The following is a 279,621-nucleotide window of genomic DNA, read 5'->3' as shown; positions in this document are numbered from 1 at the left end:
CAAGGGCTGGGCTGCCCAACCGAACTCGGATCCGCGGCGCCAGCGCGCCCCAAGGCGGACAGTGGGGAGCCCCCGGGCGGGGAGGAGCTGGGGGCAGGCTCGGGGAGCTGAGGCGTGTGTGGACGCGGAGCGGGAGCGGCAAGGGGGCGATGCAGGGCCTGGGGCAGGGCCTGGGGCAGGGGAGGGGCCAGGTCAATCCCGGGCGCCGCCGGCGCCGCCGGTCCTGTGGGCCAGGACCGGTTCCCTGCGGCCCCACCCTGCGGGGGCAGTACCCCACGGCCGAGCCCTGGCGCGGCAGCGCTACGTCACCCAAGGGGCAGGAGCCGTGGGGCGGGGGGCCCGGGCGCTCTCCCGGGGACGCACAGGCCGGGGGAAGGAGCCGCGACGCGGCCCAACGTCGGGCCCAGACGCCCCGCCCGTGGGGACGGGCCCAGGCCGCCCGAGGGGCCACACTGCGGAGCCGCCCGCGCCGGGGGGGGGGGGAGGGGGGGCAGGAGCTGAAGCGCCTCAGGGCCGAGGCCAGCGGGGTCACCGCGGGGTCGGGGGTCACCATGTAGGGGTCATTGGGGGGGCGAGTCTGATGATGCTCCGCCTGGCCCCCCGCGCAGCCCCTCATTGGCGGCCCCCCGGTGACCTACGCCCTGACGTCATCCCTCTGTGGGTGTGGGGAGGCCTTGCCTCACCGCGTGGTGACGTCCCCATAGGGCGATGAAGTCACTCTACCGCGAGGCGGGGCTTCTCGCCCTCCCGGGCTCGGATTAGCCCCGCCCCCAGCTGCCCTCACCCAACATGGCCGCCCGCCTCGTTCGGGCCGTCTAATGGACTCCGTCTACCAGGCTGCCCCGCGCGGAGGCAGCCGGCCAATGGGCGCGGGCGGAGGGGGCAGGGCCCGCGCGCGGCCCGGTGGTTAGTGTGCGCGCGGTAAAGGTTGGGTGTCTCGCGCCGGCGGCCGTTGGGAGGCAGGAGCGGCCCCGCCCCCTCGCTCCCCCCGCGGGGCGGCTGCCCTCTCCCCCCCGCTGGGAAGGGGCCCGGAGCACGAGGCAGCGAGGCGGGAGAACAGCCCCTCCCTTCCGCAGGTGAGATTGCAGGGGCCTAGAGGGAGGGGCGGCGCGGTGGGCGCTGTGTTTAAAGGGGCGGGGCCGCTCTTAAAGGGGCAGGCACGGGACGCCGATTTTGTGTCCGCTGGCCTGTGTCACGGGGCGGGGCGAATGGCTCTTAAAGATGCGGGGCCGGCCCGAAGCTGGGTGGGGCCCCGGGGCGGTTAAAGGGGCAGGCGGTGCTGGCGTTAAAGGGGAAGTCCCCGCGCCTCTGCGGGGCGGTGCTGTCGGCCCCGGGGGGAACGCGCCCCGTGTGCGCTGCCCTCCAGGCCGCGGGGGGAGGGCGCCTGGCCGAGGAGCCGCCGGGGGCGGCCCTGTGAGTCTGCAGCGCGAGCCCCGCGAGGAGCCGCGAGGCCTGGCGGGCTTATTTGGGCGGAACTGTCACTCCGTGCCCCGGGGGGGGAGGGGGGTTTGCCCTGGAGAGCTTCCGCCCCAATAAATCCCTGAGTCTCTGAGCTGCCACCAGACTCCTCCTTGTTTTTGCCAGAGAAATGTACCCAGGGGGGCTGTGTGACACGGGGGGGGCTGTGTGACATGGGGGGCCTTTACCCAGGGGGGCTGTGTGACACGGGGGGGGCTGTGTGACATGGGGGGCCTTTACCCAGGGGGGCTGTGTGACACGGGGGGGGCTGTGTGACATGGGGGGCCTTTACCCAGGGGGGCTGTGTGACACGGGGGGCCTGTGTGACATGGGGGGCCTTTACCCAGGGGGGCTGTGTGACATGGGGGGGGCTGTGTGACACAGGGGGCTGTACCCAGGGGGGCTGTGTGACATGGGGGGGCCTTTACCCAGGGGGGCTGTGTGACATGGGGGGGGCTGTGTGACACAGGGGGCTGTACCCAGGGGGGCTGTGTGACATGGGGGGGCCTTTACCCAGGGGGGCTGTGTGACATGGGGGGGCCTTTACCCAGGGGGGCTGTGTGACATGGGGGGGGGCTGTGTGACAGAGAAGGTGGGGGGCAAATAACTCTTCACACAAGCTCCCTGCGTGTTGCCGCAGCAAGGGGGCCCATGAGACGCTGAGCTGGAGTAGCTGGCGGATTGTAGGTGGAAGCAGAGAGGTTATTTTCTCTCTTTATGTGGCCCTGGTGGAACCACGGCTGGGATCCTCTGCCCAGTCCTGGTGCCCTCAATTGAAGAAGGATGTTGATGAATTGGAGAGGGGTCAGAGAAGAGCCATGAGAATGATTAAAGGGCTAGAAAAGCTGCCTCAGAGTGACAGACTCAAGGAGCTCAATCTATTTAGCTTAACAAGAGAAGGTTAAATGGTAACCTGATTACCATCTATAAGTACCTACATGGGAACCAATATTTAATAATGGGCTCTCAATTGAAAGGTAGAACATGAGCTAATGAATGGAAGTTGAAGCTGCACAAATTCAGACTGGAAATAAGGTGTAAATTTATAATGGTGAAATTAATTAACCCTTAGAACAATTGACTAAGGGTTATGATGCATTCTCGATTGCTGACAATTTTTAAGTCCAGACTTGATGTTTCTCTAAAAGCTCTGCTCTAGGTCTTATTTTGGGGCAGGTCTCTGGCCTGTGCTATGCAGGAGGTCAGACTAGATGATCACAGTGGTCTTTTTTGGTCTTTGAATCTTATTAACAGCATGACAGAACAGTGGAGCGTGAGTCAGGGCAGGAGGTGCCAGGCCCAGTGACAGGGATGAGTGGGGATGTGGTTCGGCTTTTTGACATCTAGCAAGTTTCCAGCCAAAATCCTGTTTGGATCTCAGAAATCACTGCTGGATTTGTTAACAGCCACCACATCCCAGACCAGAGGCAGCCGCATTTCAAGCCTGTGCTCCCAGGGATCTAGGCTGTCACCAACACAGCACCAGGACACATCTTAGCTGGTACTCCCAAAGTGGGGTCAGCATCCACTCAGGTAACAGCAGGCTGTAATCAGTTGCATGGTAAGCAGGTGGGAGCCAGAGCAGTAGGTGAAGGACTGATTCCTTTACTAATCCTGCTTTGAAAGAATGCCACAGAGAGTCCCAGCAACCAAGGGGTTAATGTGAACCATGAAGTTCATAATTCGAAGACAAATCCCCCCTTTGTATTCCAGAGTAAAGCTGGAGTCACCCCATGACTGCTGGGGGATCAGGATTCTGATCTCGGTTCCCCCACGACTGATCTGGAGTTACCCTGCCATCGTTGGCTGGCTCTGGGCGGCTTGGGCTCTGGGTGACACTGGGCTCTGAGTGGCTGCAGATTCTGGCTTGGCCCTGGCTGCCAGTGGGCTCTGGGTAGGTGTGGGCTCTGGCCCGGTTGTTGGTGTTCTGCTGACCTGCCCCCTCCTTCCCTGCAGGCTTGGGTGAGATGGTGGGAGCTCAGCAGCTGGAGATGGCGGAGATGCAGCCAGCGCCAATGCCGCAGCCAGGCACCAGCGACCACCAGTACGAGTGTCTGGAGTGTGGCAAGGTGTTCAAGTGGTCGTCGCGGCTGATTCACCACCAGCGCACGCACACGGGCGAGCGCCCCTACAAGTGCTCTGAGTGCCCCAAGGCCTTCAAGGGTTCGTCAGCACTACTCTACCACCAGCGCAGCCATACGGGCGAGCGCCCCTACAAGTGTGCTGACTGTGGCAAGGCCTTCAAACGCTCGTCGCTGCTGCAGATCCACCAGAGCGTGCACACGGGCCTGCGCGCCTTCAAGTGTGCTCTGTGCGGCATGGCCTTCAAGTGGTCGTCTCACTACCAGTACCACGTGCGCCAGCACACAGGCGAGCGCCCCTACAAATGCACGCTGTGTGAGAAGGCCTTCAAGAACTCCTCCAGCCTGCGGCGCCACCGCAACATCCACACGGGCGAGCGCCCCTACGTCTGCGCCGCCTGCGGCAAGGCCTTCACCCAGTCCACCAACCTGCGGCAGCACCAGCGCATCCACACAGGCGAGCGCCCCTACCAGTGCACCGAGTGCCCCAAGACCTTCACCCACTCCTCCAATCTGCTGTTGCACCAGCGCACCCACGCCGGGGGCCGGGCCCACAAGTGCCAGGCCTGCGGCAAGGCCTTCATCTCGGACGCCTACCTGCAGAAACACCTGCAGACACACGCGGTCAAGCCGCTGGCACCCTACGGCGAAGCGGAGCTGGCCTGCACACCGGCCAAGCTCTTCCTGGCTCCAGCCGAGCCAGTAGAAACGGTGGAGATGCTGTGGAAGTGTGGGGAATGCGAGCTGACCTTCCCCAGCGAGGAGCTGCTGCTGGGCCACCAGCAGAGCCACCTGACCCCTGCTGCACCCGCTGAGCCACCCATCCCACCACTCTACTCCTGCGCTACCTGTGGCAAGACCTTCAAGAATGGCTCGGGCCTGGCACGCCACCAGCACAGCCATGTGGGCGAGCGCCCCTATAAGTGCTCCATCTGCGAGAAGACATTTGTGCAGCTCTCCAGTCTGCTGGGGCACCAGCGCAGCCACCCGGCCGAGCAGCAGCTCATCCAGGCTGAGGCCGAGGTCACCTGTCCCCAGACCACAGCCGAGCCGGTCCCACCCCCCGTGCCTCCCGAGGTGGCTGAGCGCCCCTACAAGTGCACCGAGTGCGGCAAGGCCTTCAAAGGCTCGTCGGGGCTGCGCTACCACCTGCGCGACCACACCGGCGAGCGCCCCTATAAGTGCTCCGAGTGCGGCAAGGCCTTCAAGCGCTCCTCGCTGCTGTCCATCCACCAGCGTGTGCACACCGGCCTGCGCGCCTTCAAGTGTGCCGAGTGCGGCCTCACCTTCAAGTGGTCGTCGCATTACCAGTACCACCTGCGCCTGCACACAGGCGAGCGCCCCTACGGCTGTGCCGACTGCGGCAAGGCCTTCAAGAACACCTCGTGCCTGCGGCGGCACCGCCAGCTGCACACAGGCGAGCGCCCCTTCGCCTGCCTGGTGTGCGGCAAGGCCTTCACCCAGACCTCCAACCTGCGGCAGCACCAGCGCACCCACACGGGCGAGCGCCCCTACAGCTGCCAGGAGTGTGGCAAGAGCTTCACCCACTCCTCCAACTTGCAGCTCCACCAGCGCACGCACTCCAGCGAGCGCCCCTTCAAGTGCTCCATCTGCGCCAAGGGCTTCGTCATGGCCTCCTACCTGCAGCGCCACCTGCGCACCCACGCTGCCGAGACCAAGGGGGAGGGCCCGGCCCCAGGCCTTTCTGCCCCGCCTGCCACCCAGGAGGTGCACATTGTGCCCAACCTGCAGGCCACCCTCAACCTGGAGGTGGGCACCGCCCCCAGTGCCCCCAACTCGCAGACCTTCCTGCTGGTGCAGACGGCTCAGGGACTGCAGCTCATCCCCAGTGTCCAGCAGAGCCCCCAGAAGCTGCTGCTTCTGCCCAGCACGCAGCTGGTGCCCACGCAGCAGAAAGTGCCCATCCTCCAGAACACCCCCAATTTCACACTGGTGCCCAGCAGCCCTGTGGCCCCAAGCAATCCTGCCCCGCGCCAGCAGAGCAAGGCTAGGAAGCCGGCAGCACCTGGCAACCCTCAGAACATTATCCTGGTGCCGGGAGGTGGGCCGGCGCTGCCCAGTGTGCAGATCCAGGCGATGCCAGGCACACAGCGGGCACCAGTCCTTCCGGCTGGGCAGAACATCATCGTTCTGCAGAACATGGCTGATCAGGCCCCTGCAGAGGTGTCTGGTGTCCAGATCCAGGCTCAGCCTCAGGAGGTGGCCAGCATCCAGCTGCAGGCCCTGCCACCACCTCCTGCTGAGGCATCCAGCATGCAGGCTCTGCCTCAGCCCCCGGAACTGGGCAGCATGCAGCTGCAAACTCTTCCGCAGCCTCCCCCAGCAGGGGGTGAGGAGCAGCCCCTGCCCTGCTCCTCAGCCCTTCCGGACACTGTGGGTTCCGGGCCAGAGGTGCCAGGCCTGCAGGAGAGCCAGGACCTGCTGGTGGTGCAGAGCGGGCCAGGGGAGGAGCTGCTGGGGTCAGGTGGCGAGGTAGGTGTGCATCTGGAGACACTGCAGACAGAGGAGGGGGTGCAGAGTGTGCTGGTGTTGCGTGGTGCTGACGGTGAGCAGACCCGACTCTGTGTGCAGGAGGTGGAGAACCTGCAGGAACTGCCCCCAGACAGTGGGGTGGGGGCCCTGGCACCATCCTCAGGGCAGAAGCTCTTCATCATCCGCAGCGCGCCCGGTGAGCAGACCCTGCAAGTCCTGGAGAATGTGGGCTCTGGCAGTGGCGTGGGGCGAGGGGGGCCAGCTGGTGGGCAGCCCTCCACCACCAGCACCCAGATGGTACAGTTGCTGCCAAGCCCAGTGCCACCCCCACAGGAACTTTCCTCCATCCAGATTGTGCAAACGGTGCCCAGCGTGCAGCTGGTTCACACCTTCTGAGCACCTTTCCACAGACGCCAGCCAGAGGGTGTGCAGCTTGGGTTGGCATCGCAGGATCTACCAGAGCTCTTGCTCCCTGTTGGCGTCCCCCACCCCCATTGTCCTGCCCAGGCAGCATGGAGACAGCGGGATGCCCCCACATGATGACCAGCATGGGCAGAAAGCTGTGGGACTTATGCAGGCAGCTTAACTCTGCTTCGCCCTCGCTATCTTGGCTACAGCCTTCTGGGATGCAGGGCTGGTGTCTGTGCCGCAGTCAGAGCCATGCTGGTATTAACTGTGCTGGGACAGGATTGCCCAGCAGCACTGTGATCTAGGAGGGGCAGGACCTGGCACAAAAGGAGCCCTTAGCCCACCCCTTGGCGGGGTCAGCGTGGTGAGCTGAGCAGGGCCCTCATCCATTGCCATTCCTGACACTCCTCCATGTCAGGCTTAAAGACGGTGACAGATACTCCTGCCTATTAGTTAAAGAAGAGGTGTGGGAGCCAGGATTCCTGGGTTCCGTCCCTGGCTCTGGGAGGGGAGTGGGGTCTAATGGTTAAAGTGTATGTGGGGAGGGCAGGAGGGGGAATGGTTTGGGAGCTAGGACTCCTGGGTTCTGTGGGGGGCTGGGTGACCCTGAGCAAGTCCCTCCCTGGCTGTGGCATTTTCACTGCTGTGGGTGGGGGCTAGCACTCAGGGTGCATGAATAAAAGTTGGGAGTTCTGCAATCACCAGGTGAGGGGAGCAGCTGGCACTTGTCACTCTGCAGAGGTGGGGGGTTCCCCATGACTCTGGCAGACAGAAGACTGGCATGAGAGCAACTGCCACCTCCTGTATCCCTGTCCTGGCAACCAGGTAATACCTGCTTCCTGAAGCCTTGGCCTATTCCCCCAATGCCCATATGGCCTCCTCTGTAGGCAAAACACCCCCAGTCTCTTCCAGAGCCCACTGTGTATGATGGCACCTGGCGCTGCCCCAGGGGGTGTGGTTCCTTCAGCCTAGAAGGCAAATAAATGACTGCTTCAAAAGCGCCTCTATCTGGTTTGTTCAGTGCATGGGGGGGACATGGCCTCACGTCCACTCCCATCTCACTAGGGCTGAGCCGGCGGGTACCACACAGGGCAGCATGAGAACTGGGCCCAGCTGGTAGATGGTGCCCTCCTGCTGCCACCACAGCTGCAGCCCCTGTGCCGAACCTAGCTGTGGCTGGTGCGTGCCTGCGGGCTCAGCCCGGCAGCTGTGGATGCATGAAACAGATCAGTATGTGCTCAGACACAGAGATGGGTCCCTGTGCTGGAGCAGCTGGGGTAGAGGGACCCGGGGACCTGCCAAGCTTGAGGAGTGTTCATTAGATAATTCTTGTGCTGGGGGCTGCAGGGCTTTGCCACAGGAAAGCAGCAATCAGTGCTGGTCCCAATGCCCCAGGATGGTGCTTGGGGGCCTGTACTGCAGAGAGTGGGGTGGGGCTCGGCAAGGGCCCCTTTGCCCCCCCATATCCTGCACTGTACATTTGACCCCTGAATATGTGTTGGGTGGGGCCTGCCTGTCAGGTCACTGGGTCCATCTTGGCTTGTCCCCTTGCTCAGTGGTCACCAGGTCTGGCCTGGCTCACTGAGTCCAGCTCAGCTCAGTCATTGGGTCTGGCTCAGCTTGTCTGTTCACTTGGTCACCGGCTCTGGCTTGGCTCACACACTGGGTCCGACTTGCTTCGCTCATTGGTTGCTAGATCTGGCTTCGCCTGCACACTGGGTCAGTGGAGCCAGACTGGCTCGCCCACTAACTCATTGGTCACCAGGTCCCCCTGGGTCCAGCTTAGCTCACCCCCTCACTCAATAGCCACCAGGTCCGGCTTGGCTTGCCAGCCCGATCACGGGGTCTGGCTCGGCCCGCCCCCTCACTCACTGGTCAGTGGATTGGGGTCGGGCCACCTGCTGGGTCACTGAGTACAGCTCAGTTTGCTCCCTTCCCTCCTGGTCACAGTCTGGCTCAGCCTGCCCCACGGCGCATCCATCCACAGAGACTCTGGCTGGCTGGAGGCAGTTTGTGGGGAGGCCTCTGGAGCAGGCTGGCCAGGGCCCCTGGCTTGGTCATGGCTGCAGATCAGGCAAGAGGTGGGGGCAGTCCTGGCATCTTGTCCCAACATGCAGGCCAGCATGGCAGGAGCCTGGCTTTGGGGGGGCCATTGCAAGAGCCCTCATAGCAGTGCCATGGGTAGGGGCCATGCCCCCCCCACCCCCAGGGATTGGTGCCCGTTTGGTGAGTGCCCCAGGAGGAGCCCCCATCCTTGCACACACCCCACTGTCCTCCTGCAGGACCCGGCCTCGGCCTCCTCGCGCCCCCTCACTGCGAGGCAGGCCCTATGCGGCCCGCTGGGCCGCACTTGCTGCCTTAGCAACGGTTGCTAGGTAGTGCCAGGGCGGGTGGGGGAAGAGTCGGAGGCGTGAGCTACGGCGCATGCGTACTGGGCAGGAGGAGCGAGGCCGCCGGTGCCTACGCACTGGGCTGGGGTGAGAGGCTCTGAGACCGTGGAGCAGGTCCATTGCTCACAGCGGCGGGGGGATGGCGGGTTGTGGGAGGTTCCATTCTTGTGGGCTGCCGGGGAGCTCCATCGCATGTGCTGCAGGGGTCGCATTTTCTGGGGAGGAGGACTGTACCATTCTGTTCTTGGGGGGAGGAGGTGGTTGCAGGGGCGGGCAGTCCCATTTCTTTAATGGGGGAGGGGGGCAGTCCCATTCCCTTTAATGGGGGGAGGGGCCGTGGGGGCAGGGGTGGGCAGTCCCTTTCTCTTTCATGGGGGGAGGGACATATCTCCATTATCTCTAGGGCAGTGGGGGCGGGAGCTCTCCCTGTGAGGGGGCTACTCTGCTCTGGCGGGGCAGCAGCAGGAGAGCAAAGATCTCATCAGTGGTGAGAGCTGCTTCTGCCCCACCTTGTCTCTCTGACCCCTCTGCCACCTGGGCCATGGGGCCCTTTCCCCTCTAGGGGGTGCTGGCTCCCACCTGGCCCCAGGGTGGGGAATGGCTGGCTCAGGGGGGCAGGGAATGGGACGTGGGGCCTTCCCCCTCTAGGGAGCTCCAGCTCCCACCCAGCCCCAGGGTGGGGAATGGGACATGGGGCCTTCCCCCTGTAGGGGGCTCCAGCTGCCACCGGGCCCCCGGGTGGGGAATGGGACATGGGGCCTTCCCCCTGTAGGGGGCTCCAGCTGCCACCGGGCCCCCGGGTGGGGAATGGGACGTGGGGCCTTCCCCCTGTAGGGGGCTCCAGCTCCCACCCGGCCTCAGGGTGGGGAATGGCTGGCTTAGGGGGTGGAGAATGGGACGTGGGGCCTTTCCACTCTAGGAGGTGCTCTTTCTGCTCTTGCCTGGGAACACCCTGTGGATTCAGCCTCCTGGACCTGCCCAGCTCTTCTCTGTGCTGCAGTCGCTGAATGACTCTAGGGCAGTGATGGGTGGCACTGGCCTGGGGGCAGAGCTGGCTCAGCAGGGCCTGCTCTCAGTGCTGGGGGAGTGAGCCATTCGGAGCCTCACCAGGTCTGCAAGGGGAAAGAGAAAGCCCCAGCACTCAGCCTTGTCTCCTGCCTTGCAGGTGCTCTCACTCCTGCCAGACATGATGCCCATGCTGGACCCTAGCCAGCTCGCCATCCGTGAGATGCAGGAAGATGAGGAGCAGATGGTCCTGGACCTGCTAAAGGTCTGGGGAGGGGCCAGTCAGTGCCAGTCTGTCCAGGCTTGGAGCTGTCTGTCTGTCCGACCGTTCAAGCTCTAACGCTTTGCCTGCCTTTAGCACCTGCCCTGTGGGGATCTCAAAGCTAGTTAATGATCCTGCATGTCCCCCGCCCCTAGCTCGGGGTGGGCAAACATTTTGGCCTGAGGGCCACGTCTGGGTAGGGAAATTGCATGCAGGGCCATGAATGTAGGGCTGGGGTTGGGGTTAGGGTGCAGGAGGGAGTGCTGAGTGTGGAAGGGGGGTGTGGTGTTAAGGAAGGGGCTCAGGGCAAGGGGTTGGGGCAGAGGAGCGGTGCAGGGTGTACGAGGGGGCTCAGGGAAGGGGGTTGGGGTGCAGGAGGGGGTGCACAGTGCAGGGGGGGCTCAGGGCAGTGGTGCAGGGAGGGGTGTGGAGTGCGGGAGGGGGTTCAGGGTAGGGGGTTGGGGTGCAGGAGGGGTTCAGGGTGTGGCAGGGGGCTCGGGGTAGGAGCTTGGGGTGCACAGTACGGCAGGGGGTTGGGGTGCAGGCAGGGGGCTCAGGGCAGGGATTTGGGGTGTGGGGTGCAGGAGGAGTTCGGGCTGCAGGCTCTGGCCCGGTGCCTCTTACCTGGAGCAGCTCCAGGGTGGCAGCAGCACGCACCAGGGCCAGGGTAGGCTCCCTGCCTGCTGCCCTGGCCCCGGCCCCTGCGCCGCTCCGGGAAGTGGCCAGCACCACGTCCCTGCGGCCCCTGGGGGAGCGGGGACAGAGGGCTCCACGTGCTGCCCTTGCCTGTGGGTACCTCCCTCGAAGCTCCCATTGGCTGCGGTTCCCCATTCCTGGCACTATAAGGTGGGTAGAAAGTTGGCTAGATTGTCGGGCTCAACGTGTAGTGATCAATGGCTCCATGTCTAGTTGGCAGCCGGTGTCAAGTGGAGTGCCCCAGGGGTCGGTCCTGGGGCCGGTTTTGTTCAATATCTTCATAAATGATCTGGAGGATGGTGTGGATTGCACTCTCAGCAAATTTGCGGATGATACTAAACTGGGAGGAGTGGTAGATACGCTGGAGGGGAGGGATAGGATACAGAAAGACCTAGACAAATTGGAGGATTGGGCCAAAAGAAATCTGATGAGGTTCAATAAGGATAAGTGCAGGGTTCTGCACTTAGGACGGAAGAACCCAATGCACAGCTACAGACTAGGGACCGAATGATTGGCAGCAGTTCTGCGGAAAAGGACCTAGGGGTGACAGTGGACGAGAAGCTGGATATGAGTCAACAGTGTGCCCTTGTTGCCAAGAAGGCCAATGGCATTTTGGGATGTATATGTAGGGGCATAGCGAGCAGATTGAGGGACATGATCGTTCCCCTCTATTCGACATTGGTGAGGCCTCATCTGGAGTACTGTGTCCAGTTTTGGGCCCCACACTACAAGAAGGATGTGGATAAATTGGAGAGAGTCCAGCGAAGGGCAACAAAAATGATTAGGGGTCTGGAACACATGACTTATGAGGAGAGGCTGAGGGAACTGAGATTGTTTAGTCTGCAGAAGAGAAGAATGAGGGGGGATTTGATAGCTGCTTTCAACTACCTGAGAGGTGGTTCCAGAGAGGATGGTTCTAGACTATTCTCAGTGGTAGAAGAGGACAGGACAAGGAGTAATGGTCTCAAGTTGCAGTGGGGGAGGTTTAGGTTGGATATTAGGAAAAGCTTTTTCACTAGGAGGGTGGTGGAACACTGGAATGCGTTACCTAGGGAGGTGGTAGAATCTCCTTCCTTAGAAGTTTTTAAGGTCAGGCTTGACAAAGCCCTGCTGGGATGATTTAATTGGGGATTGGTCCTGCTTTGAGCAGGGGGTTGGACTAGATGACCTCCTGAGGTCCCTTCCAACCCTGATATTCTATGATTCTATCATTCCCCTAGGGGCCGCAGGGACATGGTGCCGGCCGCTTCCCGGAGTGGCGCAGGGCCCAAAGTGCCACAGGGCTGGCAATCCCGCAGGCTGGATTGACAGCCCTGAGGGGCCGGTTCTGGCCCGTGGGCCGTAGTTTGCCCACCCCAAACCTAGCTTGTTGCAGCAGGTCAGTGAGAATACCATTATTCATGGAGGAAACTAAGCGTATGTCTACGCTACCCGCAGGGTCGGCGGGCAGCGATCGATTCAGCGGGGGTCGATTTATTGTGTCTAGTCTAGACGCGATAAATCGACCCCCGAGCGCTCTCCCCTCGACTCCTGTACTCCAGCTCCGCGAGAGGCGCAGGCAGAGTCGACGGGGGAGCGGCAGCAGTCGGCTCACTGCGGTGAAGACACCACGGTAAGTCGATCTAAGTTCGTCGACTTCAGCTATGTCATTCACATCGCTGAAGTTGCATAACTTAGATCGATCCCTCCCTAGTGTAGACCAGACCTGAGGCGCAGAGAGCTGAGGCAACTGACCCTTGAAGTCACACAGGGTCAGTGCAAGACCTGCTCTTGACCTGCCATTTCCTGCTGTGAGCACTAAACCCTGCTGGCCTGCAAGATACAGAGCTAGAACCCTGCTCCTTTCCCTCTACCCCTGGCCTTTGTGCTCTGTGTGCAGTACCTGTGAGAAATGCATGGGATTGAGGCCCTGTGTCGCACCCTGCACTGCCCTCGATACCATCCCCTGTGGCTGTGGTGCCCTTTCAGGTGGGGTCACATCCCTCAGGGAAAGCTGCTGCCCGGGGCGAACCCGACATCACAGCCTGACCCTACGTTGCACTCTCTCCCTCCCCCCAACCTCCCTGCTTGTCCTGCCTATGCTGTCCTTGTGCCAGGCCCTGCTGACATGCCCTTTCCCCCCAGGATGGGTTCAAGGACACGGAGAACCGGCTGATCCTGTATGTCCTGACACGGCCCGTGGTGCTGCTGCTCCTGGCCGTGGTGAGCAGCGGCCTCCGCTTCCTGCTCAACTCCTTTGTAGCGGCGCTGCTGGGGCCCGTGCTCCTCACCATCCTGGCCCTCAAGCTGCTGCTGCGGCGCTCGCCGGACCTTGGTGGCCTGGGCGCGTACTACCGCTCGGGGCAGCGTGGGCTCTGGGTGGCGGTGTACGGCGGCGACGACGTGTGCGGCTGCGTGGCGCTGCAGCCCCACCCGCAGGGGGCGACCCGCACAGCCGAGCTGAGGCGCTTGGCCGTCAGCCGCTGGTACCGTCGCTCCGGCGTGGGGCGCCGCCTGCTGGCCTTCCTGGAGGCCCAGGCCCGGGCGCAGGGCTACGAACGCATGGTGCTCTACGCTGCCGTGGTCACCAAGGCTGCCATCGGCCTCTTTGAGAGCAGCGGCTACCGCCCCACCGGCGGGCGCCGCTGGCTGGGCTACACCATCCTGCAGGAGTTCAGCAAGGAGCTCTAGCAGCCCCTCCCTGCCCCCTGCCCTGCTGGGTCGGGGGAGCGGCTTGCAGAGAGCAATTCTGGCCAAGGGCTGGCGGGCCGTATCTGTCCTCATGCCCAGGAGTCCCTCTGCTCCATGGATGCCACCGAGGGACACAGGGCAGCGATGGCCGGGATGTGGGATTTAGGGTGTGACAACCCCGGACTTCACTCCCAGGACAGCAGTGCCACCTTGTCCTGGACTGGAAACCACCTGTTCTGGATGAGTCCCTTGCTGGAGCTTCAGCAGGAGAAGACCAGCCGGACCTGATTGTGACTGGGAGGGAGGAGGGTTAGCTCAGTGGTTTGCGCATTGGCCTGCTAAACCCAGGGTTTTGAGTTCAATCCTTGAGGGGGCCTTTTAGGGATCGGGGGGAAAATTGGGGATTGGCCCTGCTTTGAGCAGGGGGTTGGGCTAGATGACCTCCTGAGGTCCCTTCCAACCCTGATATTCTACGATAGGAGATCACAGCCCCGATTGTGACTGTGGTGGGTGGGGATCACAGGCTCTATGGTGACTGCTCTGGGGAAAGAAATATAGGGTGGGCGACCCTGACATGGAGCGGAGCAAAAGGGAACTTGAGCTTGGAGACTGGGGATGTCCTGCCCTTGGGGTGGAGGTGCAGGCGTTGCCTCAGGGGTGGGTGGGACCCCAACATTAGAGCAGGGCTGTGGAGGAGTGTCTCTCTCCTGCCCCAGAGTGGGCTCTCCCCAGCACCAGCTTGGCTGCGTGATGGAGTCATTTGGCCATGGTTTGCCATGGGCAAATTCCCAGGCCTGGGCCTGGCTGAGGATCGCATTGCTGCAGCCAGGAGAATGGGGACTCTGGAGCTGTCAGTTGCCCCCGCAGTCTGGCAGCTGCTGTCCAAGCACCCAGAGCTCACACTGCCCCACCCGGGGCCATGGGACCTTGCTGCAGTCACGCAGGCTGCCAGCTGTCACTGGGTACATGTATGTTTGAGCATGTGTGTGAATAAATCTTGCCTTTGTAGATACAGCAGCTCCATCTATCTCCTACCCCGATGGGCCTGAGGCAGCTCCCCAGGCAGAGGCCAGCCAGCAGGAACACACAGCAAGGGGATCCACTCAGCCCAGGGGGGTCGTCAGGAGAGTCACTGCCAGGAAAGGCCAATGGGAGCTGTCTCTCGATCTCCAGACATGTTCTTACAACAGCAAATATCCCTCCTCCCATCTTAGTGTGCATGGTGGGCCAGCGCTGATGGCCAGGGGAGAACGCCCCCTACTGAGCACCCCATTTTCTGCAGCACAAGCCCCCTAGCGCTGCCCTGGGGCATTGGGGCTAGCACTGACTGCGTGGGGAGAGAGCCCCTGCCTGCTCCTTGCAGCCGCTTGCCTGTTCCTTGGCAGTCTCCCATCCACGGCGGGTCAGGCAGCTGCTGTTTAGCGGGATGTTTGGTTGTATGACAACACAGGTTGCTATGGTTGCCAGTACCCTGGAAACACAGCCCTCAGCAGCGACTGCCCTGCGGTGCAGCTGGCTGGGCAGGGGCAGTGCCTGGCATGGGGTGCCAGGTGGCCAGGGTCCCCTGTTTACGGGCAGGGTCCCAGAGGCCTGGGCTGTGCTGTGCCTCTACCCGCGGCACTGCTGGCTGCAGGCCAGCCTGGCTCGCACAGCACTGACTCAGTCTTTCTATGACTCGCCCCTGGCTGGGACTGTGAGGCCTGGACATCCCCAGGGCTGTGGGGGGAGATGAGCGCCAGCCAGGCCAGGGCCCCCATGGCAGGACAGGACCCCTCCCCCTGTCCCCTCACACCCCTTGGTCCGGACATGGCACAGCACACAGGGCGTGAGGCCAGCCTGGCAGCTGGAATCACAGGAGGACGTGTCAGTGTGCACACAAGTATGTCGGTGTGTGTATATGTGTGAATGACTGACTGTGTGTGTGCGTTGGCATGTGTACGAATTGACAATGCATGTGTCAGTGTGTGTGCACATGTATGTCAGCACCTGTGTGTGTCTGTGCGTGTGCATCCCTTTGCATGAATAGTTGCACACGCATGGGCGGGCATGTAGGGATGGCTGGGTGTGTGTGTGTGGCCCTGGGTGTTGGTTTGTGCTGCACACACAGGCATGAGCCCAGCTGTTGCAGCTGTTTCTGTTGCAGCTCATTAACCCATTGCCTGCCAGTGGCCTGGCTGGAGGATGCTGCTCTCTGTCCTGGGACATGTGGCTGGCAGGGCTCGCCCAATCCAGCATCCCTGGTGTCATGCTTGCCTACTCCTGTACACAGGGTTCCCTGCCACCCCTGGCTTCCCAGGCTCCGAGGTCACCACCCTGAGCTGTGGGCGTTGCAAGGCTCCCTCCTTAGAAATTGTGGCCAGGCTGAGTCATCCCCTGGCCTGGCCAGTCCTGCTCCATGAAACACCCCTTCCTGACACTGTGCAGACCTGGCCCCAGGGCTTGCTCCCCACCAGCCACCATGCGGCTGCCCCTGCTCCTCCTTGGTGAGTACCAGCTGCTTTGGGGGCGAGGCTCAGGCACTGGGGAAGCCCAGCCCCTTCCTAGCCCCAGGGTCCCACCTCAGGCACTGTCAGAACTCCCGGATGCTGAGGGCTGCAGGGGACACAGTGCTGGCAGAGGTCACTGAGCATTGGGAAGCTGGTGCTGAATGCTGGGCAGGGGGCGGCAAGCAGGGGGCACTGGGCAGTGGGTGCTGAGCTCTGGGCAGGGGATACTCAGTTTCAAAACCGCAGGCAGGGAGATCAAGGTGCCTGGCACTCCAGGGCTCGCTCCTTTCACAGGCATTTGCAGTGTATATCTAAGTGCTGCTCATTCTGGTCATTCCCGGGTTGGGGGCTCAGACTGGCTGCTCCCCCACACCCAGCCAGGCCCCCCCCCCCGCCCCCAGGACAGTCCTGACCCACTGGGCAGGAGATTAGCCATCTGCTGGGCTCTGCTCACCCGTTGCGCTCTTGTTTTTCAGTTGGGTTCCTGGAATTTCACTGCACAGGTAACTGCGTATTGTGGGTGTGTGCGCGCACCTGTGTGTGTCCCTGTGTATGTGTCCCTGTTGGCTCTGTGTGTGTGTATGCGTGCATCTGTTGTCCCTGTGTGTGCCCCTATGTATGGGTGTCCCTATCCCTGTGTGTGTCGGGGGGAGGCGGGGCACAGGACTACCTAGGGCCTGCGCGAGCCTGGTGTGGACGCAGCTCATGGAGCAGTGCTTGGCCCAGCCCAGCTGAGCCACCTTGATGATGCAAGCTCTGTCCTGCAGGTACCACTCAGGGCTCTGCTGACAGAGCCATGTTGGGCAGGGATGACAGCTCTTCACACCCTGCCCAACAGCCATGCCAGCAAACTCTGCGCGTAGGCCTGGCCAGTGTATCCCTAGCCGTGTGTGTGTTCACCCCTGCCTGTCTCACCCTAGCACTGTCTGGGCCTGGCACTGTCTGTGGGGGTCCCCTCTCTGCCTCCAGCTCTTGCTGGCTCTAGGGTTTCTGATGTGATGGGGATGGGACTGGGCAACCACAACTCCAGCCCATGTGAGGCAGGGGTATGAAGGATCGCAGTGCAGTGAAAGGGTTGCAGTGGGGTGAAAGGTTGCAGGGGGTGTGAAGTGTTGCAGTGGGGTGGAGGCTCAAAGGGGTTGAAGGTTCACAGGTGAGTGAAGGATCATGGGGGTGGGCTCAGTGGGGCGGAGTGGCCCAAGGGGTGATGGGCACAGGGAGGAACAGCCCCATTATGGGGTGGGAGCCTGGGAGGGAAGGACTATATGGGGTAGGAGTTTCCTGTGGGGAGGGGCCCTCAGGGTGGAGGGGCCCTCGAGGGAAGGGGCCTATTGGGGTGGGGCTAGAGGAGAGCAGTCCCGTGGAGCAGATAGGACTGTGGGGGGATGGGGTCCTGGGAGGAAGGAGTGGTGCAATGGGGCCCTGGGGGTGGGGATAAGGCCCCGCGGGGCTGTGTGGAGAGGGGAGGGCCCTATGGGTCAGAGGGGCCATGAGAGGGGGGCTGTGGGTCTGACAGGCTGTGCCATCCCTGCAGGCCCATTCCTGGTGCGTCTGGCTGGGGGCCCCAGTGAGTGCGTGGGGCGTGTGGAGATCAACTACAAGGGCCGCTGGGGCTCGGTGTGTGACGACGAGTGGGACCTGGCCGACGCAGCCGTGGTGTGCAGGCAGCTGGGCTGCGGCACCGCACTCTCCGCCCCCGTGGGCGCCTGGTTTGGGGAGGGCTCGGGCCCCATCTGGCTCAATGAGGTGCGGTGCCAGGGCTCAGAGCAACATCTGCGCCACTGCCGTCACCGGGGCTGGCGCCAGCATGTCTGCAGCCACGAGGAGGACGCCAGCGCTGTGTGCTCAGGTGGGGCCAGCCGGAGCATGTGAGGTGGCAGCTGGGAAAACCACACAGCTGTGCCAGGCCGCACCCAGCTCTGGGACAACTATTGGGATCAGGTCCCATGAGCCATTCCCCACCCCCTGAGCCAGCTGGTCCACGCCTGGGGCCAGAATGGAGCGGACCCCCCTAGAGGTCCCCATGTCCCGTTCCCTGCCCCCTGAGCCAGCCAGTGCCTGCCTGGGGCTGGATGGAAGCCGGCTCCCCATAGAGGGGACAGGCCCCGTGTCCCATTCCCCACCCCCTGAGCCAGCTGGTCCCTGCCTGGGGCCAGAGCTGAGCGGATGCCCCTAGAAGGCCCCATGTGCTATTCCCCGCCCCTTGAGCCAGCCAGTCCCCGCCTTGGGCCGGAGCGGAGCGGATGCCCCTAGAAGGCCCTGTGTCCCACTACAGCATGGTGTGGCTGGGGCTCTGGGTATGGCGCAGGTGATATGGCCTGTTCCATTTCAGTGCCCATTGTGGCTGGCACCGATCCTTCCAGGGCCCAAAGGCCACACTCTCCCTGTGGCCGTGTCTATGTGTCCCTGTCTGACCCTGCTGTGCCCACAGCTCACCGCTTCCTGCCCATCATCACCACTGAGCCCTCGGTGCAGCCGGCCCTTGGGGACCACAGCCCCCCAGCACAGAGCACTGCCAGGCCAGCTTCCACCACGCCAGAGCACAGTGAGTATGAGACAAACCAATTCCCCCCCCAGCAGACCCCCACCCCCAATGACCCTCCCACTCCTTGGCACATGCCTCCCTCCATTCCATCTCCCCAGCTTCCTGGGGCTTCATCCCAGGGGAAGTGGAATTGCTCATTTATGAGCATTGATTGGAGCTAGCTGCTATTACTGACCCCTGATGGGATAAGCCGCAGAACTGGAATGTTAAAATCAAGGATTAGAGCCTAGGTAGGAAGCCTCAAGTGGGCAAACGGGGAGGGAGGGTACCCGACCTTAAAAGTGGCATTGCTGGTTTCTGAGTCACTTCTCTACCATGTGTGGAAGAACAGCTGTATCCTGGGGGACTTCAATTCTTTTCAATTCCAAGGCAGAAGGGGCCATTGTGGTAATGTCTAGTCTGACCTCCTGCATAACACAGGCCCGAGAACATCCCCCAAGTAATTCCTAGAGCAGAGCTTTGAGAAAACCCTCCAATTGGAGTGACCTACCCTGGAGATCTCACACTGCCAGGATCAAACTGTCGTAGGAATTTCAGAATATTGTAGGTTTCAGAGTAGCAGCCGTGTTAGTCTGTATTTGTAAAAAGGAAAGGAGTATTTGTGGCACCTTAGAGACGAACAAATTTATTTGAGCATAAGCTTTCGTGAGCTGTAGTTTATGCTCAAATAAATTTGTTCGTCTCTAAGGTGCCACAAATACTCCTTTTCTTTTTGAGAATATTGTAGATGACAGTTTCCTAATCCAGAGAGTGCTGCAGCCAACACAGGGGAATTTTACACTTGAGCTTGTCTATAAACTGTTACCCGCACGCTCTAGGACACCCCACCTTTACCCTACCATGGGCTCAAGACATAACCCGGTTGATTTAGTTCCTAGGGCAATGGGCAAAAGGCACCTACCCTTACCCAGTTCTTAGGGCTCAGGGCCCCCACCCCCATTCTTAGGGCTCAGGAAGTAATCAGCGGGTTTGCGGGGCCTGTTTACCAGTGAAAGAGCCTTATACAGTAATATCCTTAACTTCTATTTATTAACACTTACCAACACAGAATACACAGGCTAAGCATACAATGCTGACCACTCCCAATAAGGCAGACGAAATTTTCCTGATGTCCAGTCAGGATCAGGTCATCCGGGGCTCTAGCTTCCAGCACGGTATGGTTGGCAGGGTGTTGAGGTTTGGCAACTCTGATCTTGAGCTTTGTCCTGGAGTTAGGTTCTAAAGAACTTCCTTTTGGAGTTGGGACCCCAATTTATATAGTTAAACTTGAGTCCTGCTTAGCTATACCTTAATCAATTGTTTTAAACTAAAGTACTACAAAACAGTATTTTTCACAATCCTAGCCCATTACAAAACAATTCTTTAACCAATCATTCCCCACCACCTTAATTGATTTAAATCTTGCAAAATGAGTTATGCAACAGACAGAAACAATCAAAGAACCAGACAGAGACCATACAGATGACCATGAGAGAAGTGGGGACCAAAAAGGCAAAACAATAAAGAAGTAGATTTCACACCCAGTGGCAAGTGGTTCCTTGCCAGACAGAATGCTATCAGACAAAGTTTTCTTTAAACATTTCTTTATCTGGTGATTGTGGGTACCATTAGGACAGGAGCACCTCTTTAACAGCCCGATATTGCTTTGCTTTGATATAATTTAGAGGGAATGTGAGGATGTGACTTTCTGCTTCTTATCTCATGGCTAAGGCTGTGAGTCTGTCATGGATTCCGTGACTTTCTGTGACTTCCGTGACTTCTGAATTTGCTGGTGCAGGCTGAGGGGCTGCCCGAGCCTGGCAGCCCCTGGGCCAGCAGCAGCAGTTTGGGCGTGTGGGAGGGGGTGCTTACCTTGGGGTGGGGGGTGCCCTGGCTTCCACTGGCATGGGCCCCCTGCAGCTCCCAGTTAGTGGGAGCTGTGGCAGCCAGCACTTGTGGTGGGAGCAGTGGAGCCCCTGCCCTGGCCTGCCTCTGCTGCTTAGGAGCGGAAGGGATGTGGAGCCAGGTAGGAAGCCTCTGCCAGCCCCACTGATCACCCCCACCCCAGCACCAGCAGGGGTCCCGGGCCACCTCCCCCAGCACCCACGGCGCCCCCGGACTTCCTCCGCCCGCCCGCCCCAAGCAGCTTCTCCGCCCAAGTGTTAGTCAGGGCGGGTATCTTTAGTAAAAGCCATGGACAGGTCACGGGCCCGTGAATTTTTGCAAAACAGGAACTGATCAGAGAACTAACAATGAATGGCAGCTTAGGTTCAAGGGTCACGGAGCCCCAGGATTGGTACTACACCCCAGTGTTTAAACAGGCTCTTGGAGGAACCTCTCAGTGTGCCAGACCCCACAAGGGGTCTCACTCTTCTGCCAGGCCATGGGGCCTCACTGCCCCCGAGACTGAGCTTTCTGGGCTCTTGCCTCCTGCTTTGCCCCACGAGCTCTGCCCAGCATGTGAAACTGAGTCATACTCCGGGGAGAGCCTTGTCTGTGTGAAGGGATTCATGCACCTCAGCCAGTATTTACAGTGATACCTGGCGGCGTTTTCAAAGCAGTCGGGTTTGTTCGCCCGTGGCATGCAGCACAGGGAGTCCTTAGGGCAGCGCAGAGAGAGGAAGGGTCAAGCAGAGCTCATTCTGGTCAGCCCCGAACCCAGTCGAGCGGGAGCAAACCCCATCTTCAGATTCTGTTCCTTAGTCAGTTGCCAGGTGAGAACCCCCAAGCTTCTGCCAGAGCCTACACTTATCCTCTGCTGGTCACCTCCCAGTCCTCTGTCTCCAGGCAGGGCCATGTTGAATTCACAGCCGCACCTGCTAGAGCAGGGGTGGGCAAACTTTTTGGTCCAAGGGCCACATCTGGGTGGGGAAATTGTATGCAGGGCCATGAATGTAGGGCTGGGGTGGGGGTTGGGATGCGGGAGGGAGTGTGGGGTGCAGGAGGGGGTGTGGAGTGCAGGAGGGGGCTCAGGACAAGGGGTTGAGGTGCAGGAGGGATGCGGGTTGAAGGAGGGGACTCAGGACAGGGGGCTGGGGAGCAGGAGGGGAACAGCAGGGGGCTCAAGGCAAGGGGTAAGGGGGCCTCAGGGCAGGGGGTTGGGGTGTGGGGTGCAGGAGGGGTTCAGGGTGTAGGCTCCGGCCCAATGTCGCTTACCTCGAGCAATGCTGGGGTGGCAGCGGCGCGCAGTGGGGCTAAGGCAGGCTCCCTGCCTGCCCTGGCCCTGCACCACTCCCAGAAGTGGCCAGCATGTCTGGCAGTGGCTCCTGGGGGTGGGTGGGGTGGGGCAGGCGGCTCCGCCGTGTGCTGCCCTTGCCTGCGTGTACCACCCCCGAAGCTCCCATTGGCCATGGTTCCCCATTCCCAGCCAATGGGAGCTGTGGAGGGCAGTGCCTGCAGGCGAGGGCAGCGCACTGAACCCTCTGCCCCCTCACCCCCAGGGGCTGCAGGGATGTGGTGCCAGCTGCTTCTGGGAGCGGCGCGAGGCCAGGGCAGGCAGGGAGCCTGCCTTAGCCCTGCTGCGCCATGGGGCTGGCAATCCTGACGGGCCGGATCTGGCCCGCGGGCCATAGTTTTCCCTCCCCTGTGCTAGCGCGACCCATGGTGGAGTATCCATTGGTCACTCCTTGGAGCTTCCATTGTTCCTCTGGACTCCTTGTTGCTCTAGGTCTGTTTCAACCAGTTCCGTAATGAACCATTTGTTCCACCCAGACAATGAGATGACACACACTCCTGTGTGTCCTGCACTATTCCAGCAGTAGTGCTATCCCACTGGGTAGCAATGCAAACTACAGAGGGAAACTGAGGTGCACATAGGATTCATAAAAATATTACCAAAAATTCCCACTTTGTCACAAGTGAGCATGACCTGATCACATTTATAATGTTCAAAAAGGAGAAACTCCAGTCCAGCAATCTGTATACCTGATGCTTTAGAAGGGACAATTTCACAAAGCTGAAAATAATTATGAGCCAAATCATCTGGGAGGAAGAATTTAATCAGAAAAATGTGTATGATAATTGGGAATAGTTTGAGAATTAGATGCTCCAAAAGCCACAATTCCACAACTGAGGAAGAAGGCCTTGCTGGTTAAAAAAACTGACCTGCTTGAAAGGAGGAGCGAAAGCAGTGATAAAAATAAAAACAAATATATATAACAAATGGAAGAAAAAAGGAAGTTGGCAGTAATGAATATAAATCAGAAGCTAGAAATTATATAAAATTGATTAGGGAAGACTTTTAAGTGAAGTAGTAACGAAAAGAATCCTGACCATGGTATTGATGCATTACTAGATGAAAATGGTAGAATTATTAATAATAATGCAGAAAAGGCAGATGTGTTCAATAATTATTTCTGTTCTGTATATGGGAAGAAAACAGATGATGCAGTCTCATCATAGAACGATGATAACACTCTTCTTATTCCACTAATATCTGGAGGATATGAAATAGAAGCTACTAAAGTTAGAAATGTTTTTAAATCAGCAGGTCCAGATGACTTCCATCAAAGAGTTTTAAAAGAGCTGCCTGAGGGACTCACTGGACCATTACTGTTGATTTTCATTCAGTCTTGGAGCATTGCAGTAGTTCCAGAGGACTAGAAGAAAGCTAACATTGTGCTAATATTTAAAAAGGGTAAACAGGATCACCCAGGTAATTATAGGCCTGTCAGCCTGACATCAATCCTAGGCAAGATCATGGAGCAGATGACATGGGACTTGACTAATAAGGTATTAAAGTAGAGTAATGTAAATATTGCAGATCAACATGGGTTTATGTAAAATAGATCCTGTCAAATTAACTTGATATCTTTTTTGATGGGATGACAAGTTTGGTTGATAAAGGTAATAGTGTTAATGTAATATACTTAGTCTTCTCTGAGGCATTTGACTTAGCACTGCATGACCACCACTCCCAAGAGGAGGAGACGGGTGGTGGTGATCGGGGACTCCCTCCTAAGGGGGGCAGAGTCATCCATTTGCCAACCAGACTGAGAGACTCGAGAAGTGTGCTGCTTGCCAGGAGCTAGAATTCAGGATGTGATGGAGTGTCTGCCGAGACTCAGCCCTCGGACCGCTACCCCTTCCTACTTCCCCACGTGGGCACCAATGATACTGCCAAGAATGACCTTGAGTGGGTCACTGCAGACTTTCAACTAGGTTCGCCAGGGGACGGTGACCTATGCCCTGAGGTAAGTGGGGAAGTGGGATATCGGGAGAAAACACAAGGAGGAGGGTGCAACAGGGGCAGCCTCCTGATTCATACTGAGAAAATAGGGCAAGCGGCTAGTTATCTTAGGTGCCTGTACACAAACGCAAGAAGCCTGGGAAACAAGCAGAAAGAATTGGAAGTCCTGGCACAGTCAAAGAACTATGATGTGATTGGAATAATAGAGACTTGGTGGGGTAGCTCACGTGACTGGAGCACTGTCATGGATGGGTATAAACTGTTCAGGAAGGACAGGCAGGGAGAAAAGGTGGAAACATTGCACTATATATAAGAGAGCAGTATGATTGCTCAGAGCTCCAGCATGAAACTGGAGAAAAGCCTGTTGAGAGTCTTTGGGTTAAGTTTAAAACCAAGAGCAACAAGGATGATGTCGTGGTGGGTGTGTGCTATAGACCACCGGACCAGGAGGATGAGGTGGACGAGGCTTTCTTTGGACAATTAATTGAAGTTTCCAGAACACAGGCCCTGGTTCTCATGGGGGACTTCAATCACCCTGACATCTGCTGGGAGAGCAATACAGCGGTGCACAGACAATCCAGGAAGTTTTTGGAGAGTGTTGGGGACAACTTCCTGGTGCAAGTGCTGGAGGAACCAACTAGGGGCCGTGCTCCTCTTGACCTGCTGCTCACAAACAGGGAAGAATTGGTAGGGGAAGTAGAAGTGGGTGGCAACCTGGGCAGCGGTGACCATGAGTGGTGAATTTTAGGATCCTCACAAAAGGAAGAAAGGACAGTAATAAAATACGGACCCTGGACTTCAGAAAAGCGGACTTTGACTCCCTCAGGGAACTGATGGGCAGGATCCCCTGGGAGGCTAATATGATGAGGAAAGGAGCCCAGGAAAGCTGGCTGTATTTTAAAGAAGCCTTATTTAGGGCGCAGGAACAAACCATCCTGATGTGCAGAAAGAATAGCAAATATGGCAGGCGACCAGCTTGGCTTAACAGTGAACTCTTTGGTGAGCTTAAACACAAAAAGGAAGCTTACAAGAAGTGGAAACTTGGACAGATGACTAGGGAGGAGTATAAAAATGTTGCTCGAGCATGAAGGGGTGTAATCAGGAAGGCCAAAGCACAACTGGAGTTGCAGCTAGCAAGGGATGTGAAGGGTAACAAGAAGGGTTTCTACCTGTATGTTAGAAAAAGAAAAAGGTCAGGGAAAGTGTCGGATCCTTAATGAATGGGGGAGGCAACCTAGTGACAGAGGGTGTGGAAAAAGCTGAAGTACTCAATGCTATTTTTGCCTCCATCTTCACAGACAAGGTCAGCTCCCAGACTGCTGTCCTGGGCAGCATGGTATGGGGAGGAGGTGAGCAGCTGTGAGTGGTGAAAGAACAGGTTAAGGACTATTTAGAAAAGCTGGACATGCACAAGCCCATGGGTCCAGATCTAATGTATCCAAGGGTGCTGAGGGACTTGGCTGATGTGATTGCAGAGCCATTGGCCATTATCTTTGAAAACTCATGGTGATCAGGGGAGGTGCCGTACAATTGGAAAAAGGCAAATATAGTGCCCATCTTTAAAAAAGGGAAGGAGGAGAACCCAGGGAACTACAGACCGGTCAGTCTCACCTTAGTCCCTGGAAAAATCATGGAGCAGGTCCTCAAGGAAACCATTTTGAAGTACTTGGAGGAGAGAAAGGTAATCAGGAACAGTCAACATGGATTCACAAAGGGCAAGTCATGTCTGACCAACCTGATTGCCTTCTATGATGAGTTAACTGGCTCTGTGGATATGGAGAAAGCAGTGGACATGATATATCTGGACTTTAGCGAAGCTTTTGTTACGGTCTCCCACATTATCTTGCCAGCAAGTTACAAAAGTATGGACTGGATGAATGGACTATAAGGTGGATAGAAAGCTGGCTAGATTTTCGGGCTCAATGGGTAGTGATCAATGGCTCGATGTCTAGTTGGCAGCCGGTATTAAGCAGAGTGCCCCAGGGGTCGGTCCTGAGGCCAGTTTTGTTCAACATCTTTATTAATGATCTGGAGGGTGGGATGGATTGCACCCTCAGCAAGTTCGCAGATAACACTAAACTGTGGGGAGAGGTAGATATGCTGGAGGGTAGGGATAGGGTCCAGAGTGACCTAGACAAATTGGAGGACTGGGCCAAAAGAAATCTGATGAGGTTCAACAAGGACAAGTGCAAAGTCCTGCACTTAGACAGAAGAATCCCATGCACTGCTACAGGCTGAGGACCGACTGGCTAAGCAGCACTTCTGCAGAAAAGGACCTGGGGATTACAGTGGATTAGAAGCTGGATATGAGTAAACAGTGTGCCCTTGTTGCCAAGAAGGATAAAGGCATATTGGGCTGTATTAGTAGGAACATTGCCAGCAGATCGAAGGAAGTGATTATTCCCCTCTATTCGGCACTGATGAGGCCACATCTGGAGTACTGCATCCAGTTTTGGGCCCCCCACTACAGAAAGGATGTGGACAAATTGGAGAGAGTCCAGTGGAAGGCAGCGAAAATGATTAGGGGGCTGGGGCACATGACTTATGAGGAGAGGCTGAGGGAACTGGGCTTGTTTAGTCTGCAGAAGAGAAGAGTGAGGGGGGATTTCATAGCAGCCTTCAACTACCTGAAAGCGGTTTCCAAAGAGGATGGAGCGCAGCTTTTCTCAGTGGTGGCAGATGACAGAACAAGGAGCAATGGTCTCAAGTTGCAATGGGGGAAGTCTAGGTTGGATATTAGCAAACACTATTGCACTAGGAGGGTGGTGAAGCACTGGAATGGGTTACCTAGGGAGGTGGTGGAATCTCCATCCTTACAGGTTTTTAAGGCCTGTCTTGACAAAGCCCTGGCTGGGATTATTTAGTTGGACTTGGTCCTGCTTTGAGCAGGGGGTTGGACTAGATGACCTCCTGAGGTCTCTTCCAATCCTAATCTATGATTCTATGACCAACTAGAATGAAACAAAACAATATAAAATTAACACGGCACACATTAAATTGATTAAAAACTGGCTAGCTGATAGGTCTCAAAATGTAACTGTAAAGAGGGAATCATCAACGAGCAGCAGTGTTTCTAGCGGGATCCCACTAGGGTCAGGTCTTGACCCTATGCTCCTTAACATTTTTATCAATGACTTGGAAGAAAACATAAAATCGTCACTGATAAAGTTTGCAAATGACACATATATTGGGGGAGTGGTAAATAATGAAGGGGACAGGTCATGGACACAGAGCGATCTGGATCAGTTGATAAAGTGGGTGCAAGCAACAATATGTGTTTTAATATGGCTGAATGTAAATGTATTCATCTAGGAACAAAAAATGCAGGCCATGCTTACATGGTGAACTCTCTCCTGGGAAGCAGTGACTCTGAAAAAGATTTGGGGATCGTGGTGGATAATTGGCTGAACATGAGCTTCCAGTGTGAAGCTGTAACCAAAAGGGCTAATGAGATGCTGGGATGGAGGGGAATCTCAGGTAGAAGTAGAAAGGCATTTTTACCTCTATACTTGGCACTGATGTAACCACTTATGTGATCAACCAGTTCTGGTGCCCACAATTCAAGAAGGATAGTGATAAATTGGAGTGGGGTCAAAGAAGAGCCACAACAATGATTAAAGGGTTAGGAAACCTGCCTCAGAGTGACAGACTCAAGGAGCTCGATCTATTTAGCTTCACAAAGAGAAGGTTAAGGGAGGATGATCACAGACTATAGATATCTACATGGGGAACAAATATTTAATAATGGGCTCTTCAGTCTAGAGAGGAAGGTCTAACACGATCCAGTGGCTGGAAGTTGAAGCTGGACAAATTCAGACTGGAACTAAGATGTACATTTTTAACAGTGAGAGTAATGAAGCATTGGAACAATTTACCGTGGGTTGTTGTGGATTCTCCATCATGGACAATTTTTGACTCAAGATTGGGTGTTTTTGTAAACAATATGCTCGAGGAATTATTCTGGGGATGTTCTCTGGCCTGTGCTATTCAGGAGGTCAGACTAGATGATGAAAGGGGTCCCTTCTGGCCTTGGGATCTATGAATCTACAAGCTTCCCCTTCTGTCCGTTCTGATGTCACCAAGCATGCCAGAGCCATGACCCTGTCAGAGACTTGCCCCCACCCATCAGCCTGGGCAGTGGGGCTCCCTTCCCTTGGAAAGACCCTCCCATGCCCCAGCCTGGCCTGTGGCGCCCCTTCCTCTACAGAGAGCCCCCAGCCTCTTAGTCTGGCCTATGGGCCCCTCTGTGATCCCCATCCCCTGGTGACCTATTATCTGCCCTGCAGGCGGCGCCCCCCTGCGGCTCGTGGGGGGCCCCCACAGCTGCGCGGGGCGTCTGGAGGTGCTTCACGGGAGCCAGTGGGGCTCGGTGTGTGATGACGGCTGGGGGCTGCTGGAGGGCGCCGTGGTGTGCCGGGAGCTGGGCTGTGGCGCAGTACAGGCTGCCCCCAGGGGGGCGCATTTTGGGACTGGCACCGGCCCCATCTGGCTGGATGATGTGGGCTGCAGTGGGAAGGAGATGTCCCTGCAGCAGTGCCGGGCACAGCCCTGGGGGCGAACCAACTGCCAGCACGATGAGGATGCCAGCGTCATCTGCACAGGTACCCCTCCGAGCTATCCCCGCAGGAGCTACCTACCCGCCTAGGACCAACTACCCCCCAGAGCTACCCCTCCCCCAGAGCTACCTCCCCCAGAACTACCTTCCCCCCCAGAGCTATCTCTCCCCCGACAAACTATTCCCCAGAACTGCCTCCCCCACAGAGCTACCTCCCCAGCGACTTGCTACGCCTCCCCCAGAGCTACCTCCCCTACAACCCGACGAAGTATTCCCCGGAACTACCTCCCCTACAGAGCTACCCCCCACCCAGAACTATCTACTTCCCCAGAGTTACCTCCCCCCAGAACTACCTACCACCCTGACAAACTACTCCCCAGAGCTACCTCCCCCTGACCTACTACACCCCAGAGCTACCCCTCCCCCAGAGCTACCCCCTGAGAGCTACCTACCCCCTGACAAACTACTCTCCAGAACTACCTACCTCCCCAGAGCTACCTCTCCCTGACCTACTACCCCCCAGAACTACCTACCCCTGACCTACTACCCCACAGAGCTACCCCTCCCCAGAGCTACCTCTCCCTGACCTACTACCCCCAGAACTACCTACCCCTGACCTACTACCCCACAGAGCTACCCCTCCCCAGAGCTACCTCTCCCTGACCTACTACCCCCCAGAACTACCTACCCCTGACCTACTACCCCACAGAGCTACCCCTCCCCAGAGCTACCTCTCCCTGACCTACTACCCCCCAGAACTACCTACCCCTGACCTACTACCCCACAGAGCTACCCCTCCCCCAGAGCTACCTCTCCCTGACCTACTACCCCCCAGAACTACCTACCCCTGACCTACTACCCCACAGAGCTACCCCTCCCCCAGAGCTACCTCTCCCTGACCTACTACCCCCAGAACTACCTACCCCTGACCTACTACCCCACAGAGCTACCCCTCCCCAGAGCTACCTCTCCCTGACCTACTACCCCCCAGAACTACCTACCCCTGACCTACTACCCCACAGAGCTACCCCTCCCCAGAGCTACCTCTCCCTGACCTACTACCCCCCAGAACTACCTACCCCTGACCTACTACCCCACAGAGCTACCCCTCCCCCAGAGCTACCTCCCCACCCAGAACTACCTACTTCCCAGAGCTACCTCTCCCCCAGGACCAACTATCCCACTGAGCTATTTTCCCCCCAAAGCTACCTCCGCCCCGAACTACTTACCTCACCAACCTACCTCTTACCCAGAGCTACTGACCCCCTCGACCAACTACCCCCCAGAGCTACCTTCCCCCCCCCAAAACTACCTACCTTAGAGCTATTTACCTCCCTGGGAACAACTATCTTTCAGAGCTCTTCCCCTCCCAGAACTAGCCCCCCAAGAACTACCTCCCCACCCCCCAAACTACCTACCTCCCAAAGCTACCTAGCCTTCTAGGACCAACTACCTCCCAGAGCAGTCTTCTCCCCAGAGCTATCTACCCCCAGACAAACTGCCCCCTCAGATCCCTGCTCTCTTCCCAAGGGGGCTGATCTCTGCTCTCTCCCCAGGGGGTGCTGTGCTGCGGCTGGTGGATGGCGCTGGTTCCTGCTCTGGGCGGCTGGAGGTTTTCCACCAGGGCCGCTGGGGCACAGTGTGTGATGACATGTGGGCGTTGCCAGGTGCGGCTGTGGTGTGCCGGGAGCTCGGCTGCGGAAACCCACTCTCTGCTCCCAGGGGGGCCTTTTTTGGTGAGGGCAGCGGTCCCATCTGGCTGGACAACGTGCGATGCCAGGGCAATGAGTCGGCGCTGAGCCGGTGTCGGGCTGCACCATGGGGCGTGCACGACTGCCAGCATGCGGAGGACGCTGGTGTGGTGTGTACAGGTAACGTGTGTGCAGGCGGAATCTCTCGTCTCTTGCACTGGGCTCTCGCCTGCCGGCACCCAGATTTTAACTCTCTCCGTTTCTCTGCTGCTTCCATCAGCAGATGGCGCTGGTTTGTGGCACATTTTCTCCATGCTGCGCTGAGCCAGAGGGTTTGGTTCATTCTCATGTAAATCAGAATTAGCCTGACGGTTCATTGGGATCCCTCCGTTAAGCAGTTTCTTTTAATATTCCAAAGTTATACCCTGGGTAGGAGCCAAGATCTGGCATTCTTCCCTTCCCCTCCCTGGGCTGGACCCCCATCGCACTTCTAGAGCAGGACGCCCAGCTAGAAACAAAACCCTGGATTGGGCCTCTGAATGCAGGGCCCAGCCTGGATGTCCCTGTACTGAATGGAGAGCAAGAGGCACTTTGCTGCAGTGCAAACAGGAATCCATTCGGGGCAGTTCTCTGGCCTGAGAATGTGTGAAGGAACACAACCAATGGTTTGCTCAAGGAGAGCTGTTGATGGGGTTCGTAAGGCACACAAAGGAACAGTGGCTAGTTGGGTGTGAGATATGTGTCTGTACGCTGGAGTTCAGCTAGTTTGCTCGCGAGGCCGTTCAGCTGTCTGGGCGCACAGTGAGCTCTTCCTAGATGGGTTTTTTTTACACTCCTCTCTAATGCTTGACTTACCCCTGGCAGCCGGGGCTCCCCCTGTGTGTTGAACCTTGGAGGGTCTCTGTAGTTGGACAGAGGGAGAGAAGCTCTGCTCCTAGGTGGCTGTCAGACTTGCTTGGTCACTGAGCAGGATGTAGATTTGCTTTAACCATCGCATCTCTTACTCCTGGGCTCATGGAAATTCCTTAGCCAATGTGTCTAAAAGGTATGTAACCCCGCTGCCAGCTAGTGGTCGCAGTGACAAGAGCCAGGTTCAATATCTAGGGGTTCCTCTTAACACCACAAAACAGAACTGGTTCAAGCCCCCACCCAGAAATCTGGGAAAAGTTACCACCTCCCCACGTGCCTCCAAGAGGCAATGCTTCCCCCTCACAAACTCTGAGTCTGCGTACAGTATAGAAGAGAAAACTTCTAAGAAAAGGCAAAAGGAACCCAGCATTAATTTGAGAAGACACCACAACAGTGACTCCCAAATAAGCAATCAGTAAGTAAAACACCCGCCTGGCAGTGTCCTTTGCCTCAGTTTCCCACATTGCAGTGTGAAAGTCCAATGGACAAGTGTCCCTTTAGTATGCCACTCCCCTCCCCCTGCGCTGCACCCCACTTGGTTGTCTGAGGTGGGCGAACTCCCAGAATTTGGGGGGCATTCACAGGGTTCAGCTCCCGCTCCTGAAGGGGGGTTGGGCAATACCTCTGTCACTGCTGCTTGCTGCAATGCCGTGGTCTGACGCCCCGTCCGCAGGGATCTCACTGGACAGCGAGGAGCCTAACTGCTGCAGCCTCTGCCGTGCTTTCACCACCCCACTGTCCCGACACCCGCGCCAAGGTTCATCCCCAGGTCCTGCTCTAGTGAGCGCTGAGCAGAAGCCAGGCCGCTCCATGGTGTCCACTCAGGGCTCTCTTTACACCCTGGAGAAGCATCAAACAGTAGCTAAAACGCTTTAACCCCCAGCTAGAAACCCCTATTCCGGCCCCTGTTGCTTTTCCCTGGGGTTTGGCATCTCTGTGCCTGCTTAGTGAGGAGATTAGGGAGACCCTCTCAGTCAGGGCAGGCTAAGTACAGGTCTGCTGCCCTTTACTCCTGCAATAAGGATAACAATAAGGTGCCCTGCATCCAAGACTATTAACCCTTAACAGCCCAAATGGATCACTTTGGCCAGGCAGCTGTCTGCTGAGTGCCTAGGCAAAGGAGGCGGTGTCTATGCAAATACAGCCTGTTCCTCGCATCTTGCGTCACTAGAGGATAGGGCAGAGCTCAGTCAGATCCTGCTTGCCCACGGATTGTGGGCAAGTGATGGGATGAGCCAGGGCCATCTCGCAACCTTCTTCAGTACCCTCGCTAGGGGAACAGAGGGAGAGCACCTGATCAAAGGCACAGGGGAGCATATAGCTCTTACCAAGCTATTCCAGGCACATTTAACCTCTGTACAACTTACTGTGTGCGCTGTGTGTGCATGTGCACAATGTGTGCACGTGTATGTGCATGCAGCGTGTGTGTGCAGTGTGCATTTTTGTGCAATGCAGTGTGTGTGCATACAGTGCATATGTGCAGTGGGGAGTGTGTGGGTACATTGTGTGTGCATACAGGGTGTGTGTGCATACAGTGTGTGTGTGCAGCGGTTTGTGTGTGCAGTGTATGCGTGTGCTTGCAGTGTACAATCTGTGTGTGCAGCAGTGTGTGTGTGCAATGTGCATGTGCGCAGTGCTGTCTGTGTATGCAGGTGTGTGCAGTGTTAATTGTGCATGGGCAGTGTGTATTTGCAGTGTCCATGCAGTGTGTCTGTGTATAGCGTGCACAGTGTGTGTATATCTCTGGGAGTGTGTTTGTGCCAACCCCCTCAGGTTGCTAGGATCTCCTTGTCACGGAGTCCCCGGGCGATGCTCTGGAACTGCTCCCCATGAAGTCAGTCAGGACTCTGGGGAAGTCTCCTTTCTGCGAGCAGCCTGTCTGCAGGGCAAACAGCTCACACAACTTCCACCTTCCTGGGTCTGACCTCGGAGCATTCAGCATCCTCTGCTCCTCCGTGAGCTTCCCACAGTGAGTCCGCCCAGGCAGGGTCTTGGGGAAGCCGGAGGGTCCTGCACCCCAGCTCCGCAGTCAGACGTGACTCTCAGCCAGCCAGTAAAACAGAAGGTTTATTAGATGACAGGAACATGGTCTAACACAGAGCATGTAGGTGCAGAGAACAGGACCCCTCAGCTGGGTCCATTTTGGGGGGCAGTGAGCCAGACAACCACGTCTGTACTTCACTCCATGTCCCCAGCCAGCCCCAAACTGAAACTCTCTCCAGCCCCTCCTCCTCTGGGCTTTGTCCCTTTCCCGGGCCAGGAGGTCACCGGATTCCTTTGTTCTCCAACCCTTTAGCTCTCACCTTGCAGGGGGATAGGGCCCAGGCCATCAGCATCCAGGAAACAGGGTGTCGGCCATTCTCTGTGTCCAGACCCCTGCACACACCTGCCCTCTAGGGCTCTGCAATCATCATACACCCTTACCCCACCACCTAGATACTTAAGAACTGCATAGGGGAAACTGAGGCACTCCCACAATATTCGGAGGAAACATTAAGAACAGTCCCGCTTTGTCACACTCCTCCATCTCTTTCACAGACGAATTGGCCCATGTGAGGCAGCGCTTTGCCAAGCCCATGGCCCCACAGCCACGAATGCAGAAGCCACGAATGCAGAAGCCACGGACGCAGAAGTCACGGACGCAGAAGCCCCGGCCCCGGCCCCGGCCCCGGCCCCGGCCCCGGCCCCCTTCAGCGGCACGGGAGGAGACACAGGCACCAGCCCAGGTATCCCCACAGGCAGTGCAACCAGGTGAGTGAGCAGTGGGACTACCCTCCCCAGCCAGCCCCCTGTTCCGGGCCAGCCAGTCACCAACCCACTCCCTAGTCCAGCCTCCAACCTGCCCCATCCCAACCCAAAGCCATCCCCCTGCTAGCTCCCAACCCATCTGTCCCTGATCCTCAGGATCCTGCATTAGACAGTCCCTTGAAGGAACCCATCAGTGTGCTAGACCCCAAGGGGTCCCAATCTTCCTCCAGGATCAGCCACACCAGCCTCACCGCCTCCGAGACTGAACCTCTGGGGTCCAGCCCTTCTGCTCCACCTGGCGAGCTCTGCCCAGGGCGTCCAGCTGAGAGACTCCTGGGAGAGCCTGGGCCGCCCTGCAGGGATTCCTGGGCCGCCCTGCAGGGATTCCTGCACCTCAGCCGGGATTGACAGTGACACCTGGCGTGGGGCAGGCCTTAGGGTAGCAGGACGTTGTCCAGAGTGGCCAAGCCAGGACTCTCTTGAAGGAACCGTGCCACCGTGGTGTCCTCTCAACCTGCTCTGCCCCAGAGCAGCTTCCCTCCCTGCCCCTGGCAGCCCTCCCTAGCCCAGTAAGGCACTGCCATGCCTGCCCATCAGAAACATAGTCCTGGCAACTCCTGCCTTGGCACACTAGCCCTTAGTCCGGCCCCATCCTGCCCTCACCCGCCCAGCCAGCTCCCAGCCCCTCATTTGCCCCAAACTTCACCTGCCCAGCCAGCCCTCAGCCTCCCATCAGCCCCTCCAGTCCCCCCTCCAGTCCAGCCAGCCCACAGCTCCCCATCTGCTCCCCATCCCGCCCCACCTGCCCAGCCAGCTCTCAGCCCCCCATATGCCCCTCATTCCACCCCTGCAGTCCAGCCAGCCCACAGCTCCCCATCTGCCCCCCATCCCGCTCCACCCGCCCAGCCAGCCCTCAGCCCCCCATATGCCCCTCATTCTACCCCTGCAGTCCAACCAGCCCTGTACTCCCCGCTGCCAGGCTGTCCCTCTGCTGCTGGCTGGGCTCCTGTTTCCCATGTGCCTGGGGCAGGTCCGGCTGGTGGGGTGTGAGGGAGGTCCTGGCTGGCGTGGGGTCCTGGCTGGCGTGGGGTGAGGGGGGTCCTGGCTGGCGGGGGGTGAGGGGGTCTGGCTGGTGGAGGGTAAGGGGGGTCCGGTGGCAGGGGGTCCTAGCTGGTGGAGGGTGAGGGGGTCTGGCTGGCGGGGGATGAGGGGGGTCCGGCTGGCAGGAGGTCCTGGCTGGCGGTGGGTGAGGGGGGTCCTGGCTGGTGGGGGGTGCTAAGCCAGCTGCTCTGTATTCCAGGGAAGTGGAAGCCGTTGTCTTTGCTGGAGGTCACCAGCCCCCGGGAGGCCACCCAGCCAGAGGGGACCTCGCGGGGCCCCCCGCCCTCAGGAGAGCCAGAGCTGCCCACTGCTGGACCCGCAGGTCAGTCTGGGAACCTGCAGCTCGAGCTGCCCAGCCATCCTCGCTGTACCCATCCTGCCCTGGCTCCGAGCGCTCCGCCCAGCAGAGCACCTGTTTTTTCCACTGCTGTCTGTCCAGATCTCCCCAGCACTTCTGCCTGGGAGACCCTCCCTGCCCCCCTCCCCCCATAGGGGACGCCTGCAGCTCGAACGGCGCTGGCCTCACTGTCAAAGCGACGAGCCAGGGGCCAGCTAGTGCTGTGGGTGACACCCTCTTGGGCTGGGCCTGAGCCCCCAGGGGCCACCAACCAGCCCCAGGGCAAAGAACCAGGCTGGGTTAGGCCCTCATCCTTGCTCTGCCCCTCTGCCCCCCAGTCCTCTGCCTGTCCTATCTCCCAGCCCCCTTCCCCATGGGCTGGGGCTAGGCAGTGGCTACCCACCTCCCTTGTAAAGTGCTGTGAGATGAGGGGTGGAGAGGGCAGAGTGGGGGAGCGGTGGTTTTATCGGGGTGTGCACATGGGGACGGACGGCTGGACAGATGGGGTGTATGGGGACTGAGGGTTAGTGTGTCAGATGCAACCTTCTGCAACCTTTACATTGAAATGTTCCCAGTTGCTATTAATATGAAGTTGTGAAGGATAAAGGTGCGATGAAACCCAGCTTAGCTTTCAGGGTCGAGCCTCTGGAGCGCTGACAAGCCGTGGTCAGTGAAAGGCCACAGTGCAGCACTTGGAGGGATAAAACCAAGCTTCGCTTAACTAATCATTTTCCTTTTCAATGATTGCCACGTAGGCAGCACAGCAGTTATACTCGCACCAAAGATTGATGGGTGTACCACGGACAGCAGAGTGAAGTGAACCGAGCGGTGCCCTTTGGATGTTAACTGCTATTCAGCAAAACTGTTTCTTTCATAGGCACCAGCTCCATGGGTGCTCCAGAGCTGGAGAACCCATGAAAAAATGTTAGTGGGTGCTTAGCACCCACCACAACCAGCTCCCGCCCTATCTGCTGCTGGCGGCCCCACGGATCAACTCCTCCCCCTCCCTCCTGCACTCAGCTGTTCCACGTGTGCAGGAGGCACTGGGAGGAAGGGGGAGGAGCGGGACAGGAAACGCTGGGTGGGGAGGAAGGGGGGGAACTGGGCTGGAAGAGACGGGGCAGGGGTGGAGTGGGGGCGGGAAGAGGCAGGATAGGAGTAGGAGCTTGGGGAAAGGGTTAGGCCAAACCCTAATTTGTAATTAACATAGGCTACAAAGGGGATAGATAGACAGACAGATAGATAGATAGATAGATAGATAGAGGGGGTATATGGGGTAAATAGAGAGATAGAGGGGGTGTACGGGGATGGATAGATGGGGGGTGGATGGGGATAGAGAGATAGAGGAGGTGAATGGGGTAGATAGAGAGATAGAGGGGGTGTACGGGGATGGGTAGATGGGGGTGTATGTGGATAGACAGAGGAGGTGAATGGGGTAGACAGAGAGATAGAGGGGGTGTACGGGGATGTAGATGGGGGGTATATGTGGATAGACAGATAGAGGGGGTGTATGGGGATGGATAGAGAGATAGAGGGGGTGTATGTGGATAGACAGATAGGGGGGTGTATGGGGTAGATAGAGAGATAGAGGGGGTGTACGGGGATGGATAGAGAGATAGAGGGGGTGTATGTGGATAGACCGATAGGGGGGTGTATGGGGATGGATAGAGAGATAGAGGGGGTGTATGGGGATAGACAGATAGGGGGGTGTATGGGGTAGATAGAGAGATAGAGGGGGTGTATGGGGATGGATAGATGGGGGGTGTATGTGGATAGAGAGATAGAGGGGGTGTATGGGGATGGATAGATGGGGGTGTATGTGGATAGACAGATAGGGGGGTGTATGGGGTAGATAGAGAGATAGAGGGGGTGTATGTGGATAGACAGATAGGGGGGTGTATGGGGTAGATAGAGAGATAGAGGGGGTGTATGGAGATGGATAGATGGGGGGTGTATGGGGATGGATAGATGGGGGGTGTATGGGGATAGAGAGATAGAGGGGGTGTATGGGGTAGATAGAGAGATAGAGGGGGTGTACAGGGATGGATAGATGGGAGGTGTATGTGGATAGACAGATAGGGGGGTGTATGGGGATGGATAGAGAGATAGAGGGGGTGTATGGGGATGGATAGAGAGATAGAGGGGGTGTACGGGGATGGATAGATGGGGGTGTATGTGGATAGACAGATAGGGGGGTGTATGGGGTAGATAGAGAGATAGATAGAGGGGGTGTATGGGGATGGATAGATGGGGGGTGTATGGGGATAGAGAGATAGAGGGGGTGTATGGGGATGGATAGAGAGATAGAGGGGGTGTACGGGGATGGGTAGATGGGGGGTGTGTGGGGATAGACAGATAGTGTTAGTGCTGCGCTGGGTGGTGTGGGGCAGTGTGTTGTGCAATGGGTGTGTTAGATGGACCGTTGAGTTGACCCAGTGGCCGTTCTTATGTTCTTGTTAACAGGGGATTTACAAGTGACTTTAACTTTCTATAGCTCAGTTTATTTCAGCCTTTCAAATACAGGGCCATGGATCTTAGTGCTGCTCTGGGCAGTGTGGGGCCGGGCTGGGCAGACTGAGCTGGGGCAGGGATGGGTTTGGTGGGTGGTGTGGGGCCGGGCTGGGCAGACTGAGCTGAGGCAGGGCTGGGTTTGGGTGGGCGGTGCGGCGCAGGGTTGGGCAGACTGAGCTGGGTCAGCGCCGGGCTGGGCTGGGTGGTGTGGGGCTGGGCTGGGCAGACTGAGCTGGGGCAGGGCTGGGTTTGGGTGGGTGGTGCGGGGCTGGGTTGGGCAGACTGAGCTGGGTCAGCGCCAGGCTGGGCTGGGTGGTGTGGGGCCTGGCTGAGCAGACTGAGCTGGGTCAGCGCCAGGGTGGGATGGGTGGTGTGGGGCCTGGCTGGGCAGACTGAGCTGGGGCAGGGATGGGTTTGGGTGGGTGGTGTGGGGGTAGGGCTGGGCAGACTGAGCTGGGGCAGGGCTAGGTTTGGGTGGATGGTGGGGGGTAGGGCTGGGCACACTGAGCTGGGGCAGCGTCAGGGTGGGCTGGGTGGTGTGGGGCCGGGCTGGGCAGACTGAGCTGGGGCAGGGCTGGGTTTGGGTGGGTGGTGTGGGGCCTGGCTGGGCAGACTGAGCTGGGGCAGGGATGGGTTTGGGTGGGTGGTGTGGGGCCTGGCTGGGCAGACGGAGCTGGGGTAGGGCTGGGTTTGGGTGGGTAGTGTGGGGCCTGGCTGGGCAGACTGAGCTGGGTCAGCGCCGGGGTGGGATGGGTGGTGTGGGGCCTGGCTGGGCAGATTGAGCTGGGGCAGGGATGGGTTTGGGTGGGTGGTGTGGGAGTAGGGCTGGGCACACTGAGCTGGGGCAGCGCCGGGGTGGGCAGACTGAGCTGGGGAAGCATCCGGGTAGGCTGGGCAGTGTCGGGTAAGGCTGAGCAGACTGAGCTGGGGCTGGGCTGTACGGTGTGGGGAGCAGGAGGCAATTGGCAGCACAGTTCAGAGGCCCTGCACTGCAGGCAGAGGAGGGGAGTCTCCATTGGCTGGAGCAGCAGGGCCCTGTTCTCTGTCTCCCACCCTGTGGAGCTGGCAGGGCCCAGCGAGTGGCTCGCTGCGCCGGTGCCGGCCTGGTGTCTATGCACATCTCTGGGGAAACCCACCATCCGGACCCAGCCCCTGGAGCTGCAGCTGGAAGGGCAATCAGGGTGGGGGGGTTCTGCATGGGGAACATTACCCGCCTTCCAGCTCTGCGGCTTTGTCCCCACAGCCAGGCTGTGACGCATGCTGCCATGGGGGTGAGCAGCCCCAGGGATGGGCTCCATCCTGAATGGCATGGAGCCCTGGGGGCGCAGCACCCCGTCCCGAAGAACCGGCGGCCCCACCCCAAAACATTGGAGACACGCACAGGTACCAGTGTCACTGTGCGGCGTGCTGTGGCCAGGGCCTGCCCTCGGGGTCTATGGGAGAGGGTGTCTGTGCTGGCCCCGATGCCCAAGGTAGCGCTAGGGGTTCTGTGCTGCTGGGAGCGGGGGGCTCCGTAGGGGGCGCTGTCCCCAGCTGTCTGTGCTGGCCCCGATGCCCAGGGGGTGCCAGTTGGGCCGTGGTGTAGGACAGTGGTCATCGGGGGAGGTGTTGAAGGGGGCCTGTTGGTTGTGACAGTCAGTGGGGCAGGGTATGAACCCTGGCGTCCTGGCAAAATGCCAGGGAGGGTCAGTGCGTTCTGCCCCTGCCAGGCGGTGCAGGACACAGTGGGCCGGGCTGGAAGGTGTCGTGGGATGGAGCCCGTTGGGCACTGGGGCGGGGCAGGGCTGGAAAGACCCAGCCGTCCCCAGAGCGCTCTGGAAACCTGCGTCCATGTGTCTGTCCCCTTCCTTACATAGACGCCATCCGGCACCGAGCTCCTGCTGCCACCCCCACCCTCGGGACCCACGCTGGGGCCCAGACTGACCCCAACGTGCCTCGTCCCCCACGCCGGCCTGGGGATAGCACTCTGACGACTGTGGCCTCCGCAGCCCACCCTTCCAGCCAGCCCCAGAGCGCCTGGACCAGCCCAGCCACCCCCACTCCCGGCCAGCCCCACAGCGCCTGGACCCGCCCAGCCACCCCCACTCCCACTCCCGGCCAGCCCCACAGCGCCTGGACCCGCCCAGCCACCCCCACTCCCACTCCCGACCAGCCCCACAGCGCCTGGACCCGCCCAGCCACCCCCACTCCCACTCCCGGCCAGCCCCACAGCGCGTGGACCCGCCCAGCCACCCCCACTCCCGGCCAGCCCCACAGCGCCTGGACCAGCCCAGCCACCCCCACTCCTGGCCAGCCCCACAGCGCCTGGACCCGCCCAGCCACCCCCACTCCCACTCCCGGCCAGCCCCACAGCGCCTGGACCCGCCCAGCCACCCCCACCCGCACTCCCGGCCAGCCCCACAGCGCCTGGACCCGCCCAGCCACCCCCACCCGCACTCCCGGCCAGCCCCACAGCGCCTGGACCCGCCCAGCCACCCCCACCCGCACTCCCGGCCAGCCCCACAGCGCCTGGACCCGCCCAGCCACCCCCACCCGCACTCCCGGTCAGCCCCACAGCGCCTGGACCCGCCCAGCCACCCCCACTCCCACTCCCGGCCAGCCCCACAGCGCCTGGACCCGCCCAGCCACCCCCACTCCCACTCCCGGCCAGCCCCACAGCGCCTGGACCCGCCCAGCCACCCCCACTCCCGGCCAGCCCCACAGCGCCTGGACCCGCCCAGCCACCCCCACCCGCACTCCCGGCCAGCCCCACAGCGCCTGGACCCGCCCAGCCACCCCCACCCGCACTCCCGGCCAGCCCCACAGCGCCTGGACCCGCCCAGCCACCCCCACCCGCACTCCCGGCCAGCCCCACAGCGCCTGGACCCGCCCAGCCACCCCCACTCCCACTCCCGGCCAGCCCCACAGCGCCTGGACCCGCCCAGCCACCCCGACTCCCGGCCAGCCCCACAGCGCCTGGACCCGCCCAGCCACCCCCACCCCCACACCCGGCCAGCCCCAGAGTGCCTGGACCAGCCCAGCCTACCCTAACCCCACCCCTCCTCCCAGCCAGCCTCACAGCACCTGGACCGGCCCAGCCTCCTCTACCCCCACCTCCACAACCACCCACCCTCCTGGCCAGCCCCACAGCACCCAGATGTACCTGGCCTCCCCTACCCCCATCCCCAAAACCATGCACCCTCCCAGCCAGCCCCACAGCACCTGGATCAGCCTAGCCTCCCCCATCCCCACAACCACCCCCCTTTCCAGCCACCTCCACAGCACCCAGATGGGCCTGGCCTCCCCTACTACCACCCGTATCCTCACAATGACCCACAGAGCCCAAACAGACCCAAGCATCCCCATCCCGGCAACCACCCAGTCTCTGAACATGGCCCACAGCACCTGGCCAGGCCTGGCCCCCACCTCCCCCTCCGACACAACCACCCAGCTTCCTAGCCAGACCCTCAGCGCCTGGATGGGCCCAGCTCCCTCCGACCCTACAACCACTCAGCTTCCTAGCCAGACCCACAGCACCTGGATGAGCCCAGCTCCCTCCGACCCCACAACCACCCAGCCTCAGGATGAGACCCACAGCTCCCGGATGAGACCAGCTCCCTCGGACCCCACAACCACCCAGTCTCGGGACGAGACCCACAGCGCCCGGATGGGCCCAGCTCCCTCCAACCCCACAACCACCCAGCCTCGGGACGAGACCCACAGTGCCCAGATGGGCCCGGCTCCCTCCGACCCCACAACCACTCAGCTTCCTAGCCAGACCCACAGCACCTGGATGGGCCCGGCTCCCTCCGACCCCACAACCACCCAGCCTCGGGACGAGACCCACAGCGCCCGGATGGGCCCAGCTCCCTCCGACCCCACAACCACCCAGCCTCAGGACGAGACCCACAATGCCTGGATGGGCCCAGCTCCCTCTGACTCCACAACCACCCAGCCTCAGGACGAGACCCACAGCGCCCGGATGGGCCCAGCTCCCTCCGACCCCACAACCACCCAGCCTCAGGACGAGACCCACAGCGCCCGGATGGGCCCAGCTCCCTCCGACCCCACAACCACCCAGCCTCAGGACGAGACCCACAGTGCCTGGATGGGTCCAGCTCTCTCCGACCCCACAACCTCTCAGCTTCCTAGCGAGACCCACAGCAGCTGGATGGGCCCGGCTCCCTCCGACCCCACAACCACCCAGCCTTGGGACGAAACCCACAGTGCCCAGATGGGCCCGGCTCCCTCCAACCCCACAACCACCCAGCCTCAGGATGAGACCCACATCGCCCGGATGGGCCCAGCTCCCTCCAACCCCACAACCACCCAGCTTCCTAGCCAGACCCACAGCACCTGGATGGGCCCGGCTCCCTCCAACCCCACAACCACCCAGCCTCGGGACAAGACCCACAGCGCCCAGATGGGCCCGGCTCCCTCCGACCCCACAACCACCCAGCCTCGGGACGAGACCCACAGCTCCCGGATGGGCCTGGCCTTTCCCTCCAAGCCCCAAGGCGAGCCTCCTGGTACTCGGACGCAGTATGCCAGCCCAGCAATTAATGGGACAGGTTGTGCCAAGACACCTGGAGCGCCCTGGCTTCCAGGCACCCCAGCTGCACAGACAGGTAGGGGTCTGGGGGCACTGGTCCCAGGAAGGGGGGGGTCCAAAGGCCTGGGCCAGAGGGTGTGTGGACAGCATCTAGACACCAAGGCTGACTGGAAATGTCACCATGTATGTGTGTCAGGGGGATTCTACTAGGTCCTCCTGGGGCGATAGCATCCTCCCTAGACTGGCCAGGCCAGACCCGGCCCTCCAATAACCCATCCTTCTCCGCCATGACACCGACCCAATATCAGGTTTCAGAGTAACAGCCGTGTTAGTCTGTATTCGCAAAAAGAAAAGGAGTACTTGTGGCACCTTAGAGACTAACCAATTTATAAAAATATTCCACTCCATACGGCTAAATGCAGTGCCTTGCATAATGACAGGTTTCAGAGTAACAGCCGTGTTAGTCTCTAAGGTGCCAAAATTGGTTAGTCTCTGAGGTGCCACAAGTACTCCTTTTCTTTCCACCCAATATCGTCCCAGTTCTGGGATCCCCAGGCCTTTACACAGGGGAAAATACCATTATCCACCTTTGTAGGTGGATAAACTGAGGCATGGACTCTGAAGTGAGACAGTGCCTAAGCTGGGGAGAAAACCCTGAAGTCCTGGCCAGCATGTCCTCTCTCACCCTAACCCACTGTGCCTCATGCCCCTTCCCAGAGCTGGGATAGAACCCAGGACTCCTGGCTCCCAGCCCTTCTGCTCTAACCCACTAGACCCCACTCCCCTCGCAAAGCTGGGATAGAACCCAGGAGTCCTGGCTCCCAGCTCCCCCTCCCCCAGCTCTAACCATTAAATCCCACTCCCCTCCCAGAGCTGCCTTGGCCTGTGCAGTAGCAGACAAGGCTGTTGTCAGTGGGTGAGTGGCTGGTGGCCAGACCACATAGTGGCGTGGGGGGGGGAGGGGGGCGTGTCTGTCCAGCATGGAGCTTTACAGGTGGCTTCTTGTGTCCCATCCCACAGATGCTGCCACCACGCCAGGCCAGCCTCAGGGACCTGTCCTGGAGATGCCACACCCTGCCACCCGCGCCCTCCCACCCACGGCCTTCCCCCCAACCATGCCCTCAACCCTGGCCCTCCCATCCCTGGCCACTGCTCTCCACACCACCACCCCTCAGGCCACCACCACCCCTGCTCCACCCCCTGCCCAGGGGGCAGTGACTATGGTGTGGGAGACAAGAGCCCCCTTACCGGCTGCAGGGCGGGGGGCAGTCAGGGGGAAGGGGGATTGCCAGGAGCCAGGCTACAAATCTCCCCAGCTGCAGGAGCTGATCCAGGTGGTGCGGGAGCTGCGGGGGGACTTGCACGCCCTCGTCCATACCCAGCGGCAGGAGCGTCGCCAGCTGGGAGCCATCGCTGGCAGCCTGGCCGAGCTGGTGGGGGCTGTACGGCAGCTGGTAGGGGAGCTGCCCAGCCAGGTGCTTTGGGGGCAGAGCCAGCTCCCCCTCCAGCGTGGGGCAGGCAGGGCCCTGCACCCCACACTGACAGCCTCGCCTGGTACCTACCTACCAAAGAGCCCCACTGAGAGACAGACCCCTCCCCAGCCCGAACTAACCCCCCACTGAGAGACAGACCCCTCCCCAGCCCGAACTAACCCCCCACTGAGAGACAGACCCCCCCTCCCCAGCCTGAACTAACCCCCCACTGAGAGACAGACCCCTCCCCAGCCTGAACTAACCCCCCCACTGAGAGACAGACCCCTCCCCAGCCCGAACTAACCCCCCACTGAGAGACAGACCCCTCCCCAGCCTGAACTAACCCCCCACTGAGAGACAGACCCCTCCCCAGCCCGAACTAACCCCCCACTGAGAGACAGACCCCTCCCCAGCCTGAACTAACCCCCCACTGAGAGACAGACCCCCCCTCCCCAGCCTGAACTAACCCCCCACTGAGAGACAGACCCCCTCCCCGGCCTGAACTAACCTCCCACTGAGAGACAGACCCCCCCTCCCCAGCCTGAACTAACCCCCCACTGAGAGACAGACCCCCTCCCCGGCCTGAACTAACCTCCCACTGAGAGACAGACCCTCCCTCCCCAGCCTGAACTAACCCCCCACTGAGAGACAGACCCCTCCCCAGCCTGAACTAACCCCCCACTGAGAGACAGACCCCCTCCCCAGCCTGAACTAACCCCCCACTGAGAGACAGACCCCCCCTCCCCAGCCTGAACTAACCCCCCACTGAGAGACAGACCCCCTCCCCGGCCTGAACTAACCTCCCACTGAGAGACAGACCCCCCCTCCCCAGCCTGAACTAACCCCCCACTGAGAGACAGACCCCCTCCCCGGCCTGAACTAACCTCCCACTGAGAGACAGACCCCCCCTCCCCAGCCTGAACTAACCCCCCACTGAGAGACAGACCCCCCCTCCCCAGCCTGAACTAACCCCCCACTGAGAGACAGACCCCCTCCCCGGCCTGAACTAACCTCCCACTGAGAGACAGACCCCCCCTCCCCAGCCTGAACTAACCCCCCACTGAGAGACAGACCCCCTCCCCGGCCTGAACTAACCTCCCACTGAGAGACAGACCCCCCCTCCCCAGCCTGAACTAACCCCCCACTGAGAGACAGACCCCCCCTCCCCAGCCTGAACTAACCCCCCACTGAGAGACAGACCCCCCCTCCCCGGCCTGAACTAACCCCCCACTGAGAGACAGACCCCCTCCCCGGCCTGAACTAACCCCCCACTGAGAGACAGACCCCCCCCTCCCCAGCCTGAACTAACCCCCCACTGAGAGACAGACCCCCTCCCTGGCCTGAACTAACCCCCCACTGAGAGACAGACCCCCCTCCCCGGCCTGAACTAACCCCCCACTGAGAGACAGACCCCCTCCCCGGCCTGAACTAACCTCCCACTGAGAGACAGACCCCCCCTCCCCAGCCTGAACTAACCCCCCACTGAGAGACAGACCCCCTCCCCGGCCTGAACTAACCTCCCACTGAGAGACAGACCCCCCCTCCCCAGCCTGAACTAACCCCCCACTGAGAGACAGACCCCCCCTCCCCAGCCTGAACTAACCCCCCACTGAGAGACAGACCCCCCCTCCCCGGCCTGAACTAACCCCCCACTGAGAGACAGACCCCCTCCCCGGCCTGAACTAACCCCCCACTGAGAGACAGACCCCCCCTCCCCAGCCTGAACTAACCCCCCACTGAGAGACAGACCCCCTCCCTGGCCTGAACTAACCCCCCACTGAGAGACAGACCCCCCTCCCCGGCCTGAACTAACCCCCCACTGATAGACAGACCCCCCTCCGGTCTGAACTAACCCCCCACTGAGAGACAGACCCCCCTCCCCGGCCTGAACTAACCCCCCACTGAGAGAGAGACCCCCCTCCCTGGCCTGAACTAACCCCCCACTGAGAGACAGACCCCTTCCCCAGCCTGAACTAACCCCCCACTGAGAGACAGACCCCCCTCCCTGGCCTGAACTAACCCCCCACTGAGAGAGAGACCCCCCTCCCTGGCCTGAACTAACCCCCCACTGAGAGACAGACCCCTTCCCCAGCCTGAACTAACCCCCCACTGAGAGACAGACCCCCCTCCCTGGCCTGAACTAACCCCCCACTGAGAGACAGACCCCCTCCCCAGCCTGAACTAACCCCCCACTGAGAGACAGACCCCCCTCCGGTCTGAACTAACCCCCCACTGAGAGACAGACCCCTTCCCCAGCCCAAACTAACCCCCCACTGAGAGACAGACTCCCCTCCCTGGCCTGAACTAACCCCCCACTGAGAGACAGACCCCCTCCCCGGCCTGAACTAACCCCCCACTGAGAGACAGACCCCTCCCCAACCCGAACTAACCCCCCACTGAGAGACAGACCCCCTCCCCAGCCTGAACTAACCCCCCACTGAGAGACAGACCCCCTCCCCGGCCTGAACTAATCCCCCACTGAGAGACAGACCCCCCCTCCCTGGCCTGAACTAACCCCCCCACTGAGAGACAGACCCCTTCCCCAGCCCGAACTAACCCCCCACTGAGAGACAGACCCCCCTCCCTGGCCTGAACTAACCCCCCACTGAGAGACAGACCCCTTCCCCAGCCCGAACTAACCCCCCACTGGGAGACAGACTCCCCTCCCTGGCCTGAACTAACCCCCCACTGAGAGACAGACCCCCTCCCTGGCCCGAACTAACCCCCCACTGAGAGACAGACCCCTCCCCAGCCCGAACTAACCCCCCACTGAGAGACAGACCCCCTCCCCGGCCTGAACTAACCTTCCACTGAGAGACAGATCCCCCTCCCTGGCCTGAACTAACCCCGCACTGAGAGACAACCCCCCCTGTCCTGCACTGCTGCCCCCCCTCTGCTGAGAGGCAGATCCCACGGCCTGCACTCCCCCCCGCCCCTCCCTCCGCTGAGAGACAGATCCCACAGCCTGCACTGTCCCCTGCCCCCCTGCTGAGAGACAGACAACCCCCCCCCCGCATTACACACACACTGAGAGACAGACCCTCCGGCCTGCACTGCCCCCTGCATTCCCCCCCCCCCCCGCCGCTGAAAGACAGATGCTACGGGCTGCACTGCCCCCCCCCCCCCGTGCTGACAGACAGACCTCCAGGCCCCCAGCCTGCACTGCCCCCTTGCTGAGAGACAGACATCCCCAGCCTGAACTCACCCTCAACCTGCACTGCCTCCCTGGTGAAAGACAGACCCCCACTGCCTGTACTGCCCCCCTTGCTAAGAGACAGACCCCACCCGCCTGCACTGCCCCCCTGCTGAGAGTAGACCCCCCCATCCCCCAGCCTGCATTGCCCCCCATGACAGACAGACCCTGCCACTGAGATGCACTGCCCCATTACTGAAAGACAGACCCCTGTGACATTCCCTTCTGGTATTATCTGGACCAGTTATCTGCTAGGTCACTCCAATCCTCAACTCTGGGAGCCAGCCTTACCCTGCTTTGCTATGAGAACCCACACTCCTGGGCTGTTCACGCAGAGCCTCTGGCATGTAAACTGCTCCTTGGATTGTGCAACTGAACAAAACTAGACAATAGCGCCGATCCCAGACACAACCCTAGGAACTTCGATCTTGCAGTGTCCAGTTATGCCCTCTGGACGCTGCAAGCTTATATGAGTTTGTCAGTTTAACAAAGAAATTGATATGTACCAGGCCTGTTATCCCAAGTGGAGTCTCTGACACACTTCAAACCAAACACACTGCTTCAGGTAGAATAAACATACAAATTTATTAACTAAAAAGATAGATTTTTAACTGATTATAAGTCAAAGCATAACAAGTCGGTTTGGTCAAATGAAATAAAAGCAAAACACATTCTAAGCTGATCTTAACACTTTCAATGCCCTTACAAACTTAGATGTGTCTCACCACAGCCTAGCTGGTTGCCCTTCAGCCAGGCTCTCCCCTTTGATCAGCGCTTCAGCTGCTTGGTGGTGGTGTCTGTAGATGTAGGTGGAAGAGAGAGATCATGGCAAATGTCTCTCCCTTTTAGCATGTCCTTTCTTCCCTCTTGGCTTTGCCCTCCCCCCCACTTCAGATTCAGGTGAGCATTACCTCATCACACTCCCAAACTGACCAAAGGAAGAGAGAGTCCAACAGAGCCTTTGTTGCTCTCTAGGCCAGTGTCCTTTGTTCCTGTGAGGCTGGGCTGAGTTTGTCCCATACATGCCTTGATGAGATGTGAACTGCGCCTCTGCTCTTAGAGAGTTTTTGCCTGGGACACATTTTCAGCCTCATAACTATATACATGAAATTATAACCTATAACATTACTATAAAATTACTGTAACGACAATTACTATAATATCATTATAACAACAATGCTCAGTACATCATGAGCCTTCCGAAGATACCCGACACGACAAACTTTGCATTGGATACCACACAATCATTTTACAAGAATGAGCATGGGGGTGCTGGGTGCTCCCTCGAGGTACAGAGCATCACACCTCCCCTCTTAGTTTACTGCAAGAGGGTTAGTCCCTGACTAGCTCAAAGGCAGTTTGTGTTATAGTTCTCTTGGCATCCAGCCATTAAGGCCTTGAGGCACCATGCCTCAGTTTCCCCATTCACACACAGCAAACCAGGTTTTTTATGGTTTCTCTGCTGTGATAAGCTTTAAACCTGTTTACAGGTATTAACTGGAAAGTAGCATTATCATAAGGTTTAACATCCTTGTCAAAATTCTTATCCCCAAAACTTAACATTAATACCAAAATTTTTATCACAGATGTGTTTTTACAAGTGTCTTTATGATACCACACCCTCTGTTCAAAAACAGACTCCAACGAGAGACTGCTGAATTGGAATTAATTTGCAAACTGGATACAGTTAATTTAGGCTTGAATAGAGACTGGGAATGGATGGGTCATTACACAAAGTAAAACTATTTCCCCATGTTTATTTCCCCCCCCCTCCACTGTTCCTCAGACGTTCTTGTTAACTGCTGGAAATGGCCCACCTTGATTATCACTACAAAAAGTCCCTCCCCCCCGCCCTCCGCCCTGCTCTCCTGCTGGTAATAGCTCATCTTAAGTGATTGCTCTCCTTACAGGTTTTTTGTTTGTTTTTTTTCCCCTTCACGTTCTGTGTGTATATAAATCTCCTCACTGTATTTTCCAGGAAATGCATCCGATGAAGTGAGCTGTAGCTCACGACAGCTTATGCTCAAATAAATTGGTTAGCCTCTAAGATGCCACCAGTACTCCTCTTCTTTCTGCTTTTACAGGAGATTTGGGATGAGGGTTAAAGGAATGGTTTTGGGTAAGAGAATGTTTAGGCTCCCAGCCCCCTTCTCTCTTCCCAGGGGCAAAATGGGATCCTCCCTTCTCACCAGTTTTAAACCGCACTTTCTGTGGCCTGCCCTCAATAGACGCCTGAGTCTGTTTGAAGGCATCAGCCAAAAAAGCCATCCCATCCACAGACTTTACATCCTTGTCCCACAGGCGCTGCTTCACTTCAGGCTGACACATGCCTAGGAAACGCTCTTGAGCAACAAGATCCAACATCCCCTCAAAACTCGCCCCCTCTTTGCCCCTCACCCATTTTCCCCACAAATCTTTCATTTTGTTCACATCTTCCCCATTACTCATCCCAATATCCCTCTTGAGATTCTGAAATTTCACTCTATCTGATTCAGGGGTAATCTGAAACCTTTGCAAAACAGTATCTTTAAATTTACAATAGTCTAAAGCATCTTCACTCGGCATTCCATTGACGACGTTTCCAGCGTTACCAGTTACTTTCGCAATCAGGGCAGGAACTCTCTTGTCATCAGGGATTTCCTGTATTACACACAGCCTCTGGAAGGCAGTCAGAGCTTCAGCAATATCATCGTCCTCACTCTATGCGGGGCATAAGTGTTCCCATTTGTGGATTTTAGGAGTGATGGGGGTCCTTGGGGTCAGGGGGTTCTCATTCTGCTTCTCTAGCATGCCCAGTTGGTGTTTTCGCTCTCTCTCTCTTTTTCTCTCTCTTTCGTCTCTCTCTCTTTTTCTTCCATAGCCCTTCGGTGGGCCGCCTCCTCTTCTTTGAGCCTCATTTCAGCATCATTTCATGAGCCTTCCAAAGACACCTGATGTGACAAACTTGTAAAATGCTCGTGTGGTATCTAATGCAAGGCTGAACATGGGGGTGCTGGGTGTTCCCCCAAGGTACACAGCGTCACAACCCCCCAGCCTGCACTGCCCCCATTCTGAGAGACAGACCCCCCTCCAGCCTACACTGCCCTGCCCGCTGACAGACCTCCCCACTGAGAGGCAGACCCCCCCACCTGCACTGCCCCCTGCTGAGAGACAGACCCCCCCCAGCCTGCACTCCCCCCCACTGTTGAGAGAGAGCCCCCTCCTAGCCTGCACTGCTACTCCCCCCTCGCTGAGAGACAGACATCCCCTATCCTGAACTCACCCCAGCCCACACTGCCCCCCGGTGAAAGACAGACCCCTGCTGCCTGTACTGCCCCCTGCTGAGAGACAGACCCCCCCAACCTGCACTGCCGTCCCCCTGCTGAAAGATAGATCCCTTGGGCCCCTGGCCTGCACTGCCCCTTGGTGAGAGACAGACTTCCCCCAGGCTGAACTCACCTCCAGCCTGCACTGTCCCCTGCTGAGAGACTGACCTCTGCTGCCTGCACTGCCCCCCAACCTCCAGTGCAGAGCTCTGTGGGATCCATCCTGAGATCACGCCCGTCTGCCCCCCTCGTTGGCACCGAGCTCCGGGCTGCAGGCGTCAGTCTGAGCCCGGCCCCCAGTAAAGAGGAAGGAGCTGGATCTGCGGCATCTGCTTGTCTGTCTGTTCTGGGGAGCCCTGTTTGCAGAGGGCAGTGGCCTGTAACCCCTGGTAGCCCCAGCACAGGGTGCTCTGCAATGCAGGGCCCCCGGGGTCCGTGCTCTGGGTAGCTGGCTGGCCCCCTCGGCCTGGCTGCCCAGTTTGCCCATCTTCCCATTGTGGATCCACAGGGTCTGGTTTAGGTCACCAGTCTCCTGCAAGTGACCCCTTTAATATGCTGGGCCCTGAGGCCCCCCGCCCGTCCCCAGGGGCAGGGCCATGCCCTCGGTACCAGCAACCCCGTCTCTCCCTGTGGCTCCCTGCAGTGAGCCCAGGCCAACCTGCAGGAGGCTTGTACTGGGCCCCTCCAGGGCACCTGGCCAAGGGAGCCTTCCTAGCCACACTAGCAGCCTTTGCACAGAGAGCAGGACTAATTAGTCACCTGGCTGCCGCATCCCGCAGCCTGGGGACTAGCACGGAGAGGCAGGGGCTAAGCCATTGGCCAGGCTTGAGCTCTCGGTGTCCTTTTCAGTCCCAGGTGAGCCCTGAGCCTCTCCCCAAAGGCAGCTCTTAGCCGCTGCCTGCCACACTCATCCCCTTGGCGTCGGGCAGGGCCGTGCTGAGTTCACAGCAGGCCAGGGAGACACGAGTGTCCCGTGATCAGCACTGGGGCTTCCCTTGGCTCTCTGGACCCTCTGCTGAGTTGGGTTGGTTTCAGTTCTTTAGTGACCCAGTCACGCCACCCGCCAGCAAGGGGCCTCGCTTCTGCTTGGCTCCAAGAGCAGCGGTAACCCCTGTGCCCCCGCTGGGTAGTGATACAAACCACAGAGGGACCCTGAGGCACACACAGGAGTCATAAAAATTATACAGAAAATTCCCACTTCGTCACCCCCCTTCCCCCGGGGCCGGGTGAGGCTTTGAGTGATGGGGTGCAATATGAAGGGTGAACCGCTGACCTGGCTCCTCCCACCCCATGCCCTGGGTTCTGCGCTCCACCCCCCTGGACTCTGTACCCCATCCCCTGGTCTCTGCACCCCACCCCCTGGGCTCTGTGCCCCATCCCCTGGGCACTGCACCCGACCCCATCCCCTGGCCTCCGCGCTCCACCCCGTCTCCTGGGCTCTGCACCACACCCCCATTAACCCCTGCGCTTTTGCCTCCCATCCCATGAGTTCTGCACACACACACACCAACCCCTGGGCACTGCACCCTCTCCCCCCCACCCCAACCCCTGGGCTCTGGCCAAGGACAAGGACATGCAGAAGCCCCAGCGGGATGCTGTCCCCAGGGCTAAATGAGCAGGAGCCCCGCCCTGCAGCTGGGTGGGGCAGCACCTGTCATGTGGGGGTGGGGAGCTCCCTGCCCCTGCGGCCCTTCCCAGGGAAGAGCTCCCCTGCTGGGTGGGAGATGCCTAGGTTCCGTATGGCCTGGTTTGGACGCAGCTGGGGCTCCAAGGGCCGAGCAGGGGGTGACACTGCACCACCTGGCAGACACCCTAACGGCCTGACCATGCCAGCAACCCGGGCAGCAGGGGGCTCCAGCATCTCTGCCCTGGACTGGCCAGCGCTACGCCGGGGAGATCGGTTCATGGCACGTCCTCCGTGACAGAGCTTGAGAAGCAGCCGGCGACCCCAGCAGGTCACCATCTGCTCAAAAGCTCGTTACTCCTGGGCATTAACACCAGCTTCCCTGAGCGCAAAGGCCCCGGGAACTGCCAGCAGGAGAGGGCTGGAGAGCTAGGCAGGGCACCTGGGAGCTGCACAAGGAGAGAGCCACACACCAGAAGAGGCAGCCCGGGCTGGCCCAGCCAGACACTCACAGACCCAAGGCAGCCGGGGAAGGCCAGGAGAAAGACACAACACGGCAGGCAGGGATAGGACCCATGATGAGGGAGCGGGGTGTCAGCAGGAACCCGACTCACCTCCCACGTGGGGGCTGGTGGAGGTGGTGCTGTTGGTGGGTCCCTCCCCGGGCCTAGTCTGTCAGGACGTCTCTCTGAAGCTCAGGACAACGACGGGCCAAGTGTGTCCCAGTGGGTCTCGGAGTCCCAGGTGCTGGGGGACAGCCAGGCTGGGGGAGCGACCTCCTTCTGAGCAACCCATCTCCCAGCTGGATCTCTCCCCCAAAGTTGCCTTCTAAGGTGCCTGCAAGCGGGTGGTGGGTGGAAGTGCCCAGCCCCTCGGTTCTCTGCTCACTGACTAGGCCCAGGTGCTGCTCCAGCCCCAGTCAGCCTGCTGCTGGTCTGGGATCCCGTCCCTGCCCACATAGAGTGGGTACCTACCTTCTCCCTGGTTCTAGCCCATTCTCTTCCTCTCTCTCTGCACTGAGTTGAGGGTGGGAGTGCACTGAGCACAGGGCTGGGGGTGAAGGATCAGGGTGGGGGTTGGGGTGTAGGATCTGGCCAGGAGCTAAAATGAGGGAGGGGGCTCAGGGTTGGGGCAGGAGGTTTGGGTGTGGAGTGCTTACAAGGGCAGCTCCTATTTGGTGCGAGGGGTGCAGGTGGGAATGTGGGGGGGGGTGCAGGAGCTCCCGTTTGGTGCTCAGGGTGAGGGTGGGAATGTGGGGGGTGCAGGAGTCAGGGCATGAGGTGTGGGGGGCCTGGGTATGTGTGTGGGGTGCTGGAGTCAGAGTTGGGGTCATGGGAGAGGTGCAGGGGTCAGGGCAGGAGGCTGGGGTGTGTGAGGGGGGTGCAGGGATCAGAGCTGGGGGCTGGGGGTGTGTGAGGGGGGTGCAGGGATCAGGGCCGGGGGCTGGGGGTGTGTGAGGGAGGTGCAGGGGTCAGGGCTGGGGGCTGGGGGTGTGGGCTTGGGTCCTGGAGGTGCTCCCAGCCTCCTTCCCAGAGCGGCTCACGGCAGGGGACTGGAGGGGATATGCCCTGATTCCACCTTCCTTCCCCAAGGCCCCATCTCCACCTCTTCTTCGCCTCCTCCCCGAGCAGTGAGCGTGCTCTGCCTCCACTTCTCCCCCTCCCCCTGGGTTCGGCAGCGGACTGAGCGGGGCCGGTGGCTGGGACCCAGCAGGCAGCAGCGTGCCATTAAAAACTGGCTCGCGTGCCGTCTTTGGCATGAGTGCCATAGGTTGCCGACCCCTGGTCTAGATGATCCAGGACTGTGGACCCACTTGAGCAGTAGCCCGAGGGACTTCCTTGTACTGCATGGGCCACAGCAAGTGAAATACTTCATGTTCCCCAAAGACAATGAAAATAGAAGTTTCCATCCAACACATTACTGGCGTGAAATCCCCAATTTCACAAAGTGACAAAGTGGAGAGGCCATGCCTTTTGTACTCAAAAACCCAGAATGCTGCATACTGTTTTTGTTGCAAACTCTTCCAGTCTAATGTTCCAGCCACCTTGGGTTCTACAGGAACAAAGGACTGGAAAAATCTGGCTAGAAATCTGGCATGCCATGAGAAGGCAGCAAATCACCAGAGAACATTCATTCCATAGGTGGAAAGAGCTTGAGATGAGACTAAGGTTAAAGGCCACCATAGATGATCAGCATCAAGAGAACATTGCATCAGAGTCTCTTTACTGACAAAATGTTCTGAAAAGGCTTATTGACATTGTGAGAATGCTTGCTACCCAAAACCAAGCACTGCATGGCACTTCAGATCCGCTGTATGTGCCAGACAATGGAAACTTCCTTAACACTGTATTGTTTCTTGACTTTAGCAAAGCTTTTGACACGGTCTCCCACAGTATTCTTGTCAGCAAGTTAAGGAAGTATGGGCTGGATGAATGCACTACAAGGTGGGTAGAAAGCTGGCTAGATTGTCGGGCTCAACGGGTAGTGATCAAAGGCTCCATATCTAGTTGGCAGCCGGTATCAAGTGGAGTACCCCAAGGGTCGGTCCTGGGGCCGGTTTTGTTCAATATCTTCATAAATGATCTGGAGGATGGTGTGGATTGCACTCTCAGCAAATTTGCGGATGATACTAAACTGGGAGGAGTGGTAGATACGCTGGAGGGGAGGGATAGGATACAGAAAGACCTAGACAAATTGGAGGATTGGGCCAAAGGAAATCTGATGAGGTTCAATAAGGATAAGTGCAGGGTCCTGCACTTAGGACGGAAGAACCCAATGCACAGCTACAGACTAGGGACCGAATGGCTAGGCAGCAGTTCTGCGGAAAAGGACCTAGGGGTGACAGTGGACGAGAAGCTGGATATGAGTCAGCAGTGTGCCCTTGTTGCCAAGAAGGCCAATGGCATTTTGGGATGTATAAGTAGGGGCATAGCGAGCAGATCGAGGGACGTGATCGTTCCCCTCTATTCGACATTGGTGAGGCCTCATCTGGAGTACTGTGTCCAGTTTTGGGCCCCACACTTCAAGAAGGATGTGGATAAATTGGAGAGAGTCCAGCGAAGGGCAACAAAAATGATTAGGGGACTGGAACACATGAGTTATGAGGAGAGGCTGAGGGAGCTGGGATTGTTTAGCCTGCAGAAGAGAAGAATGAGGGGGGATTTGATAGCTGCTTTCAACTACCTGAAAGGGGGTTCCAAAGAGGATGGCTCTAGACTGTTCTCAATGGTAGCAGATGACAGAACGAGGAGTAATGGTCTCAAGTTGCAGTGGGGGAGGTTTAGATTGGATATTAGGAAAAACTTTTTCACTAAGAGGGTGGTGAAACACTGGAATGCGTTACCTAGGGAGGTGGTAGAATCTCCTTCCTTAGAGGTTTTTAAGGTGAGGCTTGACAAAGCCCTGGCTGGGATGATTTAACTGGGAATTGGTCCTGCTTTGAGCAGGGGGTTGGACTAGATGACCTTCTGGGGTCCCTTCCAACCCTGATATTCTATGATTCTATGTGGAGCTGATGGCTGAGTTTGATGCTGTACTCCAGGAGCATCTAAGAAGAGTCACCACCCAAGAAATGTACACACACCACTACCTTGGAAAACAATTCAAAATGAGATTATACAGTCACTGGCAACAAAAGTCAAACAGAAGATTGGGGCAGATCTGAAGTCAGCAAGATATTCCCCTGTTATTCTGGACTGCACACCTGACATCAGCCATATGAAACAAATGACTTCAATGGTGTGTTTTGTAATAACAACAGAACCTAGTGAAAATGTCCCTGCAATGGTGACTGTCAGAGCATTTTCTAGAATTTATTGACATTGATGATACTACAGGAGCTGGTATGACAAATGTACTTCTTACAAGCTGGAAGAGACGGCAATTGCGATAGCTGACAGGAGAGGTCAGGTCTACGGTAATGGTGCCAACATGAGAGGGCAGAACAGAGCAGTGCAGACATGGATCCAAGAGTTAAACCCCTCGAGCTTTTTTTGTCCCGTTCAGTTCTCATTCATTGACCTTGGTGGTCAGCGATGCAGCATCAGCTTCTAGTGAGGCTGCCGAATTTTTAATGTAATTCAAAGCATCTCTGTATTTTTCTCTGCATCAACTCATCGATGGCAAATTTTGAAGCAACATCTGGGAACATCCTCTCTGACACTGAGACCACTGAGTGCCACACGATGGGAAAGTCGAGTGGAGGCGATAAAGCCTATCAAACACCAAATTGGGAAGATAGATGATGCCATAGTTGCCATTATGGAGGATAATGCTGTGACAGGAACTGTTCATGGGAGAACAGTGGTAGAGGGAAATGGAATCACCAGAAACATACATAACTTCAAATTTCTGTGTGGCTTAGTGTTGTGGCATGACATAGTGTTTGAAATAAATGTTGTAAGCAAGAGACTCCAAGGTGTTGACCTTGATATATCTGGAGCAATGGAACAACTGGACAAAGCATAGTCATACCTACAGTCTTACCAGTCAGATGAGGGATTTCAAAACGTTCTGAAGAGTGCACAGAAGTTGGCAGAGGAATTTCACACTGAAGCTATTTTCCCACCCATTGAAGAATACAAGAGTCACTGAAGAAGACGACATTTTGATTAGGAGGCACGGGATAATCCCATAAGAGACCCCAAACAACAATTCAAAGTTGAATTCTTTAACCAGGTGCTAGATTGTGCAATACAGTCAGTTGAAGAACGTTTCATGCAGCTCAAGGAACACAGCAATATATTTGGGATGTTATATGATATTCCAAAACTCCTCACTATACCTGAAGAAGACCTAAACCAGCAATGCAGGGCACTAGAGACAGTGTTGACACATGATAACTGTTAGAGAGCTTATTCCTTCACTCTCCCACTTCCCTGGTTCTTCTCGCATGAACAGAGAGCAACAATACCCGAAGTCCGAAGGTGCAAACAATTTGATGTTTATTGGGGTGAACTTCCAGCAAGCTAAATACAAGTTCCTTTTTCCTTATTTTCGAATCCCAACTTACTTCCTGTTTGCCCCTAATTTATATAGTAATATTCTTAGCTATACATTAACCAATCATTCTACTAAAATTTAACTAACCAATCCTAACATGGATTAGCTAACCAATTATATCCCACCACCTTAATTAGTTTACACCCAGCAAAATTAATTATACAGCAGACAGAAGCAATCACAGAACCAGACAGAGACCATGCCAATAAACAATAGCAAAGTGGGAACTATAACGACAAAACAATACAGAAGTGAGGATTTCACAACTACATCTGTAAAGACATAAGAGTTTCCCAGCTGTGTCTATTGATAAGTGAGTTCTTACCAGACAGAAAACTATCAACCTCAATTTCCTTTTACAGCTTCTAGGCACTTCCCTTTCTCTGGAGGTGATAGGCACTATAAGGACAGGATTAAATTCCTAACAGCCCAATAGCACCTTATTTCAATGTGACTAGTTTGGAATGTGAGGATGTGACCATTCACTTCCCAGCTTATGGCTGCCTCTGTCGCTTAGCCAAAGGCCTTAGCCTAAGAACAGGGCCTCAGACTGTCACAGTAAGAGAAGGCCCTTACACTGGCAGACAGTGATTTTGATTCTTTCTTTTATACCTCTAACTAGCCAAGTGATAGGAATACACCTAAATTCTTAGAGTATAGGCCTTTACAGACAGGCCTGAATATCTATATCCTAACAATAACATGCGCCATATTGATGCGACTGATTTAGGTGATGAACTGAAAGCCCTTTCAAGATACATTTCAGCAGGATCAACTCCATAGGCTGTTCTGGAATATATGTGCACAAATAAGATTGCCACCCTCTTTCCAAATGTTTTTGTTGCTCTGTGCATACTTCTAACACTTCCTGTAACAGTTGCCAGTGGAGATCGCAGCTTTTCCAAGCTGAAGTTAATAAAAACACATCTATGCTCCACAAGGACGCAGGAGAGGCTGGTCAGCTTTGAAACCATCTCAATAGAGCATGAGCTGGCCCAGACTGTGGACCTTCAGCAGTTCAAATCTTTGCAACCAAAAAGGCACGGAAAGCACCACTTTGACTATTCAAACAGATGAAAATGCCAGGGTTCACTATGCAGAGAAGAAAAGTTACATTTGCTGTTCAGGCATTTGAAAGTTAAGTGTTACTTATGTAAGCAGAGTCAGAACGAGCTCTGCCCTGACATCCGGTGGTGAGCTGTGGAAAAGGACTTCAGGGGCTGATCTCATTTGCATGGGCACTCTCGTTTGCATGGGCACACCCACCCTGCCTAGTATGATGGGCTGCTTGACCAAATGGTAATTTAGGCTGCTGTGGGATCCCCAGTCTCTCTGTTATTGGGGCAGAGTAATAAAGCGTTGTTATCTTGGTTATGTGAATCAAGGACAGTAGAACTGTACTTGGCATTTTATGACAAAGGGAGTCGCCCCCAACTAAGTAGCACTTGCCAGGCAAGGGACATGGGTTCCAAACTCCAGGGAATTGAGAGAGGTTGGGGATAGGTTATGTGTACTTAGTAGTGTGGGTCTTTAACAGTACTTTAATCTCTTCTCTTGCTATGTATGGGTTCCATTAGGAGCCTTGTTTGTTATGTGCTGTAGAGTTGAAATCACTGATACCTAGATCTAAGCATTAGATTTACTTTGGGGTAGTGACAGATTTCAGAGTAACAGCCTAGTCTGTATTTGCAAAAAGAAAAGGAGTACTTGTGGCAATTTAGAGACTAAATAAATTGGTTAGTCTCTAAGGTGCCACAAGTACTCCTTTTCTTTTTGGGGTAGTGGTGCACCAGCCCTGAGGCTCCCCCTGCTTACCAGCTAAAAATCACTGAGAGCTGCAATCACTGAAGAGTTGAAGCTGTTGAGAGCTGTATTAAGTAGCGGGGGGCCTGAAGACAAGTTAGTGAGTAGATGGCTGGCGAGCAGAGTGGATAGCGGAGTAGAGCAAATAGCTGGGAAGCTGACGGAGAGGTGCGGGTGGTGGTAAAGACTGCAGCAGAACCCCATGGGGAGGCGAACCCCATGGGGAGGCATGGTACTTGGCCATCGAGGAGCAGCAGCGTAGCATGTAAGATGCCTCCCCCATACCTCCCTTCATTTCCACCCAGGCTGGGAGGTAAACTCTGCAGATGAACTTCTGAACTCTGGGGGCTGCACTGACCAAGGACAGCAACTGTGGTGGGGGGAAGGTGACTATTGGGTTGCTGGACTTAAGACCCTGAGGGGGAAAGGACACTGCCAAACTTAATTGGGGGTGGGTCTTTTACTCGTGGTTGGTGTTATGAATCCTGTTTGTGGTGTTTCCCCAACATAATCCCGCATTGTTTCCCTCCTTTATTAAAAGGTTTTTGCTACACTCAGACTCTATGCTTGCGAGAGGGGAAGTATTGCCTTTTAGAGGCGCTCAGGGGGGGTGGTATATATTTGTCCCCGGTCACTTGGTGGAAGCTCGAGCTAGTTTTGCATTGTATTATTGAAACGGAACCCCTAGATACTGAACCCGGCCCTTGTTGCTGCCAACTCTGACGGGCAGACGGGTTACACTGAAAATTTTTGAACAAGGCATTTTAAGTTGTTAGTTCTCCTTTATTAAGGTAGGTAGCAGAGCAGTACCATGAGAGGAGTAGAACAGGAAGAAGGCAGAATTGAGATCTTTCAAAGTTTTGGCCCAAACGAGGGGGCATGGGGGCATCATTTGAGCTCCCCGCCTCATGTGCCAAAATGTTGTGGGCCGGCCCTGGGAGGAAGGGAGCCCAGAGCCAGGGCTCTGGCCCTCCTCCTGTGCCCCAAGCCAGTGGAGACTGACTCGCTTCCAGCTGCCTGGCCCCTGCCCTGCCCGTTGCTCCTCCTCCGGCCTTTGTCTTGCTTCCCAGGCCAAGAGTCACCTGGTTGCATCCCCCTCCTGGATCTCAGGTTATGAAGGGGCGGCCATAGCATCCCTGCATTCGTCACACCTCCTTCACTAGGCATAAGCACAACATCAGCCTTGAGTTACAGCTGGAGACCAGTTTGTCTGAACTCAGCCAGCTGCTGGCTCCCAGAAAGTTGGGCCAGAGCCATGGGACTCAGGACAGTCATGGAGTGGGGAGGTGCCTCTGAGGTCCCCGCTCCCAGCCCCCCTGCTCTAACCACCAGATCTCACTCCCCTGCCAGAGCCAGGGATAGAACCCAGGAGTCCTGGCTCCCAGCCCCCTGCTCTAGCCACCAGACCCCACTCCCCTGCCAGAGCTAGGGATAGCACTGGGGCCAGCACTGACTGTACGGGGAGACTGCCTCCCACTGAGTTCCTGCTCTGCTTCCTGCAGCGCTGGCCATCCATTGCCACATCAGCAGGTTTATTTGCAGGCAACACTACTGACCTCAGTGTCACTCCCCTGCCCTCCTTCCCCCAGCCCTGGGACACGTGCTGAGCCCAGTGCCATGGTGCCCGGAAATGATCTTGTGATGGGTTCATGGGCCGGCCCCTCACTCCGGTTCCTCCCATACTGACCTGGCAGTCCTGTGCCAGACCTTAAAAAGGGCTTCCTGGGCGGTGTGGGGTGAGACGAGCTCTTGGCACCGGATCGCGGCAGGACGGAGCTGCTCACCCTGGGGGAGCCATGGATCTGCTGCTGTGCCTCTTGCTCTGCTTCGGTGAGGGCCCCTCCGGGTGTGGAAGGCACCCGCCCCATCACGGGGAGGTGCCAGCTCGGTGGGGATACAACGAGCTTACCTGTTCTTCCCCGACCAGGGGATGTGGCTGAGACCTGCCCTGCCAAATCCCCCCACAGGGAAAGGGCCTGAGTCTGAGTGCTAGTGGGGCCAGACAGTGCCCTCATGGGGCTGGTCTGTGCACCATGGAGAGGAGCAGAGCAGAGCAGCCGATGGGCAGCCGGCCTGGGGCTCCCCCGTTCCCCTGGGTCCCAGCATGTGTCATTGCTGTGTCTGGCTCTAACTGCTCCGGACTCTGTCCCGCCCAGCCCCACTTTCCTTCAGGTGCCTTGGGACTGGGAAGCTTTGGGGTGCACGGGCCCCTCTCTGCTCCTGACAGTTTCCCCCTTGTCTCTCCTCAGCTGCCGACGTGGGAGTCTCCTCCTCCTCAGGTAAGTATGTCTGGCCCCCAGGGGGCTGCCCTTTGCCAGAACCCAGGCCAGGATCCCAACCCCCCGGCACCACGGCTGGGGCCTGAGCAGAGGTGACCACGGCCACCCTTTGGAGAGTCAGCTGCCCAAGCACAGGTCCCAGAGTGCAAAGGCATTAGGCAGCTGCCTGAAGTTAGGTCACAGAATGCAACAGGAGTGAGGAGGCTGCCCGAACGCAGATCCCAGCATGCAATGGAAGTGAGGTGGCTGCCTGAGTGCAGATCCCAGCATGCAATGGGAGCAAGGGAGCTGCTTGGGTTCAAGCACACAATGGGAGCAAACTGGAGCAGGGCACTAGGAGCTGCCTCTATGTGAGCTGTTACTCATTGCAATGGAGTCAATTCCTGTCTCTGTGCCTCAGTTTCCCTTCTGTAAAGCAGGGGCACTGATGCTGCACCATTTCCTGGGGCTCAGTGACTTGTCTGTGCAGCACATGGCGGAAGGGAGGTGCGGGAGAAGGGCCCAGGGTTAGTGTTGCAGGAAAGCCCATTCTGCCCTGTTCTGCACTCGCTGGCAATGCCTCGCGCTGAGCTGGGCCTTCAGTCCCTGCAGCCCCTGGGGTCTCCCCGCGCAGTCCCGGAGCAGGTGTCCCAGCAGCTGTTTGCTTTGCCAGAGGTAAGGTTGGTAGGTGGCCACCACCGCTGTGCCGGGCGGGTGGAGGTGCGTCTGGACGGGCGCTGGGGCACCGTGTGTGACGACGGCTGGGACCTGAGCGACGTGGCCGTGGTGTGCAGGCAGCTGGGCTGCGGGCAGGCCATGGACGCCCTGAGTGGTAAAGTGTTCGGCCCGGGCCCCGAGTCACTCCCTGTCCTGATGCTGAACGTGGAGTGCGAGGGGACAGAGGCGACGCTGGGGAGCTGCCTGTACACGAATCCAGGGAACTTCTGCAAGCATGATGAGGACGCGGGGGCTCGTTGCCAAGGTGAGCCGGCCTGGACAGCCCTGGCCCTAAGGGAGGGATGGGAGGATGCCTGGAGTCCCAGGGTAGGGTGCTCAGTTCTGACTGAGCGGCCTGGCTGGGTGAGCACTGCACAGTCTGCCCAGGGAGCAGGGAGGGGACCTGACAGGCCCGGAGGGTGGGACAAGCAGGGCCTGGGCTCTGCTTCCTGTCATGTGCCATGGGGCAAGGTTATGAAGGGAAAACGCTCTCATGCAGTAGGGTCAGCATCCACACACACCATCTGCTACTAATACATTCCCAGCAGGGCTGGGAGCCAGGACTCCTGGGTTCCATCCCCAGCTCTGGGACGGGAGTGGGCTCTCGTGGGTTGGGGAGCTGGGAGTCAGGTCTCCTGAGGACTATTCCTGGCTCTGGGAGGGTGTTACCTACACACTCTAGGGCACCCACCTTTACCCACTTCCTAGAGCTTAAGGTGTAACCTGGTTGACTTTGGCACCTTGACCCTTTCCAGTTCCTAGGACTCCAGGGGAAAGACACCTTCCCTTACCCAGTTCCTAGGGCTCAGGGCTACCCATACCCAATTCCTAGGGCTCAGGGTGTAACCTTCTGTGGGTTTGTGGGGCGTTCCAGGGAAAGAGCCTTACACGGTAATACCAGTTGTCACGGAGTCCCCGGGCGATGCTCCAGAACTGCTCCCTACGAAGCCAGGCAGGACTCTGGGGAAGTCTCCTTTCTGTGAGCAGCCTGTCTGCAGGGCAAACAGCTCACACAGCTTCCACCTTCCTGGGTCTGACCTCGGAGCATTCAGCATCCTCTGCCCCTCCGTGCACTTCCCACAGCGAGCCCACCCAGGCGGGGTCCTGGGGAAGCCAGAGGGTCCTGCACCCCAACTCCACAGTCAGACGTGACTCTTAGCCAGCCAGTAAAACAGAGGTTTATTAGATGACAGGAACATGGTCTAAAACAGAGCTTGTAGGTACAGAGAACAGGACCCCTCAGCCGGGTCTATTTTGAGGGACAGTGAGCCAGACAACCATGTCTGCACTTCACTCCACTTCCCCAGCCAGCCCCCAACTCACTCACTCTCCAGCCCCTCCTCCTCTCCTGGGCTTTGTCCCTTTCCCGGGCCAGGAGGTCACCTAATTCCTTTGTTCTCCAACACCTTTAGCTATCACCTTGCAGGGGGAAGGGCCCCGGCCATCAGTTGCCAGGAGACAGCGTATCGGCCATTTATGTACACTGACCCTTTGCTCTGCAACAATTACACCCCCTTATCCCTCCACCTAGAAACTTAAGAAATGCATGGGGAAACTGAGGCACACCTACAGTATTCAGAGGAAACATTAAGAACAGTCCCACTTCATCACACCCTTAAGCTATATTTATTAACAGTTACCAACACAGAATACACAGGCTAAGCATACAATGCTCAGCACTCCCAATAAGGCAGATGAAATTTTCCTGCTGGCCAGTCAAAATCAGATCATCTGGGGACTCCAACTTCTGCACAGTGTCGTTGGCAGGGTGTTGAGGTCTGGCAGCTTTGGTCTTGGGGCTGTGTCCTGGAGTTGATTTCAAAAAACTTCCTTTTGGACCCCAGTTTATATAGTATCAGAGGGGTAGCCGTGATAGTCTGTATTCACAAAAACAACCAGGAGTCCGGTGACACCTTAAAGACTAACAGATTTATTTGGGTGTAAGCTTTTGTGGGTAAAAACCCCACTTCTTCAGCTGCATGGAGATGAATGCAAGTTTATATAAAGAAACTTGAGTCCTGCCTAGCTATACCTTAACCAATTATATTAAACTAAGAAACTACAAAACAGTATTTTTCACAACCCTAGCCCATTATGAAACAATTCTTTAACCAATCAGCCCCCACCACCATAGCTGATTTAAATCTTGTAAAATTAATTATGCAACAGACAGAAACTGCAACAGACAGAAACAATCAAAGAACCAGACAGAGACCATACAGATAAACAAGAGAGAAGTGGGCAAAGCTATAAAGTAGAGATTTCACACCCACAAGTGTTGATAAGTGGTACCTTGCCAGACAGAATGCATCAAACAACATTTTATTTAAACATCTTAAGATCTGTTTCTTTATCTGGTGATGTGGGTACTATTAGGACAGGAGCCTTCTTAACAGCCCGCTACTATATTGTTTTAATGTAACTTAGATGGAATGTGAGGACGGGACTTTCTGCTTCTTGGCTCATGGCTGCTGCTCTCCTAATATGGCTGCAGAAAAAAGGCTGCAGACCTTACATGGGGAGTGGAGCCTAGTGGTTAGAGCAGGGGGCTGGGAGCCAGCACTCCTGGGTCTTTCCCAGCTCTGTAAGTTGCTCTCTACAGCCCCTGATCTCTCCCTGATCCTCATTCATATCTCTCCCCCTGTCTCTAGCTGCAGAGCTCCCAGAGCCACCTGTCCGGTTGGTGGGCAACAGCACGCGCTGCAGTGGGCAGGTGGAGATTTACCATGACGGCCGCTGGGGTGCTGTGTGTGGGTTGGGCTGGGACCTGACTGACGCCAAGGTGCTCTGCCGGGAGCTGGGCTGCGGGAGCCCGCGGTACGTCACCCACCACTGCAGCAAGTTTGGTCAGAGCTCAGCACCCATCCTGCTGGGCCAGCTGGAGTGCACCGGGCAGGAGGCCTCCCTGACCCACTGCCGAGTCCAAGCCTGGGAGGGGCGGCACTGCCCCCACCACCGGGACACCGGAGTCATGTGCCAAGGTGAGAAAGCAGCGCTGGTACCAGGCCCTCACCACCTGCCAGAGGCCCAGGTCAGACAGGGATGGCTGCACTTTTCCCCCTGAGTGCCAAGCTGGTCCCCTTGGAGCAGGGCCATCCCCGGCCTTCTTGCCCACTGGGGCAGCGTGTGCCATGGCCCCAGCTGAGCCTGGCAACAGCTGCCCCTCCTAGTTGGGCACAGAGAGCACAGCACTGGCGCCCCTGCGATGTGGGGGTCAGTGCCGGGCAAGCCCCCTGCACCAGCCAGGCCATGCCTTCCCAGCATGCATTGGGGCACCGACACAGCTGACCCCCCCGCTTCCTCGCAGAGCCCTTCGCACTGCGGCTGGTGGACGGCCCAAGCAAGTGCTCCGGGCGGCTGGAGGTGCGGTATGATGGGGTGTGGGGCACCGTTTGCGATGACAACTGGTCAGTGACCATCGCCCAAGTGGTATGCCAGGAGCTGGGCTGTGGCCCAGCCGAGCCACTGGCCCCAAAGCCGCAGGACTGGCCCCGCTTTGGCCAGGGTACGGGGAAAATCTGGCTGGACGACATCCGCTGCAAAGGCACCGAGGAGACCTTGCAGAAATGTGCCCACCGCTTCTGGAGCTACAATGACTGCACCCACTGGGAGGACGTCAGTGTGGTCTGCCAGGTGCCTGCCCACAGCCAGGGAGAGGGAGATACAGGGAGCCCCACAACTTCTGGGTTCTCTCCCAACTCTGGGAGGGAAGTGGGGTCCAGGTGGCTAGCAGGGGGGCTGGGAGCCAGGATTCTTGGGTTCTCTCCCAACTCTGGGAGGGAAGTGGGGTCCAGGTGGCTAGCAGGGGGGCTGGGAGCCAGGATTCTTGGGTTCTATCCCAGCTCTGGGAGGGGAGTGGGATCCAGGTGGCTAGCAGGGGGGCTGGGAGCCAGGACTCCTGGGTCCAGGCAGGGAGTGGCCGTAGGCACTGGCTGTGTCAGTGAAGGGGTGAGAATGGGGCTGACAGAAGCACACAGTTGGGTGAGGTGCCTGGCGCTCCCTGCAGCCCTCGCCCGAGGCCATGGGCAGTGCTCCCTAACCTCCCGTGTTCTCTTCATCCTGCAGGACAGCTGAGCCGGCCACAGCTCCTCCATGGCCTTCCATTGATTCCCCCCCACCCCGTCCCCGAGCTTTCAGTGCATCCCCCCTGCTGCCAGGCCCTTCTTCTCTGCTGCCAGGCTCCCTGGCCCTGCCCGCCCAGCCCGGGGATGGCTGTTGGCTGTGCAAGGGCATGGCTTGGTTAGTGCCCGGGGGGATTCCCATTTCAGGGATGAACCACAGGCGCCCAGGGCATTCCCCTCCCACTGTGAGCCACACTCTGTGGGCTGCCGCACAACGCTGGCACAGACTGGGGCTCGTGTCTCGCTAACAATGGGGCAGCTCGCCCTGGCAGGCCCCGCTCGGAGCACGGGTTTCCAGGGCCGTCGCTCCAACTCCAGCCAAGGGAGCCGCCCCTGATAAACCCTGCCATCGCCGGGGTGGGGCTGCACCCCCCACCCCCTTGGGGGCCGGGATACACGACTGTCTCCCCCGGAGGGGTCCGTGCTGCATGGACAGGCAGGAGCCGGGAGGGGGAGAGCCCCGGGTGCCGCACGCCATCCCAGGCTGAGCAGATGCGAATAAAGAGCTGAATCCACTGGATGACCGACTGCCCCGTGTCTGCCTGCGTCTGCCAAGCGCTCGGCGCTGCACAGGCAGGCCCGGGCCTTACCCCAGCAGGTTCAGAGCTTGAGGCATTGGGAGCAGCCCAATTCCTGAGAGCAGTGGGCGGAGGGGTCCGGAGGGGCCAGGCACAGCAGTGCCTGCAAGGCAAGGAAGGTGCTGCCTCCAGAACTGGCCCAGAGACAGCAAGCTCCTGCAGGCTTTGGGAGTCCCGGCTTCGGCCAGTAGATGGCAACAGTCTGCATGACAGCGCACACAGCTGTCATCAAAGTCAGTCCCTCCCAGAGCTGGGGATAGAACCCAGGAGTCCTGGCTCCCAGCCCCCCCCCCCCCCCCCCGCTCTAACTACTATACCCCACTCCCATCCCCTCCCAGAGCCAGAACCCAGGAGTCCTGGCTCCCAGACCCCTGCTCTCAGCAGCTGCACCCGTTCCCTCACGACTGGCTGGTGTCCCTGCCGACACTGGGCCAGTGTAACCTCTCCTAGCATCTCTGGGCTGTGACTGTCTGTCCTGGAGTTGGGGGCTGGAGGGGCATCCTCTTTTTGGTCTGGTGCAGTTGGGGCAGCTCCTCCTCCTGAGGGTTCCCCATTCATGCAGACGCCCCCTGTGCACAGCTCCCCTGCCCAACCTCAGGGAGTGTTTGGGGCCCTACAGTCAGGGAAGGGGTGGACAATGTGTCTGGAAACCCTTTCCTCCCCTTCAAGGCACCCACTGCAGCTCCCAACCTCCACATGTCTATGGGGGGTGCTGGGAATGGAGCTGACACTGAGCCCTGAGGAGGGGAGCTGGGGAAGGACAGGACCCTGTGTCCTGTGTAGGGGAGAGGCACCCGGGAGGGAACCGACCCTGTGCCCCATGGAGGGGAGAGGGGCTGGGGTGGGAGCTGACCCTGTGTCCTGAGGAGGGGAGGGGGCTGGGGAGAGAGCGGTGTCACAGAATGTAGGGGAGTCAGGGCCCTGCACCCCGTACTTCCTGCAATTCACCATGACTCTCAGCCAGCCAGTAAAACAGAAGGTTTATTAGGCGACAGGAACACAGTCCAAAACAGAGCTTGTAGGTACAGACAACAGAACCCCTCAGGTCCATCTTGGGGGCAGGGAACCCAGCCAACCTCCCTCCGTTTCCCCAGCCAGCTCCAAACTGAAAACCCCTCCAGCTGCTCCTCTGGCCTTTGTCTCTTTCCGAAGCCAGGAGGCCACCTGATCTCTTTGTTCTCCAACACCTTCAGTTGGCACCTTGTGGGGGAGAGGCCCCGGCCATCAGTTGCCAGGAGACAGGGTGTCGGCCATTCTCTGTGCAGACCCCTGCACACCCTTTCCCCTCTAGGGCTCTGCAACAATCATATCCCCTTATCCTACCACCTAGATACTTAAGAAATGCATAGGGGAAACTGAGGCACACACACAGTATTGAGAGAAAATATTAAGAACATTCCCACTTCGTCACAAGTGGACCCTGCACCCCGAGGAGTGGAGGGGCGCTGGGGAGGGAGAGGACCCTGTGCCTTGTGGAGGGGTGGGGCCCTGGGGAAGGAGCTGTCCCTATGTCCCAATGAGCGGAGGGGTGCTGGGGAGGGAGCTGACCCTGTGTCCCGAGGTGGGGAAGGGTGCTGTGGAATGGCAGGGTCGCATGCAGCTAGAGGTTCCACTGGGGCGATTACTGTGCTCTGGATCCTGGGGTGCATGGGCTCTGTGCTGTGGGTCCCAGATGTGTATTGGGGGGGTCTATCCTGTGGGTGCGTGGGGCTGTTTGTCTCCTTGCCATGGGTTCTCGGATGGGTTTGGGGGTTCTCGATGTCACGGGTCTGGGGAGGTGAGGGGTCTGTGCTGTGGGTCATGCTGGCAGGGAATTGTGCATGCCGGGCACTCAGGACACAACTGGGGTTATGTTTAGGGTGGGTTGATTAAGGGACAGTGCACCTCAAGCGGCCACTGTTGGGGGGGGCATGCCTGAGAGCTGAGCCTAGGCGCAGCGGGACTAGGCCTGGAGCAGCATCCTCCCTGGCACCTACACTCTGTCCAACTAGCACTGACCCCACTTCGGCTGCAGGGACCCCTCCCCCAGCTGCAGGGACCCCTCCCCCGGCTGCAGGGACATGTGAGAACGGCCACACTGGGTCAGCCCCATGGTCCATCTAGCCCAGTATCCTGTCTTCCAACAGTGGCCAATGCCAGGTGCTTGAGAGGGAGTGAACAGAACAGGGCAATTTATCAAGTGATCCACCCCTTGTTGTCAAGTCCCAGCTTCTGGCAGTCAGAGGTTTAGGGACACCAAGAGCATGGGGTTGCATCCCAAACCATCTTGGCCAATAGCCACTAATAGACCTATCCTCCATGAACTTATCTAGTTTCATAGATTCATAGATATTAAGGTCAGAAGGGACCATTATGATCATCTAGCCTGACCTCCTGCACAATGCAGGCCACAGAATCTCACCCACCCACTCCTGCAATAAATCTCTCACCTATGTCTGGGCTATTGGAGTCCTCAAATCATGGTTTAAAGACTTCAAGGTGCAAAGAATCCTCCAGCAAGTGACCTGTGCCCCATGTTACAGAGGAAGGCGAAAACCCCCCAGGGCCTCTTCCAATCTGCCCTGGAGGAAAATTCCTTCCCGACCCTGTCACGGAGTCCCTGGGCGATGCTCTGGAACTGCTCCCCATGAAGTCAGTCAGGACTCTGGGGTAGTCGCATTTCTGTGAGCAGCCTGTCTTCAGGACACACAGCTCACTCAGCTTCCACCTTCCTGGGTCTGACCTCGGAGCATTCAGCATCCTCTGCCCCTCCGTGCGCTTCCCACAGCGAGTCCGCTCAGGCGGGGCTCCTGGGGAAGCCAGAGGGTCCTGCACCCCAACTTCGCAGTCAGACGTGACTCTCAGCCAGCCAGTAAAACAGAAGGTTTATTAGACGACAGGAACATGGTCTAAAACAGAGCTTGCAGGTGCAGAGAACGGGACCCCTCAGCTGGGTCCATTCTGGGGGGCAGTGAGCCAGACAACCACGTCTGCACTTCACTCCATGTCCCAGCCAGCCCCAAACTGAAAACCCCCTCCAGCCCCTCCTCCTCTGGGCTTTGTTCCTTTCCCGGGCCAGGTGGTCACCTGATTCCTTTGTTCTCCAACCCTTTAGCTCTCACCTTGCAGGGGGGAAGGGCCCAGGCCATCAGTTGCCAGGAAACAGGGTGTCGGCCATTCTCTGTGTCCAGACTCCTGCACACACCTGCCCTCTAGGGCTCTGCAATGATCATACACCCTTACCCCACCCCCTAGATACTTAAGAACTGCCTAGGGGAAACTGAGGCACCCCCACACTATTCAGAGGAAGCATTAAGAACAGTCCCACTTCGTCACATCTCTCCCCCCTTCGAGATCGAACTGAGCGGGGTCACTTTAGCCGGTGACCTGGGGAAGTTCGAAGCCACCAACGTTCCCATGGATGCCCCAGCATCTCTCCCATTCCTTGGTAGGAGTTACACCAGGCCCTTCCAGTTTCACACCCTCCCTTAGGTCAGGGGTGGTCGATAGCACTCGCAGGCTGCATGTGGGAAGGTTTATGCAGCCCATGCCCTTTGGCCACCCCAAGAATGTCTCCCCATTGACCATCACCTTCTGCTCCCACTGGAGGTCCGAGGGGCCTGGCCCCAGGAAACTCCACACAGACATATAGGTTGGGGTCAGGAGTGGGAGCCTGTCCACATCCCCAACCATCTGGCTGACGGAGTCTATGGCCTTGGGACCCAGCAAGGGAGCTAGACACCGGGGCTTTTCCGCAGGGTCCCCCTGGTTCAAATCTCCAGACTGCTCAAAGGCAGTGAGGTGGGCATCCACACCCCCCCCCTCCTTAACCAGGGGCAGCAATTTAGTCTCGAGGTTCCCTGCAGAACTGGCACCCCGGGGTCTATCCCCACTCACCCCGGGGAGGTCCCCTAGGCCTCTCCGCCCCACCACCGCCAGTTCATGCTGCTGCTGCTTCTGCAGCTCTTTCTCGGGCTCTCGCTGTCTCCCAGGGTCCTCTTGCTCTCTCAGACTCAGCTCCAATCCCGTCCGTCTCGATCCCCCGATGGGGAACCCGATCGTGAAGACCCCCGTCTGGTCGGGGACAGGAGTCTTGGCGATGCCTGGCTCCCGCTCCAGCTGCTCCCAGATCCTGCTATAGCCCCAGTTGGGGTCAGGAATCTGTTCCTTAGAGCGGTCATCCTCCTCCAGCTGCACGATTAACTCTGCTTTGGTGAACTTTCCAACGCTCAACCCTCTCTTTTTGCACAGGGTTACAATGTCCTTCTTCAGGAGACGGTGACAGGCCATCACTCCGCTCCTCCCAAGTTGTTGTGGACTCACAGGCCCGTGTGTTCTCAGCTCCCCACGGTTTCCAGGGAGAACCCCTAGTGTGCCAGCCCTTCTCGAGGTCACCACCTCTTTGCCAGGGTCGAGCTGCAGACTCCTCCGCCCCTGAGACTGCTCACTGCAGTCCCCAGGGGGACCCCATTACTGCACAGTCCCTCTCACTGGTCACACACTCCCAGGGGTTAACCGCCCCCCGAAACCGCTCCTTTCTGAGCCTTCAGCAGGCCTGGTCCTCGGCAATCCCCCTTCGTGTTACTGCTCCCCAGTCACTTACTGCAGGAAGCGCCATCCACGGGGTGCAGTACATCCCACCGCTGCCACCAGTTGTCACGGAGTCCCTGGGCGATGCTCTGGAACTGCTCCCCATGAAGTCAGTCAGGACTCTGGGGTAGTCGCATTTCTGTGAGCAGCCTGTCTTCAGGACACACAGCTCACTCAGCTTCCACCTTCCTGGGTCTGACCTCGGAGCATTCAGCATCCTCTGCCCCTCCGTGCGCTTCCCACAGCGAGTCCGCTCAGGCGGGGCTCCTGGGGAAGCCAGAGGGTCCTGCACCCCAACTTCGCAGTCAGACGTGACTCTCAGCCAGCCAGTAAAACAGAAGGTTTATTAGACGACAGGAACATGGTCTAAAACAGAGCTTGCAGGTGCAGAGAACGGGACCCCTCAGCTGGGTCCATTTTGGGGGGCAGTGAGCCAGACAACCACGTCTGCACTTCACTCCATGTCCCAGCCAGCCCCAAACTGAAACTCCCTCCAGCCCCTCCTCCTCTGGGCTTTGTTCCTTTCCCCGGGCCAGGTGGTCACCTGATTCCTTTGTTCTCCAACCCTTTAGCTCTCACCTTGCAGGGGGGAAGGGCCCAGGCCATCAGTTGCCAGGAAACAGGGTGTCGGCCATTCTCTGTGTCCAGACTCCTGCACACACCTGCCCTCTAGGGCTCTGCAATGATCATACACCCTTACCCCACCCCCTAGATACTTAAGAACTGCCTAGGGGAAACTGAGGCACCCCCACACTATTCAGAGGAAGCATTAAGAACAGTCCCACTTCGTCACAGACCCCAAATATGGCGATCAGCTGAACCCTGAGCATGTGGGCAAGAGTCACCAGCCAGATACCCAGGAAAGAATTCTCTGTAGTAACTCAGATCCCACCCCCTCTAACATCCCATCACAGGCCATTGGGCCTATTTACCATGAATAGTTGAAGATCAATTAATTGCCAAAATCATGTTATCCCATCATACCATCTCCTCCATAAACTTATCGAGTTTAATCTTGAAGCCAGATAGGTCTTTTGCCCCCACTGCTTCCCTTGGAAGGCTGTTCCAGAACTTCACTCCTCTAATGATGGTTAGAAACCTTCGTCTAATTTCAAGTCTAAACTTCCCGGTGGCCAGTTTATATCCATTTGTTCTTGTGTCCGCATTGGTACTGAGCTTAAATAATTCCTCTCCCTCTCTGGTATTTATCCCTCTAATATATTTATAGAGACCAATCATATCTCCCCTCAACCTTCTTTTGGTTAGGCTAAACAAGCCAAGCTCCTTGAGTCTCCTTTTGTAAGACAGGTTTTCCATTCCTGGGATCACCCTAGAAGCCCTTCTCTGTACCTGTTCCAGTTTGAATTCATCCTTCTTAAACATGGACCAGAACTGCACACGGTGTTCCAGATGAGGTCTCACCAGTGCCTTGTATAACGGTACTAACACCTCCTTAAAAGCAGTTCTTTTATTAACCCCATTTTACGTCTGGCCTTCGCAACATCCCCAGCAAAGAGTTCCACAGGTTGACTGTGCTTTGTATGGGGAAATATTTCCTCCTGTTTGTTTTATACCTGCTGCCTATTAGCTTCATGGGGTGACCCCTTGGCTTTTGTGTTATGTGAAGGGATAAATAACATTTCCGTACGCCCTTTCTCCACGCCAGTCACGATTTTATCAGGCCTCTACCATATCTCTCCCCTTTCTCATCTCGTTCCCAAGTGGAACAGCTCCAGTCTGTTTATCCTCTCCCCCTAATCTTTTTTGTTGCCCTTCTCTGGACCTTTTCCAATATATCCTTTCTGAGATGGGGTGACTAGAACTGCACACCGGGTACAAGATGTGGGTGTACCATGGATTTACAGAGGCCATATGATATTTTCTGTTTTATTATCTAGTCCTTACCTAATGGTTCATAACATTCGGTTCGCTTTTTTGACTGTGCTGCATATTGTTTTCAGAGAACTATCTACGATGACTCTGAGATCCCCCCACTTGGCTGCAGGTACCCATCGCCCCCCAGCTACAAGGATGGACGCCCAGAACATAACATAAGAACAGCCACACTGGGTCAGACCAAAAGGTGCATCTAGCCCACTATCCTGTCTTCAGAGTGGCCAATGCCAGGTGCCCCAGACACTCTGCCTTCAGCTGCAGGGACCCCTCCCTGACCTGGCAGCAGGGATCCCTCCCTTCCCCCAGCCCCACGCTGAAAGGACACCACTCCAGCTGAAGGGACCCCCCTCACCCTCCTCGGTGGAGGGACACCCCCCCACCCAGCTGCAGGGACCCCTTCCTGCCCTGGCTGCAGATCCGGAACCTCCCCCACCCCATGCTGCAGGGCCCAACCTGCCCACCCCCACGTTGCTCAAGTCCTGTCACATCCTGATCTCTGACCCTATTATGAAAGCTGGTTAGCAGCTAATCCCACCCCTCCCCCGCAGCCCCCAGAGCTGCCACCTGTCGCTGGTTCTGGCCCCTAGCCCATGACTGTCCCCAGGGGTCACGCTGTGGAGGGAGGAACCAGGCAGAGCAGCTCTTGGTGGGGCTTAGACTAGCCTGGTGCAAAGGGCCCCCCACCAGTGTTGGGTTCACAGCCCTGTTCAGTGGCCCTCAGCCTGTATCGCAACAGAACCAACCAGCGTTTTCGGGGCTTGTCGGGTAGCAAAAAATATTGAGAAATTTGAGCTTGTTCTGAATTGGAGTAAAACCAAGGTCTGGACAATTGCCCCCTGTCCCCGCCCGGAGCCCCATGGGAGCCAGCTCCAGCTGACCCCACTGTGCAATGAGCAGGGGGCGCTCTCCCTGGCAGTCCATGCTGGCCCCAATGCCCAGGGCGGTGCTAGGGGGCGTCTGCTGCAGGGAGTGGGGCAAGGGAGTTGGCTAGATTGTCGGGCTCAACGAGTAGTGATCAATGGCTCCATGTCTAGTTGGCAGCTGGTATCAAGTAGAGTGTCCCAAGGGTCGGTCCTCGGGCCGGTTTTGTTCAATATCTTCATAAATGATCTGGAGGATGGTGTGGATTGCACCCTCAGCAAGTTTGCAGATGACACTAAACTGGGAGGAGAGCTAGATACTTTGGAGGGTAGGGATAGGATACAGAGGGACCTAGACAAATTAGAGGATGGGGCCAAAAGAAATCTGATGAGGTTCAACAAGGACAAGTGCAGAGTCCTGCACTTAGGATGGAAGAATCCCATGCACCGCTACAGACTAGGGACCAAATGGCTCGGCAGCAGTTCTGCAGAAAAGGACCTAGGGGTGACAGTGGACGAGAAGCTGGATATGAGTCAACAGTGTGTCCTTGTTGCCAAGAAGGCCAATGGCATTTTGGGATGTATATGTAGGGGCATTGCCAGCAGATCGTGGGACGTGAGCATTCCCCTCTATTCGACATTGGTGAGGCCTCATCTGGAGTACTGTGTCCAGTTTTGGGCCCCACACTATAAGAAGGATGTGGAAAAATTGGAAAGAGTCCAGCGGAGGGCAACAAAAATGATTAGGGGACTGAAACACATGACTTACGAGGAGAGGCTGAGGGAACTGGGATTGTTTAGTCTGCGGAAGAGAAGAATGAGGGGGGATTTGATAGCTGCTTTCAACTACCTGAAAGGGGGTTCCAAAGAGGATGGCTCTAGACTGTTCTCAGTGGTAGCTGATGACAGAACAAGGAACAATGGTCTCAAGTTGCAGTGGGGGAGGTTTAGGTTGGATATTAGGAAAAACTTTTTCACTAGGAGGGTGGTGAAACACTGGAATGCGTTACCTAGGGAGGTGGTGGAATCTCCTTCCTTAGATATTTTTAAGGTCAGGCTTGACAAAGCCCTGGCTGGGATGATTTAGTTGGAGATTGGTCCTGCTTTGCGCAGGGGGTTGGACTAGATGTCCTCCTGAGGTCCCTTCCAACCCTGATAGTCTATGATTCTATGAAGGGGCTCAGTAGGGGGCGCTCTCCCCAGCAGTCCGTGCTGGCCCCAGTGCCCAGGGTGGCGCTAGGGGGCATGTGCTGCAGGGAGTGGGGCAGGGGCTCAGCTGGGGACACTGGGTGGGTCTATTGTGTAAAGTGAGATGTCTCAAGCCCTGGATCCGGCGCCCAAGTCGCTGGCCGGGCCCCGATTACAATGTGCAGTGTTTTCAAAGCAGTCGGGTTTGTTAGCCCTTGGCACGCAGCACGTGGAGCCCTTAGGGCAGTGAGAGAGGATTCTGAGCCCCTTCTGGTCAGCCCCGAGCCCAGCTGAGCTGTAGGGAACACCGTAGGCACCATGTTTTTCTTTTTCCCAGGGGATGCTCCACCCCTGCTCTGGCCCGAGGCCCCACTCCTCCCCCAAGGTCCCTCCCCCACGCCTGCTCTGCCCCAAGGCCCCGCCCTCACTCCACTTCTTTCTGCCCCTTCCCCGCCCCCCTCCCTGATGCCCCCGCTTGCTCACTGCTCTCCGCCCTCCCCCAGTCCCTCCCCCAACCACCAAGCAGCCAATTGGGGGCGCCACCAAACAGCTGTGGCTGGTGGGTGCTGAGGACCCACTATCTTTTTCCATGGGTGCTCCAGCCCCGGAGCACCCACAGAGTTGGCACCTATGGGGAACGCCTTTTTCAGGCTCTGGGTCTTTCTTCCTTAGGGTTTGTCTGCACGTAAACCGCTGGTGCAGTACTGCTGTCGTGAAGACGCTGCCTACGCTGACAGGTGGAGGTCTCCCCTCGGTGTGGTCAGCCTCCCTCCTTGAGAGGAGAATTCTCCTGCCGACCTAGCGCTGGCCACACCGGGGTTCAGGCGGGTCACCTGTGTCGCTGAGAGGGGTGGAGTTGCCGCACCCCTGGGAGACGTAGTTGTACTGAACTAATTTCCTAGCGTAGATCAGGCCTAAGTCAGTTCCCAAGGGACAGAGCTCCAAGGATCTCCCAGAAGCTAACTCTTATCCCCCCACCTCCCCGTCCTTTGTTCTCCTGCTGGGGTCTGTGCCCAGCTTCCCTGCTGACAGCGTTGAGCCAGGAGTCACTGGAGCTGGCGTCGTCTCTCTGGCCCCGGGCTCATCTGGGTCAGTTTCAACCCGTTCCCAACAAGACTCTTTGTTCCACCCAGACAGGGAGGGGACACACACACTCACACACAGACCCCTTCCCCCCACTGGGTAGCCATGCCTTGTCACACATAGGGGAAACTGAGGCACACATAGACCACATAGATCATAGTCACTTTTGAAAATGTAGGCCATAGTGGTTGGGATTTTTAATTGGCCTTTCTGGGACAGCACTGTCTGGTTTAAGTCTTCCAAGAGATCATAGAATCATAGGGTTGGAAGGGACCTCAGGAGGTCATCTAGTCCAACCCCCTGCTCAAAGCAGGACCAAACCCCAATTTTTTCCCCAGATCCCTAAATGGCCACATTATAGAAAGTTCCCATTTTGCCACACCCCCACCAACTCCTGTGCCAGTCCTCTTTGGATTGTGCCCCCTCCACCAGATGGGATTGGGGTCTGGTGGGTTAGAGAAGGGGGGCTGGGAGCCTGTACCAACCCCCTGGGGTCACTGCCCCACCCCCCGCCGCTCCTCATGACCCCATGCGAGGGTCACCCAGGAGCAGCAGCTGCACGGCCCTGGTGCGCTGAAGCACAAGCCACACTCGTCACACAGCCTGGCCACTCGGGACCTATTTCCAGCTCCACGCGGCTATTTATACCCCGGCCACTGCACTCTCTCAAACATCTCCTGGCAAGCTTGTCAGCAAATGCCGCCACCTCCTCCCCAGGGGACAGACACCTACGTTCTCCTGCCCCACCCAGGTCCTGGGAAGGAAAGGACTGGTTATATATGGGCACTAGGACTCCTGGGTTCCATCCTAGCTCTGCGGGGGAGTGGGGGCTGGAGGGTTAGAGCAGGGGGGGCTGGTGGTGGGTAATTCTAGTGAGTCTCTCCCGCTCTGTCATCCTGACGGGGCTGGTAACTTTCCCACCCCTCCATCCCCAACCATCAATCTCCTCTCAGAGAGTAAACACTTCAGCTGGCTATGCAAACAAGGGCAGCCCACGGAAGTCTTTGCTGGGACACAGCTGCCTGACCTTTCCTCTTCAGCCGCCAGCCAAGCCCAGGTGCTGCTAATGCGCTGTCAAGTATTAATTCCTCTCCATTGAAGCTGGGGTCAGGACAGCCCTCAGCAGTTGGCAGGGGTGGTGATGGATCAGATGGGAATGGGACAAGGAGCCCCTGGCTGGACAGGCACAGGCCCATCCTGGGGCTACACAGAATTCAGGCCCTTCTGCGGATGTGGGGTGGGCCCTGTCTCTACTGCAGGTGAAACCCTCTCTCCCCCACCCCCACTTTAAACCCCACTTCCTTTCCAAAGCCAGGGATAGAACCCAGGCTCCCAGGCCCCCTGCTTTAACCACTAGATCCCACTCCCCTTCCAGAGCCAGAGATAGAGCCCAGTAGTCCTGGCTACCAGTTTATCAGGCTGTCTCTAGGCTCTTAGAAGACCACTGCAGCGCAGGGTCTGAGCCCCTTTTCCTCTAACAACTAGACACTGGCTGTCAATACAATCATACTCTGTTGGCAGGACACGCTACCCTTGTGCTGCCAAGAGCACTGCCAGGATAGACGCCTCCTGAAATAGATCCCCGGAGCATTCCACGTGCAGAGGCTCAGCTGTGAGCTGTAGCAGGGGCCTGTGGGGACCCAGGCAGCCCGGGGCTGCGGGTCGGGATTGAGAGGCACCGGCGGGGCTCTGGGAATGTGGGGTCGGTTTGCTCTGCACAGTGCTAGCTCTGGCTGGCAGTGTCACTCTGTCAGTTTTTGCCCCTCACCTTTGATATGATCCTTTCCCCACTCCCAGCCCCAGGAGATGTCCTGCAGGAAAGGGGGACATGGGGATTGCCCAGCTCTGCAGGGAGCCTGGGTCCCCCCATCTGCCAGGTGGGGATGAGGCTGCGCCTGGTTCCCAGCTTCCTTTGCCTGCCCAAGACTGGAGGAAACAATTGCAGGGTCAGCATCCTAACTTAGACTGTTCCCAGGCAGATTAACCCTTTCAGCACCCCCCTCCCTCTGAGGGGAGCCCTCAGGGGCTCTGGGCCCTGGCTCTGCAGCGATAGGGTTGCCAACCCTTCAGGATTGTCCTGGGGTCTCCAGGAATTAAAGGCTAATCCAGAGGCACCGACTTACTGGTTTCCTCCCCCTCCCCCCGAGTTGATCCCCGGCGGCACCCATGGAGTCCGCGCCTATGGGTTAATCTTTAATTAAAGATTATGTCATGTGATCAAACCTCCAGGAATACGTCCAACCAAAATTGGCAACCCTACAAGGCGAGGGGGTGGATTCTGGCCCTGCTCTGGTGATCAACTCTTACCCAGGTTTGTTAGCTGACCAGAGGGCTCAAATGTGCAGTGAGGGATAGAAGGACACATCCATGGGACCATGGGCGACGGGTATAATAGGCCTGGGGAGGCCAAGTCTTCTCTGGCGCAGCCGACCCCGAGGTGGCCCCTCCCCTTCCCCGAGGCCCCCCCACACACCGCCTGCTGCTGCTGCCTCCTGCCTACCTGCACCCCACATCCCCTCCTCACACAGGTCCCCACTGCTCACACCTGGGGGCAGGGAACTGAGGAGGGACGCTGCGAGCCAGCGGCGGGTGCGTGGGTCTGGCGGGGAAGTGAGGCAGCTCAGCCGGGCACTGGGGCCGCAAACTCGGGGAGGGCGGATAGGGTTGCCAACTTTCTAATCGCACAAAACCGAACACCCCAGCCCCACTCCTTCCCCGAGGTCATGCCCCCTTCCCACAGGCCCTGCCCCCTGCTCACTACATTCCCCCTCCCTCGGTGGCTCGCTTTCCCCCACGCTCTCTCACTTGCACTGGGCTGGGGTGCGGGAGGGGGTGAGGGCTCTAGCTGGGGGAGTGGTCTCTGGGGTGGGGTCAGAAATGATTCACCACACGCAAAAGGGGCCATCTCCGTGGCTGAAACAAATTCCTGTGGGGGGAGGGATAGCTCAGTGGTTTGACCATTGGCCTGCTAAACCCAGGGTTGTGAGTTCAATCCTTGAGGGGGCCATTTAGGGATCTGGGTAAAAACTGGGGATTGGTCCTGCAGGGAGTTGGACTAGATACCTCCTGAGGTCCCTTCCAACCCTGATATTCTATGAGTCTATGATGGGTTTGGGGTGTAAGAGGGGGCTCCAGGCTGGGCAGTGAGACAGAGGAGTTCAGGGTGTGGGAGAGGGCTCAGGGCTGGGGTAGGGGCTTGGGGTTGGGGTGCAGGCCTACCTCAGGCGGTTCCTGGTCTGTGGCACAGCTGGGAGGCTAAGGCAGGAAGTGTCCTGTTCCCAGCCAATGGGAGTGCAGAGCCAATGCCCGGGGCAGGGGTAGCGCATGAAGCCCTGTGGAAGACCTGCTGGCCACTTCCAGGGCACAGTGCAGTGCCAGCCAGGGCAGGTAGAGACTAGCCTGCCTTAGCTCCGCAGCACCACCCATCGGACCTTTAATGGCCCAGTCGATGGTGCTGACTGGAGCCGCCGGGTCCCTTTTCTACCAGGTGTTCTGGTCGAAAGCCAGACACCTGGTCACCCTAGGGCTGGCGCTGCCCAGCACTAGGGCAGGGACGGCTCGGCCTGGTGCTCAGGTGTGGGGCAGGGAGGAGTGGCTTGGTACTCTGGCAGGAGGTGGGGGGCAGTGGCTCGGCCTGCCGCTCTGGGCAGGGGACTCACCCGGCCCGGCCTGGCACTCGGGAGGGAGCAGCTCGGCCAGGCCTGGTACTGGGGGTGGCCTGGCCTGGCACTCAGCCTGGGGCTCGGGGAGCTGGCCCGGGGTGGCTGGGGTGGGTGAGCCAAGATTTCTCTGGTCATGTGAGGGAGGGCTCTGGGCTCCTCCAGTTATGGGGGGGCAGGTTTCAGGGCTCCAGCCTGTGGGGGGTGGGGCCTCGGGCAGAAGGGGCAGGGCCAGCAGGCTAGCCTCCCTAAAGTGGGGGTTCACCTGCCGCCCATGCATGGGACAGACAGAGAGATGGGGCTGTGAATGTAGTGGTGCAGGGGGATGTGTTCATGGGACAGACCAGGCTGCGGACAGAGTGGGGCAGGAGGATGTGTCCACAGTGTGACAGATTTAGGTTACCAATCTGCCTGAGGCGTCAGGTGATTAGGCTGAGGCCGCAGGATCGTTTGGGAGGAGATGACGGAATTTTAAAAGTTTTATTGATAAAATAATAGTGGAGAGTGCTGGGTGGGGGCGTTCCCCATGTTACTCAAAGAAATGAAGAAAGTGTTAACCCACTTTCAAACTCATACTCACGCTACCCAAGGCTGGCCAGGCCTGGGTGTAATGTAAGAAGAGGGGGAGGGATGGACGAGAGTTCTATCCTGTGTGCACAGGTCATCCAGGATCCGCTGTTGATCTCTGATTTATTGTGGCTTTTGGGAGGGTTTTTAAGTCCTGGGTTCTTTTGGGGGCGTTTTTATTTGGTGGCTTTTGTTTTTGGTGCTTTTTGTACCAGTCCAAACCGGCTCACTGTGGCCTCCTTGGCTTTCCCAAAACACACCGGCTTTAGAGACTTTGTTTTCCCCCCTGTTGGCCTTTGCCATTTTATTTGTTTTTATTGTAATTTTTGCAGCCCTGCTTTGCTTAAGTTTTTTTTTTTAAATGGCTGGCGGGGGGGCGGGGGGGGGGTTAGGTAAGATGTGAAAGCAACTGCTGACTTCTTGTCGAGCCCCTGACCTTGGATGGAGCTAGCAGAGGTGTCGAGTTAACCCGTTTTTTGCTTTTTTCGCCCCTCCCCCTTTTGGCTTCTCACAACCTGCAAAGGAATCTTCCACTCCACACTCACACCTTTGATCCTTTCCCAACATGCCTTGTAATGCTTGCAACAGCATTAGCAACATACAGTGCTGATTTGCCTCCCCAGGGGACCCCCTAAGGGAGGGGGCCCTTGGGTTCTGACACTGGTACAGACAGACAGATGGGGCTGGGGACTGTGATGAAGTGGGGGTTTTTCTTGTTTTTTCCTTGGGTTTTCTATGGTTTGCATGCAGAGGGGGTGGGGCACAGTTTCCCTGGGTGTTACTGGTTTCACGAGGTGATGGGAGAGGGAGTTGGTTGTTGCAGAGGACCGCAACGGAACTTGGGAGCCCGGCCAATGGCCTGGAGAATGGATACCCCAGCGACTGGTGACCTGGAGGTCCAGCTCAGGAGTCACTGCTGGGTTTGGCCAGTGGGAGGACAATGGGCTGCAGAGAGAGGACCCCGGTGACCTGACCAGCCAGAGGGGGCCAGAGGATGGAAGAGAAGAGAGGAGGCCCAGGCGACCCTGTTTACCTGGAGAGAAGACAATGGACAGAGGTGGGGCTTGGGGCAGGTGATATCGGATGCTCAGCTGGGAAGCAGGGAGGCTCGGGACTGGAGAGAGGGAGCAGGCAGAGCTCACTTGGATGCAGGGGAGACTTGGATGTGCTGTGCTGAGGGAGGCCAGGCCTGAGGCCCTGAGAGTTTCCTGTGCTCTGTTCAAACGCTCCACAAACCCTCCTGTTTTACGCTGGCTGAGAGTTGCTCCGGTCTAGAGATCAGGGTGGCATTATTCCCTCTGGGAGTGGAGGCCCCAGGGGTCCAGAGCAAATGGACTCCCTGAGGGGGCCCACCATGACAGACAGGCATGCTAAGGCTCAGAGAGGTGCGGTTCCAGGAGGCAGAGGGGCTTAACCCCCGAGAGAGAGTGGACCCCAAGAAGGATTGTCTCACTGAAGGGGGTTCCCCGCAGGGATTGCATGGGGCCAAGAGTGGGCAAGACCTGTGAGTCCATGACAGGGACAAAACTGGGTAGGGGGATATGTCTGTGGAGCAGACAGGGAGACAGGTTGGCATAGAGCAGGGCAGGGGGATGTGTCCATGGGACAGACAGATGGGGATGAGGACAGAGTGGGTCAGGAGCATGTTAACATGGGACAGACAGACAGGCGGTGCTGGGGACAGAGCAGGGCATAGGGATGTGCCCACGGGGAAGAGAGACAGACGGGGCTGGGGACAGCATGGGATTGGGGGATGTCTCCATGCCACAGATGGAGAGATGGGGCTGGGGATGTGGGAGGGCAGTGGGATGTGTCTATAGGACAGACAGACAGACAGGGTTAGGGAAAAAGCAGGGCAGTGGGATATGTCAATGGGAGAGAGGGAGAGACAGAGAGGTCTGGGGACCGAGTGGGACAGGGCGATGTACCCATAGGACAGACAGAGTGGGCTGGGGACAAAATTGGGTAGGGGAATGTGTCCATTGCAGAGATAGAGAGAAAGGTTGGCCCAGAGCAGGGCAGAGGGTTGTGTCCATGGGACAGACAGACAGACAGGGAAGGGGACAGAGCAAAGCAGTGGCAATGTGTATATGGGACAGTCAGAGAGATAAGACTGAGGACAGCCTGGGGCAGAAGGCTGTGTCCATGGACAGATAGACCGGGCTGGTGACAGAGAGAAGCAGGGCGTTGTAAATATGGATTAGAGAGAGTGATGGGGGTGGGGACAGAGCAGGGCAGAGGGTTGTGTCCATGGACAGACAGACAGACATGGCTGGGGACAGAACAGGGCAGGGGGATGTGTCCATGGGACAGACAGACAGACAGGGCTAAGGACAGAGTGGGGCAGAGCGATGTGTCCATCTGACAGACAGACAAGGCTGGTGACAGAGAGAAGCAGGGCGTTGTAAATATGGGACAGACAGACTGACAGGGCTGAGGACAGAGCACGGCAGAGGGATGTGTCCATGGAACAGACAGACAGACGGGGCTGAGGACAGCATGGCACAGGGGTGTGTGTCCATGGGACAGAAAGACAGATGGGGTTGGGGACAAAGCAGGGAGGGGGATCTGTCTAAGGGATAGACAGGGCTGGGGACAGAGTGGGGCAGTGGATTATGTCTTTAGGACAGGCTGACTGATGTGGCTGAGGACAGTATTGGGCAGGGATATATGTCCATGGGGCAGACAGACAGACGGGGCTGGGAACAGAGCGAGGAAGGGGAATATGTCTATGGGACAGTCAGAGAGAGAAGACTGAGGACAGTATGGGACAGGGGGATGTGTCCATGGGACAGACGGACAGACAGGGCAGGGACAGAGCAGGGCTGGGGGTTGTGTCCATGGGACAGATAGACAGGGCAGGGACAGAGCAGGGTTGGGGGTTGTGTCCATGGGACAGACAGACAGGGCTGGGAGGAGAGCAGGGCAGAGCAATATGTCCATCTGACAGACAGATGGGGCTGGTAACAGAGAGAAACAGGGCTTTGTAAATATGGGACAGAGACCAACAGGGCTGGAGACAGAGCAGGGCAGAGGATTGTGTCCCTGGGACAGACAGAGAGACAAGGCTGGAGACAGATTGGGGTAGAGGGATGTGTCCATGGAACAGACAGTCAGATGGGGCGGGGGACAGCATGGGGAAGGGGGATGTGTCTGTGGGACAGACAGACGGGACTGGGCACAGAGTGAGGGAAGTGCATGTGTCCGTGGGACAGACAGACGGGGCTGGGGACAGAGTGGGGTAGGGGGATGTATCCATGGGACAGACAGATGGACAGAGAGACAGGGCTGAGGATAGCATGAGGCAGGGGGATATGTCCATGAGACAGATAAACAGATGGGGCCAGGATGGAGTTCCCTATGATCCACAGGATCAGTTCTATGTCCCATCTTTTAAACAGTCTCTTGGAGGATCCTCTTCAGTGTGTCAGACCCGTGTCCTTCAGGGCAGGCCCATCGGCACCACTGCCACCCACCCAAAGCTTCTGGGCTCCCGCCTCCTGCTTCACCCCATGAGCTCTGCCCGGCGAGTCCACTGAGCCAGACCCCTAGTCAGAGGCTTGGCCACTCTGCAGAGACCAATGCACCCCAGCTAGGATTTGCAGTGACACCAATCAGCCGTTTCCAAACAGAGCAGGGTGTATTAGTCTGTGGGACAGAGCACTGGATGTCTTTAGGTTAGCTCAGAGAACCAGAGGTTAACACATTGTCCATCCGGCTATGCCAGAGCAATTCCCCAGCCAAGCTGTCCCAGATCCCATGTCAGGCTCTGTCTCCCTGCTGCCTTGAGGACCTTGTTTACTGCTGGTCAGTAAATCGAAGTCAACACAGAGTGCTTCGTCCAGGACAACTGTTTAAGGATGTTATTGACCAGCGAGTTATTAGTTTTCAAATGACACATCACAAGGCACAGTGTACAAAAAGTATGACAGCAGTGCATAGGGTGTGAACAAAGGGGTGCTTCAGGCCACAAAGATGGAGCCCAAATCCTCACAGGGCCTGTGTGTGTCAGCCCTAGATACTGTGCTGCAGAGATGGGAATGACAACCCACGATAAGGTCATTGAGGAGAAACTGAATGAATTATTTGCATGGCTGAGGATGTGAGGGAGATTCCCAAACCTGAGCCATTCTTTTTAGGTGACAGATCTGAAGAACTGTCCCAGATTGAGGCACCATTAGAGGAGATTTTGGAACAAACTGATAAATTAAACAGCAATAAGTCACCAGGGCCAGATGGTATTCACCCAAGAGTTCTGAAGGAACTCAAATGTGAAATTGCAGGACTACTAACTGTCGTCTGTAACCTGTCATTTAAATCAGCTTCTGCACCAGATGACTGGAGGGTAGCGAATGTGACGCCAATTTTTAAAAAGGGCTCCAGAGGTGATCCCGGCAATTACAGGCCTGTAAGCCTGACCTCAGTACCGGGAAAACTGGTTGAAACTATAGTAAAGAACAACATTGTCAGACATATACATAAACATAGTTTGTTGAGGAAGAGTCAACATGGTTTTAGTAAAGGGAAATCATGCCTCACCAATCTACTAGAATTCTTTGAAGGGGTCAACAAGCATGTGGACCAAGGGGATCCAGTGGATATAGTGTACTTAGATTTTCAGAAATGCTTGACAAAGTCCTTCACCAAAGGCTCTTATGCAAAGTAAGCTGCCACGGGATAAGAGGTAAGGTGCTCTCATGGATTCATAACTGGTTAAAAGATAAGAAACAAAGGGTAGGTATAAATGGTCAGTATTCAGAATGGAGAGAGGTAAATAGTGGTGTCCACCAGGTCTGTTCTGGGACCAGTCCTATTCAAAAATTCATAAATGATCTGGGAAAAGGGGTAAACAGTGAGGTGGCAAAATTTGCAGATAATACAAAACTACTCAACATAGTAAAGTCCCAGGCAGACTGCGAAGAGCAACAAAATGATCTCTCAAAACTGGGTGACTGGGCAACAAAATGGCAGATGAAATTTAACATTGATAAATACAAAGTAATGCACATTGGAAAGCATAATCATATGCATATAAAATGGTGGGGTCTAAATTATCTGTTACCATTCAAGAAAGAAATCTCGGAGTCATTGTGGATAGTTCTCTTAAAACATCCACTCAATGTGCAGCGCCAGCCAAAAAAGCGAACAAAATGCTGGGAATAATTAAGAAAGGAACAGAAAATAGAACAGAAAATATCATGTTGCCTCTATATAAATCCATGCTATGCCCATATCTTGAATACTGTGTGCAGATGTGGTCACCCCATCTCAAAAAAGAAATATTCAAATTAGAAAAGGTTCAGAAAATGGCAACAAAAATTATTAGGGGTATGGAAAGGCTTCTGTATGAGAAGAGATTAATAAGACTGGGACTTTGATGCTTAGAAAAGAGACGGCTAAGGGGAGATATGATTGAGGTCTATAAAATCGTGACTGATATAGAGAAAGTAGATAAGGCAGTGTTGTTTTCTACTTCTCATAACACAAGAATTAGGGGTCACCAAAAGAAATTAATAGGCAGCAGGTTTAAAACAAATAAAAGGAAGTATTTCTTCACACAGCGCACAGTCAATCTGTGGAACTCCTTGCCAGAGGATGTTGTGAAGGCCAAGACCATAACAGGGTTCAAAAAAGAACTAGATAAATTCATGGAGGATAGTCCATCAATGACTATTAGCCAGGATGGGCAGGAATGGTGTCCCTAGCCTCTGTTTGCCAGAAGCTAGGAATGAGTGACAGGGGATGGATCACTTGATGATCACCTGTTCTGTTCATTCCCTACGAGGCACCTGGCACTGGCCACTCTCGGAAGACAGGATACTGGGCTAGATGGACCTTTGGTCTGACCCAGTACGGCCATTCTTCTGTTCTTATATTCCCTCCACACACTATACCCCCCACTTACCTCCCTCCACAATATACCCGCCACACATATGCCTCCCTCTACACCTTATACCCCCTCCACATGTACGTCCCTCCACACACTGTACCCCTCACACATATACCTCCATCCACACACTGTACCCCACACTTGTACCTCCTTCCACATGACTGCACCCCTCAGACACGTACCTCTCTCCACACACTATACCCCTCAGACACGTACCTTCCTCCATACACTATACCCGCCACACATGTACCTCCCCCCACATGACTGCACCCCTCACACATGTACCTCTCCCCACACACTATACCCCTCACACTCGTACCTCCCACCATGCACTGTACCCCTCGTACTCGTATGCCCCTCCACACATTATACCCCCCACTTACTTTCACACACTACACGCTCACACACGTACCTCCACACACTGTAACCCCACACGCACCTCCCTCCACACACTGTACCCACCACACACGCACCTCCCTCCACACACTATACCCCCCACACTCGTACCTCTCTCCACACACTGTACCCCTCAGAAACGTACCTCCCTCCACACACTGTACCCCCCCACATGTACCTCCCCCCCACATAGTTACCCCCATGCACACATACACACACGCACCCCCACCATAGACATATACCCCCACATACACTGCCGAAGACACATTCACCCTGCACACTACACCACCCCACATACACACCTGTGCACATCCATCCCCCATGCACATCCGTCCCCACCTATATACCCCCATATGCACACCCCCCACACATATACATGTATACACAGTCCCACAAACACATATATACCCCACACATATACACACATATATACACACCCCAAACATGCACCTGCCCCAAACACATACACCCCCACACCAATACAACCCACATATACATCCACATATAGCCTGCCCCCCACATATACACACAAGCTGCTCCCATATACATCCCCACAAACACATATATACCCCTATATACACACAAATGTATATACCTGCCCACACATATACAACCCACACACATATACGCACAGCCCCCACACACTTACACCCCCACATATACACTCCTCCACTCATACACCACCCTCTCATATACACCCCCTACATATACACCCACCAATACACATACATATACCCCCCTTATATATATACATACACCCCCATCCTACATATTCATATACACCCCTCACACACATACAGACCCCCCCACACATAGAGCCCCAAACACACAAATGCCACCCCACAGAGCTACCACAAACAAACGCCAACACAGGGCACAAGCCAGCACCCACACACATACCACAAACACCTCCCTGCCCACCCACACAGATGGATGAGCTCCAGCTGTCTGCCTGCCATGGCTCTGCCTGGCGTGCTGTGGACAGCTGGTGCAGGGCTGTGTGGCTGAGCCCCTGTGCTGTGCGGCTCTCCCCTGCCTGTCACAGTTCCTAGGTGCTCTGGCACTCACAGCCCCCCAAGGCTGGCTTTCTTTGCGGGGGGGTAATTGATACTGAAGCACATCTACCCAGCCCTGGGGGGTGGTCTGTGCCAGGCCAGAATAGAAGTGCCCCTGGTCAGGGCAACCCCAAGTGGGAATAGGCGTTCAGCTCCCCCCACAGGGGTCATGTTGTCTATGCTCCGTGATTTCATTCACTTCGCTCCCTCTAAGCAACTCCACTTCCATGGACTCCCTGCCATGGGATTCAGCATAGGCCCAGCAGAGCCAGTCTTCCCGCGCACCTGTCTTTCTGTCCCCAGACACATCACCCTCTAACTATGGCCATACTGAGTGCATCTATCTATCTATCTATCTATCTATCTATCTATCTATCTATCTATCTATCTCCATACACCCCCTTTATCTATCTAGCCTCATACACCCCCCTCTATCTAATCTAATCTATCTATCTATCCTCATACACCCCCTCTATCTATCTATCTGTCTATCTATCTATCTACAGCACAGAGATCTACGCTCTCTCTCTGGTTGCTCTCACCCTGCAGCTGGGGGGAGCTAAGGGGCACTGCTGAGGGCTGTGGGGAGGGGGCTGGGGCAAGATCCCTGCACAGGGCAGCAATGCTGGGTTCATTGTTGTCAGCGGGCTGTTCAGCACCAGCCTCCCTGCCTATGTTTGGAAGTCGGCATGAATTGTGTTTGAGTCAATGACACATGTTCTCCGCGAGCGGGAGAGATTATCCCAGCGCAGGACAGCCCCGGGGACAGAGAGCGCTGGCCAGAGCAGGGAAAGTCTGAGTCACAGCTCCAGATCCTGGGGACTGCACGGCTGGCCGGTGGCTCGCGGCTTGGCCCGGTGCAGGGAGAGACACGGAGACACAGCAGCACAGAGTCCCTGCATACGGAGCTCACCGACATGGTCCCTGGGTGCATGCCAGCAACAGGATCCCTGCACCGCACCTCCTGAGAGACGCCAGCCAGGCCAAGTGTGGACACTAGGGTGAGAGAGAGGCCTTCAAACACCATCATCCATCTATCATCTAATCTAATCTATCTATCCATCCCCACAGCCCCTCTATCCATACCCCCCTTCTATCTCTCTATCCCTCCCCATACACACCCTGTCCCACAGCCCTGGGAAGCTGCCTGGGAATGCCATCATGCTCTCTAAGCTGGGGGAATGGGTGCTGGTACCCATCTCAGGGTACAAGTGCATCAGCTGGCTCCCCCCGCCCGGGGAGCAGGAATGCTCTGCCCTCGCATGTTGGAGGACAAGGCATGCGGGGAGGGGTGCTGCAATGTCTCCAGGTCTCTGTGGGGGCTCAGGGAGAGAGCCAGGGTTGTATGCCACATTGCCGCCAGTTCTCGTATCAGCAGAGGAGGGTGCCCGAGCACCCAATGGATGCTGGCTGCTCCCGACTCCCTGCTAGGCTGGCACAAGGCTAGGCTCACTCCGTGGCAAGGAGCGCACAGTGCTGCAGGGTGTGACAAAACGCCACTCCCCCAGCCCTGGTGGGGCACTGGCTCCATACCCCCATGAGGGTCTGTGAGCTCTAGAGCCCTGCCCTGCCATTGCGTCTTCATGGTTCCGATCCCGCTGCACAGAGCTAACGGGACTTTTCCATCCACTAAGCCTCACAGCAGCCTGCATGCTGATAAATCTGGAGTCCCTCCCTGACTGCAGTGCGGTCAGATACATAGACAGAGGGTTGTGTAGAGGTAGATAGATAGATAGATTAGATAACTGGTTCTGTGGATGAGGGGAAAGCAGTGGACGAGTTAATCCTTGACTTTAGCAAAGCTTTTAATACGGTATCCCACAGTATTCTTGCCAGCAAGTTAAAGAAGTATGGGCTGGATGAATGGACTATAAGGTGGATAGAAAGCTGGCTAGATCATTGGGCTCAACGGGTAGTGATCAATGGCTCCCTGTCTGGTTGGCAGCCGGTATCAAGCAGAGTGCCCCAGGGGTCGGTCCTGGGGCCATTTTTTTCAATATCTTCATTAATGATCTGGAGGATGGTGTGGATTGCACCCTCAGCAAGTTTGCAGATGACACTAAACTGGGAGAAAAGGTAGATACCCTGGAGGGTAGGGATAGTATACAGAGGGACCTAGACAAATTAGAGGATTGGGTCAAAAGAAATCTGATGAGGTTCAACAAAAACAAATGCAGAGTCCTGCACTTAGGATGGAAGAATCCCATGCGCTGCTACAGACTAGGGACCGAGTGGCTAGGCAGCAGTTCTGCAGAAAAGGACCTAGGGGTTACAGTGAATGAGAAGCTGGATATGAGTTAAGTGTGCCCTTGTTGCCAAGAAGGCTAACGGCATTTTGGGCTGTATAAGTAGGAGCATTGCCAGCAGATCAAGGGACGTGATCGTTCCCCTCTATTCGGCATTGGTGAGGCCTCATCTGGAGTACTGTGTCCAGTTTTGCGCCCCACGCTACAAGAAGGATGTGGAAAAACTGGAAAGAGCCCAGCGAAGGGCAACAAAAATTATTAGGGGGCTGGGGCACATGACTTATGAGGAGAGGCTGAGGGAACTGGGATTACTTAAGTCTGCAGAAGAGAAGAATGAAAGGGAGTTCCAAAGAGGATGGATCTAGACTCTTCTCAGTGGTAGCAGGTGACAGAACAAGGAGTAATAGTCTCAAGTTGCAGTGGGGGAGGTTTAGGTTGGATATTACGAAAACTTTTTCACTAGGAGGGTGGTGAAGCACTGGAATGGTTACCTAGGGAGGTGGTGGAATCTCCTTCCTTAGAGGTTTTTAAGGTCAGGCTTGACAAAGCCCTGAGTGGAATGATTTAGTTGGGGATTGGTCCTGCTTTGAGCAGGGGGCTGGACTAGATGACCTCCTGAGGTCCCTTCCAACCCTGAGATTCTATAATAGATAGATAGATAGATAGAGGGGTGTATGTGTATAGATAGATACATGGATAGACGGATGGATGTACGGAATAGACAGGTGTGTGGAGAGAGTGTGTGTGTATGTGTGGGGGATAGGCAGTGTGTATGAAGAGAGATGGATCCACATCCTCCCCAGATCTGAGTAGGCTCCTCTCTGAGCTGCTCAGAGCTGACCACCGGGCTACAGGCTGTTCTAGGGGCATCTCTCTCAGGGCTGGTCTATCCTGGGAACTTATATTGGCACCACTACATTGCTGAGGGGTGAGAAAAATCCACCCCCTTGAGCAGCATCCTTAAGCCTGCCTAACCCCTGGTGCAGACAGCGATCGGTCCGCGGGAGAATTCTTCCATTCATCTAGCTGCCGCCTCCCACGGAGGTGGGTTAAATACACTGACAGGAGAGCCCCTCCCATCGCTGTCGTGAGTCTCTGCACTGAAGCGCTACCACCTTAGCCTTGGTCGGCACTCCACACTACGTTGCTCAGGGGTAGGTCCACATCCCTGAGTGACGCAGTTATACCGACCTAACCCCCCACGTAGACAGGGCTATGTCGATGGGAGGGCTTCTCCTGTCCACATAGCTCCTGCCTCTGCGGGAGGTGGAATCCCTACGCAGGTGGGAGAAGCTCTTCACATCTTCACTAAGCGCTACAGCGGCACTGCTGTCCGTGTAGACAAGCTCTTAGGCCTGGTCTACACCGTTAGGTCAAAGAGAGGCAACTTATGTCGATCTCACTCCGTAAGCGTCAGCTCTAACTCGTGTAGCTCCCACTGAAGTAAGTGCCCCACTACAGTGGCTCTCAGCCAGAGATACGTGTACCCCTGGGAGTACGCAGAGATCTTCCAGGAGGTGCATCCATTCATTTAGGCATTTGCCTAGTTTCACCACAGGCTGCATAAAAAGCCCTAGCACAGTCAGTATAAACTAAAACTTCATTCAGTCGATGGCTTGTTTATATACGATACACTGAAATGTAAGTACAATATTGATATTCCAGTTGATTTATTTTATAATTATATGGTAACATGAGAAAACCAGCCATTTTTCAGTAATCGTGTGCTGGGACACGTTTGTATTTTTATATCTCATTTTGTAAGCAAGCAGCTTTTAAGTGAGGTGAAACTTGGGGGTACACAAGACAAATCAGACTCCCGAAAGGGTATAGCAGTCTGGAAAGCTTGGGAGCCACTGGCCTACTACACCGACTTAATAACTCCTTCACTGCGAGAGGCGTAGCGTTTGGGTCGCCGTCGGTAGGTCGACGCAGTGCCAGGGTAGACACTGTGTTACTGATATCACCTGTTGCCACCTTTCCGAAGCCGTCCCACAATGCCCCATGCTGACAGTTAAAGTGGTGCAAGCGCTCCTGGTGAGGACACACACCGCCGACACAAGGAGCATTGTGTGGACATACAAAAACAATCGAATTTCTGCGGTGCTTCTACGTCAATGTAACTTAGGTCGACTTAATTTTGTAGCATAGACTTGCCCTTAGTCTCTGCTGTTGAAGCTGGTCCATAGTGTATAAAGACTGAAATAATTACAGGGCCAGCAAGTGCGAAAGCCCCAGGGAGTTTGAGTCTGCGGCCCAGTGGCTGGAGCATTTACTGGGAAGCAGGAGACCTGCACCACAGCAGGTAGAGGGGGGATTTGAACCTAGCTCTCCCCTCTCCTTACAGAGTGTGCTGCCCACTGGGCTAGGGCTGTAAGCAGGGAGCTCTCCTGGGGGGTTTTCATGAGACAGGGCTGACCTGGCTCAGGCACCCAGCTCTAGGACAGGGGTCCCGGGTGACAAACCCCACCTGGGCTGGGGGCCAAACTATCTCAGAGGGAGCGGGCTGGGGAACTGTGGTCTGTGCAGTCCGCTGGTGGCCGGGGACCAGGCGCTGCACCGCAGAGCTCTTTGTGCACCCAGCCCTGGTCCCTCGGCTCGGATCTGCTTTTCTGCTTTGGGAGGAGACTGGGGCCAGGCCCGCAGGCGGGTGCAGCTCCTGCTCTGTAACCCCTGCGGGGTGAGTGAGGCTCCAGGGCTGCCCACACGAGTCACGCTCGGGGCTGGCAGCTCCAGCAGGAGGCCCTGGGGACACAGGCAAGTCACAATCAGCACTAATTAGTGTTAGGGGGCTTATTCCTTCACCCACTTACTTCCCTGGTCCTTCTCGCATGAACAGAGAGCAACAATACCCGAAGTCCAAAGGTGCAAACAATTCGATGTTTATTGGGGTGAACTTCCAGCAAGCATGATTCCAGTTTCCTTCCTTAGTATCCTCCTTCCCAGCTCTGACACCACAGAGCCTTACACCTGTGTCCCTGTTCCCATTCCTACCCTTAGCCAAACATGATTCCAACTTCCTTACTCCCATTCCCTGTTCCCATCTCCCCCTTTAGCAAAACATGATTCCAATTTTCTTACCCCCATTCCCTGTTCCCATCTCACACACCCACATGCCCACCCCCACCCCCTTCCTCATTGACTACAGATTATATAGTAAAACTTGAGTTCTGCTTAGCTATACCTTAACCAATCATTTTCCTGAAATTTAACTAACCAATCCTAACATATTGTAACATGATTATGTAACCAATTATATCCCACCACCTCAATTAGTTTACACCCAGCAAAATTAATTATACAGCACACAGGAACAATCACAGAACCAGACAGAGATTATACAGACAAACAACAGCAAAGTGGGAACTATAATGACAAAACAATACAGAAGTGAGGATTTCACATCCCAGCTATTGATAAGTGAGTTCTTGCCAGACAGGATGCTATCAAACTAAGTTTCCTTTTACATTTTCTAGGCACTTCCCTTCCTCTGGAGGTGATAGGAATACAATCCTGTCCTGATAGTGCCTAACAGCCTAATAGCACCTTATTTCAATGTGACTAGTTTGGAATGTGAGGATGTGACCGTTCGCTTCCCAGCTTATGGCTGCCTCTACTGCTTAGCCAAAGGCCTGAGCCTAAGCACAGGGCCACAAACTGTCACAGTAAGAGAAGGCCCTTACACTGGCAGACAGTGGTTTTGATTCTTTCTTTTATACCTCTATCACTAGCCAAGTGATAAGAATACACCTAAATTCTTAGAGTACAGGCCTTTACAGACAGGCATGAATATCTATATCCTAACAATTAGCACTGGCTAGCAGACAGGAAAATCCAGCAGCCTGGCAGGCAGAGGGAGCCCCCATCTGGGTGGGGACGGTCCCAGACCTGGGGAGGTGATCGCCCTGGTTGGGAGGGCCTGGGCCCAGACCCACACTGGGGGACAGTCTCCCCCACGGGGGTAGGGGCGCATGGTGGATGGGATCAGGGCCAGGGCCAGCTCAGCAGGAAGCACCTAGCCAAAGCTCACAGGTGGCCTTTGCTGGGCAGGCAGCAGGGCTTGTGCACAAAGAGGCACCAGCCTTCCCCCCTGCCCCCACCCCATGACTGCATTTCCCCTGTGGGTATGACTCCCTCGCATCAGCCCTGTGTGGGGCAGCAACAGCACTGGGGCTCGGCTACCAGGGGCAGAGCCCAGCCCCCTGCTCTAACCATTAGACCTCACCCCTGCTTCCCAGAGCTGCGGAAAAAGCCCAAGATTCCTGTTCCCAGCCCCAACCCTTAGTTAGGACCCACTAGACCCCAATCCCCTCCCACAGCCGGGGTAGAACCCAGCAATGTTCCCTCTGATTTTTTACGTCCATGTGCAGAATGAATGTGCATCACTGTGCACCTCTCTGGGGTGACGTGTGGCGGGGGTGGGCCTGAGGGGTTTGGAGAGTGGGAGGGGGCTCAGGGCTGGGGAAGGGGGTTGGGGTGTGGGAGGGGGTGAGAGGTGTGGGCTCTGGGAGGGAGTTTGGGTGTGGGCGGGGGCTCTGGGCTGGGGGTGTGGTCTCTGGGGTGGTGCTGGGGCTGAGAGGTTTGGGGTGCAGGCTGCCCCAGGGTTGCAGAGGGGAGAGAGGACTCCCCCCAGCCCTCTCTCACCTCAGCAGCCCAGGGCTGGGGGAGAGCTCCTCTTCCCGCTGTGGTAGCTGAGGCCGGGGCCAGGGGAGAGGTGCCTCGCCCCGCTGTGCGCCTGTGCGGTCCTTGATAGCCTGCTGCACGGCCATGTGGCCACGCAGCTTAGAGGGACCTTCACAGTCAGGAGGAGCCCTGGCTCCCAACCCTCCCTGCTCTCGCACCTAGACCCCGTCTTCCTCATCTAACTCAGACAGCGGGACTGATGCTACCCACACTGACACCCCAGGGTGTCCAGGGGGTGCCAGGAGGGTAGGGATGGGCCCCACATGCGGGTGGAATAAGGGCCCTGCCATGGAGGGGGAATTGGCCCCGACAGAGGGGCACGTACTTTGCCAGGCATAGGCCTGGTCATGGATGTCGTCCCGTGCACCTCAGCCTTTGGCCCCCAACAGCAGCACTCTGCACAGTTTCCCCATCCCATGAGCTGGGGAGCAAATCACACAGCCCCTGCCCCTCTCAGTGCCCCCCCGGCTAGAACAACGCAGCCCTGCCCTCTCAGTGCTCCCCCATGCTAGAACCAGCCAGACCCTGCCCCTCTCAGTGCCCCCCCGCTAGAACAACCCAGCCCTGCCCTCTCAGTGCCCCCCCAGCTAGAACAACCCAGCTCTGCCCCTCTCAGTGCCCCCCCCGGCTAGAACAACCCAGCCCTGCCCTCTCAGTGCCCCCCCATGCTAGAACCAGCCAGACCCTGCCCCTCTCAGTGCCCCCCCGCTAGAACGCAGCCCTGCCCTCTCAGTGCCCCCCCAGCTAGAACCAGCCAGACCCTGCCCCTCTCAGTGCCCCCCCAGCTAGAACCAGCCAGACCCTGCCCCTCTCAGTGCCCCCCCATGCTAGAACCAGCCAGCCCTGCCCTCTCAGTGCCCCCCCATGCTAGAACCCAGCCCTGCCCCTCTCAGTGCCCCCCCATGGTAGAACCAGCCAGACCCTGCCCCTCTCAGTGCCCCCCCACTAGAACAACCCAGCCCTGCCCCCCTCAGTGCCCCCCCAGCTAGAACAACCCAGCCCTGCCCCCCTCAGTGCCCCCCCCAGCTAGAACAACGCAGCCCTGCCCCCTCAGTGCCCCCCCAGCTAGAACAACCCAGCCCTGCCCCCTCAGTGCCCCCCCAGCTAGAACCCAGCCCTGCCCCCCTCAGTGCCCCCCCCAGCTAGAACAACCCAGCCCTGCCCCCTCAGTGCCCCCCCAGCTAGAACCCAGCCCTGCCCCCCTCAGTGCCCCCCCCAGCTAGAACAACCCAGCCCTGCCCCCTCAGTGCCCCCCCACTAGAACAACCCAGCTGTCACGGAGTCCCTGGGCGATGCTCTGGAACTGCTCCCCATGAAGCCAGTCAGGACTCTGGGGAAGTCGCCTTTCTGTGAGCAGCCTGTCTTCAGGACACGCAGCTCACTCAGCTTCCACCTTCCTGGGTCTGACCTCGGAGCATTCAGCATCCTCTGCCCCTCCGTGCGCTTCCCACAGCGAGTCCGCTCAGGCGGGGCTCCTGGGGAAGCCGGAAGGTCCTGCACCCCAACTTCGCAGTCAGACGTGACTCTCAGCCAGCCAGTAAAACAGAAGGTTTATTAGACGACAGGAACATGGTCTAAAACAGAGCTTGCAGGTGCAGAGAACGGGACCCCTCAGCTGGGTCCATTTTGGGGGGCAGTGAGCCAGACAACCACGTCTGCACTTCACTCCATGTCCCAGCCAGCCCCAAACTGAAACTCCCTCCAGCCCCTCCTCCTCTGGGCTTTGTTCCTTTCCCCGGGCCAGGTAGTCACCTGATTCCTTTGTTCTCCAACCCTTCAGCTCTCACCTTGCAGGGGGGGGAAAGGCCCAGGCCATCAGTGGCCAGGAAACAGGGTGTCGGCCATTCTCTGTGTCCAGACTCCTGCACACACCTGCCCTCTAGGGCTCTGCAATGATCATACACCCTTACTCCACCCCCTAGATACTTAAGAACTGCCTAGGGGAAACTGAGGCACCCCCACACTATTCAGAGGAAACATTAAGAACAGTCCCACTTCGTCACGTCTCCCCCCTTCGAGATCGAACTGAGCGGGGTCACTTTAGCCGGTGACCTGGGGAAGTTCGAAGCCACCAACATTCCCATGGATGCCCCAGCATCTCTCCCATTCCTTGGTAGGAGTTACACCAGGCCCTTCCAGTTTCACGCCCTCCCTTAGGTCAGGGGTGGTCGATAGCACTCGCAGGCCGCATGTGGGAAGGTTTATGCAGCCCATGCCCTTTGGCCACCCCAAGAATGTCTCCCCATTGACCATCACCTTCTGCTCCCACTGGAGGTCCGGGGGGCCTGGCCCCAGGAAACTCCACACAGACATATAGGTTGGGGTCAGGAGTGGGAGCCTGTCCACATCCCCAACCATCTGGCTGATGGAGTCTGTGGCCTTGGGACCCAGCAAGGGAGCTAGACACCAGGGCTTTTCCGCAGGGTCCCCTTGGTTCAAATCGCCAGCCTGCTCAAAGGCAGTGAGGTGGGCATCCACCTCCCCCCCCATCCTTAACCAGGGGCAGCAATTTAGTCTCGAGGTTCCCTGCGGAACTGGCCCCCCGGGATCTATCCCCACTCACCCCGGGGAGGTCCCCTAGGCCTCTCCGCTCCCCCACCGCCAGTTCATGCTGCTGCTGCTTCTGCAGCTCTTTCTCGGGCTCTCGCTGTCTCCCACGGTCCTCTTGCTCTCTCAGACTCAGCTCCAATCCCGTCCGTCTCGATCCCCCAATGGGGAACCCGATCGTGAAGACCCTCGTCTGGTCGGGGACAGGAGTCTTGGCGATGCCTGGCTCCCGCTTCAGCTGCTCCCAGATCCTGCTATAGCCCCAGTTGGGGTCAGGAATCTGTTCCTTAGAGCGGTCATCCTCCTCCAGCTGCACGATTAACTCTGCTTTGGTGAACTTTCCAACACTCAACCCTCTCTTTTTGCACAGGGTTACAATGTCCTTCTTAAGGAGACAGTGACAGGCCGTCACTCCGCTCCTCCCAAGTTGTTGTGGACTCACAGGCCCGTGTGTTCTCAGCTCCCCACGGTTTCCAGGGAGAACCCCTAGTGTGCCAGCCCTTCTCGAGGTCACCACCTCTTTGCCAGGGTCGAGCTGCAGACTCCTCCGCCCCTGGGACTGCTCGCTGCAATCCCCAGGGGAACCCTGCTACTGCACAGTCCTTCTCGCTGGTCACACACTCCCAGGGGTTAACCGCCCCCCGAAACCGCTCCTCTCTGAGCCTTCAGCAGGCCTGGTCCTCAGCAATCCCCCTTCGTGTTACTGCTCCCCAGTCACTTACTGCAGGAAGCACCATCCACGGGGTGCAGTACATCCCACCGCTGCCACCAGTTGTCACGGAGTCCCTGGGCGATGCTCTGGAACTGCTCCCCATGAAGCCAGTCAGGACTCTGGGGCAGTCGCCTTTCTGTGAGCAGCCTGTCTTCAGGACACACAGCTCACTCAGCTTCCACCTTCCTGGGTCTGACCTCAGAGCATTCAGCATCCTCTGCCCCTCCGTGCGCTTCCCACCGCGAGTCCGCTCAGGCGGGGCTCCTGGGGAAGCCAGAGGGTCCTGCACCCCAACTTCGCAGTCAGATGTGACTCTCAGCCAGCCAGTAAAACAGAGGTTTATTAGACGACAGGAACATGGTCTAAAACAGAGCTTGCAGGTGCAGAGAACGGGACCCCTCAGCTGGGTCCATTTTGGGGGGCAGTGAGCCAGACAACCACGTCTGCACTTCACTCCATGTCCCAGCCAGCCCCAAACTGAACCTCCCTCCAGCCCCTCCTCCTCTGGGCTTTGTTCCTTTCCCGGGCCAGGTGGTCACCTGATTCCTTTGTTCTCCAACCCTTCAGCTCTCACCTTGCAGGGGGGGGAAGGGCCCAGGCCATCAGTGGCCAGGAAACAGGGTGTCGGCCATTCTCTGTGTCCAGACTCCTGCACACACCTGCCCTCTAGGGCTCTGCAATGATCATACACCCTTACCCCACCCCCTAGATACTTAAGAACTGCCTAGGGGAAACTGAGGCACCCCCACACTATTCAGAGGAAACATTAAGAACAGTCCCACTTCGTCACACCAGCCCTGCCCTCTCAGTGCCCCCCATGCTAGAACCAGCCAGCCTCTGCCCCTCTCAGTGCCCCCCCACTACAACCCAGCCCTGCCCCTCTCTGTGCCCCCCCACTAGAACAACCCAGCCCTGCCCCTCGCAGTGCCCCCCCACTAGAACAACCCAGCCCTGCCCCTCTCAGTGCCCCCCCCCGGCTAGAACAACCCAGCCCTGCCCCTCTCAGTGCCCCCCCACTACAACCCAGCCCTGCCCCTCTCAGTGCCCCCCATGCTAGAACCAGCCAGCCCCTGCCCCTCTCAGTGCCCCCCCACTAGAACAACCCAGCCCTGCCCCTCTCAGTGCCCCCCCCCGGCTAGAACAACCCAGCCCTGCCCCTCTCAGTGCCCCCCCAGCTAGAACAACCCAGCCCTGCCCCTCTCAGTGCCCCCCCAGCTAGAACCAGCCAGCCCTGCCCCTCTCAGTGTCCCCCATGCTAGAACCAGCCAGCCCTGCCCCTCTCAGCCCCCCACCCACTGTGCTTGAGCTAGGTGGGTGGGATTCTGGACCCATATGTCTGAGCCAGCAGCACTCCATGTGCAGATACGCATCCCACAGCAGCAAGGGGTGGCAGCAAGTGGGGCAGGCCCACACCATACAGCCTGGCCCGGGCTGCCCTCCCAGCTAGCTGTAGTGCTAATCAATGGCAGGAGGCCCTGTGGGGACAGCCAGACGCCGAGCCCTGCTCTGGAGGGGCAGCACCTCAACAGCAGTGAGAAGGAGCTGACCTGTCACTGGGTTTATCTCACACCTCTCAGCTCAGGCCTGCAAATATCTGAGCACTTCCCAGAGCAGGGAAATTGAGAGCTGAAGGGAATTCACTCAGCTCAGCTGGGACAGAGCCAGAAATAGAACCCAGGAGTCCTGGCTCCCACACTCCCCTTACCACCAAACCCCACTCCCTCCTGGAGCTGTGATTGAACCCAGGTGTCTCAGCCCTTCCTCCCCACTCTAACCCAGTAGACCCCACTGCCCGCCCTTGGCTCTAGGCATCAGGAGGCGGGTGCGGTGGGTGCCCCATGGGGGGATAGCTCTCCTTTGACGGGCGCTGCCTTCTCCACTCAGGTGCGGGCAGCGAGTGGCATGGAGCTCCCTGAGGTGGAGGACAACGCGGAGTTCCTGGAGCGGCTGATGGAGGTGACCTCGCGCCGCCTGCCCCAGCTGGAGCTACAGGAGCAATACACCATCATCAAGGAGCTGGGCAGGGGCACCTACGGCAACGTGCTGCTGGCAGAGCACCGGGAGCAAGGTGAGGGCAGCGCCAGCTGCTCCTGGGTGGGCCAGGCCTGAGTAGCCGCAGCCTGCATTGGGCCCCTGCAGGGAGCCAGGTGGGGACTCGTAGAGGGCTCTGTCTCCTCACAGTCAGTGCTGTCCCCAGTGGGGCACTGCGAGGCGCTGTGCTGCAGGGGGTGGGGGCTCAGTAGGGGGCGCTCTCCCCAGCAGTCAGCGCTGGCCCCAGTGCCCCAGGGCGTGCTAGGGGGCACTGTGCTGAAGGGAGTGGGGCAGGAACTCAGGGACTCACCCGGCTGCTCTCTGACACCACTTACTTCAAAATAGCCAGCTCCCTTTTGCTCGCTGCTCCCGGCACAGGCACCGATGGCCCCATGCCACCCGGCAGGTGATCCATTGCAACTGCCAGGCCAGCCACTCGGGCACCCACTGCCAACTCACAGGGGCCCAGGGGAGCAGTCAGTGAGGTGAGGGGGCAGCCACAGAAGGGGCCCTCTACTCCCAGAAGCTACTGACACAATGGTACTCTCTGAGCCCGCCCACAGGGCCCCTCCACCCCCTCTGGTTGTGCCCAAGCACTGCTCCAAGCTGGGGCACACCGACCCCCCCTTTGTGCCCAGGCACTGCCCCTGATGAAACACACTGACCCCCACTTTGTACCCAGGCTCCGCCCCCTGTTGGGACACATCCACACTCTCTTTGTACCCAGGCCCTTCCCCTGCTGAAACACATTGACCCCCTCCCCCTTTGTACCGAGGCCCTGACCCTGCTGGGACACATTGACCCCCCCTTTGTACCCAGGCACGGCCCTGCTGGGACACACTGACCCCCCCTTTGTACCCAGGCACGGCCCTGGCGTTGAAGCTGATGCCAAAGGAGAGGACGGAGCGGCGGGCGTTCCTGCGGGAGTACTGCATTGCGCTCTGCCTGTCTGCCCACGCCGGATTCCTGCGCACTCTGCCCATTGTCTTCGAGAGCCCCACCCACTTTGCCTTTGCCCAGGAACTCGCGCCCGCTGGGGACCTGTGTGCCATCGTGCATGACGGGGTATGCTGGTGTGAGGCAGGGGGGGCAGGGGTGTTCTGGGGAGTGGCGATCAGGGGATGGAGCATCAGATGTCAGCAGGGCTGCTGAGTAGGGGATGGGATGGAGAGCAGGGGATGGGATGGGGAGCAGGGGCATGGGCCACTGGGTCTCAGGGGGGCCTGTGAAACAGGGAGCTGGGGAGTGGAGGATGGGGGATCGGTGCTGGGGGTCTCGGGAGTGTGGCTGGAGGCTCAGCGGAGAGGGCTGGGAAGGGGTTGCTGGGGTGCAGGGTCTCAGGGTTCCAGGGGAGTAGGGGCTGGTGGGCTGGAGTCTTGGGGCAGGGGAGCAAGGGATGCAGGATAGGCTCTCAACAGGAGGCCTTGGGACCTGGGGTGAAGCATGGGAGATGCTGGAGGGGACACTGGTGTGCTGTGGGGAGTTACAGTACAGGGCACTGTGGGGTGCTGAGGGGTTGGGGCCAGAGGGAGCATAGGGTGCTGTGGGGGGGAGCTGCACTGTGACGGGGAGGTCTCCAGTGGGGGTGCTCTGTGGGGAGGTCCCAAGAGGGGGTGCAGGGGAGGTCCCCAGAGGGGGTGCTGGGGTGCTGTGCGGAGGAGCTCTGGAGGGGGCGCTGTGGCGCTGTGTGGGGGAGGTCCCTGGTGGGGCACTGTGTGGGGAGGTCCCCAAAGGGAGCGCTGTGCGCTGTGTGGGGGAGGTCCCTGGTGGAGCACTGTGTGGGGAGGTCCCCAAAGGGAGCGCTGTGCGCTGTGTGGGGGAGGTCCCTGGTGGGGCACTGTGTGGGGAGGTCCCCACAGGGGGTGCTGTGGCACTGTGTGGGAGAGGTCCCTGGTGGGGCACTGTGTGGGGAGGTCCCCACAGGGGGTGCTGTGGCACTGTGTGGGAGAGGTCCCTGGTGGGGCACTGTGTGGGGAGGTCCCCACAGGGGGTGCTGTGGCACTGTGTGGGAGAGGTCCCTGGTGGGGCACTGTGTGGGGAGGTCCCCAGAGGGGGCGCTGTGCGCTGTGTGGGGGAGGTCCCTGGTGGGGCACTGTGTGGGGAGGTCCCCAAAGGGGGCGCTGTTGGTGGGAGGCCAGGGCTGCCCTTGTGTAACCCCCATGCCCCCACAGGAGGGTCTCCCAGAAGCCCAGGTGAAGCGCTGTGCAGCCCAACTGGCTGAGGCCCTGGACTTCATGCACGGCAAAGCCCTGGTGCACCGGGACATCAAGCTGGACAACGTGCTGCTCTTCGACTGCGAGTGCCGGCGGGTGAAGCTGGGCGACTTCGGGCTGACGCGGCTGGAGGGCACGCCCGTCTGCGCCATGTCGGGCACTCTGCCCTACGCGCCGCCCGAGCTCTGCCTGCTCGAGGCCTCGGAGACGCTGGAGCTGGACGCCAGCCTGGACGTGTGGGCCTTCGGGGTGCTGCTCTTCTGCCTTGGCACCGGCTGCTTCCCCTGGGACGTGGCTGTCAGCCCCGACCCGCAGTTTGAGGAGTTCGGCGCCTGGCAGAACAGCACGGTTCCGGGGGAGGTGCCGGCACCCTGGAGGGCTTTCAGCACCGCCGCCCAGGAGATGTTCCGGCGGCTGCTGACCCTCGACCCCAACCGCCGCAGCCCAGCCATCGAGGTGCACAAGTACCTGCCCCTGGTCTGGCTGGCAAGCAGCCTCCGGGAGCTGGATGGTGCCGGGGGCCTGGGGGGCCAGGGGCACAGCCAGAGCCTGGCCGGAGAGCAGCACAGTCAGGAACACCCCCGAAGCAGCCCAGGTGCTGCCTGCAGCACAGCCCCCCGCACCGAGAGCTCTGCCCAGGCTGCGGGGGGCAGGCCCCAGTCCAAATTGGGAAAAGAGGTGGGGGGAGGGGAGGAAGGAGCAGAGGAAAAGGGAGGAGGCACTGGCAGGAGCGGAGGGGGAGGGAAGCCAGCACCCCCTGCCATAGCTTCCACCTCCTGCCACCCCTCTGTCTCCTCGGCCCCCATCCCGATCAGTTCCTGCTGAGGATCCTGAGACAAAGGGGCAGCCCGGGGCTCCCTGCCAGAGCTGCCCTTGCCAAGGGCTGGGCTCAAGGAGCCTGTTCCCCTCCGACAGCGCCAACCCCTGCTGGGTGGGCAAAGGAGCCTGCCTGTGTGTGCAGTAAGTCACGGGTGATGAGCCCAGCCATGGGGGGCACTCTGAGCTCAAGGCGGCCCATTGGCCAGGGGCTCCCAGCGTAGGGCTGTGGCTATGGGCTGGAGCAGCAAGGGGTACCCAGCATGGTCAGGGAGGGTAAGTGGGACCGTTACTGGGCCCTGGGCTCAGCTCACTGCAAACAGGACAGGGTCTAGCAGGGAGGGGGCAGAGAAGAGCTACAAGAAGGATTTGGGGGCTGGGAACCTGCCGGGCAGGGAGAGGCTGAAGGAGCTCAGTGGATTAAGTAGCTCCACCCAGAGGAGGGTCCTGTGATCCCAGCCTCTGGGTACCTGCCCAGGGAGGAGATTTCGGAGAGCAGGGGGCTCTGTGCTCCCCCAGGGCAAAGGCAGAACCAGACCCACTGCTCAAACCAGGCTGATGCAGGCTGGGAATAAGGTGCAGATTTTGAAATGAAGCAAACTAATGCCTGGAGCAGCTTCCTGCAGGGTTGGGGGATTCTCCTGACTCTGCTTTATAAACCTTTGACATAGATCCACAGGATCGGGGCTATGGCCCCAGCTTTGTAACAGTCCCTGGGAGGAGCCTGTCAGTGTGCCAGACCCCATAGGGCTCTCACTCTTTCTCCAGAGTAAGCCACACGGCCTCACCGCCTCCTTAGGCTGGATCTCTGAGCCGTCAGCCCCCCTGCACCACCCGTGAGCTCCGTTCAGGGAGTCCCACTGAGACAGACCCCTGAGGGAGACTTGTACAATCGTAGGGAGCAACACACCCCTCTGCCAGCATGTGCAGGGACACTCAGCCAGCGCTGTCACACAGGCGGGTTTATTTGTCGACTGGCCCCCAGTGCAGGAAGCCCTTGGTGAGCACAGAGAAATGAAGGTTCAAAGCTCTGTCCCTGTGTCACTCGGTCTGACCTCCTCCATCAGCAGAGCCCTGCACGGATACACATTTCTATCTGTGGATGCAGATATCGGCAGACAGAAATCGGTATCCGCTGAACCACAGGGCTCTCCCGGGAACCAAAGCAGCAGAGGGAAGCCACCTCCTCGAGGTGCAGTAGCTGTGTGGATGGAAGAATTCTTCCCTCGACCCAGCGCTGTCTACATGGGGATTTGTTCGCCTTAACTACACCACACAGGGCTGTGGATTTTTCACATCCTCCCTTAGGTCTGGTCTGTCGGCTGACACATGGCCTGTGCCCTTCTGCCACCCCAAAACCTTTGGGTTTGAAACTGGGCTGGGGTGCTGCCGCTCTCTCCTCCCCTTCATCAGCCGGGGAGGGAGGAGGGCAATGCACCCACATTTCTCCATGTGTCAGCTGTCTTGGTGCAGCCTGGGGTGTCTGGAGCCCTAAGCTGGGGTACAAAGCGATCCCTTGAGCATTAGGGGGATCAGTGTAGGTTTTTCCCCTCTGTCACAAGTCCAGAGGATTGGTGCCGTGCCTCCTGCTTTGGAACAGTCTCTAGGGAGAACCACTTCAGTGTGCCAGACCGCCATGGGGTATCACTTCCTGCACCACGCGGTCTCATCACCTCCTAAGATTGAACCTCTGGGCTGCAGCCCTCCTGCTTCACCCCCATGAGCTCTGCCCAGTGCATCCAGCTGAGACAGACTCCTGGGAAAGACTTGTCCACTCTGCAGGGACCAGTGCATCTCAGCCAGTATTTGCAATGACACTCGTGCTTTCCAAGCAGTTGGGTTTTTAGTCAGCGACACACAGCACCGGCCGTCCTTAGCTCAGCACAGAGAGCTGGAGGTTAAAGCATAGTTCGTTCCGACCAGCACAGAGCCAAGCCAAGCTGTAGGGAGCCCCATGTTCAGGTTCTGGGTCCCTCGACCTGACCTGCTTATTCAGTTCCCAGGTGAGAGCCCCAACTCCTTCCAGTAGCCAGTTCTTACCTCCCACCTCACACCTCTCCAGTCCTGTTCTCAAGCTGGGGCCTGTGCCCAGCTTCCCTGCAGGGGCCGGGGAGGGTGGGGGGGAAACCATCCCCCTCTGGGCCATTGGGTGCTAGGTGTCCATGTCCTGGGGACTGGGTTTTCTGTTATCTTCTGGATTTTCCACTGATCTGGGGTTGGCCTCAGCCAGTCCTTTTCCCGTGACCTGTTGTAGCTCAGACAGCTGGACGACATTCATATCTGTGTCTCCTAGCCTGCCCAGGGGGCAAACAGTCCCCTTTCCCACACTGGACAATCATGCAAAATTTAGGGGTCACACAAATATAACAAAAGCTTCCTACTTCATCATACCCTGCGAGGTTGGTCTTAACCCAACCATGTCTCTGGGGCTCTGGTGCCCCAGGGGCTGGTGAGGCAGGGATGCAGGGTGCTCCTGCATATTTGCAGGCCCCCTCTGGAGTTGTCTCGTAACCCCAGGGCTGTGACTTGGGAGTCTCTTGGTTTAAAGAATCCACCCTGGCCATGGCCACCTGCTGACAGGGTGTCTTTGTGATGGGCTGTGGTCTCAGGGCTACTCTACACTTACCCTGGGCTTTCCCTACCCTCTGGCAGGGCTCACAGGACTTGCAGTACTGCTGGACTGCTTCTGAGACTCTGGGCTGGTAAAAGTTCTGCAGCAACTTGTGCTTGGTGCACTGGATCCCCTGCTGGCCCGAGGGAGACGTCATGGGCCAGGTACAGTAGCCTGCGGCAGCACCCTTGGGGAAGCACCAGCTGCCTCCTGATCCCCCAAGACTTAATTTTCCCCGGGGGATCCACGCCCAGCACAGGAATCCCTTCTCCACAGGAATCTTTCCCTGCCATCCTCCTGAAGAGGGTTTGCAGGGCTGTGGCCGGCGGGGCCCTCAGCTTTTCTAAGCAGGGAATCCCTTGGCAGTTCAGTATGAAATTCAGCTGCTGGGGCAGGGAGGGGGACCCATCCCTCCTTGCTGGTGGGGTTTGGAGTCACAGCACCGCTTGGCTGGACCTTAGTTTCCACAACTTGGGACAGAGTCTTGGACCCATCTCCATTCAGCCCTGCCTCAGGGAGCTTATCCCCCCAAGCCAGAGGTGGTGGCTTGCTAGCCCCAAGCGTGGTAGCCTTTGAGCCTGGGCCAGGTCCTGGTGGTGCTCTCTGGCTCTGTCTCCTGGTAAGGATCAGGGAGCTGTGGGCACCGCCTGGCCACTCCTCCAGATCATTCCCCATCTGCAGGTAACTGATCCTGCACCCCAACCTCTTTGTGCCCCTCCTTGGCACCCCATCTCAGGTACACCCGTGCTACAGGCACCTTGACCTAGGGTCCAGACACCCCCTGGGATGCTGGCAGAGCAGGTGCCAGTTCATGCCAAGGTCCCCATGTCTCAAACGAACATTGACACACATATGGTTGGAACCAGTCTGGCTCAGCTGTGTGTTGGGATTGGTAGAAGATGTATTAGAATTATAAGAATATGTTTAGTCTTTATGGAATGCTTGTAAATTACTGCCTGCATTAATCTCACGTATAGCATCTGTATCTATCCCATCTTGGAAGGTCATAGTTAAGCATTTGTTATAAGCCACCATGACTGTGTCACCAGAAAGGAAGATACATTAACTGTGTGAAGTTCTGGTCTCCAGCAGAAGGTGTTGTGTCCTTTAGGACAAGGAAGGCCTGTCCACACCAGACAGACTAGAGCAGTGGTTTTCAAACTTTTTTTCTGGTGACCCAGTTGAAGAAAATTGTTGACGCACATGACCCAACGGAGCTGGGGATGAGGGGTTTGGGAGCGGCTCAGGGCTGGGGCAGAGCATTGGGGTATGGGGGAGAGCATATGGGGCTGGGAATGAGGGGCTCCGGTTTTGAGGGGGGCTCAGGGCTGGGGCAGGGGATTGGGACGTGGGGTTGGGGCATGGGTTTACCTCGGGCAGCTCCCGGTCAGCAGCACAGTGGGGGTGCTAAGGCAGGCTTCCTGCCTGGCCTGGCACCGCAGACTGTGCTGTGCCCCGGAAGCGGCCAGCAGCAGGTCCATCTCCTAGGCAGAGGTACGCAAGCAGCTCCACATGGCTCTTGCCCACAGGCACTGACCCCTCCAGCTCCCATTGGCCGGGAACCAGCCAATGGGAGTGTGGAGCCAGTGCTCGGGGTGGAGGCAGCGCGCAGAGCCCTGTGGCTCCCCCGCCTAGGAGCTGGACCTGCTGTTGGCCACTTCCACGGTGCAGCATAGTGTCAGAACAGGTAGGGACTAGCCTGCCTTAGCCAGGCAGCACCACTGATGGGACTTTTAACGGCCCAGTCGGCAGTGCTGACCAGAGCCACCGTGACCCAGTGCCTTACATTCCGCGACCCAATACTGGGTCACGACCAGCAGTTTGAAAACTACTGGACTAGAGTGGAACACTAAAGAGGACAAAGTACTTTGTTGTTACTCTTCCCATCCCCATGAAGATGAGTCTTGAAAGTGAATTTGAGTTTGCTGAGTTTGCAGCTCCAAGCTGAAGGGGGAAGGGAATAAAACCCCCTAACAAGGAGGAACTGTATCTTTATGCTGCTTGCGCTGTGGGGGGCAAGGTTTTCTAGGCATAAGCAAGAGGCCCCCAGTGCTTGGCCTGGGTTAGCCCTGAAGGCCACACAGACCTTGCTTGTCATAGAAGCTTCTATTACTTTTTGAAATTTAAGCGTGGAACTCGTTTGTGTGGGTATGTGTTTACCTGCTTTAACCTTGTAAATCACCCACTTGTTTCCTTTTCCTATTAATCAATCTCTACATAGTTTATTACAGGATTGGCTACAAGTGTTGTCTTTGGTGTGAGATCTAAGGTGCAATTGACCTATGGTGAGTGACTGGCCCTTTGGGAGTGGGAGTCACCTGAACATGGCTCACCCACATGGCCTCAGGGATCCAAGTGGTGAAGGCAACCAGATGACTCCTACCCTCCCTGACATATTAAGGGATCCCATCATGGTGACCCCCAGCTGCCCCCACCCCTGCCAGCCTCAGGGATCTAATGGCAGCAGGATCTGAGCACCCTTCCTCTCAGGGATTCATTCTCTCACACACACACACACACACAGATGTAGTGGCAGGGATTCACACACACACACACACAAACACACACGTAGTGGCAGCAACACCCAGCCACAACCCACCTCTGCCCCCTCTGAACAAATTCAGACATCCTGTGGGGGCAGTAGCAAGCTCTCCCCTGCCCCCTTGCTGGCCTCAGGGATCCAGTGGAGGCAGGGGCAGCACCTGGCCACCCACCAGCCAGCACCATGGATCCATTGGTGGCTTCATCTGACTGCTCCCCCCTTCCCCCCGCTGGCCTGAGTGATCCAGTGGTGCTGACACCAGGCCTGCACCCCTCCCTCAGGGATCAAGTGGCAGCAGCAATGGGCTGACTCCACCCACCACCACCCTCGCCAGCCTCAGGTTTGCCATGGTGGTGGCACCCAGATACCCCCACTCCCTTCGCCAGCCTCAGGGATCCAGTGTCCATGGTACCCAATGTAGTAAGATGAGGCCCTGAAACGTAAACCTTTGGTATCAGAGGCCTGGTATGAGGCCTAAGGCCTGAACTAAAGTAATGGTCAAGACTTTGCTAACATAAAGCAAAGCTAAGCTGTGAGCAGGAGGCAGGCTCTGCTCACAAAAGCTGGCAAGGAGAAGGCTGCTAATTGGACATATACACATATCTAAAGGGGATCAAGCACTAATAGGTTAAACATGGGCCAGGATGGCACCAGAACAGTCTGGTACGAACACATTCCACAGAGATAATGAGGAACAGGCTGACCCATCCTAAAACTGGGACCTGAGGGAACTGGGGATGTTTAGTCTTCAGAAGAGAAGAATGAGGGGGGATTTGATAGCTGCTTTCAACTACCTGAAAGGGGGTTCCAAAGAGGATGGCTCTAGACTGTTCTCAGTGGTAGCAGATGACAGAACAAGGAGTAATGGTCTCAAGTTGCAGTGGGGGAGGTTTAGGTTGGATATTAGGAAAAACTTTTTCACTAGGAGGGTGGTGAAACACTGGAATGTGTTACCTAGGGAGGTGGTGGAATCTCCTTCCCTAGAAGTTTTTAAGGTCAGGCTTGACAAAGCCCTGGCTGGGATGATTTAGTCAGGGATCGGTCCTGCTTTGAGAAGAGGGTTGGACTAGATGACCTCCTGAGGTCCCTTCCAACCCTGATATTCTATGATTCTATGAAAAGACAGGGTCAAAAGGATAATATGATGGATAGGCTTGTTTTTTCGAACCAACATGTACCAGGAGAGAGGCAGCACCCCAACACTCAGAGGGGTTGTACCTCAATACGTCAGGAGTGATGTGTCACTTGTTTGTACCTGTGTATAAGAATGCACCCCTGAGGAGGTTTCTTTGTCCAGCCTAGGGGCCAGTGGAGGGTCCCACCACTGATTGAGTTGCGTCCATTGTCAGGGATCAAATATGTACTAGCAGAACCATAGACATCTGATCCGGGGAGCTAGACACTGTGTTTCGTTTGGCAATAAACCTGGCCAGGTGCCTTCCTACCTTATCAGAGTCTGTGGTCATTGGGGGTTCTCTCGGGGCCTGCTGTGTCAGCGATCTGCACAGAGCAGCACACAGAGGGAACACACGCACACGGCTGACTGTTATCAACATTGAACAGAGCAGAGCACCACACCGGTGACGTTTGACGACACCCAACTCACCCCATGGAACGACCCACCAAATATCCTAAGAGAACCTGGTTCAATATGGAAATAAAGCCTCCTCCGACCACATACCCCTAGTTGTCAGCTGTCACCCCATGTGGGCTCCCATATGGGGTAAAATCAAACAATGACACCCCATACTCAACAGGGACCCCATCCTGAAAGCAATGTTTTCTGGCGTTCGAACAATCCTCCAACCTCATCATCAGAAGCAAGCTCCCCACAGACCAGGACCTAGCAACTCAAAGCAGCACCGGACCTTGCCAAAACAACAGATGCAAAACCTGCAGCCATATCTCCACTGCTACCATGATCAACACTCCCCACACAACACACCTTTAAAGAGCCATGGGTCCTACACATGCCGAGCACAACATGAGATGTAACCTCACCCAGTGCACTAAATGCCCCAATAACAACTAGGTTGGTGAAACCAGACAAGCACTATGGTCTCATATGCACTTTTCACCAAGCGATCACGCTATAGCTGACCTCTCAGTCCTCATCCTCCAAGGAAACCTGCACAACACTTTAAAAAAAAATGCCAGAGAGCTTCAATTCATGGACACTAAAAATCGTGGTCTTAATAAAGACACTGGATTTATGGCTTTTTACAACAATCTGTAACCCACTAACCTTCCTTTTTTCCCTATGACTGCAGGGTGTTAATGGGCCACTTCACCCCACATGGTCCCTAACCATGGTCCTGCTGGCTGGAGGGTGAGTGCCCCGGCAGGCCATAGAAAAGCCAACCCATCTCAGCAGGACGCCGAGCGTGGGGGCCCCAGGGCCTGTTGCCACTGAGAAGCAGGATGGGATCCCTCTGCCTCCCGGCAACGGAGCCTCCTGGGGCCCCCGTTTCCAGCTTCTCTTCCCAACTCCCAGCGCTGGGACCTGACTTTGTTTAACCAAAAGCAGAGACAGCCCAGATCCCAGGGTTCCAGGAGCTGGGGCTGCAAGGGAACCCCAAACACTGCTAGACTTAGATGGGCTAATGATCATCGGTGACCCTGCCAGGCCAGGCAAAGGGGACCCCGATATCCCCCACAGTGACCCTGCACCTTACTCCAGAGGGGGAACCTCCCCCCAGTCTGGGAATTGGTGTCTGGCTTAGAAGCTCTGCCCTGCTGGGAAATCCCCTGGACTGCATGCGGTGTGGGAATCCCCCACCTGCCACCAGGGGATCTACCTGCTGGTCCCCACCAGGGCACACCCCTATCAGCATACGCCTTGTCGCCAGCCCCGCGGCACTCACAGGGCAGGAGGGAGGCCCTGAAATCCTGCGGTTGGCTTCAAAACTAGCCAGACACTCACTGGTGTTGTGATGTGGAGGCTGAGACTCTCCCCTCTCCCCACATTCAGGGTCTCCCCATCGCCCCCCATGTGGTCTTTACCCCTCCGCCCGAGGATCTGCCCCCTTCCTGACAGCCTGCTTTGGATCTGTCTATTTTGCAGTTGTGTGCAGTGATTGCAGCTCATGTAGACATAACTGAGCCAGATAGCTCGGGTTCCCGCTCCCTGGTAAGTGCTCCCCAGGCTAACCTGTCTGGATGTGCACTCTGTGCTATGGGAACTAGCTAGGCCGGGTATGTCTACACCAGCTGCAGCCGAGATACTAGTCTGACTCTGGTTTCTCTGTAGCTCCCTGGCCAGGCTCTCACTCCCGCATCTCCCACCAGGGCCCCTGCTGGCTCCCCAGCTGTCTCTGAACGTGTCCCTGGCTCACGTCAGAGACAGGGTTACCAGCTATTGGTGAGCCCCACGGACCCTGCCCCAAGGCTTGACCAGGGCGCTGGCGTGAGCTGAGCCCGTGCTCTACATGTGGGGCTGTAACAGCTCCTGTGCCCTGTGGCTCGGCACAGTGGGGACCTGGACACTCTCTCCCCACTGGGTTACGGCAGCAAACCCACTGGCCCCAGCAGGAGTCACCCCCAGGCCATGCAGCACCCCCAGGAGCTCGTCTCTGGCTGGATGGCCCTGGAGGGGTGGTTCTAGCAGGCTCTGGGGCCAGAAGCCCCATCTGACAGAGGGGCAGCCCCTTTCCCTGCAGTCCTTGTGCCAGCTTGGGCATGACTCAGGCTTGGTGCATTGTCCCTGCCATCAGCCTAGGCTGGCACAGGGCTCTCTGCCTCGCCGTTCCCCCTGCCAGCTCTCAGGGCTGACAGGAGGCCCAGGCTCTCTGCCCAGCAGGTGCTGCTGGTGCCACTCTGTGTGCATGTGCCCCCCATCTGGGATCGGAGCTGCCCCCATTCTCCCAGCATGCACTGGGACAGGCTCAGCTGGGATGGCAGAAAAGCTGCAGTCCGGAGCACTCTGAGCTGTACGTGGGCATGGAGCCGGTTCGGGGCTGCTGTGCAGCGGGGCCTGAGCCACTGTGGCTGGGGCGGATAAGGGGCAGGGCAGGAGAGGAGGAGGCAGGAAGCGTCAGGCTGGTATTTAACCAGGTGCCCATGAACCAGGCAGGCTGCTGCCCCTAGGGGCAGACGTGCTGGCTAACAGGATGGGAGTATGGGGGCCTGGGCCTGCGGGGTAGCTGGGCGAAGCTGGGGGTGGCAGAGGATGCTGCTGTGCGGGACGATCAGCTGTGCCAGAGACCTGGAGGGCAGGCGGCTGCTGCTCTTCTCCTGGAGGCAATTGACTCGTTCTGTGCAGGTTGGGGGCAGAGACGGCTCCTCTGGGGGCAGCCCGGGCCCTGCCTGCCCAGCCTGGCTCTCTCACTGGGGGTCAGTGTCAGCTCCCTGGCCAGAGCCCAGACCCACAGTGGGCACTGCCAGGCAGGGAGGGGGCCTGAGGGGCAGGGGGGGCTGTGGGCAGGTAGCAGGTCGGACCTGAAGGTCCCAGATATCGCGACACAGGGGCCTGGTGAACCTGGGGGACCCAGTGAGAGCCAGGAGCCCCTGTCGCTGCTCCCTGTTCCCCACAGCGCTTAGCACCCACCCGGAGAGCAACACAGAGCCGTGGGAGCCACTAGTGGCCTCTGCTGGGCCCTTCCCAAACTCTGCCCAGGGCTGGTGCTGCCAACGACCTCAGCATTGAACCCTCAGCACTGGGCGTGAGCAGGGTCTGGGCCTGGTGCTGCCCCAGGCACAGGGGCGGCTGGGGATTGTCGCCCATGCACACAGCTTCATGACACAACCCCGGGCGAGCCTCAGGCTGTCTGAAGGGTGCAGGGGTCTCCAGCACATTCAGATCTCCGCGGGTGCTCCACAGACAAGTGCGTCTGATTGGGGGGGCCAGGAAATCCTGGCTCAGAGCTCAATGAAATGACAGTTTTTAAATGGACAGTGATGTCCACACTGAAGTCTGCAGTGGGAAAACTCAGTATGAAACTGTGATGAAGCAGGACTGTTCTTAATGTTTCCTCTGAATATTGTGGGGGTGCCTCAGTTTCCCCCATGCAGTTCTTAAGTATCTAGGTGGTGGGATAAGGGTGTATGATTGTTGCAGAGCCTTAGAAGGCAGGAGTGTGCAGAGGTCTGGACACAGAGACGGAAGGTGGCAGTTGTATGAGCTGTGTGTCCTGAAGACAGTCTGCTCACAGAAAGGAGACTTCCCCAGAGTCCTGCCTGGCTTCGTAGGGAGCAGTTCCAGAGCATCGCCCGGGGACTCTGTGACAGAAACTCAGAGCAAGAGAGAGAGTCCAGGGACCAGCTCCTCGGCGGGTGTAAACTGGCAGAGCCCTATGGAGTCCAATGGAGAGATGCCAGTTTACACCTGCTGGGGATCATCTGACCCACTGACTCCAGTAGGGTGATGCTGATTTACACCCACTGGGGAACTGGCCACAGTGACTCTAATAGGGTGATGCTGATTTACACCCACTGGGGATCTGGCCCCAGTGAGGCTGCAGGCGTCTCTCCCGCATGGTGCAATTCTCTTTGCCCTTGACCCACAGGCAGCGTGAGCAGCAGCGTAGGACCCGACCCGCACAGATAAGAGGTTTTGCTCTGTCACATCCTGATTATCAGACCCCAGCTCTGTGCCCCCAGCTCTGACCTCAGGACATAAAGTCTGGGTCAAACTCACCCAGGGGGCAGGTAACTCCCTGGCCTGCAGCGCAGTCACCCCAGATGGGCTGGGCAATTCCCCCAGGGCAGAGGGGCCGCACAGCTCCACAGCATGGGCTGGGCGTGACTCAATCATTTGGAGAGGTGGGCGCATCTGGCCTGTGGCCCCGGCCTGAGGCCTGCCCCCACTTGGCTACCTCTCCCGAAAGCCCCGCCCACACGCCACCCCCGGCCCCACTCTGCCCCCACCCCCATCTGCCTCTCGTGCCTCTTCCCCCAAAGCTCCCCCACTAGGGTTGCCAAACTGTCTAATCACGCAAACCCAAACACCTTTGCCCCTCTTCCCCAAGGCCCCACCCCCACACCGCCCCTTTGCTAAGGCCCTGCCCCGCTCACTCCATCCCACCTCCCTCCGTCGCTCACTCTCCTCCATCCTCACTCTCTTTCACCGGGCTGGGGCAGGGGGTTGGGGTGCAGGAGGGGGTGAGGTGTGCTGGGTCTGGGAGGGAGTTTGGGAGTGGGCGGAGGCTCAGGGCTGGGGCAAAGGGTTGGGGTGTGGGAGGGGGCTTGGGCTGCTGGTTCCGGGAGGGGGCGTAGGGCTGCGGCAGGGGCTTGGGGTGCAGTGGAGGGTTTGGGGTGCGGGCTCTGACCGGTCATCGCTTACCTTGGGTGGCTCCCGGTCGGCAGTGCAGCAGGACTAAGGCAGGGTCCCTGCCAGTCCTGGCCCCGGGCTGCTCCCAGAAGTGGCCGGCACATCCCTGTGGCCCCTGAAGGTGGTAGGGGACTCCACGTGCTGCCCCTGCCTGCAGGCACCGGCCCCGCAGCTCCCATTGGCTGCAGTTCCTGGCCAATGGGAGCTGCGGAGTCAGTGCTCAGGGCGGGGGCTGCGCGCAGAGACCCCTGCCCCCCTCCAGGGGCCTCAGGGTGCCTGCCTTAGCCCCACTGTGCCGCTGGACTTTTAGTGGCCTAAAATCTCCCAGTTTGGCTTCCATAGCCTCTGGGAGATAGAGCCCGATTCTCGGAGACTCCCGGTGAAACCGTGAGGGTTGGCAAACCTACCCCCCATCTGCCTCTCTTCTCCCGAGGCCTCCCCTGCCTACCTCTCACGTCTTTTCCCCCAAGGCTCCCCCGCCCACCACTTGTGCCTCTTCACCCTCTCCCCCAAGGCCCCCAGGCGGGCAGAGTGGGGACGGGTTAGGGTTAGGGTCTCAGAGGGAAGAGGATGAGTGGGAGCTGGGTCTCCAGGAGGAGTGCTGGCAGGGCCAGGGCCTGGGCATCCTTTCGGCAACAGCACATGCCAAAGGTAGGGTTGCCAGGTGTCCAGTTTTAGACTGGAACACCCAGTCGAAAAGGGACCCTGGCAGCTCCGGTCAGCACCGCTGGCTGGGCCGTTAAAAGTCTGGTCAGTGGTGCAGCGGGGCTAAGGCAGGCTTCCTGCCTCTCCTGGCTCCGTGCGGCTCCCGGCAGCTGCCAGCATCCTGCAGCCCCTAGGTGCATGTGCAATCAGAGAGGCTCCGCATGCTGCCCCCGCCCCGAGTGCCGTCTCCACAGCTCCCATTGGGCAGGAACTACGATTAATGGGAGCTGCAGAGCTGGCACCTGGCCAGCCCTGTGCCTAGGAGGCGGACACGCTGGCTGCTTCCGAGAGCTGTGCGGAGCCAGGACAGATACGGAAACTGCCTTAGCCCCACTGCACCACCAACCGGGAGCCACCTGAGGTAAGCGCTGCCCAGCTGGAGCCTGAACCCCTACCCACACCCCAACCCCCAGCCCCAGCTCGGAACCCCCTCCTGCACCCTAACTCCCTCCCCGAGCCTGCACCCCAACTCCCGGCCACTGCCCTAAGCCCCCTCCCCGAGCCTGCACCCTGCACTGCCTTCCGCACTCCAACCCCCAGCCCTGAGCCGGTTCTCACACTCCAAACCCCTTGGCCCCAGTCCAGAGCACTCCTGCACCCCAAACCCCTCATCCCCGGCCCCACCCCAGAGCCCACACCCCCAGCCGGAGCCCTCACCCCTCCTGCACCTTAACGCCGTGCCCCAGCACAGTGAAAGTGAGTGAGGGTGGGGGAGAGCAAGCGACAGAGGGAGGGGGGATGGAATGAGTAGGGGCGGGCCTCAGGGAAGGGGCAAAGGTGTTTGGTTTTGTGCGATTAGAAAGTTGGCAACTCTATCCAAAGGTGGCAGGATGGTTACTTGGGAAAGCTTAGTCTCCTCTGGCCTGTTACACCCACCGCCATGCCCCCGACAACGCTTACATCCCACGTCCACCCTTGCCTGAGGACACAGCTGGTGCCAAGACCTCGTGCTGCCCCTCTTCCAAGGCAAGGTCACCTCACAGGAACTGCCAGCCACGCTGGAGAGGGGCGACAGGGTCTGGGCTGCTGCGTCCGTCGCTGGCTCTTGTGAGGCCTTTGCACAGAATCCCGGTGCAGCTTGAGCAAACCTGGGCCATTCCCTGCTCCTCCAACCCCTCAGGGCTGTGCTGGGCAAAGGGAGGGGCCTCCCAACAGCCTCCATGACTTAGATCTCCCGTCAGGGGAACGTGCCCCCTGCAGCATGATTCTCCCTTAGATCTAGGCCTCCGGGAGCTCACACGGGGTCTCTGCTACAGGGCAGCTGCTCTGTGACTAGTGCGGGCACGGCAGCCCACACACTGCTTTGCACATGGCTCTCATGATGTCCCTTTCCATGTTGCAGGGCCGGCCATGTCCCTCGTCATCTGGGCCACTCTCTGCACCCTGGTCCTGCTCCTCCTGGTGTCTGCGCCCCTCATCACCTTCATGCTGGAGGCCTGCCCAAGCCTGCGGGGCTGGAGGAGACTCCTCGGGGGAGGAGCAGCACCATGGGAACTAGAGGCCTGGGAATGGGAGAACCCCATTGACCAGCTGTGAGCAGGAGGTGGGGGCGGGGAGGGGCCTGGGGAGATACCAGTGCCCAGCTCTGAGGGGGTGTTGGGGAGACACCATTGGTCAGTGCTGCACAACAGTCCCCTGCAGTAACTGTCTTTGCCCAGGTAATTCCTGCAGCCTCCGTCAGTCCCTCCTCCTCTCCCCCGTTGGGACGCTGTCAGTCACTCTGCCCTGCAGCCTGCAGACCTCTGCTCACTCCCAGCCAGGCCAGGGCCAGGCCAAGTTCTTACCCTATCACGAACTGCCCCAGCCAGACAGCCCAGCGCAGCTCCTTTCTTCTGCACAACTAGTCCCTCCTGCAGAGAGGCTGTAAATTTAGAAGAGGAGGATGAGCTAGTTGTTAAGGCGGAACTTCTGGGAGATTGAGATTCAAGTTCCAGCTCTGCTACAGAGTCCTTGGGCCTGTCACTTCCTGTCTCTGGGCCTCAGCTCTCCATCTTTGAAATGGGGACAATCATTCTGCCTTGTCTAAAGGGAGAATTTTCAAAGCCCCTAAGGGATTTAGGAGCACAAGTGTGTGACTGTGCTCACTGCCTGGTGCTCCTAAGTCCTTCAGGTGCTTCTGAATATCTCTCCCTTAGTTTGGGAACTCTTCCGGGGAGAGGCTGTCTCTCAGGGAAACGGACCAGAAGAATTACACTGGCGTCATTAAATCACTGCAGTTATCCCGGGATAACTCTCCATGGGGACACTTTTATTCCAGAATCAGAGAGCCTTGGTCAGGGTTCGTTTACACCATTTTCAAAGTGACATAAGCTAAACTGGACAATGCCCCTCATATACTGGAATAAAAGCGCCCCCATGGGGAGTTATCTCGGGATAGCTCTAGTGGGTTAGGTAGACCAGTGTGGTTCTGCTGGTCAATTTTCCCCATTCAGACCAGGCCTTAGTGTCTGTGCAGCACGCAGAGCAAAGGGGCCCTGACCTTGGCTGGGGTCTCTGTGGAGTCCTTTTATATAAATAATAATGGCAAAATGCAGTCAGGGCTAACCTATGTAGGGTGCTGGGGTCTTTCCCACCACTGGAAGGACACATGCCCCCCTGGGATGTCTAATGTCTATACAGGGCCTTCAGCGATACACACTTAGCTGCATTTCAGATCTGGGAACGTCAATGGTGGCACCAAGGTCCATTGTGGGGTTTATAGACAATACACAATTCTTAAAATAGGGGAGCAGAGATAAGAAGAAAATCCTGGTAATGTTTCATCTCTGACCTCTTCAGCCTTTTCCAGGTGAAGGCACTTCCCACCCAGTAGATGGGGCTTTGCAACAATCCCATTGCAAAAGTCTACCTTACCTATTGTTTCCATGTGTTTCCATGCCCAGACCTGAAGAAGAGCTCTGTGCAAGCTCAAAAGCTTCTCTCCCACCAACAGAAGTTTGTCCAACAAACAATGGTCTCAGTTGTAGCAGATGACAGAGTGAGGAGTAATGGTCTCAAGTTGCAGTGGGGGAGGTTTAGGTTGGATATTAGGAAAAACTTTTTCACCAGGAGGGTGGTGAAGCACTGGAATGTGTTACCTAGGGAGATGGTGGAATCTCCTTCCTTTGAAGCTTTTAAAAGTCAGGCTTGACAAAGCCCTGGCTGGGATGATTTAGTTGGGGATTGGTCCTGCTTTGAGCAGGGGGTTGGACTAGATGACCTCCTGAGGTCCCTTCCAACCCTGATATTCTATGATTCTATGATATTACCTCCCCTACCGTGGCTCTCTATTTTTTCCAGACACACATTAATGCCGCCATCTACCGGCCAAAGCAATAAATGCAACTGTAAAAATTTGTCTTGTTTTTGAACTCTACATCAGGTTTCATGAACTTCTCCATCCTGTGGAGAAAAGGAGCACTTGTGGCACCTTAGAGACTAACCAATTTATTTGAGCATAAGCTTTCGTGAGCTACAGCTCACTTCAGGAGCTGACTGTAACAGACAGATTATCTCACAGACACCTCCCCTGCAATTACCACCCACGTAATATCCCTGTGACCATCCCCACAACAGATTGTTCTGAAAGTCAGCATAAGGAAAGGGCTGGTTTCTCAACAGGAAAAAAAAATTCTCCCACTCTGGTTCTGTTCCCCTAAATCCTGACAACATCTTGACACCCCTACCCAGCAAGTAATCTCATGCCAGCCTCAGCTAAAAACAGAGACCAGAGAGCCAGGGCTTCAACCCTCCAGTGTCAGCCAGAAATGAAACTTCAGTGTGGTTTGGGGGGCTCAGGGCACTGGGATACAGGGCTTTTTCCTTATAGGGGTCTCAGGCTCCGATCCAGTCCCACACTGCGAGAACTGGCTAGTTAGAAATAAATCCCCAAGGTACAAACTGCTCAACTGGGCCCCACAAGCTAACAATAAGGGTCCCAAACATGAACACTTAGTCACAATAGCCCCTCAATAGCTAGGAGCACATGGCAGCAGGTTTATAACACACAGCAGCAGGATTACACAGTGTTGCCAGCTTGTGGGATTTTATCAGGCGTGTCGCAATATTTGATGTTTTTCTTAACACGCCAACTCCTGGAGTTATATGGGATTAAATAAAGAAAAGGAGTACTTGTGGCACCTTAGAGACTAACCAATTTATTTGAGCATGAGCTTTTGTGAGCTACAGCTCACTTCATCAGATGTATACCGTGGAAACTGCAGCAGACTTTATATACGCACAGAGAATATGAAACAATACCTCCTCCCACCCCACTGTCCTGCTGGTAATAGCTTATCTAAAGTGATCAACAGGTGGGCCATTTCCAGCACAAAGCCAGGTTTTCTCACCCTCCACCCCCCCACACAAATTCACTCTCCTGCTGGTGCTAGCCCATCCAAAGTGACAACTCTTTACATATCGTGTAAAGAGTTGTCACTTTGGATGGGCTAGCACCAGCAGGAGAGTGAATTTGTGTGGGGGGGTGGAGGGTGAGAAAACCTGGCTTTGTGCTGGAAATGGCCCACCTGTTGATCACTTTAGATAAGCTATTACCAGCAGGACAGTGGGGTGGGAGGAGGTATTGTTTCATATTCTCGGTGTGTATATAAAGTCTGCTGCAGTTTCCACGGTATACATCTGATGAAGTGAGCTGTAGCTCACGAAAGCTCATGCTCAAATAAATTGGTTAGTCTCTAAGGTGCCACAAGTACTCCTTTTCTTTTTGCGAATACAGACTAACACGGCTGTTCCTCTGAAACATGGGATTAAATGAGAATCTCAGCTTTCATTTTTAAATAAAAGCCAGTTCCTCACCCTTATGGCTGTAAAAAGAAGCTAGAAAACACGAACCTACAGCTGTTCTACACGGAGACTCTCAAGAAAGTTAATCCCAATTACCTTTTAAAGTGGATTAGTTAAACCGCATTAAACCCCTGTGTGGATGCTCTTCTTCAGAATTTAAGTGGAGTTAATCTGATTTAGCTCTGTCTAGGTGCTCCAACCACCCCTCAGCCCCTGCAAATGGTTCAGGCACAAAAACTGGGCAATCTGGTCTGAGTCGTCCCACTCCCTTCTGCACGTCTCCCTCCTCCTTGCTGTCACCAGGGGCGCCATTTCCAGGGGGATGGGGGGGGGGGAAGGGTTTAGTACTACCAGCTGGAAGCAATGCTGCTTACTCCTTCCCCCTCCCCTCAGCGGCCAGGAGCAACTGTTGCTTACTCCTCCCCTCCCGCAACCCCTCCGGTGGCTATTCTTTGCTCAGCGAGTAGGAACGCAGCGGTGTATCTGGCAGAGACAACAGCAGCCCTGGGAACTTTGGCAGCCCTTTTTCAAATTCAGTGGCCACCTGGAATCTTTCCCTGCTGTGAAGACACAAGCGTGCGCCGCCCCCACCACAAATATTGTTCAAATTACACTTAAAACCTTCTAATTTTTTCCGGCTCTCTAATTCTGCCGTGACTGGCAGTACCCTCGTGTGGCCATTTCGTCCCACTTGTCTGTAGGAGTCTTTCCTTTGCCAGCAATGGGCTTCAGGGGTCAGGCCCATCGGCTGTGACACAGAAACACCAGTTCTTCTGGGAACGCCTGGATTTTACCAAATCTCCGCAGAGTGGGGCTGCACTTTTCTAGGACCTTCTCCCCAGATACCTTTCGAGTAGGGTGACCAGATGTTCCATTTTTAAAGGGACGGTCCCGTTTTTTGGGACTTTTTCTTATATAGGCGCCTATTACCCCCCACCGCTGTCCCGTTTTTTCACAGTTGCTCTCTGGTCACCCTACTTTTGAGGGGCTGCTGCCCCTCAACTGCTGCCCTCAAGCAGCCATTTTGCAGCCCTCTGCTGTATCTCCTTCTCTTCCAACTGGTAAATATTCTTATCTCCTGTGGTCAGGGCTGGATTAACTTTTTGTGGGCCTGGCGCCAAACATATTTGTGGGCCCTCCTGGGGAATGAAGAGGCCGGGGCAAGAGCACAGCGGGCAGGGTGGATTTGATTTAAATCACAAGTCAGGAAGACTCCATCTAATCATGGTTTTCTACATAAAAGTGTATTTTTGTTGGTTGTTATAACCTTAATACACGTTCTTCACAACTCAGCTAAGATAGATGTAGGTTTCATTTTTTGAAGGTAAACACTACACATTTTTAAACTGTGATTTATTTTGAAAACTTTTCAGACTAGTTTTACAGCTATATAACAAAATGAATGAGTGTTTGGTTATTTCATTTACCAAAGGTAACTGAAGCAGATATTTATGAAGTTATCGGGAGGTGAACTATCTCCAATTCAACAGGTTAATCATTAACAGTTGGAGGATTTTCTTGCCAGGCTGTATTAGGAGGAGAACATCACCAGACAGATATTTAAATTGTTTTATTTAAAACAACAACGTTTTAAGTATTCTGGATATTTTTCTTCAACATCAAACATAATAGTTTAACAAAAAAGCATATGTCCCTCACTTCACACATTTATCTCCAGGCTTCTTTTCCTTGTCCAGATCTAGTCTGCCCCCCAACAATTTTATATACTTTGAACTTTTTAAAACTTTTCACTTTTAAAGAGAGGTAAGGGGTTGACCCTGTTGTCACGGAGTCCCTGGGCGATGCTCTGGAACTGCTCCCCATGAAGCCAGGCAGGACTCTGGGGAAGTCTCCTTTCTGTGAGCAGCCTGTCTTCAGGACACACAGCTCACACAGCTTCCCCCTTCCTGGGTCTGACCTCGGAGCATTCAGCATCCTCTGCCCCTCCGTGCACTTCCCACAGCGAGTCCACCCAGGAAGGGTCCTGGGGAAGCCAGAGGGTCCTGACCCCTAATTCCGCAGTCAGACGTGACTCTTAGCCAGCCAGTAAAACAGAGGTTTATTAGACAACAGGAACATGGTCTAAAACAGAGTTTGAAGGTGCAGAGAACAGGACCGCTCAGCTGAGTCCATTCTGGGGGGCAGTGAGCCAGACAACCATGTCTGCACTTCACTCCATGTCCCCAGCCAGCCCCAAACAGAAACTCTCTCCAGCGCCTCCTCCTCTGGGCTTTGTCCCTTTCCCGGGCCAGGAGGGTTCTCCAACCCTTTCGCACTCACCTTGCAGGAGTGAAGGGCCAGGCCATCAGTTGCCAGGAAACAGGGTGTCGGCCATTCTCTGTGTCCAGATCCCTGCACACACCTGCCCTCTAGGGCTCTGCAATGATCATACACCCTTACCCCACCACCTAGATACTTAAGAACTGCATAGGGGAAACTGAAGCACCCCCACGCTATTCAGAGGAAACATTAAGAACAGTTCCACTTCATCACACCTGTGTACACAAATTTGCAGAGGATCAATAGGGTTGAAGCCTGTTATTTCTCACCTCTCTATATTATTTATTTATTTACTTAAAACATTTTTGCTGTTAACAAGCATGTTACCTCTGGAGACACAAATCCACAGTTTGAGAACTGCAAAACTAAGCATCTCTGATGGTATCTTCTAGACGGAGCACTGAGTCCCATTGGGTAGATAGAAAGATTAACCTAAATAATCTATACAGAAGCCTGTGGAACCCCATAAAATTGGGTCCCTAATCCATGAACTATTGGAACTCATTTACAAAACTTTTCTTAAACATGACATGAATATATTGTCTCATACTATAGAATTAGAATTCATAATCCCTATTCCATGATGAGATGTAATGTATCTTAATTAAGACTATCTTTAGATATTTTTTCCTCAAAAATCCAATTTAAATTAAAAAAAATCCAAGTATTTGATTTTTTTTTTAAAAAGGCATTGATTTTTATCCACCCTGACAGTTGGGCATGGGAGTGGGGGTGAGGGAAGGATTGGTCCCCAGCTGGAGCGAGGCAGGGACCAGGGGGCAAGATGAGCAAAGCGGGGAATGGGGGGAAGATTAGTCCCTGTTGACTGGAGCAAGGCAGGGGCTGAGGGCAAAAGCACAATGGGGTGGGAGCTAGGGTTTGTCCTTGGAGCAAGAGAGGGACTGGGGGTAAACTGCAAGCGCAGCAGGGCTGGGGAGGGGGTAAACAGGATCCCCCCACTTCTGCCCACATAGAGGGGATACCTACCTTCGCTCTGGTTCTAGCCCATTCTCTTCATCTCGCTCTGCACTGAGCTGAGGGTGGGGTGCTCTGAGCACAGGGCTGGGGGTGCAAGGTCTGGGAGGGAGTTAGGGTGCAGGAGCAGGCTGGGGGTTGGGGTGCAGGGTCTGAACAGGAGCTAGAATGAGGGAGGGGGCTCAGGGTTGGGGCAGGAGGTTGGGGTGTGGAGCGCTTACCTGGGGCAGCTCCCATTCGGTGTGAGGGGTGCAGGTGGGTATGTGGGGGAGAGGGTGCAGGAGCTCCCGTTTGGTGCTCAGGTGGTGATGTGTGTGTGGATTGCAGGAGTCAGGACTGGGGACTGGGTGTGTGTGAGGGGGGTGCAGGAGTCAGGGCATGGGGTGTGGGGGGTCTGGGTATGTGTGTGGGGTGCAGGAGTCAGGGCAGGGTTGTGGGGGGACTGGGTATGTGTGTGTGGTGCAGGAGTCAGGGCAGGGGGCTGGGGCTGTGTGAGGGGGGTGCAGGAGTCAGGGCATGGGGTGTGGGGGGTCTGGGTATGTGTGTGGGGTGCAGGAGTCAGGGCAGGGTTGTGGGGAGGCTGGGTATATATGTGTGCTGCAGGAGTCAGGGCAGGGGGCTGGGGGTGTGTGAGGGGGGTGCAGGAGTCCGGGCAGGGTATGTGTGTGGAGGGGTGCAGGAGTCAGGGCTGAGGGCTGGGGGGGGGCATGAGGGGGGTGGAGGAGTTAGGGCAGAGGGCTGGGAGATTGGGCTGGGGTCGTGGGGGTGCTCCCAGACCCTTGCCCCGGGGGTATGCCCCAATTCCATCCCCTTCCCCAAGGTCACGCCCCTGCCTCTTCTCCACTCGCCCTCCCCCCCCCCCACCGGGTCTGGCAAACAGCTGATCGGCGGCAGGGAGAGGGATGGAAGTAGCAAGCTGGGGGAAGAGGCCGGGGACGCGGGAGCTTGGTTGCCAGCAGAGCCTGCCATGCAGGAGAGAGCAGGGGGTGGAAAAGAGCGGCTGGCCGGGGCCCCTTTGGAGCGTGCGCCCAGCGCCCTGGCGCCATAGTCAATCCGCTCCTGTCTGTGGTACTTACTGTTTAACATTTCTGAGGGTGGCAGAGTCTCACAAACTTGAGGACCATTCATGAATTTCATGGAGGTGACATTTATTCTCTCAAGTCCTCACCACAGCACACTAGAAACCTCCCTCCAACTTAATCCTTTGAATTTATCAGAACTATTTGTATAAACCCTTCAGTGAACAGAACCCCCAGCCAGTCTGAACAATTTGTACGATTTGGCTGACAAAATGTGTTTGTTACAGATCTATGCTGCTAACATCCATCATTTAATTACACTCTAGATCAGGGGTCTCAAACTCAATTTACCTTAGGGCCAGTCCCAGTCCTCAAATCCTCCCAGCAGGCCAATCTTGTCACTCGTGCCACCTAGAACCTGCCCCCCCCAAACTCTGCCCCCCCAAACTCTGCCCCCCACCTGCCTAAGGCTCTGGGAGGGAGTTTGGGTGGGGGAGGAGGTCTGGGGTGCAGGCTCTGGGCTGGAGTTTGGGTGCTGGGTGCAGGCTCTGGGCTGGGGCAGGGGGTGGGGGTGCAGGAGGAGGCGGTGGGGTTGCAGGCTCTGGGGGGGGGTGCAGGCTCTGGGAGGGCGTTTGGCGGCAGGAGGGGGTATGTGGGGAGGGGGTGGGGATGCAAGCTCTGGGAGGGGGTCAGGGGGTGTTGTGCTTACTTGGGGCTCCAAGGTGGGGTGGGCCGGGGGGCCTCCGTGCACTGCTGTAAATCACCCAGGGGGAGCACCTGGAGGCGGCAGGTGGGGCCAAGGGAGACACCCAGCCTCACAAGTGCTTGAGCCCCGTGGGCCACATTGGGGAGGTTCTTGGGCCGCAGATGGCCTGCAGGCTGGGAGTTTGAGACCCCTGCTCTAGATAGTGACTCTTTTTAAAGGTACAGACCATAGTGTTAATAAAAACAATTGTTGAAATAAATAGAGATACTTTTGAACTAGTCTTTAAGTGACTGGGGACTATTGATGCAGTAGAAAGGAGCCCCTGGAATCATGGTTAAAGTTGCCCTCCCCCCCCAATCTGAAATGGTGCCTCTGCCTCCACTTTGGGGGTACTGGGACCCTCCCTCCCCCCAGCCATGGGGTCTGCAGAGAGGAACCAGCCAGAGAGTTCCCTGGGAGGCAGGGAGCACCCAAAGCTAGGACCTTTTTTGGCCCTCTAGCCAGTCCGGCCCGAGGTGCAAACGATCTGGGCCTAGTGCTGGTTGGTTGCTGGGCCCCATCCCTCCCCCACCCCCTGGCATGGCAGTGTCTTCACCTCAGCTGCAATCTCCCCCAGCCCCTAGGCCTCGCCCCCCTCTCCCCTCTGCCCTTTAGCTGAGCCCCTCCTAGGTGACACCCCCCCCCCAATCGCAGCCCTGCCAGGCTCTGTGCCACCATCACGCTATGGCTCTGCTGGTCTGTCCTGCCCCGGGCCTGGCTGGGTGTCCTGGAGCCACAGGGTCTGGTCCATGCCCAGCCTCTAACTGGTCCTCCAGGTGTGACCCCATTACTGGGTCAGGCCTCAAAGCCTGACACGGTTCCACAGGGCCAGGCCTGTGGTCTCCACAACACCGAGCCTGGGCCATCAGCACCAGTATCCTGCGTCTCCCCAGGGCCTCAGGTGGCATGGCCAGGCCAGCTCGGGAAACAGGTCCATATTCAGAGCTGGTGCCAAGCTCTGCAGCAAACCATGCACACCCCAGTCCCAGAGCTCCCCCTCTGGCCCAGATCAGCAGCTGCCATTGGCACAGACAGGAATTGGAGGCTGCCAGCCTGCCCTCCCCATCCTGCTCCGTCCCCTCCCCACAGGGTCAGTGTGGCCAGGGGAGGGGCTGGGCTAATGCTATGAAGAGGGTTTTGGAGAGACTCAGCTGAGAGCCCGTCACTGGGGATCCTGTGTGAGCATCTGTCATCGGGTAACGGCACCCCCTCCTCCTGCCCATGGAAACCCTAGTAAGTCTCCCCCGCCACCTCATAAATCATAGACTCATAAAAGATTAGGGTTGGAAGAGACCTCAGGAGGTCATCTAGTCCAACCCCCTGCTCAAAGCAGGACCAACCTCAACTAAATCATCCCAGCCAGGGCTTTGTCAAGCCAGGCCTTAAAAATCTCTTAGGAAGGAGATTCCACCACCTCCCTAGGTAACCTATTCCGGTGCTTCACCACCCTCCTAGTGAAATAGTTTTTCTTAATTTCCAACCCAGACCTCCCCCACTGCAACTTGAGCCCATCTGCCACCACTGAGAACAGCCAAGCTCCATCCTCTTTGGAACCCCCCTTCAGGTAGTTGAAGGCTGCTATCAAATCCCCCCTCACTCTTCTCTTCTGCAGGCTAAATAAGCCCAGTGCCCTCAGCCTCTCCTCATAAGTGATTTGCCCCAGTCCCCTACTTTCATTGCCCTCCACTAGACTCTCTCCAATTTGTCCACATCCTTTCTGTAGTGGGGGCCCAAAACTGGACGCAGTACTCCAGATGTGGCCTCACCAGTGCTGAACAGAGGGGAATAATCACTTCCCTCGATCTGCTGGCAATGCCCCTACTCATACAGCCCAATATGCCGTTAGCCTTCTTGGCAACAAGGGCACACTGCTGACTCATATCCAACTTCTTGTCCATTGTAATCTCCAGGTCCTTTTCTACAGAACTGCTGCTTAGCCAGTCGGACCCCAGCCTGTGGCAATGCCTGGGATTCTTCCATCCTAAGTGCAGGACTCCGCACTTGTCCTTGTTGAACCTCATCAGATTTCTTTTGGCCCAATCCTCCAATTTGCCTAGGACACTCTGGACCCTATCCCTACCCTCCAGCATATCTACCTTTCCCCCCAGCTTAGTGTCAGACGTGAACTTTCTGAGGGTGCAAGGAATCCCATCATCCAGATCATTAACTAAGATCTTGAACAAAACTGGCCCCAGGACCGACTCCTTGATATCAACTGCCTACTAGACACTGACCTGTTGATCACTACCCATGGAACCCGACTATCTAACCAGCTTTCTATCCACCTTACAGTCCATTCATCCAATCCATACTTCTTTAGCTTGCTGGCAAGTATACTGTGGAAGACCGTATCAAAAGCTTTGCTAAAGTCAAGATATATCACGTCCACCACTTTCCCCATATCCACAGAGTCAGTTATCTCATCATAGAAGGCAATCAGATGGGTCAGACATGACTTGCCCTTGGTGTATCCATGTTGACTGTTCCTGATCACCTTCCTCTCCTCCAAGTGCTTCAAAATGGATTCCTTGAGGACCTGCTCCATAATTTTTCTGGGGACTGAGGTGAGGATTTTCCTTCTTCCCCTTTTAAAAGATGGGCACTATATTTGCCTTTTTCTAATCATCCGGGACCTCCCCCAATCGCCACGAGTTTTCAAAGATAATGGCCAATGGCTCTGCAATCACATTAGCCAACTCCCTCAGCACCCTCGGATGCATTGCATCCGGCCCCATGGACTTGTGTATGCCCAGCTTTTCTAAATAGTCCTTAACCTGTTCTTTCACCACTGAGGGCTGCTCACCTCCTCCCCGTACTGTGCTGCCCAGTGCAGCAGTCTGGGAGCTGACCTTGCCTGTGAAGAGAGAGGCAAAAAAAGCATTGAGTACTTCAGCTTTTTCCACATCATCTGTCACTAGGTTGCCTCCCTCATTCGGTAAGGGTCCCACACTTTCCCTGACCTTTTTCTTGTTGCTAACATACCTGTAGAAACCCTTCTTGTTATCCTTTACATCCCTTGCTAGCTGCAACTCCAGCTGTGCTTTGGCCTTCCTGATTACATCCCTGCATGCTTGAGCAATATTTTTATATTCCTCCCTAGTCATCTGTCCAAGTTTCTACTTCTTGTAAGCTTCCTTTTTGTGTTTAAGCTCACCGAAGATTTCTCTGTTAAGCCAAGCTGGTCGCCTGCCATATTTGCTATTCTTTCTGCACATCAGGATGGTTTGTTCCTGCACCCTCAATAAGGATTCTTTGAAATACAGCCAGCGTTCCTGGACTCCTTGCCCCCCCATGTTATTCTCCCAGGGGATCCTGCCCATCAGTTCCCTGAGGGAGTCAAAGTCTGCTTTTCTGTAGTCCAGGGTCCGTATTTTGCTACTCTCCTTTCTTCCTTTTGTGAGGATCCTAAACTCGACCATCTCATGGTCACTGCTGCCCAGGTTGCCACCCAATTCTACTTCGCCTACCAATTCTTCCCTGTTTGTGAGCAGCAGGTCAAGAGGAATGAGGTGCATCATCTGGGGGCATTTTGGGGCAGGACTGAGGTGCATTGTTGGGGAGCGGGTTGCAGTCATGAAATGAGGCGTATCGTACAGGTGGGGGGCTGTGAGTCAGGAGTGAGGTGCATCATTGTGGTGGGGGCCTGCAGGTCAGGAGTGAGATGCATCATCACGATGGGGGACTGCAAGTTGGGAGTGAGGTGCATTGTTCGAGTGGGGGGGCTGTGGGTCAGGAGTGAAGGGCATTGGCAGGGGAACTGCGAATTGGGAATGAAGTGCATTGTTTGTTGGGGATGCTGGTCAGGAGTTGGGGATGCTGTGAGTCAGGAACGATACGCATCAATGGAGTGAGGGGCTGCGGGTCAGGAGTGAGGCGCATCGTCTGCTGAGGCTGCGGGTCAGGAGTGATGTGTATGGTATTCTATGATGGCGTCCAGTACCAGGTGACTTGGTCACATGCCCTATCCCTGGCAAATAAAGGCCACAAGGGACCCACCCCAGAGGTGGCTACATCTCAGTGCTGGGAGAAGCAACATGTCATGGAGCTCATTAGTCATGGGGTTTTGAGACACTTCCAGTGAACGTGGTGATGGGAAAGTGAGGGGTTAATACAGTAGCATGGAGATTGTCACCCACTCTGGGGAGTGCCTGAGGCAGCAAAAACCCAGGGCTTATCTTCACTGCTACATTACATCAGTGCAGCCATAGGCAATGGGTATAATAGGCCAGGGGATGCTAAGACTCCCCTGCGGCATAGCCACCGATCTGCTGCTGCCTTTGAGCGAGCAGACACCTGGGCTGTGGTGGCCCAGCCTGTGCTCTGTCCCCAAGGGCCCCTCCCGCTTTTCCTCCGGTGGTCCCCCAAGCGCTCCACCTCTTCCCGTCCCTGCTCCGCCCCTCCCGCGAGGCCCCCCATGCTGCCATTCACCCAGTCTCTCCCCTCCTCCACTCTCCTCTCCTGTGACCCCCCCACTTACCACAACGCTCGCTGAGTCCCGACTTCCTCCTCTGCTCCACCCTCAACCCCCTGGCCTCCTCCCCCGAGCAGCGGGGTCTTGAGGGTGGGGGGGGACGGACTCAGCGAGAGGTGGGCAGGGGGGCCTTGGGGACAGGGGTGGAGGAGAGGAGGGACTCGGCGAGTGGCAGCAGAGGGGACATGGGGAAGGAGGTGTAACACCAACAGACCCTGGTCGTCGGGCAGGGGGGATCGAACCTGGGGCCTCTGGAGCTTAGTGCATGAGCCTCTACCGCATGAGCTAAAAGCCAACTGGTTGTTAGCTAAGGCTATAGAGCAAACTCATTTCATCTCTCTCTCTACGTGGTCTTTGTGCCACTAGATGGCACAGAACACCACACCCAGGAGGTGTGGGGGTTACAGGGAGTGGTGGGTGTCTCAGGACTCGGTGTGGTCTCAGGGAAGGAGGCGAGGATGGACTCGGTGGGTGGGCAGGGGGGCATTGGGAGAGAAGGCTGAGCGGGAGCGGGGCCTGGGGTGGAGCGGAGGTTGAGCATGGGCAGGGCCTCAGGGGAGAAGGCCACATGGGGGCGGGGCAGGGCCTTGGGGCCACCATCTGGGCACCGGTGGAGCTTCTGGCACTCGGGCCAGCCTCCAAATGCTGGAGCCACATGCCACCCATGGATGCAGCTGCATCGATGTAGCGCATCTGGTGAAGACATGTGATGTCAGCCGCAGACGCTCTCGCTGACATCGCACAGTGTAGACAGCCCTGAAAGTTGATGTGACTTATGTCACTGTGGGGGGAGGGGGAGGTTCAAACTCTGACAGCTGATATCAGTGTTCAGTCGTTACAGACGGAAGGATGGATATCTAAAGAATTTTGGATCAATTTTCATAAATTAGAAAAGAAAGTGGAAAAATATGAGGGATTTAATACTTTGAGTCAATAATAGGTAAAGAATTAAAATTTGAGTGAATTTCTGATAATTATTTCATAAATAGAAAGAAATGGGGCAACATTTGGAAGGATTTTCTACCAATATTCAAGAATTTGAGAAAAGGGAAAATTCTGAGATTTTATGTTAATATTTTATAACAGAGACGGAGAAAATCTCAGGACACTTAAATAAGGAATAGAGAGGCAGAGAGAAAGCAGGGCAAAATTTTAGGACAGTTTATAACAATCCTTGAGACATGGGGAGAAAATAGGATACAAATAAAATATTTGATCATATGAGAGAAAAACACCACGCTGTGAAGGGATTTGATCTCAATATTAAATACGTGGGAAAGTTAGAAGGGATTGTACATGAACATTCAATAAACAAGCAGACAGTGATAGTTTCTCACCACCACTGCCATTCACATGGGCAGCGGGCAGCCCTTTGGGGAGCTGCTTTCAGAGGGGGGTATGGAAGAAGCAGACTCCCTTGCAGCAGGGAGGGCGCAGCAGCAGAGGTGGACAGGTAACCTGCAGCACATGGGAGCTGTGTTGGGCAGATCGGGGGGACAGCAGCTCAGAATGGGTAACCTTGGGCTGGGCAGTCTCCCTTCCTCCTTACCCATCCTGTTCCCAGGGGCTGTGAGCTCTGAAAGACTCTTTCCTGCCCATCCCCAGCCCTTTCTCCAAGGTCTCTCTCAATTAGCTGGTATCTCCGGCTCAGGGGCTGCTGATGGCAGAGCCCGTAGCGGGGCGGGGGGTGGCAGAGCCCGTGGCGGGGCGGGGGTGGGGGCAGGTTCCAGCTGGAGAAAATCCCCACCTCAGCTGAGCACAGGAAGAACTTTAACGAAGATTTCTCCTCAGCACAGACCTGGCTGGGAAAGCAGCAGCTGCTCAGCCAGGGCTCCCCAGTCACACTGGAGGTAGCAGCATCTTGTGTTTCACAGAGCACCTACAGCCAGGAGCTGCCCAGTGTCTCGTTCTTTGTGCTTCCTTCCTGCCAGCACCCCCTGCTCCCAGCTGTTCCAGCCCCTCCTGTCTCCTTCATTTCCAACCTGGCCTGCAGCCTGCCACACACACTGGGACAGGGACTTTCTCCAGAGGGAACTAGCCCCCATCTCTGCTCTTCCTCCTGCATCTGTGAGTCCCAGAGCTGCTGCGTTACACACACTCTCTCTCTCACACACACACGGCTTTTGCTCCTGTTAGCCCTTGTAGGAGCCAATCCAGCTACAGGAGAGTGAATGCCCTGGGAACAGGAAAGTGACCAGGGCTCTCTCTACACTGCAATGTAAACTCAGGCTCAATGCAAACCCCACTAGCTTCCACACTGCAATTGTGCTAACCCTGGGCTTGAACCCAGGGTCCCAGGACCCTTAAGGGTTGGAGGTCTGAGCCCTATTGCTTTGCAGTGTAGACATGACCTTGGCTTGATTCAGGTCTTGGGAGTCTGCCGGATGTATCCCAGAGGTCATTGGGACAACTTCCTTAGTTCTCTCTATGCCAGCAATCTGCAATGCACTCTACTGCAAACGGAAGCCCCCCTTCCGAATGGCAGCAAGTCAGCGTTAACCCATTGTCTTCTGAGCACCGCTCTGCAAGCACACGGTGAGAAATCCTCCAGGGTTTGCAATGGAGACTGATCCATTCAAGCCTTTTGTAAAGCGAGCTGCTTCCTGGTCACTTGAGCACAGCCAGATTTTGGTGAATCTGTGGTGTGAGGCCAGTAAAACTGTGGATTTCAGCAAAAGCACCAGGAATGACCACCTGTATCAGCAAATCTCTAAAAAGCTGGCCGCTCTGCAGATTTTCCGGACAAGTGATCAGTGCAGGGAGCGAATTAAGAGGCTAAAGAGAGAATACAGGAAGACCAGGGATAAGAATCGCTTCTCGGGCAACTCACCAATGACATGCCCATTTTATGATGACTTTGACCGGGTCCTGAGCACTGTGCCCAGCACAGAGCCAACCGTGCTTCATGATGACCTGGTGAGCCCGGACGGTGCCCTGCTGGCCCCCGAATCCAGCCTGGGGTCTGATTGCAGGCGGCAGCCGGCTCCCAGCCAGGATCATGAAGTGACATTTTTAATGCAACCAGTTCCAGAGCAGGCTGTGGATCAGGATCAAGAGCAAATTCTCAGTCCCTACTCAGAAGAGCTGTTTGATCCTCCTGCCTCTAAAGAACAGCCCTCTGCCAAGTCTGCTGAGAACCCGGTGGAGCCAGAAGCAGCCCTAGAACCCGCCGGTAAGTGTATGATTCCAATTAAAAGTGGATTATTACAGTAATAGGAGCGATTTCTGCTTTAAGAAGCAATGCAAAACCAGTAAGCTACCCCTGGCTACCGGCGTTTGGCTAGCAATGGCGGGTTGTATCACAGTCCCTAGGCGCCCCCTCTTCCCCTGTCCCAGCGTGGAGTTCGCAGGGTGACTTGGAATTTCAAACTTCCATACACAGCTGTAATGGTTATTTTAAGTATTAAGACACCGTGATTTGCTATGGTCATTCTTGTTTTCCTTTCAGTAATTAGAAATTTGCCACTCTACAATCACTCCTAGGTCTATGCAGCTGCCTGTAAACAGTGAACTGGGTGTGTGTATTTTGGAAACAGTATTCTATATGTCCAAATCTAGTCCATTTCAGTTAGAGATAATCCATGCAAGGGTGGAGTAAAGTTGCAGATTTCAGAAAATGTTGCATACAGTAATAACGGGATAAGCCATGTGTGAGCTAACACAGCATCATGTTAATTCCCTCATGGATTCTGACCCAAGCCTAGCTGCTGATAGCTGCAAACTTCTCCTGAAGCAGGAACTCTAGATAGATTGCATGGAAGAGCAAATTTTCCAGGCCCCCTCCAGTCACTATACATTTGAATACTTCTGCTGCTTACACTGTGGGTTTCCCTCCAGTAGCTTGGAATAACCTCTCTCTCTGTCACTAGGGCACCACAAGGACGGTTATGCCTTCTGAAATAGGAAAAAGATCTGAAATGACAGAAAAAGCCTTTTGCAGCCAGGGTGCTATACACCCCTCCCCCATATGACAATAAGTTACGAGGTTTTTATGAAGCAGAGTAAAGGTTTTAATTTTAAACTTACCATTGCTTCTGCACATCTGTCACTGTGATTAACAAGGCTGTGTCAAGAAACAGCATGTGGACTGAAGCGTCCCCTTCACAATATGTGTAGGTTCACTTCAGAACTGTTACATTTTATGTCCTTGGGATTCCTCAGTTACTGATCTTGTCTCCTCCGCTGAGCTAGTTTAGACGCTAACCCTCTCTTTCTTGTCCTGTTTCAGGACCTTCAGGCTACACGGCCTGCTGTTCTTCAGGAGCTCCATCCCTGACCCAGCGTACCCTCGCGGACCGTTCCAAAAGAAAGCGTTTCCGTGATGAAGTTATGCTCCATGTTCTTCAGAGGGTAGAGCAGCAGGTGCAATACCAGAAGCAGAGCGATGAAAGACTGGAACAACGGCGTGCTGAGAGGCAGGTGGAGAGGCTGAGGCTCGCCATCCAGCTGGAGGCAAGCGTTTCAGCCAGGGAGCAGGCACTTGCAAAGCAGTTCCTGGAACAGGAACGGCAGCTAAGGGAGGAGGACAGAGCCCAACAGAGAGAACTGGTCCAGCAACTCCTGTCTATAATGGCTGCAAGAGCACAGGCCCCTGCTGCCTCTCCCACACCACGGCATGATGCCCCAGCAACGTACCCTCAGCCCAGCAGTAGGTGGGGACTTTCTCTGGCTGGAACCAGCCCCCTAGGACAGCTCCCGGCTCTGCTGACTTCAACCCCTGAGCCGGGGACACCAGGTGATGGAGAGAAACCTCAGTGAAAGTGCTGGGGACTGGACAGGCACGAATGCTCCTGGAATGTCGCATCTCACGGCCTCGGAATCTGCTCCCTTGTTGCTAATGCTCCTGCGGGAGTCACTGGAGCTGTGTTAACAGTGACACTGTTGCTCTCAGCTCTTGCCAGGATCTGCCCCAGGAGCAAAACTGGGATTGTGGGGGGGAGCAAGGAGACCTGTCTCCAGTGGGTTTTCCCCTTTGTGTTCGGGGACAGAGATGTGAGAAAGGGAAGAGAGACAAAATAAAAGAGATTAAAGGGAGAGGGGAGAGAGACAGCGTGAAGTGTAGATTTAACTATCTCTGTGTAGCCAGGAAATTACAGCGAGACGAGAAGAGAACATAGAATAGAATCGCAGGGACAAGGGAGGATGAAATCACCTCAGAATTGACGATTTCCCAAATACTCCCAAATACTGATAAAATTTTCTTCAATTCTCCCCCATTTCTCTCTAATTATTGAATATGGAGGTAAAATCCATGTAGATTTCCCCCCACACACTTTTTTTTCCTCAAATTACTGACCCCTTTTCTATTCTCAGATTTTGCCCCATTTTCTCTCTAATTCTCCACTATCAATTTCAGATCTCCTCAGATTTTGGATATTTCCCTGCCTATTTTCTCTGCAGTAGATTGTCCTTGTTTAGGCAGGAAATTGTTGTCCTGAGTCATTCCCCAGATAGGAAGGGGGTTAGATGGGGAGGGGGTTAGAGGGTGCTGCTTGGGAGAGCCTTGTGCCCTGGCTGCCTGTGGGGTGGGATGGGATGGGGTGGCCATTCTCTGCAAGCCGTCGGGCATGGAAGATGCAGAGGAGGAGAAGGGAGGAACTAGAGTCCCCAGTGGAGACTGCCCACCCAGACTCAGGTTACCCAGTCCCAGCTACTGCCCCCCCACAACTGCCTGATGCAGCTCCCACCAGTTGCCTGCCCATCACCCTCCGGCTCCGTATTCCCCTGCCTTGTCCTCTTAAAGCAGCTTTTCAAAGGACTCCCTGCTCATCATGTGAATTGGGCAGGGGGGTTGTTTGGTTACAAACAGCCATATGAAATCCTTTCAAGTGTTCCCACTTTTCTCTCTCATTATTGAATATGGATGTAAAATGCCCTCAGATTTTACTGTTTCTCTCTATTCTCAAATATTTAGTTTTTGACCCACTTCCTCCCAATTCTGATATAAAACTCCCCAAGACTGATATAAAATACCCTAAGTCTTGCCCCATTTTCTCTCTAGTTATCTATTACTAATTTAATATCCCCTGCGATATTTCCATCTCTCTCTCATTATAAAATGTTAACATTAAAATCTCCTCAGATTTTGCCCTTTCCTCAAATTCTTGAATATTGCAAGGATTGCATATCAAATGTTGGGGTTTTTTCTCTCTTTTGATGAAATACTGATAAGAAATTCATTCAATTTTTGCTTCTATTCCTATTATGAACTATTAACATACAATTAACATACCCGGCTCCAGCACTGTTTGAGGCCGGCTCTCTCCCTCAGCCCCGCCTTCTGCCTCCGCGCCCCCCCCCCCGTGCATCCCCCAGGCCATTTAAAACAGCCCAGGGCCCCCACTCACCACTGGCAGCGCAGCAGAGCTGAGTGGCTTCCTGCCTGCTCACTCCACGTGGGCAGGGGGGGATCTGTTTCCCACCCCAAGCGCCCCTGCCTTCCAATGGGAAGCTGCAGGGGGAGTGCCTGGGGGTAGCAGCACGTGGGGACCCCCGGCCTGCCCTGCCTAGGAGCCCTTGGTGAGCGCCGCACCCCCTCCCAGAGCCTGCACCCCCACCCCTACCCTCTGGCCCCAAACTCCCTCCCAGAGCCTGCACCCCCAAACTCCCTCCCAGAGCCTGCACCCCTCACCCCCTCCTGCACACCCACCCCCTGCCCTAGCCTGGAGCCTGCACCCAAACTCCATCCCAGAGCCTGCACCCCCACCCCCTTCCCACACGCCCCCTCCTGCCCCCAATTTCCTCCCGGAGCCTGCACCCCAGCCCTCTGCACTCCCTCCCAGAGCCTGCAACCCTTGCCCCAGCCCAGAGACTACACCCAAATGCCATCCCACAGCCTGCATCCCAGACCCCCTCCCACACCCAAGCTCCCTCCCAGAGCCCAACCTCTCACTCATCCTGCACCCCAATCCCCTGCCCCAGCCCAGGGCCTGCAGCCCGGACCTCCTCCCCCCGCTCCGACCAAACTCCCTCCCAGAACCTTAGGCAGGTGGGGGGGCAGAGTTTGGGGGGTGGCAGGCTCTGGCCGTTCTGGGCACCACCAAAATTTCTACAAACCTGCTGCCCCTGCCCATTCATACTTCTGGCCTTCACAGCACCCTCTGGCAATGTGTTCCATCGGTTGACTGTGTGCTTTGTGAAGATGTACTGCTGTATGTTGTTTTAAACCTGCTGTCTATTAATTTCGTTAGGTTCCCCTGGTTCTTATGTTATGTGAAGGAGTATATAACACTTCCTTATTCACTTTCTCCACACCATTCATAATTTTATAGACCTTTGTCATCTCTTTTCTAAGATGAACCGTCCCTGTCTTTTTATTCTCTCCTCATACAGAAGCTTGTTCCATCCCCTGAATCATTTTTCTTGTCTTTCTCTGTACTTTTCCAATTCTAATATTTCTTTTTTTGAGATGGAGTGACCAGAAGTACACACAGTATTCAAGATGCGGACATACCGTGGATTTATATAGTACCATTATGGTATTTACTGTCTTATCTATCCCTTTCCTAAAGGGAAAACCTACTTGCATTTCCTAATGATTCCTAACATTCTGTTTGCTTTTTTGACTGCTGCTGCACACTGAATGGAGGTTTTCAGAGAACTATCCACAAGGACTCCACAATCTCTTTCTTGAGTGGTAACAGCTAATTTAGACCCCATCATTTTACATGTATAGTTGGAATTATGTTTTCCAATATGCCTTACTTTGAATTTATCAACATTGAATTTCATCTGCCATTGTGTTGCCCATTCATCCACTTTTGTGAGATACTTGTGTCTCTTCACAGTCAACATCTTGAGTAATTTTGTGTCATCTGCAAACTTTGCCACCTCACTCTTTACCCCTTTTTCCAGATCACTTATTAATCTGTTGAACAGCACAGGACCCAGTACATATCATTGGAGGACCCCACTATTTACCTTACTCCACTTTGAAAACTGAACATTTATTCCTACCTTTCCTTCTCCCCCTCCCCCACATCTTTTAACCAATTACTGATCCAGGAGAGGACCTTCCCGCTTGTCCCAGAACAGCCTACTTTGCTTAAGACCCTTTCGTGAGAGACTTTGTCAAATGCTTTCTGAAAGTCCAAGTATACTACATGCACTGGATCACCCCATCCACACGTTTGTTGACGCCCTCAAATAATTCTAATAGATTGGTGAGGCATGATTTCGCTTTACAAAAAGCCATGTTGACTCTTTCCTAACATATTCTTCTATTTGTCTGATAATTCTGTTCTTTACTATAGTTTCAACCAATTTGTTTGGTAGTAAAGTAAGGTTTAGTGGCCTGTAATTCCCAGGATCCTCTCTGGAGCCTTTTTTTAAAAATCAGCATTACATTAGCAATCCTCCACTCATCTGGTACAACGAAAAGGAGTACTTGTGGCACCTTAGAGACTGAATGCATCCAATGAAGTGAGCTGTAGCTCACGAAAGCTTATGCTCAAATAAATTGGTTAGTCTCTAAGGTGCCACAAGTACTTCTTTTCTTTTTGCGAAGACATACTAACACGGCTGTTACTCTGAAACATACCACAGTTAGTGGTTTTGAAATTTCATTTGAGTTCCTTCAAAACTCTAGATTGAATATCATCTGGACCTGGTGATTTATTACTGTTTAATTTATCAGTTTCTTCCAAAACCTCCTATTGACACCTCAGTCTGGGGCAGTTCCTCAGATTTGCCACCTAAAAAGAATGTCTCAGGTGTGAAAATCTCCCTCACATTCTCTGCAGTAAAGTCCTATGCAAATAATTCATTTAGCTTCTTGTCTTTCTTGAGTGCTCCTGTAGCACCTTGATAGTCCAGTGGCCACACTGACTAGCCACTTCCTGCTTCTGATGTACTTTAAAAACAGGTTTCAGAGGAACAGCCGTGTTAGTCTGTATTCGCAAAAAGAAAAGGAGTACTTGTGGCACCTTAGAGACTAACCAATTTATTTGAGCATGAGCTTTCGTGAGCCACAGCTCACTTCATTGGATGCATTCAGTCTCTAAGGTGCCACAAGTACTCCTTTTCGTTGTACCACTCATCACTCTGATGAAGTGAGCTGTGGCTCACGAAAGCTCATGCTCAAATAAATTGGTTAGTCTCTAAGGTGCCACAAGTACTCCTTTTCTTTAAAAACAATTGCTCTTAGTTTGTGTGTCTTTTGCTAATTGTTCTTCAGATTTGTTTTTGGCCTCCCTGCCTAATTATACTTCCTGTGACTTGCCACAGTTAATGTTTCGTTCTGTTTTTTTCCCCATGGGATTTGATTTTTGTAAGAGACAGCCATGTTTGGAGATGGGATGCTGGATGGGAGGCCCAAGCCTCTGAGGTGGCACTGAGCACTCTCTCTCTCAAGTGCTTGGCTGGCTAGTTCTTGTTCACCTGCTCAGGCTCTGAGTGGATAGGGTCAGGAAGGAATTTCCCCCAGGACAGACAGGCAGTGATCCTGGGGGTTTCACCTTCCTCTGCCGTGTTGGGTGCTGGTCAGTCACCAGGATTGTCTTTGTGTATCTCATTGAATCATCTCCCTGCCATTGTAGAGGGCTCAGACATCGGTGGTCCTCACTCTCTCCTAGTCTCTCCCTGTGGAACATAATAGTTGATTTTCCCATGGGCTGATATGGTGGGGTCTAATTTCAGTCTCTGGGTTAGTGTGATGACGCTGCATGGTGCTGGTAATCTGTGATATACTGGGGGTCAGACCAGATGATCTGCTGATCCCTTCTGGCCTTAAACACAATCCTAACCAGAAGTATCCCCAAACTTTATGACAAATGGTCTCCATGAGGGTTTGCTTTCCCCAGGGCTGAGATGCAGCCGCCTCTGGGGTGGATCAGTGGCCGCTGTTAGCCAGTGACGGCATGGAAATTTCACACCCGCCATTCTCTGGTTAAAAAAGCATCACTCAGTGCTCCCTGTGTGAGTGGCCAGCAGGTGGTGAGCTAATGTTCTCTCCTTTTAGCAAATACTGATAGGAAATCACTTTCACAGTTCAGGGCAACTGCACATGTATTTCCCCTGCATGGTCCACCAAGGGCACCCACTTTTAGGCTTCTGGCTCCTGGCCAGCACCTCTCTAATGCAGTGTCCAGTGTTTCTCTTCCTCCTGTCCAGAGTGTTTCCTGGCTGCACAGCTCCCTGCCTACATTGTGATATCCCAGCAAGCCACGCTGCGTAAACAGGCCAGTGTCTGCACTTTGCATTGTCTCCAGAGGCTATCAGCAGTGTAAAAACAATAAAAACCCTACATGCATGCTCATAAGCTTACCAGAAATCAGCCCCCAGCTCCAGCAGGGGCTCTAAAAGGAGCCAGGCCCTCAAACTCCACTCAGCTTTTTTTCTGTTGTTACAAGTTCATAACAGCCTTAACTAGAACCAGAACAACCATAAATAGTTCAGCCTTGCCTCTATACAGATTTGGCCTTTGATGTTGGCCTCATAACAGGTGGCCAGCAGACAAAGGCCCACTCCTCAGGGCATAGCTTCAGAAGGCCTGGAATTTGCATAAACTGGGGTGGGGGATTTGCATTCAAGATATTTCCCAGGAAATCCAGTTCCCACATCTTGTCCCAAAAGACCATTCTTGTAGGCCACCTTGTTCAATATAGTCCTTTGGTCTACCTGGCCCACAATAATACTAAATCTCTGCATTTTCTACAATGGTCTCCAAAGATATTTACTTCATTCCGTAACACTTACCAAGGAAATTGCCAGATCTGTCACAATCACCCCAACTTTTGCTGCACTGGCCCCTTCAGTACTGCAGGAACTTCACATTTTGGAGGGAAAACTATTGCCCTGAGGCCTTATCCCAGATGTGACCTGTTGAAACAGATTCTGTCCTCATCTCTCCAAAGCCATGTTTCTTGTTTCACTGAAACTAGTGTTAATCCAGTCACTGGAGGGAAGGACAAGGAGTGACTCCAGAGTAACATAGGCATCAGCATATGGTTAGTATTTGATTCAGAGACTTCGTTCCTGGGGAGGGTTTAAAAATGTCTGCATGGGTTTAGTGCTGGTGAGAGGGGCCAGGTCTGCTCTGCAATGAGGCGACCAGGCGTTTCCTCTGCATGGCAGAGTCGAGAACAGCTCTGCCGGGAAAGAGCCTGTGGGGAATCAGGAGGTAAATTAAAATAAAGCCTTTTCTGCAATCTGCCCACTTGCCCTTTTTGTCCTGGCAGGCTGCAGAAGAACATCCCTGTTTCGCTCCTGCTCATCCCCTCTCCCCCGGCGACAGGGCAGGGAAATGGCTGCCGTGGAGCCAGTTCAGGTAGGGATGCTGGTGGGCTCCTGTGTGAGAGAGGAGACGGGATCTGCTGGGCAGTTCGGCCTGGAGGTGGAGGAGGTGGAGAAAGGGAGGGGCTGGGTTGTAGGAACAGGCCCAGGAGGTTTGGGGGCAGGGGGGGCTGGAACTAGGGGGTGCGGGCTTGAAGTGGTTTCCATCTTATACAGGGTTTACAGTTTGGTGCAATGGCTCTCAGCCTCCCCCACTATAACAATTGTTCCAGCACCTCTGTTTGGGGGTATAAAAGCCCTGAACTGTGGAACAGGAAACAACCCCCTGGACTGCACTGGGAAAACTCCCCAGCCTCTAAGTACTGGAGTGTGAATCTACTAACCAGGGGCTGCTGTGAGATATGAAGGGGACCCCCCCACCCAGTGAGGTGTAGGGGAGATAACCCATCCCCTCACATCCAGCTGATGGCAATGGGAAGGGTGTTGGGATTCCTACTAGGGAGCTGTCCCTGCACCATGCTAGCAGCTCTGTTTCCTGTATCTGCCTCATAGGCAGCGACTTCGTGGGTGCTCCGGGACTGGCGCACCCACAGGGAAAAAACTAGTGGGTGCTCAGCACCCACCAGCAGCCCCTGTGATCAGCTCCTCCCCCCCTCCCAGCACCTCCCACGCCCCCAAGGATCAGCTGGTCAGTGGCGTACAGGAGGCGCTGGCAGGGAGGAGCTGGGGCAGGAAGAGGCAGAGCAAGGGCAGGGCATGCTCTGGGGAGGGGGTGGAACGGGGCGGGGTGAAGCAGGCCCAGGAAGGGGCGGGGTGGGAAGAGGCGAGGTGGGGGTGGGGCCAGGGCCTGGAGTAAAGCAGGGATCGAGCCCCCTGGGGGAAATTAGAAAGTTGGCCCCTCTGATCTGCCTCTGGTGATGAATGCAAAGACCCCCACCCCCTCTTTCTTCTGGGAGTGGGGAGAGGTCTCCCCCCCACACCAAGTCTCCTGTCTGCTGTGAGTGGGGTAGGGCTGGCCCTTTTCTCCTGTGATGGGGGGCAAGCACTGAGTAGGGGGCTCTTGCTCTTTCAGCAGCTGGTGACCTTTGAGGAGGTGGCTGTGTATTTCACCAGGGAAGAGTGGGCTCTGCTGGACCCCACTCAGAGAGCCCTCTACAGAGATGTCATGCAGGAGAACTATGAGAATGTGACCTCATTGGGTAAGGATTCCTGTCCCCTTGGTTCTTAGAAGGAGAAATGAAGAGTTAAGGTTCACACCACCCACACAGTGCCACTCCAGCTCTGCCCTGTTTCAGCAACGTCCCCACGTACCAATGACACATACAAAAGCACTCTGCCCTCCACGCCACAGAGCACTCTGGGAGCAGAGCACAGGAGCAGCATGGCACAAAGTCTCACACCTTCTCTTTGCAAAGGCCAAACTTGGGTTCAGGTCTGGTGTAGCGAATGGAAGTTTCCTGCCCTGAACCGGCAAGCCCAATCCACACAAACCAGCTCAGACTTGCAAACTGTTGTCACTCCTTCACCTTTGCGTGTACGCCACCACGCTGCTGTCAATCCCTGTGGCAAGGACACACCCTTGTGCACCTTTACTGACACAACCGACAATAACCAGCACTTACGTGAGGCGTACCTGTTCCCTCAGGGTCGACATACACCGGTCTTTTATCCCAGTCACAACTCTGCCAAGCTGCTCCACTAATCCCTCCACCATTTAATTACAGTTGCCACTGACACAGTGCACACAGCTGGAGGGCATGCGGAGAAATGCTGGCATCCGATAGCTCTTATAGATTTACAGATTCCAAGGCCAGGAGGGACTGTTAGGCTATAGAACTTCATCCAGTTATTGCTGGGTTGATGTCAGGGCTAGGTCATGGACAACCAGATCCAGTGGTCAGAGCTGGGGTCCACAGTCAGGAGTCAAAAGCCAGCTGGGTCAGGATCTGGGGAGATCAGAGGCAGGAGACAAACCAGAGTTCAGAACCACAAGTTGGTAACCAGAGTCAGTCGAAGTCAGGATACCAGGGGGTCAAAGGCAGGCGACAAATCAGAAAGAACCACAGCTCAGATGCCAGGAGCCAAACCAGGTCAGGGCCCCCAGAAGTCAAGCCAAAGGATTGGCCATGAGAGCCACAAGGTACACAATCCAGAGTAGGGTGGATCCCAGTTATTCAGACAGCTTCCTGTTCCCGTTGCTGGTTTAAGTAGGGTCAGCAGCCCAATTGGCAGCTCTGGGACTCTGCCAATTGGCTGTCAGGAGCAAAGCCTCAGATTGGGTCTCAGCTTCCGGGATCCTGGTCAGCAGTTAGCTGCCAAGTGGAAGGTTGAAGTGTGGCTGCTCCCGTGGCCCTGGCTTCAAGGCCCATGGTTCTGACAATTGATCTGAATACCTTGTGCTTGACTAAATTATCTTCCAGGAAGACATCCAGTCTTGGCGTGAAGACTTCCAGAGGTGGAGAATCTGCCCCTTCCCTTTGCATTGCCTTTACTGACCTATTCCAAGTTGCTATTGCCAGCTCCCGGCTCAGGGGGTGGGGCCGAGCCAGAATTTGCATGTGGATTTGAGAGCACTTTAAAATATTGCTGTTAACCCAGAAATTCTGGTATCCGTGCGAAACCTCCAAGGCAAATTCATGCAGAATGCAAGAAAACCTCATCACATGCACTGTCTGAAAGCTGTCCCAAGTTGGGCTCAGGCTAAAATGCATGGGGGTAGCTCAGGTTCAATGGCCACAGCGTGTCCTCTTCAGTCAATGAATGGCTTTGAGAGCTGATTGCTGGAAACTCTTTGGGGGTTAACAGAGCCTTAGATTTGCTGGACGTGTGCATTTTGGTCTGTTGAACTCATCAGTTTGGCTCATCATCACCTGAAGTTCCAATCTCTGCAGTTTTTAGCTTCCCCAAAGAGGCAGTGGGTGTGATGGATGCCAAGCGACTGAGATCCATCAAGGAGACGATTAGAACCACTGTGGCTATTAGCCAGGATGGGCAGAGATGGTGTCCCTAGCCTCTGTTTGCCAGAAGCTGGGAATGGGTGACAGGGGATGGATCACTTGATGATGACCTGTTCTGTTCATTCCCTCTGGGGCACCTGGCATTGGCCACTGTCAGAAGACAGGACACTGGGCTGGATGGACCTTTTGTCTGCCCCAATATGGCTGTTCTTATGTTCTAATGGAGAAAAGCAGGGGAAGGGCTCAACAGTGGTGCTGTTGGTGGGGAAGGATTGAGTTGGAGATCCGGGTTACCCGGGAATGAGGAACACTCATCCTCCTTGACCTGTCAGCAGCCTTTGATACGATGAACATACTCTTCTTCATGAAATCTTGCCTTCCCTTTTCCTCCCCTGATTCTCCTGCTACTTCTCTATTCTCTCCTTCAGCATGTCCTAAGGAGGATCCTCCACATCCCCACTCTGTCCTTGGTCCCCTTCTCTTCTTCCTCTGTAACTTATCTCTTGGGAATCTCATCCACAAACACAAATTCAGCTACCATCTCTAGGCAGATGACTCACAGGTCTACCTCTCTACTCCAGACCTGTCTCCTTCTGACCAAACTAAAATCTCAGACTGTCTCTCTAACATTTCCTTGTGGATGTCTGGCCACCAGCTCAAGCTAAATGGCTAAAAACAGACTCTTACTATTCCCCTGAGCCATCCCATCACCACCTTTCTCTGTCACTGCGGACAACACCACAGCCACTCAGGCCCACAAGCTGAGCAATATCTTCAGCATAGCCCTCTCTCTAGGTCAGGGGTCTCAAACATGCGGCCCGCGGAGTTCTTTGCTGCGGCCCGCCAAGCTCCCCGTGCACCCCCACTCCCCGGAGTTACTTCCTGTGGCCGCCAAACTCCCCTCACCCCCGCCCCCACCCCGAGTTATTTCCTGTGGCCGCTAAGCTCCCCGTCCCCTCCTGTGCGTGCGCTGCTCGCCACTCCTCTACATACCTCCAGGCAGTTCCTGCTGCCAAACAGCTGTTTGGCAGCTTAGCTGTTTCCAGGAGGGAGGAGCAGGAAGCCACGCGCACAGGGGAGGAGGGAGAGAAGAGGCAGGGATTTGGGGAAGGGGTTGGAATAGGGGCGGGGAGGGGGCGGAGTTGGGGTGGGGACTTTGGGGAAGGGGTTGGAGTGGGGGCAGGGCCCCATGGAAGGGGTGGAGTGTTAGTGATGCAGCCCTCAGGCCAATGCATTAATCCTCATGTGACCCTCTTGGTCATTTGAGATCCCTGCTCTAGGTCCTGATGGTCAAGCTGTCTGGAGTGGCTTAGGAGCATGAGTTCCTGGGTCAGGGCAGACTAGAAGCAGGGCACACGCCCCAAACTGGCTGTGAGTTCTATACTTAGATTTCACCAACCAAGTACAAATTCCTTAGGTGCTATAACAGCCTAACCACAGAATGATAGACAGTCCCCCTGAGTACTCTGGTCTATTTTGCCATCCAGGCAAGCTTGCCTTTCTTTGGTCCATTACAACAACAAAAAAAAATCACAATAATTTTCAGGTTACTCCCAGTCCCAAAGGACCAATCACTCATCCCAGGTCAATGGCACTTTAGATCTGACACCAAGAACAAGTCTTGTAGCCAATCCTGTAATAAACTATTTACAAATGTATTAACTAAGAATAAGAAGTAACAAAGGTTAAAGCAGGAAAACATACACACAAATAAGTGACAGTCTTAAGTTCCAAAAGGTGATAGAAGCCACTAATGTGCAAGCTCTATATGTCCTTTAGGGCTAACCCAGTCTAAGCAGCTGTAGATCCCTTGCTTATGCTTAGAAATCTTCCCTCCCAAAGTCCAAGCAGCATAGAAATCCAGTATCTTCTTGTTAGGGATTTTTATACCCTTCTCCCCCGCAAATTCAAGCTGATGGGATGAGTTCACATGCATGTCTCCACTACATGCAGGGAGGGGAGGAATGCAATTACAAAATCTTTGTTCTTTGATGTTTCATAATGGCTCATTTGGTTTCATTGGGCCTTCTTGGTGGGCAGGACCAAACACCTTCTGTCGGAAGCCAGCATTTTACATTAATCAGTGCTTCTTCCCTGTTTGATGACTTAGTTACAGAGGATTACAGTGCAAATGCTTAATGTCACTCTAGAACCCAGGATACAGATGTTATAAGTGAGATTAATACATGCATCTTCCTACAAGTGTTGAATAAGTCTTAACACTAAACATTTTTATAACTCTAATACCTATTGTAACCTCACACACAGGTGAGCCAGACTGGTTCCAGGGATGGGGTTGGCGGTGTTCAGCTGAGGCTTAGCAGCCTTGGCGGGAGCTGGCACCTGATCTGCCAGCATCACACTCACATCCAGGTGATGTCAATCTCTTTCATTTGCTACAAATCGCCATTCAGAAGTGAAACCACAAAGCTACCTCCTTATCCTCACACATGATCTATGAGGAAAGGTTAAAAGAAATGGGCATATTTAGTGTATGGGAGACCTGATAACCGTCTTCAAATATGTCCCGGCCTGTTATACAGAGGATGGTGACCCATATTTCGTTGTGCCCACCAGGATATCACATAAAGTAAGTGGCTTGATCTGTAGCAGGGGAGGTTTAGGTTGGATATTAGGAAAAGCTTTCTAATGTTAAGGATAGATATGCACTGCAGAAGATTACCAAGAAACAGTGGAATCTTCATCAATGGAGATTTTTAAGGACAGGTTAGACAAACACCTGTCAAGGATATTCTAGCTATACTTGGTCTTGCCTCAAGGCTGTTGTGGGTACACTAGATGACCTCTGGAGGTCCTTCCCAAGCCTATGTTTCTAGGATTTTATGATTCATTATTCAAGCCCTTTGCTTTGACCACATCACCCTGTGGAGAAAGTGGGACGTTTTGGTAGTATTTTTTTAATGAAAATATGCATGACTCTGTTTCCACCTTCACTTTGCATTGTCATGCTCTGGGTGTGAAGGAGTTAATTCCACTTCTGGGACAGGGGAAGTAATGACTCTCCCAGTAATGTAGGCTTGTCTAGATTGGCATGGATACATTATCAAGAACTGTCTACATACGAATGGAGCGCCTGAAGACCTAGCTGTGACAGGCACGGCAATTTCCTGCACTATCCTGGTCACACCTTATTGAATGAAATTCAATGTCTTTGGAGTCCATTGTATGAATTGTTTCTGCATCCATGCGGAACAGGGACTGCATGTATTGCCATGGGGAAGGGTAGTTCCTTCAGGAACTGAGAGCAGTGAACATTGCTTAGGCAAATTTATTCATGTTGTAACACCGCCAGAAAAGCACCACCACCTGCAGAGGCTCGCACACACCAACGCAAACTGGGTTCCCCAAAGACCAACAGATACAGAAAGGATTTTTGGATCAATAGCCTGAATTTAAACTGACTCATGCCCTTCCTTCTCATCAAGAACACAGGAACTCTGGTCCCAGAGGGGCCCAATCCTTAGGGAAGGGTCGGAGAGACTTTGGCCTCCTGAGGCCCTGTACAGGGGTGCTGGAACAATTTATGTAGTGGGGGTGCTGAGAGTCATCAAACCTGTCAAGGTTCCTTCCCCACTCTGAACTCTAGGGTACAGATGTGGGGACCTGCATGAAAACCTCCTAAGCTTACTTTTACCAGCTTAGGTTAAAACTTCCCCAGGGTACAAACTATTTTACCCTTTGCCCTTGGACTTCCACTGCCACCACCAAACTTTATCTGGGTTTCTGAAAAAACGTAGTTTGGAAACGTCTTTCCCCCCAAAATCCTCCCAACCCTTGCACCCCACTTCCTGGGGAAGGTTTGGTAAAAATCCTCACCAATTTGCATAGGTGACTACAAACCCAAACCCTTGGATCTTAGAACAATGAAAAAGCATTCAGTTTCCTTACAAGAAGACTTTTAATAGAAGTGAAAAAGGAATCACCTCTGTAAAATCAGGATGGTGAATACCTTAGAGGGTAATTAGATTCAAAACATAGAGAATCCCTCTAGGCAAAACCTTAAGTTACAAAAAAGACAAACAGACAGAAATATTCATTCTATTCAGCACAGCTATTTTCTCAGCCATTTAAAGAAATCATAATCTAACGCATATCTAGCTAGATTACTTACTAAATTCTAAGACTCCATTCCCATTCTGTCCCCGGTAAAAGCACCACCCAGACAGACACAGACCCTTTGTTTTTCTCCTTCCTCCCAGCTTTTGAAAGTATCTTGTCTCCTCATTGGTCATTTTGGTCAGGTGCCAGCGAGGTTACCTTGAGCTTCTTAACCCTTTACAGGTGAGAGGATTTTTCCTCTGGCCAGGAGGGATTTTAAAGGGGTTTACCCTTCCCTTTATATTTATGATAAAACCAAACTGTAAACCCTACATATGATGGAAACCACTGCAAGCCAGGAGGTGTGGCAGCATCCCTGGTTCCAGCACCTATGGCCCCATAAAACTGAGTGTGCGTCTTCTGAGTTTGTAACCACAGGATAAACCAGGGGTGGGTAAACTTTTGGCCCGAGGACCACATCTGGGTACAGAAATTGTATGGTGGGCCATGAATGCTTACAAAATTGGGGCTGAGGTGTGGGAGGGGTGAGGGCTCTGGCTGGGAGTGTGGGCTCCAGGGTGGGGCCAGAAATGAGGAGTTCAAGGTGCAGGAGGGGGCTTCGGGCTAAGGTGGGGGGGTGGAGTGCAGGGGACGGGGTGTGAGGGCTCCAGCTGGGGGTGCGGGTTCTGGGGTGGGGCCAGAAATGAGGAGTTCAGGGTGCAGGAGGGGGCTCTGGGCTGGGGTGGGTGGAGTGCAGGGGGGGTGAGGGTTCCAGATGTGGGTGCGGGCTCTGGGGTGGGGCTGGGGATGAGGGGTTTCGGGTGCAGGAGGGTGCTCCGGGTGGGAACCAAGGGGTTTGGAGGGCAGGAGGGGGATCAAGCGTTGGGCAGGGGGTTGGGGCGTGGGGCAGGTGGCTCAGGGGTGCAGGCTTGGGGCAGCGCTTACCTTAAGCAGCTCCCAGAAGCAGCGGCATGTCCCCCCTCCAGCTCTTACATGGAGGCGCAGCCAGGCAGCTCTGGTGCGCACTGCCCCGTCTGCAGGCACCACCCCCACAGCTCTCATTGGCCATAGTTCCCAGTCAATGGTGGGAGGCACTTGGGGCAGGGACAGCGTGTGGAGTGGTGCCCCCTGGCTGCCTCTACGTGTAGGAGCCAAAGGGGGACATGCTGCTTCCGTAAGCCGCACTAAGCGGCCTCCGACCCTGCTCCCCAGCTGGAGGGCCAGAGTGGGAGCTCGAGGTCCGGATTAAAACGGCTGATGGGCCGGATGCGGCCCATGGGCTGTAGTTTGCCCACCCCAGGATAAACCCTTGGGGTGGATGAAGAAATGCTCACCAGCCACAGAGCTTGTTGGAGTTGCAGCGATTGATCTTTGGTGAGCTTATTAGCAGGCATGTAAATTCTTTTACTGTTTCAATAAATACTTTCTCTGTACTGCTTTCTCCTTAAGAATTAATGTGCTTGCTTAGACAGAGCTGGGTGCAATTACACTAACCTGTGGGCAATTACACTGTTTACCATCTCTGAAGAGAAGGCAAGGCAGGCCTGCATAGACAGTACGTCTTGCTGGGGAATTCAGAGCCGAGGCAGGGGATAGTGCAGCCTGGAAATACCCTTGTCAGGAGGCAGTGAGACATGTGTCACTGCCCAAGAGAGGTGACAGCGGGGGAACTCAAAGCCGGAGAGTGGGGGCCCTTAATGGATCATAGGCAGGGAATACAGGTGCAGTCACCCTGAACTGCAGTACCAACAACTGGACACGAATACGTAATGACTAGGAGACCAGGGAAGAAGAACATGGGAACCCTAAGGAAGTGGAACCTGGGACAAAGGGACTGGGTGTGAACAGGAGTTTGCGGCTGCCCAGGAGGGCACAGGGACTGGAACAGGGGAGAGGGAAGGAGAGAGAGACAGGAACTTGAGGACAATTTGGAAAAGCTGGGCAGAAGATTCTGCCAACATACATTTTGATTTGTTTTGTTTCATCAGACTAACCTAATGACTCTTCCGTTCTGTATTCCAGTTGTTTAATAAAGGCCAGGTTCTTCTTGTGATGCTGCCAGTACCTACTGGTTACATCTCCTCCTGAAGAGGGAGAGTGTCCAACAGGAATCTGAAATCATTTGGACTCCCTGGAGAGCCACAATGAGAAAAATGGGTGTTGCCACCAGGAGGCCTGATCTCTGAATAGTAAAGCTACACCTACACATTATGGGTCTGGAGCTCAGGGCTGGGCTTGAGCTGAGCTCAGGCTCTCCAGCCAAGGTCTGGGAGGGTGGGCTTAAGAACCCACGCCAGACCAACAAGTCTGTGGACATGGGAGGCTTGGTCCCTGATGCAGTGGAGAGGTGCTCCCAAGAGAGACTGTATAAAGAATGGGGCATATAAAACACTGACAATTCATGACAGAGCCTTCTTTGAGTCTCTCCACTGGCTTCCCTGCCTCTATTGAATCAAACATAAGCTGCTAATCTTAACTTTTAAGGCCAAATGTTGAGATGCTGACTTTGATCTCTCACCGGACCACGGTGCCATATTCCATCACCCACTCGTTAACATTTCAGACAAGCCCCTTTGTGCCTTTGCCACTGCTCCTCATGCTTCGGAGGAGGTCCTCAAAAGCATCCACAAAACTTCTTCCTTGTCCTCCTTCCCATCCCTCCCCACAACTCACCTTTTCCATGGTGCCTACCAAAATATGACAATGGCTAGGATGCTGGTGTGCTAAGATCACTGCCTATCAGAGTGACCAACACATCTTGTTTCCTTCCCTGCCCGCATCTATCTGTGTCCATCCATCTCTCATCTTATTCTTAAATTGCCAGGACTTTGGGGCAGGGCCTATCATTTTCTTCAGTGTTTGTAGAATGTCCAGCACAAGGGGATGCTGGTCCATTACTCAGGCCACTAGGTGCTACTGGGGAGGGGCTGGATGGTGGCAGGCTGGGGTGGGGGGAGGATTGGGGCAAACAGCACCAGTGAGCCAAGATATCTGGGGACAGTGGGAAGGGGGGGTTCCATGGAGTAGGTGCTATAAGGAGTTGGGGTGCAGTGGGGTGCCGGGAGCAATGGGACAGTGCTGGACCAGAACCTCAAGAAGCTGAGAGGGTTGGTGATAGTGAGAGTAAGGAGAGGGTGGCAGCTGCTCCAGGAAATGGGGTGCTAGCAAGGGGAGGGGAGAAGGGACACTTTTTTTGGCAGGAGCTCCTGGGACTCAGGAGCAAGGAACACTTGGGACAGTGGGAAGGTGGGGTGGAAAGTGGTTGGGGAGCAGGAAATGTGAGGGAACTGGTAGAGAGAAGCACTGAGGACAATAGGAGTGGAGGAGAGAACACAAGAAGTGGGTGTTCCTGGGGCCGCAGGAGCTGGGGAGAGCTGACAACAGCAGGGAAAGGGAATTGGGTGTCAGAGTGAGTGACAGGGCTAGCTGTATCTTTATCCCCTTCCTGTTCTCTATGAGCTCCCCGCCCCCGCCCAAGGTGTTCGGCCTCTGGTCTTTCCATCTCCTGGAGTGGAATTACACAATTTCCCACATCCTAGACCAGGCCCTGGGTACAATGCCCTGTATATCAACCATGCTTACTCAGCAGGTCAGGCTGACTGCAAACACCTTTGGGAGTCTGGATCAGTGTTGTACAGTGCAGCCTTCTTCATAAGAATGACCATTTGGGTCAGACCAATGGTAGCCCAGTATCCTGTCTTCTGAGAGTAGCCAATGCCAGATGCTTCAGAGGGGATGAACAAAACAGGGCAATTACTGAGTGATCCATCCCCTGTTGTCCAGCCCCAGCTTCTGGTAGTTGGAGGTTTAGGGAAGTCCACAGCCTTGGTTGCATCTTGTCAAATAGGTTCATGGAGGACAGGTCCATCCATACTCATCTAAATTCATTTTTGAACCTAGTTATTCTTTTGACCTTCACAACATCCTCTGGCAAGGAGTTCCACAGGTTGACTGTATGCTTTGTGAAGTACTTCCTTATGTTTGTTTTAAACCTGCTGCCTATTAATTTCATGGGGTGACCCCTGGTTCTTCTGTTATGTGAAATTAAATAACACTTCCCTAGTCACGTTTCCACATCATTGATGATTGTAAAGACCTCTGTCATATCCCTCCCATTGTCGTCTCTCTTCTAAGCTGAACAGTCCCAGTCTTTAACATTTTTCCTCCTACAGAAACTGTTCTATACCCCTAATCATTTTCATTCCCCTTCTGTTTGCCTTTTCTGATTCCAGTATATCTGTTTTGAGATGGGGTGACTAGAACTGTATGTAGTATTCAGAGTGTGGGTGTACCATGGATTCATATGGTGGCTTTATGATATTTCTATTTTATTATCTTCCCTTTTCTGATTGTTCCTAACATTCAGTTAGCTTTTTTTGACTGTCACTGCACATTGAGCAGATGTTTTCAGAGAACTATCCATGATGACTCCAAGATCTCTTTTTTTGACAGGTAACAATTAATTTAGATCCACTTCATTTTGTTGAATCATTGGGATTATTTTTTCCAGTCTGCATTACTTTGCACTTATCAATATTGAATTTCATCTGCCATTTTGTCACACAGTTTTGTGAGATCCCTTTGTAACTCTTCACAGACTTCTTTGGACTTAACTATCTTGAGTAATTTTGCATTATCTGCAAATTTTGCTACCTCACTGTTCACCCCTATGTAAGATCATTAATGAATATGTTGAACAGAAGGTCCTAGTACAGATCCTTGGGAGACCCCGGTGTTTACCTCTCTCCACTCTAAAAATTGACCATTTATTCCAACCCTTTGTTTCCTATCCAGTTACTGAGCCAGGAGTGGACATTCCCTCTTATTCCATGACTGCTCACTTTGCTGAGTGCAGACACCTTTGGGAGTCTGGGATCAGTGATGTACAGTGACAGTCTTCTTCATAAGAATGGCCATGTTGGGTCAGACCAATGGTCCAGCTAGCTTGGAGTGGGAGCTTGTCAAAGGCTTTGTGAAAGACCAAAGTGTATCACCCTTGTCCACATGCTTGCTGATAACCTCAGATCATTCTAATAGATTGATGAGGGGTGATTTCTCTTTACAAGAGCTGTGTTGACTCTTCCCCAATATACAATGTTCTTCTATGTGTCTGATAATTCTGTTCTTTACTATAGTTTCAACCAATTTGCCTGGTGCTGAAGTTAGACTGACCCGCTGGTAATTGCCAGGATCGCCTCTGGAGTCTTTTTTGAAAAATCAGCATTATTTAGCTATCTTCCAGTCATCTGATACAAAGGCTAGTTTAAGCAATAGGTTACATACCACAGTTAAAACAATAAGGAGTCCTTGTGGCACCTTAGAGACTAACACATTTATTTAGGCATAAGCTTTCATGGGCTAGAACCCACTTCATCAGATGCATGGAGTGAAAAAAAGCAGGCAGGTATAAATATACAGCAAAGGAAAAGATGGTAAAGCAACTCCCAAGTGTGTGGGGGGGTCAGTGCTAATGAGGCCAATTCAATTAGGGTGGATGTGGCAACTGCTGGAAAATGGGCCACATCCACCCTAATTGAATTGGCCTCATTAGCACTGACCCCCCACTTGGTAAGGCAACTCCCATCTTTTCATGTGCTTCCCTGGGACTAAGGTTCAAATTCTGTCCCGGGTAGTTTTTGTAAAAGTCAGGGACAAGTCGTGGGCAATAAACGAACATTCACGGAAGCCCATGACCTGTCCTTGACTTTTAACTAAAAATACCCTGGGGGAGGGGTGACAGGGACTAAGAGTTGGAGCACTGCTGAGGGCTGACCTCTGGCAATTGCTCCAACCCCACCGCTGTTCCTGCAGCAGGGGCTGACCCAACTCCGGTTGCTGCTTCAACCCTGTGGCCACTGCTCCAGTGGTCAGCCCACCAGCCAGCTTCTCAGGTGGCCCTGGGGCTGACCACTGGCAAGCTGCTCCAGCGACCCCGGGGCTGACTGCTGGCCAGCTGCTCCAGAGGCCCAGGGGTCTCTGCTGTGGTGGCCTTGGGGCTGACTGCCAGCAGCTGCTCCAGCCCCACCACTGCACCAGTTCCAGAGGGGCTTACCAATCCCAGAAGCTGCTCCAGCCCTGCCTCTGCAGAAGATGTCCCAGAGGTCCCAGAAAGTCATGGATTCTGTGACCTCCGTGACAGAGCCATACCCTTACCTATGCCTCACCCTTTGTCTCTTGGCCTCTTTCTGTCTCAGTCAGAAGCAGTTTCAGGGTGATTTTCCTCTTACTAACGTCCTCACCTTCTGGCCCAGAGAGTTACCTTCTCTGTGTCTTAGGAGCCTCTTTGAGGGGGAGTGTCTGGCTGTGTGTGTTCCCAGCACAGATGAGAATAGTTAAATCCCTCATAAGCAGAGAGCTTTCAGTGCCTGGGCATCTGTCCCTGGGATTTTATGGCTTTACAATGGACTGGGGTTAAAATAATGGAACATTTTTGTGACAAATATCTCAAGAGTTCACTTGATCTCCCTTGTTTTCTTTCCCCTGGGCAGGATTTCCAGTTTCCAAACTTGATATGATCTCCCAGCTGGAATGGGAGGAGGAGCTATGGGTCCCAGATCTCCAGGGCTCAGGAGAAAGAGAGACCCTGAGGGGCAGAAGCACAGGAGCGGAATCATTCACCCCGACTGACTTATGTCAGTAGCTCCCTCCCTCACCTGCCTTCATCCTGAGTGTTTGCATGGGATGTGGAGGGAAAATTGCTCCCCTCTTCTCTCCCTTAGTTGGAAGAGTTTGAGGGAATCATAGAAGTGTAAGACTGGAAGGGCCCTCAGTCAGTCATCTAGTCCAGTCCCCTGCATTCATGGCAGGACTAAGTATTATCTAGAGCAACCCTGAAAGGTGTTTGTCTAACCTGCTCTTAAACACCTCCAATGACGGAGATTCCACAACCTGCCTAGGTAATTTGTTCCAGTGCTTAACTGCCCTGACAGGAAGATTTTCCTAATGTCCAACCTCAACCCGCCTGTGACAGGTTGTCCCCCCTCCCCTGGGTGCCACCTGATGTACTGGAGTACCACTGAGCCCGCTGGTTCCACCAGTCTGGGTTCCCTTACACTGACCTGGCGAGCCGGGCCGTCAAGCCTCCTCCAGCACACGTGCAGGCAGGGCTACACCCAGCTGCAGAAAGACACAGACACTGAAATCAGTTGTGCGTGGGAAGACTCAGCTCAGGAATTGCCCTAAAGCACTCAAGTGCACACCCCCTCTGGAGTGTAAACCCAAAATTATATTGTCTTGCACTGTACAGAAAACTACAGCGTAAGCTCATGAAATTCACTCCCTCCCACTATGTGGAGGAAGATATGCACAGCTTTTTGCCCGCCCCCCGCCCATTATGAATTCCACAAACTGGTATATAGAAAACAAAAACAAGTTTACTAACTACAGAGGATAGATTTTAAGTGATTATAACGGATCAAAGTAGATATTGAGCAAATAAAGCAAACACACAAACTAAGCTGAACACGCTAAAGAAACTGGCTGCAAGTAGTGATTTCTCACCTTAAATGTTGTTTTAAGCAGGTTGCAAAATTTCTTTTAGATAAACTGATCTTGCTTGCCGCTTAAAACTCCAGATATTCCTTTCACAGGCCAGATACCTTCTAGCCTGGATCCAGTCCTTTCTTCCCCAGATCAGTCTGAGGTGTTTTTAGCAGTCACCTTGGGTGGGGATTCAGTGAAGAACTGACCCTGATTAACTCACTCCCCAGCCTTAAATAGGATTTACATATGGCGGGAATCCTTTGTTTCCCAGTTTGATCCCCACCCCCTACTAGTGGAAAAATATTAGCAGTCCAAGATGAAGTCCAATACCAGGTGACATGATCACATGAGCCTGCAGTGTCAAAGCAGCATCCCAGGAAGCTCCTAGGAACGTGGGAGATTAGCATCTTCAAAGTCCTATTGTTCTCCCTAACAGCCCATTGTCTAACCAGCCAGACTGATTGCATTTTGTCTGGTGGGCATTCCCCAGGTGCAAACCCACTTGAAATTGTTACATAGTCAATATTCCTAACTTCAGATACAGAAATGATAAATGCATACAAATAGGATAATCACATTCAGTAAATCATAACCTTTCCAATGATACATCACATGACCCATCTTGCATAAAATACAACTTAGTAATGCCATAGTCATATCACAACAATATCTCTATGAAGAATATGGGGCATAGTGTGACACCCCCTTGCTGCAATTTAAGCCCATTGCTTCTTGTCCTAGCCTCAGAGATTCAGGATAACATTTTTTCACCCTCCTCCTTGTAACAACTTTTATGAACTTGAAAACTGTTATCATGTCCCCCTCAGTCTTCTCTTCTCCAGACTAAACAAACCCAGTTTTTTTCAACCTTCCCCCATAAGTCGTGTTTTCTAGACTTTTAATAATTTTTGTTGCTCTTCTTTGGACTTTTTCCAGTCTGTCCACATCTTTCCTGAAATGTGGCGCCCAGAACTGGACACAGTACTCCAGGTGAGGCCTTATCAGCATGGAGTAGAGCAGGAGAATTACTTCTCATGTCTTGCTTGCAGCACTCCTGCTAATACATCACAGAACGATGTTTGCTTTTTTTGCAACAGTGTTACACTGTTGACTCATATTTAGCTTATGATCCACTATGATCCCCACATCCCTTTCCGCAGTACTCCTTCCTAGGCAGTCATTTCCTAGTTTGTATGTGTGCAACGGATTGTTCCTTCCTAAGTGGAGTACTTTGTCTGTATTAAATTTCATCCTAATTACTTCAGACCATTTCTCCAGTTTGTCCAGATCATTTTGAATTTTAATCCTATCCTCCAAAGCACTTGCAACCCCTCCCAGCTTGGTATTGCCCGCAAACTTTATAAATGTACTCTCTATGCCATTATCTAAATCATTAAAGAAGATATTGAACAGAACCGGACCCAGAACTGATCCCTGTGGGACCCCACTCGTTATGCCCTTCCAGCATGACTGTGAACCACTGATAAGTACTCGCTAGGAAAGGTTTCCCAACCAGTTTTGCACCCACCTTATAGTAGCTCCATCTAGGTTGCTTTTCCCTAGTTTTTGTATGAGAAGATCATGTGAGACAGTATCAAAAGCTTTACTAAAGTCAAGATATACTACATCTACCGCTTCTCCACCCCTATCCACAAGGCTTGTTACCCTGTCAAATGTATGCTCTATACCATTATCTAAACCATTGATGAAGATACTGAACAGAACCAGAACCAGGACTGATCCCTGCAGGATCCCACTAGATATGCCCTTCTGGCTTGACTGTGAACCCCTCATATCTACTCTCTGGAAAAAGTTTTCTAAACAGTTATGCACCCACCTCATAGTAGCTCCATCTAGGCTATATTTCCCTTGTTTGTTTATGAGAAGGTCATGCAAAACAATATCAAAAGCCTTATTAAAGTCAAGATATACCACAGCTACTGCTTTCCCCACATCCACAAGGCCTGTTACCCTGTCAAGGAAAGCTATTAAATTGGTTTGACATGATCTGTTCTTGACAAATCCATGCTGACTGTTACTTATCACCTTATTATCTTCTAGGTGTTTGCAAATTGATTGCTTGATTATTTGCTCCATTTTCTTTCCAGGTACTGAAGTTAAACTGATTGTCTGTAATTCCCTGGATTGTCCTTATTCTTGTTTCTATAGATTGGCACTCTGGTCTGGTCTACACTACAGTTATCAGTATAACTACATTGCTCAGGAGTGTGAAATATCCACACCCCTGAGTGACACAGTTATACCAACCCAACTCTTTGACAGTGCTATGTCAACAGAACTCCTCCATGAAAACTCCTTTCATGAAAACTGAAACAAAAAAGGCATTTAGCACTTCCACCATTTCCACATTTCCTATTAATTGTTTTTTCTGGGTCTTCCTCTTGCTCTCAGATCAGTTCCTGATTTATTTCCTCAGCTCTCAAGCTCTTAGAATATCAGGATTGGAAGGGACCTCAGGAGGTCATCTAGTCCAACGCCCTGCTCAAAGCAGGACCAATCCCCAATTTTTGCCCCAGATCCCTAAATGGCCCCCTCAAGGATTGACCTCACAACCCTGGGTTTAGCAGGCCAATGCGCAAACCACTGAGCTATCCCTCCCTTATTTTGGTTCTCCCCTTTTCCATCCCTGCTTCTGAGGCTTTTCTCTCTCTGTTTCGCAGCAGGTGATGGGATGGTGAGCGAGGATGCAGAACAGAATTCTCAGCAGGAAGATGCTGAGCAAGTGGAATGACACAAAACATTATCACAAAGATCTAAAGGGAATGTGTCCAGGAGTCATGGGCAGGGAAAGACCTGTGAAAGTCAGCACAGGCCAGGAAGACAGCTGGGAAACCAAGCAGGGGAGAAAGTGGATAAATCCAGTAAGTGTCAGGGAACTCAAAAGGGCCTCAAGGAAAGCACAGCCCAGCAGAGGATCCCCAGAGGAGAGACAAACAACACATGCATTGAGTACGGGGAAACCTTCAGTTGCCACAATGGCCTTATTGGACTGGAGAGACTCCACACAGGAGAGAGCCCCTATGAATGCTGGGCATGTTGTAAAACCTTCAGTCCGAGCGCAAACCTTTTTACACATCAGAAAATCCACAAGGAATGAGCACCTATGAATGCTGGGCATGCAGTGAAACCTTCCCTCTGCGCTTACTCCTTATCGCATATCAGAAGAGCCACACAGGACAGAGAACATGTAGGTGCTTCTAGTGTGGGAAAAGCGTCCATGAAAGCCCAGCTCTTTGTCAGCAGAGAGTCCATCAGGAAGATAAATACCCCAAAAACTTGTCTAGAGCTGACAAAAGATTGTTTTGCTTCAGTACATTTGCTCAGTGCCACATAGTGACCTTTAAGGCTGTTTGCACCATTTGTGTCACTCTCGGGTCCCCCAGATAATTTGCCCACTGTTGCCTTTTGCAGCTTCCCCTTCCCTGGGGTGAATCCCATGGTCCTTTCTATCAACTCCTTTGTCCTATGAGTCCTACCAGGAATGTCCATCAGCCACAGGTGGGAGAGATAAGGATGACCTCAACTAACTACATGGGTCCCCACAAGGATTTTCCGCAACTGTAGCTGGTTTGAGTTAGATATCCCGTTGTAAAAACCCACAACTTCCTGTAATAAAGGCATAGCCCATTTATAGTGGCTGGGGTACCTAGCATGTTTCCTCATGACCTCATGACCTCCATCATTTTCCTAGTCTAAAGAAACCCATCGTATCTCATTTCTACTGTTCCTCCCATTGCTTTCGAGTCACCAAGTTCCCCTCTTGGGACGGGTTGTCTCATTCCCACTTGCACTGCCTGGAGCTGAACAGCAATTCTTCTGTATACCCTTTTTATAATTTAAAATCTTTTAAAATATAACAAAGAGCAGGAACAGAGGCAGGAAGAAAAGTGTAGTTTCAGTCTCAGTGACACCTGAAGGAGATCCCTGCCTTCCCCATCACCACAGCAGTGTTACCTTCTGTCAGAGGCATGTGGAGTTTATTTTCTTCACATCCTACCTTCCACCTCCCAAGCATCATATGATGTAGTCATAGGCAGTGGTGAGCTGGACCCGTGGGAACCGGCTGCTAAGTTTTGAAGCAGTTTTAGAACCGGTTGTTAAAAATTGTTAGGAAAAAAAATGTTATAAAATGATCTTAAAATGAATAATCTTAATCTTATAAAATGGTGTAGAAAATAATAGGGCAGAGGTCGGCAACCTGCGGCACGCCTGCCAAAGGCAGCACGCGAGCCGATTTTTACTGGCATGCTGCTGCCGGCTGGGGTCCGCTGGCCCCACTCAGCCCGCTGCCTGCCTGGGTGAACGGAACTGAGCGGGGCCGGTGGCCGGGACCCTGGCTAGCAGGAGCCGGCGGCCGGAACCCCAGACCGGCGGTGGGTGAGCCGCTGCCTGTCTAGTGTTTTGTCCGCCATCCCTCTCAGCCCACCGCCGGACTGGGGTTCCGGCCGCTGGCCCCTTGCCAGACGGGGTCCTGGCCATTGGCCCCCACTTAGCCTGCTGTCATTCTGGGGTTGCATCAGGGGCTCATTTAAGTGTAAATTTATAACTGGCACGGGGGAAACCTTAAATTAATGAAGACTTGTTTAATACGGTGTACAAAATAAACTTCAAATGCAAAGGGACACGGAATTCTAGCAGTTAAAGAGCCATTTCTACAACAGATAGGTCAATATTTATGTTGCTATGCGCGTGCGCATGTAATGTCGTCGCAGGCTGCGACTCGGTCGCATCCAAGTTTGTCCTGACGCAAGACAAACGTCTCGTTTATTATTTTATTAACAGGGGTTGCACTTGCCTCGTTCGTGCACTTGCTCAACTGTTTTCTATACAATTCAACATGACCAGTGAGTCATAGTTGGTCTGTCGGTTTCTAGTTAAGTGCATGTGATATTTCGGTGTGTAATACTAACTGGACTGTTATTCGAAGATTAAAGTTTTCTAGTCAATATTATTTACCCTTCATAATGAAACGCCAGAAAAGCATTAGTGACTGGTTTTCCACGAAAAGGACAAAATCATTAGTCAGAAGTTCTCGTTGTGAAAATAATGATTTAAATACTGAAAACGCCGACGACAATAATTTTGGTGATGAAAATATCTTAAATGTTGAATCATCTGAAAATGTGTCTGCAATGGAAGAGGATTTACATGATTGAGAAAAGGTAGCACCCGATGGTTGGACTTCCGAGCAGGCACAATATTTTTAAAAGAAATATAATGGGTTGATAATGGAAGGCAAAAAATGTGGCTGTCCCCACTGTGCAAATACGTCACATTTGGGGGTCCTTGGCGGAAAATCTTGACACATTTCTTCGGCATGGCAGAAGTGTACTATTCAAGCCTCTGGAGCTGATAAAAAAGTTCAGCAAGCTTCATTAAGAAAAAAAATGAAGGAACATTTCGAATCAAGCTCTCATTTGAGAGTTATAAATATTTTAAATGAATCTAAAAAAAACCCTCTCACTACAGTGATTGATAAAGTTACTGAAAAAAATCTTGCAATAAGCAGCAAAAATTTCAACATAGTTTACAGCTTAGTAAAAAGAAACCGACCAATGTCAGATATGGAGGATGAAGTAGAGCTACAAATTAAGAATGAAACTGATTTAGGGAACTGCCTACATTCTCGATTTTCGGCCATCAGAATCGTAGAGCATATTGCTGAATTAATAAGAAAACAAATTTTTAGTAAAATCATTTAAAACAATTCAAAGATTTGTATTATTATTATTGATGAAGCTTCTACAATTTCAAGTAGAACTGTGCTTGTAATTCTTATAAAATGTGAATTACAAGATTCTTCACCAACAATTTTTCTCGATTTAGTGGAATTAGAATCAACAAAAGCAGAAAATATTTATAATGCTTTGAGAAATATGTTAACCGATACAGGATTTGACACAGAATATTTAAAGAAAAATTTAATCGGATTCTGTTCTGATGGCGCGAGCAGCATGCTTGGACATAAATCTGGAGCTGCTACAAGACTCATTCAAGATTTTCCAAACATTATAATTTGGCATTGTTTGAATCATCGGCTACAACTGGCTTTAGATGATGCTATAAATGATATCAATGAAATAAGCCATTTCAAGATTTTTTTGGACAAGATTTATGCAATTTTTCATCAGTCAAATAAGACTCAGTTTGAACTTAAACAAGTTTCTGAAGAACTATATATTGAAATAATCAAAATAGGCCGTGTTTTTGGTCCTCGATTGGCTTCTTGTAGCCTTAGAGCTGTCAAAGCGGTCTGGAGAGCTTATCTTTATATTTATTTTTCCAAAAATAAGAAATTTTCTGGCCTGGAAAAAAGATTGAAAAACAAAGAATTTTTAAAAGACTTGGCATTAATGATTGACATTTTGGATGAACTTGCATTATTATCAAATGCACTGCAAGCGAGACAATTGAGTTTATCAAAGGCAGATAAGCTAATCAAACGAATGATTGATTTTTTCATACAATTAAAAGATAGTTTGGTATACATGAAAATAAAATTAATGAAATGATAGAAAGTGATGCTTTTAAATGCATAGAGTTTGAAGGTAAAGTAAGGTTTAAATCACTGCCACGAGACAAAGTAATAGAGTGTATTATTGAAAAAATGAAGGGAAGATTATTAAACGAAAATCACATTAAATATAAAGAAGATAATTTAGGTCATTCTAGTAATACACCTAAAATAGTTGAATATTCAATGTTATGGATCCCACTTCATGGAATATTGAAGAAGTCAGGTTACCTTGGAAATCAGGAGAAGAAAAAGTGCATGAATTAAACAAATTCATAAAATTTGTAGTCGATTTCAATGATTTTTGTGACTATGTAGAGAATAACATTCAATCAGAACATCTTCCTGATCTGGAAACAATAAAGAAAGCAAAGCAAATTATGAACACAATTGCAATTAGTTCTGCAGAAGCAGAAAGAGCTTTTCCGTTGATGAATATTATTTGTAGTAATAAAAGGGCGAATTGAACAATTACACATATCTCAAGCTTTATGACCATCAATTTGTTGGGAAAACCACTAAGTTCCTGGAACCCAATACCATATGTTAAAGCATGGATGAGAAGTCATCGATCCACATTAGATACCAGAGTTCGTGTATCCAACACCAAAGATTATGGAGAAGATCAAGAAGCCATTTGGAAATTACTACCTAATTAGTAATAATGTACTTAAATATTCTTTAAAATATTGCTTGTTGCATTGTATACTTCAACATGAATATATTACACTTTTTATTTTTAATAACTTAAGTAGTTCACATGTAATATTTTAAAATACAAGAATATTTCATTATTAGGCATTTCATTATTAAATACTATTATCATTTGCTTACTCATACATCTCTTCTTTATATTTTCTTCTTTTCAGACTTTGAACTAGGCAAGATGCCCATATGTTTCATTTCCAAAGAGGTTGTGGCTCTGGGCCTACTGCAGGTTACTGCTGAAGATATCGCTTAGCTAATCCTATGATTTGGAGAATGCTGCCCCTAACTATGCATATGTGGAGGAAATAGAAGAGTTGTGTTTTTGAACTCACCCTCTGTAGTTGCTGTAAATGTGTATAAAATGAAATGTGTTGAATGAGATAGCTGCAGAAAAATAACAATTTTTGAATAGAAACTCCACCTCTGGGAGCTTCTAGACCTTCTGATCCAGGCCTGTGTCCAGTTCCTAATTTAGACCTGTGCCACCCAATTAAAGAAATAAACCAGGAATGTTTGTAGAAGCCATTCCTCACTACCACTGCTGACCATTTGGGTGGCTTGGTAAAGGATTCTATTTCAGAGAAGTGTAAGTTTACCCTGAACAAGGCCAAAAATTTGGCAAGAACTCAGGTAGAAATAGCAGGAACCTAGTTGTTGGTTTACACCCCAGACAAGGAAACTATGGTGAACTATGGCCCAGGTAAAACTGTTTTTAGAACCACTCCCTAGTTCATTGGCATTAATTACAGTCACAAAGGATGCCATGGTTAGATTGTGAACAATTATTCTTTACCATTTGGATCCAAAATTTCATGTGGCAAAGAGAGAAACAGTTGATTCCTTCAGAGAACATTCCTTCCCTATGGATCCTATGGTTGAGAGTGTTTTGTTTCAGGTGAGCCTGGCTGTTTAAAAAAGCTGGCGCTCCACGAACCAGCTGAGCGGCGGGGAACCAGCTGAGCAGCGGAGGACAGCAGAGCAGCGAACAGCAGGAGTTTGCCTGGGATCTGTGCTGGTGAGTATCTGGGTATCTGAGTGTGTGTTTGGTGAGAGGATCGGAGTGTTTGTAGTGAGGGCAGCTTGAAAGTTTGAGTGAGTGCTTGATTGGTTGGCTGAAAAGGGCGGGAGTTGGGAGTGTTTTGTTTCAAGTGAGCCTGGCTGTTTAAAAAAGCCAGCGCTCTGCGAACCAGCTGAGTGGCGGGGAACCAGCTGAGCAGCGGCGGACAGCAGAGCAGCAAACAACAGGAGTTTGCCTGGGAGTTCGCCTGGAGTGAGCCCACTGAGGCTTACACCCTAACGACTTCTCTGAGTAATTACTGCATCTCCTGAGGAAGCTCATAGTAGGAAGGTAATATGGATGGGAAGTGTTCAACTGTTGTGACCTGCAACTGGATGTGCTATGTTTGTCTTTCTTCCAGAGGACAGAAGCGACTTTGTGTGTACAAAGTGCAAGCTGGTCTCCATATTGGAAGAGAAGGTTCAAGGTCTGGAGCAACAGGTATCGACCCTGCGTTGCATAAGAGAAACTGAAGATTTCCTGGACAGGCGTCAGGATATGCTTCTACAGGCACAAGGTTCTGAAGATTCAGAGCAGGCTGCACAGCGTGGACAGGAGGACGGTGAAGAAATCTGGCAACATGTGACCTCCAGAAGAAGAAGGGGGAACGTCCAGGTACCAGAAACGCAGATACAGGTAAGTAACCGTTTTCATGTTCTCTCCACAGGTACCATTGCGGGGAGTGGCCCAGATGATACGTCTGGGGGAAGGGAGCAGAAGGAGACTCCACCAGTTGAAAGGCATGAGATGCACTGTCCTAAGGTTGGGGGTTCCACGACCACCACTCCCAAGAGAAGGAGGCGGGTGGTGGTGGTCGGGGACTCTCTCCTCAGGGGGACTGAGTCATCTATCTGCCGCCCTGACCGGGAAAACAGAGAAGTCTGCTGCTTGCCAGGGGCTAAGATTCGCGAAGTGACCAAGAGTCTGCCGAGACTCATCAAGCCCTCGGACCGCTACCCCTTCCTGCTTTTCCACGTGGGCACCAATGATACTGCCAAGAATGACCTTGAGTGGATCACTGCAGACTACGTGGCTCTGGGAAGGAGAATAAAGGAGTATGAGGCGCAAGTGGTGTTCTCATCCATCCTCCCTGTGGAAGGAAAAGAGCTTCTCCCTCTTTCAAGTAGAGATAATAAAGGTCCACTCCTACCTACCTCATGGTGGGTGGAAGATGGGGATCCACTGGAGAGCGCCACAAGGAGTAGTGCATAATATGAGGTGTCCTATCACGTTTACTCAGATCAGATTATGACATGATAGAATAGCTGAAATAGTCTATTTTATTTGAATTTTCTTATCGAATTTTTGAGATTTAAGTGTCTCCTCTTTGTGTGCAACAAGACAATTTAAGACACTGTGACAAAGAGGGGATGCTTCTGTTTTGCAACAAAACATCCCACTTGTTATGATTTCAAGACACAAACTGGCTTAGTCTGAATGGGATTTTCTGACAGAAACGGTTTCAATGAAATTTCCCCACCATCTCGATTCCTGGGCTCTATCCCTGGCTCTGGGGGGTTTGTTGTCGGTTAGAACAGGAGTCAGGACTGATGGCTTCTCTTTCCGGCTCTGCCACCGCCTTGCTGTGTAGGCCCTTGGGTAGGTCACTTCCCTTCTCTGTACCTCAGGCTCCTCCCCATCTGTCCAATGAGAACAGGGACAATTCTAGAACTCTGAGCAGTCAAGAGCCTGAGTGAGATAAGGGGCATCAAAGCCCTCTGTTAAGGAGAAAAGGGAGTTTCACGATGTTTCGCACCAAGGAATTCTAAAGTTTGCTAAAATGTCTAGTCTGCGGAAACAAGAAATGGTTGGGGCCAAATTTTTTAACCATTGCCTTTTTTAAAGCCTACTCAGGGATGTGAGTCCCTGTCTTTTAGGTACCTGGGGTTCTTTGCCAGCAGGAGAGAAGAGGTTCCTGCCTCCAGTTTTGTGGCCTTAACAAACCAGGTGCTGTGCCCCAGTTCTCATCTGAGATCCCTGAAAAAGAACATCTTCCCATCCATTTACAAGACAGGACCTATCTTTAAAAGTGGAATAAAGAGAACCCTGGGACTTACAGACTAGCTAGCCTCCCTGGAAAGATCCTGGAATACATTATTAAACAATCACTTTGTCAGCACCTACTGGATAATTTGGTTCTTAGGACTAGTGAGCATGGATTTGTCAAGAACAAATCATTCCAAACCAATCCTATTTCCTTCTTTAGCCTAGTGGAGGTGAGTAAACTGTAGATGTGATCTATCTTGGTGTTACTAAGGCTTTTGACACAGTCTCATAGGACAGGTTTCAGAGGAACAGCCGTGTTAGTCTGTATTCGCAAAAAGAAAAGGAGTACTTGTGGCACCTTAGAGACTAACCAATTTATTTGAGCATGAGCTTTCGTGAGCTACAGCTCACTTCATCAGATGAAGTGAGCTGTAGCTCACGAAAGCTCATGCTCAAATAAATTGGTTAGTCTCTAAGGTGCCACAAGTACTCCTTTTCTCATAGGACATTCTCACAAGCAAACTAGGGAAATGTGGTCTAGATGCAATTAGTGTAATGTGGGTGCAGAGCTGGTTGAAAGCCCATACTCCAAGAGCCCTTCTCCATGTTTGGCTGTCCAACGGAGAGGGTGTACTTAGTGGGTCTGGCAGGGATCAGTCCAGAGTTGTGTACTATTCAATATTTTCATTAATGATTTGGAAAATGGAGCGGAGAGTACGCTTCCAAAATTTGCAAATGACACCAAGCACTTTGGAGCACAGGATTGGAATTCAAAAAGCCCTTAGCAAATTGGAGAATTGGTCTTCTTGAGCCAAACTCCATGGCTGGGCCCCTCTCTATAGACTGGGCTGAAGTGAAACCCCAGAGCCAAACACTCCTCCTCCTGGGCAGTGCGCTCTGACCTTTAATGGTCAGATACTACTTAGCACTGTCAGAGCAGCTTTTGCTGGGGAATTCTCCCAGCACTTTCCAATAGCGGAAAGTATTAAATCCCCATTTGACTGCTGGGGACAGAGCCATAGAACGGGGAAAGAAAAGGAGGACTTGTGGCACCTTAGACACTAACAAATTTATTTGAGCATAAGCTTTTGTGAGCTACAGCATCCGATGAAGTGAGCTGTAGCTCACGAAAGCTTATGCTCAAATAAATTGGTTAGTCTCTAAGGTGCCACAAGTCCTCCTTTTCTTTTTGCGAATACAGACTAACACGGCTGCTACTCTCAAACCTGTCATCGAGTGGGAAGCAACTTGCCCAAAGTCCCACAGGAAAAGGAAAACAACCAGCAATGGAACCAATAGGAAACCCAGCACTGGAACTCAGGAATCCTGACTCCCAATCCCCTGGTCCAGTCCCTGTCAAAGGCAGGGGGAACGGACATGAGGGCCTGGTTATAATTGCCAGCTCTGGGAGGGAGTGTGCAGCAGTGGTTAGTGAAGGGGCCAGGAAATAAGGACTGCTGGGTCCCATCCATGGCTCTGACACTTGGGGTGACCCTGAGCAAGTAGCTTCCCCTCCCCAGGCCTGTTTCTCATCAGCCGGGTTGGGGTCGCAGTCCCTACAGCCCAGGGGGGCTGGGAGGCTCCAGGAAGGTGTGTAAAGTGCTGGGATGTCAGGATCCTGGAGGCGCTGTCACCTCCGCCCTAGGGCAGTGTTCTGCACCCCCTGCTGCAGGCTGAGTTTCTCCGTCCCTTGGCAATAAGACAGACTCTTGTTTTCACAGCCAGTCGACCACCCAGTGTCATCACCCTGTCTGCTGGCTGGGCAGGGTAACTCCTCAGGTCACCACTACCCTCTTCAGCCTGCCTTGGGCTTGGAGAGTGAGGAGAAGAGTGAGGGACGACACTGAACATCCGCCATTGATCGCTCCGTCACCTAGAGCAAGTGAGTGGCATTAGGGTTCCTCTGTGGCGTTCCCTGTCTGTCTGGGGAGAGGCAGAAAGAGAGGCAGAGAATCTCTCCCAAAGGAGATTGGATTTGCAAACAGCCCCCAGGAGCCCCTGGCTCTCAGACCAGGGAGTGGCTTCTCCAGAGCCATCTCCAGTGTGTTTGGAAAGGTCCCAGCAATGGGGCTCCCAGCCCTTCCCTTGTGGGAGACTGTTCCCCAGGCTGAGAGTCTCTGAGCTGGGCCAGACCCTGTGAGCTGCTGAGCATGGAAATCAATGGGAAAAGAGGGGGCCCTGACTTTGCTATACCTAGGGACTTTGAAGTGGGGAATGGTTTCCCAGGAGAAGTCCAGACTCCTGGGTTCTGTTCCTTCTCTAGCCTGGGCAGGGGGCAAGGGGAGTGTGGCCTGGGTTGGCAAGAGGGAGCCGCTTGTCCAAAGTGACCGATGGTCTTTGTGACTGACCCCACTGCTCGAGAGGAGGAGACTCCCCAGTTATTGCAGCACCAGGAATGACGAGAGGGAAAGCTGGGAACAGATCATGCAATGAACTCCTGCCAGTGTGTGTAGCTTGCACTCCTTGCACTCCTGGGGGGGGGCAGGGCCCAAAAGGCTGGTTAGTGAGAGGCTGCCTTGACCCCAGACTCACGCCTACGCCCCGCTCGGTTCCAGGATGGCCAGGCTCCTGAGGGTGTTCAGGAAGAAGGCTCTGCAGGTGGCCCCAGAGCCTGAGGGAAGCAGCTGCCATTTTCCCCAGGAGCAGAGCAGCCCCTCCGCCCCTGCTGGCGGGGAAGGAGCTCCCTGCCGGGCCAGGAGGTGGACATGCCCAGCCTTCTGGCAGAGGGAACCCACTCCTGGTGCAGGCACCGAGGTGGCAGAGGCAGTGGCCAGGCCAAAACGGAGCTGGGCCAGGATGCGGCTGGGCAGGCAGGACCCAGCCCAGGAGCGGAACTGGGCAGGGTGGCTCTGGGGCTTGTTGTGTGGGCAGCAGCGGCCCCAGGAGCCCAGCCCTGATTCCCAGCACGAGGCATCGCCCTGCCCAGCCACTGAGGTCCTTCCAGCCTCCCCAGGGCAGGAGGTGGAGGTGGAGGATCCCTGTCCCAGCACCAGCACCAGCAGCTCAGCCCGCTCCCCATGGGACAGCAGCAGCGCCTGGGACTGGAGCAGCAGCCAGGCCAATGGACGCTTTTGCTTTGTTCCAGGTGAGGAGCCAGGCTGGGCTCAGGGTGAAGAGGGGGCTGTGAACACTCTGGGCCCAGGCCCCTGCCTATGGGGGGCAGGTCCCCAGCCCAGGTGTCTGGCCTGAGCCACGTGAACCCCAGTGACACAAGATGCTGCCACTTTGGTCATTGGTGCTCCATTGGGTGGAAGGTGGTGTGGGGAGCACCTCCCAGGGAGACCAGGACAGTGTGTGTGTGGGGGGTCTCTTTGCTATGGACTCCTGAAGGAGTTGGGGGCTGAAGGCATCACTGAGGGGGGGAGTGTGGGGCCGATCTGCTCTAGGTCCATGAGGTGGGAAGGGGGCACATTGCCCTGCCATGCCCCTGTGCTTCCCCTGAGGGGCAGCAGGGGTGACCCTGTCCCCTTCTCTCTCTGGTGCAGGGACTGCCAGGGTCTCAGAGGAGGAGGAGGAGGAACGGGTGGACATGGTCACAGAGGAGGCTGCTCTCAAAAACATCCAAGAGCAGCTCCAGGGCCGAGAAAAGGTACAAACGTTCCCCAGCTGTGCTGGAACCGAGATTGTCCTGCTCCTTCCCAGCATCCCAACCCCCTGCAGAGGGTCTTGGCCCTCATAAGCCACCACCCCAATGGGGACCTTTCTCCTCCATGATCTGGGACTCCCAAGGTGGGGGTGTTTGTCACACGCCAGCCGGGATCTCCTCCCCCCACAGGCACTGTTCCAGTTCCTGACCCTGCTTGGGTAAGAGTCATGGGTGATTTGGACAACGGGCGGGTCCCCACTATCTCCCATTCAGGCTTAAGTCCTGCAGCTTGTGTGGCTGGGGCAGGGAGGTCCCTGGCTAACTGGCTCTCTCTCCCCTAACGCCACTCCTGATGGGCACAGGATGAGGCCCAGCAGCTCACGTTCCTGCACGCCATCTACTCCGTGTGTCTCACTGCACACCAGAGAGGGCAGGACACGCTGGAGCCGCACTACTGCAAGGTGGCTGTGGTGGAGAGGATTGTAGTGAGCGACACATGGCTCCTGGCAGCTGGAGGGTGGACAGAGACATGGGAGGGGCAGGGGTCTCTCCGGGCCGATGGTTGGGGGATGGCTGGTGCTGGAGGGGCAGCTGAGGGCAGGGATTGCTGGGGCTGAAGATTGGGGTGAAGAGACCGGAGAAATAGTGGGCAGGAATCGGAGGAGCGGGAGGCAGGTGTGAGAGATCATAGAATCATAGAATCATAGAATATCAGGGTTGGAAGGGACCCCAGAAGGTCATCTAGTCCAACCCCCTGCTCGAAGCAGGACCAATTCCCAGTTAAATCATCCCAGCCAGGGCTTTGTCAAGCCTGACCTTAAAAACCTCTAAGGAAGGAGATTCTACCACCTCCCTAGGTAACGCATTCCAGTGTTTCACCACCCTCTTAGTGAAAAAGTTTTTCCTAATATCCAATCTAAACCTCCCCCACTGCAACTTGAAACCATTACTCCTCGTTCTGTCATCTGCTACCATTGAGAACAGTCTAGAGCCATCCTCTTTGGAACCCCCTTTCAGGTAGTTGAAAGCAGCTATCAAATCCCCCCTCATTCTTCTCTTCTGCAGGCTAAACAATCCCAGCTCCCTCAGCCTCTCCTCATAACTCATGTGTTCTAGACCCCTAATCATTTTTGTTGCCCTTCGCTGGACTCTCTCCAATTTATCCACATCCTTCTTGAAGTGTGGGGCCCAAAACTGGACACAGTACTCCAGATGAGGCCTCACCAATGTTGAAGATCCTAGTGGCTGGGTGGGGTGCTGGCTGTGTAATCTCATTGGGAAGTGTCAGTGAGGCCCGAATCTCACACGCTCCTTTGTCTCCTTTGGGTTTCACAGGAGCTCATTGAGGAGCTTCCTGATGACTCTCCACCGGGCGCCGTCCTGGCCAACTCCCTGATTGCTGTGGGCAACCTCAGGTACCAAGACCCTCTTGCCCGGTTCCCCTAACCCCGGTGCTGCTCAGGCCCAGGGCTGGGAGTCACGGCCCCTCCCACTCCCAGGTCACCTCCCAAGGGTGACTCCTCTGGCAGAGGTGGCGGGAAGGTTCCCTCTCTCCTGGCTTGGCTGTTCTTTTCACTCCAGTAACAGTGCAATGGCTCTGGGGAGAGGCTGACTCCCAGGATCAGATACAGGAGGGGCAGCTGGGTCCAGGGAACAGGCGCTATTCCTGCCCTGCCACTGTCTGTCTGGGAAACCTTGGCCTTATCATTCCCTGGCTCGGTGCCTCAGTTGCCATTCTCTCCAACCTCTGCCTATTTCCCTGCAGTTTCACGTCCCTGTTGGTGCCACTCCCACCCCTGCACTGCACAGTCTAATACCTGCTCCACTCTCTCTTGCCAGCACCTGCCCTGGACACCTGCCCTGACACCTGCCCTGGAGCCGGAGCTGGAGACCCACCTCCTTCGCGCTGCCCTTCTTGCCGTGTTCACGCTGGGCACGGAGAAGGATGCCACCCAAGTCCAGGTAGATCATGCTAAAGTCATGGATTGAAGAGCTAGTTGTCATCCTGCCACGAATCCTTGCTAATTGCCTGCAGTGGGATGTGAATGAGAGAGGTCAGGATATGTGTTTGGGGGTCTCACCACTGCTTCCCAGAGACCCCCTCTTCCTATCCTGTGGCACGTGTAGCCCCAGTTTCCCTTACTCTGACTCATGACTCTCCCTTGCTTTGCAGGATCTGCATAGGGTCTTGCCAGACATCCTGGATGCCATGCTGCGGAATCTGCTGGCAGAGTTCTCAGGCTCCGACAGACTCCACTACATCTTGGAGGTTAGACCGATGAGAGGGGTGGGGGCAATTTTACCTAAACTCTCAGATCCATTTTCCAGTCTGTCTTCCTAGCTGGGCCAGCAGTGGGCCGTCCTTGGTCAGGGCAGTCAGTGCAATGCAGTGTCAGGCCCTTTCTTCTGGAAGGACAGAGGAAGGAGCTGGGACTTCAAGCCAGAGCTCTGCCTGGTTCTGTTGAGCACTAACCACAGGGCCCCTGGCTGGCTTGGGGAGTGAGAGTCTGAACCCCTCCTGTAGGATCCAGAAGACGGTCCTCAGAGAAGAGTCACAGGCTCATTCCTAGAAAAATAGGAGGACCCCAGAATCATAGAATCATAGAATATCAGGGTTGGAAGGGACCTCAGGAGGTCATCTAGTCCAACCCCCTGCTCAATGCAGGACCAATCCCCAATTAAATCATCCCAGCCAGGGCTTTGTCAAGCCTGACCTTAAAAACTTCTAAGGAAGGAGATTCCACCACCTCCCTAGGTAACGCATTCTAGTGTTTCACCACCCTCATAGTGAAAAAGTTTTTCCTAATATCCAACCTAAATCTCCCCCACTGCAACTTGAGATCATTACTCCTTGTTCTGTCATCTGCTACCACTGACAACAGTCTAGATCCATCCTCTTTGGAACCCCCTTTCAGGTAGTTGAAAGCAGCTATCATTTCCCCCCTCATTCTTCTCTTCCGTAGACTAAACATCCCCAGTTCCCTCAGCCTCTCCTCAAAAGTCATGCATTCTAGTCCCCTAATCATTTTTGTCGCCCTCCGCTGGACTCTTTCCAATGTTTCCACATCCTTCTTGAAGTGTGGGGCCCAAAACTGGACACAGTACTCCAGATGAGGCCTCACCAGTGTCGAATAGAGGGGAACGATCACGTCCCTCGATCTGCTGGCAATGCCCCTACTTATACATCCCAAAATGCCATTTGCCTTCTTGGCAACAAGGGCACACTGTTGACTCATATCCAGCTTCTCGTCCACTGTAACCCCTAGGTCCTTTTCTGCAGAACTGCTGCAGAGCCATTCGGTCCCTAGTCTGTAGCGGTGCATTGGATTCTTCCATCCTAAGTGCAGGACTCTGCACTTGTCCTTGCTGAAACTCATCAGATTTCTTTTGGCCCAATCCTCCAATTTGTCTAGGTCCCTCTGTATCCTATCCCTACCCTCCAGCGTGTCTACCTCTCCTCCCAGTTTAGTGTCATCTGCAAACTTGCTGAGGGTGCAATCCACACCATCCTCCAGATCATTTATGAAGATATTGAACAAAACCGGCCCCAGGACCGACCCTTGGGGCACTCCACTTGATACCGGCTGCCAAATAGACATGGAGCCATTGAGCACTACCCGTTGAGCCCGACAATCTAGCCAGCTTTCTATCCACCTTATAGTGCATTCATCCAGCCCATACTTCTTTAACTTGCTGGCAAGAATACTGTGGGAGACAGTGTCAAAAGCTTTGCTAAAGTCAAGGAACAACACGTCCACCGCTTTCCCCTCATCCACAGAGCCAGTTATCGCGTCATAGAAAGCAATTAGATTAGTTAGGCATGACTTGCCCTTGGTGAATCCATGCTGACTGTTTCTGATCACTTTCCTCTCGTCTAAGTGCTTCAGAATTGATTCCTTGAGGACCTGCTCCATGATTTTTCCAGGGACTGAGGTGAGGCTGACTGGCCTGTAGTTCCCAGGATCCTCCTTCTTCCCTTTTTTAAAGATGGGCACTACATTAGCCTTTTTCCAGTCATCCGGGACTTCCCCCGATCGCCATGAGTTTTCAAAGATAATGGCCAATGGCTCTGCAATCACATCCACCAACTCCTTTAGGACTCTCAGATGCAACGCATCCGGCCCCATGGACTTGTGCTCGTCCAGCTTTGCTAAATAGTCCTGAACCACTTCTTTCTCCACAGAGGGCTGGTCACCTCCTCCCCATGCTGTGCTGCCCAGTGCAGTAGTCTAGGAGCTGACCTTGTTCGTGAAGACAGAGGCAAAAAAAAGCATTGAGTACATTAGCTTTTTCCACATCCTCTGTCACTAGGTTGCCTCCCTCATTCAGTAAGGGGCCCACACTTTCCTTGACTTTCTTCTTGTTGCTAACATACCTGAAGAAACCCTTCTTGTTCCTCTTGACATCTCTTGCTAGCTGCAACTCCAGGTGTGATTTGGCCTTCCTGATTTCACTCCTGCATGCCCGAGCAATATTTTTGTACTCCTCCCTGGTCATTTGTCCAATCTTCCACTTCTTGTAAGCTTCTTTTTTGTATTTAAGATTAGCAAGGATTTCACTGTTAAGCCAAGCTGGTCGCCTGCCATATTTACTATTCTTTCTACACGTCGGGACGGTTTGTCCCTGTAACCTCAATAAGGATTCTTTAAAATACAGCCAGCTCTCCTGGACTCCTTTCCCCCTCATGTTATTCTTCCAGGGAATCTTGCCCATCAGTTCCCTGAGGGAGTCAAAGTCTGCTTTTCTCAAGTCCAGGGTCCATATTCTGCTGCTTTCCTTTCGTCCTTGTGTCAGGATCCTGAACTCGACCATCTCATGGTCACTGCCTCCCAGGTTCCCATCCACTTTTGCTTCCCCTACTAATTCTTCCCTTGCGGCTGCCCCCGGGAAAAGAGGGAGCTCCCAAGGCTCACAGCCCCCAGCATGGTTATCTCTGCCTCTCGGGCAGACCAATCAGAAACTGTTCTACAGCTGCATCATAGAATGCATTTTCCTGAACCAATCCTATCAACCCAAGATTTTTAAACAAGAGCCCTCTCCCTCCCCTCCCCGCCCCTCCCCTCATCACCCACCCCCTTTAACTGCCTTATTCTTATCTAAAAAAACAGGCCCCAAGCACCTTTCCCACTAGATAGATAGATAGATAGATATGTAACCCTTCTGCCCGTCAGAGTTGGCAGCAACAAGGGCCGGGTTCAATATCTAGGGGATCCATTCCAATAACACAATGCAAACCGGCTCGAGCCCCCATCCAGTGACCTGGGACAAATATATACCACCCCCGCTGGGCGCCTCCAAGAGGCAATACTTCCCCTCTCGCAAGCACATAGTCTGAGTGTAGCAAAAGCCTTTTAATAACAGAGAGAAACAATGTGGCATTATGTTTGGGAAACACCACCAACAGGATTCATAACAAAACCCATGAGCAAAAACCCACCCCAAGCAAATTGGGGCATGCCCTTTTCCCTGTGGTTCTTGAGTCCAGCAACCCCAAATCACTCAAAGTCCCAAAAGTCCAATGCCCCAAAAGTCTCTGTCCCTGGTCAGGGCCGCCCCAGAGTTCGAAAGTTTATCTGCGGAGCTTTACCTCCCAACCTGGGTGGAAATGGGACAGGGGTAAGAGGCACCTTACATGATCTGAAGCTGACCACCCCACGAACTCCTTCACTCAGCTGCGCTCCGCTCCGCCAGCCGCCCCACGAACTCCTTCGCTCGGCTGCGCTCCGCTCCGCCAGCCGCCCCACGAACTCCTTCGCTCGGCTGCGCTCCGCTCCGCCAGCCGCCCCACGAACTCCTTCGCTCGGCTGCGCTCCGCTCCGCCAGTCGCTCCACGAACTCCTTCGCTCAGCTCCACGGCCCACAAGCAGCTCCTGCCATCCACAAACTGCTCCACCAGCCGGCCCGCCAACTGCTCCACAATATATTTTCTGGCTCCCCCACTACTTAACACAACACTCAGTGATTTCAGCTCTTAGGTGAATTCAGCTTGTAGTAGGGGAGCCCCAGTGCTGGTGCACTGTCAGCCCAAAATGAGCTCAGCAGCCTATAACTAGACTTCTAATGAAATCAAAATTAGCTCTGATATTCCACAGTGGAGAGAAGAGGAAGTGCAATTAGCATGTAAGGCCCTCACCACCAAGTATTAGTACTTGTCCCCAGCCTCTCTCCATTCACACAGTTTTGGAACCCATGACCCTTGCCTAGCGAGTGCTACTTAGTTGATGGTGAATCCCTCCATCATAACAAAAGGCCACGTACAGTTCCAAGCACAGTTCCCATAATCAGGGTAATAACAATTTATTCTTCCTGCCCCAATAACAGAGACACTGGGGATCCCACAGCAGCCAAAGTGACCATTTGGGCAGCTATGGTCTCATTCTAGGCGGGGTGGGTGTGCCTATGCAAATGAGATTGGCCCCTGAAGTTCTTTTCCACAACTTGCCACACCTCACCACCAGATGTCAGGGTGGAGCTCATCCTGACACTGCTTACAGATAGATAACCCCATTGGCTTTAAGGCCTTTTAAATTTTATGGGACTTTTCCCACTGGGGCTGACAAACAACAAAAATAATTTCCGGGGTTTTTAGAGAGTGTTCCCTGTTTTAAAATGTCACAGTTCAATTAGGGCTTGTCTACACTGCCACTTACAGCGCTGAAACTTGCCCCGCTCAGGGGTGTGAAAAAACACCCTCCTCAGCTGGAGCCGCGGCAGCGATTTCACGTGGGCAGTGTAGACACCTTCTTAAGAGCTTAAACCAGTTCGTGTTACAAAGGGGCCTCTTTATTTCCCTACAGAACAAGAGAGTTCATTTCAAGGGTTACAAATGTGTTAAATAGATTGTGAATGGTAATATTGCTTTCTCTTTACCATTAACGTTCCCGTAAACAGGTGTTGATCTTACTAGTGTTCAGTAAAACTTGGCAGCCCCTTAGGTTTACATTTAGTTTTAATCCTCTGCCTTTGCTGGAAAAAAAATTTAAAAGCAGAAGGGCCTGCTTCAAATAGGTCAAATTTGGCCTTTGATTTACACTTAAAAAATCACTAGAAAAGAAAAATGGGGGAGGGGGGGCGACAAATACCTTATCTCTGGTTTAAAAAAAAAAGCTAACTGATTCACATAAGCTGCTTTTTCTTGTGTTTTGTAGAAATCCATACTTTCAAAACATGAGGTTTTTAACTGTACCCTGATTTTTAAAGCTTTCTTTACAATTTCAAGGTAACCAAAAAAACCCAACTTTCTCTTTTTGCATTCTTTGATATATTAAGTCCATTTAAACAGTTAAAAAAGAGCTTGTACCTGGGTCTCAGCACACGGACTGCAAACATTTAGAAACAAAGACAGTCTGATAATGCAACAAAAAATCATATTAAAATCCCTAAGTCAATAAAAACTTAATTTAACTTTAACAAATTACTTTTGTAAACTGCCTGTGGTTTTAACCCCGAGATGCTTCTTTATTTTACACTCTTAAGAAGTTCAAAGGGTGTCTTTCGAAAAGCAATCTGCTGTGGGTTCTTGTTTGTTTTAAATTCATATATGTTCTGGCCATCTTTACAGTGAAACAACTTTGGTCACAGGACATGCGAGCTAAACAGGGGAAGGCAGCTATTTTTAAATCCTGCTTCATGCAGATTTTCTATGACAGGCCTAAAGCAAACTTGTTTGTCCTGGTTTACATTTCAGAAAAACATGAGAAAAGAAGAAGAACGTATGTGTGTGTATGTTGGAAACAGAACAAGCCCCTTATCTCTGTCAGAACTTTTTCACATCAGCTGCTTTTTCTTCTTTTTTATCTAAATCCAAACCTTAAAAACGTGAGGGTTTTAACTGTACCCTGATTTTTAAAGCTTTCTTTACAATTTAAAGGTAAAGCTGTTTTGGTTTGGGTCTCTTTTTGTATTCTTTTATATAGTAAGTTTATTTAAACAGTTAATAAAAAGATTTTGTAAATGGTGATATGGCCATTCCCATTTCTGTAACCAGGAGGCTTTGAAATCTACATGCCTATTTCCTTTAATTAACTTTACGGCCCTGGCTTTTGCTTAATGGTAACTAGACATCTTTGGAAAACAAACTGGCTAATTCAAAAATGCCCCTGTCAAACTTATTACTAAAATGCTTTTTGTCTTCTTAGAAACACAAAGTACAAATGAAAAAGCCTTTTTGCTTTTATAAAGTATTACTTTTAATACAGCCTCTAGACCCAAAACAAACACAGAAGCATGTGTTTATGTCTCAGCCCTTGGGCTGGAAACATTTAAGAACAAAAGCAGTCTGATAATGCAACAAAAATCTAAAATGTTTAATAAGCTTAATATAACTTTCATCATGTGTTAAAACTGTTACTGCATTTTTAAAAGGTGCATTTTTTTTCCATTCCAAAACACAGCCTTGTTTTTTTCCAGTAAACAGGAGGTTTAAAGTCATGGCACTGTTTCCTTAGGTCCTGTCTACGCTGGCAAGTTGCAGTGCGGTAAAGCAGCTTTCTGCGCTGCAACTGGTGAGGTGTACTCACGGCCACGCCACTCAGGGCGCGGAAACAGGGCAGTTGCAGCGCTTTAAAAAAAAGTACTGCACAGTTTAAAAAACTTTCTGCACCGGGGCTACAGGCTGCGGTGCCAGTGTAGACACCGAGGTCGATTACGGCGCTGCGATTGGCCTCCGGGAGGTGTCCCACAATGCCTGCTCTCGCCTCTCTGGTCATCGGTTTGAACTCTACTGCCCGGCCCTCAGGTGACCATCCATCATCCCCACTCCATAAACTCCTTTGCCATTTTGACAGTCCCCTTCCTGTTTGCTCAGTGATGAGTGCAGCGCATCTTTCCAGGTGGCCAGGCCTGCTCCACGCACCAGGCGATCCACCTGCTTGGAGCTATGCCGAGCTGCTGGACCTCATCAGCATTTGGGGAGAGGAGGCTGTACAGTCCAGGCTGCACTCCGGACGTAGCAATTATGATACCTACTGTGACGTTATTGACTTGAACTGGGACCATATAGATCATCGTTGCAACCAAGGTCCTGTAGTGGCACCAAATCTTGTATAAAGGGGGGTCCAATAAGGTGTCTAAGGCAAGGTTACGGTTTGCTGGTTATGACTGTGCTATCTATATGCTTGTGTCATTTTTGTATTTTAAGTTATAAGTATTGACTCGATACTGTCTGTGGTTCAAACTTGTACTATGCTTCTGGGTGACACCCCAGACAAGTTCAAAAGGAGTACTTGTGGCCCTTAGAGACTAACAAATTTATTTGAGCATAAGCTTTCGTGAGCTACAGCTCACTTCATCGGATGCAATGCCTAGCCTGCTTGATGACCGATTAAGGACCATCAGCTACACAATTGACCCATTGAGAGAAGGCAGACAAGCCTTGGGACTCAGCACGGTGTGCAGGGACCTGCCAATGGACAGAACTCGGAGGTTTTTCCATGCCACGTAATGGACAGCTTGTTTTGGGACAAAGAAAGAAAGACCACATGGCAAGAGAATATGAAAAGCTGCTGCAGCTCCTCCATCTTGTCTTCAGTCCTGCTTCATCCCTCTGGAGGGACTTTGCTACACTGAAGCTTTGAACCAAGAACTGAAAGACGCATCCCAGCTGTGGATGTTCTCCAGAGACTTGATTTGAACCTGGAGTTTATTCTGTCGCTGCCATAAGCCTGAACCAAGAACTTGGCCATGACTGTATGTCATTGATTCCATTTCACCAATTCTAGCTCTCATCTATAGCTTTTTCCTTTTATGAACAAAACCTTTAGATTTTAGATTCTAAAGGATTGGCAACAGCGTGATTTGGGACAAGATCTGATTTGTATATTGACCTGGGTCTGGGGCTTGGTCCTTTGGGATCAAGAGAGCCTTTTTTCTTTTCCTGAGGTATTGGTTTTCATAACCATTTGTCCCCATAACAATTGGAAACTGGAGCGTCTAAGGGAATTGCTTGTGTGACTTGTGGTGAGCCAGTGGGGTGAGACCAAAGTCTGCTCTGTTTGGCTGGTTTGGTTTGCCTTGGAGGTGGAAAAGCCCCAGCCTTCGGCTGTAACTGCCCTGCTTGAAGCAGTTTGTCCTGAACTGGCACTCTCAGTTGGGTCCCGCCAGAACCAGCATCATTACACCTACGGACAGATTTCACGATGCAAGACAGAAAGGGGCGATGACCGGGACACACGGCAGTTTAGGATGAAAGTGAAGGAGCTGCGGAACGCCGAGCACAGGGCGCGGGAGGCAAACCGCCACTCCGGTGCTGCGCCTACGAGCTGCCGGTTCTCCAAAGAGCTGGACATGATACTCCGCGGCGACTCCACCTCCATTGCTAACACCACTGTGGATACTTCGGTGGCTCGCATGTCAGTTGAGAGTGGACCGAGCCAGGAGGAGGAAATCTTGGACGAGGATGTGGAGGGGGACCCAGAGGCAGAAGATGACTCGGAGGTCAGAGATGCATGCGGCCAGGAGCTCTTTTCTACCCCGGATGTTGGCGAAGCGCAAAGAGGAGAGGAGGCCCCTGGTAAGTGGATTTGATTTTGGGACTCGCTGAAGTGGGTTGCTGGGGGCAGGAGGGTTGCAGAAAGCAGGCTTGTCTCCCACCGCATGCCACCCTGCCGGAAGCAGAGGGGTGGGACAGGAAGCGGAACCATAAAAGGCCGCCCCTCCAGCTCAGTTGGGAGAAAGCTGCTGGAGGAGCAGGACGTCTCTTCCCTGCTCCCCTAATGGAGAGCGCTATCCTGACAGAGAGCCAGAGGGGCTGCCGGAGCTGCCAGACGCCGGGGACTCCAAGGAGCTGGTGGGGCTGCCACTAGCCGTCTACCCCAGCGAAGAGAACAACAACCCTGGAACCCATGTACACACGGAATGGGTGTGTAGGAAGGAGCCCAGGGCAGCTGAATCGGGTTCACGCCGGCCAGCGTGTTGTGATCAGATTTTCCCCGCTGACCCAATGGCGGACCACTCCGCTGCTGTTTAGGGCCCTGGGTGGGGACGCAGTGGAGCAGGAAGGCCTGGGTTCCCCTACCACTGCCACGCCACCGTCAGGAGTGGCAGGTTCCCCACCTGGTTGTCAGGAGGCCTGATTGGTCTGGCGCCCGCCTGAATCAGGACGCCAGACGGTTGTGCTGACTCTCCCGCCAGAGAGCTAAGCTCCTCTAGACGGCGACGGCTCTGCCGGACTGTAGGCCAGAGCCCCCCTACTTGATTGCTGCCCCGCCTTGATCAAGGGCCAGGCAAATGGACCTTCTGCTGCTCTGCCTGCCTGACTGTAGGCCAGAGCCCCTACTTGACAGCAGCCCTGCCCTGAATGAGGGCCCCGGGCAAACAGACTCTCTACCATTGCTCGGCCTGACTGCAGGCCTGAACCATTAACACTGGGCTAATTTTCCCCTGAACCAAGGTACCCCGGAAGTATCGTAGCGAGGGGCGTGGTCTCCCACCCTGATGGACGGGGAGGGAGCCGCAAACCCCTTACAGCCTTTCTTTCTACTTGTTCATACTTTTTCTCTAAATATGTCAAAACACAAGAACGCAACCTTCCCCAGGCCAAACACAGAAAACAATACAAAAGAAATGTTCAAAAGGGCCGACGGCGCCAAAAACGTACACGACCGGAAACGGGGACGGAGGGCGGGACGTAAACCCTACACAGGGCGCAGAAATCTGTCAGAAAGTACCCAGTGATGAAAGCTCTCGAGCAGTTAACTAGTCACGTGCAATCCCCCCTGTACATAGCAATCCCCCCTGTACATAGCAATCCTCTGTTTCATTTTGATGCTTTTTGATGTATTGTTCTGCTTTTATTTGATATATTAAATAACTGTATTTACAGTGATACATTGAGGTATAAACGATCTACACACCTTGTCCTGTACAGAGCACACAGACGGCTCCCCTGGATCCCATAACCCACACAGGGAGAAAGCTGTCGCAAGCGTCAGCATCTCCAAAATTGTATCAGGGCAAGAAAAGGCACCTGCTATTTCCTACCCTCGTACAGTGTAGACACGGGGTGAGGGCGAGACCCAGTGACCCCGGTTAGTCCTGCTCCATCTCTGCCGTCTGGGTTTCCATCGACAGCTGTTCACACTCGAAACGCAGGGCGGGGTGAGGTTCGCCCGTCAGCCAAAGAACCTTAATGTAAAGCAGCGCGCTCCTGCCAGTGCCCGTGGCAGATCCCCCATTCGATGGGTGTGATCATTTCCGCCCTGAGATGGACGAGACCTCGTGTCCTGGTGTGAGGGGGCGCTGTGCTCTGTACCCCACATATCCCCCCTCTCCCTGCCCCCCAGCCTGGTGTTAGGGGATGCTGTGCTCTGGATCCTACATATTCCCCCAGCTTCCAGGCCCCCTGGCCGGCGTTAGGGGGCGCTGTGCTCTGTACCCTACATCCCCCATCTCTCAGCCCAGGTGTTAGAGGGTGCTGTGCTCTGTATCATATGCATTTCCCAGCCCTCCTGCCCGGCCTTAGGGGGTGCTGTGCTCTGTACCCTACACATCCCCAGCCCCCAGCCTGGTGTTAGGCAGTTTCTAGTGTCTGTGAACTTACAGCATGTACCGGAGTCTATCAGCGCATGCTGGGTGCCACACGCTGTGGGTATGGACAGGGCCCGACGCTGGAACCTGACCTGAAGGTGGGATTGGCCACTGTCCTGGTGGTTAGGACACAGGCAGGTAGTAGAGGGGCTCTGTGCGGGGACCCGATTCTGCCTTTCTGTCTGGCCGATCCCTTCTAATGAGCCTGAACCTGCCCATCTCCCCAGACTCAGGATAGCACAGGACTTGGGGGGCACCTGCTGGCAAAGTGGCCTCAGTCCCCACCGTACAGGCAGGGGTCATTCAGCTGGTGATAGCCCTTCTCTCAAGCCCCCAAGCACCTGTGTGTCATGGCTGCCTGCAGGAATTCAGTACCAACAACTGCCTGGGGGGAGGGAACAGGGCCTGGCTAGGCAGGGGCTCAAACCAGGGAGTGTCAGTTTGGATCCCCAGCTAGCCGTTGGGGTGCAACACGGGGGGCGGGGGGGAGGGGAAGAGATCAACTCCAGCCGCTTCATCATAAACCCTGTCCCTGAGGCCTCAGTAGAAATGGGGATGTTCCCCTGGCAGTATGCAGGTGCGAAGGACTTGAGAGGGAGGTGGCAGACGTGCCCTTTTGATGGCGGTCCCTGAGCACACGGGGAGAGCAGGGCCAAACGTCTGTTGGCAAATGTTTGTTGGCAAACGTCTGCGACTCACAGGCCCTGGGTGCACACACCCCTACAGGGGAACGTGTACAGGCCCAGCCCAGCCTGAAGAACACCAGCTCCTGTGTAAGGGAAGTCACCTTTTTTTTCACAAGAGCGGGAAACTGACGTTGGATAAGCCCTGATGGGCACTTTCGTCTCTCTGGGAGACCAACCCATCTAGCACAGAGAACGGGGGGACATAAAGGCTGAGCTGAAGCTAGATTCATGCTCTCCAGGATGCTGGGGTGCCCTCATGCTTGAGCTGAAGACGGCCTGGGGGTTCCCAGCATTGCCCTCCTGCCGTTTCTCTCTGGGAGCCCTCGCCCTGCACCCTGGCCTGTCTGTTCTCAGGAGGCTGCGTGCTGCCAGGTGCACATCCCCAGTGCGGAGTCCCTGGATTAATGCCAGGGGACGGGGACTGGGACTCTGCTCCTGGCTCATTCCCAGGAAGCTGGGAGTGTGAGTGGTGGAGCTGCCGGCTCTTGGAACCTCCCTTCCCAGCACGGGGTTGTCTCTGGGGGAAGCCCACCCCAGGAGCTGGCATTTGTTGGCCTCTTCTACAGAGCGCTGGAGTCTCAGCCACTCCAGATCGGGGGGAGGGGCCAGCTGTGAATTGGAAGCCAGATCCGGGTTTAGATGTGAATCCGCCGGCGCTGCAGAGCGTTCGGATGTGGGGAGCCAGCTCCCGCCTGCGCCAGATCACAAAGTGCCACTTCAGCCAGCCGCCTGCCAGGCTCTGGCCACGCCCCGTGTGGAGCTGCAGCTGGGCCCTCCACAGCTGGGTGCTGCTCCTCCTCCCTGCTGGCCAGCCGGCCGCAGCTCCTCAGCACCTGCCCGCTCAGCCCCACCTCAGCGCTCCTGCCTCCCCAATGTCCTCCCTGGTGCTGCGCCTGGCCCCCTGCACCTGGCCTGTCAGTGCCCAGCGGGGCCGGAGCCAAGCGCCCCCTGGAGCCATGTGTCAGGCCCTAAGTCCCTCCTGTGCCGGGCTCCCGCCAATCCACAAGCCAGGAACAGGCCCGTGGCTCCCGGAGCAAGTATTTCAGTCTCACAGCAGCAGCTCAGTCTGCTGAACACGACTCCAGGGCCAGGAACTCGCTCCTGCCTGACATTGGCAACAGTCTTCGGCTGCTCCAGCCCTGCTCCAGCCCTGCTCTCGCTCCAGCCTCGCTCCACCCACGCCCCGGCCTCCTGAGTCCAGCTCCAACCGCGAGGCCTGACCACCTCCAGCACCTTCGCTGACACCATCACTTCCAGAGGGAATGGCACTGAGGTTGCCGGGGGAACAGGCATTCTCCGGCTACCCGGAGCCATTGTTCCATTCACCAGGACAGTCCCGTTGGGGACACTGGGGCATGGCCACTAGGTAACTTGAGGGGATGGAAGACCACGAGTGTCGATGAAGCCCCCTCGTACTGGGCCCAGGTGTCCTTGGCCCCCCCTCCCCCCTGGAGGCACTCGCAGCAGCTCTGCATACTAGGCCCAAGTGTCCTTGCCCACCCCCCCCCCACCCCCGCCTGGAGGCACACACAGCAGTTATGCTGAGAATCTGCAACAATATGCTTCAGAGTCAGACTGCCTGAAACTAAGCAAGGCCACACAGGGCAGATATGGAAGAATAATGCTGAATAAAGCAGCTTTATGTATAGTTTAACAAATTATACAGAGAACCAGGGAACTAGTTGTGAACTGGATTGGCTGGCTATATGGATACTTGGGGCAGCTTGCTATTGGATAAGTATGCTGGGAAAAAGAATGTATAAAAGCCTGTGTAACTTCCTGCTCTGGGTACAGGATTTGAGATTCAAATCTCCCTGTACCTATTTGAAGCTTCAAATAAACTTTTCTGCTTCTCCACCCTGTTGTGATTATTGGGTGTATCACACCGGGAAACGAACCAACTTCAGCTGTTGTTCAGCCTCTCGGCGCTGGGTGCCAGCAACAATCCGATGCCAGGACAGTCCCCCTGAGCTCTGGAGAGGACTAGAGGTGCCTTAGGACGCCTGCCGTGCAGCTGCTGGAGAGTCAGCAGGAGACACTGGGTGAGGATTGGAGCCCCCCAGGGCAGGGGCCATTCAGGAGACCCAGCGTGGGGGGAATCAGGCCTGGGATTCTCTGCAGCGGCTGCTCCCACACAGGCCTTGTAGAGAGGAGCTGCGAAACCCCCACAAAGCGCTGCCCCGGCACAGAGCTCTGTAGCACTGGGACTCCGTACGCGTGAGCCGCAATCCAGCAGGGCCTTGGGCCAGCCCCGCCCTCTCCCATTGCCCCGCTCTGGGAGGCCAGGGCACAGTTCACAATTTAGCACGGACCAGCTGCAAGGATCCTGGCGGGCCCTGGTATGGTTGGAGCAGCATTTTCAATGTTCGGCAAAAGCAAGATCTGTGCAATAGGCAATGTAGCTCCATCTGGGCACCAGCCAGCTCCTGTGCCCCAGAGAGCTCCCACAGCTCCCACTGAACCAGGGACGAAGGGGCAGGAAGTTGGAAGAGAAGGTGCCAGCCCGGGACCTAGGAGACCCATGTTCATTTCTCAGCTCTGCCACAGATGCTCTGTTTGGCTTCGAGCAAGTCCCTTATTCTCTCTCTGCAGTGGTTCCCTGTCTGTACAGTGGGGGTAGCAGCCAGGCCCTGCCCTGAAGGGGGCAGTTAGAATAAATGCAATCGAGGTTGGGCAGTGCTCGGATGCCAGGGGGATGAGGGCCAGGATGGTGCCTAAGACAGACCAAAAGCAAGGGGGAGCTACAGAGCCGGTGGTGAGAGGGGTTTGGCCTTTGACAATCTGCTCTGAGTACCTGGGGTGCCAGACCCCAGACAGCCACTGGCATTGCCAGACCTCCCTGATCTACGGTGCTGCTGCTCTCCCTGCTTCTAGGAGTCACTGCCTCTCCCTGGGCCGAGACCCCCGCAGCAATCATCTCCTGGGGCTGCCGTGGCACTGAGCGTTAGCAAGGCCTGGGACTCAGTTGGGCGGGGGAGGGGCTGCTATTAAAGCAGCTGCTGCGTTGTTGCAGCGGTGGGAGAGGAAGCAGAGACGGGACCGTTTTACATCCCGTGGCCAAAGCACCCGGCAGCTTGGGAAAGTGGAAAGAGCCGCTCGGGTGGGCTGGGAGCTGGGAGTGGGGAGAGTTCATGAATCCCCGTTCTGCACTGTCACGAGAAGGAGGAGCCGGGATGGAAGTGATCCTCCCACTCGGGGATCCAGAGACCCCCTGGCTCCAGTGGCATGGACGCAGGGAGGCGCTCTGGCCTGGGGTCTGCAGGAGCTGGGACTAGAGGAGCCCAGCGGTCCCTTCCGGCCTAACGTCTGTGACTGTGGGGAGCGGTGTTGGATCATATTAAAGAAGTTCTGATTTAAAATCACAAATGAGTTTGATTCCCAATAGTTTAAAGTCCAGGGTATTACTAATTAAGAGGTCTCTTGGTTTTTGGTGCTATTTCTCTCCCTCTATGTGTGAAACCTGCAAGCTGCTAATTGTGTTAGTACATTCTAAGACTGAGTCTGTTCTCAAAGCAATTCACAGAGAGAGAGACTCAAAGCAATACTCGAACAACAGAAACAGCACCCAGAGACTCCCCGCCCTTTTGTTGTATTAACAATTGTGATTAAAATAGAGATAGAGGATGTATGTGGATGGATGCTTGGTGTGGATAATAACTGAATGATCAGGGAGGTGCCAGCCTAAGAATCCAGTGTCCATCCGCTGAAGAAGGCGTCAAGTGGAAATAACCAGAGGACCCCCGGAGGGCAGACTGGAATCCACCCAACAGCCTCAAGAATGGGAGAACCAAAGAACAAGATAACATCTAGCAGCACGGAGCCGTCAGGAATGTGCTATCTGCTGATTGATTCAGCAACAGCATGATGAAGGAATTCCCATAGACTGGCATAGGAAGAAATTCCTATAAAAATAGACTCTAAAAAGTGAGAACTTTGGGGTCTGATTCTGCAAACCAACTTCCAGAAGCATCAGATGAGCATCTGACAAGGCCCTGCTCAAGGAGGGGAAGGGATAGCTCAGTGATTTGAGCATTGGCCTGCTAAACCTAGGGTTGTGAGTTCAATCCTTGAGGGGGTCATTTAGGGATCGGGGGCAAAAAATTGGTCCTGCTTTGAGTAGGGGGTTGGACTAGATGATCTCCTGAGGTCCCTTCTAACCCTGATATTCTATGATTCTATGATTCTCCTCACGTCCAGGCCACCTTGCCAATGGCTTGGCATGAGCAACTCTAAGGCTGGTAACTATGATAACAACCTTGCAGAACCTGTGTGTGTGTGTTTGTATGAATGAATGTGTGAATAAATATGAGATTGAATGGAATGTTATAGCTATAACTAACTGCTTACGATGATTCTTTCTGTATTCACAATAAATGTGGTATGTTGCCTTTTTCCCTTTAATAAGATCCTGCTGGTTTTTATTTTATTGGTATAAGAGTGGAAGGTCCCTCCCATGACCCCGGTGGGGAAGGACAGGCTCTAAAGCCCCGGCGAGGCCAGAGCAAGTCTGGGCTGGGGCATCCCATGGCTGGGGAGTCACACATTGGCTATCCTGTGACTCGCGTGCCCATTGTGACACGCCCCTGCTGGCTGGCACAGCCTCATCCCCTCACTGCCAGGCTTGGCTCTGGCAGAGCGAGAGCTGGCAGGTGCCGCTGGGGAACGCTGAGCCAGCAGTTCCAGCTCCGCCACCGGCAGCAGAAAGTGGGTGGCCCATTTACGCGCAGGCTTCTGCCCACTCCTGACTCCAGGTAGGAGAATCTTCCATTGCCCACCTCTGCTTTTCCATTGCATCGCCAACCACACCGAGCCTTCCCCGAGCTCCTGGCTGGGCGGCGCACGTCTGCCAAGTGCCCTGGTGCCGGCTGTCTAGCCTAGTGCCAGTGAGGAAGTGGGTAGCGGCATGCGCACAGGAGGGAGTCTGGGGCGCCTCGACAAAAGGGGTCGCACCAGTTGAGCCCGCCGGGGACGGAGACAAGGAGGAGGGTTTGGCAGGGCTGGTGGCACGGCACAGGAAGGGGGCACAGGTTGTTAGATGAGGCATTGGGCTGGGACCCAGGAGAGCTGTGTTCAGTTCCCCACTCCTCTGTAAGTCTTCTGTGTGAGATCAGGTGAGTCCCCGCCGCTCCGGGCCTCAGCTAACGAGGGAGAGCAGGTCCCTGCTCTGCGGGGGGGGGGGGGGGGGTGAGAACCTAAATACCACAACACCCGTGTGCTCAGCCACTAGCATGATGGGGCCAGGTAAGTGCCCAGACCGGGAGGTAGCTGGTGGCCCTGCCCCTCGTCCTACTCCAGCCCTGCTCTCGCTCCAGCCTCGCTCCACCCACACCCCGGCCTCCTGAGTCCAGCTCCAACCACGAGGCCTGACCACCTCCAGCACCTTCACTGACACCATCACTTCCAGAGGGAATGGCACTGAGGTTGCCGGGCGAACAGGCATTCTCCGCTTGCCCGGAGCCATTGTTCCATTCACCAGGACAGTCCGATGCCAGGACAGTCCCCCTGAGCTCTGGAGAGGACTAGAGGTGCTTTAGGATGCCTGCCTTGCAGCTGCTGGAGTCAGCAGGAGACACTGGGTGAGGAATGGAGCCCCCCAGGGCAGGGGCCATTCAGGAGACCCAGCGTGGGGGGAATCAGGCCTGGGATTCTCTGCAGCGGCTGCTGCCACACTGGCCTTGGAGAGAGTAGCTGTGAAACCCCCACAAAGCGCTGCCCCGGCACAGAGCTCTGTAGCACTGGGACCCCGTACGCGTGAGCCGCAATCCAGCAGCGCCTTGGGCCAGCCCCACCCTCTCCCATTGCCCCGCTCTGGGAGGCCAGGGCACAGTTCACAATTTAGCACGGACCAGCTGCAAGGATCCTGGCGGGCCCTGGTATGGTTGGAGCAGCATTTTCAATGTTCGGCAAAAGCGAGATCTGTGCAATAGGCAATGTAGCTCCATCTGGGCACCAGCCAGCTCCTGTGCCCCAGAGAGCTCCCACAGCTCCCACTGAACCAGGGAAAAAGGGGGCAGGAGGTTAAAAGAGAAGGTGCCATCCTGGGACCCAGGAGACCCATGTTCATTTCCCAGCTCTGCCACAGATGCTTTGTTTGTCTTTGAGCAAGTCCTTTCTTCCCTCTGTGCTGTAGTTCCCTGTCTCTACAGTGGGGGTAGCTGCCAGACCCTGCCCTGCAGGGGGCAGTTAGAATAAATGCAATCGAGGTTGGGTAGTGCTCAGATGCCAGGGGGATGAGGGCCAGGATGGTGCCTAAGACAGACCGAAACCAAGGGAGAGCTACAGAGCCGGTGGTGAGAGGGGTTTGGCCTTTTACAATCTGCTCTGAGTGCCTGGGCTGCCAGACCCCAAACAGCCACTGGCATTGCCAGACCTCCCTGATCTACGGTGCTGCTGCTCTCCCTGCTTCTAGGAGTCACTGCCTCTCCCCGGGCCGAGACCCCCGCAGCAATCATCTCCTGGGGCTGCCGTGGCACTGAGCGTTAGCAAGGTCTGAGACTCAGTTGGGCGGGGTGGGGGTGCTGCTATTAAAGCAGCTTCTGCGTCGTTGCAGCAGTGGGAGAGGAAGCAGTGATGGGACCATTTTACACCCCATGGACAAAGCACCCGGCAGCTTGGGAAAGTGGAAAGAGCCGCTCAGGTGGGCTGGGAGCCGGGGGTGGGGAGAGTTCATGGATCCCCGTTCTGCACTGTCACGAGAAGGAGGAGCCGGGATGGAAGTGATTCTCCCACTCGGGGATCCAGAGACCCCCTGGCTCCAATAGCATGGACGCACGGAGGGGCACTGGCCTGGGGTCTACAGGAGCTGGGACTAGAGGAGCCCAGCGGTCCCTTCCGGCCTAATGTCTGTGACTGTGGGGAGCGGAAGGTCCCTGCCATGGCCCCGGTGGGGAAGGACAGGCTCTAAAGCCTTGGCGAGGCCAGAGCAAGTCTGGGCTGGGGCATCCCATGGCTGGGGAGTCACACATTGGCTGGTCTGTGACTCGCCTGCCCATTGTGACACGCCCCTGCTGGCTGGCACAGCCTCATCCCCTCACTGCCAGGCTTGGCTCTGGCAGAGCGAGAGCTGGCAGGTGCCCCTGGGGAACGCTGAGCCAGCAGATCCAGCTCCGCCACCGGCAGCAGAAAGTGGGTGGCCCATTTACGCGCAGGTTTCTGCCCACTCCTTACTCCAGGTAGGAGAATCTTCTATTGCCAACCTCTGCTTTTCCGTTGCATCGCCAACCACACCGAGCCTTCCCCGAGCTCCTGGCTGGGCGGCGCACGTCTGCCAAGTGCCCCGGTGCCGGCGGTCTAGCTGAGTGCCAGTGAGGAAGTGGGCACCGGCATGCACACAGGAGGGTGCCCGGGGCGGCTCGACAGAAGGGGTCGCACCAGTCGAGCCCGCCGGGGACGGAGACAAGGAGGAGGGTTTGGCAGGGCTGGTGGCACGGCACGGGAAGGCGGCACAGGTGGTTAGATGAGGCATTGGGCTGGGACCCAGGAGAGCTGTGTTCAGTTCCCCGCTCCTCTGTAAGTCTTCTGCATGAGATTAGATGAGTCCCCGCCGCTCTGGGCCTCAGCTAACGAGGGAGAGCAGGTCCTTGCTCTGCGGGGGGGTTGAGAGCCTAAATACCACAACACCCGTGTGCTCAGCCTCTGGCATGGTGGGGCCAGGTAAGTGCCCAGACCGGGAGGTAGCTGGTGGCCCTGCCCCTCATCCTACTCCAGCTCTGCTCTCGCTCCAGCCTCGCTCCACCCACGCCCCGGCCTCCTGAGTCCAGCTCCAACCACGAGGCCTGACCACCTCCAGCACCTTTGCTGACACCATCACTTCCAGAGGGAATGGCACTGAGGTTGCCGGGGGAACAGGCATTCTCCGACTGCCCGGAGCCATTGTTCCATTCACCAGGACAGTCCGATGCCAGGACAGTCCCCCTGAGCTCTGGAGAGGACTAGAGGTGCCTTAGGACGCCTGCCGTGCAGCTGCTGCAGAGTCAGCAGTTGACACTGGGTGAGGAATGGAGCCCCCCAGGGCAGGGGCCATTCAGGAGACCCAGCGTGGGGGGAATCAGGCCTGGGATTCTCTGCAGCGGCTGCTGCCACACAGGCCTTGGAGAGATGAGCTGCGAAATCGCCACAAAGCTCTGCCCCAGCACAGCCTGCCTGCCCGTCGCTCTCCCGCCTTCTGCTCCTTCCTCTTCACGGTGGTGTCAGAGCAACTCCTGCTGCTCACCAGCCCGCCCCCCGCACCCCACCCCGCTTCCCTCCCCCAGCTGGGACCTGCCACGGCCCCAATATTCCTGGGGGAAGGGATCAGGGTAATTTCCCTGGGCAGGATGAATCCTGAGTGGTTGGATGCAGCCTGTCTGCTGGGCAGTTTGTGAACCAGCAGAAGGAGAGGCGGGAGTGACCCGGGGGAGGCCGTTTGGCCTGCGGGATGGGCCTGGGAGTCCGGAGACCTGGGTTCTAATCCTGCCTGTACTGCTGACTGCCTGGGTGACTTTGAGCACATCCATTGGCTTGTTTCCCTGCTGGCAGCTGTAGGCACTGGTGGAATAGCAATACGTGGACTGGCTCTGATGCTGAACGGGGCAGTCGCCTCTCATCTCTCACAAGCAATGCCTTGTCCTGGCTTCTTGCAGGATGGCTGAGGAAGTCCGCAAGGTCATAGAATCATAGAATCATAGAATATCAGGGTTGGAAGGGACCCCAGAAGGTCATCTAGTCCAACCCCCTGCTCGAAGCAGGACCAATTCCCAGTTAAATCATCCCAGCCAGGGCTTTGTCAAGCCTGACCTTAAAAACCTCTAAGGAAGGAGATTCTACCACCTCCCTAGGTAACGCATTCCAGTGTTTCACCACCCTCTTAATGAAAAAGTTTTTCCTAATATCCAATCTAAACCTCCCCCACTGCAACTTGAAATTCCCCTTGAATTTCAAGGTCCCCTTGAAGCCCATCCTTGCCTGGGAGGAGACGAGACCTCCTCGAAGGAAGAGTCCGCGGAAGAGCCCACAGCAGCAGCAGGAGCTGTGTGTGCCTCAGCCCTTCCATGCTGGTGAGTGGGTGCCTCCTGGGTGGGCGGAGGGGGCTGCAAAAATGGCAGGGGCCATGGCCCTGCATTGCGGTGGGTCTTGGCCCCTCTGGGGGTTGGGGTTGCAAGACCAGGGTGTCAGTGGCGGGAGAAGACTCCATCACCTTTGTACAACTCTGGGCTGCCATGAGATGGAGAGACAGGAAAACCCAGGCAGGGGGGAATGGCCCCTCCTGCTGGCAGCAGCTGCAGCCCCTACATCTGATCGGGGCATTAGGGGTGGCAGCAGAAGCATCAGGTGGAGACTGACTGAATTGCCCACCCCGATCCGTCACACTGCAGGGTCGGAAGATGTTTTCCACCAGTCGAAGGGGATGCTCTGTGCACGTTGGGTTGTTAAGCCTAGGATTGCAGGGTGCCGGCCAAAGCATGAGGTGCCCCCTGATGTTGCAGCCCCATCTGTTGGCTCCTTTGCAGGGGGGTGACGCATGGCACAGCACAGGGCATTTGGGTGGGGGGGTTGATGATGGGAGCCCAGGGCCTGCCCAGCTTACACCCCGTGGCTGTCGATGGCAGGAGAGGCAGTCAGAGGAAGCAGAACAGGCAGGCCCTGGGTCCCCGTATCCCGCGCAGACTGGGTAGCTCCTCCCTCTCCCGCAGTGGGGAGCAGAGCGATTCACTGCCAGTCCCTCTGCCCCCTCCAGCAATGGCCCGGAGAGCAGGGACACCACTCATAGCCTGACATCATGCCTCCTTCGAGGTGTGGTGCTCCCCAAATCCCCAGGCTCAGCCTGCATGCTGGGTGCGGGCGGGGAAGTGGGGTGGCCGCTGGGAACCAGGGCTCTGACTGGATCTTTGCTGGGCTGAGCAGCAAAGAGTTGGGGAAACCAGGGATGGCTGTGCCAGACCCTGTTGTGCATCGGGGCTACTACCCTGCTGGGGTGGGAGCCGGGGGCAAGGGTTTCTGCTAAGATCTCTGTCACCCAGCCTGCAGCTTGGCAGCCCCAGGTATTACCACTGCTCTGTCTTTGATCAGATTCACCATCTCCTGGGAATGCCTCCTGCTTTATGGGGCCAGACTCGCAGGAGAAAGAGACCCTAGACTACATCAACGCCTTTCTCAAGGGCAATGAACAGGTACCAAGAGCCCTCCTCTGATCTGTCAGCTACTGCCCTGTCCACATGCAGTATCCGTCCTTCTCCGGATGAGGCGTGGATTCTAAGGCCAGACGGGACCACTGTGACCTCCTGTATAACACAGGCCAGAGACCTGCCCTCAAATAATTCCTGTTTAAACTAGAGCATCTTAAAAACATCCTCTCTTGAGTTACAAAAGGCACCCACCATGCCCCTTGCCCACTGGATTTGGCCAGTCCCCAGCATGATGGGTTGCCCCCCTTTGAGGTGCCACCTGATGTACTGGCTTATCACTGAGCCCGCCTGTTCTGCCAGCCTGGGCCCCCGTTACCTTGTCTTGTTGGGTTCAGCTCACAAGCCTCTTCCAGCCATACACACAGGCAGGGCCACACCCAGCTGCAGAAAGACACAGACACTGAGATCAGCTCTGGGAAGACTCAGCTGAAGGGCCTTGTCCCAGTTCTCTGGTGCCCACCTCCTTTGGAGTACAGAACAAAGGTTTTAAGACATTCGCCCCCTCCCTCGATGTCGAGAGAGGTATGAACAACTCTTTGCCCCTCCTCCCAGTTACTAATTTATGCTACAAACTGGGCTGTGGTATAAACAAGAAATAAGATGATTAACTACAAGAGGTAGATTTTAAGCGGTTATAAGAGATAGCAAACAGAACAAAGCAGATTACCCTAATAAATAAACAAAACACACAAACGAAGCTTTACACACCAGATAGATAGGATATACATTAGCAAATTCTTCCCGAGTGATAAACAGGTTGGCAGATTCTTAAGGCAGAAGCTGCCTTGGTTTTGCAGCTTGGATTTCCCAGGTTTTCTTGCACAGGCTAGGAATCTCTCTCTAGCCTGGGACCATCACTTCTCATGGTTCAACCTTTTTTCCCTCAGGTGTTTCCAGGTATCTTATTGCAGGGAGTCTGAGGTCCCGTCCCGTCCCCCCCGCGATGTCCTTGTTCCCCTTTTATCTTCTCCTCCCACCTGCTGGAAAACTCTTTTGCTGTGACCTGGGTCCAACAGGTCCCGTTGTGTTGCGTTATCTCGGGGAGGTTTCTATTGCACACAGTTCCTGGGGTAGCCCTAATGCTTGTGCATTTCCTCCAGGAGCCAGTGTTTGGCTTTTTTGCTGTTCTACCTGAAAGGCTGTTTTGAACCTCACAGTGTTTTTCAGGAACACATACACAGCTCAACTTCAGAACGTCACATACAACGATAGCACATGCAATCCAATGAGACATTAGTGTCTAGCAGATAAAGACTTTTAGACTGATACCTTACAAGACATACTTGGTACCAAACATATCCTAATTATATGACAGTGGCGAATATTGGGGTGTCAGGGTGTCAGACCCAGATGTTCCTCCCACTCTATCAAGCCCCCCAGTAAGACTGCCTGGATGCTTAGCCCCCATGTTGCAGTTCCTCTTTGGACACCTACCCTGTGAGATCTGCTCCCTCTCTGCTCTGGTTTCACACAGAGCTGCCCTGCCCTCCCCACATAGTCACTCCTGTTGGGAGATGAATGGCCTTCTGGCCTTCGGCATATCAAAGCCTGTGCAGCGCTGGGGGGAAGCTTTCTGACATCTCTCCCACTGGCAGCTCCTTTCCACGCTAACCTTCCTGTTTTTGTCTAATCTCTGCGGGGCATAGGAGGAGGCCAAGAAACTTGAATTCTTGGATCGTGTCATCACCATCAGCAGGGCCGCTCTCATGAGGCACCCAGAACAAAACCTGGCAGCTTTTCTCTGCAAAGCCCTCCTTGTGGAGAAGATAAAAGTGAATAAAACACACACTCGGGCTATGTTACTTGGTGGGTTTAGTGATTGGCCTGGAGAGCTCTGCAGATTTGTCTACCTTCAACTGCCAATCGCTGGATCGTGTTGGACGTTTGTCTGTTAGACTGAAGAGCCCATTATCAAGCATTTGCTCCCTGTGTAGATACTTACAGACTGTCATCAAGGCACCCTGTAACCTTCTCTTTGTGAAGCTAAACTGATTGATTTCTGGAGTCTCTCACTATAAGGCATGTTTCCCAGTCCTTCAGTCACTCTTGTGGCTCTTCTCTGACCCCTCTCCAATTTATCAACATTCTCCTTGAATTGTGGGCACCAGACCTGGACAGAGGATCCCAGCAGAGGTCGCACCACTGCCAAATACCGAGGGAAAATAACCTCTCTAACAACTGGAGATTGCCCTGTTTGTACAGCCCAGGATGGCATAAGCCCTTTTGGCCCCAGCCTCGCACTGGGCGCTCCTGTGCAGCTGATTACCATGACTGCCAAGTCTTTTCCAGAGTCACCGCTTCCCAGGTTAGAGACCCCATGCTGTGAGTGTGGCCTGCGTTCTTTGTTCCTGAACATGTCACTGTATTGAAACATAGGTTGTTCCCTTGCACCCAGCTTCCCAAATCACCAGGTCGCTCTGTATACACCAGTCTCCCTGCACAGAGCCCCAACACTCCGCAGTCAGTGCCCACTAGGGAACTAGCAACAAATCTGCTCCGTAGATTTGGAAAGTCTTTGCTCTGCGGCGCTGCAGAAAGCTTTCCGGAGCTTACCTCCCTTCCCTGAACGTGGGACAGCGTGTGCTGGTGGGTGGTCCAGTGGGCTGGGGCTCAGTTCCTCAGTGAGACCTTTGGGCAAAGCACTTCCCCCTCTGTGCCTCAGTTTCCCTCCCATGCCTTGTCTCATCCAGTTAGCTCGTGAGTTCTCTGGGGCAGGGACTGGCTCTCACCGTGTGTGTGCAGCACCTGGCACAAGGAGCCTGATCTCAGGTGGAGTCCCTGGGTGCTAATGCTGATGGAGCCTTTGCAGTGCACTGGTGCGTGACGCTGGGGCACTGACCACAGGCCCTGCACTGCGCTCCCCAGCTGGAGCCCTGCACACCGTCAAGCCCACAGTAGGACGATCTGTCTGCCGAGGCCACGTGTTGCAGGCCCTGCGCTTTGCTCCCCAGCCGGAGCCTTACGGGAGCTCGGAGCCCGGCTGGCACTTCCCCACATTGTCTCCCCAGGAGCTGATTGATCTTGAGTCCGTCGACTCCCTGACCAGCGGGGTGCGTCAGCAAGCGATACTTGCCGTCATGGAGCTGAGGTACCCGGCCTGCCCGCCCAGTCCCAGCTAGTGCTGTGTGCAGCCAGACACGCCAGCCTCTTGGCATGGCCAGTTCTCCAGGGCATTGCCCCCTCTGCTCCTCCCCCGTCTTCCGATTCCCCCGGGCACGTGGCACCCGTGGGTTGGTGGTGGAGGATCCTTCGGTGCCTGGCGACCTCTCCAAGTGGCCGTGTGAAGATGTGGGGGAGGGAGCGAGGGGGTTGGACCGGTCCCCTCTGGGACCCGCAGGCGATGGCTCCCAGGGGAGAGGGGCAGTTGGGCACTGCCGGAGCGGAGCCACCGGAGTCGCCGCCAGCTGTGCCAGCTGCATCCCACCGGCAGCTCAGTGACTCCCTGTGGCTCAGAGGCTGGGCAGGCTGAGCCCTGGCACGTGGCACAGCCTGCGCCGGGGGGGCTCTCTCTCAGTGCCGCTGGCGCCCTGCTCTCAGCTTCCCAGAAGCCTGCCCATCATGTCCTGGGAGCCTGAGGCCAACATCAGTGCATCAGTCTCGCCTCAGCCCTCCAATCCGCGCGTGTCTCTTCTCTTAGCAAAGTGAAGCCACTGCTGCGGGGAATGGAGCTATCCAGCCTGCTCACCGTCTGCTTCTCCAGCGTCTTCTCCCTGCCTCCAGCAGAGACCAACCAAGGCGTGGAGGCTGCTCTATACAACAACGTAAGCCCCAAACTAGCCATGAGGAGCCGCCCCAAACCGAGGGGGAATCCTGCAAGTCGCTCGTGTCCCTGCCCCCTGGGTTACCTGGCGCTGGCATAAGAGTGTAATGATCACAGCTCCTTGGCAGCGCTTCAGCTCAGGACCTGCAGTACCAAAGCACAAGCCCCACTGCCGCAGAAAAAGGAGTAACTCCCTCATAGGGTAGCAGTAGTAGGCATTTATCCTTCACAGGCACTGGCAATTAGTGGGGAACAGACACTCCCTTCACAAGCACATTCATCCCCAGTGCATGGCTGGGGGCACAGGCCTGAGATCGATCGGCTGCTTGAGATGCACACAGGCCAGGGAAAGTGAAGCTTGGCTGGAAATCTCCCCTCCCCCTCAAATGCGGAGTCCTTCCTGACTCTTCTAATGCGTGAGACTGTGTGCAGTGGCCTCCCTGGGGACAGCAAAAGCGGGTGGGCTCCTGTTGCCAGGAGGAGTTTGCAGTAGGTCCCCTGCGGGTACAAGTGAGTGGGTGAACTGGAATAGCAGGGGCTGCCATGGCCTGGGGCGTGTCACACGCCAGGGCATTGGTTTGTCGCCTGGCTGGGTAACGCCACTTGCTGTGGTTTCTCCTCTGCTCTGCACGCAGACTCTGAACACCATGGATGAGCTGCTGAAGGCCTTGGTGTGCGAGGATGAGAAGCCCAACCTTGTGGTGCTGCAAAACATCTTGGAGGTGTGGAGGCATGGGGCAGGAAGGGGACGAGTCCTGTAACTGGGGTGGGGCTCTGGGACCAAAGCTCCATTTAATCCCAAGCATGGGACACCCCCATGCCTTCTGCTCCTCAGAGTACGCTCTATACAAAGGTTCTTGGGCTGGAGGACCAAGTGCCCCCGCCATATCTGAAAAACGTCTGCATGGGGTGGGGGTGGAGGAGGGCGGGATCTGCCATGTTCTCCACTGAGCCTCATCTGAGCCCGGGATTCATTTGTGTTCACCATGGGCCCCACCAATACTGGCCAGAGCCCAGAGCTAGATTCCTCCAACGTTCTAGTTCTGGGGCCACAGGAAGTTGATTCTGTGGGTGGTTTGTGCTCCAAAAAGAGGGAAATGTCCTCAGCAGATATTTGGTCTTCTCGATCCCAGAGCTTGGGAAGAGGGAATCACAGAAGTGCAGGGCTGGAAGGGATCTCAAGAGGTCATCTACTCCACCCACTGCACTGAGGCTGGGCCAAGCATTCCTCGACCGTCCCTGAGGAGTGTTTGTTCAGCCTGTTTTTTTAAAATGTCCATGATGGGGAGTCCACCACTTCCCTAGGTCACCTGTTCCAGTGCTTAGCCACCCTCAGACTTTTTCCGAATATTTAACCTCAATCTCCCTTGCTGCAGATTAAGCCCATTACTTCTTGTCCTACCTTCAGGGTACGTGGAGAACAATTAGTCACCATCCTCTGTAAAACAGCCCTTAACGTATTCAAAGAGTGTTAGGAGGTGCCCCCTCCGTCTTCTCAAGACGAAATATGCCCAAGTCATTCACCCTTTCTTCATAGGTCAGGTTTTCTAAACCGCTGATCATTTTTGTCGCTGTCCTCTGGACGGGCCCCAGTTTGTTCACATCTTTCTTCAAGCGGGGTGCCAAGAACTGGACACAGTGCTCCAAGCCAATACACCTCAGAATGACATTTCCCTCTTCCACAACAGCATCACACTCTTGATTCCTATTCAGTGTGAGATTCAGGATAACCCCCAGATCCTTTTCTGCAGTCCTGCCACCTAGCCGGTTATCCCCCACTTTCTTTTTATGCATTGGGTTTTTCCTTCCTAAGTGCGTTACGTCACATTTGTTTTGACTGAATTTCATCTTGTTGACTTCAGACCAACTCTCCAATTTGGCAAGCTCATTCTGAATTCTAATCTGTCCTCCAAAGTGCTTGTAACTCTCCCCAGCTTGGTGTCATCTGCCAACTTGACAAGCATACTCTCCTCTCTGTTAACCAAGTTCTTCATGAAAATATTGAGCAGTACTGGACCCAGGCACACCCCTGGGGGACCCCACTTCAGACACCCTCCCAGTTTGCCAGCGAGTCAGTGATAACTCCTCTTTGAGGATTGCCTTGCCATCAGTTGTGCGCCCACTTTAGAGTAGTCTCATCTGGAGCATATTTGGCTTAGTTTGCTTATGAGAATGTCTTGTGGAACTGTGTCAAAAGCCTTACGAAACTTCATATACATCATCATATACTGCCTCCCTCCATCCACTAGGCAAGTAACCCGGTCAAAGAAGGAAGTTAGATTTGTTTGGCATGGTTTGTTGTGGACAAATCCATGGTGCTATTCCTTATCACCCTATTATCTCCTCTAGGTTCTTACAAACTCTTTAATAATTTGTTCAATAATCTTTCTGGGTACCAAAGATAGGCTGACAGGTGGATAATTCCTTGGGGCCTCCTTGTTCCCCTTTCTGAAGATAGGCTCTGTGGCTGCCCTTCTCCAGTCCTCTGGGACCTCAGCCCTCCTAAAGGTTCAGAGATTGCTTTGTCTAGCTCCATCTCATGTGAATATCATGAGGCTCTGCCAACTTGAATACATCTAACTGACCTAAATTGTCTTTTATCTGTTCTCTCCCTACTCTGGCCTGTATTCCTTCCCCCTTGTTGTTAATATTGTGGTCATCATCTAGTCGCCATTAACCTTTTTAGTGAAAACTGAAGCAAAAAAGGCATTAAACACCTTGGCTTTGTCTGTATCATCCATTATTTGCTCTGCTTCCCTGCTGAGTAGTGGCCCCACACTTTCTTGTGTCTTTCTCTTGCTCCTAATGCATTTACAGAGCTGCTTCTGATTGCCTTTTATGTCCCTTGCCAGTTAGAACTCATTTTTGCCTTAGCCTTTCTGATTTTCACTCTATGTGCTTGTGCTATTTTTTTGTCCTTCTCCTTCGCAATTTGTCCCAATCTGTTTCTCTCAGGTCCTGCTCCCCTGGACCGCATCCAAGGAGGTGCATGTGCGGCTGAGGGCAGTGGGAAGAATCACCTGGCTGACCAAATTCATCTCCGGTCAACACAAATTCAAGGTGAGCAGCCTGTGACTCTGGCCGTCTCCTAACTGCACTGAGCAGGCTTGCGGTGCAGCGCTCCCTGGCAGGGAAAACCCGGGCCTGGAATAGTGACTCAGCAAGATCCTCTATAGGGTCCAATCTAATGAGGCCTGATGTGGACGGGTCTCTCCTCTGACTCCAGTGGGCCTTGGGTGGAGCCCCATAATTCTATCTCCAAGGACTCTCCCCGCTGTTCCCCTAGGACCAAAGTCTGCTCCGCAGGGTCAGCGGATTTACACAGGATCGCCCTGAGGGAGCACCCTCTGAACCCAGGTTTCTCTTCACCCCCTTTGTCAGTTGCCCCTGGGATGCTTTGGCATCAGCTCCTGCCAGGCTGCCAGATGAAGACCCCCTGCTTTGGGTGCTCAGGGCCATTTAGCTGCTCCAGCTGCTCCATCCCCCCTGTGGCAGGGCCTCCCCGCCAGCAGCTGGAGGGGGGCGCTTGGATGATATGCCCCCAGAGGCTGGGGCAGCAGAAGAGAAGGCGAGAGGTGGGAGGGGACACAGTGAAAGGGATGGGAGGGGCCAAAGGAGCCAGAGCAATGGGGAGTGGGTCAGGGGAGGCCGTGCAGAGCTCAGGAGAGGAGGGCAAGGTGCTTGGTGCGACGTGGGGAAGAGCAGGGAGCGAGAGCAGGGGCTGCAGGAGGGGCAAGGGAAGATCTGGGAAGAGGGGGAGGCTAGAGGACAAGGCTGCAGGAGAGAGCCGGCAGGAGAGAGCCGGCAGGCTGGGTGCGGCGCAGAAAGTGGGGGTTGTGGGGAACTCCAGGATGGAGTGAGAGAGGCGGAATGCAGAGAAGAGGAGTCCAAGGTGACCTCATGCTTCTGGACCTGAGGTCAGTGGAGGGAGGGGGATGGGAGAAGGGGCTGGGATTAGGAGCTTGCCCTTGAGATGGAGACTGGACGTTAGTTCATTCCTTACCCAGGTCCCCACTCGAGGGCAACGTTTGCTGACTTTGCTACCCAGACTTCCCATCCCTGCTGAGCTTCCCTCAGTCCCTGGTGATGGGCCCCATGGCTCCTCCTGCTCTCATTGTCCCCAGTCTCTCTGCGCTGGGCTCTGCCTCCCCCGGTTCTAGACCGTTGCTAGTGCAATGCCAGGGGGACATGCTGCGCTGGGCCTGCAGGGGCGAGTGACTCCCCTTGCTCCCTCTCTCCGTCAGGGAGTGGAGGAGTTCAGAGTCCTGGGCCAGCTGGTGGGCTGTCTCACCCTGTGCAGTGCTGAGCAGGAGCAGGAGATCTGCCGATTGGCGATGGAGGGACTTCACCACCTCTACGCCTCCATGCTGCGGCAAAAATGTAAGAGCACTGGAGACCCTTGTCCTTCCTAAACACATTGACATGGGGTTTCCAAACATGGGAAACATATTTATTGAACACTTCTGCCTTTTCTGCATCCTTTTAAACAGTCTCCATCGAGTAATGAGCCTACACCATTGCTAGGATTTCTTTTGTTCCTAATACACTTTTTAAAAAAAACCTCCTTACTATCCATAGTCCTTCAAGCCATGGACTTTCCCCTGATGTCTTTAGCTTCCCCTGTCCATATTCTGCTCTTCATAACTCACATAAGAATGGACATACTGACTCTGATCAGTTCATCTAGCGCAGTATTGTGTCTTCTGATAATGTCCAGTGCCTCATGCTTGAGAGAGAATGAACTGAAAAGGGAAATTTTGAGTGATCCATCCCCTCACATACAGTCCCAGCTTCTGGTAGTCTGAGGTTTAGGGACATGCCGAGTCTGGGGTTGCATGCCCTGATTATCCTGAACCCAATTATACTTTTAGGCTTCACAACATCCCACGGCAACAATTTCCACAGGTTGCCTGTGCATTGTGTGCAGAGATATCTTCTTTTCTTTGCTTTTAACTTGCTGCCTATTAATTTCAGAAAGTGACTCCTAGTTCCCGTGTTCTGTGCAGGGGTAAATAACACTTCCCTATTCACTTTCTCCACACCAGTCATGATTTTATAGACCTCTGTCATCTCCCCTCCTTAGTCAGCTCTTTTCTAAACTAAATGGTCCCAGGTCTACACTGTAGACCTATATTGTTATCACTCCATTGCTCAGGGCTGTGAAAAATCCACACCCCTGTTGGCAGAAGCACCCCTCCCACTGACATAGCTAGCGCCTCTCCGGGAGGTGGATTAAGAGCTTGTTGGCAGAGGACCATCTTCTCTTCAACGCTACAGCGCCGGTGCAGCTATGGCGATAGAGTGGTTGAAGTGTAGACTTGTCCCCAGTCTTTTTAATCTTTCCTCATATGGAAGCTCTTCCATACCCCTCATCATTTTTGTCGCCCTTCTCTGCACCTTTTACAATTCGGGTACATCTGTTTTGAGATGGGGCGACCAGAACTACACGCGGTATTCAAGGTGTGGGGGCGCACATTGGATTTGTATCGAGGCACTATGACATTTTTCTGATTTATTATCTATCCCTTTCCTAATGGTTCCCAACATTCTGTTGGCTTTTTTTACTGCCACTGCACGGTGAGTGGATGTTTTCGGAGAACTCTTTACGATGACTCCGAAATCTCTTTCTTGAGTGGTAATTTAAACCCCATAATTGTGTATGTATAGTTGGGATTGTGGTGTCCAGTTTGAATTTATCTATATTGAATGTCATCTGCCATTTTGTTGCCCAGTCCCCCAGTTTTGTGAGGTCCCTTTGTAGCTCTTCGCAGTCTGCTTTGGATTGAACTATCTTGAGTCATTTTGTATCATCTGCAAATTTTGCTACCTCACTGGTTACCCCTTTTTCTGGATCATTGATGACTATGTTGAACTAGACTGGTGTCAACACAGATCCTTGGGGTGCCCTGCTCTTTACCTCTCTCCACTGTGAAAACTGACCATTTAGTCCTTTTGTTTGCTTCCTAGCTTTTAACCACTGACCCATGAGAGAACCTTCCCTCTTATCCCATGACAGCTTACTTTGGTAAAGAGCCTTTGGTGAGGGACCCTGTCAAAGGCTTTCTGAAAGTCCAAGTACACTATTTCCACTGCATCACCCTTCTCCACATTCTTGTTGACCCCCTTCAGAGAATTCTAGTAGATTGGTGAGGCATGATTTCCCTTTCCAAAAGCCATGTTGACTCTGCCCCAACAAATTGTGTTCACCTATGTGTCTGATAATTCTGTTCTTTCCTATCATTTCAACAATTTGCCTGATACTGAAGTCAGGCTTGCCAGGGATCACATCTGGAAACTTTTATAAAATTCACTGTCACATTCACTATCTCGTACAGAGGCCGATTTAAACATTAGCTTACATACCACAGCACTGCACGTAAGTTTGTTTGGATGTCTCGTGAGAGCTGCAACCTTTGCACCAGGCAGGCAATTTACCATGCGGTTCTCCCACTCATCACAAATCCACCTTCTTATATGTCTGTTGATTGAATCCCCCATTACTATTACCTGGCTTTTCTTTGTAACTGGGCTTCCCGCCTCAGGAGGGGCAGCCTCAGTGTGAGAAGATATCCTGACTTCATCTGGCAGGTGGGTCCCAACTATGGGATCGTCTCCCTCTGCTCCAGCTCGATGTTCTCCTTCCCAGAAACTTTCACCCTCCTCAGCAGCACAGAGGCTGTCAGACTGGGGGTGCGACCACTCTACTGCATCCCTAAAAGTCTCCTCTATGTACCTCGCTGTCTCCCTTGGCTCCACCAGTTCAGATCCTCTGGCCTCCTGGTCTCCGAGGGCAGTAGCTCCTTGGGCCAAATGCCCAGATGTGCTACCTGCCCACAGGGCTGGGAATCCTACATGCTGCGTTCAGTGCAATCAACTGGAGAGCCTCACACTGCTGCTGTACTTCTGCCTGGTTTATTTTTACTCTTCCAGGGGGGTTAGTTTGTTTAGTTTTGTTGGGGGGTGGGGGAGTTTATTGGCCTGAATTTACGGTATGTTTCTTAGATGTACTTGTCTCTAAACTTCCTTGCAAAATTCCCGTTTCCAAAGCTAACCTCTGATTTATATTGCCTGCTGTCTGTTTCCCCTCCCTGGTTCAGGCACGACGCTGGCAAAGCAGAGTGCAGAGTATCTGCAGGTCTTCAGGGAGTGGCGAGCGGAGAACAGCTTCTGGGTCACCTGGTTCACCAACACCAGCAATATCGCCATGGTAACTACTTTCAATGCTTCCTGCGATTGTTGTGCCCAGAGTTATCAGGAGAGAGAACCCTACACCCTAACACCCTAGGAGTCAGGGGGAAGGGACAGACCCAGGCGTGTGACTGACCCCATCCAGCTGGGCCGGAGCCCTGCCTATGGCCCACTCCACCTCATAGAATCATAGACCTCAGATCTAATCCAATCCCCTTCTCATAGCAGGACCAACCCCAACTAAATCATCCCAGCCAGGGCTTTGTCAAGCCTGACCTTAAAAATCTCGAAGGATGGAGATTCCCCACCTCCCTAGGTAACCCTTTCCAGTGCTTCACCACCCTCCTAGTGAAATAGTGTTTCCTCATATCCAATCTGGACCTCTCCCACTGCAACTTGAGACCACTGATGCTTGTTCTGTCACATGCCACCACTGAGAACAGCCGAGCTCCATCCTCTTTGGAGCCCCCCTACAGGTAGTTGAAGGCTGCTATCAAATCCCCCCTCACTCTGCTCTTCTGCAGACTAAGTAAGCCCACTTCCCTCAGTCTCTCCTCATAATTCATGTGCTTCAGCCCGCTAATCATTTTCGTTACCCTCTGCTGGACTCTCTCCGATTTGTCCACATCCTTTCTCTTGTGGGGGGCCAGATGTGACCTCACCAGTGCCGAATAGAGGGGAATAATCACTTCCCTCAATCTGCTGGCAAGGCTTCTACTATTGCGGGCCAATATGCCTCCCTCCATGCCACATCCCAAGATGCACTGGGTCTCATCCAAACCTGATCCCAGCTCCTTGTCAGGTGTGGTGGGAGCTTCCCCAGAGATTCATGCTCTCCAAGGCATCATTGCATCCACACACCAGTGCCAGCCCCCGCTGAGCACTAGAGAGTGTATCCGTGCTGTGCAGTATTGTGCCCCCGTGCACTGCCACGCTGGCCTGTGCCGTGCACGACAGCTCCTGATTGCTGGCTGGGTACTGTGCGTCCCAGGTGCAGTAACCCAGCCCTGTCCCGGCAGAGCGGGCTTTGCCTGCACTCCTGGCTGGGCCAGTCCTGGCTGCTCGGTCCGACTGGAACCGCACTGGGCAGCAAAAGGGGTTTCACTGGCAGGTTTGTTTCAGATGTTTGGGAAGTACTTCAACCCATCCGAGCGCATGGACTTCCTCCTCACTGCTATCAAGGGAATGAGAGACACCAGCGTCCATGAGTCGGTGGCGGCCAGGCACATGCTGCATGTGATCCTGTGGGTCCCCAGCCCAAGCTTGGAGAGGGTAAGAGCTGCAGTGAGAACAGCGTGCTGGGGGAGCCCATCCGTGGGAGACTCTGTCTCTGGGCGCTCGGCATTACTGGGGGGCAGGTCCTGTGCAATGCGGGGGGTCAGTCTAGGTGATCTCCATGGCCGCTTGTGGTCTTGCAGTCTATGAATCGATAGGCCGGGAATTGGCCCTGTGTTCTAGGCCTGGAGCTGGAGAAGAGGATGTGGGAGGGCAGATGGCTGTCAGGTAGGGCAGGTCCCTGACACCCCAGATCAATAGGAGCACGAGGAAGCCAAGGCTCCCATCTCCCCGTTTCTCTTCCAGGTGTCGGAGGCTGTGACGAGCATCTACCACAACCTGGACTCCATCAGCGAGCCGCTGGCCCAGCAGCAGCTGCTCAAGGCCCTTGTCGTGCTGGGCAACCAGTACAGCAAGGAGGTGGTCACAACCCTGCTGGGCTGCTCGCTGTCATGTGACAGGTACGGGGCTGGGGCTGCTGACGCTTGTGCTCCGGGTCCCCCGGACTGGTCCCGCTGCCAGGGACAGGGGCGTGCAGAACCTTCCAGAGACCTCCTGCTCCCTGCAGAGCTGCTGCTTGTTCTGGAGGGTTTTGCAGGCTGACATGCCGTGGAGACAGGCCAGCCTGCAAAACCCCATATGGCAGCCCTCGGCCTCCCCCGGGGCTGACACTCAGACCCGGCCCCCATGCAGCCTGCGCCAGGCAGTGGGGGCCCTTGCTGCAGCAGGAGGGCAACAAAGGGCCGGCCGTGGGCGGGAGACTCAGCCGGGTGCGGGTGGCGGTGGGTGCTGGAGGCTGGCAGGGCTCTGGCCAGGTGAAATCGGCTCTCTCCCTTTGCAGCGTTGCTGTGGAGATGTGGAGGGTGCTGACATCCCACCCCAAGACCGCAGGAAAGGTCCTACGGGAGCTGCTCGACAGGCTGCAGGAACGGCCGCTGCGCCAGCATCACGACGTCTCTCAGCAAGAGGCTGGCGTCGCCCCCTTGGCCGTAAGTTCCAGCCCCTGCAGCAAGGGAAGGAGCGCCGTGTGTCCCCACCATGGCCTGAGGGTGTCTCTCAGTCTCCCACTGGGTATTGCCATTGGGCCGAAGAGAGAGAGCGTGACTCTAGCCAGCGCTATAGTCGAGGCGGAAGACGCCGAAACCCTCTCCTGGTGCTCTGGGACACCTCTCATAGAACCGCAGGGTGAGAAGGGATCGCAAGGTCAGCTTGTCCAGCCCCCTGCCAAGATGCAGGATTTGTTGTGTCTATCCCAGCCCAGACAGATGGCTCCAGCCTCCTTCTATAAACCTCCAGCAAAGGGGCTTCCACAAGCTCCCTAGTCGTCTGTCCCATTGTCCTACTCTTCTTACAGTTAGGAAGGTTTTCCTGAGATTTAATCTAAATCTGCAGTGCTGTCGTTTGAACCCATCCCCTCTTGTCCTGCCCTCTGTGGCAAGAGAGAACAACTTTTTGCCATCTTTTTTTTGGCAGCCTTTGAAGAATCTGAAGACCATTAGCACGTCCCCCCTTAATCTCCTCTTTTCCAAACTAAACATAGCCAGTTCCTTCAACCTTTGCTCGTATGGCTTGTGTTCCATCCCTCTGATCATCTTTTTCACTCGCCTCTGGATCCATTACAGTTTCTCCACATCTTTTGTAGACATTGGTGACCAAAACTGGACACCGTACTCCAGCTGAGGCCTAACCAGCACTGAGTTGAGTGGTACGATCACCTCCCATGACTTGCAGGCTATACCTCTGTTAATGCAACCTAAGATTGCATTTGCTTTTTTTTTTTTCCTTTTCTTTTTTTTTTTGCAACAGCATTGCTTTGCTGCCTCATGCTGAGGCTGTGATCCACTGCAGCTCCCAGATCCTTCTCAGCAGTACAACTGGTTATCCCCCATTCTGTTTCTGTGCATTTGCTTTTTCTTCTCTAAATGTAGCACCTCACTTTTGTCTTTCGTGAGTTTCCTTTTGTTGTCTATAGCCCAGTCCTCCAATTTACCATGATCCCTCTGAATTTGAGCTCTTTCCTTCAAAGTCTTGGCAACTCCTTCATCAGGGAGCTGATGCAGGGCTGGGGTCATTGAAAGCTTCCCAGGGGACCTGGCCCTGGCCTGGAGTCAGGAGCCCTGGTTTCCCTTCCTGGCTCTGCCACTGACCTGCTGGGTGACCTTGGGCAAGTCCCTGCCTGGCTTTTGTCTGTTGTTCTGCAGGGCAGGGCCTGGCTCCTGCAGGGTGCGTCTCTGGGTGTGTGATCCAAAGAACCCTAGCACGAGAGTAGCAGCAGAGCTGTGGACTCTAGACCTCCAGGGAATGCTGGTGACACCAGTGATCCGGGACGCCCGGACAGAGCCATTTTGCTTCAATTGGAACCATTTTTTTCTACGAATCCCCTTTTTGAGCCTCGTAGGTTTTAACTGTTGACGTCACAGCTCTGTCCCGCAGCACTCGCTCCTCTGAAGAGCTCGAGAAAGGCCTTTTGCTGCTCAGACCTCATACCAAGTGTGATAGACACGGTATAGTGAAGGCAGAGAAAACCCTTGGGACTTAAATACACAGATCTGGCAGCCTGGTCAAAGAGGAGACCATCTGAAGGCAACTCTCCCTAATGATAATTTACTTACCCTGAGAATAGCAGGTCAGTCCGGTTTATTAAAGCCGGACGATGAATCGATCAGACATGGAGAGGGCATGACTGTAATTCTCTTTGTTATCCACCATTCCCATTGTTCCATGTCCTCAGTCTGGTTTTCACTTGCTTGTGTTTTATTTTTCCTTCCGGAACCGGTAAGCCTGTATTGGACACTTTTTCCCCTCATCCCGGTTAAGGTTTTGTGTGGCTGTCTTTGAACAGTTCAAAAGCCAAATACAGAAATGATTGAATCTGGCTTTTAGTAACAGACCAACCCTCGAACTCATGGACAAAATTGGCTCCCTCGCCGAGGCTGGGCTGTAAGGCCCGGGACTCAGGAGAACCCAAGTTCAGTTTCGGGCTCTGCCAGACTCCCTGGGTGACCATGGGTGAGTCACGTCGCCTCTCTGTGCCTGAGTTCCATGTCTGTACAACGGGGATAGAAATCCTTCCTTTGTGTGTCTAGCCTGTAAGCTCTAGGCCAGGGAATGTCTCTTTCTGTGCCTGGAAAGCCCCCAGCACACGCCCTGATTGCAGATAGGCGCTGGAGGTGCTATTCTAACCCTTATAACAATAATACACTTGATTTGTTTGGGGTCAAGGTGTTGTGCAGAGAAGTTTCCACAGATGATACCTGCTAATAAATACCACCCCCTGAGATCGGGGATACAAGGAAGCAGCTGCTTATGTTGCAGGTAGCCGGCCCCGCTGCCTGCGATCCTAGCTGGGGCTGTGCAAGGGCTTTGAGGCTCTAACATGTCATCTGGAGGCGGGGCGCTAGAAGACTTTTTATAGTGCAGGTGCTGAGCACCCCCTTACACCTGTCCACACACCCCACCACCCCTAGAGCTGGGGTCAGGAGCAGGGCCATGGCTCCAGGGGGGCGGGAGATGGATGGGGCAAGGAGGCCGAGGCTGGGGCCACAGCTGGGAGTTGGCGCAGGGCCAGCAGCTGGGACCTTGTGTGTGGGGCCAGGAGCAGAGCCCCGCGAAAAACCTTGGAGTGCTGCAGCACCCCCTGCACTCCTAGTTCCCGTGGCTCTGTCTGCAGGGGAGGCAGACGTTGTTTTGGAAATGGCTTGTTGGGTCATAGAATCATAGAATATAAGGGTTGGAAGGGACCCCAGAAGGTCATCTAGTCCAACCCCCTGCTCGAAGCAGGACCAATTCCCAGTTAAATCATCAAATTTTTGCCCCAGATCCCTAAATGGCCCCCTCAAGGATTGAACTCACAACCCTGGGTTTAGCAGGCCAATGCTCAAACCACTGAGCTATCCCTCCCCCCCAAACCGGGTCACCGGAGGGTGTTTTGTAAAGCAGCTCCTCCTTTCACACAGGTGGGGAAACTCCAGCATCAACTGCCAGTCATTGTGGAGCAGCTACACGAGGCAGACAGGGACGTCATCTCCAACGCCATCACCGTGCTGAGAGACATCCTCGCCGGCATGGACAGGCAGAGCGCCAGCCCCGTGGCTGTGCGAGTGGCTGAGAAACTCCTGCCGTTCTTTCATGATGTAAGGCCTGGGGGCCCGCGGGAGACCCTTCAAGCCACAGACGTGTGAATGGGGGCTGGCGGGTGGGCTAGCGGGACCTATGCTATGGTCCTAGCCAGAAAAAGGATTGTTGTAAATGACATGAACCCATTCCCGCCTTCTTCTGCTACCCCATTCTCCATCAGAGCATATGGCAGTAAGGGTGGGAACCCTGGTGTCCTGCAGGCCTGCTGACAAGGATCAGGGCAGCCTGGGGACGAGGCTCCCCTTGAGGGAAGGCCATGCATTCCTGAGCCTGCATGCAGCGAGGGGGCCTCTGCAGCACAGGTTGCCGCAATGCTCCTGCGGGTTTCCAGGGTAACAGGTGATGGTCGCCTGGTGAAAATCCTGCCCCTCCCCTCCCTGGCCAGGAATCCCACAGCTGGCCTGTCAGCTCCATAAGGAAACGGCTCCGTCTGTAGGTTCTGCAGCTACCGCCCTTTCCTCTCCCCTTCGTTCTCATGGCAGGGCAGCATCAAAGGAGGGGCTAGTTCTCCCCAGGCCTTTTGTAACCACAAACGAGCCCCCGCCAGCGTGTTCACCAGACTGATATTCAGTCCGCCACTGCACGGCGAGAGCCAGCAAAGTGGGCGGGAGAAAGGGACCCATCCATTACTGCCTTCCAGGGGTAACGCCCCAGTGGGGGCTCCTGGAGGGACCACCCACCTCCCCAGCTCTGACAACGCTAAATCCTACCCTCATCCCTCCCGAACTCTGCTGGGACCCGGCCGCTCTTTATTAAGCAGTGGCACAGGCCCAGCTAAAGATCAACACCAAGAGCAGCTCCTGCATCTAGTCCAGCACCCGCTCCTGATGGAAAGACAACTGAGAACTACTGTTCCAAGAGCCTGTCTCCAAAGTGGCCAGACAGGAGAGCGCAGCCAAATCAGATAAACAGACTAAAAGAACTTATGAACACTTTTACAACAGACGTCACTCAGAGAACTGCCTGCTCCAGAACCTGGTGCCCAGAGGCGACATGTAACTGCTGATTGGGGGGGGCACCATTTAAAGATTCAGCCACTCTCAGAACAGCTCAAGTCAACCCGCCCCCCAGGCTGCCCCCCCTTACCCTCAGCCTCACCTCCCAGAAAGCTGTGGCCCCTCCCTACAGCCCCCAGCTATTGCTCCTGGTTCTCCCTGCTGGGCACAGCTCGCCCGGCCTCCCAGGTCTCACCCCACCTTACTGCTCTCTCTGGCCAAGAAGTTACCAGGCCAGCCCCTCAGCTGGTGGAAACCTGCATCTCTATTGCCTTCAATGGCGCTATGCCTATGGGACTGCGGCCCCCAGCTGTGCCTGTATGACTGGGGGTGAGTTAGCAATACCCCCTGCAGGGCAGACATCTCTGTCACAGTGAGCGCTCACCCAGCTGGGTGGGCACGACCGTCACAGCGTCTCCTCCCCACATCCTCTCTTGCAGGAGTCCAGCAAACTCCGGGTGCTCTCCCTCACCCTCTTTAAACACCTGCTGGAGCTTGTAAGGGGGCCCAGCAGGAGGAAGATGAAGGAGCACGTCCTCCGCAGCCTGGTCCCGCTGCTCCTCCTCCTGCACGATGAGCGTCCCAATGTGTCCCAGGTGAGGCCACGAGATGGAGCCTGCAGCTGAGATTGTTACAGAGTGACCAGGAATTTGTTGGGGGGAGCCAACATGTGACACCCCCCTTTAAAAGGTCTGGCTGGCAGAGGGCAGGTGCTCAGTACTGTGACAATCAGGTGCTCAAAAACACTTGAACGTTGAGTCCAGTTGCGCCATGACCATGGCGCCCCACCCAACTGCTGAGTCTTCCCTGCCTCCTCTGAGCCCAACACTCCCCCCTGCAGCCAGGCTGAGAGAATGGGTGGGCGGAGGGGTCAGCTCACCACTCCTACAGCCACTGGCCTCCGCACATTCCCCTGGCTGTGCTGGTGGGAAGAGCACAACCCTGGCCATGGCCCCTACCCGGAGCAGAGCTACCCAGCCTCCGGATGGTGCCCAAGACCCAATGTGCCCTTGGCCAAGCAGCCCGGACAGCTCTTACTAGCCATGACATGCCCAAGCCCCCCCTCCGCCCCGCCCCAGGTGCCTGTGCACACGCTCGCTCTCATGGCCCCCATCACTTGGGAGCCAAATGCCCCCGGCAGTAATGAATTCACCCTCCTACCCCCCATGAGGTGGGGAACTAAGGCACAGCGTGAGGCCTAGTGCCTCAAAAGTATTGAATGCCCATGGGCATTAGGCAACCTAAATCCCTTTGTAGCCCTGGGCCAAAGCAACTTGCCTGAGTTCCTGCAGGAAGAGCTGGGAATTGAGTCAGGTCTCCAGCCATTGCCTTAGCCAAACCTCCGCCCTTCCGCGAGCAGCCGCGGGCCGGGAACCGTTCAGCACACACGGCCTCCAGTAACTATGTTAGTGGCTTCCAGCTGGGCTGTCCCTAGCCATTTGGGTGCCCTATCCAGCCCCCCCGCAGTGGGGCTGTGTGGGTTTCCAGGCCTCCCCCTCCCCCCCACCAGGGTCTGGGAGGCAGGAGCTGAGTGGGGCCACTTTTGGGGGGCCCACAGGCCCAGAGTGGCCTGGGGGATTAGCGGAGAGCTGGGAGTAGCCCGCTCTGCTTCCCTCGCCCCGGCTCCAGCCGTGTGGCTCGAGGGAGGGGGTTTGGGGAAAGGGATCCTCCCACACACACACTCACTGACAGCAGCGGGAAGCGGAGCAGCCTGGCCCCAGGCCGCCTTACTCTGCCAGCTCCCAGCCGCAGCACTCCGCTTCCCACCGCCGGTGAGTGCGGGGGGCAATCCTTTTGGAGGAGAGCGGGCTGGGACCAGGTTACTCCACTTCCTGCCACTGCCAGTGAGTGTGGGGTCGCTGGGAGAAGAGGCTTGCGGAGAAGAGGTGGAATGGGGGCGGGCTGGAGATGGAGCAGGGGGGAAGGGGAAGAGGCAGGGCGGAGGGAGTTGTCTGGGCCCCCCCCAGGGACGGCCCTGCCCTTTGTAGTGGGTGCAGCCTGCGGCGGGGCTGGCCGAGATATAGGGCGGGTCACTGGGGCTGGGGCTGCTGCATGTGCAGCATGCAGCCGCCTAGTGACACCATGAAATTTGGGGCAATTTGGTGCCCCAAATTTCATGGTGCCCTACGCAGGCGTGTATGCTGAGGGACGGCCCTGGTTTCCAGCTCCTGTAACCGTTGTCGGCTCGCCCCGGCCCCTCTTGTTTTGCAGGTGTGTTGGGACACCCTCAGGAGTGCTCTGGAATTCCTACGGTGGAGCCAGCTCAGTGCCCATGTCCAGAAAAAGGAGCTTTGGCGAGGCTGTGACTGCCTGGTGAGGGAGCCCTCCATTGCCCAGCTCCATTCCCACACTGAGCCCCAGCCCCAGGACCACACCTGGCCCTGGCTGTAGTCCCTCTGCGTGATCCCCCCGGCACAGGAAGGAGGGCTGAAAGCAGGACACTCCACAGATCTGGAACCTGGCCTGCAGGATGGAAAGGCCTTTAATAACCTTGTGCTCCCTTGTTCTGGCTCCTAGGTGGCGTGCTACAAGGGGAGGGCAGAAACCTTCCTCTGCCAGGCCATGGCCTTTGTGGAAAACCCGCAGGCTCCCATTAGAGAAGCGGCCATCAGGTTTCTAGGTAACCACAGAGCAGAGGGGTCCCTTAAGCAGAGGGGCTGGATCCAGTCCCAGGCTCTCCTCAGTCCCTGCCGGCAGCGAGAAGTAACCCCTGGGCTCCTGATTGCCGAATGAAGGCTCAGGGGTGTCAGAAACCCGCAGGAGCAAGCTCACCCCAAACTGCCCTGATCGGCTGATGGGCCCCCTCGAACCACACTGCTCCCCATGCAGTCCCCATCCCCCACACCCCCACCCCACCATGGGCTCTTGGTAGTGGAACCTCAAGGCGCTATGCTCTCCTTTGGCAACCAGCCCCACAGCCATCCCTGGGGACTCACCCTTTCCCCGGGGACTCAGGAGTGCGTCCTGGACAGTGAGGGGCAGGGGAAAGCCCCACTGCTTGGAGGGTGACAGACGCTTTGACACCCTCGCTGGGGACGCAGGGATGTGATGAGCTGTTTGTGTGTGTAGGGCTGACTGCCCGGCAGCTGGACCAGCAGAGCCAGGAGAAGTTGGAGGCCATCTGCAACGGTGAGTGGTATCTCCTTTGAGCACTGAGCGCTAGAGGGATGAATGGCACAGGGCCGCAGGCTAGGTTCAATCTCTGATGCCAGCAATGTGATCTTGGGCGAGAGCCACAAAGGGTTGCAAAATGTAGATCTCCAAACCCCTGATCAGCTTCCCCCTCACCCTGTGGTGTCTGCTGGTTGGCATGTGCCCAGGCACTTAGCCCTGACCTCAGAGCTGTGGCTTGGCAAATCCCCAAACTGGGCCTGAGCTGGCTGGCCTTTGCAGACGATTGCCCCCCCCCCGAACCCGCAACACAGCAAAGGTGGGGTCCTGCCTCCCCGCCTTGCACTCACTAGCCCAGGGTTTGTTGCAGTCACCTCCAGGTGGGGTGCCTGGTGTCAAGCCACTGCTCCAAAGGAGACTGAGGTGACGTCCGGTCATCTACCTCCCTGCTGCGTGCCCGGACCCCTGGGCCAGCGCAGGGCAGAGCAGCGTCTCCTCCACATTTGTTGGGGAAAAGGGCTGGGGCGGGGGGGTGGGTGACATAGCTCAGGCTCCTCACTCCCAGAGCAGGTTCACAGCTGGGCCCCAACCAGAGCTAGAGAATGGCTGAGCTCCCTCCTCGGCATTTCCTGGAGGGCAGCAGGGCACCGGAAGTTAGGCGTAGCCTAACAATGCCCATGCCCCCTTTGTGAATCTCCCCCTCTCTGGGCTTGAGTGCCCATCTGTGCACTGGGGGGAAGGGGGAGCATAAATACAGACAGGGATGAGGCCATCAGATCCTACAGGGACTGGGCAGTCCTAGAAATAGTGAGTGAATGGGGTTCATTGTGACTTCTTGCCTGTGTCTGGGGGCTCCCCCAGCTGTGGGAGGGCAGTGGGAATGTTTAGTGAGGGTTGGTGGTTGTTCCTGCTCGTCCCCTGCCTCCCGCCTCCCAGCCTGCTGCCTTCTTGTCGCGGGCTGAGAGGTACAGCGCTGGCTTGCTCTGCCAGGGCTTTCCAGAGCACCATGGCTCTGACCTCCATTTCCTTCCTTTCAATCTTAGTCCTCAAAGGCTTGCAGCAGGACAGCAAGTCCTCTGTCAGGTGCCTGGCTTTGCAGACCACGCTGATCCTCAATGCCTGCAAGAAACACCGTCCAGCCCGCGCCAGCCTACGGACACTCTTGCACAGGATGAGACTGATGCATACAAGGGAGAACCCAGTCATTGAAGCTGCCCAGCTGCGCGAGTAAAAGCCAGCCTCCCTACTCTGGGGGTTTGGTGCACCAGAGCCCGCCTGGAGCAGGGTGGAACACATCATGCCGCACCATGGCTTTCTCCCCATTGGCCGCCTGCCCTGCCCAGCCACGTGAGTAGTTAACCACTCAATAGCTTTTATCACCATGTACTTTTTGACAAGTTTCCATGCCCCGTGTAGAGTTTACGTCCCGCCCTCCATCCCCGTTTCCAGTCGTGTACATTTTTGGCACCATCAGCCCTTTTGAACATTTCTTTTGTATTATTTTTCTGTGTTTGGCTGGGGGAAGGTTGCGTGCTTGTGCTACAGTCAGGCAGGCAGAGCAGCAGAAGGTCCATTTGCCTGGCCCTTGATCAGGGCGGGGCAGCAACCAAGTAGGCTGCCACTCCTGACGGTGGGGTGGCAGGGATAGGGGAACCCAGGTCCTCCCGCTCCACTGCGTCCCCGCCCAGGCCCCTAACAGCGTGCTGTGTTTTGACATATTTAGAGAAAAAGTATGAACGAGTAGAAAGAGAGGCTGTAGGGGGTTCGCGGCTCCCTCCCCATCCGTCTGGGCGGGAGACCACGCCCCTCACTACGATACTTCCGGGGTACCTTGGTTCAGGGGAAATAGCTCAGTGTTCATGGTTCTGGCCTGCAGTCAGGCCGACCAACGGTAGAGAGTCTGTTTGCCCGGGGCCCTCATTCAGGACAGGGCTGCTGTCGAGTAGGGGCTCTGGCCTACAGTCAGGCAGACAGAGCAGCAGAAGGTCCATTTGCCTGGCCCTTGATCAGGGCGGGCAGCAATCAAGTAGGGGGGCTCTGGCCTACAGTCCGGCAGATCCGTTGCAGTCTGGGGGAGGTTAGCTCTCTGGTGGGAGAGTCAGCACAACTGTCTGGCGTCCTGATTCAGGCGGGTGCCAGACCAATCAGGCCTCCTGACAACCAAGTGGGGAGGCTGCTACTCCTGGCGGTAGGGTGCCGGTGGTCTGGGAACCCAGGCCCTCTCGCTCCACTGCGTCCCAGCCCAGGGCCCTAACAGCCGTGGAGCGGTCCGCCACTGCGTCAGTGGGGAAAATCTGACAGCAACACACTGGCCGGCTTGTAGTCAATAACACTGCTGAACCCAATTCGGCTGCCCTGGGCTCCTTGCTACACGCCCATTCCGTGTGTACATGGGTTCAGGGGTGGCAGGTTTGTAGAAATTTTGGTGGTGCCCAGAACCCGCCCCTACTTTGCCCCCCACCTGCCCAAGGCTCCGGGAGGGAGTTTGGGTGGGGAAGGACGTCTGGGGTGCAGGCCCTAGGCTTAGGTAGAGTATTGGGATGCAGGCTGCAGGCTCTGGGAGGGAGTTTGGGGATGGGAGGGGGGTGCAGAGGTAGGGGGTGCAGGGCTGAGGGGTTTGGGAGGGGCTCAGGGCAAGAGTCGGGGTGTAGGGGGTGAGGGTTCTGTTTGGGGCTGGGAGGTTTGTGGGGTCAGAGAGGCTCAGGGCTGGGGCAGAGGGTTGGGGTGTGGGGAGATGAGGGCTCTGTCTAGGGCTGGAGATGAGGGGTTTGTGGTGTTGGAGGGGGCTCAGGGCTGGGGCAGAGGGTTGGGGTATGGGGGGGATGAGGGCTCTGGCTAGGACTGGGGATAAGGTGTTTGGGGTGTTGGAGGGGCTCAGGGCGAGGGTTAAGGGTGAGGTGGAGAGGTGAAAGCTCTGGCTGGGGGTGTGGGCTCTGGGGTGGGGCAGGGCTGGGGATGAGTTTGGGGTGCAGGCAGGCTGCTCCGGGATAGGGGCCAGAGAGGAGGACTCCCCCCAGCCCTTTCCCTGCCGGCAACAGCGAGCTCTGGGGGAGGACAGTGAGTGGCAGCCCCACCAGCTTCTCAGTGTCCCTGGCATCTGGCAGCCCCTCTGGGTCTCTGTCAGGATAGCGCTCTCTGTTCGGTCCGTGCTTCCACAGCGGGGAAGAGAGGTGCTGCTCAGCTGGCAGCTCTCTCCCATCTGAGCTGGAGGCCCAGCCTTTTATAGTGCCGCTTCCTGCCCCGCCCCTCTGCTGCCATGGGTGTCCCGGTTCTACCCACCAGGGGGTGTTCGTGGCTCCCTCCCAGGCTGCCAGGGCAGGAGACCACGCCCCCTCATGACAGAGGCCTTAAAGGAGTTTTAAAGGAAAGGAGTTTTAAAAAAAGAAAGATTGCTTAGCCTTAGAAGAAAAAAGAAAAGAAAGGTTATTTTAAATAGAAGGAAGAGGGGAAACTATAGAAAGCAACAAGAGAGAGGAGTGTGTTTTATAGATTAGTAAGAATATGGTTAAAGGGTATTGTTGGGACTAAAAAATAATAAGAGTAAAAAAACTGAAATCAATTTTAAAAAGCAAAGGCTCATTAAAGAAAAGAGGAAACTCTAAAGGAAGGTTGAGAAGGTCGGGTGAAAGAAATCACACGGCCGAAAAATGAGCTAGAGATCCTGTGTCAGTGACACAAGGCTGTGTAAAGTACAGAAAACAGAGAGAGAGAGAAAGATCCTTTTTTGTTAGTAAGCAGAACACAGAGCTGTGCAAAAGAGAGAAAGATCCTTTTTTTGGTTAGTGAGAGAAGGAGAGTATAGAAAACAGGAAGAGATCCTTTTTGGTTAGTGAGACAAGGAAAGTATAAAGAAAAGGAGTCCTTGCGGCTCCTTAGAGACTAACAAATTTATCTGAGCATAAGCTTTCATGAGCATCCGATGAAGTGAGCTGTAGCCCACGAGAGTTTATGCTCAAACAAATGCGTTGGTCTCTAAGGTGCCACAAGTCCTCCTTTTCTTTTTGCGAAAACAGACTAACACGGCTGCTACTCTGAAACCTGTCATTATGCAAGGAAAGTATAGCAACCTGCAGGGGGGGCGGAGAGGGAGGGGAAAGAGAACTTAGCCTTCATAGAATCGTAGAATCACAGAATATCAGGGTTGGAAAGGACCTCAGGAGGTCATCTAGTACAACCCCCTGCTCAAAGCAGGACCGATCCCCGACTAAATCATCCCAGCCAGGGCTTTGTCAAGCCTGACCTTAAAAACTTCTAAGGAAGGAGATTCCACCACCTCCCTAGGTAACACATTCCAGTGTTTCACCACCCTCCTAGTGAAAAAGTTTTTCCTAATATCCAACCTAAATCTCCCCCACTGCAACTTGAGACCATTACTCCTTGTTCTGTCATCAGCTACCACTGAGAACAGTCTAGATCCATCCTCTTTGGAACCCCTGTTAGAGAGCTTATTCCTTCACTCTCCCACTTCCCTGGTCCTTCTCACATGAACAGAGAGCAACAATACCTGAAGTCCGAAGGTGCAAACAATTCGATGTTTATTGGGGTGAACTTCCAGCAAGCTTAAATACAAGTTCCTTTTCCTTATTTCCGAATCCCAACTTACTTCCTGTTTGCCCCTAATTTATATAGTCATATTCTTAGCTATACCTTAACCAATCAACATATTGTAACATGATTATGTAACCAATTATATCCCACCACCTTAATTAGTTTACACCCAGCAAAATTAATTATACAGCAGACAGGAACAATCACAGAACCAGACAGAGATTATACAGACAAACAATAGCAAAGTGGGAACTATAATGGCAAGACAATACAGAAGTGAGGATTTCACATCCCAGTATTGATAAGTGAGTTCTTGCCAGACAGGATGCTATCAAACTAAGTTTTCTTTTACATTTTCTAGGCACTTCCCTTTCTCTGGAGCTGATAGGCACTATCAGGACAGGATTGTATTCCTAACAGCCCAATAGCAACTTCTTTCCATGTTTCAGAGTAACAGCCATGTTAGTCTGTCTTCGCAAAAAGAAAAGGAGTACTTGTGGCACCTTAGAGACTAACCAATTTATTTGAGCATGAGCTTTCGTGAGCTACAGCTCACTTCATCGGATGCATACCGTGGAAACTGCAGCAGACTTTCTATACACACAGAGAATATGAAACAATACCTCCTCCCACCCCACTGTCCTGCTGGTAATAGCTTATCTAAAGTGATCATCACCTGATCTTCCACATCACCTGATGATCACTTTAGATAAGCTATTACCAGCAGGACAGTGGGGTGGGAGGAGGTATTGTTTCATATTCTCTGTGTGTATATAAAGTCTGCTGCAGTTTCCACGGTATGCATCCGATGAAGTGAGCTGTAGCTCACGAAAGCTCATGCTCAAATAAATTGGTTAGTCTCTAAGGTGCCACAAGTACTCCTTTTCTTCTTTCCATGTGACTACTTTGGAATGTGAGGATGTGACCGGTCGCTTTCCAGCTTATGGCTGCTTCTGTCGCTTAGCCAAAGGCCTTAGCCTAAGAACAGGGCCCCAGACTGTCACAGTAAGAGAAGGACCTTACATTGGCAGACAATGATTTTGATTCTTTCTTTTATACCTCTAACTAGCCAAGTGATAAAAATACGCCTAAATTCTTAAAGTACAGGCCTTTACAGACAGGCCTGAATATCTATATCCTAACAACCCCCTTTCAGGTAGTTGAAAGCAGCTATCAAATCCCCCCCTCATTCTTCTCTTCCGTAGACTAAACATCCCCAGTTCCCTCAGCCTCGCCTCAAAAATCATGCGTTCCAGTCCCCTAATCATTTTTGTCGCCCTCCGCTGGACTCTTTCCAATGTTTCCACATCCTTCTTGTAGTGTGGGGCCCAAAACTGGACACAGTACTCCAGATGAGGCCTCACCAGTGTCGAATAGAGGGGAACGATCACGTCCCTCCATCTGCTGGCAATGCCCCTACTTATACATCCCAAAATGCCATTGGCCTTCTTGGCAACAAGGGCACACTGTTGACTCATATCCAGCTTCTCGTCCACTGTCACCCCTAGGTCCTTTTCTGCAGAACTGCTGCCGAGCCATTCGGTCCTTAGTCTTTATTAGTGCATTGGATTCTTCCATCCCAAGTGCAGGACTCTGCACTTGTCCTTGCTGAACCTCATCAGATTTCTTTTGGCCCAATCCTCCAATTTGTCTAGGGCCCTCTGTATCCTATCCCTACCCTCCAGCGTATTTACCTCTCCTCCCAGTTTAGTGTCATCTGCAAACTTGCTGAGGGTGCAATCCACACCGTCCTCCAGATCATTTATGAAGACATTGAACAAAACCGGCTCCAGGACCGACCCTTGGGGCACTCCACTTGATACCGGCTGCCAACTAGACATGGAGCCATTGAGCACTACCCGTTGAGCCCAACAATCTAGCCAGCTTTCTATCCACCTTATAGTCCATTCATCCAGCCCATACTTCTTTAACTTGCTGGCAACAATACTGTGGGAGACAGTGTCAAAAGCTTTGCTAAAGTCAAGGAACAACACATCCACCGCTTTCCCCTCATCCACAGAGCCAGTTATCGTGTCATAGAAGGCAATTAGATTAGTCAGGCATGACTTGCCCTTGGTGAATCCATGCTGACTGTTCCTGATCACTTTCCTCTCCTCTAAGTGCTTCAGAATTGATTCCTTGAGTACCTGCTCCACGATTTTTCTAGGGCCTGAGGTGAGGCTGACTGGCCTGTAGTTCCCAGGATCCTCCTTCTTCCCTTTTTTAAAGATGGGCACTACATTAGCCTTTTTCCAGTCATCTGGGGCTGCCCCCAATCGCCATGAGTTTTCAAAGATAATGGCCAATGGCTCTGCAATCACATCTGTCAACTCCTTTAGGACTCTCAGATGCAATGCATCCGGCCCCATGGACTTGTGCTCGTCCAGCTTTGCTAAATAGTCCCGAACCACTTCTTTCTCCACAGAGGGCTGGTCACCTCCTCCCCATGCTGTGCTGCCCAGTGCAGTAGTCTAGGAGCTGACCTTGTTCGTGAAGACAGAGGCAAAAAAAGCATTGAGTACATTAGCTTTTTCCACATCCTCTGTCACTAGGTTGCCTCCCTCATTCAGTAAGGGGCCCACACTTTCCTTGACTTTCTTCTTGTTGCTCATATACCTGAAGAAACCCTTCTTGTTACTCTTAACATCTCTTGCTAGCTGCAACTCCAGGTGTGATTTGGCCTTCCTGATTTCACTCCTGCATGCCCGAGCAATATTTTTGTACTCCTCCCTGGTCATTTGTCCAATCTTCCACTTGTAAGCTTCTTTTTTGTATTTAAGATTAGCAAGGATTTCACTGTGAAGCTAAGCTGGTCGCCTGCCATATTTACTATTCTTTCTACACATCGGGACGGTTTGTCCCTGTAGCCTCAATAAGGATTCTTTAAAATACAGCCAGCTCTCCTGGACTCCTTTCCCCCTCATGTTATTCTTCCAGGGGATCTTGCCCATCAGTTCCCTGAGGGAGTCAAAGTCTGCTTTTCTCAAGTCCAGGGTCCGTATTCTGCTGCTTTCCTTTCTTCCTTGTGTCAGGATCCTGAACTTGACCATCTCATGGTCACTGCCTCCCAGGTTCCCATCCACTTTTGCTTCCCCTACTAATTCTTCCCTTGCTGCTGCCCCCGGGAAAAGAGGGAGCTCCCAAGGCTCACAGCCCCCAGCATGGTTATCTCTGCCTCTCGGGTGGATCAATCAGAAACTGTTCTACAGCTGCATCATAGAATGCATTTTCCTGAACCAATCCTATCAACCCAAGATTTTTAAACAAGAGCCCTCTCCCTCCCCTCCCCGCCCCTCCCCTCACTACCCACCCCCTTTAACTGCCTTATTCTTATCTAAAAAAACAGGCCCCAAGCATCTTTCCCACTAGATAGATAGATAGATAGATAGATAGATAACCCCATTGGCTTTAAGCCCTTTTAAATTTTATGGAACTTTTCCCACCGGGGCTGACAGACAAACAACAAAAATAATTTTGGGGGTTTTTAGAGAGTGTTCCCTGTTTTAAAATGTCACAGTTCAATTAGGGCTTGTCTACACTGCCACTTACAGCGCTGAAACTTGCCCCGCTCAGGGGTGTGAAAAAACACCCTCCTCAGCTGGAGCCGCGAGGACACTGCCACCTTAAAGCGTTGTCACGGCAGCGATTTCGTGGGCAGTGTAGACACCTTCTTAAGAGCTTAAACCAGTTCGTGTTACAAAGGGGCCTCTTTATTTCCCTACAGAACAAGGGAGTTCATTTCAAGGGTTACAAATGTGTTAAATAGATTGTGAATGGTAATATTGCTTTCTCTTTACCATTAACGTTCCTGTAAACAGGTGTTGATCTTACTAGTGTTCAGTAAAACTTGGCAGCCCCTTAGGTTTACATTTAGTTTTAATCCTCTGCCTTTCCTGCAAAAAAAATTTAAAAGCAGAAGGGCCTGCTTCAAATAGGTCAAATTTGGCCTTTGGTTTACACTTAAAAAATCACTAGAAACGAAAAATGTGGCGGGGGGGGAAGGGGGGGGCGACAAATACCTTATCTCTGGTTTAAAAAAAAAAGCTAACTGGTTCACATAAGTTGCTTTTTCTTGTGTTTTGTAGAAATCCATACTTTCAAAACATGAGGTTTTTAACTATACCCTGATTTTTAAAGCTTTCTTTACAATTTCAAGGTAACCAAAAAAAACCAACTTTCTCTTTTTGCATTCTTTGATATATTAAGTCCATTTAAACAGTTAAAAAAGAGCTTGTACCTGGTCTCAGCACACGGACTGCAAACATTTAGAAACAAAGACAGTCTGATAATGCAACAAAAAATCATACTAAAATCCCTAAGTCAATAAAAACTTAATTTAACTTTAACAAATTACTTTTGTAAACTTCCTGTGGTTTTAACCCCGAGATGCTTCTTTATTTTACACTCTTAAGAAGTTCAAAGGGTGTCTTTTGAAAACGAATCTGCTGTGGGTTCTTGTTTGTTTTAAATTCATACATGTTCTGGCCATCTTTACAGTGAAACAACTTTGGTCACAGGACATGCGAGCTAAACAGGGGAAGGCAGTTATTTTTAAATCCTGCTTCATGCAGATTTTATATAACAGGCCTAAAGCAAACTTGTTTGTCCTGGTTTACATTTAAAAAAAACATGAGAAAAGAAGAAGAAAGTATGTGTGTGTATGTTGGGAACAGAACAAGCCCCTTATCTCTGTCAGAACTTTTTCACATCAGCGGCTTTTTCTTCTTTTTTGTCTCAATCCAAACCTTAAAAACATGAGGGTTTTAACTGTACCCTGATTTTTAAAGCTTTCTTTACAATTTAAAGGTAAAGCTGTTTTGGTTTGGGTCTCTTTTTGTATTCTTTTATATGGTAAGTTTATTTAAAGAGTTAATAAAAAGATTTTGTAAATGGTGATATGGCCATTCCCATTTCTGTAACCAGGAGGCTTTGAAATCTACATGCCTGTTTCCTTTAATTAACTTTACGGCCCTGGCTTTTGCCTAATGGTAACTAGACATCTTTTGAAAACAAACTGGCTAATTCAAAAATGCCCCTGTCAAACTCATTACTAAAATGCTTTTTGTTTTCTTAGAAACACAAAGTACAAATGAAAAAGCCATTTTGCTTTTATAAAGCATTACTTTTAATACAGCTTCTAGACCCAAAACAAACACAGAAGCATATGTTTATGTCTCAGCCCTTGGGCTGCAAACATTTAAGAACAAAAGCAGTCTGATAATGCAACAAAAATCTAAACTGTTTAATAAGCTTAATATAACTTTCATCATGTGTTAAAACTGTTACTGCATTTTTAAAAGGTGCATTTTTATTCCATTCCAAAACACAGCCTTGTTTTTTTCCGGTAAACAGGAGGTTTAAAGTCATGGCACTGTTTCCTTAGGTCCTGTCTATGCTGGCAAGTTGCAGCGCGGTAAAGCAGCTTTCTGCGCTGCAACTGGTGAGGTGTACGCACGGCCACGCCACTCAGGGCGCGGAAACAGGGCAGTTGCAGCATTTTAAAAAAAGCACTGCACAGTTTAAAAAACTTTCTGCACCGGGGCTACAGGGCTGCGGTGCCAGTGTAGACACCGAGGTCGATTACGGCGCTGCGATTGGCCTCCGGGAGGTGTCCCACAATGCCTGCTCTCGCCTCTCTGGTCATCGGTTTGAACTCTACTGCCCGGCCCTCAGGTGACCATCCATCATCCCCACTCCATAAACTCCTTTGCCATTTTGAAAGTCCCCTTCCTGTTTGCTCGGTGATGAGTGCAGCGCATCTTTCCAGGTGGCCAGGCCTGCTCCACGCACCAGGCGATCCACCTGCTTGGAGCTATGCCGAGCTGCTGGACCTCATCAGCATTTGGGGAGAGGAGGCTGTACAGTCCCAGCTGCACTCCGGACGTAGCAATTATGATACGTACTGTGACGTTATTGACTTGAACTGGGACCATATAGATCATTGTTGCAACCAAGGTCCTGTAGTGGCACCAAATCTTGTATAAAGGGGGGTCAAATAAGGTGTCTAAGGCAAGGTTGTGGTTTGCTGGTTATGATTATGCTCTCTATATGTTTGTGTCATTTTTGTATTTTAAGTTATAAGTATTGACTCGATACTGTCTGTGGCTCAAACTTGTACTATGCGTCTGGGTGACACCCCAGACAAGTTGAAAAGGAGGACTTGTGGCCCTTAGAGACTAACAAATTTATTTGAGCATAAGCTTTCGTGAGCTACAGCTCACTTCATCGGATGCAATGCCTAGCCTGCTTGATGGCCAATTAAGGACCATCAGCTACACAATTGACCCATTGAGAGAAGGCAGACAAGCCTTGGGACTCAGCACAGTGTGCAGGGACCTGCCTATGGACAGAACTTGGAGGTTTTTCGAGGCCACGTGATGGACAGCTTGTCCTGGGACAAAGAAAGAAAGACCACATGGCAAGAGAATATAAAAAGCTGCTGCAGCTCCTCCATCTTGTCTTCAGTCCTGCTTCATCCCTCTGGAGGGACTTTGCTACACTGAAGCTTTGAACCAAGAACTGAAAGACGCATCCCAGCTGTGGATGTTCTCCAGAGACTTGATTTGAACCTGCAGTTTATTCTGTCGCTGCCGCAAGTCTGAACCAAGAATTTGGCCATGACTGTATGTCATTGATTCCATTTCACCAATTCTAGCTCTCATCTATAGCTTTTTCCTTTTATGAAAAAAACCTTTAGATTTTAGATTCTAAAGGATTGGCAACAGCGTGATTTGGGACAAGATCTGATTTGTATATTGACCTGGGTCTGGGGCTTGGTCCTTTGGGATCAAGAGAGCCTTTTTTCTTTTCCTGGGGTATTGGTTTTCATAACCATTTGTCCCCATAACGATTGGTGATACTGGGAAACTGGAGCGTCTAAGGGAATTGCTTGTGTGACTTGTGGTGAGCCAGTGGGGTGAGACCAAAGTCTGCTCTGTTTGGCTGGTTTGGTTTGCCTTGGAGGTGGAAAACCCCCAGCCTTCGGCTGTAACTGCCCTGCTTGAAGCAGTTTGTCCTGAACTGGCACTCTCAGTTGGGTCCCGCCAGTACCAGCATCATTACACCTACGGACAGATTTCACGATGCATGACAGAAAGGGGCGATGACCGGGACACACGGCAGTTTAGGATGAAAGTGAAGGAGCTGCGGAACGCCCAGCACAGGGCGTGGGAGGCAAACCGCCACTCCGGTGCTGCGCCTATGAGCTGCCGGTTCTCCAAAGAGGTGGACATGATACTCCGCGGCGACCCCACCTCCATTGCGAACACCACTGTGGATACTTCGGTGGCTCGCATGTCAGTTGAGAGTGGACCGAGCCAGGAGGAGGAAATCTTGGACGAGGATGTGGAGGGGGACCCAGAGGCAGAAGATGACTTGGAGGTCAGAGATGCATGCGGCCAGGAGCTCTTTTCTACCCCGGATGTTGGCGAAGCGCAAAGAGGAGAGGAGGCCCCTGGTAAGTGGATTTGATTTTGGGACTCGCTGAAGTGCGTTGTTGGGGGCAGGAGGGTTGCAGAAAGCAGGCTTGTCTCCCACCGCATGCCACGCTGCCGGAAGCAGAGGGGCGGGACAGGAAGCGGAACTATAAAAGGCCGCCCCTCCAGCTGAGTTGGGAGAGAGCTGCTGGAGGAGCAGGACGTCTTTTCCCTGCTCCCCTAATGGAGAGCGCGATCCTGACAGAGAGCCAGAGGGGCTGCCGGAGCTGCCAGACGCCGGGGACTCCAAGGAGCTGGTGGGGCTGCCACTAGCCGTCTACCCCAGCGAAGAGAACAACAACCCTGGGACCCATGTACACACGGAATGGGTGTGTAGGAAGGAGCCCAGGGCAGCCGAATCGGGTTCAGCTGTGTTATTGACTACAAGCCGGCCAGCGTGTTGTGATCGGATTTTCCCCGCTGACCCAGTGGCGGACCACTCCGCTGCTGTTTAGGGCCCTGGGTGGGGACGCAGTGGAGCGGGAAGGCCTGGGTTCCCCTACCACCGCCACGCCACCGTCAGGAGTGGCAGGTTCCCCACCTGGTTGTCAGGAGGCCTGATTGGTCTGGCACCCGCCTGAATCAGGACGCCAGACGGTTGTGCTGACTCTCCCACCAGAGAGCTAACCTCCCCTAGACTGCGACGGCTCTGCTGGACTGTAGGCCAGAGCCCCCCTACTTGATTGCTGCCCCGCCCTGATCAAGGGCCAGGCAAATGTACCTTCTGCTGCTCTGCCTGCCTGACTGTAGGCCAGAGCCCCTACTTGACTGCAGCCCTGCCCTGAATGAGGGCCCCGGGCAAACAGACTCTCTACCATTGCTCGGCCTGACTGCAGGCCTGAACCATTAACACTGGGCTAATTTTCCCCTGAACCAAGGTACCCCGGAAGTATCGTAGCCAGGGGCGTGGTCTCCCACCCTGATGGACGGGGAGGGAGCCGCAAACCCCTTACAGCCTTTCTTTCTACTTGTTCATACTTTTTCTCTAAATATGTCAAAACACAAGAAAGCAACCTTCCCCCGGCCAAACACAGAAAACAATACAAAAGAAATGTTCAAAAGGGCCGACGGCGCCAAAAATGTACATGACCGGAAACGGGGATGGAGGGCGGGACGTAAACCCTACACAGGGCGCAGAAACCTGTCAGAAAGTACACGGTGATGAAAGCTCTTGAGCAGTTAACTAGTCACGTGCAAACCCCTCTGTACATAGCAATCCCCCCTGTACATAGCAATCCTCTGTTTCATTTTGATGTTTTTTGACTTATTGTTCTGCTTTTATTTGATATATTAAATAACTGTATTTACAGTGATATACTGAGGTATAAACGATCTACACACCTTGTCCTGTACAGAGCACACAGACGGCTCCCCTGGATTTCACAACCCACACAGGGAGAAAGCTGTCCCAAGCGTCGGCATCTCCAAAATCATATCAGAGCAAGAAAAGGCACCTGCTATTTCCCACCCTTGTACAGTGTAGACACGGGGTGAGGGCGAGACTCAGTGACCCCGGTTAGTCCTGCTCCATCTCTGCCATCTGGGTTTCCATCCACAGCTGTTCACACTCGAAACGCAGGGCGGGGTGAGGTTCGCCCGTCAGCCAAAGAATCTTAATGTAAAGCAGCGCGTTCCTGCCAGTGCCCGTGGCAGATCCCCCATTCGCAGGGTGTGATCATTTCCGCCCTGAGATGGACGGGCCCTCGTGTCCTGGTGTGAGGGGGCGCTGTGCTCTGTACCCCACATATCCCCCCTCTCCCTGCCCCCCAGCCTGGTGTTAGGGGATGCTGTGCTCCGGATCCTACATATTCCCCCAGCTTCCATGCACCCTGGCCGGCGTTAGGGGGCGCTGTGCTCTGTACCCTACACCCCCCATCTCTCAGCCCCCCTGCCAGGTGTTAGAGGGCACTGTGCTCTGTATCATATGCATTTCCCAGCCCTCCTGACCGGCCTTAGGGGGTGCTGTGCTCTGTACCCTACACATCCCCAGCCCCCAGCCTGGTGTTAGGCAGTTTCTAGTGTCTGTGAACTTACAGCATGTACCGGAGTCTATCAGCGCATGCTGGGTGCCACACGCTGTGGGTATGGACAGGGCCCGACGCTGGAACCTGACCTGAAGGTGGGATTGGCCACTGTCCTGGTGGTTAGGACACAGGCAGGTAGTAGAGGGGCTCCGTGCGGGGACCCGATTCTGCCTTTCTGTCTGGCCGATCCCTTCTAATGAGCCTGAACCTGCCCATCTCCCCAGACTCAGCATAGTACAGGACTTGGGGGACACCTGCTGGCAAAGTGGCCTCAGTCCCCACCGTACAGGCAGGGGTCATTCAGCTGGTGATAGCCCTTCTCTCAAGCCCCCAAGCACCTGTGTGTCATGGCTGCCTGCAGGAGTTCAGGGCCAACAACTGCCTGGGGGGAGGCCTGGCTAGGCAGGGGCTCAAACCGGGGAGTGTCAGTTTGGATCCCCAGCTAGCCGTAGGGGTGCAACACGCCGGGAGGGGGGGGGGGGAAGAGATCAACTCCAGCTGGTTCATCATAAACCATGTCCCTGAGGCCTCAGTAGAAATGGGGATGTTCCCCTGGCAGTATGCAGGTGCGAAGGACTTGAGAGGGAGGTGGCAGACGTGTCTTTTTGATGGCGGTCCCTGAGCACACAGGGAGAGCAGGGGGCCAACGTCTGTTGGCAAATGTTTGTTGGCAAATGTCTGCGACTCACGGGCCCTGGGTGCACACACCCCTACAGAGGAACGTGTACAGGCCCAGCCCAGCCTGAAGAACACCAGCTCCTGTGTAAGGGAAGTCACCGTTTTTTTCACAAGAGCGGGAAACTGACGTTGCATAAGCCAGGAACTCCTGATGGGCACTTTCGTCCCTCCGGGAGACCAACCCATCTAGCAGAGAGAATGGAGGGACATAAAGGCTGAGCTGAAGCTAGATTCATGCTCTCCAGGATGCTGGGGTGCCCTCATGCTTGAGCTGAAGACGGCCTGGGGGTTCCCAGCATTGCCCTCCTGCCATTTCTCTCTGGGAGCCCTCGCCCTGCACCCTGGCCTGTGTGTTCTCAGGAGGCTGCGTGCTGCCAGGTGCACATCCCCAGTGCGGAGTCCCTGGATTAATGCCAGGGGACGGGGACTGGGACTCTGCTCCTGGCTCATTCCCAGGAAGCTGGGAGTGTGAGTGGTGGAGCTGCCGGCTCTTGGAACCTCCCTTCCCAGCACGGGGTTGTCTCTGGGGGAAGCCCACCCCAGGAGCTGACATTTGTTGGCCTCTTCCCCAGAGCGCTGGAGTCTCAGCCACTCCAGATCGGGGGGAGGGGCCAGCTGTGAATTGGGAGCCAGATCCGGGTTTAGATGTGAATCCGCTGGCGCGGCAGAGCTTTCAGATGTGGGGAGCCAGCTCCCGCCTGCGCCAGATCACAAAGTGCCACTTCAGCCAGCCGCCTGCCAGGCTCTGGCCGCACCCCGTGTGGACCTGCAGCTGGGCCCTCCACAGCTGGGTGCTGCTCCTCCTCCCTGCTGGCCAGCCGGCCGCAGCTCCTCAGCACCTGCCTGCTCAGCCCCACCTCAGCGCTCCTGCCTCCCCAATGTCCTCCCTGGTGCTGCGCCTGGCCCCCTGCACCTGGCCTGTCAGTGCCCAGCGGGGCCGGAGCCAAGCGCCCCCTGGAGCCATGTGTCAGGCCCTAAGTCCCTCCTGTGCCGGGCTCCCACCAATCCACAAGCCAGGAACAGGCCCGTGACTCCCGGAGCAAGTATTTCAGTCTCACAGCAGCAGCCTCGCTCCACCCACACCCCGGCCTCCTGAGTCCAGCTCCAACCCCGAGGCCTGACCACCTCCAGCACCTTCGCTGACACCATCACTTCCAGAGGGAATGGCACTGCGGTTGCCGGGGGAACAGGCATTCTCCAGCTGCCCGGAGCCATTGTTCCATTCACCAGGACAGTCCCGTTGGGGACCCTGGGGCATGGCCGCTAGGTAACTCGAGGGGATGGAAGACCACGAGTGGCGATGAAGCCCCCTCGCACTAGGCCCAGGTGTTCTTGGCCCCCCCTCCCACCTGGAGGCACTCGCAGCAGCTCTGCGTACTAGGCCCAAGTGTCCTTGGCCCCCCCGCCTGGAGGCACACACAGCAGTTATGCTGAGTATCTGCAACAATATGCTGCGGAATCAGACTGCCTGAAACTAAGCAAGGCCACACAGGGCAGATATGGAAGAACAATGCTGAATAAAGCAGCTTTATGTAGAGTTTAACAAATGATACAGAGAATCAGGGAACTAGCTGGGAACTGGATTGGCTGGCTATATGGATACTTGGGGCAGCTTGCTATTGGATAAGTATGCTGGGAAAAAGAATGTATAAAAGCCTGTGTAACTTCCTGCTCTGGGTACAGGATTTGAGATTCAAATCTCCCTGTACCTTTTTGAAGCTTCAAATAAACTTTTCTGCTTCTCCACCCCGTTGTGATTATTGGGTGTAGCACACCGGGTAACGAACCAACTTCAGCTGTTGTTTAGCCTCTTGGCACTGGGTGCCGGCAACAGCTTTTGGCATCCCTGGGTGGGCGACGAGGCTGCAATTTAGCCTTGTCCGGACCCCTCCTGGAGGTTGAGGATTCCGGCGAGAACCGACGCCCAGCACGCACCGGTGAGTTCATCGGGGGCCTCAGAGGAGACGCGATTTGATCGACCCCGGAGGGCACAATGGTGCAACGCACTCATATAGTGGAGAAGCAGTTGTGGACAGCGGTGAAGAACCGGTCCCTTAGACGTGGGGGAGGAGCAGCTGCAGGCCACGGTGAAGAACCGGTCCCTTGGATAAGGTAGGAACCTTTTAAAATCCGGATTATATGCTCTGTTGGAACCTGGGGACGCCCAGAGTTACCCTGTAGGTATGGGACAGGGACAGAGCTCAGAGGTTAGGGCACGGTGTACGCCCCTAGAGTGCATTCTAGCAAACTGGAAGGTATTTGGTGCAGATCCAATGACTAAGAGCCAATTAAAACGATTCTGTACAGTTGACTGGCCTCAATATCAACTAGAGGACCAGGAGTGGTGGCCACCAGGAGGGTCAATTAATTACAACACGATCCTCCAATTAGTTTTGTTTTGTCAGTGAATGGGTAAATGGAATGAATATTTGTATGCACAAGCATTTATGGCTTTTAGAAATAGAAAAGAGCTGTAATTCTGCAAAGTTGTAATTTGACTCCGACTGGTTCGGTAGTAGCTAATGTTAGTCCCCAGACCCCCACCCCCACTGTAATGGCAGAGCCGGTGTCCCCTTCGGCCCCCACATCCCCACCTTATAAGGGTAGGATGCCTCGGGTTACAGAGATTGTCCCCTCGGTGGTACTCTATCCTTTGCTTACCGAGACTGTTGTGGCTTGCCCAGGGGCAGACGGACGTCGGGCTACCACTCACGAAAGCTCATGCTCAAATAAATTGGTTAGTCTCTCAGGTGCCACAAGTACTCCTTTTCTTTTTGCAAATACAGACTAACACGGCTGTTCCTCTGAAAACTATGCAAGTTTACATCCATGTGCCATTCAATCCAATAGACTTAGCAGCTTTTAAAACACAGGCTGGGGAATTCTCAACGAACGCAAGCAGGTTTATTTCAGTCTTTGAGGGGTGCCTCCGTAGTCACAAGCCGATTGAGACGACTGTAATATCCTCCTGAGAACCCTGTTGTCTGAGGTGGAGAGGGATCAGGTTACAGCTAAGGCAAGGGGAGCATCAGCGTTCAAGCGAAAAAAAAAAAGAAAGGAAGCTATCTGTCAAGTTCCTCTCCAAGTAATTGTAAGCGGCTCAGGACATTTCTGGGTATGGCAGGCTTTTGCAGGATCTGGATCCCAGAGTTTGGACTGTGGGCTAAACCCCTGTACGACTGTGTAAAAGGAGCGGATCATGACCCCTTCTATTGGACTCCAAAGGCTGACAGGGCATTTAAATCCTGAAAAGAAAATTGATGGAAGCCCAGCTCTGGACCTGCCGGATCTCTCTAAGCCGTTTCAGTTGTATGTACATGAACGAAGGGGGGTGGCCCTAGGAGTGCTCACACAGCTGTTAGGAGCATGGAGACATCCCGTGGCTTATTTTTCTAAGCAATTGGATCAGGTTGCAAAGGGTTGGCCGGCGTGTTTACGGGCGGTCGCAGCTACTGCCCTCGTGCTTGAGGAAGCGGAGAAGCTAACATTGGGAGGGGTTATGCAAATCTATACTCCCCATATGGTCCAAGCCTTATTGGATGCAAAGGGAGGGCTTTGGCTCACCCAGGCTCAGATTGCTCGGTACCAGGCTAAGCTGTTAGAGAACTCTGAAGTCACCTTACAGCCTTGCCCCTCCCTTAACCCAGCCACCCTCTTGCCAGAAACAGAGGAACAGAAACATGACTGTTTAGAGATCATAGATGTCCAGTACTCCAGCCATCCGGATTTAAAGGATGTACCCCTCCCAAATGCAGATTATGAGTGGTACACTGATGGTAGCAGTACTGTAATAGATGGGCAAAGGAGGGCGGGTTATGCTGTTGTGACCCTCCATGATACTGTGGAAGCTGAAGGTTTGCCTGCTGGGACCTCTGCCCAGCTTGCCGAACTAATAGCCCTGACCCGTGCACTTGAACTGTCAAAAGGAAAGCGGGTCAACATTTTTACTGATTCAAAGTATGCTTTTGGTGTGCTGCATGCTCATGCTGGCCTATGGAAGCAAAGGGGAATGCTGACAGCCCAAGGCTCCCCAGTCAAGTACGGGCCCCAAATCCTCCGGCTCCTAGAAGCCGTACAACTCCCCTCAGAAGTGGCGGTGGTACACTGTAAAGCCCATCAAAGGGAGGATCAAGATGTGGCCAGAGGTAACGCCCAGGCAGATAGAGAGGCTAAGCATGCTGCCACCCTGCCATCCCCTCAGGCTGAGAACGCCCATATACATGCCCTTATCCCATCAGTAGGGGAGCTTCCAACCCCTCAGTACTCCGGGGAGGAGAGACAGCTAACTGACAAACTCAGTCTCCGGGAAAAGGAGGGATGGCTCCATTCCCCAGAAGGGAAAATCCTCTTACTAAAGGGCCTAATCCGGCCAGTGCTGCAGAAACTACATCAAACCACTCATGCTGGCAGGGAAGCACTTATCCAACTAATGGGAAAATACTTTATCACTTCCGGACTCCGACCCCTGGCTGCCCAGGTACAGGCGGACTGCTTAGTCTGCCAAAAGAATAACCCCCGACCGGGACATCCTGTGCCACCAGCTGCCCTAGAACCCACTCCGGGCCCTGGTCAAGTGTGGCAAATAGACTTTACCGAGTTTCCCCGGACCCAAGGGTTCAAATATCTCCTTGTTATAGTGGATCGGTTCAGCGGATGGCCAGAAGCCTTCCCATGCCGTAACTGCACTGTGGCCCTCAAGTTTATTAAGGAGATCATTCCTCGCTTTGGACTCCCCCTGTGGATGGAATCTGACAATGGGACACACTTCACGTCAAAAATCATTCAAAGCATCTCACATGCCTTACAGATCCCCTGGAAACTCCATACGCCCTGGAGACCGCAAGCCAGTGGTGTAGTGGAGCGTACCAATCAGACCCTTAAACGGCATCTCTCAAAAGTGTGCCAAGAAGCCTCACTGCGATGGCCTGATGCTTTGCCCCTCGTCCTACTCCGTATCCGCGTTCTCCCAAAGGGTAGATTAGGGCTCAGTCCCTTTGAAATTAGTTTGGAAGGGCATGGCCTATGAATGGCACCCCGGTTCTGTCAGGGGAATGGGAGTTGGGTAATGGTTTTTTGTCACAGTATATGTGTTTCCTGTCTGCTGTTCTCTTGTCTCTTCACAGGTATACCAAGGATTCCCAGCCTCTCCGCTTGGACTCTCCCGTCCACTCCTTACAGCCCGGTAACTCTGTGCTTGTTCGCACCTGGAAAGATGAGCCTCTCCAGGAAAAGTGGAAAGGACCCTATACCGTCCTGCTGATCTCCCACACAGCGGCAAAGATCGAGGGCCACAAGAACTGGATCCATCACTCTCGTCTGAAGGCAGTACCTGCCCCCTCGTCAGCAGAACAGTGGACTTTGTTTTGCTTGCGCACCATGTTGCTAATTTAACACACCAGACGATTGCTGGGTATGTGCTCCAACTCCACTATCCCCCAAAACGGGAATGCCCCTTGACATGCTGCCCTTGACCCTAGCAGAATTAGCCACCACCAAAGAGCAGGAAAGAACGGACTCACCGTTCTGGAACAAGACCTCTTTACAGCAAGCCACCTATCAGGACCAGGAGTATTCAGTTGCAGTACTCACTGAGGGAGTGTTATGTTTTACCGGAAACCAATCTGATCCCTATGGGCATCCTGTGGGAAAGAGCTCCTGTGTTATTACACAGTGGGCTGATGGGTATTGGATAAAGACCAAAAGGGGAAGCCAACAGTGTGGGTGTAATGGTTCCTCCCCTTTTAGGGAAACTCTTACAAATAATCGTACCACAAAAGAAAAGTTTGGAAATATAACTTGCCGTCCAGTTAATATCTCCAATGTAGCAAGCCAATGGTGGGTTTGTAGTGGTCTCTATGGCGAATGTAATTTGAACGGCACAATTAGAAATGCACCCACTTGTACCCAATCAAAAAAATAAGATGCCCCCTTAGGGGCATATAAATTGTTGAAAAAAGCCGCCAAAGCAGCCTTAAATATCCCAGGAATCCCCTTAAGAAACAGTCCTTACTGGGCCCTACAGGGTCACTATTTTGTATGTGGCCGAAAGGCTTACAAGGTGCTGCCAGCCAACTGGACAGGTAGCTGTTATATAGCTCATGGAGTTCCTCATCTTTCCATAACTGCCACACTGCCCAAAGGAAAGATTAGAAATGCCCGAGACACCTCTGTTGAGTCACGAGAAAAGACCCTGCGGCGACTGACTAAGGCATTGGAGGGCAAGATGAAGAATCCCCTCACAACCTAGAAGCTGGTAGGGTGCTCTGTACTGGGAATAGCGCCACAGTTTACCGGACCAGCCATGGCATGCATAGGCCGCTATACTATAAGGCTGCAGATGGTACTTGAGAAGGTGGCCTTAGAGTTAGAGGACTCGATTAGTGATTTAGGGTCAGCAGTAAAAACATTAAATAAAGAGGTACAGCAGCTCAGGACGTTTTCCCTCCAAAACAGGCTGGCTTTGGACTATCTCTTGGCATCCTAAGGAGGGGTTTGTGCCCTCGTCGTGCCCCGATGTTGTGTATATGTAAATGATAGCAGTTATGAGATCTATGAAAAGGTGGTACAGGCTGAGGCCCATGCCTGAGCCGGAGCACAGGTTGCCAATACTGCCCCAGAGAACGATTGGTTGCAAACCTTGTTTTCAGGCTGGGGTTTGTCGTCTTGGCTTGGTGGTTTATTTAGCCTGCTATTGAAAATTCTCTTTCCTGTATTGCTTGTATTACTGGTATTATGCTGTGCGGTATCATGTGTCAGGGCCCTTTTGCAAACGTTAATAAGTCATTCTCTTCAGGGCTATCACAAAGTGCTTATGCAAAGTCATATTGTAAAGAAATAAGTAGCCCAAGTGAGAAAACTCAGAGCCAAGGCTGTTGAGTGTTCTCAAAGAGGGGAGTTGTTGGGGACACTGGGGTATGGCCGCTAGGTAACTCGAGGGGATGGAAGACCACGAGTGGCGATGAAGCCCCCTCGCACTAGGCCCAGGTGTCCTTGGCCCCCCCTCCCACCTGGAGGCACTCGCAGCAGCTCTGCGTACTAGGCCCAAGTGTCCTTGGCCCCCCCGCCTGGAGGCACACACAGCAGTTATGCTGAGAATCTGCAACAGTATGTTGCAGAGTCAGACTGCCTGAAACTAAGCAAGGCCAAACAGGGGAGATATGGAAGAACAATGCTGAATAAAGCAGCTTTATGTAGAGTTTAACAAATGATACAGAGAATCAGGGAACTAGCTGGGAACTGGATTGGCTGGCTATATGGATACTTGGGGCAGCTTGCTATTGGATAAGTATGTTGGGAAAAAGAATGTATAAAAGCCTGTGTAACTTCCTGCTCTGGGTACAGGATTTGAGATTCAAATCTCCCTGTACCTATTTGAAGCTTCAAATAAACTTTTCTGCTTCTCCACCCCATTGTGATTACTGGGTGTAGCACACCAGGAAACGAACCACTCAAGCTGTTGTTCAGCCTCTCGGCACTGGGTGCCAGCAACAGCCTGATGCCAGGACAGTCCCCCTGAGCTCTGGAGAGGACTAGAGGTGCCTCAGGACACCTGCCGTGCAGCTGCTGGAGAGTCAGCAGGAGACATTGGGTGAGGACTGGAGCCCCCCAGGGAAGAGGCCATTCAGGAGACCCAGCATGGGGGAATCAGGCCTGGGATTCTCTGCAGCGGCTGATCCCACACAGCCTTGGAGAGAGGAGCTGCGAAACCCCCACAAAGCGCTGCCCCGGCACAGAGCTCTGTAGCACTGGGACCCCGTACGCGTGAGCCGCAATCCAGCAGGGCCTTGCGCCAGCCCGACCCTCTCCTATTGCCCCGCTCTGGGAGGCCAGAGCACAGTTCACAATTTAGCACTGACCAGCTGCAAGGATCCTGGCGGGCCCTGGTATGGTTGGAGCAGCATTTTCAATGTTGGGGAAAAGCGAGATCTGTGCAATAGGCAACGCAGCTCCATCTGGGCACCAGCCAGCTCCTGTGCCCCAGAGAGCTCCCACTGAACCAGGGACGAAGGGGGCAGGAGGTGGAAAGAGAAGGTGCCATCCTGGCACCCAGGAGACCCATGTTCATTTCCCAGCTCTGCCACAGATGCTCTGTTTGTCTTCGAGCAAGTCCCTTATTCTCTCTCTGCAGTGGTTCCCTGTCTGTACAGTGGGGGTAGCAGCCAGGCCCTGCCCTGAAGGGGGCAGATAGAATAAATGCAATCGAGGTTGGGCAGTGCTCGGATGCCAGGGGGATGAGGGCCGGGATGGTGCCTAAGACAGACCGAAAGCAAGGGGGAGCTACAGAGCCGGTGGTGAGAGGGGTTTGGCCTTTGACAATCTGCTCTGAGTGCCTGGGCTGCCAGACCCCAGGCAGCCACTGGCATTGCCAGATCTCCCTGATATACACTGCTGCTGCTCTCCCTGCTTCTAGGAGTCACTGCCTCTCCCCGGGCCGAGAACCCCGCAGCAATCATCTCCTGGGGCTGCCGTGGCTCTGAGCGTTAGCAAGGCCTGGGACACAGTACGGGGACGGGGGAGGGGGGGCTGCTATTAAAGCAGCTTCTGCGTCATTGCAGCGGTGGGAGAGGAAGCAGAGAGGGGACCGTTTTCCATCCCGTGGCCAAAGCACCCGGCAGCTTGGGAAAGTGGAAAGAACCGCTCGGGTGGGCTGGGAGCCGGGGGTGCGGAGAGTTCATGAATCCCCATTCTGCACTGTCACGAGAAGGAGGAACCGGGATGGAAGTGATCCTCCCACTCGGGGATCCAGAGACCCCCTGGCTCCAATAGCATGGACGCAGGGAGGGGCTCTGGCCTGGGGTCTGCAGGAGCTGGGACTAGAGGAGCCCAGAGGTCCCTTCCGGCCTAACGTCTGTGACTGTGGGGAGCGGTGTTGGATCATATTAAAGAAGTTCTGTATTAAAATCACAAATGAGTTTGATTCCCAATAGTTTAAAGTCCAGGGTAATACTAATTAAAAGGTCTCTTGGTTTTTGGTGCTGTTTCTCTCCCTCTATGTGTGAAACCTGCAAGCTGCTAATTGTGTTAGTACATTCTAAGACAGAGTCTGTTCTCAAAGCAATTCACAGAGAGAGAGACTCAAAGCAATACTCGAACAACAGAAACAGCACCCAGAGACTCCCCGCCCTTTTGTTGTATTAACAATTGTGATTAAAATAGAGATAGAGGATGTATGTGGATGGATGCTTGGTGTGGATAATAACTGAATGATCAGGGAGGTGCCAGCCTAAGAATCCAGTGTCCATCGGCTGAAGAAGGCGTCAAGTGGAAATAACCAGAGGACCCCCCGGAGGGCAGACTGGAATCCACCCAACAGCCTCAAGAATGGGAGAACCAAAGAACAAGATAACATCTAGCAGCTCGGAGCCCTCAGGAATGTGCTATCTGCTGATTGATTCAGCAACAGCATGATGAAGCAATTCCCATAGACTGGCATAGGAAGAAATTCCTATAAAAATAGACTCTAAAAAGTGAGAACTTTGGGGTCTGATTCTGCAAACCAACTTCCAGGAGCATCAGATGAGCATCTGACAAGGCCCTGCTCCCTCCTCATGTCCAGGCCACCTGGCCAGTGGCTTGGCATGAGCAACTCTAAGGCTGGTAACTATGATAACAACCCTGCAGAACCTGTGTGTGTGTGTTTGTATGAATGAATGTGTGAATAAATATGAGATTGAATGGAATGTTATAGCTATAACTAAGTGCTTACTATGATTCTTTCTGTATTCACAATAAATGTGGTATTTTGCCTTTTTCCCTTTCATGAGATCCTGTTGGTTTTTATTTTATTGGTATAACAGCGGAAGGTCCCTCCCATGACCCCAGTGGGGAAGGAAAGGCTCTAAAGCCTTGGCGAGGCCAGAGCAAGTCTGGGCTGGGGCATCCCATGGCTGGGGAGTCAGACATTGGCTGGTCTGTGACTCGCCTGCCCATTGTGACACGCCCCTGCTGGCTGGCACAGCCTCATCCCCTCACTGCCAGGCTTGGCTCTGGCAGAGCGAGAGCTGGCAGGTGCCCCTGGGGAACGCTGAGCCAGCAGATCCAGCTCCGCCACCGGCAGCAGAAAGTGGGTGGCCCATTTACGCGCAGGCTTCTGCCCACTCCTGACTCCAGGTAGGAGAATCTTCTATTGCCCACCTCTGCTTTTTCATTGCATCGCCAACCACACCGAGCCTTCCCCGAGCTCCTGGCTGGGTGGCACACGTCTGCCAAGTGCCCCGCTGCCGGCCGTCTAGCCTGGTGCCAGTGAGGAAGTGGGCAGCGGCATGCGCACAGGAGGGAGCCCGGGGCGGCTCGACAAAAGGGGTCGCACCAGTCGAGCCCGGAGGGGACGGAGACAAGGAGGAGGGTTTGGCAGGGCTGGTGGCACGGCACGGGAAGGCGGCACAGGTGGTTAGATGAGGCATTGGGCTGGGACCCAGGAGAGCTGTGTTCAGTTCCCAGCTCCTCTGTAAGTCTTCTGCATGAGATCAGATGAGTCCCCGCCGCTCTGGGCCTCAGCTAACGAGGGAGAGCACGTCTCTGCTCTGCGGAGGGGGGGTTGAGAGCCTAAATACCACAACACCCGTGTGCTAAACCACTGGCATGATGGGGCCAGGTAAGTGCCCAGACACTGAGGTTGCCGGGGGAACAGGCATTCTCCAGTTGCCTGGAGCCATTGTTCCATTCACCAGGACAGTCCAATGCCAGGACAGTCCCCCTGAGCTCTGGAGAGGACTAGAGGTGCCTTAGGACTCCTGCCGTGCAGCTGCTGCAGAGTCAGCAGGAAACACTGGGTGAGGAATGGAGCCCCCCAGGGCAGGGGCCATTCAGGAGACCCAGCGTGGGGGGAATCAGGCCTGGGATTCTCTGCAGCGGCTGATCCCACACAGCCTTGGAGAGAGGAGCTGCGAAACCCCCAGAAAGCGCTGCCCCGGCACAGACCTCTGTAGCACTGGGACCCCGTATGCGTGAGCCGCAATCCAGTAGGGCCTTGGGCCAGCCCCACCCTCTCCCATTGCCCCGCTCTGGGAGGCCAGGGCACAGTTCACAATTTAGCACGGACCAGCTGCAAGGATCCTGGCGGGCCCTGGTATGGTTGGAGCCGCATTTTCAATGTTGGGGAAAAGCGAGATCTGTGCAATAGGCAATGTAGCTCCATCTGGGCACCAGCCAGCTCCTGTGCCCCAGAGAGCTCCCACAGCTCCCACTGAACCAGGGACGAAGGGGGCAGGAGGTTGAAAGAGAAGGTGCCATCCTGGAACCCAGGAGACCCATGTTCATTTCCCAGCTCTGCCACAGATGCTCTGTTTGTCTTTGAGCAAGTCCCTTCTTCCCTCTGTGCTGTAGTTCCCTGTCTGTGCAGTGGGGGTAGCTCCCAGACCCTGCCCTGAAGGGGGCAGTTAGAATAAATGCAATGGGCAGTGCTCGGATGCCAGGGGGATGAGGGCCAGGATGGTGCCTAAGACAGACCGAAAGCAAGGGGGAGCTACAGAGCCAGTGGTGAGAGGGGTTTGGCCTTTGACAATCTGCTCTGAGTGCCTGGGGTGCCAGACCCCAGGCAGCCACTGGCATTGCCAGATCTCCCTGATCTACGGTGCTGCTGCTTTCCCTGCTTCTAGGAGTCACTGCCTCCCCCTGGCCGAGACCCCCGTGTCACGGAGTCCCCGGGCGACGCTCTGGAACTGCTCCCTACGAAGTCAGTCAGGACTCTGGGGAAGTCTCCTTTCTGTGAACAGCCTGTCTGCAGGGCAAAGAGCTCACACAGCTTCCACCTTCCTGGGTCTGACCTTTGAGCATTCAGCATCCTCTGCTCCTCCGTGAGCTTCCCACAGCGAGCCCGCCCAGGCAGGCTCCTGGGGAAGCCGGAGGGTCCTGCACCCCAGCTCCGCAGTCAGACGTGACTCTCAGCCAGCCAGTAAAACAGAAGGTTTATTAGATGACAGGAACATGGTCTAACACAGAGCATGTAGGTGCAGAGAACAGGACCCCTCAGCTGAGTCCATTTTGGGAGGTAGTGAGCCAGACAACCACGTCTGTACTTCACTCCATGTCCCCAGCCAGCCTCAACTGAAACTCTCTCCAGCCCCTCCTCCTCTGGGCTTTGTCCCTTTCCCGGGCCAGGAGGTCACCTGATTCCTTTTTTCTCCAACCCTTTTAGCTCTCACCTTGTAGGGGGGAAGGGCCAGGCCATCAGCACCCAGGAAATAGGGTGTCGGCCATTCTCTGTGTCCAGACCCCTGCACATACCTGCCCTCTAGGGCTCTGCAATAATCATACACCCTTACCCCACCACCTAGATACTTAAGAACTGCATAGGGGAAACTGAGGCACCCCCACACTATTCAGAGGAAACATTAAGAACAGTCCCACTTCGTCACATGCCACAGCAATCATCTCCTGGGGCTGTCATGGCACTGAGCATTAGCAAGGTCTGAGACTCAGTTGGGCGGGGGGAGGGGGCTACTATTAAAGCAGCTTCTGCGTCGTTGCAGCGGTGGGAGAGGAAGCAGAGATGGGACCATTTTACACCCTATGGCCAAAGCACCCGGCAGCTTGGGAAAGTGGAAAGAGCCTCCCATGTGGGCTGGGAGCTATGGGTGGGGAGAGTTCATGAATCCCCGTTCTGCACTGTCACGAGAAGGAGGAACCGGGATGGAACTGATTCTCCCACTCGGGGATCCAGAGACCCCCTGGCTCCAATAGCATGGATGCAGGGAGGGGCTCTGGCCTGGGGTCTGCAGGAGCTGGGACTAGAGGAGCCCAGCGGTCCCTTCCGGCCTAACGTCTGTGACTGTGGGGAGCGGAAGGTCCCTGCCATGGCCCCGGTGGGGAAGGACAGGCTCTAAAGCCTTGGCGAGGCCAGAGCAAGTCTGGGCTGGGGCATCCCATGGCTGGGGAGTCACACATTGGCTGGTCTGTGACTCGCCTGCCCATTGTGACACACCCCTGCTGGCTGGCACAGCCTCATCCCCTCACTGCCAGGCTTGGCTCTGGCAGAGCGAGAGCTGGCAGGTGCCCCTGGGGAACGCTGAGCCAGCAGATCCAGCTCCGCCACTGGCAGCAGAAAGTGGGTGGCCCATTTACGCGCAGGTTTCTGCCCACTCCTGACTCCAGGTAGGAGAATCTTCTATTGCCCACCTCTGCTTTACCATTGCATCGCCAACCACACCGAGCCTTCCCCGAGCTCCTGGCTGGGCGGTGCATGTCTGCCAAGTGCCCCGGTGCCGGCTGTCTAGCCTGGTGCCAGTGAGGAAGTGGGCACCGGCATGCGCACAGGAGGGAGCCCGGGGCGGCTCGACAGAAGGGGTCGCACCAGTGGAGCCCGGAGGGGACGGAGACAAGGAGGAGGGTTTGGCAGGGCTGGTGGCACGGCACGGGAAGGGGGCACAGGTTCTTAGATGAGGCATTTGGCTGGGACCCAGGAGAGCTGTGTTCAGTTCCCCGCTCCTCTGTAAGTCTTCTGCATGAGATCAGATGAGTCCCCGCCGCCCCTGGCCTCAGCTAATGAGGGAGAGCAGGTCCTTGCTCTGCGGGGGGGTTGAGAGCCTAAATCCCACATCACCCGTGTGCTCAGCCACTGGCATGGTGGGGCCAGGTAAGTGCCCAGACCGGGAGGTAGCTGGTGGCCCTGCCCCTTGTCCTACTCCAGCCCTGCTCTCGCTCCAGCCTCGCTCCACCCACGCCCCGGCCTCCTGAGTCCAGCTCCAACCACGAGGCCTGACCACCTCCAGCACCTTCGCTGACACCATCACTTCCAGAGGGAATGGCACTGAGGTTGCCGGGGGAACAGGCATTCTCCGGTTGCCTGGAGCCATTGTTCCATTCACCAGGACAGTCCGATGCCAGGACAGTCCCCCTGAGCTCTGGAGAGGACTAGAGGTGCCTTAGGACGCCTGCCGTGCAGCTGCTGCAGAGTCAGCAGTTGACACTGGGTGAGGAATGGAGCCCCCCAGGGCAGGGGCCATTCAGGAGACCCAGCGTGGGGGGAATCAGGCCTGGGATTCTCTGCAGCGGCTGCTGCCACACAGGCCTTGGAGAGACGAGCTGCGAAATCGCCACAAAGCTCTGCCCCGGCACAGCCTGCCTGCCTGCCGCTCTCCCGCCTTCTGCTCCTTCCTCTTCACGGTGGTGTCAGAGCAACTCCTGCTGCTCACCAGACCGCCCCCCGCACCCCACCCCGCTTCCCTCCCCCAGCTGGGACCTGCCACGGCCCCAATATTCCTGGGGGAAGGGATCAGGGTAATTTCCCTGGGCAGGAAGAATCCTGAGTGGTTGGATGCAGCCTGTCTGCTGGGCAGTTTGTGAACCAGCAGAAGGAGAGGCGGGAGTGACCCGAGTGAGGCCGTTTGGCCTGCGGGATGGGCCTGGGAGTCCGGAGACCTGGGTTCTAATCCTGCCTGTACTGCTGACTGCCTGGGTGACTTTGAGCACATCCATTGGCTTGTTTCCCTGCTGGCAGCTGTAGGCGCTGGTGGAACGGCAATACGTGGACTGGCTCTGATGCTGAACGGGGCAGTCGCCTCTCATCTCTCACAAGCAATGCCTTGTCCTGGCTTCTTGCAGGATGGCTGAGGAAGTCCGCAAGGTCCCCTTGAAGCCCATCCTTGCCTGGGAGGAGACGAGACCTCCTCGAAGGAAGAGTCCGCAGAAGAGCCCACAGCAGCAGCAGGAGCTGTGTGTGCCTCAGCCCTTCCATGCTGGTGAGTGGGTGCCTCCTGGGTGGGCGGAGGGGCTGCAAAAATGGCAGGGGCCATGGCCCTGCATTGCGGTGGGGCTTGGCCCCTCTGGGGGTTGGGGTTGCAAGACCAGGGTGTCAGTGGCAGGAGAAGACTCTATCACCTTTGTACAACTCTGGGCTGCCATGAGATGGAGAGACAGGAAAACCCAGGCAGGGGGGAATGGCCCTTCCTGCTGGCAGCAGCTGCAGCCCCTACATCTGATCGGGGCATTAGGGGCGGCAGCAGAAGCATCAGGTGGAGACTGACTGAATTGCCCACCCCGATCCGTCACACACAGGGTCGGAAGATGTTTTCCACCAGTCGAAGGGGATGCTCTGTGCACGGTGGGTTTTCAAGTTGCAGTGGGGGAGGTTTAGATTGGATATTAGGAAAAACTTTTTCACTAAGAGGGTGGTGAAACACTGGAATGCATTACCTAGGGAGGTGGTAGAATCTCCTTCCTTAGAGGTTTTTAAGGTCAGGCTTGACAAAGCCCTGCCTGGGATGATTTAACTGGGAATTGGTCCTTTTTCGAGCAGGGGGTTGGACTAGATGACCTTCAGGGGTCTCTTCCAACCCTGATATTCTATGATTCTAAGCCTAGGATTGCAGGGCGCCGACCAAAGCATGAGATGCCCCCTGATGTTGCAGCCCCATCTGCTGGCTCCTTTGCAGGGGGGTGACGCATGGCACAGCACAGGGCATTTGGGTGTGGGGGTTGATGATGGGAGCCCAGGGCTTGCCCAGGTTACACCCCGTGACTGTTGATGGCAGGAGAGGCAGTCAGAGGAAGCAGAACGGGCAGGCCCTGGGTCCCCGTATCCCGCGCAGACTGGGTAGCTCCTCCCTCTCCCGCAGCGGGGAGCAGAGCGATTCACTGCCAGTCCCTCTGCCCCCTCCAGCAATGGCCCGGAGAGCGGGGACACCACTCAGAGCCTGACATCATGCCTCCTTCCAGGTGTGGCGTTCCCCAAATCCCCAGGCTCAACCTGCATGCTGGGTGCGGGCAGGGAAGTGGGGTGGCCGCTGGGAACCAGGGCTCTGACTGGATCTTTGCTGGGCTGAGCAGCAAAGAGTTGGGGAAACCAAGGATGGCTGTGCCAGACCCTGTTGTGCATCGGGGCTGCTACCCAGCTGGGGTGGGAGCGGGGGGCAAGGGTTTCTGCTAAGATCTCTGTCACCCAGCCTGCAGCTTGGCAGCCCCAGGTATGACCACTGCTCTGTCTTTGATCAGATTCACCATCACCTGGGAATGCCTCCTGTTTTATGGGGCCAGACTCGCAGGAGAAAGAGACCCTAGACTACATCAACACCTTTCTCAAGGGCAATGAACAGGTACCAAGAGCCCTCCTCTGATCTCTCAGCTACTGCCCTGTCCACATGCAGTATCCGTCCTTCTCCGGATGAGGCATGGATTCTAAGGCCAGGCGGGACCACTGTGACCTCCTGTATAACACAGGCCAGAGACCTGCCCTCAAATAATTCCTGTTTAAACTAGAGCATCTTAAAAACATCCTCTCTTGAGTTACAAAAGGCACCCACCATGCCCCTTGCCCACTGGATTTGGCCAGTCTCCAGTGTGATGGGTTGCCCCCCTTTGAGGTGCCACCTGATGTACTGGCTTATCACTGAGCCCGCCTGTTCTGCCAGCCTGGGCCCCCGTTACCTTGTCTTGTTGGGTTCGGCTCACAAGCCTCTTCCAGCCATACACACAGGCAGGGCCACACCCAGCTGCAGAAAGACACAGACACTGAGATCAGCTCTGGGAAGACTCAGTTGAAGGGCCTTGTCCCAGTTCTCTGGTGCCCACCTCCTTTGGAGTACGGACCCAAAGGTTTTATGACATTCGCCCCCTCCCTCGATGTCGAGAGAGGTATGAACAACTCTTTGCCCCTCCTCCCAGTTACTAATTTATACTACAAACTGGGTTGTGGTATAAACAAGAAACAAGATGATTAACTACAAGAGGTAGATTTTAAGCGGTTAGAAGAGATAGCAAACAGAACAAAGCAGATTACCCTAGTAAATAAAGAAAACACACAAACGAAGCTTTATACACCAGATAGATAGGATATCCATTAGCAAATTCTCCCCGAGTGACAAACAGGTTGGCAGATTCTTAAGGCAGAAGCTGCCTTGGTTTTGCAGCTTGGATTTCCCAGGTTTTCTTGCACAGGCTAGGAATCTCTCTCTCTAGCCTAGGACCATCACTTCTCATTGTTCAATCTTTGTCTCTCAGGTGTTTCCAGGTATCTTATTGCAGGGAGTCTGAGGTCCCGTCCCGTCCCCCCTGCGATTTTATTGTTCCTCTTTTATCTTCTCTTCCCACCTGCTGGATAACTCTTTTGCTGTGACCTGGATCCAACAGGTCCCGTTCTGTCACGTTATCTCGGGGAGGTTTCTGTTGCACACAGTTCCTGGGGTAGCCCTAATGTTTGTGCGTTTCCTCCAGGAGCCAGTGTTTGGCTTTTTTGCTATTCTACCTGAAAGGCTGTTTTGAACCTCACAGTGTTTTTCAGGAACACATACACAGCTCAACTTCAGAACGTCACATACAACGATAGCACATGCAATCCAATGAGACATTAATGTCTAGCAGATAAAGACTTTTAGACTGATACCTTACAAGACATACTTGGTACCAAACATATCCTAATTATATGACCGTGGCGAATATTGGGGTATCAGGGTGTCACACCCAGATGTTCCTCCCACTCTAGCAAGCCCCCCAGTAAGACTGTCTGGCTGCTTAGCCCCCATGTTGAAGTTCCTCTTTGGACACCTACCCCGTGAGATCTGCTCCCTCTCTGGTCTGGTTTCACACAGAGCTGCCCTGCCCTCCCCACATAGTCACTCCTGTTGGGAGATGAATGGCCTTCTGGCCTTCAGCATATCAAAGCCTGAGCAGCGCTGGGGGGAAGCTTTCTGACATCTCTCCCACTGGCAGCTCCTTTCCACGCTAACCTTCCTGTTTTTGTCTAATCTCTGCGGGGCATAGGAGGAGGCCAAGAAACTTGAATTCTTGGATCGTGTCATCACCATCAGCAGGGCCGCCCTCACGAGGCACCCAGAACAAAACCTGGCAGCTTTTCTCTGCAAAGCCCTCCTTGTGGAGAAGATAAAGGTGAGTAAAACACACACTCGGGCTATGTTACTTGGCGGGTTTAGTGATTGGCCTGGAGAGCTCTGCAGATTTGTCTACCTTCAACTGCCAATCGCTGGATCGTGTTGGACGTTTGTCTGTTAGACTGAAGAGCCCATTATCAAGCATTTGCTCCCTGTGTAGGTACTTACAGACTATCATCAAGGCACCCTGTAACCTTCTCTTTGTGAAGCTGAACTGATTGATTTCTGGAGTCTCTCACTATAAGGCATGTTTCCCAGTCCTTCAGTCACTCTTGTGGCTCTTCTCTGACCCCTCTCCAATTTATCAACATTCTCCTTGAATTGTGGGCACCAGACCTGGACAGAGGTCCCAGCAGAGGTCGCACCACTGCCAAATACCGAGGGAAAATAACCGCTCTAACAACTGGAGATTGCCCTGTTTGCACAGCCCAGGATGGCATAAGCCCTTTTGGCCCCAGCCTCGCACTGGGCGCTCCTGTGCACCTGATTACCATGACTGCCAAGTCTTTTCCAGAGTCACCGTTTCCCAGGTTAGAGACCCCATGCTGTGAGTGTGGCCTGCGTTCTTTGTTCCTGAACATGTCACTGTATTGAAACATAGGTATTTCCCTTGCACCCAGCTTCCCAAGTCACCAGGTCGCTCTGTATACACCAGTCTCCCTGCACAGAGCCCCAACACTCCACAGTCAGTGCCCACTAGGGAACTAGCAACAAATCTGCTCCGTAGATTTGGAAAGTCTTTGCTCTGCGGCGCTGCAGAAAGCTTTCCGGAGCTTACCTCCCTTCCCTGAATGTGGGACAGAGTGTGCTGGTGGGTGGTCCAGTGGGCTGGGGCTCAGTTCCTCAGTGAGACCTTTGGGCAAAGCACTTCCCCCTCTGTGCCTCAGTTTCCCTCCCATGCCTTGTCTCGTCCAGTTAGCTCGTGAGTTCTCTGGGGCAGGGACTGGCTCTCACCGTGTGTGTGCAGCACCTGGCACAAGGAGCCTGATCTCAGGTGGAGTCCCTGGGTGCTAATGCTGATGGAGCCTTTGCAGTGCACTGGTGCGTGACGCTGGGGCACTGATCACAGGCCCTGCACTGCGCTCCCCAGCTGGAGCCCTGCACACCGTCAAGCCCACAGCAGGACGACCTGTCTGCCGAGGCCACGTGTTGCAGGCCCTGCGCTTTGCTCCCCAGTCGGAGCCTTATGGGAGCTCGGAGCCCGGCTGGCACTTCCCCACATTGTCTCCCCAGGAGCTGATTGATCTTGAGTCCGTCGACTCCCTGACCAGCGGGGTGCGTCAGCAAGCAATGCTCGCCATCATGGAGCTGAGGTACCCAGCCTGCCCGCGCAGCCCCAGCTAGTGCTGTGTGCAGCCAGACACGCCAGCCTCTTGGCATGGCCAGTTCTCCAGGGCATTGCCCCCTCTGCTCCTCCCCCGTCTTCCGATTCCCCCGGGCACGTGGCACCCGTGGGTTGGTGGTGGAGGATCCTTCGGTGCCTGGCGACCTCTCCAAGTGGCCGTGTGAAGATGTGGGGAGGGAGCGAGGGGGTTGGACCGGTCCCCTCTGGGACCCGCAGGCGATGGCTCCGGGGGGAGAGGGGCAGTTGGGCACTGCCAGAGCGGAGCCACTGGAGTCGCCGCCAGCTGTGCCAGCTGCATCCCACCGGCAGCTCAGCGACTCCCTGTGGCTCAGAGGCTGGGCAGGCTGAGCCCTGGCACGTGGCACAGCCTGCGCCAGGGGGGGCTCTCTCTCAGTGCCGCTGGCGCCCTGCTCTCAGCTTCCCAGAAGCCTGCCCATCATGTCCTGGGAGCCTGAGGCCAACATCAGTGCATCAGTCTCGCCTCAGCCCTCCAATCCGCGCGTGTCTCTTCTCTTAGCAAAGTGAAGCCACTGCTGAGGGGAACGGAGCTATCCAGCCTGCTCACCGTCTGCTTCTCCAGCGTCTTCTCCCTGCCTCCAGCAGAGACCAACCAGGGCGTGGAGGCTGCTCTTTACAACAACGTAAGCCCCAAACTAGCCATGAGGAGCCGCCCCAAACCGAGGGGGAATCCTGCAAGTCCCTTGTGTCCCTGCCCCCTGGGTTACCTGGCGCTGGCATAAGAGTGTAATGATCACAGCTCCTTGGCAGCGCTTCAGCTCAGGACCTGCAGTACCAAAGCACAAGGCCCACCGCCACAGAAAAAGGAGTAACTCCCTCATAGGGTAGCAGTAGTAGGCATTTATCCTTCACAGGCACTGGCAATTAGTGGGGAACAGACACTCCCTTCACAAGCACATTCATCCCCAATGCATGGCTGGGGGCACAGGCCTGAGATCAGCTGCTTGAGATGCACACAAGCCAGGAAAAGTGAAGCTTGGCTGGAAATCTCCCCTCCCCCTCAAATGCGGAGTCCTTCCTGACTCTTCTCATGCGTTCGACTGTGTGCAGTGGCCTCCCTGGCGAGAACAAAAGCGGGTGGGCTCCTGTTGCCAGGAGGAGTTTGCAGTAGGTCCCCTGCGGGTACAAGTGAGTGCGTGAGCTGGAATAGCAGGGGCTGCCATGGCCTGGGGCGTGTCGCACGCCAGGGCATTGGTTCGTCACCTGGCTGGATAACGCCACTTGCTGTGGTTTCTCCTCTGCTCTGCACGCAGACTCTGAACACCATGGATGAGCTGCTGAAGGCCTTGGTGTGCGAGGATGAGAAGCCCAACCTTGGGGTGCTGCAAAACATCGTGGAGGTGTGGAGGCATGGGGGCAGGAAGGGGATGAGTCCTGTAGCGGGGGTGGGGCTCTGGGACCAAGGCTTCATTTAATCCCAAGCATGGGACATCCCTGTGCCTTCTGCTCCTCAGAGTACTTTCTAGACAAAGGTTCTTGGGCTGGAGGACCAAGTGCCCCCGCTATACATGAAAAACCTCTGCATTGGGTGGGGGTGGAGGAGTGTGGGATCTGCCGTGTTCTCCACTGAGCCCCATCTGAGCCCGGGATTCATCTGTGTTCACCATACTGGCCAGAGCCCAGAGCTAGATTCCCCCAACGTTCTAGTTCTGGGGCCACAGGAAGTCGATTCTGTGGGTGGTTTGTGCTCCAAAAAGAGGGAAATGTCCTCGGCAGATATTCGGTCTTCTCGATCCCAGAGCTTGGGAAGAGGGAATCACAGAAGTGCAGGGCTGGAAGGGATTTCAAGAGGTCATCTACTCCACCCTCTGCACTGAGGCAGGGCCAAGCATTCCTCGACCGTCCCTGAGGAGTGTTTGTTCAGCCTGTTTTTTTTAAAACGTCCATGATGGGGAGTCCACCACTGCCCTAGGTCACCTGTTCCAGTGCTTAGCCACCCTCAGACTTTTTCTGAATATTTAACCTCAATCTCCCTTGCTGCAGATTAAGCCCATTACTTCTTGTCCTACCTTCAGGGGACGTGGAGAACAATTAGTCACCATCCTCTGTAAAACAGCCCTTAACATATTTGAAGAGTGTTAGGAGGTGCCCCCTCCGTCTTCTCAAGACGAAACATGCCCAAGTCGTTCACCCTTTCTTCATAGGTCAGGTTTTCTAAACCGCTGATCATTTTTGTTGCTGTCCTCTGGACGGGCCCCAGTTTGTTCACATCTTTCTTAAAGCGGGGTGCCAAGAACTGGACACAGTGCTCCAAGCTAATACACCTCAGAATGACATTTCCCTCTTTCATAACAGCATCACACTCTTGATTCCTATTCAGTGTGAGATTCACGATAACCCCCAGATCCTTTTCTGCAGTCCTGCCACCTAGCCGGTCATCCCCCACTTTCTTTTTATGCATTTGATTTTTCCTTCCTAAGTGCGTTACGTCACATTGGTTTTGACTGAATTTCATCTTGTTGACTTCAGACCAACTCTCCAATTTGGCAAGCTCATTCTGAATTCTAATCTGTCCTCCAAAGTGCTTGTAATTCTCCCCAGCTTGGTGTCATCCGCCAACTTGACAAGCATACTCTCCTCTCTGTTAACCAAGTTCTTCATGAAAATATTGAGCAGTACTGGACCCAGGCACACCCCTGGGGGACCCCACTTCAGACACCCTCCCAGTTTGCCAGCGAGTTAGTGATAACTCCTCTTTGAGGATTGCTTTTACATCAGTTGTGCGCCCACTTTCAAGCAGTCTCATCTGGATCATATTGGCTTAGTTTGCTTATCAGAATGTCTTGTGGAACTGTGTCAAAAGCCTTATGAAACTTGATATACATCATCACATACGGCCTCCATCCATCCACTAGGCAAGTAACCCGGTCAAAGAAGGAAGTTAGATTTGTTTGGCATGGTTTGTTGTGGACAAATCCATGGTGCTATTCCTTATCACCCTATTATCTCCTCTAGGTTCTTACAAACTCTTTAATAATTTGTTCAATAATCTTTCTGGGTACCAAAGATAGGCTGACAGGTGGATAATTCCTTGGGGCTTCCTTGTTCCCCTTTCTGAACATAGGCTCTGTGGCTGCCCTTCTCCAGTCCTCTGGGACCTTCAGCCCTCCTAAAGGTTCAGAGATTGCTTTGTCTAGCTCCACACTCGTGTGAATATCATGAGGCTGTGCCAACCTGAATACATCTAACTGACCTAAATTGTCTTTTATCTGTTCTCTCCCTACTCTGGCCTGTATTCCTTCCCCCCTGTTGTTAATATTGTGGTCATCATCTAGTCGCCATGAACCTTTTTAGTGAAAACTGAAGCAAAAAAGGCATTAAACACCTTGGCTTTGTCTGTATCATCCATTATTTGCTCTGCTTCCCTGCTGAGTAGTGGCCCCACACTTTCCTTTGTCTTTCTCCTAATGCATTTACAGAGCTGCTTCTGATTGCCTTTTATGTCCCTTGCCAGTTAGAACTCATTTTTGCCTTAACCTTTCTGATTTTCACTCTATGTGCTTGTGCTATTTTTGGTCCTTCTCCTTCGCAATTTGTCCCAATCTGTTTCTCTCAGGTCCTGCTCCCCTGGACCGCATCCAAGGAGGTGCATGTGCGGCTGAGGGCAGTGGGAAGAATCACCTGGCTGACCAAATTCATCTCCGGTCAACACAAATTCAAGGTGAGTAGCCTGTGACTCTGGCCGTCTCCTAACTGCACTGAGCAGGCTTGCGGTGCAGCGCTCCCTGGCAGGGAAAACCCAGGCCTGGAATAGTGACTCAGCAAGATCCTCGGTCGGAGTCCAACCTAATGAGCCCTGATGTGGACAGGTCTGTCCTCTGACTCCAGTGGGCCTTGGGTGGAGCCCCGTAATTCTATCTCCAAGGACTCTCCCCGCTGTTCCCCTAGGACCAAAGTCTGCTCCGCAGGGTCAGCGGATTTACACAGGATCGCCCTGAGAGCACCGTCTGAACCCAGGTGTCTCTTCACCCCCTTTGTCAGTTGCCCCCGGGATGCTTTGGCATCAGCTCCTGCCAGGCTGCCAGATGAAGACCCCCTGCTCTGGGTGCTCAGGGCCATTGAGCTGCTCCAGCTGCTCCATCCCCCCTGTGGCAGGGCCTCCCCTCCGGCAGCTGAAGCGGGGTGCTTGGATGATATGGCCCCAGAGGCTGGGGCAGCAGAAGAGAAGGAGGGAGGTGGGAGGGGACACAGTGAAAGGGATGGGAAGGGCCAAAGGAGCCAGAGCAACGGGGAGTGGGTCAGGGGAGGCCGTGCAGACCCCAGGAGAGGAGGGCAAGGGGCTTGGTGCGATGTGGGGAAGAGCAGGGAGCAAGCGCAGGGGCTGCAGGAGGGGCAAGGGAAGGTCTGGCAGGAGGGGGAGGCTAGAGGACAAGGCTGCAGGAGAGAGCCGGCAGGAGAGAGCCGGCAGGCTGGGTGCAGCGCAGAAAGTGGGGGTTGTGGGGAGCTCCAGGATGGAGTGAGAGAGGCGGAATGCAGAGAAGAGGAGTCCAAGGTTTTTGGAATGGCTCGGCAGCAGTTCTGCGGAAAAGGACCTAGGGGTGACAGTGGACGAGAAGCTGGATATGAGTCAGCAGTGTGCCCTTGTTGCCAAGAAGGCCAATGGCATTTTGGGATGTATAAGTAGGGGCATAGCGAGCAGATCGAGGGACGTGATCGTTCCCCTCTATTCGACATTGGTGAGGCCTCATCTGGAGTACTGTGTCCAGTTTTGGCCCCACACTACAAGAAGGATGTGGATAAATTGGAGAGAGTCCAGCGAAGGGCAACAAAAATGATTAGGGGTCTGGAACACATGACTTATGAGGAGAGGCTGAGGGAGCTGGGATTGTTTAGCCTGCAGAAGAGAAGAATGAGGGGGGATTTGATAGCTGCTTTCAACTACCTGAAAGGGGGTTCCAAAGAGGATGGCTCTAGACTGTTCTCAATGGTAGCAGATGACAGAACGAGGAGTAATGGTCTCAAGTTGCAGTGGGGGAGGTTTAGATTGGATATTAGGAAAAACTTTTTCACTAAGAGGGTGGTGAAACACTGGAAGGCGTTACCTAGGGAGGTGGTAGAATCTCCTTCCTTAGAGGTTTTTAAGGTCAGGCTTGACAAAGCCCTGGCTGGGATGATTTAACTGGGAATTGGTCCTGCTTCGAGCAGGGGGTTGGACTAGATGACCTTCTGGGGTCCCTTCCAACCCTGATATTCTAAGGTGACCTCACGCTCCTGGACCTGAGGTCAGTGGAGGGAGGGGGATGGGAGAAGGGGCTGGGATTAGGAGCTTGCCCTTGAGATGGAGACTGGACGTTAGTTCATTCCTTACCCAGGTCCCCACTCGAGGGCAACGTTTGCTGACTTTGCTACCCAGACTTCCCGTCCCTGCTGAGTTTCCCTCAGTCCCTGGTGATGGTTCCCATGGCTCCTCCTGCTCTCATTGTCCCCAGTCTCTCTGCGCTGGGCTCTGCCTCCCGCGGTTCTAGACCGTTGCTAGTGCAATGCCAGGGGACATGCTGCGCTGGGCCTGCAGGGGCGAGTGACTCCCCTTGCTCCCTCTCTCCGTCAGGGAGTGGAGGAGTTCAGAGTCCTGGGCCAGCTGGTGGGCTGTCTCACTCTGCACTGTACTGAGCAGGAGCAGGAGATCTGCCGATCGGCTATGGAGGGACTTCACCATCTCTACGCCTTCATGCTGTGGCAAAAACGTAAGAGCACCGGAGACCCTTGTCCTTCCTAAATACATTGACATGGGGTTTCCAAACATGGGAAACATATTTATTGAACACTTCTGCCTTTTCTGCATCCTTTTAAACAGTCTCCATCTAGTAATGAGCCTACACCATTGCTAGGATTTCTTTTGTTCCTAATACACTTTTTTAAAAAAAACCTCCTTAGTATTGATAGGGAAAAAACCCCAGAAAACGACCCTATAATCATGTAAAGCTACGCTGCTGTCTTTTTTCTATGCTTATCTGTCCTTTCTACTTTGTTTATGGATAGAAAGAATGTGAACTGTGTGTAACCTGCACTCCCTGCTTTTGGGGAGAGAATTCCTTATACAGATAAGCCTCCATGCTCGTACCTACCCCAGAACTTCAAACAGACTGGGTTAACCAGTTCGAACTGGAAGAGATATCACAATGTATGTTGAACCAAGCTATAAAAGCTCATCCCTGTTCTTTGTTCGGGGCTTCACCATTTTCCTCTGAAAAGGAATTGGTGAGCCCTTCAGCTGTCGTATTTGCTAGCAATAAAGTGCCTCACTTTATCAAAGAGCCAAGACTCTGTGTTTTGTTTGGCTAATACAGAAGTCCAGGGAAGGCTACCCTCCTAACCCTAGACGGGAGGGGAACCCTTTTTCCCTAACAGTATCCATAGTCCTTCAAGCCATGGAGTTTCCCCTGATGTCTTTAGCTTTCCCTGTCCATATTCTACTCTTCATAACTCACATAAGAATGGACATACTGACTCAGATCAGTTCATCTAGCCCAGTATTGTGTCTTCTGATAACGGCCAGTGCCTCATGCTTCAGAGAAAATGAACTGAAAAGGGAAATTTGGAGTGATCCATCCCCTCTCATCCGGTCCCAGTTTCTGGTAGTCAGAGGTTTAGGGACATGCCGAGTCTGGGGTTGCATGGCCTAATTATCTTGAACCCAATTATACTTTTAGGCTTCACAACATCCCACGGCAACAATTTCCATAGGTTGCCTGTGCATTGTGTGCAGAGATACCTTCTTTTCTTTGCTTTTAACTTGCTGCCTATTAATTTCAGAAAGTGACCCCTAGTTCCTGTGTTATGTGCAGGGGTAAATAACACTTCCTTATTCACTTTCTCCACACCAGTCATGATTTTATAGACCTCTGTCATCTCCCCCCTTAGTCAGCTCTTTTCTAAACTAAATGGTCCCAGGTCTAAACTGCAGACCTATATTGTTATCACTCCATTGCTCAGGGCTGTGAAAAATCCACACCCCTGTTGGCAGAAGCACCCCTCCCACTGACATAGCTAGCGCCTCTCCGGGAGGTGGATTAAGAGCTTGTTGGCAGAGGACCATCTTCTCTTCAACGCTACAGCGCCGGTGCAGCTATGGCGATAGAGTGGTTGAAGTGTAGACTTGTCCCCAGTCTTTTTAATCTTTCCTCATATGGAAGCTCTTCCATACCCCTCATCACTTTTGTCGCCCTTCTCTGCACCTTTTACAATTCTGGTATATCTGTTTTGAGATGGGGCGACCAGAACTACACGCGGTATTCAAGGTGTGGGCACGCGCATTGGATTTGTATCGAGGCATTATGACATTTTTCTGGTTTATTATCTATCCCTTTCCTAATGGTTCCCAACCTTCTGTTGGCTTTTTTATCTGCCACTGCACGGTGAGTGGATGTTTTCGGAGAACTCTTTACGATGACTCCAAAATCTCTTTCTTGAGTGGTAATTTAAACCCCATAATTGTGTATGTATAGTTGGAATTGTGGTGTCCAGTTTGCATTTATCTATATTGAATGTCATCTGCCATTTTGTTGCCCAGTCCCCCAGTTTTGTGAGGTCCCTTTGTAGCTCTTCGCAGTCTGCTTTGGATTGAACTATCTTGAGTCATTTTGTATCATCTGCAAATTTTGCTACCTCACTGGTTACCCCTTTTTCTGGATCATTGATGACTATGTTGAACTACACTGGTGTCAACACAGATCCTTGGGGTGCCCCGCTCTTTACCTCTCTCCACTGTGAAAACTGACCATTTATTCCTATTGTTTGCTTCCTATCTTTTAACCACTGACCCATGAGAGAACCTTCCCTCTTATCCCATGACAGCTTACTTTGGTTAAGAGCCTTTGGTGAGGGACCCTGTCAAAGGCTTTCTGAAAGTCCAAGTACACTATATCCACTGGATCACCCTTCTCCACATTCTTGTTGACCCCCTTCAGAGAATTCTAGTAGATTGGTGAGGCATGATTTCCCTTTCCAAAAGCCATGTTGACTCTGCCCCAACAAATTGTGTTCACCTATGTGTCTGATAATTCTGTTCTTTCCTATCGTTTCAACAATTTGCCTGATACTGAAGTCAGGCTTGCCTGGGATCACATCTGGAGACTTTTATAAAATTCACTGTCACATTCGCTATCTCGTACAGAGGCCGATTTAAACATTAGCTTACATACCACAGCACTGCACGTAAGTTTGTTTCGCTGTCTCGTGAGAGCTGCAACCTTTGCACCAGGCAGGCAATTTACCATGCGGTTCTCCCACTCATCACAAATCCACCTTCTTATATGTCTATTGATTGAATCCCCCATTACTATTACCTGGCTTTTCTTTGTAACTGGGCTTCCCGCCTCAGGAGGGGCAGCCTCAGTGTGAGAAGATATCCTGACTTCATCTGGCAGGTGGGTCCCAACTATGGGATCGTCTCCCTCTGCTCCAGCTCGATGTTCTCCTTCCCAGAAACTTTCACCCTCCTCAGCAGCACAGAGGCTGTCAGACTGGGGGTGCGACCACTCTACTGCATCCCTAAAAGTCTCCTCTATGTACCTCGCTGTCTCCCTTGGCTCCACCAGTTCAGATCCTCTGGCCTCCTGGTCTCCGAGGGCAGTAGCTCCTTGGGCGAAATGCCCAGATGTGCTACCTGCCCACAGGGCTGGGAATCCTACATGCTGCATTCAGTACAATCAACTAGAGAGCCTCAAACTGCTGCTGCACTTCCGCCTGGTTTATTTTTACTCTTCCAGGGGGGTTAGTTTGTTTAGTTTTGTTGGGGAGGGAGGGGGAGTTTATTGGCCTGAATTTACAGTATGTTTCTTAGATGTACTTGTCTCTAAACTTCCTTGCAAAATTCCCGTTTCCAAAGCTAACCTCTGATTTATATTGCCTGCTGTCTGTTTCCCCTCCCTGGTTCAGGCACGACGCTGGCAAAGCAGAGTGCAGAGTATCTGCAGGTCTTCAGGGAGTGGCGAGCGGAGAACACCTTCTGGGTCACCTGGTTCACCAACACCAGCAATATCGCCATGGTAACTACTTTCAATGCTTCCTGGGATTGTTGTGCCCAGAGTTATCAGGAGAGAGAAATTAACACCACTGACCCCATCCAGCTGGGCCGGAGCCCTGCCTATGGCCCACTCCACCTCATAGAATCATAGACCTCAGGAGGTATCTAATCCAACCCCCTTCTCATAGCAGGACCAACCCCAACTAAATCATCCCAGCCAGGGCTTTGTCAAGCCTGACCTTAAAAATCTCAAAGGATGGAGATTCCCCACCTCCCTAGGTAACCCTTTCCAGTGCTTCACCACCCTCCTAGTGAAATAGTGTTTCCTCATATCCAACCTGGACCTCCCCCACTGCAACTTGAGACCACTGATGCTTGTTCTGTCACCTGCCACCACTGAGAACAGCCGAGCTCCATCCTCTTTGGAGACCCCTTCAGGTAGTTGAAGGCTGCTATCAAATCCCCCCTCACTCTTCTCTTCTGCAGACTAAATAAGCCCACTTCCCTCAGTCTCTCCTCATAATTCATGTGCTTCAGCCCGCTAATCGTTTTCGTTACGCTCTGCTGGACTCTCTCCGATTTGTCCACATCTTTTCTCTTGTGGGGGGCCAGATGTGACCTCACCAGTGCCGAATAGAGGGGAATAATCACTTCCCTCAATCTGCTGGCAAGGCTTCTACTATTGCGGGCCAATATGCCTCCCTCCATGCCACATCCCAAGATGCACTGGGTCTCATCCAAACCTGATCCCAGCTCCTTGTCAGGTGTGGTGGGAGCTTCCCCAGAGATTAATGCTCTCCAAGGCATCATTGCGTCCACGCACCAGTGCCAGCCCCTTCTGAGCACTAGAGAGTGTATCCGTGCTGTGCAGTATTGTGCCCCCGTGCACTGCCACGCTGGCCTGTGCCATGCACGACAGCTCCTGATTGCTGGCTGGGTGCTGTGCGTCCCAGGTGCAGTAACCCAGCCCTGTCCCGGCAGAGCGGGCTTTGCCTGCACTCCTGGCTGGGCCAGTCCTGGCTGCTCGGTCCGACTGGAACCGCACTGGGCAGCAAAAGGGGTTTCACTGGCAGGTTTGTTTCAGATGTTTGGGAAGTACTTCAACCCATCTGAGCGCATGGACTTCCTCCTCACTGCTATCGAGGGCCTGAGAGACACCAGCGTCCATGAGTCGGTGGCGGCCAGGCACATGCTGCATGTGATCCTGTGGGTCCCCAGCCCAAGCTTGGAGAGGGTAGGAGCTGCAGTGAGAACAGTCTGCTGGGGGAGCCCATCCGTGGGAGACTCTGTCTCTGGGCGCTCGGCATTACTGGGGGGCAGGTCCTGTGCAATGCGGGGGGTCAGTCTAGGTGATCTCCATGGCCGCTTGTGGTCTTGCAGTCTATGAATCGATAGGCCGGGAATTGGCCCTGTGTTCTAGGCCTGGAGCTGGAGAAGAGGATGTGGGAGGGCAGATGGCTCTCAGGTAGGGCAGGTCCCTGACACCCCAGATCAATAGCAGCGCGAGGAAGCCAAGGCTCCCATCTCCCCACTTCCCTTCCAGGTGTCGGAGGCTGTGACGAGCGTGTACCACAACCTGGACTCCATCAGCGAGCCGCTGGCCCAGCAGCAGCTGCTCAAGGCCCTTGTCGTGCTGGGCGACCAGTACAGCGAGGAGGTGGTCACAACCCTGCTGGGCTGCTCGCTGTCATGTGACAGGTACGGGGCTGGGGCTGCTGCCGCTTGCACTCCGGGTCCCCCGGACTGGTCCCGCTGCCAGGGACAGGGGCGTGCAGAACCATCCGGAGACCTCCTGCTCCCTGCAGAGCTGCTGCTTGTTCTGGAGGGTTTTGCAGGCTGACATGCCGTGGAGACAGGCCAGCCTGCAAAACCCCATATGGCAGCCCTCGGCCTCCCCCGGGGCTGACACTCAGACCCGGCCCCCATGCAGCCTGCGCCAGGCAGTGGGGGCCCTTGCTGCAGCAGGAGGGCAACAAAGGGCCAGCCGGTGGCGGGAGACTCAGCAGGGTGAGGGTGGCGGTGGGTGCTGGAGGCTGGCAGGGCTCTGGCCAGCTGAAATCGGCTCTCTCCCTTTGCAGCGTTGCTGTGGAGATGTGGAGGGTGCTGACATCCCACCCCAAGACCGCAGGAAAGGTCCTACGGGAGCTGCTCGACAGGCTGCAGGAACGGCCGCTGCGCCAGCATCACGACGTCTCTCAGCGAGAGGCTGGCGTCGCCCCCTTGGCCGTAAGTTCCAGCCCCTGCAGCAAGGGAAGGAGCGCCGTGTGTCCCCACCATGGCCTGAGGGTGTCTCTCAGTCTCCCACTGGGTATTGCCATTGGGCCGAAGAGAGAGAGCGTGACTCTAGCCAGCGCTATAGTCGAGGCAGAACACGCCGAAACCCTCTCCTGGTGCTCTGGGACACCTCTCATAGAACCGCAGGGTGAGAAGGGATCGCAAGGTCAGCTCGTCCAGCCCCCTGCCAAGATGCAGGATTTGTTGTGTCTATCCCAGCCCAGACAGATGGCTCCAGCCTCCTTCTATAAACCTCCAGCAAAGGGGCTTCCACAAGCTCCCTAGTCGTCTGTCCCATTGTCCTACTCTTCTTACAGTTAGGAAGGTTTTCCTGAGATTTAATCTAAATCTGCAGTGCTGTCGTTTGAACCCATCCCCTCTTGTCCTGCCCTCTGTGGCAAGAGAGAACAACTTTTTGCCATCTTTTTTTTGGCAGCCTTCGAAGAATCTGAAGACCATTAGCACGTCCCCCCTTAATCTCCTCTTTTGCAAACTAAACATAGCCAGTTCCTTCAACCTTTGCTCGTATGGCTTGTGTTCCATCCTTCTGATCATCTTTGTCACTCGCCTCTGGATTCATTACAGTTTCTCCACATCTTTTGTAGACATTGGTGACCAAAACTGGACACCGTACTCCAGCTGAGGCCTAACCAGCACTGAGTTGAGTGGTACTATCACCTCCCATGACTTGCAGGCTATACCTCTGTTAATGCAACCTAAGATTGCATTTGCTTTTTTTTTTTTTTTTTTTTTGCAACAGCATTGCTTTGCTGCCTCATGCTGAGGCTGTGATCCACTGCAGCTCCCAGCTCCTTCTCAGCAGTACAACCGGTTATCCCCCATTCTGTTTCTGTGCATTTGCTTTTTCTTCTCTAAATGTAGCACCTCACTTTTGTCTTTGGTGAGTTTCCTTTTGTTGTCTATAGCCCAGTCCTCCAATTTACCATGATCCCTCTGAATTTGAGCTCTTTCCTTCAAAGTCTTGGCAACTCCTTCATCAGGGAGCTGATGCAGGGCAGGGGTCATTGAAAGCTTCCCAGGGGACCTGGCCCTAGCCTGGAGTCAGGAGCCCTGTTTCTCTTCCTGGCTCTGCCACTGACCTGCTGGGTGACCTTGGGCAAGTCCCTGCCTGGCTTTTGTCTGTTGTTCTGCAGGGCAGGGCCTGGCTCCTGCAGGGTGCGTCTCTGGGTGTGTGATCCAAAGAACCCTAGCACTAGAGTAGCAGCAGAGCTGTGGACTCTAGACCTCCAGGGAATGCTGGTGACACCAGTGATCCGGGACGCCCGGACAGAGCCATTTTGCTTCAGTTGGAACCATTTTTTCCTACGAATCCCCTTTTTGAGCCTCATAGGTTTTAACTGTTGACGTCACAGCTCTGTCCCGCAGCACTCGCTCCTCTGAAGAGCTCGAGAAAGGCCTTTTGCTGCTCAGACCTCATACCAAGTGTGATAGACACGGTATAGTGAAGGCAGAGAAAACCCTTGGGACTTAAATACACAGATCTGGCAGCCTGGTCAAAGAGGAGACCATCTGAAGGCAACTCTCCCTAATGATAATTTACTTACCCTGAGAATAGCCGGTCAGTCCGGTTTATTAAAGCCGGACGATGAATCGATCAGACATGGAGAGGGCATGACTGTAATTCTCTTGTTATCCACCATTCCCATTGTTCCATGTCCTCAGCCTGGTTTTCACTTGCTTGTGTTTTATTTTTCCTTCCGGAACCGGTAAGCCTGTATTGGACACTGTTTCCCCTGATCCCGGTTGAGGTTTTGTGGGGCTGTCTTTGAACAGTTCAAAAGCCAAATACAGAAATGATTGAATCTGGCTTTTAGTAACAGACCAACCCTCGAACTCGTGGACAAAATCGGCTCCCTTGCCAAGGCTGGGCTGTAAGGCCCGGGACTCAGGAAAACCCAAGTTCAGTTTCGGGCTCTGCCAGACTCCCTGGGTGACCATGGGTGAGTCACGTTGCCTCTCTGTGCCTGAGTTCCATGTCTGTACAACGGGGATAGAAATCCTTCCTTTGTGTATCTAGCCTGTAAGCTCTAGGCCAGGGAATGTCTCTTTCTGTGCCTGGAAAGCCCCCAGCACACGCCCTGATTGCAGATAGGCGCTGGAGGTGCTATTCTAACCCTTATAACAATAATACACTTGATGTGTTCGGGGTCAAGGTGTTGTGCAGAGAAGTTTCCACAGATGATACCTGCTAATAAATACCACCCCCTGAGATCGGGGGTACAAGGAAGCAGCTGCTTATGTTGCAGGTAGCCGGCCCCGCTGCCTGCGATCCTAGCTGGGGCTGTGCAAGGGCTTTGAGGCTCTAACATGTCATCTGGAGGCGGGGCGCTAGAAGACTTTTTATAGTGCAGGTGCTGAGCATCCCCTTACACCTGTCCACACACCCCACCCCCCCTAGAGCTGGGGTCAGGAGCAGGGCCATGGCTCCAGGGGGGCGGGAGATGGATGGGGCAAGGGGGCCGAGGCTGGGGCCACAGCTGGGAGTTGGCGCAGGGCCGGCAGCTGGGACCTTGTGTATGGGGCCAGGAGCAGAGCCCCGCGAAAAACCTTGGAGTGCTGCAGCACCCCCTGCACTCCTAGTTCCCGTGGCTCTGTCTGCAGGGGAGGCAGACGTTGTTTTGGAAATGGCTTGTTGGGTCACCGGAGGGTGTTTCGTAAAGCAGCTCCTCCTTTCACACAGGTGGGGAAACTCCAGTATCAACTGCCAGTCGTCGTGGAGCAGCTACACGAGGCAGACAGGGACATCATCTCAAATGCCATCACCGTGCTGAGAGACATCCTCGCCGGCATGGACAGGCAGAGCGCCAGCCCCGTGGCTGTGCGAGTGGCTGAGAAACTCCTGCCGTTCTTTCATGATGTAAGGCCTGGGGGCCCGCGGGAGACCCTTCAAGCCACAGACATGTGAATGGGGGCTGGCGGGTGGGCTAGCGGGACCTATGCTATGGTCCTAGCCAGAAAAAGGATTGTTGTAAATGACATGAACCCATTCCCGCCTTCTTCTGCTACCCCATTCTCCATCAGAGCATATGGCAGTAAGAGTGGGAACCCTGGTGTCCTGCAGGCCTGCTGACAAGGATCAGGGCAGCCTGGGGACGAGGCTCCCCTTGAGGGAAGGCCATGCATTCCTGAGCCTGCATGCAGCGAGGGGGCCTCTGCAGCACAGGGTGCCACAATGCTCCTGCTGCCTTCCAGGGTAACAAGTGATGGTACCCTGGTGAAAATCCTGCCCCTCCCCTCCCTGGCAAGGAATCCCACAGCTGGCCTGTCAGCTCCATAAGGAAACGGCTCCGTCTGTAGGTTCTGCAGCTACCGCCCTTTCCTCTCCCCTTCGTTCTCATGGCAGGGCAGCATCAAAGGAGGGGCTAGTTCTCCCCAGGCCTTTTGTAACCACAAACGAGCCCCCGCCAGCGTGTTCACCAGACTGATATTCAGTCCGCCACTGCACGGCGAGAGCCAGCAAAGTGGGCGGAAGAAAGTGACCTATCCATTACTGCCTTCCAGGGGTAACGCCCCAGTGGGGGCTCCTGGAGGGACCACCCTCCTCCCCAGCTCTCACAACGCTAAATCCTACCCTCAGCCCTCCCAAACTCTGCTGGGACCCGGCCGCTCTTTATTAAGCAGTGGCACAGGCCCAGCTAAAGATCAACACCAAGAGCAGCTCCTGCATCTAGTCCAGCACCCGCTCCTGATGGAAAGACAACTGAGAACTACTGTTCCAAGAGCCTGTCTCCAAAGTGGCCAGACAGGAGAGCGCAGCCAAATCAGATAAACAGACTAAAAGAACTTATGAACACTTTTACAACAGACGTCACTCAGAGAACTGCCTGCTCCAGAACCTGGTGCCCAGAGGCGACATGTAACTGCTGATTGGGGGGGGCACCATTTAAAGATTCAGCCACTCTCAGAACAGCTCAAGTCAACCCGCCCCCCAGGCTGCCCCCCCTTACCCTCAGCCTCACCTCCCAGAAAGCTGTGGCCCCTCCCTACAGCCCCCAGCTATTGCTCCTGGTTCTCCCTGCTGGGCACAGCTCGCCCGGCCTCCCAGGTCACTGGACTGGTCCAGCTCTGCCAGCTGCCATGCAGCGAGGGGGCATCATGTGACCAAGTGCGGCCGACCCTGAGTTAACAAGAAACCCATGTGTGGGAGTGGGGCAGCCCTTGCCGAACCCCAAGCCCCTGGAGGCTGGGTGGTTTCCAGTCATGGTTTCCAAGGCCCCCTATCTGGGAGCTCCTGCACATTTACCACCCCTTCTTCCTGGTTGAATCCCCCCCAGATCCCTGTGCGTGGCCCGAACAAACACCAGTGTAGGAATTTGCCCCCCATACCTGGCCCCCTTGGCCTCGCTAGAGGGTCGCTGTGGGTCAGCACCAGTGTGAGTCAGGCACGCAAAGCGGGAGGACAAAGTACACACATCCCTTCCCTCTTTGAATCTTTCCTCATCGCTCCCTCTCTGCCGCCCCTGTCCTGGTGCTGCTCTGCCCTGAGCGTTTCCCCTTGGCTTGACAGGCGGGTGCTGATGTCAGTGTGCCCAGAGCTGGCTGTGAGATCCCAGGGGCTGTCTCACCCCACCTTACGGCTCTCTCTGGCCAAGAAGTTACCAGGCCAGCCCCTCAGCTGGTGGAAACCTGCATCTCTATTGCCTTCAATGGCGCTATGCCTATGGGACTGCGGCCCCCAGCTGTGCCTGTATGACTGGGGGTGAGTTAGCAATACCCCCTGCAGGGCAGACATCTCTGTCACAGTGAGCGCTCACCCAGCTGGGTGGGCACGACCGTCACAGCGTCTCCTCCCCACATCCTCTCTTGCAGGAGTCCAGCAAACTCCGGGTGCTCTCCATCACCCTCTTTAAACACCTGCTGGAGCTTGTAAGGGGGCCCAGCAGGAGGAAGATGAAGGAGCACGTCCTCCACAGCCTGGTCCCGCTGCTCCTCCTCCTGCACGATGAGCGTCCCAATGTGTCCCAGGTGAGGCCACGAGATGGAGCCTGCAGCTGAGATTGTTACAGAGTGACCAGGAATTTGCTGGGGGGAGCCAACATGTGACACCCCCCCTTTAAAAGGTCTGGCCGGCAGAGGGCAGGTGCTCAGTGCTGTGACAATCACGTGCTCAAAAACACTTGAACGTTGAGTCCAGTAGCGTCATGACCATGGCGCCCCACCCAACTGCTGAGTCTTCCCTGCCTCCTCTGAGGCCAACACTCCCCCCTGCAGCCAGGCTGAGAGAATGGGTGGGCGGAGGGGTCAGCTCACCACTCCTACAGCCACTGGCCTCCGCACATTCCCCTGGCTGTGCTGGTGGGAAGAGCACAACCCTGGCCATGGCCCCTACCAGGAGCAGAGCTACCCAGCCTCCGGATGGTGCCCAAGACCCAATGTGCCCTTGGCCAAGCAGCCCGGACAGCTCTTACTAGCCATGACATGCCCAAGTCCCCCCTCCGCCCCGCCCCAGGTGCCTGTGCACACGCTCGCTCTCATGGCCCCCATCACTTGGGAGCCAAATGCCCCCAGCAGTAATGAATTCACCCTCCTACCCCCCATGAGGTGGGGAACTAAGGCACAGCGTGAGGCCTAGTGCCTCAAAAGTATTGAATGCCCATGGGCATTAGGCACCTAAATCCCTTTGTAGCCCTGGGCCGAAGCAACTTGCCTGAGTTCCTGCAGGAAGAGCTGGGAATTGAGTCAGGTCTCCAGCCATTGCCTTAGCCAAACCTCTGCCCTTCCGCGAGCAGCCGCGGGCCGGGAACCGTTCAGCACACACGGCCTCCAGTAACTATGTTAGTGGCTTCCAGCTGGGCTGTCCCTAGCCATTTGGGTGCCTTATCCAGCCCCCCCATAGTGGGGCTGTGTGGGGTCCCAGGCCTCCCCCTCCTCCCCACCAGGGTCTGGGAGGCAGGAGCTGTGTGGGGCCACTTTTGGAGGGCCCACAGGCCCAGAGTGGCCTGGAGGATTAGCGGAGAGCTGGGAGTAGCCCGCTCTGCTTCCCTCGCCCCAGCTCCAGCCATGTGGCTCGAGGGAGGGGGTTTGGGGAAAGGGATCCCTCCCACACACACACTCACTGACAGCAGTGGGAAGCGGAGCAGCCTGGCCCCAGCCCGCTCTACTCTGCCAGCTCCCAGACGCAGCACTCCGCTTCCCACCGCCGGTGAGTGCGGGGGGCAATCCTTTTGGAGTAGAGCGTGTTGGGACCAGGTTACTCCATTTCCTGCCACTGCCAGTGAGTGTGGGGTCGCTGGGGAAAGAGGCTTACGGAGAAGAGGTGGAATGGGGGCGGGCTGGGGATGGAGCAGGGGGGAAGGGGAAGAGGCAGGGCGGAGGGAATTGTCTGGGCCCCCCCCAGGGACGGCCCTGCCCTTTGTAGTGGGCGCAGCCCGCGGCGGGGCTGGCTGAGGTATAGGGCGGGTCACTGGGGCTGGGGCTGCTGCATGTGCAGCATGCAGCCGCCTAGTGACACCATGAAATTTGGGGCAATTTGGTGCCCCAAATTTCATGGTGCCTTATGCAGGCGTGTATGCCGAGGGACGGCCCTGGCTTCCAGCTCCCGTAACCGTTGTCGGCTCGCCCCGGCCCCTCTTATTTTGCAGGTGTGTTGGGACACCCTCAGGAGTGCTCTGGAATTTCTAAGGTGGAGCCAGCTCAGTGCTCTCGTCCAGAAAAAGGAGCTTTGGCGAGGCTGTGACTGCCTGGTGAGGGAGCCCTCCATTGCCCAGCTCCATTCCCACACTGAGCCCCAGCCCCAGGACCACACCTGGCCCTGGCTGTAGTCCCTCTGTGCGATCCCCCCGGCACAGGAAGGAGGGCTGAAAGCAGGACACTCCACAGATCTGGAACCTGGCCTGCAGGATGGAAAGGCCTTTAATAACCTTGTGCTCCCTTGTTCTGGCTCCTAGGTGGCGTGCTACAAGGGGAGGGCAGAAACCTTCCTCTGCCAGGCCATGGCCTTTGTGGAAAACCCGCAGGCTCCCATTAGAGAAGCGGACATCAGGTCTCTAGGTAACCACAGAGCAGAGGGGTCCCTTAAGCAGAGGGGCTGGATCCAGTCCCAGGCTCTCCTCAGTCCCTGCCGGCAGCGAGAAGTAACCCCTGGGCTCCTGATTGCCGAATGAAGGCTCAGGGGTGTCAGAAACCTGCAGGAGCAAGCTCACCCCAAACTGTCCTGATTGGCTGATGGGCCCCCTCGAACCCCACTGCTCCCCATGCAGTCCCCATCCCCTCCACCCCCACCCCACCATGGGCTCTTGGTCGTGGAACCTCAAGGCGCTATGCTCTCCTTTGGCAACCAGCCCCACAGCCATCCCTGGGGACTCGCCCTTTCCCCTGGGGACTCAGGAGTGTGTCCTGGACAGCGAGGGGCAGGGAAAGCCCCACTGCTTGGAGGGTGACAGATGCTTTGACACCCTCGCTGGGGACGCAGGGATGTGACGAGCTGTTTGTGTGTGTAGGGCTCACTGCCAGGCAGCTGGACCAGCAGAGCCAGGAGAAGTTGGATGCCATCTGCAAGGGTGAGTGGTATCTGCTTTGAGCACTGAGCACTAGAGGGACGAATGGCCTAGGGCTGTGGGCTGGGTTCAATCTCTGACGCCAGCAATGTGATCTTGGGCGAGAGCCACAAAGGGTGGCAAACTGTAGATCCCCAAACCCCTGATCAGCTTCCCCCTCACCCTGTGGTGTCTGCTGGTTGGCATGTGCCCAGGCACTTAGCCCTGACCTCAGAGCTGTGGCCTGGCAAATCCCCAAACTGGGCCTGAGCTGGCTGGCCTTTGCAGACGATTGCCCCCTCCCCGCCCCCGCAACACAGCAAAGGTGGGGTCCTGCCTCCCCGCCTTGCACTCACTAGCCCAGGGTTTGTTGCAGTCACCTCCAAGTGGGGTGCCTGGTGTCAAGCCACTGCTCCAAAGGAGACTGAGGTGACGTCCGGTCACCTACCTCCCTGCTGCGTGCCCAGACCCCTGGGCCAGCGCAGGGCAGGGCAGCGTCTCCTCCACATTTATTGGGGAAAAGGGGGAGGGGAGGTGTGACATAGCTCAGGCTCCTCACTCCCAGAGCAGGTTCACAGCTGGGCCCCAACCAGAGCTAGAGAATGGCTGAGCTCCCTCCTCGGCATTTGCTGGAGGGCAGCAGGGCACCGGAAGTTAGGCGTAGCCTAACAATGCCCAAGCCCCTTTTGTGAATCTCCCCCTCTCTGGGCTTGAGTGCCCATCTGTGCACTGGGGGGAAGGGGGAGCGTAAATACAGGCAGGGATGAGGCCATCAGATCCTGCAGGGATGGGGCAGTCCTAGAAATAGTGAGTGAATGGGTTTCAGAGTAACAGCCGTGTTAGTCTGTATTCGCAAAAAGAAAAGGAGTACTTGTGGCACTTTAGAGACTAACCAATTTATTTGAGCATAAGCTTTCGTGAGCTACAGCTCACTTCATCAGATGCACACTGTGGAAACTGCAGAAGACATTATATACACAGAGACCATGAAACAATACTTCCTCCCATCCCACTCTCCTGCTGGTAATAGCTTATCTAAAGTGATCACTCTCCTTACAATGTGTATGATAATCAAGTTGGGCCATTTCCAGCACAAATCCAGGTTTTCTCACCCTCCGCCCCCCGACACACAAACTCACTCTCCTGCTGGTAATAGCTCATCCAAACTGACCATTCTCCTTACAATGTGTATGATTATCAAGGTGGGCCATTTCCAGCATAAATCCAAGTTTAACCAGAACGTCTCGGGGGGGGGGGTAGGAAAAAACAAGGGGAAATAGGCTACCTTGCATAATGTCTTAGCCACTCCCAGTCTCTATTTAAGCCTAAATTAATAGTATCCTATTTGCAAATGAATTCCAATTCAGCAGTTTCTCGCTGGAGTCTGGATTTGAAGTTTTTTTGTTGTAAGATAGCGACCTTCATGTCTGTAATTGCGTGACCAGAGAGATTGAAGTGTTCTCCGACTGGTTTATGAATGTTATAATTCTTGACATCTGATTTGTGTCCATTTATTCTTTTACGTAGAGACTGTCCAGTTTGACCAATGTACATGGCAGAGGGGCATTGCTGGCACATGATGGCATATATCACATTGGTGGATGTGCAGGTGAATGAGCCTCTGATAGTGTGGCTGATGTGATTAGGCCCTGTGATGGTGTCCCCTGAATAGATATGTGGGCACAGTTGGCAACGGGCTTTGTTGCAAGGATAGGTTCCTGGGTTAGTGGTTCTGTTGTGTGGTATGTGGTTGTTGGTGAGTATTTGCTTCAGGTTGGGGGGGTGTCTGTAGGCAAGGACTGGCCTGTCTCCCAAGATTTGTGAGAGTGTTGGGTCATCCTTCAGGATAGGTTGTAGATCCTTAATAATGCGTTGGAGGGGTTTTAGTTGGGGGCTGAAGGTGACGGCTAGTGGCGTTCTGTTAATTTCTTTGTTAGGCGTGTCCTGTAGGAGGTGACTTCTGGGATCTCTTCTGGCTCTATCAATCTGTTTCTTCACTTCCGCAGGTGGGTATTGTAGTTGTAAGAATGCTTGATAGAGATCTTGTAGGTGTTTGTCTCTGTCTGAGGGGTTGGAGGAAATGCGGTTGTTTCGCAGAGCTTGGCTGTAGACGATGGATCGTGTGGTGTGGTCAGGGTGAAAGCTGGAGGCATGTAGGTAGGAATAGCGGTCAGTAGGTTTCCGGTATAGGGTGGTGTTTATGTGACCATTGTTTATTAGCACTGTAGTGTCCAGGAAGTGGATCACTTGTGTGGACTGGACCAGGCTGAGGTTGATGGTGGGATGGAAATTGTTGAAATCATGGTGGAATTCCTCAAGGGGTTCTTTTCCATGGGTCCAGACGATGAAGATGTCATCAATGTAGCGCAAGTAGAGTAGGGGCGTTAGGGGACAAGAGCTGAGGAAGCGTTGTTCTAAATCAGCCATAAAAATGTTGGCATACTGTGGGGCCATGCGGGTACCCATAGCAGTGCCGCTGATCTGAAGGTATACATTGTCCCCAAATGTAAAATAGTTATGGGTAAGGACAAAGTCACAAAGTTCAGCCACCAGGTTAGCCGTGACATTATCGGGGATAGTGTTCTTGACGGCTTGTAGTCCATCTTTGTGTGGAATGTTGGTGTAGAGGGCTTACACATTGTAAGGAGAGTGATCACTTTAGATAAGCTATTATCAGCAGGAGAGTGGGATGGGAGGAGGTATTGTTTCATGGTCTCTGTGTATATAATGTCTTCTGCAGTTTCCACAGTATGCATCCAATGAAGTGAGCTGTAGCTCATGAAAGCTTATGCTCAGATAAATTGGTTAGTCTCTAAGGTGCCACAAGTACTCCTTTTCTTTTTGAGTGAATGGGGTTCATTGTGACTTCTTGCCTGTGTCTGGGGGCTCCCCCAGCTATGAAGGGCAGTGGGGATGTTTAGTGAGGGTTGGTGGTTGTTCCTGCTAGTCCCCTGCCTCCCGCCTCCCAGCCTGCTGCCTTCTTGTCGCGGGCTGAGAGGTACAGCGCTGGCTTGCTCTGCCAGGGCTTTCCAGAGCACCATGGCTCTGACCTCCATTTCCTTCCTTTCAATCTTAGTCCTCAAAGGCTTCCAGCAGGACAGCAAGTCCTCTGTCAGGTGCCTGGCTTTGCAGACCATGCTGATCCTCAAGGCCTGCAAGAAACACCGTCCAGCCCGCGCCAGCCTACGGACACTCTTGCACAGGATGAGACTGATGCATACAAGGGAGAACCCAGTCATTGAAGTTGCCCAGCTGCGCGAGTAAAAGCCAGCCTCCCTACTCTGGGGGTTTGGTGCACCAGAGCCCGCCTGGAGTAGGGTGGAACACATCATGCCGCACCATAGCTTTCTCCCCATTGGCCGCCTGCCCTGCCCAGCCACGTGAGTAGTTAACCACTGAATAGCTTTTATCACCATGTACTTTTTGACAGGTTTCCATGCCCCGTGTAGAGTTTACGTCCCGCCCTCCATCCCCGTTTCCGGTCGTGTACATTTTTGGCACCATCGGCCCTTTTGAACATTTCTTTTGTATTATTTTTCTGTGTTTGGCTGGGGGAAGGTTGCGTGCTTGTGCTACAGTCAGGCAGGCAGAGCAGCAGAAGGTCCATTTGCCTGGCCCTTGATCAGGGCGGGGCAGCAACCAAGTAGGCTGCCACTCCTGACGGTGGGGTGGCGGGGATAGGGGAACCCAGGTCCTCCCGCTCCACTGCGTCCCCGCCCAGGGCCCTAACAGCGTGCTGTGTTTTGACATATTTTGAGAAAAAGTATGAACGAGTAGAAAGAGAGGCTGTAGGGGGTTCGCGGCTCCCTCCCCATCGGTCTGGGCGGGAGACCACGCCCCTCGCTACGATACTTCCGGGGTACCTTGGTTCAGGGGAAATAGCTCAGTGTTCATGGTTCTGGCCTGCAGTCAGGCCGACCAACGGTAGAGAGTCTGTTTGCCCGGGGCCCTCATTCAGGGCAGGGCTGCTGTCGAGTAGGGGCTCTGGCCTACAGTCAGGCAGGCAGAGCAGCAGAAGGTCCATTTGCCTGGCCCTTGATCAGGGCGGGGCAGCAATCAAGTAGGGGAGCTCTGGCCTACAGTCCGGCAGATCTGTCGCAGTCTGAGGGAGGTTAGCTCTCTGGTGGGAGAGTCAGCACAACCGTCTGGCGTCCTGAATCAGGCGGGTGCCAGAGCAATCAGGCCTCCTGAGAACCAAGTGGGGAGGCTGCTACTCCTGACGGTGGGGTGGCGGTGGTAGGGGAACCCAGGCCCTCTCGCTCCACTGCGTCCCAGCCCAGGGCCCTAACAGCCGTGGAGCGGTCCGCCACTGCGTCAGTGGGGAAAATCCGACAGCAACACACTGGCCGGCTTGTAGTCAATAACACAGCTGAACCCAATTCGGCTGCCCTGGGCTCCTTGCTACACGCCCATTCCGTGTGTACATGGGTTCAGGGGTGGCAGGTCTGTAGAAATTTTGGTGGTGCCCAGAACCCGCCCCTACTTCGCCCCCCACCTGCCCAAGGCTCCGGGAAGGAGTTTGGGTGAGGAAGGACATCTGGGGTGCAGGCCCTAGGCTTAGGCAGAGTATTGGGGTGCAGGCTGCAGGCTCTGGGAGGGAGTTTGGGGATGGGAGGGAGTGCAGAGGGAGGGGGTGCAGGGCTGAGGGGTTTGGGAGGGGCTCAGGGCAAGAGTCAGGGTGTAGGGGGTGAGGGTTCTGTTTGGGGCTGGGAGGTTTGGGGGGTTAGAGAGGCTCAAGGCTGGGGCAGAGGGTTGGAATGTAGGGAGATGAGGGCTCTGTCAAGGGCTGGAGATGAGGGTTTTGTGGTGTTGGAGGGGGCTCAGGGCTGGGGCAGAGGGTTGGGGTGTGGGGGGATGAGGGCTCTCTCTCGGGCTGGAGGTGAGGGGTTTGTAGTGTTGGAGGGGGCTCAGGGCTGGGGCAGAGGGTTGGGGTGTAGGGGGATGAGGCTCTGTCTAGGGCTGGAGGTGAGGGGTTTGTGGTGTTGGAGGGGGCTCAGGGCTGGGGCAGAGGGTTGGGGTATGGGGGGGATGAGGGCTCTGGCTAGGACTGGGGATAAGGTGTTTGGGGTGTTGGAGGGGCTCAGGGCGAGGGTGTGGTGGAGAGGTGAAAGCTCTGGCTGGGGGTGTGGGCTCTGGGGTGGGGCAGGGCTGGGGATGAGTTTGGGGTGCAGGCAGGCTGCTCCGGGATAGGGGCCAGAGAGGAGGACTCCCCCCAGCCCTTTCCCTGCCGGCAACAGCGAGCTCTGGGGGAGGACAGTGAGTGGCAGCCCCACCAGCTTCTCAGTGTCCCTGGCATCTGGCAGCCCCTCTGGGTCTCTGTCAGGATAGCGCTCTCTGTTCGGTCCGTGCTTCCACAGCAGGGAAAAGAGGTGCTGCTCATCTGGCAGCTCTCTCCCATCTGAGCTGGAGGCCCAGCCTTTTATAGTGCCGCTTCCTGCCCCGCCCCTCTGCTGCCATGGGTGTCCCGGTTCTGCCCACCAGGGGGTGTTCGCGGCTCCCTCCCAGGCTGCCAGGGCAGGAGGCCACGCCCCCTCATGACAGAGGCCTGAAAGGAGTTTTAAAGGAAAGGAGTTTTAAAAAAAGAAAGATTGCTTAGCCTTAGAATAAAAAAGGAAAGAAAGGTGATTTTAAATAGAAGGAAGAGGGGAAACTATAGAAAGCAACAAGAGAGAGGAGTGTGTTTTATAGATTAGTAAGAACGTGGTAAAAGGTTATTGTTGTTGGGACTAAAAAATAATAAGAGTAAAAAAATTGAAATCAATTTTAAAAAGCAAAGGCTCATTAAAGAAAAGAGGAAACTCTAAAGGAAGGTTGAGAAGGTCGGGTGAAAGAAATCACACGGCCGAAAAATGAGCTAGAGATCCTGTGTCAGTGACACAGGGCTGTGTAAAGTACAGAAAACAGAAAGAGAGAGAAAGATCCTTTTTTGTTACTAAGCAGAACACAGAGCTGTGCAAAAGTGGGAAAGATCCTTTTTTTGGTTAGTGAGAGAAGGAGAATATAGAAAACAGGAAGAGATCCTTTTTGGTTAGTGAGACAAGGAAAGTATAAAGAAAAGGAGTCCTTGTGGCACCTTAGAGACTAACAAATTTATCTGAGCATAAGCTTTCATGAGTATCCAATGCGTTGGTCTCTAAGGTGCCACAAGGCCTCCTTTTCTTTTTGCGAATACAGATTAACACGGCTGCTACTCTGAAACCTGTCATTATACAAGGAAAGTATAGCAAGCTGCAGCGGGGGGAGGGGGAAGGGGAAGAGAACTTACCCTTCATAGAATCATAGAATCATAGAATATCAGGGTTGGAAGGGACCTCAGGAGGTCATCTAGTCCAACCCCCTGCTCAAAGCAGGACCGATCCCCGACTAAATCATCCCAGCCAGGGCTTTGTCAAGCCTGACCTTAAAAACTTCTAAGGAAAGAGATTCCACCACCTGCCTAGGTAACACATTCCAGTGTTTCACCACCCTCCTAGTGAAAAAGTTTTTCCTAATATCCAACCTAAATCTCCCCCACTGCAACTTGAGACCATTACTCCTTGTTCTGTCATCTCCTACCACTGAGAACAGTCTAGAGCCATCCTCTTTGGAACCCCCTTTCACGTAGTTGAAAGCAGCTATCAAATCCCCCCCATTCTTCTCTTCCGTAGACTAAACATCCCAAGTTCCCTCAGCCTCTCCTCAAAAATCATGTGTTCCAGACCCCTAATCATTTTTGTTGCCCTCCGCTGGACTCTTTCCAATTTTTCCACATCCTTCTTGTAGTGTGGGGCCCAAAACTGGACACAGTACTCCAGATGAGGCCTCACCAGTGTCGAATAGAGGGGAACGATCACGTCCCTCCATCTGCTGGCAATGCCCCTACTTATACATCCCAAAATGCCATTGGCCTTCTTGGCAACAAGGGCACACTGTTGACTCATATCCAGCTTCTCGTCCACTGTAACCCCTAGGTCCTTTTCTGCAGAACTGCTGCAGAGCCATTCGGTCCCTAGTCTGTAGCGGTGCATTGGATTCTTCCATCCTAAGTGCAGGACTCTGCACTTGTCCTTGCTGAACCTCATCAGATTTCTTTTGGCCCAATCCTCCAATTTGTCTAGGGCCCTCTGTATCCTATCCCCACCCTCCAGCGTATCTACCTCTCCTCCCAGTTTAGTGTCATCTGCAAACTTGCTGAGGGTGCAATCCACACCATCCTCCAGATCATTCATGGAGATATTGAACAAAACCAGCCACAGGACCGACCCTTGGAGCACTCCACTTGATACCGGCTGCCAACTAGACATGGAGCCATTGAGCACTAACCGTTGAGCCCGACAATCTAGCCAGCTTTCTATCCACCTTATAGTCCATTCATCCAGCCCATACTTCTTTAACTTGCTGGCAACAATACTGTGGGAGACAGTGTCAAAAGCTTTGCTACAGTCAAGGAACAACATGTCCACCGCTTTCCCCTCATCCACAGAGCCAGTTATCATGTCATAGAAGGCAATTAGATTAGTCAGGCATGACTTGCCCTTGGTGAATCCATGCTGACTGTTCCTGATTACTTTCCTCTCCTCTAAGTGCTTCAGAATTGATTCCTTGAGTACCTGCTCCACGATTTTTCTAGGGCCTGAGGTGAGGCTGACTGGCCTGTAGTTCCCAGGATCCTCCTTCTTCCCTTTTTTAAAGATGGGCACTACATTAGCCTTTTTCCAGTCGTCCGGGACTTCCCCCGATCGCCAAGAGTTTTCAAAGATAATGGCCAATGGCTCTGCAATCACATCCGTCAACTCCTTTCGGACTCTCGGATGCAACACATCCGGCCCCATGAACTTGTGCTCGTCCAGCTTTGCTAAATAGTCCCGAACCACTTCTTTCTCCACAGAGGGCTGGTCCTGTCTACGCTGGCAAGTTGCAGCGCGGTAAAGCAGCTTTCTGCACTGCAACTGGTGAGGTGTACGCACGGCCACGCCACTCAGGGCGCGGAAACAGGGCAGTTGCAGCGCTTTAAAAAAAGCACCGCACAGTTTAAAAAACTTTCTGCACCGGGGCTACAGGGCTGCGGTGCCAGTGTAGACACCGAGGTCGATTACGGTGCTGCGATTGGCCTCCGGGAGGTGTCCCACAATGCCTGCTCTCGCCTCTCTGGTCATCGGTTTGAACTCTACTGCCCGGCCCTCAGGTGACCATCCATCATCCCCACTCCGTAAACTCCTTTGCCATTTTGACAGTCCCCTTCCTGTTTGCTCAGTGATGAGTGCAGCGCATCTTTCCAGGTGGCCAGGCCTGCTCCACGCACCAGGCGATCCACCTGCTTGAAGCTATGCTGAGCTGCTGGACCTCATCAGCATTTGGGGAGAGGAGGCTGTACAGTCCCAGCTGCACTCCGGACGTAGCAATTATGATACCTACTGTGACGTTATTGACTTGAACTGGGACCATATAGATCATTGTTGCAACCAAGGTCCTGTAGTGGCACCAAATCTTGTATAAAGGGGGGTCAAATAAGGTGTCTAAGGCAAGGTTGTGGTTTGCTGGTTATGATTATGCTCTCTATATGTTTGTGTCATTTTTGTATTTTAAGTTATAAGTATTGACTCGATACTGTCTGTGGTTCAAACTTGTACTATGCTTCTGGGTGACACCCCAGACAAGTTCAAAAGGAATACTTGTGGCCCTTAGAGACTAACAAATTTATTTGAGCATAAGCTTTCGTGAGCTACAGCTCACTTCATCGGATGCAATGCCTAGCCTGCTTGATGACCGATTAAGGACCATCAGCTACACAATTGACCCCTTGAGAAGCTTTGAACCAAGAACTGAAAGACGCATCCCAGCTGTGGATGTTCTCCAGAGACTTGATTTGAACCTGCAGTTTATTCTGTCGCTGCCGCAAGTCTGAACCAAGAATTTGGCCGTGACTGTATGTCATTGATTCCATTTCACCAATTCTAGCTCTCCTCTATAGCTTTTTCCTTTTATGAACAAAACCTTTAGATTTTAGATTCTAAAGGATTGGCAACAGCGTGATTTGGGACAAGATCTGATTTGTATATTGACCTGGGTCTGGGGCTTGGTCCTTTGGGATCAAGAGAGCCTTTTTTCTTTTCCTGGGGTATTGGTTTTCATAACCATTTGTCCCCATAACAATTGGTGATACTGGGAAACTGGAGTGTCGAAGGGAATTGCTTGTGTGACTTGTGGTGAGCCAGTGGGGTGAGACCAAAGTCTGCTCTGTTTGGCTGGTTTGGTTTGCCTTAGAGGTGAAAAACCCCCAGCCTTCGGCTGTAACTGCCCTGCTTGAAGCAGTTTGTCCTGAACTGGCACTCTCAGTCGGGTCCCGCCAGTACCAGCATCATTACACCTACGGACAGATTTCACGATGCATGACAGAAAGGGGCGATGACCGGGACACACAGCAGTTTAGGATGAAAGTGAAGGAGCTGCGGAACGCCGAGCACAGGGCGTGGGAGGCAAACCGCCACTCCGGTGCTGCGCCTATGAGCTGCCGGTTCTCCAAAGAGGTGGACATGATACTCCGCGGCGACCCCACCTCCATTGCGAACACCACTGTGGATACTTCGGTGGCTCGCATGTCAGTTGAGAGCGGACCGAGCCAGGAGGAGGAAATCTTGGACGAGGATGTGGAGGGGGACCCAGAGGCAGAAGATGACTCGGAGGTCAGAGATGCATGCAGCCAGGAGCTCTTTTCTACCCCGGATGTTGGCGAAGCACAAAGAGGAGAGGAGGCCCCTGGTAAGTGGATTTGATTTTGGGACTCGCTGAAGTGGGTTGTTGGGGGCAGGAGGGTTGCAGAAAGCAGGCTTGTCTCCCACCGCATGCCACCCTGCCGGAAGCAGAGGGGCGGGACAGGAAGCGGAACTATAAAAGGCCGCCCCTCCAGCTGAGTTGGGAGAGAGCTGCTGGAGGAGCAGGACGTCTCTTCCCTGCTCCCCTAATGGAGAGCGCTATCCTGACAGAGAGCCAGAGGGGCTGCCGGAGCTGCCAGACGCCGGGGACTCCAAGGAGCTGGTGGGGCTGCCATTAGCCGTCTACCCCAGCGAAGCAAACAACAACCCTGGGACCCATGTACACACGGAATGGGTGTGTAGGAAGGAGCCCAGGGCAGCCGAATCGGGTTCAGCTGTGTTATTGACTACAAGCCGGCCAGCGTGTTGTGATCGGATTTTCCCCACTGACCCAGTGGCGGACCACTCCACTGCTGTTTAGGGCCCTGGGTGGGGACGCAGTGGAGCGGGAAGGCCTGGGTTCCCCTACCACCGCCACGCCACCGTCAGGAGTGGCAGGTTCCCCACCTGGTTGTCAGGAGGCCTCATTGGTCTGGCACCCGCCTGAATCAGGACGCCAGACGGTTGTGCTGACTCTCCCACCAGAGAGCTAACCTCCCCTAGACGGCGACGGCTCTGCTGGACTGTAGGCCAGAGCCCCCCTACTTGATTGCTGCCCCGCCCTGATCAAGGGCCAGGCAAATGGACCTTCTGCTGCTCTGCCTGCCTGATTGTAGGCCAGAGCCCCTACTTGACTGCAGCCCTGCCCTGAATGAGGGCCCCAGGCAAACAGACTCTCTACCATTGCACGGCCTGACTGCAGGCCTGAACCATTAACACTGGGCTAATTTTCCCCTGAACCAAGGTACCCCGGAAGTATCGTAGACAGGGGCGTGGTCTCCCACCCTGATGGACGGGGAGGGAGCCGCAAACCCCTTACAGCCTTTCTTTCTACTTGTTCATACTTTTTCTCTAAATATGTCAAAACACAAGAAAGCAACCTTCCCCCGGCTAAACACAGAAAACAATACAAAAGAAATGTTCAAAAGGGCCGACGGCACCAAAAATGTACATGACCGGAAACGGGGACGGAGGGCGGGACGTAAACCCTACACAGGGCGCGGAAACCTGTTAGAAAGTACACGGTGATGAAAGCTCTCGAGCAGTTAACTCGTCACGTGCAAACCCCTCTGTACATAGCAATCCCCCCTGTACATAGCAATCCTCTGTTTCATTTTGATGTTTTTTGATGTATTGTTCTGCTTTTATTTGATATATTAAATAACTGTATTTACAGTGATATATTGAGGTATAAACGATCTACACACCTTGTCCTGTACAGAGCACACAGACGGCTCCCCTGGATCTCACAACCCACACAGGGAGAAAGCTGTCGCAAGTGTCGGCATCTCCAAAATCGTATCAGAGCAAGAAAAGGCACCTGCTATTTCCCACCCTTGTACAGTGTAGACACGGGGTGAGGGCGAGACCCAGTGACGCCGGTTAGTCCTGCTCCATCTCTGCCGTCTGGGTTTCCATCGACAGCTGTTCACACTCGAAACGCAGGGCGGGGTGAGGTTCGCCCATCAGCCAAAGAACCTTAATGTAAAGCAGCGCGCTCCTGCCAGTGCCTGTGGCAGATCCCCCATTCTCAGGGTGTGATCATTTCCGCCCTGAGACGGACGAGACCTCGTGTCCTGGTGTGAGGGGGTGCTGTGCTCTGTACCCCACATATCCCCCCCTCCCTGCCCCCCAGCCTGGTGTTAGGGGATGCTGTGCTCCGGATCCTACATATTCCCCCAGCTTCCAGGCCCCCTGGCCGGTGTTAGGGGGCGCTGTGCTCTGTACCCTACACCCCCCATCTCTCAGCCCCCCTGCCGGGTGTTAGAGGGCGCTGTGCTCTGTATCATATGCATTTCCCAGCCCTCCTGCCCGGCCTTAGGGGGTGCTGTGCTCTGTACCCTACACATCCCCAGCCCCCAGCCTGGTGTTAGGCAGTTTCTAGTGTCTGTGAACTTACAGCATGTACCGGAGTCTATCAGCGCATGCTGGGTGCCACACGCTGTGGGTATGGACAGGGCCCGACGCTGGAACCTGACCTGAAGGTGGGATTGGCCACTGTCCTGGTGGTTAGGACACAGGCAGGTAGTACAGGGGCTCCGTGCGGGGACCCGATTCTGCCTTTCTGTCTGGCCGATCCCTTCTAATGAGGCTGAACCTGCCCATCTCCCCAGACTCAGCATAGCACAGGACTTGGGGGGCACCTGCTGGCAAAGTGGCCTCAGTCCCCACCGTACAGGCAGGGGTCATTCAGCTGGTGATAGCCCTTCTCTCAAGCCCCCAAGCACCTGTGTGTCATGGCTGCCTGCAGGAGTTCAGGGCCAACAACTGCCTGGGGGGAGGGAACAGGGCCTGGCTAGGCAGGGGCTCAAACCGGGGAGTGTCAGTTTGGATCCCCAGCTAGCCGTAGGGGTGCAACACGCCGGGGGAGGGGGGAAGAGATCAACTCCAGCTGGTTCATCATAAACCATGTCCCTGAGGCCTCAGTAGAAATGGGGATGTTCCCCTGGCAGTATGCAGGTGCGAAGGACTTGAGAGGGAGGTGGCAGACGTGCCTTTTTGATGGTGGTCCCTGAGCACACGGGGAGAGCAGGGGGCCAACGTCTGTTGGCAAATGTTTGTTGGCAAATGTCTGCGACTCACAGGCCCTGGGTGCACACACCCCTACAGAGGAACGTGTACAGGCCCAGCCCAGCCTGAAGAACACCAGCTCCTGTGTAAGGGAAGCCACCGTTTTTTTCACAAGAGCGGGAAACTGACGTTGGATAAGCCAGGAACTCCTGATGGGCACTTTCGTCCCTCCGTGAGACCAACCCATCTAGCACAGAGAATGGAGGGACATAAAGGCTGAGCTGAAGCTAGATTCCTGCTCTCCAGGATGCTGGGGTGCCCTCATGCTTGAGCTGAAGATGGCCTGGGGGTTCCCAGCATTGCCCTCCTGCCGTTTCTCTCTGGGAGCCCTCGCCCTGCACCCTGGCCTGTGTGTTCTCAGGAGGCTGCGTGCTGCCAGGTGCACATCCCCAGTGCGGAGTCCCTGGATTAATGCCAGGGGACGGGGACTGGGACTCTGCTCCTGGCTCATTCCCAGGAAGCTGGGAGTGTGAGTGCTGGAGCTGCCGGCTCTTGGAATCTCCCTTCCCAGCACGGGGTTGTCTCTGGGGGAAGCCCACCCCAGGAGCTGGCATTTGTTGGCCTCTTCCCCAGAGCGCTGGAGTCTCAGCCACTCCAGATCGGGGGGAGGGGCCAGCTGTGAATTGGGAGCCAGATCCGGGTTTAGATGTGAATCCGCCGGCACTGCAGAGCGTTCAGATGTGGGGACCCAGCTCCCGCCTGCACCAGATCACAAAGTGCCACTTCAGCCAGCTGCCTGCCAGGCTCTGGCAGCGCCCCGTGTGGAGCTGCAGCTGGGCCCTCCCCAGCTGGGTGCTGCTCCTCCTCCCTGCTGGCCAGCCGGCCGCAGCTCCTCAGCACCTGCCCGCTCAGCCCCACCTCAGCGCTCCTGCCTCCCCAATGTCCTCCCTGGTGCTGCGCCTGGCCCCCTGCACCTGGCCTGTCAGTGCCCAGCGGGGCCGGGAGCCAAGCGCCCCCTGGAGCCATGTGTCAGGCCCTGAGTCCCTCCTGTGCCGGGCTCCCGCCAATCCACAAGCCAGGAACAGGCCCGTGACTCCCGGAGCAAGTATTTCAGTCTCACAGCAGCAGCCTCGCTTCACCCACGCCCCAGCCTCCTGAGTCCAGCTCCAACCACGAGGCCTGACCACCTCCAGCACCTTCGCTGACACCATCACTTCCAGAGGGAATGGCACTGCGGTTGCCGGGGGAACAGGCATTCTCCAGCTGCCCGGAGCCATTGTTCCATTCACCAGGACAGTCCCGTTGGGGACACTGGGGCATGGCCGCTAGGTAACTCGAGGGGATGGAAGACCACGAGTGGCGATGAAGCCCCCTCGCACTAGGCCCAGGTGTCCTTGGCCCCCCCTCCCACCTGGAGGCACTCGCAGCAGCTCTGCGTACTAGGCCCAAGTGTCCTTGGCCCCCCCGCCTGGAGGCACACATAGCAGTTATGCTGAGTATCTGCAACAATATGCTGCGGAGTCAGACTGCCTGAAACTAAGCAAGGCCACACAGGGCAGATATGGAAGAACAATGCTGAATAAAGCAGCTTTATGTAGAGTTTAACAAATGATACAGAGAATCAGGGAACTAGCTGGGAACTGGATTGGCTGGCTATATGGATACTTGGGGCAGCTTGCTATTGGATAAGTATGCTGGGGAAAAGGATGTATAAAAGCCTGTGTAACTTCCTGCTCTGGGTACAGGATTTGAGATTCAAATCTCCCTGTACCTTTTTGAAGCTTCAAATAAACTTTTCTGCTTCTCCACCCCGTTGTGATTATTGGGTGTAGCACACCGGGTAACGAACCAACTTCAGCTGTTGTTTAGCCTCTTGGCACTGGGTGCCGACAACAGCTTTTGGCATCCCTGGGTGGGCGACGAGGCTGCAATTTAGCCTTGCCCGGACCCCTCCTGGAGGTCGAGGATTGCGGCGAGAACCGACGCCCAGCGCGCACCGGTGAGTTCATCGGGGGCCTCAGAGGAGACACGATTTGATCAACCCCGGAGGGCACAACGGTGCAACGCACTCATATAGTGGAGAAGCAGTTGTGGACAGCGGTGAAGAACCGGTCCCTTAGACGTGGGGGAGGAGCAGCTGCAGGCCACGGTGAAGAACCGGTCCCTTGGATAAGGTAGGAACCTTTTAAAATCCGGATTATATGCTCT

The 279,621-nt window shown here is 54.6% G+C and overlaps 9 protein-coding genes, 4 long non-coding RNA genes and 1 pseudogene across 20 annotated transcripts; 13 read left to right on the top strand and 1 right to left on the bottom strand.

The window, feature by feature from the left end:
• The first annotated feature begins 692 nt into the window (after positions 1–692).
• Positions 693–7,438, top strand: ZNF628 (zinc finger protein 628). Of its 3 annotated transcripts, XM_075122545.1 has the most exons (3): positions 1,268–1,413; positions 2,713–2,991; positions 3,415–7,438. In XM_075122545.1, the coding sequence occupies exon 3, from the start codon at positions 3,426–3,428 to the stop codon at positions 6,426–6,428; it is 3,003 nt and encodes a 1,000-aa protein (XP_074978646.1). In that variant the 5' UTR covers positions 1,268–1,413; positions 2,713–2,991; positions 3,415–3,425; the 3' UTR covers positions 6,429–7,438. The 3 variants fall into 3 exon arrangements, with proteins under 3 accessions (XP_048690779.2, XP_074978646.1, XP_048690781.2); XM_048834822.2 differs by lacking the exons at positions 1,268–1,413; positions 2,713–2,991 and adding an exon at positions 693–1,076; XM_048834824.2 differs by lacking the exon at positions 2,713–2,991.
• A 1,397-nt stretch (positions 7,439–8,835) lies between these two features.
• Positions 8,836–14,475, top strand: NAT14 (N-acetyltransferase 14 (putative)). Of its 3 annotated transcripts, none has more exons than XM_048834842.2 (3): positions 8,836–8,917; positions 9,996–10,100; positions 12,918–14,475. In XM_048834842.2, the coding sequence occupies exons 2-3, from the start codon at positions 10,017–10,019 to the stop codon at positions 13,461–13,463; spliced, it is 630 nt and encodes a 209-aa protein (XP_048690799.1). In that variant the 5' UTR covers positions 8,836–8,917; positions 9,996–10,016; the 3' UTR covers positions 13,464–14,475. The 3 variants fall into 3 exon arrangements, with proteins under 3 accessions (XP_048690799.1, XP_048690801.1, XP_048690798.1); XM_048834844.2 differs by having other exon boundaries at positions 8,889–8,944; XM_048834841.2 differs by lacking the exon at positions 8,836–8,917 and adding an exon at positions 9,220–9,317.
• On the top strand, positions 14,240–43,939 carry LOC125629389 (uncharacterized). The gene is made up of 10 exons (XM_075122681.1): positions 14,240–14,425; positions 16,374–16,452; positions 17,484–17,798; positions 18,381–18,494; positions 27,948–28,262; positions 29,773–30,087; positions 33,355–33,567; positions 34,865–34,987; positions 39,370–42,120; positions 43,065–43,939. The coding sequence occupies exons 1-10, from the start codon at positions 14,240–14,242 to the stop codon at positions 43,664–43,666; spliced, it is 5,013 nt and encodes a 1,670-aa protein (XP_074978782.1). The 3' UTR covers positions 43,667–43,939.
• Positions 43,940–60,148: 16,209 nt separating this feature from the next.
• Positions 60,149–66,058, top strand: LOC142069881 (CD5 antigen-like). Its single transcript, XM_075122556.1, has 6 exons — positions 60,149–60,272; positions 60,692–60,721; positions 61,374–61,682; positions 64,069–64,398; positions 64,725–65,050; positions 65,483–66,058. Exons 1-6 carry the CDS (start codon positions 60,239–60,241, stop codon positions 65,489–65,491), a joined length of 1,038 nt encoding a protein of 345 aa, XP_074978657.1. The 5' UTR covers positions 60,149–60,238; the 3' UTR covers positions 65,492–66,058.
• A 21,990-nt stretch (positions 66,059–88,048) lies between these two features.
• On the top strand, positions 88,049–106,392 carry SBK3 (SH3 domain binding kinase family member 3). The gene is made up of 4 exons (XM_048834816.2): positions 88,049–88,280; positions 99,352–99,535; positions 100,361–100,563; positions 101,670–106,392. Exons 2-4 carry the CDS (start codon positions 99,370–99,372, stop codon positions 102,534–102,536), a joined length of 1,236 nt encoding a protein of 411 aa, XP_048690773.1. The 5' UTR covers positions 88,049–88,280; positions 99,352–99,369; the 3' UTR covers positions 102,537–106,392.
• Positions 106,393–114,917: 8,525 nt separating this feature from the next.
• On the top strand, positions 114,918–159,627 carry LOC125629399 (zinc finger protein 2-like). 4 transcript variants are annotated; one of them, XM_075122437.1, is made up of 5 exons: positions 130,805–132,097; positions 133,154–139,871; positions 140,103–140,191; positions 141,233–141,356; positions 157,337–159,627. In XM_075122437.1, exons 1-2 carry the CDS (start codon positions 131,485–131,487, stop codon positions 133,681–133,683), a joined length of 1,143 nt encoding a protein of 380 aa, XP_074978538.1. In that variant the 5' UTR covers positions 130,805–131,484; the 3' UTR covers positions 133,684–139,871; positions 140,103–140,191; positions 141,233–141,356; positions 157,337–159,627. The 4 variants fall into 4 exon arrangements, with proteins under 4 accessions (XP_074978539.1, XP_074978538.1, XP_074978536.1 ...); XM_075122435.1 differs by having other exon boundaries at positions 141,230–141,356; XM_075122436.1 differs by lacking the exon at positions 157,337–159,627 and adding an exon at positions 153,662–155,919 and having other exon boundaries at positions 141,230–141,356.
• On the bottom strand, positions 131,770–133,159 carry LOC142069855 (uncharacterized). Its single transcript, XR_012665821.1, has 2 exons — positions 132,952–133,159; positions 131,770–132,837 (listed from the first exon to the last, which is right to left on the bottom strand). It is a non-coding gene; the product is annotated as an uncharacterized LOC142069855 (long non-coding RNA).
• A 358-nt stretch (positions 159,628–159,985) lies between the features above and the next one.
• Positions 159,986–161,854, top strand: LOC142069854 (E3 SUMO-protein ligase KIAA1586-like; annotated as a pseudogene).
• A 4,257-nt stretch (positions 161,855–166,111) lies between these two features.
• On the top strand, positions 166,112–170,792 carry LOC125629400 (uncharacterized). The gene is made up of 5 exons (XR_007354413.2): positions 166,112–166,823; positions 168,427–168,530; positions 169,863–169,942; positions 170,367–170,489; positions 170,701–170,792. It is a non-coding gene; the product is annotated as an uncharacterized LOC125629400 (long non-coding RNA).
• Positions 170,793–179,001: 8,209 nt separating this feature from the next.
• On the top strand, positions 179,002–213,771 carry LOC125629401 (maestro heat-like repeat-containing protein family member 2A). Its single transcript, XM_075122680.1, has 18 exons — positions 179,002–179,037; positions 190,659–190,773; positions 191,786–191,886; positions 193,548–193,673; positions 194,910–194,989; positions 195,539–195,662; positions 196,297–196,383; positions 198,617–198,721; positions 199,906–200,041; positions 203,961–204,121; positions 204,431–204,585; positions 204,966–205,113; positions 208,081–208,257; positions 209,697–209,852; positions 211,468–211,569; positions 211,774–211,876; positions 212,326–212,385; positions 213,411–213,771. The coding sequence occupies exons 1-18, from the start codon at positions 179,002–179,004 to the stop codon at positions 213,596–213,598; spliced, it is 2,160 nt and encodes a 719-aa protein (XP_074978781.1). The 3' UTR covers positions 213,599–213,771.
• Positions 213,772–227,581: 13,810 nt separating this feature from the next.
• LOC142069851 (uncharacterized) lies at positions 227,582–234,496 on the top strand. Its single transcript, XR_012665817.1, has 2 exons — positions 227,582–229,204; positions 232,216–234,496. It is a non-coding gene; the product is annotated as an uncharacterized LOC142069851 (long non-coding RNA).
• Positions 230,240–234,496, top strand: LOC142069850 (uncharacterized). The gene has a single exon (XM_075122423.1). It carries the CDS (start codon positions 230,292–230,294, stop codon positions 232,116–232,118), a length of 1,827 nt encoding a protein of 608 aa, XP_074978524.1. The 5' UTR covers positions 230,240–230,291; the 3' UTR covers positions 232,119–234,496.
• Positions 234,497–241,634: 7,138 nt separating this feature from the next.
• Positions 241,635–268,802, top strand: LOC142069919 (maestro heat-like repeat-containing protein family member 2A). Its single transcript, XM_075122679.1, has 17 exons — positions 241,635–241,770; positions 243,023–243,123; positions 244,787–244,912; positions 246,148–246,227; positions 246,777–246,900; positions 247,531–247,617; positions 249,834–249,938; positions 251,826–251,961; positions 256,623–256,684; positions 256,786–256,940; positions 257,321–257,468; positions 260,218–260,394; positions 262,347–262,502; positions 264,119–264,220; positions 264,425–264,527; positions 264,977–265,036; positions 268,089–268,802. Exons 1-17 carry the CDS (start codon positions 241,635–241,637, stop codon positions 268,274–268,276), a joined length of 2,046 nt encoding a protein of 681 aa, XP_074978780.1. The 3' UTR covers positions 268,277–268,802.
• On the top strand, positions 254,502–256,470 carry LOC142069873 (uncharacterized). Its single transcript, XR_012665841.1, has 3 exons — positions 254,502–254,643; positions 255,155–255,264; positions 256,327–256,470. It is a non-coding gene; the product is annotated as an uncharacterized LOC142069873 (long non-coding RNA).
• Positions 268,803–279,621: the final 10,819 nt, after the last annotated feature.

The sequence above is a fragment of the Caretta caretta genome, chromosome 23, assembly GCF_965140235.1.
Source record: "Caretta caretta isolate rCarCar2 chromosome 23, rCarCar1.hap1, whole genome shotgun sequence".
In the NCBI taxonomy this organism is placed as follows: Eukaryota; Metazoa; Chordata; order Testudines; family Cheloniidae; genus Caretta; species Caretta caretta.
The sequence above is the reverse complement of the archived record's forward strand: the minus strand, read 5'-3'. Positions and strand labels throughout refer to the sequence as shown.

What these genes read in the sequence shown, in the direction of transcription:
- LOC142069881 (XM_075122556.1), top strand. Translation starts at nt 60,239, where the DNA reads ATGGATCTGCTGCTGTGCCTCTTGCTCTGCTTCG. An exon ending in CGCGGGGGCTCGTTGCCAAG is followed by an intron (nt 61,683 to 64,068) that starts GTGAGCCGGCCT and finishes CCCTGTCTCTAG; the next exon opens with CTGCAGAGCTCCCAGAGCCA. An exon ending in CACCGGAGTCATGTGCCAAG is followed by an intron (nt 64,399 to 64,724) that starts GTGAGAAAGCAG and finishes GCTTCCTCGCAG; the next exon opens with AGCCCTTCGCACTGCGGCTG.
- LOC125629401 (XM_075122680.1), top strand. Translation starts at nt 179,002, where the DNA reads ATGTTGGCGAAGCGCAAAGAGGAGAGGAGGCCCCTG. An exon ending in TGCTCGCTGTCATGTGACAG is followed by an intron (nt 204,586 to 204,965) that starts GTACGGGGCTGG and finishes CTCCCTTTGCAG; the next exon opens with CGTTGCTGTGGAGATGTGGA. An exon ending in CTGGCGTCGCCCCCTTGGCC is followed by an intron (nt 205,114 to 208,080) that starts GTAAGTTCCAGC and finishes CCTTTCACACAG; the next exon opens with GTGGGGAAACTCCAGCATCA.
- LOC125629389 (XM_075122681.1), top strand. Translation starts at nt 14,240, where the DNA reads ATGGGCAAATTCCCAGGCCTGGGCCTGGCTGAGGATCGCATTGCTGCA. An exon ending in TTCCACCACGCCAGAGCACA is followed by an intron (nt 18,495 to 27,947) that starts GTGAGTATGAGA and finishes TCTGCCCTGCAG; the next exon opens with GCGGCGCCCCCCTGCGGCTC. An exon ending in CCCACAGGCAGTGCAACCAG is followed by an intron (nt 33,568 to 34,864) that starts GTGAGTGAGCAG and finishes TCTGTATTCCAG; the next exon opens with GGAAGTGGAAGCCGTTGTCT.
- NAT14 (XM_048834842.2), top strand. Translation starts at nt 10,017, where the DNA reads ATGATGCCCATGCTGGACCCTAGCCAGCTCGCCATCCGTGAGATGCAG. An exon ending in TGGTCCTGGACCTGCTAAAG is followed by an intron (nt 10,101 to 12,917) that starts GTCTGGGGAGGG and finishes CTTTCCCCCCAG; the next exon opens with GATGGGTTCAAGGACACGGA.
- ZNF628 (XM_048834822.2), top strand. Translation starts at nt 3,426, where the DNA reads ATGGTGGGAGCTCAGCAGCTGGAGATGGCGGAGATGCAGCCAGCGCCA.
- LOC125629399 (XM_075122437.1), top strand. Translation starts at nt 131,485, where the DNA reads ATGGAGACTGATCCATTCAAGCCTTTTGTAAAGCGAGCTGCTTCCTGG. An exon ending in AGCAGCCCTAGAACCCGCCG is followed by an intron (nt 132,098 to 133,153) that starts GTAAGTGTATGA and finishes GTCCTGTTTCAG; the next exon opens with GACCTTCAGGCTACACGGCC.
- LOC142069919 (XM_075122679.1), top strand. Translation starts at nt 241,635, where the DNA reads ATGGCTGAGGAAGTCCGCAAGGTCCCCTTGAAGCCCATCCTTGCCTGG. An exon ending in TGCTGCAAAACATCGTGGAG is followed by an intron (nt 247,618 to 249,833) that starts GTGTGGAGGCAT and finishes TGTTTCTCTCAG; the next exon opens with GTCCTGCTCCCCTGGACCGC. An exon ending in AGCGGACATCAGGTCTCTAG is followed by an intron (nt 264,528 to 264,976) that starts GTAACCACAGAG and finishes TTGTGTGTGTAG; the next exon opens with GGCTCACTGCCAGGCAGCTG.
- LOC142069850 (XM_075122423.1), top strand. Translation starts at nt 230,292, where the DNA reads ATGACCCCTTCTATTGGACTCCAAAGGCTGACAGGGCATTTAAATCCT.
- SBK3 (XM_048834816.2), top strand. Translation starts at nt 99,370, where the DNA reads ATGGAGCTCCCTGAGGTGGAGGACAACGCGGAGTTCCTGGAGCGGCTG. An exon ending in GGCAGAGCACCGGGAGCAAG is followed by an intron (nt 99,536 to 100,360) that starts GTGAGGGCAGCG and finishes CTTTGTACCCAG; the next exon opens with GCACGGCCCTGGCGTTGAAG. An exon ending in GTGCCATCGTGCATGACGGG is followed by an intron (nt 100,564 to 101,669) that starts GTATGCTGGTGT and finishes ATGCCCCCACAG; the next exon opens with GAGGGTCTCCCAGAAGCCCA.